Here is a 288358-nt window from a genome sequence, read left to right on the forward strand (position 1 = left end):
GATGACCCAGTTTTAATAGCTTTTGCTACTTACAGAGCACAAATTAGGTGGGACCAAGAAAACATCAACAAAATCAGTACCATAATCCCTGTTCGTTAAACAGAAACGAGGCGGGTAGGATGAGGATGTCTTTTGTCCATTCTCTGGATTCTGATATTGCCTGATAACAGAAATGTGGGCTGAAGCCTAAGCTCTTTGCCTCTTTCTCCCACAGGGTATTTTTCCTTCTCTCACAGCCACCCCCTATGAAAAGGAAAGCAACCGAGCCAGGACTTTCAGGGCCAGATAGACATGTCTCGATTCCTCTACATCAGTGGTAATCCACTGGGACAGTTTTGCTTCCTAGGAAACACTTGGCTATGTGTAGAGTCATTTTCGGTTGTCACAACCTGGGGGTGGAGAGGAAGGTCCTACTGGCATCTACCCACAAGTAGAGCCCAGAGGTGCTTGCAAAATGTCCTACCGTATAAAAGACAGCCCTCCCAAAACAAAGAATTACGCAGGATAGTCTGTATTAGTCTGCTTGGACTGCCATAACAAAACACCATAGACTGAGTGGCTTAAACAACAAAAACTTTCTCAGTTTTGGAGGCTAGAAATCTCATACTGAGATGCTGGCAGACTCGGTTTCTGGTGAGGATTCTCTTCCTGGCTTGTAGGTGGCCACCTTCTTGTTGTGTCCTCAAATGGACGCCTCTCTGTGCATGTGGAGGGAGAAATCTTTGGTGTCCCTTCCCCTTCTTATAAGGGCATCAGCCCTTTTGGCTTAAGGCTTCACCCTTATTACCTTACTTAATGTTATTACCTCCTTATGGGCCTTCTCTCCAAAGAAAGTCACACTAGGGCTTGAACATATGAATGTTGGCAGGACATAATTCAGTCCATAACAAGGAGCAAATGTCAACAGTGCCAAGAAGAAAGCTAGGATAGCCAAAAGGGAGAAACAGCCCAAATGTTCATCAGTGGATGAATGAATAAACAAAACGTGTATCTATACAATGGAATATTTTTAACCTTAAAAAGGAATGAAGGGACTTCCCTGGTGGCGCAGTGGTTAAGAGTCCACCTGCCAGTGCAGGGGACACGGGTTCGAGCCCTGGTCCAGGAAGATCCCAGATGCTGCAGAGCAACTAAACCCATGCGCCACAACTACTGAAGCCCACGCACCCTAGAGCCCACCTGCCACAACTACTGAGCCCATGCACCGCAACTACTGAAGTCCACGTGCTCTAGGGCCCTCATGCTGCAACTACTGAAGCTTGCGCACCTAGAGCCCATACTCCGCAACAAGAGAAGCCACGGACCGCAATGTGAAGCCCGCGCACCTCAATGAAGAGTAGCTCCTGCTCGCCACAACTAGAGAAAGCCCGCATGCAGCAACAAAGACCCAACACAGCCAAAAAAATTGTTTAAATAAATAAATAAGATAAAAATAAAATTTTAAAAAAGAAAGAAATCCTGACACATGCTAGAAAATCGATGGACCTTGAACAACATGGATGCTAACTGAAAAAAAAAAACAGACACAAAAGGACAAATATTGTATGATTCCTCTTAAATGAAAGGTACCTAGAATAGTCAAAGTCATAGAGACAGAAAGTAGAATAGTGATTACCAGGTGCTGATGGGGAGGGGATGATGAAGAGTTACCATTGAATAGGTATAGACTTTCAGTTTGGGAAGATAAAGTTCTGGAGATGGATAGTGGTGATGGCTGCACAGCAGTGTGAACATACTTAATGCCACTGAATTGTAGACTTAAAGGTAGTTAAAATGGGGTAGGTGATGTTGGCATCAGAGTGGCATAGACATTCCTCATTTTTGTCCCTTACCCTAACCAACAACAAAAATTTGGCATCCATCTATGGACAAAGGTGCCACTGAGGGAGCTGTGGGATCCAGCACCATAGGTCAAGGGACGCAGGAGGAGTCTTGCCAACCTGTGCTCAAGTAATAGGCAGACAGATCTTGGTCCCAGCTATAGACCCTGCAGTGGCCCATGAACTGGCTCCAGATTCTCTCTGCTGTGGTCTGGGAGTCCCTAGAATCAACCATGGGTGAGAGAGCCTTTGTTGAAGTCCAGCTTTCCAGAGGAAAAGTTCTAGGACATGAAAGGAGAAAAAAAATACAAGCCTGGACACAATGGAGAGGGTAAGAGGAACCGCTTGACTTTATCCACATCATTCCTCCCCCAAGGCAGCCCAACTTGGTGCCAAGAGAGATCTCCTCGGCCCACGATTAATCTCCTGCAGGGGAAAGGGAGAGCATATGAGTGAGTGCCCAGCCTTCCCAGTTGTGCAGGATGCAGCCCAAGGGGCTCATTCCTCTCTTGCCCTATCCACAGTACTGAATCCTGAACCACATGACTGGAGGGCGGGAAGAGGCCGGGAGAGTGGAGATAGGATTCTGAGGGCTTTAAAGGGATGCAAATCCTACTAGCTGCATCGGGACTCCATCGGGAAGCCCGCCCATACGTCGCTGGGAATGTCTCACTTGCGAATTGGCCCACCGTCACCCTCAGTGCCCCAGGTGCCTCACCCACACCACACCACCCCTCTGGGGCCAGGTCCCTGTGTGTGCTCCTGACAGCAGCAGCGAGAACAAACTTTGGTGCATAGCTAGTGGACACACACAGAAAGCCAACCTGAATCTGTGGGCTGGGGACAGACCACAAGCTTGGTGGTGCTAAAGCTTTAGCACCACCTTTGGGAAAACAACTTTGCAGCATCCAGAGAAGGCATAGAAGCTTAAGAATTCTGCCACAAGAGGGAGCAAGAAGCATGGAGCATGTGTACCCATATAAGGTCTGAGAAAGCCTCAGAATCTCTAGCCTGGCCAATAGAAGGTATCTGTCTTCAGAAGGCAGTTAGTAAAGACTGGAGAAGATGACTGCTACTTCAAATGTGAAGATAGCAAAGCAAAACTCCAAGGAACATAAAAGATCAAGGTAACATCACACCACCACAGGATCAAAATAATCTTCCAGTATCAAGACACAAAGACAGAGAGATCTTCAATTCACCCAATAAAGAATTCACATAGCTGTTTTAAGGAAACTCAATGAGCTTCAAGGAAACACAGAAGGTCAATTCAATGAAATCTGGAAAACAATATACAAATAAAATGAGAGGTTTAACAAAGAGATAGAAATCATAAAAAAGAACCAAACAAGTTCTGGAGCTGAAGCATACAATGAATGAAATGAAAAATGCAGTAGAGGGACTTCCTTGGTGGCGCAGTTGTTAAGAATCTGCCTGCGGGGGGTCAGGGGGGAATGAATTGGGAGATTGGGCTTGACATATATACACTAATATGTATAAAATAGATAACTAATAAGAACTGCTGTATAGCACAGGGAACTCCACTTCGCTGTACAATAGAAACTAACACAACATTGTGAAACAACTATACCTCAATTAAAAAAAAAAGAATCCACCTGCCAATGCAGGGGACATGGGTTCGATCCCTGGTCCGGGAAGACCCCACATGCCTTGGAGCAACTAAGCCCATGCACCACAACTACTGAGCCTGTGTGCCACAGCTACTGAGCCTGCACTCTAGAGCCCACGAGCCACAACTACTGAGCCCATGTGCCACAACTACTGAAGTCTGCGCGCCTAGAGCCCATGCTCCACAACAAGAGAAGCCACCACAATGAGAAGCCTGAGCACCACATCAAAGAGTAGCTCCCTTTCGCCGCAACTAGAGAAAGCCCACGTGCAGCAACAAAGACCCAACACAGCCAAAAATAAAAAATAAATAAATTTATTCAAAAAAACGCAATAGAGAGCAACAGCAGATGGATCACACAGAAGAATCTGTGAGATAGAAGAGAGGAATTTAGAGATTATCCAGTTCGAGGAGATCAAAGAGAAAAGAATGAAGAAAGCCTATGTGGTCTATGGGTTACATCAAAAAAAGAGAGAGAGAAACATTTTTCAAATTATTGGAGTTCCAGAAGGAAAAGTGAGGGAGAAGGAGGCAGAAAGCTTATTTGAAGAACTAATGTCTGCGAACTACAATAATTTGTTAATGAATACACAAAATAAAAAGACATAAATTGTGACATCAAAAAGATAAAAGTGGAAAGTAGAGAGGTAGAGTTTTTGTCTGTGATTGAAGTTAAACTGTTATCAGTGTAAAAGAGATGGTTATACCTATAGGATGTTATATGTAAGCCTCATGGTAAACACAATGCAAAAACCTACAGTAGATTCACAAAAGATAAAGAGAAGGGAATCAAAGCATATCACTATAGAAAATAATCAATTCAAAAAGGAATGCAGCAAGAAAGGGAGAAAGGAAAAAGGGAACTACCAAATGTTCAGAAAACAGTTAACAAAATGGCAATAGTAAGTCCAGAGCTATCATTAATTATGTTAAATATAAATGGACTAAATTCTCCAATCAAAAGACACAGAGTGGATGAATGGATTGAAAAACAACACAACTACATGCTGCCTACAAGAGGCTCACTTCAGCTTTGAGGACACACAAAGGATCAAAGTGAAGGGATGGAAAAAGACATTCCATGCAAGTAGAAACTAAAAGAAAGCAGGGATAGCTACACTTAAATCACACAAAACAGACTTTAAGCCAAAAATGGTAACAAGAGACAAAGAAGTTCACTATATAATGATAAATGGGTACATAAGAGTAAAAAGTTAAATTTCTCCCTGACAATCCCATTTCCTGTAGTGGATACCTCTAACAACCATTTGCACATTATTTAAGACATTTTTTTCTTCACAAGATTTCTTTTTACTCATAATGTAAAAGTTTCCTGATTAATCACTTAATACTTTACCCCAAAGTCCAACTTCTAATCCTAATGGAAATGCACCCAGCCTCTGGTACTAGCTACAGATTTGAGGACTTGATAGGATGAACTCAGGAGTGAGGGACCTCAAATCTGATAGCCACCAAGGCCTTGATAACGCTTTCAGAGGCCTGGTTATTAGCCCACAAGACACATTCCTTCTTCCCAAGTGCTCTCCAGGGTTCTATATGCCCAATAAACAAGTAAAATAATAAATACGTATTTGACTCCACTATCTGCACCATCCCATGTCCAATCAACTACCAAGTCCTATTATTTCTTCCTTCATTCAAAAATACTTCATTAAGAGATTATATGCCAAGTTCTATGCTAGGCTGTGGGGATACCAAGATGAATAAGACTTAGTTCCTGCCCTCATGAAGCATGTAGTTTGGAATGCAGGGAAAGACAAGTAATCAAATAAGTAAAATAGATTCAACTTTTAAATCTCGATGGTCATTCATTCCACTCTTCTAAACTATCAGTTGACCTCTGAGGAATGTTTAAAGCAAGATGTTTCAATTTTGGTTGCACGTTAGATTCACCTAGGAAGATTTTTTAAAATATGCTGATGCTGGGGCCCTACCCGAGAGCAATTAAATAGAATCTCTGGGGCTGGGGCCCAGGCATCAGCATTTGTTAAAAATTCTCCAAGTGATTCTAATGTGTAGGCAGAGTTAAGACATCCAGCTTACATTTGCAGCAACATGGACGGACCAAGAGATTATCGTACTAAATGAAGTAGGTCAGAAAGAGAAAGGCAAATACCATATGATATCACTTACACATGGAATCTAAAATATGACACAAATGAACTTATCTATGAAACAGAAACAGTCTCACAGACATAGAGAACAATTGTGGTTGTCAAGGGAGAGGGGGAGTGGAGGAAGGATGGATTGGGAGTTGGGATTAGCAGATGCAATCTATTATACATAGAATGGATAAACAACAAGATCCTACTGTATAGCACAGGGAACTATATCCAATATCCTGTGATAAACCATAATGGAAAAGAATGTAAAAAAGAATATATATATTCTTATGGAAAAACCTGAACGAACTTTTTGGCCAACCCTATATATATATCTGAATCACTTTGCTGTACAGCAGAAATTAACACAACATTGTAAATCAACTATACTGCAATAAAAAAATTGCGGCTTAAAGTATGTCACATCATTTGTCATGGTATATTAACAGTATGTAAAACCAAAGACAGACCAACAGCTCCCAGCTAAAAGGCGTTATCAGTGTAAAAGAAATCTATTATTTCTGAAATTTAAACCCAGTTAGTATCATGCTGGTTACTGGACAGTTAACAAGTAGTTGCTCATGTTTCCTCTGGTTAATGAATTCCTTCTTAGCCAATAAATGAATAATTAAGTTCATTAAGTTATTGACTTAAGAAAAAATACTAATCTGAGGTGTGAAAGCATCTTTCTCTGAGAAACTATATTCTTATAATGACCCAATCAAGACCCGACCTCATATCAAAGAGCAGCCACACTTGCTGGTTGTGCTGAAAGGCTTTGATCTGTGTTCCTGTATAAGAACTACTTTTTACTATCAGGTAAGTAAAGCAAACATTTCTTTCATAAAAAGAGTAACTTTTTAAAAATTATTTACTCAGAAATATCTTGTGGTTTGGGAATTCCCTGGTGGTCCAGTGGTTAGGACTCGGCGCTTTCACTGTTGAGGCCGGTTTGATACCTGGTGGGGGAACTAAGATCCCACAAGCCCTGAGGTGCAGTCAAAAAAAAAAAAAAAAAGTTAAAGACAATTACTGGCTCATGAAAAATTGTAAAAAAAAGACAATCTCCATTGAAAACGAGATATACTAAGAAGTATATTTTAATAGTATTATTGATGTTTGCTTCCATTAAGACCAGGAATGTAAAATTGTAATAAATTCTGGTTTTGGTATAAATACTTAAAATACTGTTGTGAAGTGTTTTTTTTTAAAATAGAATGGTAATAACTGAGCACGACTTTTTAATATTAATATTTATTTATTTGGTTGCACTGGGTCTTAGCTGTGGCATGCAGGCTCCTCAATTGTGGCATGCAGACCCTTAGTTGCGGCATGCACGTGGGATCTAGTTCCCTGACCAGGGAGTGAACCTGTGCCCCTTGCAGTGGGAGCCCAGAGTCTTAACCACTGCACCACCAGAGAAGTCCCAATATTGTGAGTTTTGTGGGGTTTTTTAAAGTAATTTTTATTTAATTAATTAATTTATTTATGTCTGTGTTGGGTCTTCCTTGTTGCCTGCGGGCTTTCTCTCTAGTTGCGGCGAGCAGGGACTACTCTTCCTTGCGGTGCGCAGGCTTCTCATTGGGGTGGCGTCTCTTGCTGCAGAGCACAGGCTCTAGGCGCCAGGGCTTCAGTAGTTGTGGCTCACAGGCTCTAGAGCGCAGGCTCAGTAGTTGTGGCGCAGGGGTTTAGTTGCTCCGCAGCATGTGAGATCCTCCTGGACCAGGGCTCGAACCCGTGTCCCCTGCATTGGAAGGTGGATTCTTAACCACTGCGTCACCAGGGAAGTCCCCCAATGTTGTGAGTTTTAATACACCAATTTTTCAATATTTTTTCAACTACCTTAACATTGTAAGGAAAATAGAATTCCCTGGCGGTCCAGTGGTTAAGATTCCGTGCTTCCACTGCAGGGGGCACGGATTCGATCCCACATGCCACAGGGAGCATCAAAAAAACTTTGTAAGGAAAACTAAAAGGAAAGAAACTGAAGACACGGGTAGGGGCAGGGGAATTCACCTCTAGGCCAGCTATTAACTAGTAGAAGTGTGTAATAGTTCAGTCACTAGGAGGCAAACAGATAAGATCGGAATTAAGATATCTATCAACAGACCCTAATCTAGCCAATTCTTCACCAAAACAAAGGAAAGCCTTTAACTCTGGAAGTGGCAATACCTGAGACCAAGCTGTACTCCTAGCTGAGAAGGGGAAATTCCTAGAAGAGGGTCCTTGCCTTTTGCTCTCCTTCAGGATGTCACCCTCGTTCTGGAAGGCGGGGGCGAGGGGAAAGGAATGTAGATACGTCTCCCCCCCTACGGCGGGGACAACAGACGACGGTCAGGACAGGTAAACTCTCTATTCTCCGAGGATCCCAGAAGGAACGAACACGCGAGGGTAGCACAGGGAGGGAGCACTGCGCATGCGGAGAAAGCGGCCCCGCGGGCGACGGGGCGTACCGCGCATGCGCCAGGATCTGGGGACGCGCCCCTTTTTTTTTTCCCTCCGGACAGGTGAGCGGCGGCCTCTCTTTCCCGCCCTCTCGCCCCGCCTCCTGCTTGGCTCGCCCCCAAGGCGTTGCCATGGGGACCCAGCGGCCACAGCTGGCCTGTGGCGGTGCCGCCTGCCTGGTCGCTTTTGCGGACCTGGTGGCGGCGACAGTGGGAGCTCATGGAGCTTTCGATTAACGACGTCGACAAGACCAAGAAGCGGTCGGGTCTGGGCCGTTGCAAGCATTTCTTTTGGTTGGGCGTCGCCTTCGACACGGTGGGCGCGACCGTGATGTTCACCGGGGTCTTCGCCGATCTGCTCTTCTACGACCTGTTGCTTTACCTGGGTTCCATCATCATCTTCCTCAGCCTCCTCTGGTGGGTTTTCTGGTACAGCGGTAACATCGAACTGTCTTCTGAAGAGCCCTTGAACAGGCCCTACCACCTGCCTTCCGCCACCACGCTGGAAGTCCTGAGCCAGACCATCAGCAACCGTTTCTCTTTCAACATGGGCAGCGTTTCCAACACCTTTATGCGGATGCGGCCGCGGCGGCGGCACCGCAAGAGGTTCCTGCAAGGGAGTGCTCTGGATATGACCGTCACGGGCCAGGTCGAAAACCAGCTAGACCAGGACAAAGACGGGATGGAAGGTGCCAAGGAGAGCGGCGACGCTCAGGACTTTGGCAGCGAGGATCTCCCCAAACCTGAAGCTGTCAAAAGTTTAAAGGGAGTTTGCTCCTTGGGCCCCAATGCGGGTCCCCTAGGCACTGAGGCTAGTCTCCCAAGGTTTGTTAAAGGACCATGGACCCATCTGGTGCAGCCATTCACTCCATCTCCTCTGGACCAGCCTCTCACTCCAGCCATCCTGGCTTTTAAGAGCCTGCCCATAGTCCCCGTGGCCTCTGCTAGCCAGCCTCTACCTATTCTGAACTCTAAGAGCCAGCCTGTAGTTTCCTTGGCCTCTACGAGCCAGCCCCCTGCAGTTACTCTTGCCTCTGTGAGCCAGCCTGCTGCCCCCTTGGCCTCTACTAGCCAGCCTCTACCTATTCTGACTTCTAAGAGCCAGCCTGTAGCTTCCTTAACTTCTACTACTCAGCCTCCGGTCCTGTTTGCCTCTAACAGCCTGCCTTCTGTCCCTTTGTGCTCTACAAGTCAGCCTCTGACCATCCTTACCTCTCAGAGCCAACCCCTGGTACCTGTGGCCTCTCAGAGCCACCCCCGGGTACCTGTGGCCTCTCAGAGCCACCTCCTGGTGCCTGTGGCTTCACAGAGCCAGCTCCAGAATCTTGCTCAGGCCTGTCAAACTCAGCCACCACCTCTTCAGGCTTCCCAATCCCAGGGTCTGGCCACCCAGGTCTCTCTGCTCCAGCTTCTGCCCACCCAGTCTTTTCAGACCCAACCTGTGGACCCTCAGGTGGCCCAGGCTATCCAGGACTTTCAGGCCATGTATCACACCCAACAGACCTCCCAGAGCAGCTCTTTAGTCCAGAGGATTGGACCAAGCCAGTCTCCATCTGCCCAGGAGTTTCACAAAGAGCCAGTTGCTTTCGAGACCCCGCCACCAGCGGGCCAGGAGCTAAGTCAGAACGCCCCTGACACTGCATCCCTGCTCCCTGAGTCCCCGGCTCCAGCTGCTCAAGCCCAGCAGTCAGTGCCCCCCGGCAGGGCGCCCACCCCCGTCCCGGAGAGGAGGAGTCGCTCTCTCTAGCATAGAACCAGACCCCAGCCCTCCGAGTGGCCCTAAGGCCTCCACCAAGTAAGTGACTTTGGAGGAATACCTGCAGTATTCCTTAACTGTTTCCGGGTCCATGTTCTGGTGGTTTCCTCAACCCCCTCTCTTCAAAAACGTTAAGTTACTGGAGGTGAAGTGGCCTCTTCCTTCAGGGATTAGATCATTTGAACTTTGGTAGATTTTTGAAACTTAGTGCTCTGAGTGGATGAGTTGCTGTTAAGGTTTTATGGCTCTCCCAGCCTGATATTTTATTTCGACTTCGTGGGGAGACGGTGTTAATTACCTTCCTTCAGGGCCTCTAAGGTGGGGGGACTCTGCAGTGTTTCTGAAACAAGATGATTTTAGGTGGTACAGGGACACAGCACAAATAGCAGTGAGCCTTCCAGTGGGAAAGTTATTCCCTTTTCAATCTTTCTGATTATATCAAGGAGAATGTCCTTAGTTTGGGGTTAGTGATCTCTAACACCTCTGTAACGCTTTGGTAGGCAACACCTGCACCCCGCTAGGATTTAATACCATTTGTGTTAACAAAGTTATTTCAGTGGATAACTTCTATTCATGCCCAGTAATACTGGTTTCTCTATTTATTGATACAATAGTGATGGTTCCTTTTTGAAATCCATTTATTTAAGTAAAAAATACTTTACATGAGTCAACGTAAAGGTAAAAATTAATTGTAGAGTGAAACTTGGAAAGATTCTGAGATTTGGAAAACATTTGCTTATTTGTACTAAATCATATGCGCTTTCTATTAAATCCCAAGACCCTTTATTCTGACCTATTGGATGAATTTTGTGGTTAAGGTTATTGAGGAGGAAGTTCACTTAACTCCCAAACCCTTGTCAATTGGAATGGTAGAAAAGATCATGTGAAGGTCAAAATTGGTGACCCTGCTTCTCAGGGGGTTAAGTGCTGAGTGTCAATATCCTGGTCTTTCTCTCTAATCCTGTTGATAAGTTACTTGGGGGGCAGGGAGGAAGAGTATGGGAGGCAGAGCAATACTTTGAAATTATGTTAATGCTCCTTGTTTAAATGCTACCAACATATTCCAGAAGGTGTTCATCCTTATTTCATATTGGTTGGTTTCATTTCCAGTGTGAGATACAACTGAATATTAGGTGTAAGTCAAACTCTTAATTTCCTTATGATTTTCTCCAATTCGCCTTTAAGAGAATGTGTAACACTCTCTAGGTATATAAACACATATATATTCTATAGATAATCATAGGGGCAAAGGATTTTAGCTCTTTTGATTTTGTACAACTTGGACACATGGATTCTAAAATGAAATACATTCAGTGATTTATGTTTATCTCTATAAAAAAATTTTTTTAAGAGCAAAACACTGACAAACCATAATAATTCCAGAAGTTAAGGGTTTAGTATTATTGAAAAAGATCATTTTTTCCCATTAATTCTTTCAAGTAATTCATATGATCGAAATAATTCTCCATGTAATTCTTGAAAGAACACTTACTAAGTGCCAGGAATAATGGTAAACTCATATAAACATGAAAGGATGCAGACCTTACCATCAGAAAGCTTAGAGACCCTGTTCTCTGAAGAGGAGAAAATTTTAGACAAGGAAGGAGAAGGGGTAGGCTGGTGTCTACCTGATAATTTTTAGTGGAATAATTATTTTTACAGGAAGAGCCATGCAGTGCCTTTCAAATAATTAATTCACTGACTCGGCATTTACTGAATTTCTAGCAAGTGCCAGGCATTCCATTAGGCATTGGGGATTCAGAGAGAAGGTGCCCCTGCTCTCCAAGTGCTCACTGTTGATCAGGGCAGACAGATCTAGGAATGACTAACACAGTGTGCTGTAACACAAGTCTGTTCACAGTCTTCCAGAATACAGGGTGAGGAATTTTTAAATTGGATCCTAAAGTAGGTGTCTGTTGATTGAGGAAGATGAGAAGAACGTTCCATGCATGGGGGAAAATCATCAACAGAAAGGCTCAGAGATTTAACAGTCAGTCCATGGCTTGCTGGCGACACATTTGGGAAAGGATAATCCGATGCTGGAGTCAAGAGTGCTTGGTGTTGGGTGTGAGGAAGTGGGAAACCTTTGAAGGCTTTTTAAGAAGGGTACTTGTGTTCATAATTCTACCTGTGAGCTCTGTTCTGAAGTAATGGCAGGAGGCCAATAATTAGAGAATAATTGCTAAATTCTCTCCCAGTTAGTTCTAAGGGGAAAACAGTCCTCTTAGATGTTAGCAACAGTTTCTAATTAAAGTGTAGGGGACTTCCCTGGTGACGCAGTGGTTAAGATTCCGCCTGCCAATGCAGGGGACACGGGTTCGAGCCCTGGTCCGGGAAGATCCCACATGCCGCGGAGCAACTAAGCCCGCGTGCCACAACTACTGAAGCCTGCATGCCACAACTACTGAAGCCCACACGCCTAGAGCCTGTGCTCCACAAGAGAAGCCACCGCAGTGAGAAGCCCGCGCACCGCAACAAAGAGTAAACCCCACTCGCAAGTAGAGAAAGCCCCCCTTAAGCAACGAAGACCCAGCACAGCCATAAATTAATTAATTAATTAATTAAAAAATAAAGTGTAGGCTCCATGGGTATTCATCCCGGAAAACACTGTCAGGTGTTTATTTACTTGTACATAACATTTTTTTTGCTACAAAGATTGTTGCCAGGCCCTTTCCCGGTTCTTGGATGGCACTACCATAGAAATGATATTGTTTCCACAAGACCCTTAGGCAAGCAGAGCTTTTTATTCAAAGAGGTAGCGTGTACACAAGGGAGAGGGCAGAAAACTACAACAACAACAAGAAAACAAAGCAAAACAAAACTTCCAGCTTCTAGAGTAGAAGGGGCGAGTTGCTTTTATAACAAAAGGGAGGGTTTGTCTCATGGATCACTGATAGTTTCCAGAACTCGTCAAACGTCTTTGATCATCAGCAGGTGGCTCCACGATGGCTATCAGGAATAGGGAGTTGCTTCTGTGAGGGGGAAGAAATGCATGAGAATTTTCTGCAAAAATGCACGGGAACAGATAAGGTTAATCTCTGGGACTCAGACCCCCGGGGCCTTTGTTCTTTAGTCTACAAGGCCTGTTTTGCCCAAGGCCGTTACCCTGGTCCTTTTCCGAAATGGCTGTGCTCTTGTCTTCCTGTCTCAAGATGACGTCAGGTAGAATGACACCATTTCGATGCATTTCTCTGTACTGATGGTAGGATAAGTACCTACCTAAAATAGAGGTTGACAAATTTTTTTCTATAAAGGCCCAGATGGTAAATATTTTAGGCTCTGTGGGCCAAAAGGCAAAATCCAGACTATTACGTGGCTGCTTATATAACAAGAGAGTAACTACTCCCGCCCCACCCCACCCCCTTTTGCTGGGGGGGTGGGCTGTACAGCGGCTTTGACTCCAGTTGCGTGGCTGGAGTCATCCACCTGACCAAGAGCAACTGGCCCGAGGCAGAGGGAGACCAGCCTGGCTGGCCAGGTCCCCAGCCAGCACAGTGTATTTCACTCTGCCCCAGTGACATCCAGGTCCGAGGCCGTCATTCTCTCCTCTCAGAGAACCTGGCCGTCTCATCTTTGTCTGCTGGCCTGAGGAGAGCTGATTTGCCCTGTCCCTGACCCCCAGGTTGAGATTCCACTGTTGGGTGCCTGCCATCTGCCGTAATGTTCAGGCCCTGAGGAGACGGCTGGCCAGGCAGGCAGGCACAGGGAGCTCTGGGGAGAGCAGGAGTGGAAACCGACCCCCGGGGTTTGGTCTTGGAGGCTCCCAGCCATAGACCACAGCGATGTAAAAGCGCAGAGTGCGGAGAGGTGCTGCTGGCATCTAGTGGGTGGAGGCCAAAGGGGCTGCCAAACACCCCATAGTGCTCAGGCCAGCCTCTCACAGCACAGAATTATCCCGCCCCAAACATCGTCAGTGTGAGGCTGAGAAACCCTGATCTAGACTAATAAAAATTTGTGCTATAGTTCACTAGGCACTTAAAAAAAAACACCTTATTTTGATCCTCAGATGACGCATTACCTCTTAAATAGAAATGGTATCTTCTCCACTAGACCATGAGGATCTCATTCACCTTTGTTTTGTTCAGCTTTGTGTTCCCATTTTGTATAATTCTGAATCAACACACACATATGGGACATTTATTAATAATAATAGCTAACATTTATTGGGTGTTCATAATACACTACCCACTGTGCTAAGTAACTTACAGGCTTTATCTCATTCGTCACAACCATCAGAGATAAGGCACCATTATTATCTCCACTTCAAGGAAGGGAGATTTGATATTGGAAGGTTATGTAATTCTTTCAATGTCACATAAATGGAGGAGCTGGAATTGATGTGTAATTGATGTATAATTTGTTATAAGGTGTCTATTATAAGCTTTCCTTCCAAGCGATAGTTATTAAAGAGCCTTTTTCTTAAGCCTATTAGTCATAACTTGGGCTGTAATACCCCAGATCAGTCTAGGGTTATTTCTCTATTGAAAGCTTTATTTCCAGAGAGAGAATGCAAATCAACAACTCTTTCAGTTTTTGGTTCCTCTCTATGTTTATAAGTCTCATCTCAAATAAAATTGCTTTTTTCTTTCCAGAACTCACCAATGTTCCTACAGATTTAAGTGCAAGTTTATAAAAGCACAAATACTTACCTTAATCTCGATTTGGAAACCTCCATCTGGAGCCCTGGCCTGTCTCAGCCCGGCAGACTTGACCAGCTGCCTCCGCCAAGTCTGTGCTGCAGAGTGGGGAGAATTTTCCAGCCCCAGACAGTAAAGATGTTTATTGCCAGAATTTGAAGCCATAATAAACTATGCTGTTCCAAATGAACTTCATTTTAAAGGAAGTTGGTTTTTAAAATAGACTCCTCTTGTGAAAGCATTCCAGCATTCTAAGCGGAAAATCATGTCTCACATACTCTGGGTGAATGTGTCAGTACAAATCCCACAGAAATGGACATTGAAAATTGCAGCTCCTTGTATTTAAGGATGCTTTGTGACCTCATTAAGCTATCAGAAAGGTTAATACAATCAGGGTATTATAACATGTTACAGTTTATTTGTATGTTCGTTTGATTTAAGCAATATGAGTTTCCCTTCTTCCCAAGGATTTAAAACCTGCTGATTTGATTGCATATTTTAATGATAATCAAATAAAATTCATTTGGGACTGCTCTCCTCTTATGTTCTTTCTTTGTATCAGTGGATTGTTTATGCAAGAATGGTCTAATATAGGGATAGTTTGCTTTTAAAATTTCCAATTATAGGCAAAAGTACATTTTTAGGTGGTACGGTACTTTGGATCAAAACTTCCAAAAATTTAGTTGCTTTTATATTTCTTCCCCTTTTCTGCCCTATGCTTCAGTATTTCTATGTTTATAATTTTAAAAAATTAACTCAAGTTGGAAGACTTAATGCATTGCAGTTACTCGGAAAAAAGAATAAGGGAAGGACATTATGCGAAGTGAAATAAGCCAGTTTCAACAAGATATATACTGTATGAGTCCACCTATATGAGATTTCTCATATCAGAGAACCAAATTCAAAGAGACAGAAAGTAGAATGGTGGTTGCCAGAGGATGGGGAGAGTGGGGAACCGGGAGTTGTTTAATGGGTACAGAGTTTCAGATGAAAAGAGTTCTGGAGATTGGCTGTACAACAATGTCAATGTACTTAACACTACTGAACTGTACACTTAAAAATGGTTAAGATGGTAAATTTTATGTGTATTTTACCACAATTTTTAAAAAAGAATAATTGGATTAAACCAGCAATTTATAAACCATATGACATTTATCAATTTATTTTTAAGTAATAATATATGCAACAGTTGAGCTTCTGTATATAAAATGAACCAGGTAAGCACAGTTGTTTTAATAACACAAGAACTATAGTTAGGAACTCAGAGAAAAATCAACTTTAACGTAGTACAGAACAAGGGACCAGGGAAGTGCAAAGGACATTGTTGGGGGGTGTGCCCACACACACGTTTCAGGAACCTACAGAAGAGCCTTTTATCTTGCAGTGGCTAATCAATATTCGTATGGTTGGATTTTATCTTGGGTAAATAGAGGTGGTTCTCAAGAACTGTGATTAGTGAACCTCAGGTGCTACCACAGTGCCAGGAAGCAGATAATGACCTTGAAAGAAAGATAGAAACAACTTTAATATAAACATATTTAAAATATAAATGTTTATAAAGATATAAACAACTTTTTTTTTTTAAACAAGGCTTGTCAACTTAGCCTATTTTTTTTTTAATTAATTAATTTATTTATTTTTGGCTGTGTTGGGTCTTCGTTTCTGTGCGAGGGCTTTCTCTAGTTGTGGCAAGTGGGGGCCACTCTTCATCGCGGTGCGCGGGCCTCTCACTATCGCGGCCTCTCCCGTTGAGGAGCACAGGCTCCAGACGCACAGGCTCAATAGGTGTGGCTCACGGGCCCAGTTGCTCCGCAGCATGTGGGATCTTCCCAGACCAGGGCTCGAACCCGTGTTCCCTGCATTGGCAGGCAGATTCTCAACCACTGCACCACCAGGGAAGCCCGATATAAACAACTTTTATATAGATGTTTATGTATTTTAAAAACACAAGGTCCCCAAATGACCGACTGCCTGGAGCAGAGCTGCCCACCAGCCTAGACTCCACGCAGCCCTAGACATGAAGGAAAAATAAATCTCGTTATTCTTAAAAAATAAATACATAAATCAACCAATAAATATAAAATAAAAACGCTATCTGTTTTATTTTTCCCCCATTTCAAAAGAAATGTTTTTATACTACCCAGCCATAAAAAAGAATGAAATTTTGCCATTTGCAACAACATGGATGGACTTGGAGGGTATTGTGCTAAGTGAAATAAGTCAGACAAAGACAAATACTGTATGATATCACTTATATGTGGAATCTAAAACATGTAACGAACTAGTGAATATAACAAAAAAGAAACAGACCCACAGTTACAGAAAACAAATTAGTGGTTACCAGAGGGGAGAAGGAAGGGGGGAGGAGCAAGATGGGAGTAGGGGATTAAGAGGTACAAACTATTATGTATAAAATAAGCTACAGGGGACTTCCCTGGTGGCACAGCGGATGGGACTCCATGCTCCCAATGCAGGGGGTCTGGGTTCGATCCCTGGTCAGGGAGCTAGATCCCACATGCATAGCGCAACTAAGAGTTCACATGCCACAACTAAGGAGCCCTGGAGCCGCAACTAAGGAGCCTGCCTGCTGCAACTAAGACCTGGTGCAACCAAATAAAGAAATAAATGTTTAATAAAATAAATAAAATAAGCTACAAGGAAATATTATACAACACAGGGACTATAGCCAATATTTTATAACAACTTTAAATGAATTATAACCTTTAAAAATTGTGAATCACTATATTGTACACCTGTAACTTATATAGTATTGTACATCAACTACACTTCAATTAAAAACGTGATATAAAAAAATAAATATATAGGATGAACAGATTTTTAAAGTTTAAATCTTTGGGTAATATATTTCCATATTACAAAATCCAAAAAGCATAAAATAGCACATAGTAAAGTCTCTCTATAATCCTCAGCACAGTGCTACTGATAGACATTAAAAATGTTATTAGGACTTCCCTGGTGGCGCAGTGGTTAAGAATCCACCTGCCAATGCAGGGGACATGGGTCGAGCCCTGGTCTGGGAAGATCCCACATGCCGCGGAGCAACAAAGCCTGTGTGCCACAACTACTGAGCCTACGCTCTAGAGCCCACAAGCCACAACTACTGAGCCCATGTGCCACAACTACTGAAGCCCATGTGCCTAGAGCCCATGCTCCACAACAAGAGAAGCCACTGCAGTGAGAAGTCACGCACTGCAACAAAGAGTAACCCCCGCTCACCGCAACTAGAGAAGGCCCACGCGCAGCAACAAAGACCCAACACAGCCAACAATTAATAAATAAATAAATAAATGTATATATTTTTTAAAATGTTATTAGTTTTTTGTAAATCCTTTTGTTCAAATACATATATATAATACATTCATTATATACCATTCATTTATATATATAAAGTGCTTATACTGTACATTCTAGTGTTTTTTTTCAAATTTTTTTATCTCAAGCTTGGTTCCCTTAAATGTCCTTTTTTTTTTTTTCTGAGAGCAGTTTCTTTCTTTCTTTCTTTCTTTCTTTCTTTCTTTCTTTCTTTCTTTCTTTCTTTCTTTCTTTCTTCCTTTCTTTCTTTCCTTCTTTCTCTCTCTCTCTCTCCTTCCTTCTTTCTCTCTCTCTCTCTCCTTCCTTCCTTCCTCTCTCCCTCCCTCCCTTCCTCCCTTCCTCCCTTCCTTCCTTCCTTCCTTCCGGCTGGGCCGTGAGGCAAGTGGGATTTAGTTCCCCAACCAGGGATCGAACCCGCTTCCCCTGCAGTGGAAGCGCAGAGTCTTTTCTTTTTTCTTTTTTTTTAATGTAATACTGTTTATTTTAACTTCGAAAACATTTCAGCATTCTGAACATACAAAAATAAAAATAACAGAACGTTGCAGATTGTCCTTAGTATAGAAGGTTCTTGAACTCTCATCAATGCAGTGGCTCTTGGCTTTGCTGACAATGAAGAGTTCTATGGTTTGTTTAAAAAACAAACAGTTTAAAACTACTGTACTTCAACTAAAAAGGATCCAAAACACTTCTCATGCCAGCTGACCTCCCCCCCTTTCCACAGCTAAGAATGGCAGCGGGATGCTATGTCTCTATACACAGAAACAAGACAACCTGAAGCTAAATGGATGCCCACTGCAGTGTCCACAGGTCCAGCCCCACAGTGCACGCCCTGAGCTATGGCCCCTCCGGAAGGCATCTCCCTTACAGTCGCCACGCCAAGCAAGGAGCGTCAAGAGTGTGTCTCGGTTGCTTTGTTCTTTTTACAAACTATAGATATGTACAGTTGAGAACTCGGGATTCCTAGCCAATGACCATAGAGTTAACACACCACCTCACAAATTAAAAAAAAAAAAGAAAATGCCACAAACATTTTTTTTTTTTTTTAAATCTTCCTCTGTGAAATAGGCTCTTTCTTCTTTTATTAGGTCTTTGATTTCGCCTGTCTTACAATTTTCACTGTAGAACCTTATGCATTTTTTTAAAATTTATTAATTAATTTATTTATTTATGGCTGTGTTGGGTCTTCGTTTCTGTGCGAGGGCTTTCTTTAGTTGCGGCAAGTGGGGGCCACTCTTCATCGCAGTGCACGGGCCTCTCACTATCGCGGCCTCTCTTGTTGCGGAGCACAGGCTCCAGACGCGCAGGCTCAGCAATTGTGGCTCACGGGCCTAGTTGCTCCGCAGCATGTGGGATCTTCCCAGACCAGGGCTCGAACCCGTGTCCCCTGCATTGGCAGGCAGATTCTCAACCACTGCGCCACCAGGGAAGCCCCAGAAACATCTTTAAATGCCTTGTCACACCAACAGCAAAGTGCACAGAGTGAGGAGAACAGGAGAGCCTTTTCATTTTTAAAATGTTTGGAAACGTGTACAACTTTGATACAGTTTCTGGGTGCTCCAGACACCCATGGCCACTTCATGTAAATCACTGACAATTGCTAGAGCACTCTGAGAGACTACGATATGATCATGATCCAATTGGGTAATTCAACCTAATGAGGGCAACAGACACGTCTTGGGCGAGAGGTGTGTCAATCACGGCGCTCCCTACTCTAAGGTGTTCACAAGGAGACAGATCAACAGTTTTTTTTATTCATCCTCCTCCTCCTCTTCTTCATCCTCGTCTTCTTCATCTTCCTCTTCCACCTTTTTCCGGGCAATTTTAGAAGGACCCTTGGCGCCATCAAACTTCCCTTTAGACTTACAGTGTGCGACATCCTTCTCGTATTTCTCCTTCAGCTTCGCTGCCTTGTTGATGTACGGCTGCTTCTCGCTGTCACTAAAGTTATTCCACATCTCGCCTAGCTTCTTTGCCACATCTCCTATAGAGATGCCAGGGTTTGTAGATTTGATCTTGGGGCGGAATTCAGAACAGAACAGGAAAAAACCCAGACGGTGGCCTCTTGGGGGCATTCGGGTCCTTCTTCTTGCCTCCCTTAGCTGGTCTGTAATCCTTCATTTCCCAATCATAGCGCACTTTATCTGCCTTTGCCATTTCATGAAATTTAGACTTCTCTTTCCCAGACATTGTCTTCCACCTCTCAGAGCACTTCTTGGAAAATTCTGCAAAATTGACAGGGACCTCAGGGTTTTTCTTCTTATGGTCCTCTCTGCACGTCTGCACAAAGAAGGCATAAGCAGACATCTTGCCCTTTGGTTTCTTGGGATCACCTTTAGCCATCCTGACTGTATTGTTCGCTAGCCTGGGCAGCTGCAGGGCAGGACGCGCGGCTCAGCGCTCCACAGCCTCGCGCTAGCTGCCTCCACGAGAGCCGCCTCGAAGCACAGAGTCTTAACCACTGGACCGCCAGGGAACTCCCTCTAGTTTTTCTTCACATACTGTTCAATACCTTGCTTTTTTCACTTAATGTATATTTTGGAGAGCTTTCCATTTGGGGCGTCAAAGAGCTTTCTAATTCTTTTTTATGAACACAGAGTATTCCATTGAGTGGATGTATCATAATCTTTTTTTTTTTTTTTGCGGTGCTGCACGGCTCATGGGGTCTCAGTTCCCCCACCAGGGATCGAACCAAGGCCATGGCAGTGAAAGCACTGAGTCCTAACCACTGGACTGCCAGGGAAGTCCCTATCATAATCAATTTAACTTGTTTCCTTTTTTTTTAAATTCAGTGTTTTCTCTTATTTATTTATTTATGGCCACACCCCAGGGCATGAGGAACTTCCCCAACCAGGGACTGAACTCGTGCCTCCTGCATTGGAGGCACAGTCTTTTTTTTTGTCTTTTTTTTTGGGGGGGGGGATAAATATTTGTTTTTGGCTGCATCGGGTCTTAGTTGCAGTGCACTGGCTTCTCTCTACTTGTGGCTCGCAGACTCATTAGTTGTGGTGTGTGGGCTCAGTAGTTGAGGTGTGCAGGCTTAGTTGCCCCGCAGAATGTGGGATCTTAGTTCCCTGACCAGGGATTGAACCCATGTCCCCTGCATTGCAAGGTGGATTCTTAACCACTGGACCACCAGGGAAGCCCTGACTTGTTTCCTATTGATGGACATTTTGGTTGTTTCTATTATAATAAATGTTTTTAAGCAATAATAAATTTGGACCTAATAAATAGACATGGACCAATCGGCTGCTAATGATTGACCACTAACTTTAAGAATCCCAAAGGCCATTTAGTCTAGTCCCTCCACCCCAAACAAACAAATAAAAATCATAAGTGCCTTGCCTAAGATCTTATAGCTAGCTAGTGGCAGAGGCTAGACTAAAATCTGATAGTCCTGAGTCCTCTTTTCAGCAAATCAGTATAATTATCATTTCATTGCATTGTAAATAGTTTCCTTAAAAAACATATCATCTTAGAGATTTGAATTTGAGCTGAGAAAGGATAACATAGCATTTTACTTTCCTCTCACCACCAGAACATTTTAATCTTTTTTAAGAAGTAGTACATGAACACGGTTAACAAAGAAAAAGTGAAATAGTACTAAAGGCTATACAGTGAAAAGTAAGTCTTCCTCCAACCCATGACCCCCCAGTCTTTGATGGCCCTTTCCCAGAAACAATCATTGTTATCAGTGTCTGGAATACTTATCCAGAGAGTCTGTGCAAAACCCAGCATATTTATTTATATGAGTGTGTGTGTGTGTGTGTGTGTGTGCGTGTTTTAAGTAAATGGTAGGAAACTACACATCTTGTTCTGTACCTTCCCTTTTTTGTCCCACCCCCCCTTTTTTTTAACATCTTTATTGGAGTATAATTGCTTTAAAACACTGTGTTAGTTTCTGCTTTATAACAAAGTGAATCAGCTATACATATACATATATCCCCATATCTCCTCCCTCTTGCATCTCCCTCCCACCCTCCCTATCCCACCCCTCTAGGTGGTCACAAAGCACCGAGCTGATCTCCCTGTGCTATGTGGCTGCTTCCCACTAGCTATCTATTTTACATTGGTAGTGTATATATGTCCATGCCACTCTCTCACTTCGTCCCAGGTTACCCTTCCCCCTCCCCATGTCCTCAACTCCATTCTCTATGTCTGTGTCTTTATTCCTGTCCTGCCCCTAGTTTCTTCAAAACCATTTTTTTTTATTCCATATATATATGTTAGCATATGGTGTTTGTTTTTCTCTTTCTGACTTACTTCACTCTGTATGACAGTCTCTAGGTCCATCCACCTCACTACAAATAACTCAGTTTAGTTTCTCTTTATGGCTGAGTAGTATTCCATAGTATATATGTGCCACATCTTCTTCATCCATTCATCTGTCGACGGACACTTAGGTTGCTTCCATGTCCTGGCTATTGTAAATAGAGCTGCAATGAACATTTTGGTACATGACTCTTTTTGAACTATGGTTTTCTCAGGGTATATGCCCAGTAGTGGGATTGCTGGGTCGTATGGTAGTTCTATTTTTAGTTTTTTAAGGAACTTCCATACTGTTCTCCATAGTGGCTGTATCAATTTACATTCCCACCAACAGTGCAAGAGGGTTCCCTTTTCTCCACACCCTCTCCAGCATTTATTGTTTGTAGATTTTTTGATGATGGCCATTCTGACTGGTGTGAGGTGATACTTAATTGCAGTTTTGATTTGCATTTCTCTAATGATTAGTGATGTTGAGCATCCTTTAATGTGTTTGTTGGCAATCTGTATATCTTCTTGGGAGAAATGTCTATTTAGATCTTCTGCCCATATTAGGATTGGGTTGTTGGTTTTTTGATATTGAGCTGCATGAGCTGCTTGTAAATTTTGGAGATTAATCCTTTGTCAGTTGCTTCATTTGCAAATATTTTCTCCCATTCTGAGGGTTGTCTTTTCGTCTTGTTTTCCTTTGCTGTGCAAAAGCTTTTTAGTTTCATTAGGTCTCAATTGTTTATTTTTGTTTTTATTTCCATTTCTCTAGGAGGTGGGTCAAAAAGGATCTTGCTGTGATTTATGTCATAGAGTGATCGATCTATGTTTTCCTCTAAGAGTTTTATAGTGTCTGGCCTTACATTTAGGTCTTTAATCCATTTTGAGTTTATTTTTGTGTATGGTGTTAGGCAGTGCTCTAATTTCATTCTTTTACATGTAGCTGCCCAGTTTTCCCAGCACCACTTATTGAAGAGGCTGTCTTTTCTCCATTGTATATTCTTGCCTCCTTTATCAAAAATAAGGTGACCATATGTGTGGGTTTATCTCTGGGCTTTCTATCCTGTTCCATTGATCTATATTTCTGTTCTTGTGCCAGTACCATACTGTCTTGATTACTGTAGCTTTGTAGTGTAGTCTGAAGTCCAGGAGCCTGATTCCTCCAGCTGCGTTTTTCTTTCTCAAGATTGCTTTGGCTATTCGGGGTCTTTTGTGTTTCCATACAAATTGTGAAATTATTTGTTCTAGTTCTGTGAAAAATGCCATTGGTAGTTTGATAGGGATTGCACTGAATCTGTAGATTGCTTTGGATCGTATAGTAATTTTCACAATATTGATTCTTCCAATCCAAGAACATGGTATATCTCTCCATCTGTTGGTATCATCTTTAATTTCTTTCATCAGTGTCTTATAGTTTTCTGCATACAGGTCTTTTGTCTCCTTAGGTAGGTTTATTCCTAGGTATTTTATTCTTTTTGTTGCAATGGTAAATGGGAGTGTTTCCTTAATTTCTCTTTCAGATTTTTCATCATTAGTGTATAGGAATGCAAGAGATTTCTGTGCATTAATTTTGTATCCTGCTACTTTACCAGATTCATTGATTAGCTCCAGCAGTTTTCTGGTAGCATCTTTAGGATTCTCTATGTATAGTATCATGTCATCTGCAAACAGGGACAGATTACTTCTTCTTTTCCAATTTGGATTCCTTTTATTTCTTTTTCTTCTCTGATTGTTGTGGCTAAAACTTCCAAAACTATGTTGAATAATAGTGGTGAGAGTGGACATCCTTGTCTTGTTCCTGATCTTAGAGGAAATGGTTTCAGTTTTTCACCATTGAGGACGATGTAGGCTGTGGGTTTGTCATATATGGCCTGTATTATGTTGAGGTAAGTTCCCTCTATGCCTACTTTCTGGAGGGTTTTTATCATAAATGGGTGTTGAATTTTGTCAGAAGTTTTTTCTGCATCTATTGAGATGATCATATGGTTTTTCTCCTTCAGTTTGTTAATATGGTTTATCACATTAATTGAATTGCATATATTGAAGAATCCTTGCATTCCTGGGATAAGCCCCACTTGATCATGGTGTATGATCCTTTTAATGTGCTGTTGGATTCTGTTTGCTAGTATTTTGTTGAGGATTTTTGCATCTATGTTCATCAGTGATATTGGCCTGTAGTTTTCTTTCCTTGTGACATCTTTGTCTGGTTTTGGTATCAGGGTGATGGTGGCCTCGTAGAATGAGTTTGGGAGTGTTCCTCCCTCTGCTATATTTTGGAAGAGTTTGAGAAGGATAGGTGTTAGCTCTTCTCTAAATGTTTGATAGAATTCACCTGTGAAGTCATCTGGTCCTGGGGTTTTATTTGTTGGAAGATTTTTAATCACAATCTCAATTTCAGTGCTGTGATTGGTCTGTTTATATTTTCTATTTCTTCCTGGTTCAGTCTCAGAAGGTTGTGCTTTTCTAAGAATGTGTCCATTTCTTCCAGGTTGTCCATTTTATTGGCATATAGTTGCTTGTAGTAATCGCTCATGATTCTTTGTATTTCTGCAGTGTCAGTTGTTACTTCTTCTTTTTCATTTCTAATTCTGTTGATTTGAGTCTTCTCCCTTTTTTTCTTGATGAGTCTGGCTAATAGTTTATCAATTTTGTTTATCTTCTCAAAGAACCAGCTTTTAGTTTTATTGATCTTTGCTACTGTTTCCTTCATTTCTTTTTCATTTATTTCTGATCTGATATTTATGATTTCTCTCCTTCTGCTAACTTTGGGGGTTTTTTTGTTCTTCTTTCTCTCATTGCTTTAGGTGTAAGGTTAGGTTGTTTACTTGAGATATTTCTTGTTTCTTGAGGTAGGATTGTATTGCTATAAACTTCCCTCTTAGAACTGCTTTTGCTGCATCCCACTGGTTTTGGGTCGTCGTGTTTTCATTGTCATTTGTCCCCCTCCCCCTTTTAAAGTTTCTCTAAAGTTGTTAATATACAAGTTAAATCTGACTTTACAGGTTTGTAAACTCCTTGATGGCTAAAATCATCTCTCTCTTTTGTTTCTCCCACAGGTCATATAATATACACTGAAGTATTTTGGACTTTTAGTTTTATTCTTCAAATAATTAAGGTCATACTTGACATCATCCTGAAAAAGAATCAGTGTGTGTTCTATTCAACACCATTCTAAGCATTTCATTAAATGTCTCTGGCATAGTCAAAACTCAGTTGTGAGAAGGCTAGAGATAGTGACAGTGAAAAACAAAATAGCATTGTTCAAAGAGTCTTATTTTTACCTTTGGTCTTACCCAAGACTTCTAAAACTGGAGTTACTGAAAAGTGATTAAATTGATTTATTTTTTATTTAGTACATACTAAGTGCCAGATACTACATGAGGCACAAGGATGATTCAGTCTCTGCAGAAGTCATTTCCTTTCTCTCTGTTTTCACTGTTGTACAGCAAGAAATTAAGGGCTGAGTAGTCTCTAAGTAGATAATCAAACCCGAAATAATCAGGCATTGGCTGCAGTTTTTAAAATAAGTTTAAAAAGCCATAGGAAACAAACTATAAGTAATAAGATGCAAAATATTCAAGGTGTTACTGCTGGGCAATTTATGAATTATTTTCTTCTTTTCTACAATAAATCCATTTCTGTATCTCACAGGTCAGTTTTCACCTGACTGCAACTACATTTCTCATGTTTACACGAAAATAAATGGGCAAATACTACTGTCATTTAATTAAAACCCACTCTGTAGTGCTCACTGTGCCATACTCTGTGGTTTGTGCTTTATGTGCTCTAATCTAATCCTTACAATAGCCCTAAAATAGCTCAAAAAAATTTTATCCCCATTTTATAGATAAGGTAACTGAAGTTCTGAGAACATATAGGCAGTTGCCCAAAGTAATAGAGTAAATGACAAATCTGGGGTTTGATTCCTATTCTTTGTGACTCAGCTCTAAAGGGTGAAACTCCATCAGTAAAACCCATGAAACATTTTTTTAAAATATTGTTAATGTGATTATTTAGCTGTCCCCCATGTTCTGTGAGTTAGTATACTTCATTAACTTAAATAAGCACGGAAGACTATATGCCTTTTAGTCACCTGCACAAAAATAAGGAAAGAAAACTGCATTTCGACAAGTGCCAAATATCATAAATTATATCAGAGTATAATTATAGACTGTATGTAGTATAAGGCTTCCAATATTACAGTCCCAAAACTAACGTGAATTCCCCACCATGTTAAGATCTTTCATAGCTTGACTCTGCTAGACAAAATGGCAAAAGCGTCATTACTTATGATTAATAAAGTGATGCAGAACTTTTGGAAAAGTCGAAAGGGGCTGTAATTAGGAGATTAACTCATTATTTCTGCAGTAGTCTGTTTTGATCAGCCTGAGAAAGGGTACTTTTCTAGTTCTTGTTTCTGAAAGGAGTGAGCTGAAAGTTTAACCCTGTGAGCTAGGTCAAGGTGTACAGCTCTAGAACCTGATGCTCTTTCTGCGGTACCACTCTTTCTACTCAACGTGCTTTTATATCACACAGTATGTATTTACCACACTATTTTAATAAATGGGGAATGGATCATAAGGCAAAATATAGTTCTAACGCTTTCTTTATCCTCTGTTATATAAGTAAATTTTTAGTTAAGTGATATAGTGTAACTGAGCAGGACCCTGTGGAAGCTTCCCGGGACAGACGACCCTCCCCCCGCAACCCCCATCCTCCACCTGCCTCTTGTTTGTAGAAAAACTTTAGCCTCCTAGGCCTTCCCTCAGTTCCAAAGAATAAATTTAATCAGAGAAATGAGAAAATGCAGAGGAAAATAGGCAAGCAAGACAAAATAATAGTTTAGCTCTTAAACAAAGTCAAGGACATTTAGTACCTCCTCAAGGACTATAGATAATATTCTGAGCCGTATCCTTTGAGCTGTTTTGCAGATACTGGCACCCCCACAAGGTAGAAGAAGTTAACTGTATGCTGCCCCCAAGACCCCAGGCCAGTTGGAACCAGAAGGCCTAGCTGACCAAAGATTTATGGCTCAGATAGTGTTCCAACCACAAGTGAGACATGATGGCTACTTTTGTGTGATCAAGACAATCTCTCTGAAGATAGAAGATTGCACCCTCCCCAGAATGTAGCCCTTTCCTCTTTTCCCTGTATAATCGCCAAGCAAAACCTGGGGAGTAGGGATTTGGTTCTTTGGGACATGAGTCCACCTTCTCCCCAGGATTGCCGGCTTCCTCAATAAAGCCATCTTTCCTTTTCACCCAACACTTGCCTCTCGGTATTGGATTCCTGAGCGACGAGCAGGTGAACCTAAGTTCAGTAACATTAGTATGGAGAAAATTTTCCAGTACCATTATCAGACTATATCATGGTGAATTGCTGTTAAATAATATATCACTTCTTCTGAAATTTAACATCCACTTAGCTTAGATTTCTGTACTTTGTGTCTTGCTTTGCAAAAGGCTAATATAGAGTAATTTGAATATAAAGAAGGAAAAGGAATGAGTATTTGCATTACAAAAGGATCCCTGGACAATTATTCATTTATTTCAGTATTCCAATTTTGGCAGTTTTCTCAGTGGATTCTCTTCTTCTCACCCACCACCACCCTCCTCCAAATGACCCTGGACTGACTAAAATCCTAAATGATATCCCATTTTCTACTTTTGCCATGGGGTCTTGCACACACTTTTCTTCCTGCCTTCAAAGCACTGTCCCCTCACAGTCTCCTGACCCCTTCACCCTTAGTGATTTTTTTTTTTTTTGGCCACGCCACATGCGGGATCTTAGTTCCCCAATGGGGGATTGAATCCGTGCCCCCTGCAGTGGAAGCGTGAAGTCTTAACCACTGGACCATCAGGAAGACCCCCTTAGTGCTTTTTAAATTTCAACTCAATAATCACTTTCTCAAGGAAACTTCCCAGAACTCCCTAAAGGTATAAATTATGCACATTATAGAACCCCACAGCACTATGTATTCTCCTGTAAAGGAATTAATAGATTTGTAAGTGTGATCAATGATACATTTGATCAATGTCTGTTTCTCTCACTAGATGGCAAACTCCATGAGGTAAGGACCATTACTGTTGTTGTTGTTGTTAGCTGACCACATACTTCCAGTGCCTAGCACAGGGCCTGGTACCTAGGTGTTCAATAAATATTTGTTGAATAGATGAATATAGATATTAACCACTATTAGGCTGAAAGTCTGTAGGCAAAGATAAAGTTGAGGTTTGGTTGCTCCTACCAACCAAAGATCAATTAGAAAGACAGATAAAACAAAGTTCTGAAATTATGCCAATAAAACAATAGAAAATATGTTATTGATTCATAACTTAAGTCAGATGCAGTTGCCTTCTAAGGAATTTAGGGAAGAAATTAAGGTACTTTTCTCTGTAGCATCCTTCTGGTAAAAATCTGAAAAACATTCCAAATAGGCATTAAATAGAACGAGGCTCTTGTGCATTACCACCATTTCCCAACAGAATAAAATGGTAATATTTTTTAATATCCTCCAAGAATATTAAAGGCAAAAATGAAAATTTTATGACTGTTTACAATATAACTTTGTATACTGTTTTACCTTTTTTTCTCTAGTTGTTTCTTATATATTTTGTGTCTTCAATTGGACTAAAAGTTCACTAAGGCCCTGCTTTATACCAGTGGTTCTTAATTTTGGCAATATTGTCTCCCAGGGGCATTTGACATGTCTGGAGACTTTTGCTTTTCATAATGGGGAGGAGGGGAATGCTACTATCACCTAGTGGGTGGAGACCAGAGATACTGCTAAACATCCTACAATGCGCAGGAGTCTCCTCCCCTCATAAAAGCATTATCTGGACCAAAATATCAATAGTGCCAAGGTTGAGAAACTCTGCTTTATACTTCTCTGGGAAAAGGAAGGCTCTAAATTAATGGTCTTGGGATATATTTATACTATTATTTAATAATATATTAAATACATTAATTATATTGTATATAACTATTATAATTAGATAGCAATACAATTTATATGTATTTTTATTATATATAATTACATATACTGTGTGTAAATATGATACTTTAATTAGTAAACACATATACGTTATTAATTAATATACATTAACTGTATTTATTAAAGATACACAGGGACTTCCCTGGTGGTCCAGTGGCAAAGAATCCACCTTACAATGCACGGGACATGGGTTCGATCCCTGGTCAGGGAACTAAGATCCCACATGCTGCAGGGCAACTAAGCCCATGTGCCACAACTACTGAGCTCACGTGCCTTAACTAGAGAGCCCGCTTGCTGCAAACTACAGAGCCCATGTGCCTTGGAGCCCGCACCACAACTAGAGAAGAGAAACCCCACATGCCACAACTAGAGAGTAGCCCACACGCTGCATCAAAAGATCTCTCATGCCTCAACGAAGATCCTGCGTGCTGCAACTAAGACCCGACACAGCCAAAATAAATAAAATAAATAAATAAACAATAAAGATATATAGGTGAGATCTTGCATTAAGGAATGGGGTTTTTGTAAAGATAAGTGACTCATAAAATAATTTTTGACTCTTTTTGGAAAGGGGAAAGGGACAAATGGGATATCTATTATTGGCTTTGCTATTTAGAAATTTGTTCGTTTGAATCATCCCTGCCATATAGTCATTTGAAAAACATTTCTGGAGCATTAATAGTGACACTTCCATCTACAGCAAAGGTACAATATGACCTCACCTCTCACGATTGGGTTAGGGGAGGGCGCCTGACTCAAATTTGGCCAGTGAAAAATTATTTTCAGGTACTTTAAGATATCCTGTATCCTTAGAACAAATTCTCCTTTTCCTTTTAAAATAGCTTGAGATAGTTTCTGTTACTTTCAAGCCAAGAGGCTTTAACCAAGAGAACCACTCTAGGGATGACTGTAAAATTCATCTCTAGGGGAAGACTGCTCTTTTGAAAAACAGTTTAATGGGTCTTCTGGGTATAGAAAGTAAAATTTCATTCTGGAGTGAAGAAGCTCAGAACAATTATGAACAACTGTAATGCACAGTAATGTAAAGGGATGACTTCTTTGTGAGCAAGGCTGCATCTTTGCAGGAGCATGCTAATTCTTGTTTGCTTGTTGTTGTTGGAGAAGGAGAGGTCTTTATTATTTGTTTATTTTTTATTAGAGTTGGAGACAAAAAGAGATCAGAGTCTGTGAAAGGCAAGATTGGATAAAGGAGGCTTTTCCCTGGCCAGCTGAGTTGGCCCATGGAACAGAGTGAGAAGAGGATCCGCAATGAAGAAACATGACCAAGGAACTCCAATAGTAGATTATGCTATTTAGTTTTAGGATTTTTCTTGCATTGTACTCAGGTTTCACTGAAAAAACATTTTAACTTAGAAGTCTTGTCTTAACTGTGCTTTGTGAGAATAAGGAAGGAGTTGTGCTCAAGCTTCAGGACAAGGTATTGCTGGCAGTGTGTAGTGGCACAACCACTTTGGAAAGCTCTTTTTTTCTTTTCTTTATTTTTTACTGAAGTATACTTGATTTACAACGTTGTGTTACTGCTGTACAGCAAAGTGACTCAGTCATATTGATACATATATACATATATATACATTCTTTTTTTAAAGAGTATTTTAAAAAAATATTTATTTATTTATTATTTATTTATTTTGGCTGTGCCAGGTCTTAGTTGCGGCATGTGGGATCTTTAGTTGCGGCATGCGGGCTTCTTTGTTGCAGCATGTGGACTCTTAGATGTGGCATGCATGCAGGATCCAGTTCCCCGACCCGGAGTCAAACCCGGGCCCCCTGCATTGGGAGCGCCGAGTCCTACCCACTGGACCACCAGAGAAGTCCCTATATACATTCTTTTTCATATTCTTTTCCATTATTATTATTTTTAAATTTATTTTTGGCTGCACTGGGTCTTCGCTGCTGCGCGTGGGCTTTCTCTAGTTGCGGCGAGCGGGGGCTACTCTTCGTTGCGGTGCATGGGTTTCTCATTGCGGTGGCTTCTCTTGTTGCAGAGCACCAGCTCTAGGTAAGCGGGCTCAGTAGTTGTGGCTCTGGGGCTCTAGAGCGCAGGCTCAGTAGTTGTGGCACATGGGCTTAGTTGCTCCACATCATGTGGGATCTTCGCAGACCAGGGCTTGAACCTGTGTCCCCTGCATTGGCAGGCGGATTCTTAACCACTGCGCCACCAGGGAAGCCCTCCATTATGTTTTATCAGAGGATACTGTATACAGTTCCCTGTGCTATAAAGTAGGACCTTGTTGTTTATCCATTCTATATATACCAGTTTGCATCTGCTAATCCCAAACTCCCATGGAAAGCTCTTTGACTGTGTCTTGTATACCCCTCAAGCCAGCAACTCTACCCTAGAAAAATTCTTGCACATATGAATTAGGAGACTATTATAAGAATATTCATAGCAATGTACATAACAGTGGGAGGGAGTGCGGAAAGGAAAAAATCTAAATGTTGGCGATAAGAAAATGGATTTATAAATCATGGTATGTTCATATAATGGAACACTACATAGCAGGGAAAACACAATTACATACAACAGGGATGGATTCTAGAAGCATAATGTTGATTGAAAAGAAGCAGCAGCATAATACAGCATGGAAGTAATTTTATCATTGAAAGACAAGTGAAAATAAACAGTATATTGTCTGGGAATATATATGGTAATTGCATAAAGAAAAGTTGAAATGATTTTTAAAAAATCGGGATAGTGATTACCTTGAGAGGAAGCAGGGAGGTGGGATATGGAAGGAGCACACAGGAAGAATCAATAATACAGGTTGTTTCGTAAGTTGGGTGTACATTCACAGGTGTTCACTTTACTATGCTTTATAACTTACATTAATATATATTCTTTTGTACATATCAGACTTTTTAAAAATGAAAGAATAAAGTAATTGTCAAATTGCTTGACAGTACAGAGTTAAACTTCTACTGGCTGAGAGTGCAAAGAATTGTGTTTTTTTTTTAAGCTCTGGGGGTGGAGGGGTAAAGATTCCCACTTAAACAGCTGTCTTGAACATCTTTGTGAGCTAGGGCGTAATTTCCTCTGTTTTGGGGACATGAATGATTTCTGCCCCGCATTCCGCAGGAACTCTAAAGCAGTGAGCGAAGAAATGGTGCGACCATATGGAGACAGCAGAAGGACAGTTACATTGTTGCAAAAACAGAACAGTGCTTTATATTCAACAAGTCGCTGTAGCTGGTTTAAGTCCTTTTTATATAGCTCTATACAGTTTCCAAAGGTTGCAACATTTTCCCTTCTTAGAAACTGAGGGGAGGGACACTCCCTCTTTCCCTCTGCCTCCTTCCCACCCACCCTGCCTTGGCACCTGTTGTTCCCTATGCTTGGAAGACCCTTCCCTGCTTTGTTGGTCGGCCGACTCGGTACCTCCTTTAAAATTTTAAGTTTAAGGGCTAATGCCTTTTGGAAACTGTCTTCTCTCACTCTCTCATTTCTCATCCCAGCATCGTCACAGCTCTGAGATTTCTAGGTAACTCTCTTCGTCAAGCCTGCTTCCGGGAGGGGAAGATTAGCTTGGGTGTCTGTGAGGATAGCGCAGTGGGGACGGAGAAGCGGGTTCCTGGGTCAAGCCGACTTGTTCAAACCCCGACCCACCCTATCTCTCTGCGGGTTTGGATTAATCACAGGGCTTCGGGTTCTTCAGTTTGATTGAAGAAGGCTTTGACTCCAAAAAGTTAATACTCGACATACCCAGCCACCGCTTAGCACCTCCCGGTGTCCTCGCCCTTTCTCCGGGAGCCTCAGGGCTGGACTGAATCGTCCTACGAACGTCTCCAATCCTAATACTGGAGGCGCCCTCATCGCCGCACCTCGCTGGGCGGAGAGAGTCCTCCAAGCGGAAGGAGGGGCCTGATGCAGGGGGCCGAAGAGACCGCCTTGGCGGCACTCTAGCCCGCCGAGGTCACTCAGCTCTCCCCACGTGGGGTTCCTGATTGGCTGAAGGCCGTCGCTCGCACACTCGTTTTCCGGGATGGAGGCGGTCCTAGAAGGAGCACGACTTCCGGCGTAAGGTGTAGTCGTCGCGTGTGTCTGGTCAGATGGCGGCACCGTTGCTTCACACGCGGTTGCCCGGAGATGCCGCCGCTGCGGCAGCTGCAGTCAAGACGCTGGGCGCGTCGAGGACCGGGTAAGAACCCAGGACGCTTCCTTCTGCGCGTCTGGGACCAAAGCCCAGGACCGGGATTAGGGGAGCGGAGCTGAAGGGTCTGGGACAGAGCTAACGGAGTGGGGTGGGAGCAGAGGGAAGAGGATCACTTCAGGTTCTCAAGAGTGAGTCCATGCCCCTTAGATGGGTAATAAAAGTGGAAGAGGGGATGGAAAAATGAACCTATTCTCTGTTCCATAGTCCCCCTTTTCTCCCCACTGGGTTCCCTTATAGCATCCCAGGCCTGGGTACTACATTCTGCTCCTTTATTCTTCCCTCCTGCTTCTTCGACTAGCTTTGGAAAGAGGTCCCTGGGTTATTTGGATTATTAGCCAGATGCTGCCACTGACGGAAAATTGCGTCTTACGTTTTGTTTGTTTGTTTGAAATTTGTTTTGACACACGTTTGTTTAACAGTGTTTATATCTAGTTCAGCTTTTAAAGCCCCTAACCCCCGTAAAACACTTCGGGGTTTAACTTTGACAGTCCTTAGCAGGATGCTGTTTTTTCACTAATCTGCTTTGTTTAAAAGAAGCAAACTTGGCGGAACACTTGGCATAATATCATTCATAATATATTTTTTTAAGTACCTACTTTTGGCGTTAAGCATGGGGGACAGTATATCAAAAGAGACAATGTCCCTGCTCTCAACAGACCTTCAGTCTAAGGAGGGAAAGACAGTAGATAAGTAAACGATGATTTCAGATAGCGGTAACTGCTGTGAAGAAATAAAACAGTGTGATGGTAGGGGAGAGGGAGAGGATGGGTACTTTCGATTTCTCATGGGGAAGGTCTCTGACATTTGAGCTTCAACTTAAATGAAGACAAGGGTCCAACCACGTACACATCTGGAGAGTGAGTGTTTCTGACAGAGGGAATAGTAAGTAAAATGGGAATCTGCTTGGCAGGTTTGAAGAACAGAAAGGACCCTGGCTGCAGTACGGTAAGTGGTTAGAGGTGAGGTCAGAGAGGTAGGCAGGGGCCAGATTAATGTAGGACCTTGAAGACGATAAAGAGTAGGAAACCTTTGGAGAATTTAAGCAAGAGAGTAGAGTAGCATGATCTGTCTTAAGTTTTTGAAAGATCATTAGATCACTGAATGAAGAATGGATTGCTGGGGGACTCAAGTGGAAGGAGGGAGGCCCGTTAGGAGGCTTTAGCAGTAGTCCCACTGAATGATGTTGGTTCAATAAGTGTTGGCTATTATAGCTTTTATTTTTCCCTGTCATGCACTTAATGGCTTAATAATCTTGGTTCCATAGGCTTTCAGATATGCTTGCATTAGAAAATGATTTCTTCAATTCTCCCCCAAGAAAAACTGTTCGGTTCGGTGGAACTGTGACAGAAGTGTTGCTGAAGTACAGAAAGGTAAGAGATGATAATGTGAAGTTTGGTGGGTTTTTTTCCCAGCTTTATTGAAATATAATTGATATATTGAGGTTTGATTTTTGCTGGTCGGAATACAGTTATAGCTGTTATACTAAAAATCAGTAGACAAATAAAATGGATTTTAGATATCAATATTGAAATCAAATAAATTTAACAACAGCACGGTGCTGTCAGTTCAAAATTAGAGTAGTAACCCCTTTGCTGAGGTTTCACATCTTCAAGTGCTTTATTTACCTAGTGTTTTTTAAAATCTTCAGCAAATAGTAGAATAAAAAACCATTAGCTCGAAGCATTTTATTTCTTTTTTAATAAATTTATTTTATTTATTTTTGGCTGTGTCGGGTCTTTGTTGCTGTGCATGGGTTTTCTCTAGTTGCGGCGAGCGGGGCCTACTCTTCGTTGCAGTACGCGGGCTTCTCATTGTGGTGGCTTCTCTTGTTGCGGAGCACGGCTCTAGGTGCGTGGGCTTCAGTAGTTGTGGCACGTGGGCTCTAGAGCGCAGGCTCAGTAGTTGTGGCGCACAACTATGTTGTGGCTTAGTTGCTCCTCTGCATGTGGGATCTTCCTGGACCAGGGATCGAACCTGTGTCCCCTGCATTGGCAGGCGGATGCCTAACCACTGCGCCACCAGGGAAGTCCCACATTTTATTTCTTAAGGAGTTACCAAAGCATTGCTTTGGGACAATAAACCAGCTCTATTAATGGGGATTTTTTTTTTTTTTTGGCTTTGTTTTTGTGTTAGTTTAGAAGTGATTCTGCTGTATCTCAGCAATGGTGGGAAAATATGCATTACTGTCTATTTTTATATGTAACCTGCATTTATATCCATATATATGATTGGATAGTATCATGGAATATTGACTATCATATTCAAATGTAAGTACACAAATATAGCTAAATATGAATGGCCTGTTGTCATTTTCTTTATTCCAAGCCCCCTAGCTACACTAACATGAGTTTTAAAATTTTCGTAGTCAGGATTTTATAATCTGCAACTGATATGTGTATGTTACAATGTTCTTTTTGTATAAGTTAAAAATCCTGCTGTTGGTCTTTAACTGGAAACCCAAGCAAGGAAAAATTCATTTTTTTTCCCCCCTTCTCATTAAGGGGGAAACAAATGACTTTGAGTTGTTGAAGAACCAGCTGTCAGATCCAGAGATAAAGGTAATTAATTTTGTGTTTGATTATTAGCAAAGTTGTTGCCACTTTGTAGAGACATTGGTTTGCACTTTTGGTCCTATTCCATTCTCTAGAACTTGCTCTATGATCCTTCTTTAATGGTTCTCAACCAGGGGCACTTTTGCCCCCGAGGTGATTTGGTGATGAACTGGAGACATTTTTGATTGCCACAACTGGGAGAAGGGAAGAGTGCTACTGGCATCTAGTGAGTGGATGATAGGGATGCCGCTAAACATCCTACAGTACACGTGGCAGCCCTTCACAGCAGTGAATGATCTGGCCCCAAATGCCAGTAGTCCTGAGGCTGAGAAACCCTGCTTTAATTTTTCGTTTTTAGAACCTTTCTTCTATGCTGCATGCAACTCTCATGTCTCTCCAGTGCTAAAACAACAAAACAAAACAAAAAAACAACAAAAAATGACTTTTCTTTCAAACTACTACTCTTTCAGTGTTTTTGGAAATGGTACAAGGTATATGCCTGTCATGTAGTAGCAACTCAGTAAGTGTTATTTCCCTTTTCTTCCTTTATTGCCCAATTTTGGAAAGAATAGTCTGTTACTGTGGGCATTGGTAGTCGGATTGCCTGGCATTAAAATCCCAACTCCATTGTTTCCCAGTGTGTGATATTGGGCATGTTGTTTAACCTCTTTGCCTCTGTTTTCCTCCTTGTAAAACCAGAGAAATAAGAGAAGTACTTTAAATGTAGCTGTTTTAAGAGGATCCAATGAGTTAATATACAAGAAGCATTTAGAACAGCCTCTGACTCAGAGGACTTTGTAATTGTTAGTTGTTGTTCCTGTTGACAGTCTGCATTTTCTCATTTCTCATTCATGTTTAAATCCACTGTTAAGTCCACTGCTGTATTTACTATGACAGAAGTTACCAGTGATTTCTTACGTGTTGATTTCAATGGACTTTCTTTTTTTTTTTTAAAGCCCCATAGTAATTCCTTGTAGCAGTTTATACAGTTGACTACCCATTTCTTAAAACCTTTCCTTCAGGACTTCCCTGGCGGTCCAGTGGTTAAGACTTAGCGCTTCCACTGCGGAGGGTGCAGGTTTGATCCCTGGTTGGGGAACTAAGATCCCGCATGCTGCGTGGCGTGGCCAAAAAATAAAATAAAATGAAAAAACAAAACAAAAAAACCCTTTCCTTCGGTTTCTTTGATCTTCCTGTCTTCTTATCACTTATCTCTAATCATTCTCTTGACAGGTTCTTCTTAAATTTGGCATTGATTGGATTTCCAAACTTAACCCTTTCCTCACTTTACAGATTCTTCCTGTGTGTTTTCCTTATGCCCTCATGGCTTTGAAATTTATCTGTGTCCTGATAACTTCCAGATTTGCATCTATAGCTCAGATTGCTCTTGTGGGCTCCAGACCTGTTTCTTTCTTTCTTTCGTTCTTTTTTTAAAATCTTAAAATTTTAATTTAATTTAATTTAATTTTTATCAAAGTATAGTTGAATTACAATGCTGTACAGATGTCTAAACTGCCAGCCCACAGGTGTTAACAAGTGCCCTGAGCTTAGCATTCTTTCTCTCCCAAACCCACTTCTGGAGCTTTCTTCATGTGCTTAAATGATTTATTGCTTATCTCTGTCTCAGCCTAAGTCATCTCTAAAGCACATTCTAAACATGTCATTGCCCTACTTCATGCCCACTGAAGAATAAAGGACCAGCTTCTTAGCATGGTCTGCAACAAATTTTCAGTGTTCAGTCCCACTAGATACTTTATTTCTTAAATTTGCCATTTCTGTTCATCTTCAGGGCTTTGCATGTGCCTTTTTTTTTCTGGCTGTAAGAGGTCCTCTGTATCTACTTTGTTTGCTACGTATTTGAGCATGGGCTCTGGTTACATAGTCTCCCTCCCTTACTGGCTTTGTGACTGAGGGCAAGTTACTGCATTTCAGTGCCTCAGTGTCCCCAGCTATAAAATGGGAACCAATGGTAGTACCTATCTCATGGAGCGGTTGTAAGGATTAAACGAGTTAATATATGTAAGTCTTAGAATAATGCCTTGCACATAGTTAGTCTTATATTAGTGTTTACTATTATTATTATTACTGTAATTATAAAACTCCTACTCTTTGAGATCCAACTGCAATATCATCTTCACCAATGAACTTTCTCAGGTTCTGTCTAAGCATATGGTTGTTCATTCAGTCCATACCCTACACTGCCAGCAGATCTTTCTAATTGTAAATTTGGCTTACAAGGACTTCACTGATTTGTCTGGCCCCTCTTTGCTCCCCAGATTTATCTGTTGGCTTGCTTGCTCACGATATAGTCCAGCCATACTGAACTACTTTTGGTTTTCTGAAGACATGCTTTTACCTCTGTAAGGTATAGAGCCCCCAAGAATACTCACTCTGTTTAAAGACAATGGAAGCATCACTTCTTCTTTAAAGCTTTCTTTAAAGACCTGTGCATTCTTCCACAGGTATGAAGAACCACATTCTTTGTGTTCTGCTGTATTTTATATCAGCATGTCTCCTTGGGATTTTGACAGACTAAGAGTCACATCATTTGTGTCCACATTAGTTCAGAGGAGTGTTAAAATAATTTGTTTCTAATAATAGTTCAGTACTAAAGCACCAAAGTCTCTGACTGGTTTACTTTAAAAAGTGGAGCAGTTTAAATGTTGTCCTTATAATTTTGTTGCACTTGTTTTAGTGGAAAAGTGACAGGATAGAGCTAACTTATTTTTATTTGTGTGTAACTTAGCTTGTCTTCTCTGTTTCAGGCCTTGTTATCCTTAATGACTGTGGACATTATGAAGTTACTGTAGTGCAAATGAGTTGTGACTTACTTTATTTTATTGCCAGGTTACTTAGGGTTCATCAGTAAATAGTCAGTGTCATTGAGCTTTGTCACATAGATAATGCATAGGAAGCACTCACTGGTGAACCGGTGGGGAAAAGGTGGGGAGCTCCTTCATGTGGAGCAAGGCATTGTGGGAAAGTGGGCAGAGCGTTGATCTAGGCGGACAGGTTTTTTTTTAACATCTTTATTGGAGTATATTTGCTTTACAATGGTGTGTTAGTTTCTGCTTTGTAACAAAGTGAATCATCTATACATATATCCCCATATCTCCTCCCTCTTGCGTCTCCCTCCCCCCCCTCCCTATCTCACCCCTCTAGGTGATCACAAAGCACTGAGCTGATCTCCCTGTGCTATGTGGCTGCTTCCCACTAGCTATCTGTTTTATATTTGATAGTGTATATGTGTCCATGCCACTCTCTCACTTCATCCCAGCTTACCCTTCCCCCTCCCCGTGTCCTCAAGTCCATTCTCTACGTCTGTGTCTTTATTCCTGTAGGCGGTCAGGTTTGAACCTAGTTTTTTACTGGTTTGGTTGGGCAAATTGCTTATTAATCTTTCTTAGGCTCAGTTTCCTCAACTGTAAAATGGGAATAACAGTAATCCATTTGCAGCATTGTTAGGATTCGGAAAAGGTATATATGTACGGTGTTGAGCACCATGCCTGGCACATGTTGTGTTCTCACTAAATGACACTCCCTATAAGTAGTCTATTGCTGTAGGTCCAGCCCTGTCTGCTAATAGTTCATCACTGCAGGTTCAACACTGTCTGTTTGTAGTCTGTTGCTAAAGGTACAACACCATGTGTCTCTTTCCCCTACTGAGTCTTAATCAGCATTAACCGTTTTCTTTCAAAAATTAGGGCCTTTTTTTTTTTCTTTTTTGGCTGTGCTGCCCAGCTTGCGGGATCTTAGTTCCCCAACCAGGGATTGAACCCGCACCCTCAGCAGTGAAAGCCACTGGACCACCAGGGAATTTCCCAAAATTAGGGGCTTTAATTTTTTTTCTTGTGTATGCTGTATATATGCATGAATACAAACAGTATCTTTATTAAATATAACTGATACCTTATTCTCTACATGACTTCTTTTTTGTATTGCTATTTAGGTTTTCCCATGTCACTAAAAGTATTATGAATAGTAATTTTATTGTCTGAAAAATATTTAATGGAGTAGTGGAACCATCATTTATATAGACCACATTTTAATTCATTTAAACCCATTTGAAGGTTGGGTTAAGAAAAAGTTACATTTATTGATGACTCTAGTTAATCAGCTTAGATGAATGTTGTCAACATGCTTGCAGGTCAGCATGAGTACAGAGGAAGTAGAGGTACCTGTTGGTCCTTGTGGTCTTAGAATATTTGAATCTGTTACAATTCTTTAGTTTAAAGAAGTCCCAGGTGTCAACATTTGAGGTGTTCTTACTTTTTTAGGGCAAACAGAAGTGATTAGAATTAAGTATTGCATTTGATTCTTTTTCCTGTATATCAGTTATTATATTACTTTAAAAAAAAGGAAAATTTATTGTAACATCTTTTTCCATTTTGATACAAACTAAGAAATTTTCATCCCAACTTTGGCTTAAGTCCAAGTTTGTGACATTTTTTTCTCCCAATTTAATTTTTTTTTTTTTTTTTTTGATGTGGGCCGTGTTTTTTTAAGTCTTTATTGAATTTGTTACAATGTTGCTTCTGTTTTATGTTTTGGTTTTTTGGCCACGAGCCATGTGGGATCTTAGCTCCCTGACTAGGGATGGAACCCACACCCCCTGCATCATAAGGTAAAGTCTTAGCTACTGGACCACCAGGGAAGTCCCTAAATATTGTTGATAGATGATCAATGCCAGATAGATATCATTTCTCTGTTATTTGAGAGAATTTGTGATTTTGAAAGTACTTTTCTTTGTTTAACTTAAGGATGACCAGATCATTAACTGGCTACTGGAATTCCGTTCCTCCATCATGTACTTGACAAAAGACTTTGAGCAGCTTATTAATATTCTGTTGGTAAGTTCACCATTTATTTCATCAACTATTATATGTAATTCAGTACTTCGAAAATAGTATATATTGTATCAGTAAAATGTTCCTTTTGTCTTTCTCTCCCTCCCACCTCTAGAGGTTGCAGTGGTTAAATAGAAGTCAGACAGTGGTGGAGGAGTATTTAGCTTTCCTTGGTAATCTTGTATCAGCACAGACTGTCTTCCTTAGACCATGTCTCAGCATGATTGCTTCTCATTTTGTACCTCGTAAGTGGCTGCTCTTTGCTTGCTTTGATTCTTATTTTTTTAAATATCTCTATTAAAAAGTTACCTTCCCACTATATTTTGGAGATTATGCCACCATGGAAGATTCCAGGATGCTTATTGGCAGCAGTTCTGGTACATGTCTGTCCCCTATAATGACCTCTGTGGAAGTGTCTAGATTCATTTGTTGCTATGATTTTTATGGATTGTAATTTGCTTTATTGAGCTTCTGACGAAGTCTTGGAACTCAGGGATTCTTAGCTATTTAAACCTGCTGCCCCCATTGTAAATTTTATTGTATTAAGTTTGGACAATGGAAAAATCGCTTTTTTATGTAGCTGTTGATTGTTTAGATCAATATTAGAAGAATAACATATTTCCTTTTTTCCTCAAAAGCCCGAGTGGTCACTAAGGAAGGTGACATAGATGTTTCGGATTCTGATGACGAAGATGATAGTAAGTATAAAGAGGATTAAAGCAAAGACTGCCTCCTGTGTCTTAGTGAATGCATGCTGAATGCTAAAGTATCCTGGCACCTCCAGGACTTAATCTAATATGTAGACTGCAACAAAAGGCAACCTTGATGGAATCGTTTTGTTATATTTAATGTTAACGTGCAATCAATTGCCCTTAATGGCATTATTTATAGTCTTCATTGATAGTCGGTCATGGAGAAAACTCTTGAAATTATTATTTTGCTGACAAATGTTTCAGTTTTGGTTAGCAGGCATTTTTAGACTTAGGTAGATAATTGTTCAGTTTTCAGTTTTATCTTGATGCTCATACTCTCCCTTTTCACCTTGTAGATCTTCCTGCAAATTTTGACACATGTCACAGAGCCTTACAAATAATAGCAAGATATGTCCCATCGTGAGTATACTTTGGTTACTTATTTTGAATTGTGGTGTTTAAGTCTCAAGAAAATTATGATCGGTTAGTAGAAAATTGTAAAATGTTCATAGCATCAAAACTGAAGTTATATGCTGCATATTTTTTGTATCCTGTTGATATCACATCACATTCTACAAAAAATGGCATTTCAGATCTCTATTCTTTGCCTTTAACTATTCTTCAAAACTTGTACGCAAATTCTCCCCTCCAGCTTTTTATGGTGGTTGGAATTTTGCTTTTATCTTCGACAGACACGATATCCAAAACTTTTCAGTGAGAAGCCCCTGCGTTTGTGTCATGCCATATGAATAAAAATTAGTTCTAAGAAAATCTTTTAAGGTGTGTAGGTTTCTTTTGGAGGGGTGAACTTCAAATTCCCCCAGTAAGTTTAGCAAATAAGCTAACTTTAAAAAGTCCAAGTTGATAATTTTTTCTCCTTTTTAAAATAATATATATGTGCAGTGGGAAGTGTTTAGATTTTAAACTGAAGCTCTTCATTAAACTTTTGTGGAAAAAAGGATCCCCCTTTAATTTGCTGTTGATATCAAACTTAATAGAAGCTTATTTTTCCCTGAGTTGTTACAGATTTTCTCTGAAGCCATGCATTTATTTTCAGTTCCAATTGCTTGAAGTAAGAGTTACCGTTTGCCTCCTGTATCTATATTTGCTCTTAGAACGGAAATGTTAACCTTCCAAGAAAGTCCGGTTAACATGGATTGTTTGCATGTTTTTTCTTTTTAAAATAGAACACCATGGTTTCTTATGCCGATACTGGTGGAAAAATTTCCGTTTGTTCGAAAATCAGAGAGAACGTTGGTAAGAAATCTTTTCATGGGAGAAACTAATGGAAAAGTTGTTTTTTGTGATTTAGTTTTAAGTGAGTTTAGGTCTTTTTCTTAAAAGTTGTTTTGTCTGCTGAATTTTAAACTCAAGACTAAGAATTTGACTCAGATTCCTTTCTTAGCAAGCGACTGACTGAGGGTTCTCAGTGCCTTTTCTCTTATTCCTACGTGCAAGTCAAAGGCAGAGTCCATTTCAGAAATATCTAAATAGGCTTAATGCTTACACAGATGGGAATTACTAGAAAATAATAGTTCATTTACTACCAATTATAAACATGCTTTATTTGAACATGAAGGCAGAGCCTTCTATAGATGAAGTCTTAAGTTTTTTGTGTAATATTTAGATCATCTGTGTAACTTTCAATAGTGGTTCCCTTTTAAGCATAGATTATTTTTTCCTAAATGTATTACAGGTATTAAATAAGGAGTTAATAACTTTTGGTGCTATTTGTGATGGTGTGCTTCAAGTGGTGTGTTACAAATTGTATCTCTTATGAACGTAGTTGCAAAAATTCTCAACAAAATACTAGAAAATTGAACCTAACAACATATAAAAGGAATTATGCACCATGACCAAATGAAATTTATCCTAGGAATGCAAGGTTGATTTAATACCCCAAATTAGTATACTGTATCAGAATAAATGATAAATACCACATGGTCATCTCAATAGATGGAAAAACGCCAAAACCCTTTTATGACAAAAATAGAAGGGAACTAAAAAAAAAAAAAAAATAGAAGGGAACTTTCTCAACCTGATAAAAGGCATCTATGAAAAATTCACAACTAACTTATATGGAATGTCTATACTAGGCAAATTCATAGAGAAAGAAAGTAGACCAGTGGTTACCTAGGGCTGGGAGGAGGTACATTATTAGAAGATACAAGGTATTTTTTTAGGGTGATGAAAATGTTCTAAAATTGATTATGGTGATGGTTACACAACTCTGTGAATATACTAAAAACTATTGAATTGTACACTTTATAAATAGGTGAATTTTATATGAATTATATCTCAACAAACCTGTTTTAAAAACATTGTAGAAGTATACAAATCACAGACTTAATTTACTGGGGGTAATTAAATTATACTAATATTGTGTGTATAAACAGTGTCGTTTCTGTGTTGCTTGATAGTCTTTTCTGTTTGAATAGTTGAAACTAAAGATTGTGTAATTGATGTTTTGCTTGCATAATTATGAAACATTTATCCTCTGTCGAAATGTTCATCTTTTTATGTTTTAGGAATGTTATGTTCATAACTTACTAAGGATTAGTGTGTATTTTCCGACCTTGAGACATGAAATTCTGGAGCTCGTTATTGAAAAGCTGCTCAAGTTGGACGTAAGTATTGGGTAATCTGTTTTTCTCTTGATTTTTATTTATTACATAATGTTATAGTATTTGTTATAATCATAATATTTGAAACAGTAGTAGCAACAGTGGAAAAAAATCCACAGTTCCACCTTTGATTCATTTCTTTGAACATTTCTTGAACATTTCTTTGAGCATTGATGTGCTGGTGTTTATAGGCAGTCCCATCTCTCATGGTTGGGGAACAAGGCATTAATTAAATAGTCACGTAAATGGAAAAGTACAGTTGTGGTAAATGCTGTGAATGGAACACACGCGTTATGAGCTAGAAAACCTGATGTAGTCAGAAGAAGTTGGGAATGCATACCTAAGGAAGTTATTTGGGGATTCTTTATACTTTTCTTAAAGAGGCTTGCAATAAGCTGCAATGGGAATGAGAAAGTGATGGATTCTGGTGACACGGGGAGGAAAGGTCCTTGAGACTGGATTGGAAGTAGGGGAGTAGAAGGTAAGGGAAAGGAACCCTTCAAAGGTAGCTCCCTGTGGAATGAAAGTTTGGTGTTGCGGTAACAGTAATAAGAAACGTCAGGAGGAAGTTGCAGGATGATGGGTTCCATTTTGGATGGATTGAGGTGCAGGTGGGGAGCTAGATGGAGAATATTCACCAAGCAGTTGTAGCTGCAGGTAGGGGACTGAGAATGAGGCCAACAGGAGAGAGGAAGTGAGATCGGAAATGAGAGGAAAACCAAGAGTCTGGACACCCAGGGAGGATCTGGAGGGAGGAAGGCTTTAGTAGGCAGCATGAGATGTTGCTGACCTTTTTTTTTTTTTTTTTTTAATATTTTATTTATTTATTTATCATTATTTATTTATTTATTTTTGCCTGCGTCGCGTCTTAGTTGGCAGCATGCGGGATCTTTGTTGCGGCATGCGGGATCTTTTGTTGCAACGCGCGGATTTCTCTCTAGTTGTGGTGTGCGGGTTTTCTCTCTCTAGTGGTGTATGGGTGTTCTCTATATAGTTGTGGCGCGTGGTTCCAGAGTGCATGGGCTCTGTAGTTTGCAGAATGCGGGCTCTCTAGTTGAGGTGCACAGGCTCAGTAGTGTGGCATGCGGGCTTAGTTGCCCCATGGCATGTGGGATCTTAGTTCCCTGACCAGGGATCGAACCCACGTCCCCTGCATTGGAAGGCGGATTCTTTACCATTGGACCACCAGGGAAGTCCCCTATTGCTGAGCTTTTTAAGGAGGATGAGAAAAGCAAAGTCCTTGGGTTTGGTGTTTAGGAGGTAGTCTGTTGCTGGAGAGAGCATGGATGGATAGGAAGTGGGGCTGCTAGAGACCTGGTGAGGGTTTGTGGTGTAAAGAGGGGATGAGGCGGGGTGAGAGACATGTTTCAGGGTTGGGGAGACTTGAGGTTTGTGGACTAAGGAAATAGGAGTTGATGGGAAGGACATTGATTCTGTAGGAGGTCTAGGAAGGGCTGGAGGTTGGGTGGGCTGGCACGTTGCTCACTTGGAGTTAAACCTCTCTGGTCAACTGCATACATATATGCTTATGGAACATTTTAGAGTATATTTAGGAAGAAGGTCATTTATAGACAGTTGAAAAGGCATGATATGAGTGGTATGTTAAGTAAGATATCTGAAGGGTTATATAGCCAAATAAATATTCATTAATTCAAAATTGATTGCATTTAATAATTTTCTCCTCAGTTGATTGATGATATGCCTCTTATACACCATGCGTGTGTCTTGTGCATAGTAAGAGTTGGAATAAACGTTGAGTTTGTTGAAGCTACCTTTTTTAGACCAACATAGCACAGTTCATATTAATTTTATGTACATATGTAATACAGGGAACTTAATTTATAATCTTGTAAATTTCTCCATGACCCAGACCCATTTATAGGTTTGCGTTGTGATTGTTTATTGAGTTACAGTGCTATATAGGGTGCTAATATGGACATCTTTAAAGCATGTGTATCAGATGAATTTCAAGTCCCTGAATAATGTAGTTATATTTTAAAAGCTTTTATTCTTTTTTTTTTTCTTTGTTGTAATGTAGGTGAATGCATCCCGGCAGGATATTGAAGATGCTGAGGAAACAGCAACTCAGACTAGTAGTGGAACAGATGCCACAGAAGGGCTCTTTAATATGGTCAGCATTTATTAATGAAATAAGACATACACAGTTCACAGTCCCAGAGGGTGGGAAGAAACAGCTAATGGCTTCTCACCTTTTTCAAGGCTTTGAATTAAAACAGTAGTTCAGCAAACTTGAAAATGAGTTCTTAAATGAGTAGTTTGCTTTTTTGTTGCTTATTGACTAGTAGAGCTTATTTCCAAGGCTTTGAATTTGGGTTTGGTGAAGTATGTTTCATTTTTATTCTTCTGTTTGTTCTTTGTTTTTGTAAACCACATATTGCTTGTGAAAGAGTGATAAATGGAAAAGCATACCAATGTAACTTCTGTGTTTTACAAATTGTATACCTTAATGCAGTGCTTCTCTACCTGGGGCAGTGTCTTCGGTTGGGTTCACCGGGAGGAGAGCCTGAGATGGGGATTCAGGTGCCCTTGGGACAAAGGGTGTGAGGAAGCTGGAAAAGGCAGGGGAAGGAACTAAGTGAGAGTTCGGTCTCAGTTGGAAAGCAGCTACAGCCTGATCCCCCGCAGAAGCTCTGGAGCATGAGTTGCAGGATAGAGTTAGTCCTGCCTTGAGACCAGAGAGGTGGCCTCCTGTGACCTCGTGTCAGTCAGTTCTGATGGGGAGGGAATGGGAGCAGCAAGGGCATTTCTCTGGAGAAGGGGGAGAAGCTGTGAGCTGTCGGCAGCCAATACTCATAGCAGCTTGGGGATGGGTGCCCTGTCCTGGGAAAGGAAACTGGCACCAACAGTGGGTGCCAGGAGCTGGGGGAAATCTGTGATGTTTGCGTGGCCACACTGTAAATGGGTGTCTAAATGAGAATCAGAGGCTGAATCTGTGCTTTCATTTTGAATTCCACGGGTGGTTCTGATTCACACCTCTGGTTGAGAGCCCCTGCCTGGAAAGGTCTTTGTGTATTTTCTTTTATCTTTTAAAGGAAACGATTACCTCAGAATTTTCTCACTGAACTACTTTTACTGAGGCTTTTAATGTTAGTTTTTACTTTACTTTCAAAGGACGAAGATGAAGAAACTGACCATGAAACAAAGGCTGATCCGGGAATGCTTGATCAGATGGTCCATCCTGTAGCTGAACGCCTGGACATCCTGCTGTCTTTACTTTTGTCCTACATTAAGGATGTCTGCTATGTAGATGGTAACAACCTGTAGTAGTCACAGTAACCGCTGCTTTGTTGAACACCTACAATGCACTGTGCTGGGTATTTTTCATACTTTAGTACTGATAGAAATCCTGTCAAAAAATCACTGTTTTGAGTATGAGGAAGAGAAGGTTTAGAGAGATTGTTACTTGCCAACATGACATAGCTTGAGAATAGTGGGACCAGGATTCAGGCTTAGTTATGTTTGTCTTCAAAGCCCTTGATGATATTTTCACTGATTACTGTATTGAAAGCTTATATATGGAGCTTGGACAGTTTTAGGCAGACCTCAAGTTCAAGACATTTAAGAAATGGTATAGTAGACGTTGATACATGGTACTTGGTGTTCCGTATTGAATTTAGAGAGTCTAGGTAACTTTGGTTTTGCCAGGTGTTGGTGCTGTAGTGAACAAATTGATATGCTTCTTGTCCTTACAGAATTTTTAGTCTAGAGGCTTTGCCATGCCACTCAGTTCTATTATTAGGGCTTGAATCTGAATTAATATGTTACTACTTTAACTTTTTTGCTGTTATAAAAATAATACATATTGATTAGAGAAAATTTGGAGAATACAGGAAAGGATTTACAAAGTTTATACAGCCACATTCTTACTATTTGGAGAACCATTATTAGCTTTTTTTTTTTCTTTTCTGTTTGCATGGGTATATGTGTTTTTCTCAGTGGATTTGGGGATCACACTCTATGTAGTATTTTATAATCTTCCCTTTTCACCTCTTGTGAACATTTTCTCATACCATTCACTGTTCTTCTAAAACAGTTATATGGATTTAACTGGTTTCTTATTTTTTTTCTCCCCCTGCTTTTTTTGCCATTATAAATAACAGTATAATGAACATCCTTGTATATATATTGTCAATTATTTGCTTGTGATAAATTTCTAGCAGTAGAATTACTGGATCAGAGGGCTTCTGCTTCTAAATGGCAGTTTTACAATGTGTGGCATCACAGTAGTGTGTATGAGATGAGAGCCTGCTTCCTTGCCAGTGCTGGGTTATTGTAATTAAAAAGGAAACTCTGTACAAAATAAAGATGGTATTCCCCCCCACCCCCCCGTAGCTTAATAGATGATGTATGTCTTAATGGTATTGTTTGCTTTTTACAAATTTGGTAAATGAAACTGGTAGCTTGAAAATAATGTCTTTATAAAACTGAAATGCCAAATTTTCTTCGTAGGTAAGATTGATAACAACAAAACAAAGGATTTATATCGAGATCTCATAACCATCTTTGACAAACTCCTGTTGCCCACGCATGCCTCTTGCCATGTGCAGTTTTTCATGTTTTACCTCTGTAGCTTTAAATTGGTGAGTATGTCATTCACATTATTGTAGCTTATTTTATTCTTGCCCAGAATTTTCCCTTAAAAAATGGGGGGTGGAGGGAGGTGTGGAAGAGAGACCGTGAGGTATTTCTTTGTCTTGAGCTCATTTTACTTAGTGCCCCTGATGAAATAACAAGCCCTTTTCAACCCACGGAAGGAGCAGAGGGCATTGCTGCTGCCTGTCAGCTTAAGCTGAGTGCTCTGAAAATGTCATCCTGCATTTGGTCCACTAGGTGGTGCCCTTCCCTTTAATTCAAGCCTTTATTAAAATCTCATAAGGCATATTTAACCGTTTATTTTCTTTATTCTCTTTCAGTTGATCTTAACTAGCCCAAACTAAATTTTTAATCTAGGGTTTTAAAACTTCAGACTTTGTTTTTCTATTTTGAGAACAAAGCAAAACAAAAGAACACAGGACTCTTCTTTGCAACTATTTTGTAGCTTCCTAGAATTGTCCAGGAGAGTATTGGTCATGGATAGGAAGGTTAAACTCAATCTGCCCCAAAGCATGTGTCAGTAGCTTTTGAAAAGAGCTATTTGGGAGAAGTTGGAGGTTGCATCCTTTGTTGAAAAGAGGCGAATTGGTCTGTTTTTTTCCTACAATTAGCATAATTAGTCAAATGCCAACTATACTTTACTTGTTTATTTAAAATTATTTATTTATTTATTTTGGCTACACCGGGTCTTCGTTGCAGCATGCAGGATCTTTTAGTTGCGGCATGCGGTCTTTGGGGCATGTGTGCGGGATCTAGTTCCCTGACCAGGGATCGAACACGGGCCCCTTGCATTGGGAGCTCAGGGTCTTACCCACTGGACCACCAGGGAAGTCCCACCGACTACACTTTAGTCTCTATTTCTGGTTAAGTTTGATATGTGCAGTCTGAAAGGTACTGCAGAAGGAGTTCCCATGTGAGCGTGGTTAATCACTGGTTTCCAGTTACGGCTAAATATCAGAATCACTTACATAGCTTTATTTATTTATTTTTTTGGCTACGCCACTTAGCTTTTGGGATCTTAGCTCCCTGACCAGGGATAGAACCCGGGCCCCGGCAGTGAGAGCACCGAATCCTAACTACTGGACCACCAGAGAATTTCTGCTAACAGAGCTTTAAAAATTGGTGGATCCCAAAGCCCTGTCACAAATCTGTAGGGTTCCAAAGCCCTGAATCTGTAGGGTTGATTTTGATGCTCATCTAGTTTTGGGATCCATTGAATTATTTGATGCTGTGGAACACCTTTTGTTTTTAATAGTATTATCTCAAGGTGTTTTAAAAATAAGAACCATGATAACGTATCCATTATTTATCTAGCAGTATAACTGAGATACTAGAACTTTCCCATATTGGTGAGTTAAAAATCTTAGGATTCTGATCGCCAGAATATCTTAAGCATTAAAAAAAGATGAGACCAACACCTTCTCTTTTTATAGGGATTTGCAGAAGCATTTTTGGAACATCTGTGGAAAAAATTGCAGGATCCAAATAATCCTGCTATCATCAGGCAAGCTGCTGCAAACTATATTGGAAGCTTTTTGGCAAGAGCTAAATTTGTTCCTCTTATGTAAGTAATCTAATTTTCCAAGTGCTTTTCATATCATGCTTTAGAAAGTATAGTATTGTCTCAAGTCAGAGAAATATCTGCCTTATTTTTTTGGTCTGTCTTTAAAGTGAAAAAATCTGTTCCCCCACTCTATTCAAGATGTTTATATTTCTGAGAGGCAATTTCAGAATAAAATATCTCCTTTTCAAAATGTAAAACCTCACGTGAAAAGCTTTTGTAATTTGTTCTGTATGGTTGCACTTGAATATGAAGATCCATTTGTCTTCATGGATGGTGTACAGCGTTGTATACTGTTTTGATTCTTTTTATAGGTTTGTCATTTTTCATTTGCATTCCGAATCAATTGTATCTGTTAAAGCTGAAGAAAAAAATCCTTTTAAAGGTAATAGATCTATTTAGGAGGCCAGCTCTGGGCCTGTTTCTTCTAGTTATCCATGAAGATAATCTTTGGACAAGGATGCTATTAAAAACCCTTTCCTGACAGCTAAAAGCTATCTGGCTGTTCTGTCCTAAATTGTTGACCATGGGATTTCATCAGAACCCCTTAGGGAATGGTGAGGTCAGCCAGACTGTCTTTCTCTTGTAAGATGTGGGTAAACATGCCCTGCTCTTTGGCCATATTCCCCCAAGAGGGCTGGGAGACCATCGGAGAAGCCCTTCTGAGTTTATGAGGAGAAACTGTTCTCCAGCTCTTGGGACTTCAGCATTCTTAGGGGCCTGCCTGTTGTTCCTAGGAGGTCCATGTGCTTGAGCTTGTAACTGGAAGGCTGTCTTTCCACCTGCCTACCATTTTCTTTCCTTTCTTTGCTTCTCCTCTGTGCCCATGGGTGATAGATACAGAAGCCAATGGACAGACTTTTCTTAGTTTGTAAGGAGAGGCAATTGTGTGTTCTTATGTCATTCTAGTTTTTTATGAAGCAAGTGAAGTTGACTTGAATTTTTCTTTTCTCTAGTACTGTAAAATCATGCCTAGATCTTTTGGTTAAGTGGCTGCACGTATACCTTAATAACCAGGATTCAGGAACAAAGGCATTTTGTGACGTTGCTCTCCACGGACCATTTTATTCAGCCTGCCAAGCTGTGTTCTACACTTTTGTTTTTAGACACAGGCAGCTTTTAAGTGGAAACCTGAAGGAAGGTCAGTGATGTGGGGTTGATGGATATGAACTGGATTTTCCTTTTAAGCCCCACTTCTAAAAAGATGTGGGGTTTAAAAATAGTTGTATGAACTCTAGTAGGACAAGGTTTTATCACAATGTAAGTAAAATCACTTTTTTTTTGGTATAAATAAATGGTAAGCGTCTTGGTTAAAGAGTACCTCTTTCTTGTAAGCCATTACATTATGCCATTTTTAGTAATTTTTATCAAAATATACATCAAAGAATCTCCTAACAAAAGACACTTAGGCACAAGTTGGTTTGCTTGCCTCTTAGAATAAGTGTGGTGTCTTTAACATAGGAGAGAAGTATATTTATCGGTTCCAAGACACTAGTATCTACCTAATTTTTCCTTCTACCTCCATAGTTTTTTGTAAACAAACAAACAAAAAAAACCCTGAAATACAAACAACTAATGTGCACTTGAAAAACGTGCTCAACTTTACTGATAACTTAAGACATGTAAGTCTCTCTTGGTTTTGTTGGCTGACAGATTGTGTGTGTGTGTGTGTGTGTGTGTGTGTGTACATATGGAATTCAAGAAGGAGAAATTCCATATTGTACAATCATTACCTCTAAGGAATGGAGAATCACTGTGTTGCCTCAGCTTCTTAATGATTCCATGATTGTTAGCAGAAATCATCACACAGTCGTTTCCCTCTGTACGCTCAGCATATGCTGAGATTGCTTATATCTGAGTTCCAAATTGTCATGTAAGGTTATTGCCCACTGGGAATGTATGTTTACTTCCTGAATATTTAAAAGAATAAACTCTTTTCTTTAGAAAAGTTGGTTTGGTCATAAATACATATGGTTAAGCCTAGTGATATTCTTTGGGCTCTACACTGTGTGACTGTCTACATGGACCTTTAAAGCATTTGTGCAAATACCTTTTTTAAATTTGTTTTTTTTACTGTATAAAATAATAAGTGCTGCTTAGACTGTTGTGTTTGTACCTTTTAAAAAAAAATCTTTTGTTTTTTAATCAAAGGTTTGAGGTACCTTCAAAGTCTAAATTTTGAACGGATAGTGATGAGTCAGCTAAATCCTCTGAAGATTTGCCTGCCCTCGGTAGTTAACTTTTTTGCTGCAATCACAAAGTAAGTGATTTATGCTTTATTTGTGGAAGTTATTTCAAAGTGAATTTATGTTAGTATTAGTATTGTAAAATTCCGTTACATTTCTGTGAAATTATTTAACACAATTAATAGCAAAATCATTTAAAAACCAATAACCCAGTACTTGTGGAAAACACTGCATTGAAGGTATTGTTTTTATACTTTGGTTGCACTGGAAATTGCTACTACTTTTTAATCTAAGGAGGATAATTCAGCAGAAGCTTAGGCACTTTGAAATAAGTAAGGCAGCTAGCAAGCTGAGAGGTACAAACCACAGATGTTTATTAGAGTGACTCTCATAATGGTAATAAAAATAGACTGGACATGAGATGAACATCCAACAATAGGAAATTGGTTCATTGAGGGCCTTGTGGCTACAGCTGATGTGCGTAGCATTTATTGTGTGCCCAGCACAGTTCTGATAAGCACTCTGCATAGAACTCACTTAATCCTCATACAATCCTATGACTGTATTATTAATCCCTATTTATAAATGGCGAGATGGGGGGCACAGAGAGATTGAATGACTTGTGTGGAGTCATGGCTAGACTGTGGCAGAGCTAAGGTTTGAATGCCGGCAGGCCGGCTCCTTCGTAAGCATTCAGTGAATTATTTTGCTTCACGTAGAAAGTGAATTGGAGACCTTGGGTATCTTATCATGATATTGAGGGCAGGATCATAGCTTAAAATCTTTAACAGATTGAGCTATTAGAAGATAAGAATAATTTCTGCATCCCTCAGTCCCCTTTAAACATCTTGTTGCTCTCATTCAGCAGGCTTATTTTTCCTTTGCTGGCCATCTAGTTCAAGGTATTCTCTCTCCCTCAGATCTCAAAAATGGTAGTAAAGAATTAAGATAAGAACCCAACAAGCAACAGTGTCCATTGGGTGGACGTTTCCAGCACATCGCGGGAAGATAGGAAGCATCTGGGAGAGTAGGACGGATGGAGCAAAGCAGAGGCAGCTGCCCGTAGAATAATCATGGGGTGGGAGTAGAGGGCTGCAGCTGAGGAGCAGACTGGTCAGAGAAGCTCTAGATCTGGGGTTGGGATTAGCAGGGAGGTTAGTAAGACGTGAGGCGAGAGTGAGAGGTCGAAATAAAGGTCTGTGTCAAGGAATTTATGTATCATTCTGTAGCTACTGCTTCTGCTTACGTAATGGTTATTGAGTTAACCATATTGACTCATATAGCTGTATTTTGATTTTGACTGCTGCGTAATGTTCTCATAATTTTAAAACATCGATTCTTTGTTGGGATTTAAGCTGTCTTCCTTTTTCAGTGTGGGTGCATGGTTGTGTGTGTGTCCTGGTACACAGGCACATACTTCCTGTCACCCAGAAGTGCAGTTGCTGGGTTGTAGGAGGTGCACATCTTCACTTTTACCGGATATTGCGAAGTACTCCAGTGTGGTTTGGCCATTTAACACCAAGAGTCAAATGTGATCCTTGGCTAATGGAACAGAAATGAACATATGGTGCTTAAAATAGCAGTAGTGACCTGAGAGCCTGAGAACAGATACCTGAATGAGTACCGTGGGAGGGAGGGTGGGAGGGGGAGAGTTGGCAAAGGTGAGCTAAATCCTCCTCTCAAAGAAGTGGCCCAGTGAATGATTTTTGAAGTTCCTAAGTCATAACCACCAGGGAGATTGACAACGTAATGGTCCTGTTGGGCTTTGGTTTTTTTAAATTAATTAATTAATTAATTTTTGGCTGCATTGGGTCTTCGTTGCTGCGCACGGGCTTTCTCTAGTTGCGGCGAGCAAGGGCTACTCTTTGTTGCAGTGGGAGGGCTTGTCATTGTGGTGGCTTCTCCTGTTGTGGAGCATGGGCTCTAGGCATGCGGGCTTCAGTAGTTGTGGCTCTCGGGCTCTAGAGCGCAGGCTCAGTAGTTGTGGCGCACAGGCTTAGTTGCTCCGTGGCATGTGGGATCTTCCCGGACCAGGGCTCGAACCCATGTCCCCTGCATTGGTAGGTGGATTCTTAACCACTGCACCACCAGGGAAGTCCTGGTCCTATTGGTTTTTATCGCAAGTTTGTCTGTCCATTTAACTGTTTTCACTCACTATGCCTTTTCTTTTCTTTACCATTTTCTGAGGTCGTGATTCAGTAAACCCCATGGCTCTCCCTTAGTACCCTCCTTAATTTCTTCAACAGCCAAGTGTCTCCACCAACAACCCATATCCCCTCTCAGTGAATCCTGAATCCCTTTTTCACCAACCCACTAATTCTTACAAACAGTAAAAAATAAGTAAAGACAGCTACGTAATTCTGTAAACTAAAAGAATTACCGTGAATGCATTAATTTTTAGTGAGTTGTGCCTAATTAGTAATCTAAGCCCACTCTCATATTCTATAAAGTGATAGCGCATTTTCTTTCTCCTTAGCTAACTTGTAAATAGTAGGCCCAGAGGACTGTACCCTAAAAGCATTACTTTCTACTTTATGTTATTTTTTTTCTTGTAGTTGTTATGTTCAATAAGATCTATATAGTCGGGGTAGTTGTCACACACGAACAGGCGTCTCCATGCAGAGTAATTCCAGCACATTAATGCCTCTGTCTGTGTTGGTTTTATTCCACAGCAAATACCAGCTTGTCTTCTGCTACACCCTCATTGAGAGGAACAACCGCCAGATGCTGCCAGTTATCAGAAACACTGCTGGGGGGGACTCAGTGCAAACCTGCACGAACCCACTTGACACTTTCTTCCCCTTCGATCCTTGTGTACTGAAGAGGTAGGTACACTTAGACAGTCGACCTTTCGATGGTGAATTTAAGTGCAGTGTGTATGTGCCTTTACCAGGATCGGGATTTGGGGTTTCTTTGTGGTGAGTGGCCCTTCTGGCCGTTGATAGGGTCTCGTGGTCTCCTTGCGTGTTTTCCAGGCCCAGTGTGGAGAAGCCTGTTAAAGGCTGCTGAGGGTCGTGGCACACGAGGGCTTGCAGGTCTCTCCCTCAGTAGGAGCCCAGATTGACACCAGGAGGTTTTTGTTTTTCTTGAAACCTGTTGGTTTAAAAATACAAGAGGCTGGGGATAGAGGTACCTGGATAGGGAGGATGCTGCCTTTTCTTGGCTCATAAATTTCTGCCAAATGACTTGTTCCTTCTTCTAGAGACCACATCCCATACTGTTGCACAGGATAAGCAAATGCCAAGTGATTTATCTGGATGGGTAGTTCTGGAAAACCTCCAGGCCAGTCTTAACTTCAAATGTATATATATATATATATATATATATATATATATATAAGGAAGCAGGATTTCTGCTTATGACAGTTTGTAACTAACAACACAATGATTTGGGATTATCTGGTCCCCCAAGTCTTGGTTGACTGAAACCAGACTGGTCTTTTTTCCCAGATTTATTTTTAGTAAATGACTGTAAGAATATTAAAAAGGAATTTCCAGAATAATATTATTTCATCTTCATTTGGACATATTGTAACTCACTGTTAATCTTTGCAAAGTTGAGAAGTAATTTCACTTGAAAATGAAAAGTTGAGAAACAGTAGGTGTAATACTCCATCTTCGTGAGTGGATGAACTCTTACAAAGAAGGAGCCCCGTTAGTTACAGAACCTACATAGGATATTTTTGGACACTATTATTATTTGAGCGATAGTTTTTACTTCTTCATTTTGGGTAATGGGTCTTGTGAGAAAAGAGTTATAAATGTGGTGACCTTTGCTGTAGTATTTAATTTGATTTTGAAACCTGATCTTCTTGACAGGTCAAAGAAATTCATTGATCCCCTTTATCAGGTGTGGGAAGACATGAGTGCAGAAGAGCTTCAGGAGTTTAAGAAACCCGTTAAAAAGGTAAATTTGTGATTCAACATACTTTCTGGGAATCTCCTATGTGGTTACAGAGCACAGTCAAATAGTTAATAGCAATGTTACACTTGAAAAATAACTACATTTGTTCATTCTGCCTTTACAGAATTCCAAGCCCAGGTTATGTTCTTATGAGAATAGTGTTTGTTTTTTAATGAATTGTTCAAACCAGACACTTCACATGCTGACTTTGGGAAGTGAAGGGTAATTAAAAATCAGCCTAACACATTTAGATCTCTACCACTTGATCGTTACCACCAAGTAACAGTCTCAGATTTACTTACTGTTGAAATGTTCCCAGAAGTTAACATTAATTTTGTAGGTTTTCATGAACAGGTGGTGAAGATGCAGGTCTGCAGCATGTCCTCCAGTGCGTGGCCATGGAGCTGAGGCAGCTGTTGCCAAAGGAGAAAATTAGAATCCAATAATAAGAAATGTCACCATTTGTTTCTTTGTGGCGCATTCATTTCTATATTAAAAGTCAGCTTTAATGTACCTGTCTTCTTTTTCATAAGTAATCATTGGAAAGCTCTTTTTAGTTTTATTCTTTCTTTAAATTTTGCGTTTGAGGAGGATGGTCATTCATTCATTCATTCACATTATGTTAGATTGAGCAAGAATGACATATCATGTTACCTGCCCTCCTTGAGCTTAAAATCTGTTTTAAAAAAAAAATCAGACTTTAAACAAACACTCACAGCATGTGATGAGCCGTCGTGCGGATGGTTTGTAATAAAGAAGTGTGCGTTGGGAAGCTCTCGAAATTAAGATTCTTTTTCTTCACCTTTGTCTTTCCAGAAGTAGCACGTTCCTGAGGAAAGGGATTCTTGAAAGCATTTCAAACTGCCACTTGTGATCTTGTGGATAATCTCTGTTCTTTGTGCAGGAGGTGGTGGAAGATGAAGAAGATGATTTTTTGAAAGGTGAAGTTGGGATTACACCGAGCTCCTTTGATGCGCATTTCCGCAGTCCTTCAAGCAGTGTGGGCTCCCCACCTGTCTTATACCTGCCAGATCAGTCCCCCATGATCACAAGGATTTGTGATTGAGACTGACATTCCTCCCGTTGTGCCCTTCACTACCAAGGTTCATACTGTTTGAGCATCGTGTTGAACTAGAGCGAGTACATGCTTCAGGCATCTCACTTTCAAGTTAGACTTACTCTAATGTCTGAACAGACATGGTTGGGTTATTTGTTTTGTTTTTGTTTTTTCTGTTTTGCTCCTGTACAGACAAAAGGAAAAGACAGAATATCATGTGCAATATTTTATGGTGGAGTTGATGATAAGTGTTGAAAGCTTGGCTCGTTTGTTTAATGTATACATTTTTTTGTTACAGCTTTTTGACATAATTATTGTGAAATTTCTAATATCACCAACAGCCTATTTTAACAGATTGCATTTTTAACGAGGTTTTTGTCAGAGCCATACTTACAGGACTTTGTTGATACGATATCTTTTCATTGAAAAATCCTCAAGGACACTCTTTGAATTCTTCAGAATGAGTTTCTTTTGGATACGCTGTTTCCCCTCTGCTGTAACTGTATTTGTGTTCTGGGGTTTCAGTGGGGTGCAGAGAGGATAGCAGGAAAGTGTGGGGAGGTGGCCAGGGCTGGTCCTGGATGCTGCAAGTTGGAGCTGGCACTGAAGGACATCTCCAGGGACTTCAGAAACCAATAAAAGCCTAGAGGGACGAGAGAGGATTTCAAGAAACAGAATCAGACACATCATACATTTGTGAGTGTAAAAATGGGTTTAAAAGAAAAAAGGAGTTCCGGGTAAATGTAATTCACATTGACTGAAGTGGGGTTGGACTTCTATAAAACACAGCTCACAGTGCTGTACCCTGACACTCCCAGAAGTGCTGTCAGAACTGGAACTACTTGTAGTGGAATGTAATATTGGTCATTGAGAATTTCTTTGTCCAAAAGTAGGGGAAGAGAGGGGATTTTAGGTTATTGGTGGAATGGTTTTGCTAGCAACAATAGGTCAGGGTTACAGCTACACTCCCTGTCTACTGGCTGTTCGTACCATGGATTCCAGCTCAGTGAAATCCTCCTCTGGCGAGGCTCTTTTTGTATTTTTATAACTAAACACTGAGAGAGAGGAGTCTAAACAACCTCGCTGTATAATAAATTTGTGCAAGCGCTGCTAGTCATTTTGAAGCTCCTGCATATTTTAGCTTCATTCTTTATTTGTGTACTTGTTATTTGTGAAAATGGACACTTTTAAATATATTTATTTTTCTGTCACTTTCCTATTCTTTATTTAAAGGCAAGTGATATTTTCTTGATCACAAATATTTTGTAATGAAATAATTTCTCTTTCCTAGGGCTTTGTATGCTCTCATATATTTACATTGATGGCAATGTAGAGTTTGAATTTCAGTCTGAAAATATGTTTTTAGAAAATAGAAATTTTTATTGTTTTAAAAAGTTTTGGGTATCGGTGATTTTCTTTTGGTGACTTGGTGGAAAGTCGTTTGAGAGCCTTTAGGTTCTCTCTTTTTTTAACTGCTGACAAAAAGGTGGGATTTTTGTATAGTGGATAAAATGAGTAATTGAAAATGTGTCCATAGAAATTAACAGTAAGTGGGGTCTTTGTGAGTTGAGAAGTAGTTTTAATGTAGAAGTATTTCGACAAATAAGTCTAAAATTTCAAAGGAATTTGAGAAAAAAAAATACTGTGAAAATAAAACAATGACGTGGTTAATCTGGAACTTTTGTTCTTATGCCAATAAAGGGAGGTACCCCAGTAAAGAAGCTTCTCATGTAAATGTTCTTTGACTCCTGTGTTTTTTTTATTTTATATTTATTGATCTACTGTATTAAAGCACCGTTTTGCAATAGAAAACTGCAACTGAGACTGTACTTAATTGATACTTTATTAGAGGCAAAAGTATTGCCAGTGTGATTGCAAGTACTCAAAAATAATTGCATACTGGTGATGGGAATGGCTTCCAGGTGCATCTGAAGTGTCTGTGACTTTCCTTGATCACACCCAACTGGTCCAAGGAAAACAAACACTTCCAAAAATGTACATGCTTTTAAGGAACATCTGTGCAAAAAAAATAGTTGTTTAATCTCCTTGGGAATTATATATGAAAACAGGATTTTCCTATCCCTCTTACTCAAAAGCGGGTTTTCACCTGGGATAGGAGTTCCAGGGTGCATCATTTTGTTTGTCTGCTATGGGCAGGTCTTCTTTAATGAGAAGTGGCTAATTCATACAAGTGTGAAAGGACCAGTGTCATGGGTGTCAGACCTGTCTTCTCTTTCTAATCGGCTGTGTGACCTTGAGCAAGTTACCTAGCCTCTCTCTGAGCTCCACTTTGAAAATAAGTGGAAATTACTAATACCTACTTTATAGTTGTGAGGATTTGATGAAAATGCACGTAAAGTCAGCTGTTTGGTTATCTTGTGAGAAAGTCTAGTTAAGCTGGAAGCACTTTCATGGGAAGGTCTTTTCAAGGCAAAGGTAACTTCCGTTTCACCTGTATTACCTACTTGGTACCAACTTAAACAATCTCAACTGGAGGGGAAGGGCCAGAGGGCCCCACCTGCCAGGCAGTGCTTATTACAGCATCCTATAGACATTCTAATAGGTTTTGCTCTGTGTGAAGTGGGGCCTCTTTTTCGTCTCACCAGTCTTTTGTAAAATTATTTTTGTTAATGTGGAGTTGGATCTATTTGGGTAATATTTCCAAGTTTGAGAATAGCTAAAACTATTCTAAACTCAGCTAAGGTGAGAAGTCTCACGCCAGGGTACCTGTCCTCAGTAGGGTCTGTAGGGTATCTTGCTGATCTTTACTCCCAGGGTTCTTAGCCCACCTGTGAGTGCCTACTGAATGTCAAGCACCAAGTGTTATTAATGATTTCTGAATGTGTGGGGCTAGCAAACTTTAGGCTCCATTTTCCCAGTTTAAGACAGGTTGTGTTTACTATTAAATACAATCCTATGGAGCAGCACGGCAGGTTGGCAAACTCGGAAAACTTGCTCAAGGTCACTATGGGAAGTGGTACAGCCGTGATATGAACCTAGGCAGGCGGCGACCCCAGAGCCCGCACTCAGGCCAGGTTGGCTGAAATGTGAGCCTGGCCCTGAGGGCAAGGGCCCTCGCGATGAGCGCAGCTCCTCCACTCCCTCCTCCTCCCTCACGCTTTCAGAACTACATTTCCCAGCGCCCATAGCGGAGGCGGGCCGCTCCCTCTTGTTTGGACTACGTTTCCCATGGAGCCATGCGTCCCTCCGCCCCCGTAGATTTCCTCAGCCTCTTGGGGCTGCACCGCTTCCGTCGGACTCCACTTCCCGGTGGCACCCGCGGCTGGGCGCGGCGGCGGGGCGGCCCGAGAGAGAGGGCGAGGGCGAGGGCGAAGGCGAGGGTGAGGGCGGGGGCAGGGGCGGCGGGCGGCCCGCGGCTGAGGAGGCCGCCGCCTCCCTGGGCCTGCCGGGGCGGCCGCCTCCGCGATGCCGCTACTCGTGGAGGGGCGGCGAGTGAGGCTGCCGCAGTCCGCTGGGGACCTCGTCCGAGCCCACCCGCTTCTGGAGGTGAGCAGGGCCCGGGCGGGGGGCTTCGAGGCGGGCCCGAGGGAATCCGCAGGCGGTCCAGAGCCCTCCTCACCCCGCCGCCACCACCCGCTCTCCCCGAATCAGGCTCGAAACTTGGCGCAGCGGAGGTGCTATCGGCACATCCGGAGCCCAGGCCGCCGGCAGCAGAGTTTCTGCCCTCGCTTGAGGCATCTGTGGAGCTTTTACCTTCTTTGGACCTTAGAGGGCATCTGCTGAAGCCCCTCTTTTTCGAAGGGACGGAACGGGGGCCCAGAGAGGTTAGGTGACTTGTCCAGGGTCGCCCAGCACCGCGGCTTGAGGACACCCCGGGACCCCCTTTTTCCAGACAGGGCGGTCCTAACCTCCAATCCGGACTTGGCCCGTTTAGGCAAATCTGGGCAGCGCCCTTGCTCGCTCCCTCGCCGGGGATCCCCACCCGTGGTGAGCGCGGCATCGTCCTTGGGTCCTCAGGAAGCAGGAGGTTTTCTGGGGTGGGCAGGGGCATCCTGGCGGGTCGCCTAGTCTTCTAGACCCGGGGCCTGGGGCTCCCGGTTAGTTTCAGTCGGAAGAAAGGGCCCTATTTTCCCCCAGCTGGGCCGTGTTGAGGAACCACACCCTATGGAAGGGTTTTTTGTTTTGTTTCCTGCTTTTGTCCTTAGATGGACCTCTGAACCCTTAGTCCAGGCTTATGCAGAGACTGTTTGGAAAAGGGTTCTTACTGAAAAAAAAAAATCCGAACCAAACCTCCCACTTGCCCCAGATCCAGCTAAGGGGAAATCAACCATTTCATTGATTTAAGAGATTCATGTTGAGCCTCTAATGTACGTTGCCTATGGTGTTTGCCTCTTTCCCCACAATCAGGACATTTATAGGGTGGGGATGGTTTTTAATCACAGGGTGGCTCAAATACCATGACTTAATTAAGTGCCATAAAGGGGGGAAAAAAATGCCCCTTTTCACTCTGCAAAGTGAAGCCGGGGAACCTGATTGAGTCTGTAGGCTTAGGGAAGGTATTTTTGGGTTTTCTTCTGTAACAGTTGCAGAGTGATTTTGTCTGCATGCTTGTTTTGTTTACTTTCCTTTGGTCTCTCCCCCAGAATGTAAGCGTCCTGAAGGCAGACATTGTGTCTTCGTATCCTCAGAGCCTAGGGCAGTCCCTGTCAGTGAATCTGTGCTTTGTAAATATTTGTTACACACGTCTGAGCAGAATGACCCCTGAAAATGACCCAAAAGATGAGGGGGGTGGGGTGTTACTGATGGGGAAAAGAGGACAACTCTGTGTGATTCTCAACTTGCATTTCAAGAAAACAATAGTGATATTAGCCAACACATACTGGGCACCTAGCAGACACTAGGTTAAGTGTTAAGCACTTTCCTTGTACTGTGTCACTGCCACACCATGAACTGGTGCAGTTGGGAGTACGACTCACCAAGGGAGAAAAAGTGCAGCTGCCTAAAGAATATAGGTGGCACCCTATTTTTATGTCTGCTTGAAATTTTCTATGATAAAAAGTTAGATCAGTGTCCAAGGCAGCCCCTTAAGTGTGGAGACAGGGGGAATGAGATGAGATACCAGGGCGGCTGGCCCCCTAGAAGGGAGGTTTGGCCTCTTTGGGGAGACGTGGCCTAGAAATGCTGTGTAGTGGGGATCAGTTTGCCTTACAGGAACGGGGAGGCGGGGGTGGGGGCACTTCCATCTCAGCAGCCTAAGGGAAGAGGGGGAGGGCATTCTAGCTGAGCAAGCTGGACTGTGCCCCGGAGCCCCTGGGCGGGAGGGGAAGGGCCCCGAAGGCGGGTGAACTGGCCCGTTTCCCTGGCAGAGAGGGCAGGAGGGGCAGAGTGGAAGATAAGCCGGGAGAGGTAGGTCGTACCTAGGTGGCAGGGGTTTAGATGGATCTTTCAGCTGACGTGCAGTGTGGAGAAATGAAAGGTTTAATTATTTTTTTTAATAACAAGTAGTGTCCCCTTGGTAAGAGAATAGAAATTATAAATCTCAAAAAGAAGAAAAAAGAATCTGTGACCACAACCATGCTTCACATTTTGCTATACTCTTTTACATGATAGCATACTATATATTCTGTTCTATAATGTGTCTTTTTCGTGTGACAGTAGGTTGTGAGTATGCAGTAGCAGCACTTACAAGCCTGTCTGTAGCTATGCTTAGCATAGGATAGTAGTAACAACAGCAACAATGATAGCAACGCCGTGGAACTTGCTGAGCATCCCAGCCCTGGGAAGCAGGTACTGCTGCTGTTCCCATTTTACAGATGGGGACTCTGAGGCACAGAGGGTGGAGTCAGTTGCCCAAGATCCCACATCCTGTGAGTGGTGAAGCCTGGATCGCAACCCAGGCGGTCTGCCTTTGCCTCTAGAGCAGCAGTGCTCAATACATTAGCCACTGGCCGCATGTGGCGATTTACATTTAAGTTAATTAAAATTTAATAAAATTTAAAAATCAGCTCCTCAGTCACACTAGCCACGTTTCAAGTGCTCGACAGCCACATGTGGCCCGTGGCTGCTGTATGAGACAGGGCAGGTACAGATCCTTGCCATCGCTGCAGAAAGCGCCTTTGGGCGGTGCTGTCTAGAGCCTTTGTTCTTAACCAGTCACTGGACGCTCAGGAACTGGTCCTGCGGCCTCTTGAGAAACAGTCCCATGAAATTCCACGTAACTTAGTTCCTGCCTTTAAGCATGCGCAATATTTATGCTCTTTTCCCATTAGGAACATTCACAGAGCTAAATCTTTATAAACCCCTGTAATTATTCCTCAGAAGGGTTTTTTTGAGCAGAAAAGCGGGGTCAGGACAGGGAACCAGAGGTGGGGAATGGTGACAGCCACCCCCTGCAGACCTGCTGTCAGTTAATCCTCCTACAGCCGAAGGAGTGGCCGTCATCAGCCCCGTTTCCCAGAGGAGGGGACGAAGCACCGAAGCTCAGCCTAATGCCCAGGTCACTGGCTCAGGGAGAGGCCCCCCAGCACCACCATGCTCTGTGTCTTCCCCCGGGCACTATATTGCAGGAATTTAGGTGTAAGGGAAGAAAGGACTGAGATAAGGTAGTGCCCGAGGGGTGGGAAGAAGGCTCAGTTCTGAGGGCTGCGCCTGGTGGCGCTCTCATACTTGCTCTCCTGTTTTCTTCAAATTTCAGTGTCACTCATAAGTAGCTTTCTGGGGACACAGCCACGGCCACTTGTCATGTGTCATCTATGCTGCTTTCACGCTGAGGAGCTGAGACCGCACGGTCTGCAACGCCTGGGATACTTACTGACTGGCCCTTCTCTGAAACACGTGTACTGACCCCTGGGTTAAGAGAACGGTGCCTTCCGATAGGGACTGGGAAACGAGGATGAGCCGTAGCAGGGAGAGACTGGGGAAAAGATATGTTTTTGTGAATCTGAGCGTCCAGCGGATAGAAAAAGTTCAGAAAACGACTGCTTTTATTTCAGAAAGGATGCGAGTTTATAAAGTAGGACTGTGTGTTTTTCCACAGAAGAGAACTTTGGCTAACTTTTTTTCATTTTTTAAAGTGAAAGACCAAAGCAATGTTGCTGTTTTCACTTTCTGGCCATTCTCTCTCCTGATAATTTGTGCTTCTGTTTCTCTGGGAAATAGTAGGAGCTGTGTGGATGAGAGACGTTGTGATTTTTGGTCTTGGGCATGCAAGTGATAATTCATTTCTCAGAAATAGCTTTGCTTTTGGGTGGTGACCAATTTGTGAAAATGAGTGGTAAAAATTTGCCTTGACTTCTCCCTCCCCCTCCCCAAAAAGAACAAAAAGAGGTAAGTATTAAAGGAATAATAAAAAGGAAATTCTGCATTCTCCTTTATCTTATCTTGAATTAAGGTGAGAAATGGTGTGAAAATGAAAAGTGCTTACTGCTATGAGGTGTTGCGAGTTTTTGCACAATTGGCTGCATCTCTTTCTCCCTGACTCGGCCCGTCCGATCACACACTGCACTTCACTCAGTCCTTAGTTCCTTTCTTCTTTAAAACATTTTTTTTATTGAAGTATAGTTGATTTACATTGTTGAGTTAATTTCTGCTGTACAGCAAAGTGATTCAGTTATATATATATATATACTCTTTCATATTCTTTTACGTTATGGTTTATTACAGGATATTGAATATAGTTCCTTGTGCTGTACTGTAGGACCTTGTTGTTTATCCATCCTATATAAAATAGTTTGCATCTGCTAATCCCAACTTAGTTCCTTTCTTAAATGGAGGGGCCGGTCTCACTATAACTGCTGCCTTGCTTCCAATTAATGAAAGCTTATTAAAAGAGAACCCTCTAGAACTCATCAAGCATATCATCATGTTTTTTTACATCTCTTGTATTTTGTTAAGTAAGCAAGTACTAACCTAAATTAGCACCAACCGTGAGGAATGGCCAGAAGCCAGTATAAGACCATAAAAATGTTCCCTGGTCTAGACAGTACACAAGCTCTGTATTTGCACACATGGTTAGGAAATTGCTTATTGAGGAGTTTATTTGTTGCAAGTAAGAAGAAAATTATGAAACATTTTAGTGATGCCTCAATTTGACGTTTTTGAAAAAAAAAAGTTTAATTTAGTTCTCATGAAGGAATTAACCACCTGAGTTTTTTCCCCCCAGGCTTACTAATAAGAATTTATACAAATATTCAATTAGTCAGAATTTTCACACCTAATATTAACCTATCTTTTCATAAATTTGCTTACTTATGAGGGCTCCTTTTTGGTTTTCTACTTTAATAACATAATTACATCATAGGACATTTGGAGAATAGAGCGACAGTTAAATGACTTGTGTTTGCCCTGTTCTAACACAATCATGGTTATATTGGTGAATTTCCTTCCAGTATTTTTCCCTATATGTGGCAACATTTTTAGCATTGTTGTATTAACAGCATATTTGCAGCTTAAATTTTTTTTTTTTTACTCGAATCTTGCTCTTCAGTTTACATTTCCAAACTCTTTTCCCATAGTCTTCATTTTTCATGACTGTGCAGTTAGCAGTTGTGAGTTGGTTCTGCATAATTTACTTGCCTTTTCTGTGGCTGTCCCCAGCTTTGTGCCATTCTCGATAACACAGGGATTGAGTGCCTTTTGGGTTATTTCCACAGTACAGATTTCCAGAGGTGGGGATTACTAGATTAGGAGATAGGTAAGGTCTGGATCCCTCCTCCTCTTTAAAGGAAGTGAAGAAGGTCTGTGATTTCTGAGCCACCCAATCCCCTAGTCCATAGGATCTGATTCTCTTCACAATTGTGAAGAGTGGGGAAAAGAGTTTTGCATCTTATTTCATAGGTACTAGAGTCTTGTTCTGTAGGGTGAAAAAAGAACAGAACTTCCTTGTTTCCTTCACATTGTTCCACATGGTAGTTACTGCTGCTGCCTTTTTATTTTAGCTTTTCTGTCAGATAATACACACACCTCAGACCTCACGAGTGTGTGTTTCCCACGTAGGGCACACTTTGGCTCTCTCCACCTCTCTAGTCACTCAATCCTCACTAATTTCCATCACTATTGTATTTTTTTTTTTTTAATTAAACAGGAAAGAGCCAGACTTCTCAGAGGTCAGTCTGTTCAACAAGTGGGACCCCAGGGCCTTCTGTATGTTCAGCAAAGAGAGCTTGCAGTGACCTCCCCAAAGGATGGTAGGTTAGGAAGCAGTGAATTGGGCGTTATCCCCAAAGGCTATTGGATATTTTATTTTATTTCTTTTTTAAACAGGCTCCATCTCCATTCTGGGTTCTGATGATGCCACCACTTGTCACATTGTGGTCCTGAGGCACACAGGTATGATGAGAGAGATGAAGGAAACCGTTAACTTAAACGGACCCGACACGTGGGACCGTGAATTTCTCGATTTGCGTTTCCTGGCTCCGCTTACCTCTTCTCCATCTGCATGGCCCCTCCCTGTGGCCCTGGTCAGATGGGTTGGCTGGGCAGCCCAGACGTGTCTATTTTTCCTTTTACAGGCTGTTCAAAGATGAGGCGGTCCGAATGGACAGGCGTAGACCTGGCCTGCTCCCCGAGTTCTCATCGGGAATAACATGAGTCGTTTCACCCTTGTTCTTCAGGTAATGGGGCTACCTGCTTGACACATTGTGACGGAACTGACACCAAAGCTGAGGTCCCCTTGATCATGAACTCCATAAAATCCTTTTCCGACCACACTCAATGTGGAAGGTGAGCTCCACGCTACTCTGTTTTGTGATATTGGGAACTTGACACCATCGCGTAGAGGAAACAGCTGTGGCAGCTGTTCCAGCAACGTGGCCTGTCACCAGCACCGTGGCCGCCTGGTCCCCCTGGAGCAGACCGTGGCCCAGCGTCGGCCCCTCATCAGTAGTTGCTGAGGGAGTGAATGGGTGGCGGGTACGAGGGGAGGTTTGACTTTGAATCTGTAGTTCTGTTCTCAGTAATGTCCTCTTAGATGTCCGTTTTGCGGACATTGCCTTGTTACACCCCAGCGGTGGAATCTCTTCATTCCTTCAGTAGTTGTTTGCTGAACGTTTCCTGTGAACTAGAACTTGTTATAGGGACATAGCAGTGAATGGAGTAGACAAACCCTGCCCCCGCGGGGCTCATATTCCACAGCAAGGAGATGTCAGCACAACAGGATTTTAACGATGGACAGGGCTCTGAGGAACACAAGGCTGGGGAGGAGCCGGAGATGGCCGGGAGGAAGGGGGTGCAGCTCTCAGCGTCGTGGATTCTGTGCAAGAGCTGACGCCTGCCCTGGGTGTCCACCACAGCGCCCAACCCTCTCACCGGTGACAGAAAGCGTGACCACCTGTTTCACGTGTGCGGCCCCGAGATTCAGCTTCCCAGAGCCACAGGGTTAGTTAAAGGGGGGCCCACGGTGCGGCCTGGCTTCTGGCTGGTGCTCACGCCCTTTCTCTCTCGTTGGCGGGCCTGGCAGGCATCTCATCTTATTTGAAGTCTAAGGCAGCAGTTCATTTGAATGAACTAGTCTAGTCATATGCAAGTTCTTAGAATCCCAGGGGTTTAAAAGACCAGCGTCTCTGTCCGAGTTTCACTAGTGTAACACAGAGCAGTTTTTAAATTGAACTCTTCTCCTGCCAGGTCTGCGACAGGCTGGGCTAGCCTCGCGGCTCTGTGGCTTGTGCAGTCGCCAGACTGCTGGGCCCTCCAGGTTACGTAGCCGGACTGGGCCATGGGCCCAACTCCGTGATTCTCAGCACACAGTTGTGAGATAGAATATGTCATGAGGCGACTTGATGCTTTGCCCTGTGCCGCTGATGCAGAAGATTCTGGTTCATTCCTCAGCAGGATTTTGTCTGTCAGTAGAAGGGATGTGAAATACGGCCACACTTTCCTAAGCTTTGGTTGCCAGGTTGTCACAGGCTGAGGACCAGGGGTTAGCAGAGAAGTGTGCATGGGGCACTCAGGGTTAACAAAGTTAGTGTGGTCTTTCCAGCTGTAGGGCTTCCTACGTGGAGCTTTGCTGTGCATGGTGACTCCCTTGGGGAGTAGGCAAGGCTTCCCAAACTTATTTAACCCCAAGAACACTTTTTTCTGTTTCATGAGGCCAGTGTTCAGGGGAACACACTTTGGGAAAAGCTGGTGTTGTAGGTAAGCATGTGCTTTAGACACAGACGCAGTTTCCTTCTCCGTGAAACGGAGATGCGAACCCGTCTCTCCACGATGCTGGGCGGTAGAGAAGACGGCGTCTGTGCAGGGATGGTGTCAGTCCCGCCCTTCCCAGTTCTGCACCCCAGGCTGAGGTCACCTCTTAGGCTGAGACTTTTAAGAGGTTTTGGAAGCATCCCGCTGGGGGCAGGTTGATAGTGTGACATGGTTGTCTTCTTCCAGGGTAGCCTTTTTCACCCTGTGCCTCAAGGTGGCCTCATGTTTGTGTTAAGACACGGCTCCGCTCGGCCCCCAGGCACCTGGGCAGGGTCGCAGTGTGCTGCACCGGTTCTTGTGCGTGTGCTGAGGCGTAAACGGGGCCCAGGAGCCGAGAGCTAAAGTTCACAGCAGACCCAGCACACGCTGTCCCGTGCTGTTCGGCCTCTGACCACCTCCTGTCTCTTCGCCAGGCTGGAAGTGCACCTCGTGGGCGGCTTCAGTGATGACAGGCAGTTGTCACAAAAACTGACGCATCAGCTTCTTAGTAAGTTCACTTTTTTCCTCACATTTGATAAAAATATGTATCTATTTTTGCTTAGATAAAAATCCCAATTAGTACAGGACCTATGAGGGGTGCACCTGCTTGGAGCCACACAAACTGCTCAGCTTGGAATCTTCCATAAAGACTGGATAGCAAGGAGCTAAATGCTCAGAGCTAATGGGATGGGGACAAGATTTTCTTTCAAAATAGCAGGTGATGCATCCCGAAATAGCAAGTGCTGTGAATTGTGTGAAAACAGGAACCACCTTCTGGGCAGAAATGTCCATTTTAATCTGAAGAGAATTAAAACCCTGATAAAAGCCAATTTTCCCTGTTAAATTAGCAAATATTACAAAAAAAAAAAAAAAAAGATGTTCTTTGATTAACCATGAGGCAGCGAGGTGGGTGTATTCCTGCAGCACTGGAACATACTTTGGTGTAACCTGTCAGGAAAGCCATTTGGCATCATGGTCCATCATGGCCCCAGTAATTCCCCTTCTGGGAATGTAGTATAAGAAGATAATCCGAAATGTACACAGAGATTTATGCCCAAAGATGGGCAGTAGAATGTTATTTACAATCGGAAATAATCTAATGTCCATTAGTAGAGGAATAGTTATATAGCCATTAAAAAATAATACTTATGAAGAGGTTTGAATTACATGGGAAAATACATATGTACAAAACAATCAGGATATAAAATTGTCTACATCTGAGCTTAGCCGTGCACGGACAAATATGGCAGGAAATATACTGAATGTTAACTGCTAGGATTATGGGCATTAAAAGCCAATACACTTGTATCTTTAAAAACCCACATATTCTTTCCACTCTCCTGTATTTTCCAAATTTTTCATAATGATCAAATTTTTTATGACTGATAATCAGGAAAAAATAGTTATTTAGGAAAAGGGTAAAAATCTTACGAATGAGTTTGTCCGCCCAACCTCTCAGAATGGAGAGAAGAATGGAAAGCCTTGGTCGAAGTTTCCTTCGAGCTTGAGGCTAGGAGCACATCTGTCCCTTGGCAGGCAGGGTTCTGGGCATCAGCTCACGTGGATCTGACCTCTGATAGAGGCCAGGCTGTGACTGGAAGGCTAGTGGGTCCGACTCTCTGTCCCCTTCTTGACTTGTTCAGCATATGCTCTGCTAATTAAAGGAACTTTTTTTTTTTTTTAAATTGTGTGTCAGATGCCTGAAATCTTTTGAATACTGCACACAGCTCAGAACTGGCTTATATATTGGCAGATGGATTGTGGGTTTTTTTTGTTGCTTTTAATATTTATTTCTTTAGGCTGTGCCGGTTTAGTTGCGGCACTCAGGATTTTCCTTGTGGCATGCGGGATCTTTTTAGTTGCAGCAGCATGTGGTATCTTTTTTTAGTTGCAGCCTGAGGACTTAGTTGCAGCATGCACGTGGGATCTCGTTCCCAGACTAGGGATCGAACCCAAGCCCCCTGCATTGGGAGCGAGGAGTCTTACCCACTGGACCACCAGGGAAGTCCCTAAAGGAACTTTTTTGACATCAGTTTTTAAATTCTCATTGTAGGTGAATTTGACAGACAGGAAGATGACATTCACTTGGTGACATTATGTGTGACAGGTAAGTTCTGCCATCTTTCCCAAAGCAAAGCTGTAGATTTCGGGGATGTTTTGCCCTCGCTCTTAAAGCAGGACCCACATCCGTGCCTCAGTCGCAGACGGCACTGTTTGTCAATGCTGTGATGCCTTCTGGCTTTTCCCATATCTTCTGGGATGGCCTTCCCCGCCCTCCCCACTCCAAATCCTGCTCAACCTCAGTTGAGATCCTGACGCCCCTTGAGTGCAACTCCTCTGTCCTTCCTTGGGATTCTCAGCGGTCTGCTCTGTACTCCTGGGAAGGAGGAGGGGTCAGATCCCAGAGAGGAGCTGCCGCCACGCGTGTAGGCGGCTGGGAGGCCCGGACTCTGGAGAGGCGTTTGTTCGCTATGACCTTACTGCTCTGGGGCTCAGCGGGGAAACAGGGACACAGTCCCTTTCATGTTCTCATTTCCCCCCTTTTGCAGTGGGGGCTCCTTCTTGGCCTTCATTTATGGAAAATAAAAGCGATTGTTTGGTATTTCTTAAAAATTGATCTTAAAATTTCTTTTTTTTTACGTGTTAGAATTAAATGACCGGGAAGAAAATGAAAATCACTTTCCAGTAATTTATGGCATTGGTAAGTAGCGTGTTGATCGGAGGGTTTATTGGTCTCACACTGACAAGACAAGCTCTGGTTAAAGGCCAATTCACCAGCTAGTAAGACCGTTGCTATTGGTGTGTCACAGCCTTAGGTTCAGATCCTGACTTCTCGGTGTATTTGCTGGGCAAGAAGCTTACCTTCTCTAACCTTTATCTACAAAATAGAGAAAACATCCAAATCCTAAGGCTGTGAAAAGAAAAAGGGTAGCAAATATAAAGTGTAGGCATCACCCCCGTTAGGGGAAAGCTGAATGTCAGTGGTCTCTGCTCCCCCAAGAGGCCTCTCTGCTTTTTTCCAGCCAGTGCTCTGGGGGCTGGAGCAGGGCATTTGAATTTGAATCTTCTTATACTTAGGGAACTAATTAAGGTTTTGATTGAGAACAAAGATCCAAAGGAAAGTGTGCAACCACCAGGCTGAAGAAAACCCAGAACTTCCCTCCCTCCTATAACAGCCCCTAGGACTCCCAAGGCTGGAATAGGCTGAGCCCGGCTGTCTCCACAGAGGGCTCCTGCCATACCTGTGACATCTGATTTATTTGGCTGGTGCTCACTGCTTTATTCTCTACACTTTGTATGTCTGAAATGGTTAGTAAAAACCAACACACAAACACCAGATTTGGCCCCAGTCCCAGGCCATGTTCGCAGCCGTGTTTGGTCACAGGGCTGACCAGGGAGGCTTTGCCACGCGCTGCCTGAAGAGATGGCGCACCTCCTGTGGGGGGGACCCTTGGTTCGGAACCAGTTCTTACCTAGTCCAGCTCAGGCCTCAGCTCTTCTCAGCGAGATGCTTGGCTAAAGGGTTGCATTATCCCTTTCCAGGAAGGGAGACGCTACAGACACCTAAGAGTAACTTTGTTCAGTTTCCACTCTTTTCTCTCTGAGGGAGACTCATCCATATTCTATTACATGTGGTGGTGGAAGTGTGAGACTGTGCCAACCCTTGTGGCTTTTGTCAGTAGGAAGTCACCCTGTTGTCCCTCAACAGCTGTCAACATCAAAACCTCAGAGATCTACAGAGCCTCCTTCCAAGACCGAGGTCCGGAGGAGGAGCTACGTGCCGCACGAGCTTTAACAGGAGGACCAGTGAGTTTGATATCATCTTTATGTTACAGGGTTAAGGAAAAAAGGGGGGCATCAAACTCCAAAGTCTTAAGTTTTATAGACCTTAGAAATGAAAAGTTTATGTCAGTTCTTTAAAGTTGTACATGATCAGGAACCACCACGAACACACCATGTAGAATAATAATGAACGTTTTCAGTTATAAGCTCAAGACCCCAGTTCCCTGCCGTGAAGATGTTGGGGAGGTATGTGAACACCCAGCACCCAGATCCAAAGAGAACGAGCCCCTTTTACTTTGTAAGAACTTTACCAGTGAAGCTGCTGTAAAGAAAGGCAAGCTAAGGGGCAAGAAGAGCCTTCTCCCCTCTGCACCTCAGGATCACACTCTCCTCTGGACCAAGTAACTGAAGACCAGTTTGCTGGGATGAATTGATTAACCCCAAGAATAATCGAATCACTTTAAAAGTCTCATTGCCTTAGGATGCTTTTTAATTAAGTAACACCTTCATTTTAAAAGTTAGAAAAATAAAAACCTAAGACTTACACGTTGTTTGAGGAATGGGAGAAAGAATCCTTTTAAAATGCTTAAAGTGTGAAAAAAATAGAAATCGCATTCAGAGCACCCAAAAGAAATCTCACTTATGAAATGCTGCCACTTTCACTGGAAATGTCTGGATTCAGTGGTCTGTTCTGCCAACCCTTTGACATTGTTAGGGATCCTTCTGCAGCCTCTCAAGTAGCGTAACAGCCTTGATTTAGCTAAGATTCAGGACATATTTCAGTCTCAGTAACCAAAATTGAACATTGCTGGTGAAGCTGAAAACTACCATTGGCACATTTGAGAATTCAGGGAATTGATCATTTGGCAAATTAACATTTTTACAAATTGGTTTTTCCCTTCTTTTGATGGAGCAATGGCATGTGTACTTTTAAGTTTCAAGGTTACTCGGGGTGTGAATAATGAGGCAGTGTTTCATGTAGCATTGAGGAGTGTGGACTTCAGTCAGACACACCTGGGTCTGGGCCTGGCCCTAACGCTTATGGACGTGTGACCATGGGCAACGGGCCCGTCTCTCTGAGCCCTGGGTTTCCAGCCAAAATGGGAAAAATGCCATCTTCCTGCAGGACTGTTGTCAGAACTAAACAAAGTAATGTCTGTTTCCCACAAAGTGCAGTACCAGAGAGGTGGAAAGTATTCAGTAAGTAGCAGCTTCTGTTACTATGAGACAAAAATTGAAAGAAGCTTATCATCCAGACAAATGCCTTAATTTCAAGACTACACTGGAGCTTCCATCAAAGGTAGGGTTTAAGCTGATAACATTCCTTAAGTTCTATCCTTGAAATGTTCTTTTTTAGATGATTAGTATTTACGATGCAAAGACAGAACAACTTCGTATAGGACCATATTCCTGGATGCCATTTCCCCATGTGGATTTCTGGTTGCAGCAAGATGATAAGCAAATACTAGAGGTGAGAATTTACAGGTTGGGTAAATCTTAAATCTGTGGACCTTGGTTTCCTCATCTGTAAGGAAAAAAAAAAGGGATTAGACTAGATAACAGCAGCTTTTCCTTCAGTGTTTGGAGGATGCCATTGGCAGACCCTGTTTAGCTGCTGTATCAGTCGGGGGTAAGTGGAGTCCTGGATGGACATCTATGCAGGGGAGCAGTAGGCAACCAACTGCTTTGTTCTCATTAACCCAGGACACCTCGTTTCTTATGTAATTTTACAAATTACATATATAGTGATCTGAGAACAGCCTGATTAATGTTTAAGGAGCACAGAGAGACTCTGACATCTTTATCAAAGTAGGGAACAGAGCAGGGTTCTTCTCTCACGCCCCAAATCTTGTTTTTCCAGAACCTTTCCACGTCACCTCTGGCTGAGCCCCCCCACTTTGTTGAACATATCAGATCTACCTTGATGTTTTTAAAGAAATACCCTTCTCCAGCTAACATGCTGTTTCCTGGAAATAAGGCTCTACTCTACAAAAAAAATGAAGATGGCTTATGGGAAAAGATCTCTTCTCCAGGAAGCTAAAAATAAATAGGAATTACCAAAGAAAGCAACTTTTTGGCATGACAAAAGACCACTGGTGGAGGTAGGAAAGAATATGAATTTGGAATCTACATCCATTCAGTCTTAGGTCTCTTTCCTTGCTCCGTGTTTTTCAAATGACTTTAAAATAAAATCTTATTTTGGCAAAGGCATTTGTTTAGGTTTACTTTTTGGTTAGCACTGTGCTATAAGCAGCTATTTCAGATACTTGGGTAAGTAAGTCTAATTCTGCTAAATTAGTGAATGAGGGAAAAAACTGTCATCTATTTTGTTTAAAAGAACAATATTTAAAATGCAGTAAAGTTCGGTGAGAATTTATACATCTCACAGAGATTTTTTTTTTGACCTCAAACTATTTTAGAAGCATCAAATCCAAAACTGATGTTATATTTTTAGAAACCTTTATTTTTCTGAAATTGTTATCCAAAAGGAAGTTACCATGCCCAATTAATGCTAAGATTTATGAAGTGAACTCAGTGGTAACAATTTCAAGAACCTTTATTGAAACCAGCATTCAAATAGTATCTCAAGGGTGAAATTCTGTTTCAGCAAAACCAATTTAACAATTTCAAATATATATAAAAACATTTAAAAATTAATCTTGTTAAAGGTAATAATTTCCCCTTCCCCCATTTTATCTGCTATACTTCATTGCACCAAATAAACAGGGAAGACTTTGTTTAATCATTTGCACCAAAAAAAAAAAAAAAAAGGAAAAAAATTGCATTTTGACAAGTGCCAAATGTCAGAAATCACATCAGATCAGAGTGTAATTATAGGCTTAATGTGGTATAACTAAGGCTTTCAGTACTACAGTCCACAAACCCAATGTGAATCCCCACCATCTTAAGGTCTCCTGTAGCTCGACTTCACTGGACTAAAAGGCACAGGGGCCGTTACCTATGATAAACGAAGTGATGCAGTACTTTTGGAAAAGTAGAAACAGGCAGTAATCAAGGGTTACTTCCAATCATTTCAGCAGTAGTCTGGCGTGATTAGCCCGAGAAAGATTACATTTCTGGTTCTTGTTTGAGTTGGGCCCAAAAGTGTGAGCTGCTAGTGGAACAGAAGCTACAGAAGCTCCCGTGAGAACAGGTCAAAGGTGTACTTAATTTAGAATTTCAATGTAACGAGGTGCTATACAGCATGTTTAATACGAGGCTTTTAAGAGTAGCATCTATTGAGTTTTCAGATATTAAACATAGAAATAAGTACAGTCTGTACTTGTGTGCCAATTTAAAAGCTTTATCAGTATTTAAAAATATACATATATATATATATATATATATAATATGGTCAAGAAGAGTCTTTACAGTTACTCTTAATAGATGAGTCCTTTAATTTGTTTACAAATAGTATATAAAGGGAGAAATGGATTTGTGGCAGAGCTAAGTCAGACAGAAGCACTGTCCAGTCTAACTTGCTTGACGACCCTGCCACAGCTTGAGCGGACACGGTCCTTACTGACGTCTCCGGGGAAGCAGCAATTGGGGGTGGCAGGAGAGGGCTTCTGACACTCTTATTTACAATCCCATTGAAACCCACTCTCCTTCAAGCCAAACGCAATCCAGTTGTATACTGCAACCTGATCAAACTAAACACCAAGCAAAACAGATGGCCAAGAACGCTGTCTGTCTCCTCTGCAGCAGGACAACAGAGAACCCAGAGAGTTCTAAAGAAAGCTGTCTTACCAAAGAGTTATTATGTGCAACCTAGTAACTTCTTACACATGTGTTTAGAAAGATAAGAGCAAGTGTTTCAAGTGGCAGGCACTTGAAATTCTAAGTTTTCTCTGTGAATAAAAAGTGTTTATGGTAACTGGGGGGGGAAAGGTATTACTACAGTTGGGTAGACAGAAACAGTAGTTGTTGGTTGTTCTATCAATACATACCCACAAAATTAGACAAGTCAATTGCCCTCCCAGAAGCCTGGTTTTCAGGCACATTTTTGTGCAAAAATCCCAGTTAAGCACAAATAACAGTAATTTCTCTCATACTAACATGTGGCACAGTTCACATTTTCAGAATAACTTCATCTTCCCTGAAACAACATTCAGTCCAGTCTCCAGGCAAACACTGAATTTTATCTTAAGCTCTCTGGCTCTTCTACCTGTGGGCGGTCATCTTCCAGGCGCTGGGCCCTGTCCTGGAGGGCCCCCGTCTGCTCGGCTTCTGGAGGGGTGGGCGCCCCTGGGTGCCGCTCAGGGCTGTTGGCTTCCGAGGCATCTTGCCCACCCGACAGGTGCTCCATCTTCTCTAAGTCCTCGATGTGACTGACTGAGCTGGTCTCGCTCACAGCATCTGAACCTCTTAGGGACCTTTTAAAAGGCTTCTGGCCTGGAAGGAAGATCAATGAACGGCACTGAACACTCGGAAAACGACACCCCTGCAATGGAAGCTGTCTGTGTTCTAAGTGATTGCTTTATTTAATCACAACGGCTTCGGCAGAAACCCCTGGGATCACTGACTCTGAAGCAGGTAAGTGAGGAGGTGAGAAATGAGAGCTGATATGACACTAACGCGCCCCCAGCGCCGAGGACTTTGAGGGAACCTCAGTCAGGAAAAGCTCAGGGGAGCGAGCCCCAGGTTAAGCATGACAGCTGTCCAGACCCTGACTCCCCCGGGGAGTGCTACCCAGGTATTTCCCCAAGGCTTTGAAACGGCTAAAGGGACAGTGACAGCTGTCCTAAAGGGACAGTGACAGCTGTCCATAAATGACGAGAAATAGGACTTTGGGTTAAAGAATCAAGAAAACAGAGGAATGCAGCTAATACCAAACGGGTAAAGCGTTACATGATGCAAAGGTCTGTTTTACCAGGGGAAATACAACCAGTTTTCTTCAGTGTTAATGAACTCAAACACGGAGACGTGACGTACCTGGAAGTCTCTGTTTAGTGCGAGCGCCTGAGGGGGTCTGAGGCGGTGTTACTCCCGAGCCTTGTACTTTGTACAAGTATGTGTGTTCCGTGGACTCCAGGGAGCCTGCAGAAAGGGGGGGCGGGGAGGTGTGGGGGGAGGTCCTGGCGCAGGCGCCCTGGGGGAGGCCCTGGGCCTCCTGACACGCGCCGGGAAGCGACAAAGCCATCTCGCAGCTGTGCCCACGAGTGAGTCCCGGCCCTGCTGGAGTGTTTCAGCCTCGTCTCCCCACGTGTCCTGTGTACGTGTGAAAACAACCAGACAGCAGTGTGGCCCAAGTGTGCCTGGGGAGCCAGGCCCCGATGGGAAATGTCCTTTAGCAACGAGGAATGGATGCCTCTTTGCTAAAGGCTTGGCGGGTTCAGTGTCAGGTTATCCCTTGCTGTCATATGACACCATAGTCATCCTTTCCTGGGGAAGGGGCCCCAGGTTCAGGGAATTATTCCACTGGTAGAACAGGAAAGGAGGGGCCTGCAGCTCAGTATCGTCTTCCCCAAATCCCAGCAACTGGGAATACTTGCTGGTTGCCTGGTTTGAAATAAAATGGCTCAGTGCTACAGACTACAATCTTTCACTTGCCCCTGGCAAGAGCAGCTCTCTGCTGGGGCAAAACACTAATGAGGACTGCACAGAATGTTAACACTGAACCCAAACGTCCAGGACACACTGTCTGGAGGACTGAACAGCCGAGCGAACGCGTTCCTGCTGAGGCCAAGAGGAGTCGGCTGTGGGCAACGGGCATCTGCTTTCATACTGTTTCAGCTGTCGGGGCAGGAGAGGAAAGATGGCAGAGTCCCAGGGGCAGACACGTCTCGCCTCCTCTCACAAGAGTCCCGGCCCAGTGCTCGGTGTAAAGCCTGGAGCACGGACAAGGCTCCTCAGCACGAGCGTGGGATCCCAGGGCATCATCTGGCAAAACTCTCCAGATGAAAGAGAGTCCTACCTGCCGTTAGGTTAAAAGTTCTTCCCTTTTGTGAAGCCTGTACTGGAGAAAACCAATTCAGCACGGATCCTACCACGGGGATCTGCCGTAACACCCCCTGCAAAACATAACCGTTGCTCAAGGCCATCCTGTGGAGGCTGGCGCCCAGCCTGAGGCCAGCGGGGGAGCCCACCCTGGAGCCTCACCTCTTCCAGAAGTCGCTCCTCATTTGCCTTCTGCAGTTGAACCTGAGCTTCCTGAATTCCTTTCCGAACCACTTCTGTCATGTTTTCCAGAAGCTGTGTTAAGACCAAGAAAGGCATTATTTGTCTAAGCTTCTTGCTGAAGGCCTAGAACTATTAACATAGCGCTGGGGACATTTTTCAAAAGTATATTAGTAAATGGCACTTTAAAATGTCAGTGTAAAAATAAAACAGAATGTCAAATAGAAGAGGTCAAAATGTTAAAGGAGGCCTAGGCAGACGTACCTTGGTGACCAGCCTCATTTTCCAGGGAACAGCAATAACTGTCCCTGTGATCTGAATGTCATATCAATAGAAAACAGACATGACTCTCAACATTCATGGAGACAGAGGCAGAAGTAATATAGGCGGGTTTGGAAGAAACTTCAAGAAGTCCACCCAAGAATGAATAAGCTTGGCTCCTAGGCTTCATTTCAAACTCCCTTCTCTTCCGCACCCCTACTACCAAAAGTGAATCACATGACACAGGTTTCTGCCTCCTCTCAGACCAGTCTGGCTTTGGTCCCTTTTCTCTCCTTTTGAGTAATTTCTAGTGACTCGCATATCTGGTGTGGAGAGCGTCCTGTAAGTCTGACAGCCTGGTCCTCCGTGCCAACTGGCCAAGAGAAGCAGGTCTATTACTGGCGGAAAGTTCTGTTATCAGAAGCACCATCCCATCCAGCCTCAGGACCAGCTCCAATCAGGAACTCTTCCCTGGCCTTGTCGGGCAGAGGTGAACACATCTTCCTGAATGCACAGCCTCCCCTAACTTCTGTCCACAGCATTTACTACCTCAGTTGCTCACATGCGTCTCTTCCCCGCTCTGGCTTGTGAGTTCACTGAGGGCAGTGACCGCATCACATCACCGGCACCCCTGATGCCTGCACAATGCCTGGCTCACAGGAAGCCTTTAAAAACTTGGGTAAAGAATGAATGAACAGACACTGCCAAGGGTAGCTTCTTCGTTTGTGACTCCAGCTAATTGCCCAGGGAAAACCCAGAAAGGAATGAGACACTGATTAGTCTTACAGACCCTGGAGTTTTCCTCGATTTCTCGGGCTGTGACTGCAATGGTCTCCACTAGTTCAGAAACATCTATGTCATCACTCGCCATGCCAATGTAAATACAGCTCTTCATGCTTTTATACTCAGGGCCTGCGGGCAGAAACAACAGACCGACTTGGTTCCCAAGTCCTCAGACACAGGCCACTCCCTGTACAGCAGCGCGACCAGGCACAGAGGAGCCTCCCCGAGGGGGTGAGGACATGGATCTAATGAGGAGATGGGACCCAGAGAGGCTGCAGAAGGGGCAGAGGGCTCTCTCACCCTGGGAAGATCTAAATAGCTAAGAGAGGCCACTTCCCTTCAAACCAGTTAAAAAACAGCTGTCAAAGTTCACAGTTGACTTTAGAAGGAGTAATTACCCATTTTAAATGTAAGGTCAGATTCCAGTTCATTTAACTTTTTCAGGAGTCCAGCATGGATTTTTTCCCCTTCTGGATCCGATTTCAAACTGCTTTTATCATCATTAGCGTGTTCATACCTATAAACGATATCACATAACAGTACTTCAGGAATCTACAAGATCAAGTGTCTCTTCAGACACAGGATAACAGGTGGAATAGAAGCTACTGGAAGTTACCAAGGGTGTGGAATGAGACAAAGGGCAAAGGAGCCACTCAGAGGGTCTCAAGATCAAACCTTTCCAGAAAGTCCCAAGGGAAGCCCAAGTCTCCAGGGGCATGAAATGTAGAAGGAGGGGCAAGGCTGGGAAGTCCCATCACTTGTAAGAGGAACAGGAGGCTTCCCTGATCCAGAGAGGGGACGAAGGGGCCACAGGAGGGACACACACTGAACCAGAGGAACTGGGAACTGGCTTCTCCTTAGTGAGTTGTAGTTCTCTGTACGCACGTCAATGGTGCACCCAACGTAGTTCTCCTAGTTAACTTTCAAGCTGGCACAGAAAGAACACAGCAACTCCTATTTCACTCAGTGCGCGCTGGGCCGCCTGCCCGCTGTGCTCTTGTAAATGCCCAGCACATCTAGATGAACTTTCATAAGACATGAACACTGTCACGCCACGTAGTCATCTTAGATTTCTAAGCTGGTTCACAAAATGACCCACCCACGGTCTTTACATCGTACCTGACAACCCCTATTCCAGGCCAGTTTGGGTCATCAACGTATAAGAGACCTGCTGTTCCCGTCACCTCCTGCTTGAACTCCTCTCGCAGCTGCAGCGTACAGGTCAGGACTGGGAGCTTGCTCTGGATGCAGGCTGCGAGCTGATCCACATCCTCTCCCCGAGTTCCTAAAACTGAACACGTGCACAGAATGCAAGGGAAACGCTTAAGGAATGGCTGAAAATGAGGGGGCAGTGCTCCCACTTCTACTGTCAGAAAGCAGCTCTAGGTACAGCACATTAGCTGAGCTGAGGAGTTTAAAAAAAAAAAAAAAAAAAGCCACTAAACCCAGATATGGAAGAATCAGGTGTTGAAAATTCATATAGCTGGCTGCCCCAGGTGTAGACACATTTTTTCCTTACACCAAAGAATTAGCCTCTCCGATTTAATACACAATGAAATCCTACCATAGAAATCAGATTCTTCTCACAGAAAGACTGCTTAAGTCAGGTTATAAACATCATAGCACAGGTTAGAAACAAGGAGGCGACCACACAGTTCTCGCTCTACGTTCACATGGAGAGAAAGAGAGGGGTTTCTGGGGGCAAGGGTGGGGGGCAGAAGGGCAGGGTGATGATGGCGACAGTACCAAGTACTTCTGCAGGTCAGAGCCTGAGAGGGCTCAGGGTTCAGGGATCCAAGAGTCTTGGCAACATCACGGCGCCCTCACTTCTGCTGATTCCAACGCTTATGTGATCTAAGCCTCAACGTAGGTGGCCTGGGGTATCCACAGCTAGCTTTTCCAGTTTCAGAGGCTAAGCCTCTGGGGCTAGGCCCCCTGCATAGCAGGAGCAGAGACTCCTAGAGGACCTGGAGGCCACTGGCTATCTTCACGATGGCTCTTCTGTGCAGGGCAGTTGCCTGCACTTCACCACTTTTATGTTTTTGAGAAAATATCTTTCCAAAAATGTTGAAAACACCTCATGAAAAACCATCAAACATTTTCTGAAAATGTTTAAATCATCTCAGAAAAAAGCACAATCAGATTTTTAAGGCACCTCTTTTCAGATTATTTTTAAGTGCCTACTATAAAATACACCAACCACTACCCAAGCCATTTCATATTCACAATCTCACAGTTTAATCTTCACGTCACCACTATGAGGGGGTGGGGAACAGCTCTGGAGATAAGAAACTTGCTCCAGGTCCTACAGGTATGAAATGGCCGAGGGGGGAAACAAGAATCCCCAGGACTTTGTCATAAAAGTCCACGTGCTTTCAGCTCTATAGTTCTCTAAAATGTCTACAACAGTGGTTCTCGACCTTCACTGGCCTACTGTGCCCAGGCTCCACTCCAAGTAAACCCAGTCAGTCAACCAGAATCTCTGCAGGTGGGGCCCAGGCGCTGGGAGTTTTCAGAGCTCCACAGGGATTCTGAAGTCAGTCTGGGCTGAGAACCACTGAACAGAGGGTCACAGGACATCAAAACACAGGAATTCAACTGACTTCAGAGGTCTCTCTTTCTCAGAAGTTACCCCGGAAGGTTAATCTACCTAAACTCAGCCCAAAGGAAAAGGAAAAGCCTCTCCAGGGAGAGAAGAGAATATCACAGCTTGGACTTTGACAGACACAGCATTGGTGCTCCCAGAACAGCGAGGGCGACCCACGAAGACTGGTTACCTGCCGCAGTAGTCAAGGGGCTGAACCGCACGCACGTGCCCTCCACCTCCAGATCCACGACCGTGAGGCCACTTGCAGGCACCAGCTGCTTCAGCTGTTCTCCCAGCTGCAGGGAAAGGGGCAGAATGCACACACTCCCGCAAGGAGGGAATCCAGAGTCTCTGGACCTGCCCTCGTCCGCTCAGCCCAGACCCAAGAGGCTACTGGAGGCTAGTTTCCTTTCACCTTTAATTTTCTTTGAATACTTACGGCACCTTGTTTTTAAAAACCGTAAATTTTACATTTTTTCTTACTAAAAAATATAAGTTCACTATAGAAAGATCTAGGCAATACAGGTAAAGTAAAAAAAAAGAAAATTTACCCACAATACACCACTGAGAGACACCCACTGTTGACGTGTGGCATAACCATTCCCCACCCCCTGGATCTTCGGGGTGTATATGTGTGTGTGTGTGTGTGTCTTCTGTTGTCATAAAACATGACATTCCACATGCTGTGTAGTAATCTGCATTTTTTCATATAATTTACAATGACCGTTTCCCCTCTGCCATAAACATGCAGCTATGTGGTTTATATTGGCAGTTCTGAATGTCACTGTGTGGATGTACCATAATTTATCCACCAAAACCCCTAGGTTGGGCATGTCCAATGTTTTTTGTTTCGTTTTGTGTCTTTTTAGGTCAAGCCATGCAGCTTGCAGGACCTTAGTTCCCCGACCACGGATCTAACCCTCGCCCCCTGCAGTGGAAGCGTGGAGTCCTAACCACTGGGGGCTTGTCCAATGTTTTGCTAGGACTGGTACTGCTCTGGTGAACATCTTTACATTGTTTAGAATATTCTTTACACTCAAATCCAGGAGGTATGATTTCAGTGTCAAAAAGCAGCCAAAGCATAATGCTCTTGATCCATGTTGCCAGACTGCCAGAGGCGTGCAAGGGTCTGGCTCATGTGCTTCTGGTATCACCAGAGCTCCAAAGTGGCTGCACCGCAGGCCACGTTTTGCATGTTGTTGTTCAGCCTTACACAGCAGCAGGGAAACAGTCCCGTGAGGAACCGGCGGGAACAGTGTTGACAGGACCTGCTGGAAGTCATGCAGCATGTGGGGCTGTGGTCTGCTTCAGAGGCCCAGGACGAAGCCCCGCGCCTTCACAAGAGGCTCCCCCTGTGGGTTTCTGATTTCCCAGACAGGACCATGTGTTATCCCAACCATCCAGGACGCAGAAGAAAGGGCACGTGACAGCCATTCTTACCCAGCGGTTCAGTGCGTCGCAGGAGTGCCTCTCCTGGCTGACTGCTGACGGGGCCATGTTGGGCGCTGGGATGGCATTAAGTCCTGGATCTGACACACAACACAGAGAAGGGATTCGCCTCCCAGAAACACAGCTAACTACAAAACACCCCTCCAACCCCATTTCACTTAGCTCCCAACGTTAACCTGAGAGAAATGTCTCAACCGGAAATCAAATGTATATCTCACCATGAATGAACAAAATGGCACATACATACGACGGAGTACATACAGCCGTAAGAAGTAAGGAAAGTCTGTCACATGCTCAACATAATGTACCCTGAAGGTGTTATGCTAAATGAAATAAGCTAGTCACAAAAAGACAAACACTGTGTGATTCCACTAACATGAGGTAAAGTTGTCTAATTCAGAGAGACAGAGAGTAGAATGGTGGGTGCCAGGGGCTGGGGGAGCGGGGAATGGGAGCTAGTGTTTAATGGGTATGAAGTTTGTTTTGCAAGACAAAAAATTTCTGGAGAGCTGTTGTCCAACGATGTGAATATATTTAACACTACTGAACTGTACACTTTAAAATGGTTAAGGTGGTAAAGTTATGGGGTTTTTTAACCACAATTAAAATTTTTAAAAAATATATATGTTACAGAGGGTTTAAAGCTTTCACTTTTTTTTCTCATGAAAAATACAACACTTGAATATATTCTCACAAATAGAATTCTTAATTTCATTTAAAAAGTTTTTCTTTCAAGGAATTCTGAGGGAAAATCAAAGCATAAAATTATAAGTTACCAACCAGTCTACCAGCACTGAGCACCGTGCAGGGAAATCAGAGACCCAGGAGCACACCAGGCCTCAGAACACAACTGGCCTCCTTTTGTTAAATGGTCGAGGTGCCTGCTTGTGCCAGGCACTGTGCTGGGCACGGGGTTATGATATGAGGCAGACAAGGTTTTTGTCAGGGTGGTGCTTACCTTCTATTGAAGAAATAGCATAAGGAAATGAAATGAAATCACCATACATTGTTGTTAGGGCCTTGAAAGAAGGCAGGAGCTCTGATATAATGTGAGGGAGTCACCTTGGACAGGACAGGCAGGGAGGGCCTCCATGAGGAGGCGCACGCTGTGGAGACCTGAATGGTGAGGAGGAGCCAGAAGAGCGGGGGGGACAGCAGTGCAGCGGTCCTGCTCTGGGAAACGGTGGAGTGTTCTAGAGACTCAGGGAAGACCAGTCTGACTGAAGAACAGTGAGCAAGAAGAGGAAGTCGGAGGGGAAGGCAAGGGCTAGGACCCGCAGGCCTTCCATCTGGAACGGAAGATACGCAGGCTTCTGGGCAGGGAGGTGACAGGATGGGGATAGCGGACGGGAATGGAGCGTGTGGAATGGGTGGAAGTGAGAGGTCAGGTGAGAGGGGACCGTGGCCGTCAGGTGAAAGATAACAGAGCCCTGGACTGGGTAGGGGGGCACTTGGGACATTTGTTAAAGATAGAGATTCCTAGATCCAGCTTACTGAGTCAAATACTCAGGAAGGAGGGCCCCCAACTCTATTTTCAAGGGACTCTCTCTCATTCATTCCAGCACTAGTCCAGGGACTGGTGTTTGGAAAACACTGGTTTAATCATAGGAAACTGTCAGGAAAATGCTAAGGCAAATAGGTCTGGAGTTCTTGTGAACATTATTAAATTTTTTTTGAAATGATGATAAGATTCTAGCAATCAAAATATTTTGGATTATTTAGTTAAACTTGAAGTGGTTTAAAATTCAAAGCCCTTAAACACAGATAGAAAAATAACCCCCTTTTTAAAATCACCTACCCGAGCCTGGTAACTCCTGGAAAAATCTGAACACCACCACTGGCGAACTGAGCTCATCCTCCACCTAAAAATGGAATCTGATTATTACCAAGTAACAGTAAATTTCAAACACCTACAAAATCAATCAGTGAGCTTGAAAAACAGGCTACAGACATTGGCACTTAAACACATAAAGGGAATTCCCTGGTGGTCCAGTGGTTAGGACTCGGTGCTTCCACTGCCTGGGCCTGGGTTCAATCCCTGGTCGGGGAACTAACTTCCTGCAAGCCGAAACACACACACACACACACACACACACACACACACACACACACACACACACACACACACACACACACACACACACACACCCACCACCACCACCACCACCACCACCACCACCACCACCACCACCACCACCACCACCACCAAAAAACCACATAAAAAAGTTCAAAGGTTAATTTCATTTGCTAGAGAAACAAAAATCAAGGGTTTAGTAAAATTCTTAGACATAATTATAAGCCAGTCCCGAGAATACATGGCTGAATTATAACATCTGACACTGGTACCTTGAAAATGAAAAGTGGGAGGAAATTTTAATAATTATGGATAAACATGGGTCTAACGTGAAAGATCAAAAAAGGCAAGGAAAAAGTGGCACTAGAATCACTGTCGAGCGTCCGAGCTTTCAAGAATCCAGAAGTGACGCCACCTCAAGCAGGACTGACTGGAGCTTTTTCTACTCACCCTCTACTCACCCTGTAAAACTCTCTGAGCAGGATGCAAGTCCTGCTGGCAAAGTGGATAACCACAGTCTAGAACTGAAGCTACGTTTTTCTAAATCATTGAAGTGGTACTTATATTCGGGACAGGCATCAGACAACTATCTTCACTAACAGATTTCATAACAGATGAAGACGTCCACTGCATTAAGATTGCACAGCACTAGGTTCATGTTCTCCACTGAATGAATGTACAGTGAGCCGTCAGCTTTCCCGTGGGGTCAGGACACAAAGGGAGCGGCAATGCCCTTGACAGACTGTGGTATTTGAAATGGGGGGAGGTGGGAGAAGGGAGAGAAGATCTCTAAACATTTAACAATTCCAGTACTACAATTCTCATCTTGAAACCATTTCCCAAGGCTCTGCCAGTGATGGCTCACTCGTAGGGCCACAACAGGATGTGCTAACTGCAGAGACAGGAAGTAGCTGGTGCAAGATCTTCTCTACTAAGCTTTTCAGAGGAACAGTGGATGTGATTCAGATCAAGCAAGAGGTACATTCGAATCTGCCAATTATTTATTGAGCCAATTCCTGTGCTTTCATAGGTACTATCTCCTTTAACTTTCACATAAACAAATAAATCTATTAATACCTTTAAAGTTAGAGGGGTTTAATATTTATATAGAACAAAGTAAGCCCAATAAGTAAAGAGGAACGAAGTGACAAAATTCTACACCCATTCCCCTATTCTCAGTTAGGATAAGGCAGAATGACTTGAGTGCCAAGACTTCTATAGTCTTTTGTTTCTTATTTCTTTGAGCTCAGTGGTCTCAAATGTCAGCCTGCATAAGAAATCCTGTACAGGGTTATATACATAGAATTCTGGTTCCGGCAACATGGTAGACCAAGCTAATACTTAAGTCATCAATTCTAAATACCTGAAATGCTTGATTAAATGTCACCAATAACCAAAAGAAGTTCAAACCATTGCTAGGCTCACAAAAAAAGGTGAATCCAGAAAGAAGAGAAAACAGAAAGAATAGTGTAAGCTGAGCTGCAGGGGCTGGGGGGCGGGGGGGAGCACTGATGGGGCCTGGAACTTCGCTTTAATGTCTAAGGTCATGGGTTTGAAGCCCATGTGAGGGATGATGCTGAGTTTACATAAAGCCAGGACACTTGAAAAACACTCTTCATGAAAAGAGAGAAAAACTCCACCCACTGATCAGTAAGAAAGCTTAACTCTGCCTGATACTCTGTAGAGAGAGAAAAAATTCTCTCATGAGAAATCAAAATGTCAGGTGTGTTCTGCACCTGGGTGTGATGTCCTCTGTAGTGTAAGACTCCTAAAGCTGTGAAACCAACATAAATAAATGGACCTAGGCCAGTCACAGAAGAAAAAAAAAATCTAGCTCATAACAGAAAAATTACAACACACACAGGGAGCAAGAGTCAGCAGACACAGCTGAGAGGAGAATTTGTGGCCCCAAGAACCGAGACACTGAAACAACCATCGGAACAGACGTCGATCACTGTGTTTAAACAGAAACGAAGGACCAGAAATCTTTTTTTTTTTTTAAGAAGATGCTTATAAAACAGAGAATAACTTGAAAAAGAACTAATGAGAATATCCTGAAATGAAAAAGAGGTCACTGAAAGTACAAACGCAGTGAATAGGTTAAACAGCAGATTAGATGCAGCTCCGGAGCAAATTACTGAACTCCAAGACGGATCTGAAGGGCTACACTAGAAGGCAGCAAAGAGATGGAGGTATCCAAGAGACTGATGGAAGGTGGGATGACAAGGTTCAATATGCAGCCCACTGGGGTTCCAGAAGGTACGACTAGAGAAAGAGGTCATAGCTGAAAAAATGAATTTTACAGGATTAAGAAAAAGAATCCTCAGGTTCAATTAGCACAAGTCCCAAGCAAGATTAAAAAAAAAAATCCTTACTTAGATATATCATGGTGAAAGTGGCAGTACACTAAGGACCAAGAAAATCTTAAAAGCCAGCAGAGACGTAAACACGAAACCGTGTTAACTGCCCCCCAGAGGCATTTTGGAATTTTCAGGCGTAAGGGTGACAATATTAGAGTTTCCCCTCACATGCTGACTTTAGAATCTACTCCATGTGCTGGATAAGAGTCCTGTGAAACAACAGCCTTATCAGAATGCAGTTGCAGGGGAGACTGAATTGGGCACTGATAAAGTGGGGCACAAGCACCACCCCGGGCCCTGGAAAAGGCCTTGGTGCTGGAGGTGGTGAGCTCGGGCAGTGGGCTTGTGCTTCTGGGATGGGAGAGGCTCCTGAAGGGCCGTCCAGATGGGAAGGAAGAAGGCCATGGACGCCTGGAGAAGGGAGTGGCTGAGCAGCAGAGAAGCTCTTCTGTGATAACCTGGGGTCAAGTCCTGGCTTTGCCACATACTAGTTCTGGGACTCTGGACACACGACTCATCTGAGCCACAGAAATGGAGATAACGCCACTCTACCCCAGAGACTTACTGTGAGGATTCCGGAGTCAGTACCTATGAAAGCGCTAGACAAATACTGTGGTGAGGAGCAAAAGACACTTAATAATTACTTCTATTTTATGGTGCCTGACAGTCTTCATTTTGCTTTCCCATGCATTATCTGATATACCCCTCATAACGAGCCTGAGGCAGGAGGAATTCACTCTCCTGTAACTGACCGCAGAGGGATGGTGCACTGACTAAGGTCGCAGGCTTTGAGTGTGCATCCAGCTCTACCACTGCCTCGCTGGGCAGCCTGGGCATGCACTCAACCTATCTGTGCCTTACCTTCCTCACTAGTAAAAAGGGAATAACCACTGCGTCCAACTCACAGATTCTACGTATTTATTCACACTCGCATGCCTACTGTACGCCAAGTATCATACTTGGCACAGGACATAAAACCATGAAAAAACAGACAAAAGTCCTTGCCTTTACAAGGCTTCTACAGGGGAAAAACAGACAACAAACAAATACAGACCACAATTCCAGGTAGTAATAAGTTCAATGAAGGAAAAAACCCAGAGCCCAGAGAGTGATGGAAGGTGGTGCATGTTATTCTAGGTAGGGTCGGGGCTCAGGGAAGGCCTCTCTGAAGAGGTGATATTTGAACTGAGATCTGATGGATAAGAAATCAGTAATGAGAAGAATTAGGGGGAACAGTGTTTTCAGGTACAGGGAACAGCACGTACAAAGGAGACTTGTGAGGGTTAAATGAAATAGGCATGAAAGGGACTTAGTACCACGTATGCTACACAGCAAGCATTTCACAAACAGCAGCTGTGATGATGATGATGATGATGATGATGATGGATTACCGACAGGCCACGATGCCTCATGGTGTCTGCCAGTTACTGTACCCCCTACGGAGCAGAGCAGCCACTGCAAGGAGGGAGGGCGCAGGGTTATGCCCGGGCCACATGTGGCCTTACAGAGGCGCTCCGAACCAGCTGGAGATCAGTTAGCACCATCTGCTCCTCCCTGCTTGGAGGAGAATGAGGAAGGAGAGGACATGAAGAGGAGCCCCAGAGGGCTCAGCAAGGGTGGGACAGGAAGTACACAGGCCCAGCACTGCCTTCACCCCACCAGCGCACTCATTCTAGTCCATAATTTAGGTCTCTCTGTTTGCAGTCAAGGGCGTCCAACCAACATACCTTCACCGACAGCTGAGCTCACAGGCTTAGGAGGTTAACAGAATGAGTCAGTGTCACAGGGCCCCAGTGGTACTGCTGAAATTGGAACCCAAGTCTCCTGACTTACATTCATCCCTCTGCTTCTCCGGAGAGGCCACTGTCCTCTTCCAAGCTAGGACTTGAGTCACCTCAGGTCAGCTGAGTAGCTCCAAGCTCCTACTCAGAAGGCAATGTGAGCAGCCCCCATTCACGCACTTAAACGGAACTGTGTACTAAAGTGGAAATAAACTGCACTCACCTGAACCCCAAATAAACTCAAATATTCGTTTTAAACTTAACTGTATCCTGCAGAATTGTCAAAGAAACACCAGTGACCCTGTTTAAATTAGAATCTGATCTACATTTTTTCTGAAATCCTAAAATACAATGAAGCAAAACATGAAAACATTCAAACCCGAACTGATACTTGGTTATCAGACCCCCTACATCCTCATCTACTTGTCTAATTACCAGCCTTAGGGCACAATCTCTGACAGATGGTGGCATCTTTCAGGAAGACACCAGGGCAAGAGGAGCAGGGCCACCCCCTTTTCTCTGCCAACTCTGGGGTCAAAGGGTTTCAGAAAGAGTAGCCCAAAGCACTCACAGACAAAATGATTTTTCATTTCAGGAAGATGGGTGTTCTAAAAATCCTTGGGCAGGTGAAATCAATGGTGCTTATTACATCTTTGTGCAATGCTAAATTTTAACAGAATAAAAACTGCAAATGGATTATATGAAAAGCACTGTATGGGTTCAAACAGTATAAGGGGCAAATTTCTAGGCTTCTGCTAACTGCAGAATTAGGTCATCAGTACATGCATGACTCTCTCCCAAAGAATGTGGTTTTACTGGAGCTGACACAATTCCATGGACATGCATCAAATCTGGAGAAAATCATTCTAAGTCACTGAAGTTAAGAGTTATTTACTTCAAAAAACAGATCAAATTATGTACTATACCAAGATTTTGATGTGGTTCACTTTCTTCAAACTTTCTTGCAATCGCTGACTCTGCAAATGACAAAAAAACAGCTTATGTAATTTCATATTAAGAAGCGGTTTTTATGAGGGTCTTTGCAGGTCTGCAAACAAGGATCTCAGGCAGATAAAGCCATCTGCAACTTGATGATTTCTAATTTCGGCTGCCAATTTTTGCATTTAAACATCTGCAAATATTCCCCAATATTTCAGTTACAAGTTACATTTAGTGGTTCCAGAAAAGCTTTTTCTAATGAGACATATGTGAATTTGTCATATTAGCAATATAGGTCATTCAATCACTACTGAGTGCAAGGCAACAAAAGCAAAATTAAACAAGCAGACTATGTCAGACTAAAAAGCTTCTGCACAGCAAAGGAAATAATCAACAAAATGAAAAGGGAACCTATGGAATGGGAGAAAATATTTGCAAATCATTTATTTGATAAGGGGTTAATATCCAAAATATACAAACAACTCATACAATTCAACAGCAAAAATACCAAACAATCCAATTAAAAATGGGCAGAAGATCTGAACAGACATTTTTCCAGACATACAGATGGACAACAGGCACATGTAAAGATGCTCAACTTCGCTAATCATCAGGGAAATGCACATCAAAAGCACAATGAGATATCACCTCACACCTGTTAGAATGGCTGTCATCAAAAGACAAGAAATGACAAGTGTTCACAAGAATGTGGAGAAAAAGGAATGCTTGTGAACTGGTGGTGGGAATGTAAATTGGTGCAGCCACTGTGGAAAACATATGGAGCTTCCGCAAAAAATTAAAAATAGAACCACCATATGATCCAGCAAGTCCACGTGGGTTATCTGAACTGAAGAACATGAAAACGCTAATTCGACAAGATATGTTCACTGCAGCATTATTTATGATCACCAAGATACATACGGAAACAACTTAAGTGTCCATCAAAGGATGAATGGATAAAGGAGATGGGATACACTCACACACACACACACACACACACACACACACACACACAGACAAACACACACACAATAGAAAATAATCAGCCATAAAAAAGAATGAAATCTTGTCATTTGCAACAACATGGGCAGACCTTAAGGGCATTATGCTAAGTGAAATAATTCAGACAAAGACAAATACCATATGATCTCACTTACATGTGAAATCTAAAACAAAACAAAACAAAGCTCATAGCTACAGAGAAGACTGGTGGTTGCTAGAGGCGGGGGCTGGGGGTGGGTGGGTGAAAGGGATCAAAAGGTACAAACTGCAGTTATTAAAAATGAGTCATGGGCTTCCCTGGTGGCGCAGTGGTTGAGAATCTGCCTGCCAATGCAGGGGACACGGGTTCGAGCCCTGGTCTGGGAAGATCCCACATGCCGCGGAGCAACTCGGCCCGTGAGCCACAATTACTGAGCCTGCACGTCTGGAGCCTGTGCTCGGCAACGAGAGGCCGCGATAGTGAGAGGCCCATGCACCGCGATGAAGAGTGGCCCCCGCTTGCCACAACTAGAGAAAGCCCTCGCACAGAAACGAAGACCCAACACAGCCATACATACATACATACATACATAAATAAAAAGAATGTAAGCAGACAAGAATATCATTAAAAAAATTAAAAAAAAAAATTAAAAAAAAAAAAAGAGTCATGGGGAATATAGTCAATAATACTGCAGTAACTTTTTTTTTTTGGCCACAACTTGCTGCTTGCAGGATCTTAGTTCCCCGACCAGGGATTGAAACCGGGCCCCAGCAGTAGAAGCATGAAGTCCTAACCACTGGACTACCAGGGAATTCCCAATACTGTAGTAACTTTAATACTGTATTGCATGTTTGAAAGTTACTAAGAGAATAAATCTTAAAGGTCTTTATCACAAGAAAAGAAAATTTTTTGTAACTATGTGTGGTGATGGATGTTAACTAGATGTATTGTGGTGATCGTTTCACAATGCATACAAATATCAGATCATTATGATGTGCTCCTGAAACGAATATAATGTTATATATGAATTATATCTCAAAAACAAAAAACAAAAAACAAAATACCAGGGACTTCCCTGGCGGTCCAGTGGTTAAGACTCCGTGCTTCCAATGCAAGGGGTGTGGGTTCAATCCCTGGTCGGGGAACTAAGATTCCACATGCCACATGGCGTGGCCAAGAAAATATTAAAAAACAAAAACAAAAACAGAAAAAAAACAAAACCAAACTACCGAGTGCAAATGTGTGCGAGGCACAGTACCGATATTGGGAGGAAGAGCAAAGGTAAATGAGAGTGCACAGCACCGTTAAGAGCTGGTCAGAAGCACAGGGTCTGGAATAACCACATCTGGGTTCAAAGCCTGGCTCTGCCCCTTACCACCTGTGGGACTGTGGGTAAATTACTTATCTGCCACTTACTAGCTATGACCTTGGACAAGTTTTTCAGCCTCTCTGTGCTTCCGTTCCCTCAACTACATAGTGGGGTGACAGTATCTATCCTCCACGAGTTGATACATGTTAGGTGTCTAGAACGTGGCACGCATTACATAAGTGATGACGACTGTCATCATCATTAATATCTCAATCCCAGCTCTCTCATCACTAATGTGGGGACAAAATAATATATACTGCATGGCCTGGGGTCATTAATTCAACAGATGTTTGAGTGTTGGACACAGGAAAACCCCTCATGAAAACTAATTCTTAATATGTTATCAGTGGACTTTACATTCTGGGGAAGCTGTAGGGACCAAATGAGCCTGCATCCACGGTGCTGCACAGCACCTGGCACTGAGTAAATGCTCAGGAACTGCTTCTCACGAAGATGAAGATGAGAAGGAGGAAGAAAAGAAGGAGGACACTGATTTTTGCTCTCAGGGAACATGTGACCTGGTGCGGACTACAAGGCAGGACTGGACACAGGCGACCACACCTGCTAAGCCTCCATGCGGTTTTCACATGTGCATTTAGCAGCGGTGAGTCAGCAGCAGAGTCAAGTGCTCAGGAGGGTTTGAGATCCGCCACAGCGTTTGCTGGCAGGAAGATGCCAGAGCTGCAGTGACCTCAAGGGTTTGGTGGCTGATTGTCATCATTATTTTCCTGCGCCCCATAAACCAAAGGGATTTGAAAAACTGTCCCTGGGGTGCCCAAACCTTCCCCAAACTGACTTAGTTACCATGGTGATGAAGGCTTCTCCTTCCAAAGGACCAAACCTCAAGATGTGAGCCAACAGCCCAGTGAGAAAATGTTTTTAAAAATGTGGTGCTTCTGTAAACATAATGAACATAAATCTTAATATTACTTAATGTAAAAATGAAACTACTTCATTTAGAATGTTTCTATTTCATTAGAAACTAATGTTAAAATGAACTAGCCTAATATTATAAACCAAAGGACTCCTGCTACAGTAATATGAAAATACTAATTTTTCTTAAGTATAAAAATGACACGAGGAAGTGTCAATTCCAAGAATATATTTAAAACAAAGATTTATTTTTAAAACTATCTGCATACCTTACTATATGACTAGGTGCTGCTATAAGAGCTTTACATGTACGAACTAAGTCCTCATAACAATCTTCCATTACATCATCACCCCTATTCTACAGGTGAGAAATTGGAGGTACAGAAAGGTGACATCATGCTTTAGACTTAGGTAGAACTCAGCTCTCAAACTGTGTAAATATGGCATTTTTTTTGCTTTCTAAACTACAACATAATTATATATTTTTCACAATTAGAACACCTCAAACAGAGAATTGAAATTGTCCCTAGAGCCTTGCAATTTGGGAGCCCAAGCCAGCGTGTGTTAAAAATATCCATGCCATCCTTACTCCCCCCAACCATCACAATCCTTTACCCTCAAGAGTCGGTCAGTCAAGTGGAACATTTATCCCGGCTTCTGCATTCTTCTCCACTCCTTCGCTGTCACCTTGTGACTTCTTTTCTCCCCCATGCTGTCACCGGCATTCATTTTAATCTGATTTCATTTGGACACAAAAGCTGGGACAGCCCCAGCAGTCTCTCCCATAACTTTGAACAAGAAACCTATATATGCAGGGAAATTAGTCTGCTTGCTTATGAGATGGGAAATCCAGACAACAAGGTATTGGGGGGAGGGTAAATCAATGAAGCATTTTTCTGTCTCTGTTTTTGCCATGGAGTATCTGTGACTCATTGGAACTTCAGGTTTCTACTCACCAGCTGACAGGCATGCTTAATCCTCTCCACAATCCCATCAAGTCCCAAGTATTGTAAAGACAACCACAGTGGCAGGGCACGGAGCTTGTCTGTTGGCTTATTTGATGTAAGACCGGCAACTAAAGTCTAAAAAAGCCAATATGGGTTTATTAATCAAAGCCAATGAAATCACATAGCAGAACTAACTAGTTACCATTTACTATGCACTTAGTTTGTGTCAGATGCTATGCAGGCACTTGGCTTGCATTACTCATTTGATCATCAAACAACTCCATGAGGTAAGTATTCTAGGCAACTTAGCTCATAGACCTTGCTTTGTCTAAGGGTTCATGGCTAAGATGTGGCAAAGCCAGGATGAGAATCCAAATGGGTTCATCCCAGAGCTGGAGCTCTTAGCCATTCAAGAGGCAGCCCCTCCCAAGGCTGTTCTGAGTATCCTCAAACACCTAGCCATTATCACCTGAGCAAGGTATTAACTGTTTAAGAAGAATCAATGAAAGCTTATTTTGCATGTGCCTATCACTAACTGATCCACTAACAAGAACCACCACTATGCTTCTAAAAGCTGTATCATGTTACAACCTGTTAGACAATGTGGATCAAGAACCTTAAAATACTCTTACTCATTATTAATTCCACTTCTGGGAGCCCAGTCTAAGGAATAATTTGAAACAAAGAATGATGCTCATTATTTTAGTAACAAAAATTTGAAAACAGCCTAAAAGTTCACAAATGGAGAATGATTAAATAACTGTGGTACTCAAGTGATGGACTATTACACAGTGATAAAAAGTTTTTCATACACATGGGGTAGTATGGAGAGACTAAATAGAAAAATATATATGGTATAGTTTCATTTATGTTAAAAACATTTTTTTCAAAAAAAAAAGTCACAGAGGTAACATTAAGGAAAATGTTCACTTTTTCCTTTTTCTGCATTTTGCACCCAGACCCAGTGATTATTAGCCACTCCCCACTCCCTCCCAGGGAGAGTAAGCTTACCAAGGCAGGATCGTCATGCTTGTAAAGCGTCACAGCAGGAACTGCTGGCAAACCCAGCCATGGGCCTGGAGTCAACGTCATGCTGTCACATTTGGTTGCAGCCTACCACAGAGAGAACAACTTCTTGTTAGACTATCAGGATACACTAAACCCAACATCTTTCTCCATTCATAAAAACTGTGAAAAGCCATCAGGGATTAAGTGATGTTAAATTCCTTCTTAAAAACACAGTATTCAGTAAATCAACAACATACCAGCACTGATGAGGAGACATAACCTAGAGCCAATGTTGCCAGATTCACACTGGAAGAAAAAACACAGACCTAAGAACTAATTATTTACTGCTGCTTATTCACTAAGTACATACTTTAAATTTAAAAAATTTTTTAAAAAAGGGCTGTGCTGTTCCACGCTGACATTTACATGTCTTTCAGCTGTGTTGGTAGCTTTTATAACAGCAACATAAAGTGTGGTACATATACAACTTTCAGGAAAACCTGGAAAATGCATTTTAATCAAAACGTATTTCAGGGGGTGACTTCTACTTATTTAGTGTAATGGGTGTCTTATTTTATATTATTTTATATCTTTGGTAGATACCAGTATTATTTCCCAGTCATCATTCTTTCCCAGAGGGACAATATTAAAAAGCAACGCACCGTGTATGTGTATGATGTCCTGGAAATGGACTACCTGGGCTGCCCTGCATCCTCTCCCCTCTCTTCTCGTAGCAGCACTCCAACGGCCTTCTGGGAAGCCACCCCAATCTCCTCTATGAGACCACAGCTTCACAAATCACCTAAACTATTAAGAGTGTTACACTTCCCTGGCCACAGCAATTGGCTCAGCATGAGACTCCTGCTGGGACTTCTGACCCTCTGCACACACCTGGAAAGGCGGCTGGAGTTGCTGCAGCTACTCTGCACCAGAACAGGAAAGGCTATCTACAGACGGAGCCACCACCATGGAGGAACTTCAGCCAAGTGACCTGGCTGACGTGGTGCCTAAGGCCAATCCTAACACTGGTCTTCTTAGCTATGGGAGCCAATAAAACCTCTTCTTGCTTAAGCCAATTTGGGTAATTTTGTAATGTGCAAGCCAAAGAGCCCTTAGTGATATATGTGATGACACAGTGAGCGCCTCCTGGGCACTCTGCCAGCCCACCATGCAGCCAAACTCCCCTCCACTCACCCTTTCACGTGGAGCCATATGCCGTACTGCTCACAGAGCTCTTTCAAACGCCCAATCTTATCTGTGTGCCCTACTGCTGCAGTTCCTAGGATAAAACACACAAGAAAGGAGACTAAAAGAAACAAATATTTTTTGAGTCTTTGCAGCATGATAAAAGCTTCTATATACATTATCTCCCTATGAGAGAAGTAACATTGTATCTCTGTTTTATTGAGATTTTCTTGGTGGGCTGGCTTAAAATCAACTTTTGCAAGCTGGTTATTCAAGTTTTGAAGAGTGTGTATTGTTCACTATATGTATCTATAAAATCAAACTTGTTAACTGTGTTATTTAAATCCTCTATATACTTATTTTCTATTTACTTGATCTGTTGTTTCATGAGAAATATATTCAAGTCTCCCACCAAGATTGTGGGTTTGTCAGTTTATACTTGTATTCTATCAACTTTTCCTTTATATATTTCAAAGTTATATTCATAAGCATTCATACCTGTCATATCTCTGAGTAGATGCCATGAATTATTATTAATATGAAGTCTATTTTATCTCACAGCAACCTTGCTACAGTACTTTTGTTTCGTTAGCATTTGCCCAAGATATCCCTTTCCCACACTTACTTTTTGTCACTTTCTGGGTTATTTTTATTTAGGTGTGCTCTCTATAAAAAATACATAGATGAATTTGTTTTGTTTGTTTTAACCCAATTTGAGAGGTCCTTTGTGTTTGTTTTGTTTTTTGTTTTTTGATTTTTGCTGCACTGCACGGCTTGTGGGATCTCAGTTCCCTAACCAGGAATTGAACCCAGGCCACGGCAGTGAAATCGCCGAACCCTAACCACTAGACCACCAGGGAATTCCCGAGAGGTACTTTGTTTTAATGTAGAAAGCATTCTGAAGTCAGTTTAAACATATTACACACTTTAACCCATTCCCTCGGTGATCTGTTTACACTGCAGGCTTTGCTGGGCAGATCCTCCTCACAGATCCTTTAGTAAAATGCAGAGTCACACATTCTCCCAACTGTCCTAAATTTCCAGTTAGCAGAACCCACCTAACAAGATTCCAAACGCTCACCAACGGCTTCAACAAACACAACTAATACAAGTGCTTCTTTTGCAGTGGTTATGCCAGGAAAAGGGCTGACAACTCCACTCCTCCCCCCACCCAAATTTGTCTCAAATTAAAAAAAAAAATTTAAAATGACACATTTAGTTTAGTCGAAACAAGATCAAAGGCCAACGCATGGGTTGTGTCACATGAGCCATCAAAACATAAAGCACTGTGCCGTGTTTAAGTGACTGGACCACATTCAGATTCTCTTCATGTTTTGGCAACGTCTGCTTGCTAACCACTGGGATGTGCGCTCTGGTGACGGCAATGCAGTCACACTGGTAAACCACTCAATCACACATAAACTGCAGCCTCTCCCATCTATTAAGTGATTGATAGTAGACTGGTTATGTTTCTTTTTAAACATACAATATACTAAGTCAGGCGGGAAGTGGTAGTTTTTCTGCTGGCAACAACGTGGATATGTGTTTTTTCTGTTTATTATTATTTTTTAAAATAATTAGCTTTACTGATTGAAGTATAATTTACATACAATAGAATCCACTCATTTAAGGCTATGGTTCAATGAATTTTGACAAATACAGTGTGCAACCACCATCACCCCAGAAGTTCCCTCATCCCCCCTGAAGTTTCACCCTTCTCTCTACTCCTCACTGGCCCCAGACAACTGTGATCTGTTTTCTGTCACTGTAGTTTTATCTTTCTAGAATCTCATATAAATGGATCATACACTATGTAACTTCTTTCATGTTTGGATTTTGGCACTTAGAATGCTTCTGAAATTCACCTGTGTTGACATGCGTGATCAGTAGTTATTTCCATTTATTGCTTAGTATCCCATGATATGTTTATACTACAATTTGTTTATCCATTCACAAGGGAAGGGCATCTGGGTTGTTTTCAGTTAGGAATATTGCATCCCTAACTGAAGGGATAGTTCCAGTTACTCTGCATCCTCACCAGTGTTTGGCATTGTATTTTTTTATGTTCTCCATTCTAACAGATATATAGTTGTAGCTCACTGTGGTTTTATGTTGCATTTCTCTAAGCATCTTTTCAAGTGCTTATACGTTCATATATTTTCTTTGGCAAAGTGTCTACTCAAATCTCTTGTTCACTTTAAAAACTGTACTGTTTACCTCCGTAATACTGAATTGTAAAACTTCCTTATATATTTTGGATATAGTCTGTCAGAAAAATGTTTTGCAAATATTTTCTCCCAGTCTGTTATTTGCCTTTCCACTTTCTTAAGAGAGTCTTTTGGATAGCAAAAGCTTCTTTTTCTTTTCTTAATTGAAGTATAGTTGATTTACAATGTTGTGTTAGTTTCAGGTATACAGCAAAGTTATTCTTTTTCAGATTCTTTTCCATTACAGGTTATTACAAGATACTGAATATAGTTCCCTGGACAGCAAAAGCTTTTAATTTTTTTTTTTTAATTATTTATTTTGGCTGCATTGGGTCTTCATTGCTGCACACGGGCTTTCTCTAGTTGTGGCAAGTGGAGCTACTCTTTGTTGCAGTGCATGGGCTTCTCATTGCAGTGGCTTCTCTTGTTTTGGAGCACAGGCTCTAGGCGCATGGGCTTCAGTAGTTGCGGCACGTGGGCTCAGTAGTTGTGGCACATGGGCTTAGTTGCTCCGCAGCATGTGGGATCTTCCCGGACCAGGGCTCAAACCCGTGTCTCCCGCACTGGCAGGCAGACTCTCAACCACTGTGCCACCAGGGAAGCCCAAAAGCTTTTAATTTTTGAAAAAGTCCAATTTATGGTTCTGCCTTTTGTGTCCTAAGAAATCTCTGTCCTAAGCCAAGGTCATAAAGATCTTCTATATTTTCTCCTAGAAGCTTTATTGCTTTGGCACTTATGTTTAGACCTATGAACTATTTATAATTAACATCTGCATACAGAATGAGGTAAGGGTTGAGATTCAATTTTTTTCCATATAGATATCCAATTGATTCAAGACCACTGGTGGAAAAGACTATCCTTTTTCTCTTAAATTATCTTGGCATCTTTGTAAAAAAAACCAAGTGACCATATTTCTATGAGTGAGTCTGTTCTCTTCAGTTAATCTCACACTCTCTTATTTGTAGCTGTACAGTAAGTCTAAAAGTCAGATAGGATAAGTCTTCCAGTGTTGTTCTTTTTCACAATTATTTTGGCTCTTCTTAGATCCTTTTATGTCCATATAAATTTTAGAATCAGCTCATCAATTTCTATAAGAAATTGGAAGTCTGCTGAGATTTTGATAAGGACTGAGTTGAATCTATAGATTAATTTGGGGAGATTTGACTTAATAATATTGAGTCTTTCAACCCATGCACATGGCATATTGTTCCATTTATTTGGGTCTTCTTGAATTTCTCTCAGCAACATTCTGTAGTTTTCAGTGTACATATCTTGCATTATTTTGTTAAATTTATCCATAAAGGTTTTTTTCTTGATGCTATTATGAATGGCATTTAAATTTCAATTTCAGTTGTTCATTGCAACCTTGATAGATCTGCTTATTAGTTCCAATGGCTGTTCTTTGTGGTTTCCTTAGGACTTTCTACCTATACAATCATGCCATCTGCAAATAAAGACAGTTTATTCTTCCTTTCCAATCTGTATGTCATTTAATTATTTTTCTTGCCTTACTCCACTGTCCAGAGCTTCAAGTACAATGCTGAATACAATCTGGTAAGCACAGCAGAAAGTGGTAGTTGACCTGCTGTCTCAAAGGTGGACATTTAAATGTGACATTTAAAAATTTAATTTAGGGCTTCCCTGGTGGCGCAGTGGTTAAGAATCCACCTGCCAATGCAGGGAACACGGGTTCGAGCCCTGGGCCAGGAAGATCCCATATGCCGCGGAGCAACTAAGCCCGTGTGCCACAACTACCGAGCCTGCGCTCTAGAGCCCGCGAGCCACAACTACTGAACCCACGTGCTACAACTACTGAAGCCCGTGCGCCTAGAGCCCGTGCTCTGCAACAAAAGAAGCCACCGCAATGAGAAGCCCATGCATGCAACGAAGAATAGCCCCTGTTCGCTGCAACTACAGAAAAACCCAAGTGCAGCAATGAAGACCCAACACAGCCAAAAAAAAAAAAAAAATTCAATTTAGAAAGGAAGCACATGAAGGAATAGAGAAGCACAACCTAAATGACAAAGTATATACACACAAACAAGAACTCCCAAAACAAACCAACAATTAAGGGACTCTAATGAGCTAAAACTTTAGTATTGTAATTCTCACCACAGTGCTGATACTGACTTCCTTAAACATGTGGCAACAAACATTCGTAAGACTTGATCTCTTTTAGGCTAACTACCTAGCCTCTTTCTTGTATGTCCAAAATGGAAGATTCAGGTTCATGATACCTACCAGCATTTGCAACAAGCAACAGGGGCAGTTTTCCTCGTTCTATGTCATCTTTAATCAGTTTCTCCAGGAAGGCAATGTCCTGGGATTGAAAGACAAACCACAAAAACATGAGACAACCAGCATAAAAGCGTATACACTGAAAAATTATAACTTCTAAAAGAAGCAGATGACTCTCAAAATTTATCAAAGCAATTCTTTTCTTGACAATTTTCCTTTTTTCTCCGATCATAGTTGTGAAAATAAAATCGTTTTCCTTGAAGACTAACTAGAAAAATCAGTTAAATGAGATTAAAGTTAGAAACTGCATATACAGAACCAACATTTCTCTAGTTTTAAACATCTACAATAAAAAAAAAATGTTCTCTCAACCTCCCCTCCCAAAAAACAACCAAACATGTATCTTCGATATTACTCATTGATGTATCTGAACCAGAAAATCTAACTACCTTGAAAAAGAAATGCAGAACCCTAAAACCTATCCCTTTTGCTTCTGACTTCAGTATGGAAAGGCATATCACTTGCATGTCTAAAAATAAGCAGAATCCAATGCCAAGGATTACAATAATCGAAATCTGCCCATTCATAAATCCAGGCAACAGTGATAACCATTTGAAAGAATGAGCATTAGAAGGAATTTCTGAGGCTTAACTGGACTCCATGTTTCTACGTAAAACAGGTGATACAGTGATTACAAGATTCCTTAAGAGCCAGGTACTCCTCACCTTTATGCCAGCCAGCCTTCCTGGACATTCAAACCTGGAGGCATGTATTATGCAATGGGAAGATCTAAGCAATCCATGAATAAGCTAATAATTATCTGGAGGCCAGCAAACAGAAGTGCAGTTTAAAGGAAGGTACGGTTTCAAAACACAATTCTTTATTATTTTATAAACCTAAAGAACTCACCATCTGATGCTGGGATCCAAACATAGTGTTACAGGGCACACGACACAAGCAGGGGAAGGGCAAGCCAAGCTGCAAGAAGAAACATGCAACTTAACAAGAAAGATCTTTGTCACCATTCCCTTATGTCCCCAGAAGATTGTGGCTCTAAGTCACAATTATTCTTTTTAAACATTCTCTCTCCTTAGGAACTCTTAATATGAGCATTTGGGGGAATAATTTAGAATCCTTCCTCCAAGGATTAGTGGTAAATAACACCGGCTAAAGGCATTCAAAGTACAATGTCTTATTTAAGGGTCCACCCATTCCTAAAAAGCAATACATATGGACTAGCAGATGTACATATCTTGAGAGAAATGAAGTCAGCATTATGGAGACAGTAATTGTCAAATAAATTTTATATTCCTCATTTTTAGCTTCCAAATCCTTAAGGAGTTTATGTTTTAGGAATTTTTTTAACATTTGCAGCATATTGCTCTGTATAACTAAGACTTGGAAGCATTTAAAGACCAAAAATTTAATGAGCACTTTATTCACACTTTTTCCCCTTTAAGAATTTTTCTTTTAAATTATGAAAGTGAAAGCCAAGTAAAACACACAATAAAAAATTACAGAAATTAAAAGTGAAAATACCCCCCCATAAACCACCAATCTGCTACTGTTAACAGGTTAGTATAGAACCTTGCAGATAATTGCTAGGCAAAAATATATAAATTTATATAAATATATTTTTCTAGGTATAAAAAACATATGCATATAAGCATGTACACACTTTTTAAAACATGAACATGACTATTCTGCCATCTACCTTTCCCACTTAACAGAACACTCTCACACATCTTTTGCAGACTGGACTGCTGTTCCAAGACAGCTTTGGGTCCATAAGAGCCTGGCCTATAGTAGATACTCAATAAGTAATTTGTTTCATGTTTCTACAGAGATATTGTAAAACTCCTTATTTTGTACACCCTCAAGAAGAGGACATAATTTCTTGCCACCAATGACCACAGCTCAGAATCAACTTAAGCCCTGAGTTTCCCCTATGTATCTCCCTGGACTCCTCCATCTTACAAAAGACAACCCCTCCAATCCTATGGGTTTTGCTTTAAAACATTCTTGGCCAAGAGGCTTAACAAGTTCTTGACTGAAGGTAGCCCCGTAATCAGGCTACCATGAACTTTAAAAAATGGTAATGCTCTTTGATCTAATAATTCTAGACTGGCTCTGAAAATCCATCTGAGGAATACAACCCAAAGTATAGAAAAGCTTCGGGCTTCCCTGGTGGCGCAGTGGTTAAGAATCTGCCTGCTAATGCAGGGGACACGGGTTCGAGCCCTGGTCTGGGAAGATCCCACATGCCGCGGAGCGACTAGGCCCGTGAGCCACAATTGCTGAGCCTGCGCGTCTGGAGCCTGTGCTTTGCAATAAGAGAGGTCGCGATAGTGAGAGGCCCGCGCACCGCGATGAAGAGTGGCCCCCGCTTGCCACAACTAGAGAAAGCCCTAGCACAGAAACGAAGACCCAACACAGCCATAAATTAATTAATTAATTAATTTTTAAAAAAACCCACAAAGTATAGAAAAGCTTCATGCAAAAAGATGTCCATAACAGCATTATACAAACAGCACTTCCTCAAAATGGTCATAAAAAGCAAAAGAATGCAAACACTCTAATTGCCCAAAAGGGAAACAGTTAAAATACTATACACTCACTTGAAGGAATATTATGAAGACATTAAAAACCTACTTTACTTTGGAGAATTGGTAAAACATGTTATGAACCTGTTATAACAGTAAGTGAAAAAAGCCAGATATAGCTATGTAAAAACACACATACACTCTGATTAAGCCAAGTCTGAAAAGAAATAAAGTAAAATGTTGACTGTGGTTGCCTTTGGGCAACTAAAAAAAAATACATATTTCTTTAAAATATCCACCTTATGCCACATTACCTGATTACAGAGGTACTGGCCCAGGCCAGGCCTAGCAGCAGCACTTAGATATATAACAGGCGTCTTGTTATATAACACATTGAACCCATCCACCACAAAGTCTTCATAACGGGAATGAATGGCAAGCCTACAGATCTTTGCAAGTCCTTCTCTTTCTTCTTCGTGGAAATAAGCACAGCCATTTTCATACCTGTTAAGAGACACCCATATGTCAGTATGTTCTTATCTCTGATTTTATATCCCAGTCTTATAACCATGGAAGTAATTCTTTTCTCAACCCGGAAACTATTACCCAGATCAGTGAAAGGAGATAGGAATCACCCTCATCTCAGAGGGCTGACACCTCACTGCAGCTGGAGGTTATAAAGAACAGCGGCAATGACCCCTCATCCACACCCAGCTCCAGAAAGAGCAGAAACTATGAAAACCAGTAGAGAATAGGAATCCCTCAGATATAAAAAGGCTGAAGATCATGGACTGGCTTACTTTACAGGAAAGCCAGCACTGGATAATGCAGGCATGGTTCTTAGTAGTTTCAGCCCTAAAACATCCAAAGTTAAGTAAAACTGTCAAAAATGCTAGTCAGGCTAACTTTTGCTTTCACTAATATCTGCCTGGGACATTTTATTCTTCTCAATCTCCAAAAAGAAGGACAGAGGGATTTTCAGTTACAGGTGTTGGATTTTTATTAGAACAGAAGAAAATTTCTCCTTTGCCATACAGTTAGGCAAACTCATACTCTCGCCAGGTCAAGCTCTTTCCCAGCATCTGAAAACAAGTCTCCCAAGTTAAATGTTCCAACGTTAGGTAAACATTCCTTTTCCATAAACGTAATAGCATAAATAAACACAAAATACCATTGGTCCCATTTCTTCTACTGACTCCTTAATCTGCTAGAATTCCTTAATAATGCCAATATTATCACAGTATAAGGCAAATTTCAATTTCATAACACATACTCATCTTCCTTATGACAGCATTTCCTTTCTACTAAAGCACAGCTAATACTTTGATTAAAAATACTTGAGGGGCTTCCCTGGTGGCGCAGTGGTTGAGAATCTGCCTGCCAATGCAGGGGACACGGGTTCGAGCCCTGGTCTGGGAGGATTCCACATGCCGCGGAGCAACTAGGCCCGTGAGCCACAATTACTGAGCCTGCGCATCTGGAGCCTGTGCTCCGCAACAGGAGAGGCCGCGACAGTGAGAGGCCCGCGCACCGCGATGAGGAGTGGCCCCTGCTCGCCACAACTAGAGAAAGCCCTCGCACAGAAACGAAGACCCAACACAGCCATAAATAAAGAAATAAATACAATTAAAAAAAAAAATACTTGAATCTATTTCACTGCTGTACCTTCTATCAACATGTGCCAATTAGGAATCTTAAGAACAAGTAACTGTGGACATTATCCAACATGTATGTGCTCATGTTCTCAGCTCTTTACATATATTAATTCATTAGTTCATTTAATCCTCACAACAATGTCATCAAATAGATATTAAGGCTATCCCCAGTTCATAGATAAGGAAACTGAGGCATGGAGTGGTTAAGCAACGCTTCCAAGAGGAAAGGGAAGAGGCAGAGCTGAACCCAGGTAGCATAGCTCCAGAAAAGAGATCTCTCACAGTCTACACCCAACGCTTAAATGTCTTTACCAGAAACTAAAAACTTATTACCTGAAAATTCTGCATAGCCATAAGGTAGTGTCTGAAAGTATCCTAGTTGTAAGTTTTCTCAGCTTCTCTTTGTCCAGAGTTGAAATGTAAGCTCCCAGACTGTGCCCCAACAAAGCTATATGACCTTGTTCTCCAATATTCTGGATTCTGTTAATCAAAATTTATTAGATTAAAAAAAAAGTATTAGTCAAAGCATAAATAAATAAAACGTAGAGACACATTATTCCACAGAAATTTCTGTCAGACTTGAAATGCATTTAATGGCCTAGAAGGCAGACACTGAGATACATTTAGAAAATTCAATGCATAAGGTATTAATAGTTTGGGGGAAAATTTTTTTTTTTAAATTCAAATCCTAGGAGATAAATATCTGTTTTATTGAATACCAACTAAATTCACAAACTGTTTTTGAATAATTTTCTCCAAAAAAGTTTTTTAAATTAAATACCAGTTGAAGAACTATGGAGAGTAGAGCTGAGATAAAATGTGCAGAAAATTTAAGAATCAATAGACGAAGATCAATTCCCTGTATTAAATAGCTATTTATAACAATACAGCACATTCAAGGGGAACTAGGTATTGTTTTACATATTATTAAAGTGGATGGACTAATTTCCCTTATAAAGAATAAATGTAAAAAGAAAAAAACAAAAAATTGACAGGATACTGGGCAAAGGAGACAGTTCATAGAATAGGAAATATAAATGGGTCTTAAAACATACAAAAAGACACTTAATCTGGTTCATAAGAAAAATGCAAACTAAAACTATGCTGAAATATCATTTCTCACCTATCAGACTGGCAACGATCCTTAAGTCTGCTAATACTCTTTCAGGCAAAGGTGTGGGGAAAGACGTACTCTCACACATTATGGGTGGGAATGTGAACTGGCACAACTCCACGAAGGGAAGTTTGGCAATATCTGTCAAATTTACAAATGCACAAACTTATCTGGCCCAGCAATCCCACTTCTAGGACTTTAATCTACAGAAACACTTCTTCCATGAGAAACGACACAGGTACAGAGTTACTGGCTGTAGGAATGTTTGTAAGAGTAAAACATGAAAAGGAGACCAGTTAAATAAAATATGGCTCATCCATTCAGAGTAACACTAAACAGCTCTTAAAGGAGAAAGCTCCTTGTATACTGCTATGCCAGGAACTCCAAGACATAAATGAAAAAGGCAAGGCACAGAACAACGTGCATAGTATTTAGGTACTGGAGGGGGTGAGCACAGACATTTTGCTTGGGTGTACATACACATGAAGTATCTCTGACAAATACACAAGAAACTGGCAACTTATCTCTAGGAAGGAGAACAAGGTAGGGAGGCAGAGGTAAGAAGGAAAATTGCCTTTGTATATACACCCTTTCTATATCTTGAAATTTGAACTGGAAGAATGAATTGCTTACTCCAAAAAAATTAAATTTAAAACTATTAAAGAGAAAATGAAACTAAATAAATTGCTTGATAGATGCATAAACAGAAATAAAATAAACAGATGATTCACAGACAACGTGGCCTGCCACCAATGAATTCAGCTGCAGCACTTCTCAGCAATCAGAGGCGGAAGCACAGGAGCAGAAGCAATCAGAAACAGAAAAGCACACAGCAGCTATTCTCCGGCCCCTGTGCCAGCCCCTCCCTAAGACACAAGACCATAAAAACGACAAGATTTTAGTAAATGACTTCCTTTTACAAAATATATTATCTAAAATATGTCAATGTCTCTCTGAAGAAACTGAACATCATTTGAATATCACGTGTAACTAGGAATTAAATATAGCTTATTACTGCAGAAACTTGTGAGAATGCAATCATTATCAAAATCAAGAACACATATACTTTGAAACAGAAGCTGCCAACTGTTCTCCATTACCGGGTACTCTGGGGCTCCTCATCTTCATCTCCGTGCATCAGGTTCTGAACTAACTGGAGGATGCTCACCATGTCTTGTCCGCTGCGGAACAGAAAAACAGCTGACAAACAGGGGGAAACTGCACACGTCCCTCACCAGTCTCTCACTATTTTCTCTCGTCTAAACTAGCTTGACATGTTTTCTTTTTTAACTGAGCAGCTACGAAAGAAATAATGTGTTTTGAGATACAGTATACATCATTTTTAAAACAAACCTCAAATTATCAACTGAATTCTGAAAATAACCTTACTTGTGATTAAATCTTCTTCCCAAATATTAATTTGATTTTTAAAAATTTTACCAGCTTTAGCAATATTTCTCTACCTGTTCATTTGAACCTTGGAGACTATTTAATAAGCATGTAATAAGGGCCGAAGTAGTCCTTATAAGCTGTTGGAAGGTCACAAAAGCAGCAAGAATATTCCAATGTCACTGGTGTATCTAGCTTCCCTCCACGTGGGAGTCTTGTCTGTTTGTTCTAACAGAGCTAAACATGAAATGCAAGCATGATTTATTATTACCTCTTCCCCAAGCTGGGGAAACTGCAGATTCGCTTGGAGTGTAAACACTTACTTCTATCCAAGATATGTTTTTAAACGCTCATCACATGAGGAGGTGGAAACTTAGGAGAAGAATGTGAAAGGTGAAGTTCTAAGCAATGGCAAGGCGACTTGTAAAACATGTGATGTCAAAATACTATCACTCTATTAATGAGAATGTGACTAATAAAAAGTTCTCTCTTTCAGGCTTCCCTGGTGGCGCAGTGGTTCAGAATCCGCCTGCCAATGCAGGGGACACGGGTTCGAGCCCTGGTCCAGGAAGATCCCACATGCCGCGGAGCAACTAAGCCCGTGCGCCACAACTACTGAGGCTGTGCTCTAGAGCCCGTGAGCCACAGCTACTGAAGCCCGTGCGCCTAGAGCCCATGCTCTGCAACAAGAGAAGCCACCGCAATGAGAAGCCTGCGCACCGCAACGAAGAGTAGCCCCTGCTCACTGCAACTAGAGAAAGCCCATGTGCAGCAATGAAGACCCAACGCAGCCAAAAAAAAAATCAGTATCTGGGTGTGTTAGATGTGACATTTATTGGCACACTGGGATCCTTCCTCTATACTATTCTTTTGCAACATACTTATTGTACATATTTATATTCAGGTCAAAGGACAGCTTAAGAGGGTTGTACTATTTACCTACGTACAGTTTCCTGGTTATAAAAAAAATAATAAGTTTGTCTGAGGGAAACTGGGCCGGGACTTTAACTCCAGATTGAGTGCTAACATCCTGTGAAAATGTTAGTTGGATAACTACTTATTTTTCTGACCTCTTCCCTGCTAGCTCAAGTCACAAACACTTGACAGATTTGCTTTAGTTGCCAAAAAATAAACCACTCTGCTAATAAATTAGAGTTGACGTTTTCCTTTCATTTACTATATAATAAAGTGATAAATCTTATCAAGTTAAAATAACTCTCACAATAAAGCTCAGTCTACCAAATAGATTACTGGTTTCAAGGATGAACCAAGTGTGATAGTTGAGTTATAATTATGAGTTTGCATATCACTTTGAGTTAAGAGGTTGTGTTAAACTCTGAACAGGAAAGGGGGAGAAACAGTAGGTTTAGCGTTATCACCAACCAACCAATGGCATTTCAGTTTTCTGATGTTACACTGCATATAACTCTCAATTTGCTTTGTGCTCATTAAAACTAAAATTGTAAGTCAGTGATGGTAAAATCTTGGTTTAAAGAAAGTGTACACCGTAAGTAAAGGTACTTATCTTCATTGCCACCTACCTGCCTTGCAGTGGCCCTGGAATATCCCCTGACAGGAGCTTCTTTCCATTTTCCTCCTCTGTTCTTCTAATTTAAAGGAAATAAAAAACTGTTAACCTTGTAACATTTGAGCAGGAACATGTGATAATGTTGCTCACAACCTCTTAGTAACTGATGTGAGATTTGAAACACACACCTCGCCTTCTCATCCCAGCCCCCAGGCTGGGGTAGGGTTTAGTTTCAGGAAAATAATATTAAAAGTATAATAATACTTCAACCCATTTCTTGGTTAGTTGATGCCGTATATGACCTGAATATACAGTAAGAAGTATTTATAGATTCAAGTCAATACATTAAATAAATGAAACTCTTAATAGGCAGAACTGAAAATTGTAAGTCCTGCCCCTTAATTTCAAAATCCTTTAATTACAAAGCACCTTATACCCAAGACAAATACCAGTTTTAAAGTCAGCTGAAGCTAAGTGTGACGTTCTGAAACCAAGAGGTGTCTTTAACAGAAGGAAACAAGTGCCGCCAGTTTCACAGCAGGTTGAACACATTTAATGGGGTCACTTCTGTTCCACAGGCTCACCTCTGACTGTCCTCTAGCATCTTCATGGCCTCCTTCAAGTTTTTTCCCATTTCAGCTAGTGTAGGGTCTGCTATCTGAGAAACAAATTTTCAAAAGGTTACACTTTAACAACCCTCTATTACTTCTGCAACATAATTCATCCAGAAAAACTAAATGCAAGTCCATTTTCTTCTGGATTTATTATAAAATACCTGGATTATTAAAGAACATGTTTGATTTTAAAATTCCAACAGTACAAAGGTATAACATAAAAAAGTCCCACTCCCCAGGGGAGGCCACTTTTAAGTTTGACATGTATCTCTCCAAAGTTTCACTTTGCTCATATGCACCTCTCCAAATTGCTTTTTTCTACTTTATAGTGAATATGGTTCCATGTCAGCAGGTCCACTTCATTCTTCTTAGTGGTTACACCTTTTTGCATCTGATGGATGTATTATAATTTATTGAACCAGTCCTGAATTAATGGACCCTTAGGTTATTCCAGTTTTTCACTATTAGAAGCAAGGTCCAGAAAAGTATGTATAGTATACTATTCATTTTACTGTTGTAGTAGGCTGAAAAATAGCCCCCCAAAAGATATTCACATCCTAATCCCTGGAATTTGTGAACGTTACCTTATGTGACAAAGTCCTTGCAGAAGTGATTAAGGATCTTGAGATGGCACGATTACCCTGAATCATCCAGGTGAGCCCTAAATTCAATCACATGTATCCACATGAGAGAATTGGAGGGAGACCACACAGAGAGAGAAGACTATGTAAAGACAGAGCAGAGAGAGATTTGAAGATGTTGGCCTTGAAACTGGAGTGATGGAGCCACCAAACAGGGAAGGATGGCTGGCAAGCAACATAAGCTGGAACAAGAAAGGAAGGGACACTCCCCGTGAGCCTCTGGAGGGAGCGCAGCCCTGCCAGCCCTTGATTTCAGCCCCGCGACAGTGATTTCAAACTTCTGGCCTCCAGGACTGAGAGAGAATGTATTTCTGTTGTTCTAAGCCACCCAGTTTGTGCTCATTTGTTACAGCAGCCCCAGGAAACTAATACGCTCAAAGATCTGCAAGTGCTTCTAAATACTCTGGGACACTTACACAAGCTAGTAATAGTGATTGCCTCCAAAGAATGGCTACAGGGGTCAGAGGGAGTCTTTTTAGTTCATATCTTTTTGTTCCTTTTGGATTTTAGTACCACGTGTACATCTACCTCCCATTCAAAACATAAACAAAACAAATTTTTAAAAATTCTTGCAGAATTGAAACACTCATTTTCCTTTCTTCTTGCATCTCCGTAAAAATTTTGAGAGAGACAATCTTGTTGCCTTGAATCTCTATATAGTATGAATTGGGTTATAAACAATCACAGAAGCTCTCTTTTGTCTCCCCTTACTCTTCAAATACACTTCAAGTGTATTTATCTGCTTTTCTCTTCATATTGTCTCTTGTACCTCGTAATAGTTTATACAATGTAGATGTGCAGTGAGTGTATATTACCTTTAGTACTGTGTTACCTCCTCAAAATTGTTTTTTTTTTAAAGAAATTCTACTGTTTATCAATGTAAGTATCAGAAAATATGAATTCTAGAAGGGACCTTAGGGGTCTAGTCCAGGGATTTCCCACCTGTGGTCTTCTCAGCCTTAAGACTCCTGGAAAGAACTTTGAGGAGAAAGGGTTGGGTAGCCAGTTGGAGCTGCTACCTCTCTGCTCCGCCTTAAGGAGATCAGCTGTTTTTAACAATAGGGTTTTGAGTAAAGTTTCACTTGTAAAAAGTTTCATTAAAAAGAAGAAAAAAGGGACTTCCCTGGTGGCGCAGTGGTTGAGAATCTGCCTGCCAATGCAGGGGACACGGGTTTGAGCCCTGGTCTGGGAAGATCCCACATGCCACGGAGCAACTAAGCCCGTGCACCACAACTACTGAGCCTGCGTGTCTGGAGCCTGTGCTCCGCAACAAGAGAGGCCACGATAGTGAGAGGCCCGCGCACCGCAATGAAGAGTGGCCCCCGCTTGCCGCAACTAGAGAAAGCCCTCGCACAGAAACGAAGACCCAACACAGCCAAAAATAAGTATAAATAAATTTAAAAAAAAAAAAAAAAAGAAGAAAAAGAAAGTATAAGCATGAAAACCTCTGATTCTGGTATAACATTTTAGAGGAGAGGAAACTAAGACTTAGGTACACTGACTTGCCTAGGCTCATGGAACTAATAAATGACAGAGAGGTGCCAGAACCCTGGCTTCCTGATTTGTTTCTGCCTCTTTCTATTACATCACACTGATTCTACAAGAGATTAGAAAATAATCACATAGCTACATCCGATCTGATTTTTACACTACAGAAAAAAAAAATTAAAAAACCCAGGTGTTTCCAATAAAAATCACGATTTAAATGTAAGCACCAGATGGGTTAGAGAGTAATCTAAAAGGGTCTCCCTGCTCTCCGTTAACAATTCAGGGTAGGATGAGGAACAGATAATGGTCAAGAGAACTGCTCTTGCTCCTCAGTCTGCTGGTCATGGTCCTTACCACCCTCATCTCCTGTGACACATCAATCCCTGATCATCTGGCCAAATGAAAAGATAAACAGTTTGCTTGATCAATTACACCTCCATGTTTCATGCGTATAACATCTGCCCCATCTGAAATGTCCTTGTACCTTTTATCCACCTCTACCTACCTATTAAATCACAATTCACTACTTCCAAGAAACCCCTATGGATAAAACCATTTTTACATGTTCACATCCCCCCTAATGATATCGATACCATTTCTTCCTAAACCAAAAATCTGGACTCACTGCCTGACAAATGATTGTATTTATGGGGACAACAGGACGGAAGGCTTGTAACTGGGGCCATTCTAATATGCAACTGCCATTCATCCTCACGATTCTTTACATCCTTTACTGTGAATTGTTTTATAGATGATCTTTCCAGTATAGGTATTCTCCCCAATTAGATTATACGCTTTTTGAAAGAAGCCATTCAGACTCCTACTAATTTTGACTTCTGTTATAGGACCAAGAATCTAAAGTCAGCTTGATTCTTGGGTTGTCATATTACCTCTGAAACCCCTTAGGAAGGCATGGCATATTGGATATCAACATACTGGCTCTAAGTTCAACAAGGCTAACTTCTCCTATAAGATTGAACAGATTTTTCAGTTAAGAATAGACAAAATAGATTCACAGAAAGACAGACAAGATGAAAAGGCAGAGGGCTATATACCAGATGAAGGAACAAGATAAAACCCCAGAAAAACAACGAAATGAAGTGGAGATAGGCAACCTTCCAGAAAAAGAATTCAGAATAATGATAGTGAAGATGATCCAGGACCTTGGAATAAGAATGGAGGCAAAGATCGAGAAGATGCAAGAAATGTTTAACAAAGACCTAGAAGAATTAAAGAACAAACAAACAGAGATGAACAATACAATAACTGAAATGAAAACTACACTAGAAGGAATCAATAGCAGAATAACTGAGGCAGAAGAACGGATAAGTGACCTGGAAGACAGAATGGTGGAATTCACTGCTGCGGAACAGACTAAAGAAAAAAGAATGAAAAGAAATGAAGACAGCCTAAAAGACCTCTGGGACAACATTAAACGCAACAACATTCGCATTATAGGGGTCCCAGAAGGAGAAGAGAGAGGGAAAGGACCAGAGAAAATATTTGAAGAGATCATAGTCGAAAACTTCCCTAACATGGGAAAGGAAACAGCCACCCAAGTCCAGGAAGCGCAGAGAGTCCCATACAGGATAAACCCAAGGAGAAACACGCCGAGACACATAGTAATCAAAGTGGCAAAAATTAAAGACAAAGAAAAATTATTGAAAGCAGCAAGGGAAAAATGACAAATAACATACAAGGGAACTCCCATAAGGTTAACAGCTGATTTCTCAGCAGAAACTCTACAAGCCAGAAGGGAGTGGCATGAGATACTTAAAGTGATGAAAGGGAAGAACCTACAACCAAGATTACTCTACCTGGCAAGGATCTCATTTAGATTTGATGGAGAAATCAAAAGCTTTACAGACAAGCAAAAGCTGAGAGAATTCAGCACCACCCAACCAGCTCTACAACAAATGCTAAAGGAACTTCTCTAAGTGGGAAACACAAGAGAAGAAAAGGACCTACATAAACAAACCCAAAACAATTAAGAAAATGGTCACAGGAACATACATATCGATAATTACCTTAAACGTGAATGGATTAAATGCTCCAACCAAAAAACACAGGCTTGCTGAATGGATACAAAAACAAGACCCATATATATGCTGTCTACAAGAGACCCACTTCAGACCTAGGGACACATACAGACTGAAAGTGAGGGCGTGGAAAAAGATATTCCATGGAAATGGAAACCAAAGAAAGCTGGAGTAGCAATACTCATATCAGATAAAATAGACTTTAAAATAAAGAATGTTACAAGAGACAAGGAAGGACACTACATAATGATCAAGGGATCAATCCAAGAAGAAGATATAACAAGTATAAATATATATGCACCCAACATAGGAGCACCTCAATACATAAGGCAACTGCTAACAGCTATAAAAGAGGAAATCGACAGTAACACAATAATAGTGGGGGACTTTAACACCTCACTTACACCAATGGACAGATCATCCAAAATGAAAATAAATAAGGAAACACAAGCTTTAAATGACACAATAGACCAGACAGATTTAATTGATATTTATAGGATATTCCATCCAAAAACAGCAGATTACACTTTCTTCTCAAGTGCGCATGGAACATTCTCCAGGATAGATCACATCTTGGGTCACAAATCAAGCCTCAGTAAATTTAAGAAAATTGAAATCATATCAAGCATCTTTTCTGACTACAACGCTATGAGATTAGAAATGAATCACAGGGAAAAAAACGTAAAAAACACAAACACATGGAGGCTAAACAATACGTTACTAAATAACCAAGAGATCACTGAAGAAATCAAAGAGGAAATCAAAAAATACCTAGAGACAAATGACAATGAAAACACGATGATTCAAAACGTATGGGATGCAGCAAAAGCAGTTCTAAGAGGGAAGTTTATAGCTATACAAGCCTACCTAAAGAAACAAGAAAAATCTCAAGTAAACAATCTAACCTTACACCTAAAGGAACTAGAGAAAGAAGAACAAACAAAACCCAAAGTTAGAAGGAAAGAAATCATAAAGATCAGAGCAGAAATAAATGAAATAGAAAGAAAGAAAACAATAGCAAAGATCAATAAAACTAAAAGCTGGTTCTTTGAGAAGATAAACAAAATTGATAAGCCATTAGCCAGACTCATCAAGAAAAAGAGGGAGAGGACTCAAATCAATAAAATTAGAAATAAAAAAGGAGAAGTTACAGCAGACACTGCAGAAATACAAAGCATCCTAAGAGACTACTACAAGCAACTCTATGCCAATAAAATGGACCATCTGGAAGAAATGGACAAATTCTTAGAAAGGTATAACCTTCCAAGACTGAACCAGGAAGAAACAGAAAATATGAACAGACCAATCACAAGTAACGAAATTGAACCTGTGATTAAAATCTTCCAACAAACAAAAGTCCAGGACCAGATGGCTTCACAGGTGAATTCTATCAAACATTTAGAGTAGAGCTAACACCCATCCTTCTCAAACTCTTCCAAAGAATTGCAGAGGAAGGAACACTCCCAAACTCATTCTATGAGGTCACCATCACCCTGATACCAAAACCAGACAAAGATACTACAAAAAAAGAAAATTACAGACCAATCTCACTGATGAACATAGATGCAAAAATCCTCAACAAAATACTAGCAAACAGAATCCAACACCACATTAAACGTATCATACACCACGATCAAGTGGGATTTATCCCAGGGATGCAAGGATTCTTCAATATATGCAAATCAATCAATGTGATACACCATATTAACAAACTGAAGAATAAAAACCATATGATCATCTCAATAGATGCAGAAAAAGCTTTTGACAAAATTCAACACCCATTTATGATAAAAACTCTCCAGAAAGTGGGCATAGAGGGAACCTACCTCAACATAAGAAAGGCCATATACGACAAACCCACAGCAAACATCATTCTCAACGGTGAAAAACTGAAAGCATTTCCTCTAAGATCAGGAACAAGACAAGGATGTCCACTCTCACCACTATTATTCAACATAGTTTTGGAAGTCCTAGCCACGGCAATCAGAGAAGAAAAAGAAGTAAAAGGAATACAAATTGGAAAAGAAGAAGTAAAACTGTTACTGTTTGCAGATGACACGATACTATACATAGAGAATCCTAAAAATGCCACCAGAAAACTACTAGAGCTAATCAATGAATTTGGTAAAGTTGCAGGATACAAAATTAATGCACAGAAATCTCTTGCATTCCTACATACTAATGATGAAAAATCTGAAAGAGAAATTAAGGAAACACTCTCATTTACCATTGCAACAAAAAGAATAAAATACCTAGGAATAAACCTCCCTAAGGAGACAAAAGACCTGTATGCAGAAAACTATAAGACACTGATGAAAGAAATTAAAGATGATACCAACAGATGGAGAGATATACCACGTTCTTGGATTGGAAGAATCAATATTGTGAAAATGACTACACTACCCAAAGCAATCTACAGATTCAATGCAATCCCTATCAAACTACCAATGGCATTTTTTACAGAACTAGAACAAAAAATCTTAAAATTTGTATGGAGACACAAAAGACCCCAAATAGCCAAAGCTGTCTTGAGGGAAAAAAACGGAGCTGGAGGAATCAGACTCCCTGACTTCAGACTATACTACAAAGCTACAGTAATCAAGACAATATGGTACTGGCACAAAAACAGAAACACAGATCAGTGGAACAAGATAGAAAGCCCAGAGATAAACCCACGCACCTATGGTCAACTAATCTATGACAAAGGAGGCAAAGATATACAATGGAGAAAAGACAGCATCTTCAATAAGTGGTGCTGGGAAAACTGGACAGCTACATGTAAAAGAATGAAATTAGAACACTCCCTAACACCATACACAAAAATAAACTCAAAATGGATTAGAGACATAAATGTAAGACCGGACACTATAAAACTCTTAGAGAAAAACATAGGAAGAACACTCTTTGACATAAATCACAGCAAGATCTTTTTTGATCCACCTCCTAGAGTAATGGAAATAAAAACAAAAATAAACAAATGGAACCTAATGAAACTTCAAAGCTTTTGCACAGCAAAGGAAACTATAAACAAGACGAAAAGACAATCCTCAGAATGGGAGAAAATATTTGCAAACGACTCAACGGACAAAGGATTAATCTCCAAAATATATAAACAGCTCACTCAGCTCAATATTAAAGAAACAAACAACCCAATCCAAAAATGGGCAGAAGACCTAAATAGACATTTCTCCAAAGAAGACATACAGATGGCCAAGAAGCACATGAAAAGATGCTCAACATCACTAATTATTAGAGAAATGCAAATCAAAACTACAATGAGGTATCACCTCACACCAGTTAGAATGGGCATCATCAGAAAATCTACAAACAACAAATGCTGAAGAGGGTGTGGAGAAAAGGGAACCCTCTTGCACTGTTGGTGGGAATGTAAATTGATACAGCCACTATGGAGAACAGTATGAAGGTTCCTTAAAAAACTAAAAATAGATTTACCATATGATCCAGCAATCCCACTACTGGGTGTATACCCAGAGAAAACGATAATTCAAAAAGACACATGCACCCCAATGTTCATTGCAGCACTATTTACAATAGCCAGGTCATGGAAGCAACCTAAATGCCCATCAACAGACGAATGGATAAGGAAGTTGTGGTACATATATACAATGGAATATTACTCAGCCATAAAAAGGAACGAAATTGAGTCATTTGTTGAGACGTGGATGGATCTAGAGACTGTCATACAGAGTGAAGTCAGAAAGAGAAAAACAAATATCGTATATTAACGCATGTATGTGGAACCTAGCAAAATGGTACAGATGAGCCGGTTTGCAGGGCAGAAGTTGAGACACAGATGTAGAGAACAGACATATGGACACCAAGGGGGGAAAACTGCGGTGGGATGGGGATGGTGGTGTGCTGAATTGGGCGATTGGGATTGACATGTATACACTGATGTGTATAAAATTGATGACTAATAAGAACCTGCAGTATAAAAAAAAAAAGAATAGACAAAATAGTTGCCTTAGTTTAGAAGCCACTTCATATGACAATACTTATTTTTAAACACCAGAATCACATGTGATGACAAGATGTTTACACTGAGAGAGGCAAGAGGGAAGTGCAGCGTCACATTTCTCCATCCGAGTCTCTCTCGAGAGAGCAAGCACACACTCATTGAATGGAAAGGCTGACATTTAAATTGTTCTTGCTCCTACTCTCTTGTAGGGAGTGAAGTGGGGACAGTGGGGAGTGGGTAGCGGGTGGGTAGGGAAAATAGCACTTTTAGTTAAATTTGAATCAATTAAATGTGAATATGACGTAGACCCTCATGTGCTTGTGTTAACGGGATAATCCAAAGTATAAATGTTATCCAGTTGCAAGATATTAGGCCTTAAGTCAAGAAATGCTCTAAGAAAAATATTTATAAATTGGTTCCTTAAACCATGCCTCCATAAGCTTCTACTAAGGGCAGCAACTACTTTCTTATTCACATTTCATATCCTCAGTACCTGTTACAGTGCCAGAGTACTTGTGTGATAAATGTTAATAAATAACAGCAGGGCAACAGCCAGACACAAACCAAAATGAGTGAAGAATTAAGTTGAATAAAGATGTCCATTATTCGGTATTTAGAAGGAGGCTGTTTTACAATATTGAGGGAAGAAAAAAAAATAGTATTCTATGCCAGGTTCCCAGAAGAATGTCATATTTTTTCAACCCTTAGCATCTAACACAGGCACAGAAAAAGGGCTCAATAAGATTTGTGATCCTTAATAATTACTAACACTTACTGAGTTGCTTGCTATATTCAAGCATCATCTAATTAACACCTTTACATGCATTACTTCCTGGCTAACCCAAAGGCACAGAGTTAGTATGCTTTGGAGCCAGAATTTAAAACAAGGTCTGTACTACTCTAGAACCAGTGCTCTTGACCACTAGGCAATACTGCTCCTCAATTTCATCAAAAAAGTAAACAAAGCAACTCACACTTTGAAAAAGCTCTTGTCTCAAGAACCATAATTAGAGCTAAGTAAGGTCTCATTTTAAGGATAATCCTTGGAACTTCCCTGGTGGCACAGTGGTTAAGAGTCCGCCTGCCCACGCAGGGGACACGGGTTCGAGCCCTGGTCCGGGAAGATCCCACATGCCGTGGAGCAACTAAGTCCATGCACCACAACTACTGAACCTGCACTCTAGAGCCTGCAAGCCACAACTACTGAGGCCGCGTGCCACAGCTACTGAAGCCCACGTGTGTGCCTAGAGCCCGTGCTCCACAACAAGAAAAGCCACCGCGATGAGAAGCCTGCGCACCGCAACAAAGAGTAGCCCCCGCTCGCCACAACTAGAGAAAGTCTATGCAGCAACGAAGACCCAATGCAGCCAAAAATAAAATAACTTAATTAATTAAAAAACAAAGATAATCCTTGCTTGATTGATGTTTTCACCTAGATAAAGTTAGTATATCAGAAGACTCTCCCTATAGGTAAAATTTCTATTCTGCAACAGCCCCAACCATAAACTTATCACCCAAACCCAGGGCATTTTTAAGAGTGCAAGGCAATACTATTAATAATTAAGTCAGGACAACAGGTACAAACTGGGACAGTCCTGGGCAAACCAGGATGTACAGTTACCCTAGCATTTACTACAATGTTTACTTCATATCTTAAACCAGTGTTCCACCTAGCGAAGGCCATGCAAATGTTTGCAGTGGTGGCTGTTTATGAGTTATAAGGTAAAATGAAAGACGACATATAATTTGAAAGGAGTGCACCGCAGTGCAAGTACTGCCCACGGCACTTGTCTCAATGCTCAAGATCACACAGTATTGCTACAAGAGACTTCTTTTCCTACCTATAAATATACCTGAGTACATTTTCCCTCATTCAAATCTTTTTTCTTTTAATTTTTATTTTTGGCTGCGTTGGGTCTTCATTGTGGTGCGCAGGCTTCTCATTGCGGTGGCTTCTCTTGTTGCGGAGCGGACTCCTAACCACTGCACCACCAGGGAAGTCCCCCTCATTTAAATCTTGAGTACAGTGACCTGATTAAAAATCTGGGGCCTAGGGGACTTCCCTGGTGGTGCAGTGGTTAAGAATCTGCCTGCCAATGCAGGGGACACGGGTTCGAGCCCTGGTCCGGGAAGATCCCACATGGCACGGAGCAACTGAGCCCGTGTGCCACAACTACTGAGCCTGCACTCTAGAGCCTGTGAGCCACAACTACTGAGCCCACGTGCCACAACTACTGAAGCCTGTGCACCTATGGAGTGTGTTTATCCACAGGTTCACTTTCTAATTACAAAACTACCACATGTTCACTACTGAAGATTCAGAAACCATTATTAGACTGTTAGTCATTAGATTGCAAATTTGTAAATTATATTTCAGCTATGTCGATTCTGTGTAATGAAGTGGATTCAGTATTTTTGCTTCAATTACGTCTAACATAGATGCATGGCATGGCTTAAAGCAAGTTCAAAACTCCTAAGGAGAACCATTCAATTGTTCATATGATAACTGTCACAGAACTAGACAGCTCATTTTGTAAAACAAGCCCCGCCATTCATCCTTTTATAAGCATCTTTTCAACAATCATTTTTATACTAGTTGATTTCCATCACTTTCAGTCAGTGTGGGATATTAAATATTAAATATTAAAATATCCTGCCACTATCAGAAGAAGAAATAGTATATACGTAATGTTAAAATATCATTAAAATTCTCACAATTTAAATGTTGGAGGAAAAAAGTTGAAAGTCAAATGCAAAATAAAATAGTAAAGGAGGTCAGGAAGTAATTCTCTATTTTTCAAGCTAGTAGGAAATTATAAATTTATTTGGAATAAGGCAACATGGGTTAATGAAAAAAATCACTTATTTTTGCTTTTGGCTAGAATTATATCAACTTAGTTATGAGGTAACACTGGTACTATTCTTACCCGTATTATTTAGAACACACTATATTTATCATTTTATTCTACTTCATTAAAAAAAAAAAACTGCTGGTCATGACCTGCTAAATTGATTTGACATCTCATATATAGGATGTAACCTGCAGTTTGGGGGGGGAAAACCCACACTATTTTAATGGATGTTATTGAAAATTAACATCCAGTTATTAGTAATGGAATAAACAATCATTTGTTAATAAAGTTTATTAACTGAGAAGTTGTTTATAATAACCTTTCAAAAGTGGAAACTACAGCAGAAGAATATAAAATCTTAGGGCCTAAGATTTGGGAACTACTGCTCTCCAGTCACTTAAAATTTTCTCAGCTTTCAAATGCTTAATCAAGCTCTTGTATACATTTTCTTAAGTTAAACCAGCCTACCAAAGTGTGACCAAAAACTATATGATTTACTTTCACATGAATTAGGGAAAAAATAATACCTTAAACCCTGAATTCATAAACATTACTGTTTAGCACAAATCTAAGTTTAAAAAAAAAGGGCTGTAGTGACAGAAAGCAGATCTAGGATCCACTTGCAAAGGGGCACAAGGGAACTTTTTAGGGAGATGGAAATGTTCCATATCTTGATTATGCTGGTGGTTATATGACTATACACAACTGCCAAAACTCAAACTGTATAATTAAAGTGCATATTTTTATTGTATATAAATTGTTCCTCAATTTTAAAGAAGGAGGTCGAATTGATTTAGTCGACTGAAAAGAAATATTAAGCAAATAACAGTACAAGTGGTAACTGCTGTGACAAAATTCACAAAGATGGTATATGAATAACTGCTATTTGAAAAACGCAGAGCTAAACATTTAAAAAGAAGCAACGTCCAGAAAAGGGGAAGTTTAAATAGTAATTTTAAAATATATAAATCACAACATTCATTAATAATAGAAGTATACAATACCATGTTTCAATAAACTTTTTTCAGGGGAGGAATGTTCATTTTGGGGGGTTCTAGGACTATTGACAGAAGAAAAACTAAAGCATGTGAGAATACCAGCTGATCGTACCAGATAGAAGGGCTTGATGTTAACAAATGCTAGTTTCCAACATTTGCATTAGACTTACAAAAAAAAAAATCACTACACAGAAATTACCACAACACTATAAATCAACTATACTTCAATAAAAAACAAATCACTACCTTTCTTCAGTTGATCAACGTGATCAGATAAAGCTCTGAATTGATGTTTCTAACATTTCACCTACTCTTTTGCCTTCCACAGCTTTCTAAGCAAGGTTAATCCTGGATAGTGATAAGCATGCAAGTATCAACTCTCCAAAAACCATATATTTTCCTCCCAGGTGAAAACGCAAAGAATGCCTGCTGTCTAGCACTAAACAAGTGCCCCAAATACTACACATCTCAGAGAAGCAATAAGAACAGCAGCAGCTGCTTCAGGAACACAGCTGTTCCTTACGGGTCAACAACGAGAGAAAATGCAGGGATTCTCCAAGGTAATAATAGCACCTTGCAAACCTGACTTACTCACTGGAGCCTCAATTTCTACATCTGTAAATACTTTTGTGTAGTTCCAACAGAAAAGTATTTAATTAAGAACAAGGCACTTTCATCTATGTTTGTCTTTTAAGAATTGGATACTCTTGGAAAATCTTATTTTTAACTATGCTTGAGTGTGGACTTTATGCTTGAGTGTGTGAGAACATGAAGACATACTGTACTTATTGGCTCATTAAGCATAATATTTTAGTTGAAAAGGGATTTGCAAATATTGCATGAGGTGTCAGTATTTAAACTTACAAATCCCTCATGAAAAGAGGCAAAAAACAACATATAGGGAAAAAAAGGGGCAAAAATATACAAAAGAGCGGGGAAAATCTGGTAGCAATAAGGAGGCAGCAAAGTTAGTAACACCAGATCAAACCTGGCATCAGTAGAAGTACACAGGGACTTCCCTGGTGGCACAGTGGTTAAGAATCCGCCTGCCAATGCAGGGGACACGGGTTCGAGCCCTGGTCCTGGAAAATCCCACATGCTGTGGAGCAACTAAGCCCGTGTGCCACAACTACTGAGCCTGCGTGCCACAACTATTGAAGCCCTCGCGCCTAGGGCCCGTGCTCCACAACAAGAGAAGTCACCGCAATGAGAAGTCCATGCACCGCAACAAAGAATAGCCCCTCCTCACCACAACTAGAGAAAGCCTGCGTGCAGCAATGAAGACCCAACACAGCCAAAAATAAATAAATAAATAAGTTAAAAAAAAAAAATAGAAGTACACAGAAGGAAAAAAGGGGCATTCAATTTACTTGCCTTAAGATACATGATGGGAAGGCCAGAGATCAAAGTCTAAATTTCAAAAAATGTATTCCAAGAGAATCAATTCACTTAGACATTTTATTTTTTATTTTTTAAATTTTTATTGGAGTATAGTTGATTTACAATGTTGTATTAGTTTCAGGTGTACAGCAAAGTGAATCAGCTATACATATACATATATCCACTCTTTTTAAAATTCTTTTCCCATATAGGCCATTACAGAGTATTGAGTAGAGTTCCCTGTGCCATACAGTAAAGTCCTTATTAGTTATCTATTTTACATATAGTTCATTCAGACATTTTATTATGAGTGTTTGCCGATAACTACACGGATGGAAAAATACCACAACAGGCAAGCTCTATTTCTAAGAAGTTTACTAGTTTATCTGGAATCACATACTTATTCTGGAACAAAAAGAAAATTGCTTAAAGCAAAACATGCTATAGTCACTGGAAAAAATAAGTCACTAAGATATGCTTCTTAAAGAAGGTGTTTCCTAGGATTTGTTGGGGGATCAATTCAGAAAGATAAAGATATCCATTACCCTTATCAATATCATTATTTTCAAAACTGAATTGGAATTATGCAGGTTTAATGTTGCCAACCTTATCTTAAAAATAATAATTCTAAGGAAAGGAACCCATCAATTCCTTCCTTCTATGTATCTTCAGACCTTTACTGTTGTAAAACTGTAAACTGTGTGAAACTGCCAACATCCAGATATTTCTAGGGGACAAAAACAGCGATTTCATATGACTGCACCCAATACAATGTCCAGTCTAATAAGTAATTCAGTCTCACTAGGCTCCTGAAAATCTCATTGTAGCAAGATGTTCAATGTCCCTGAGTTCCACCTTCAAATTGAAGGCTTTACTTTGCTGTTTGTTTTTCTGCGCATAGAAAAAAGATCTCAGAAAGGTTTACTTTGCCCTCAGTCATTTGAAACTCAGAATGCCTTTTCCACAGGCACTAGGGGAAAAAAAAGTGGACAGGGCCCCAGGCTGGGCCTCAAGGACTAACTAACCTTAAGGCAGCTAAACACTTAGCATTTGCCACAAAAAACAAAAACTACTGCAATAGTAACAGAAATTAAATAAACAAAATATTAAACTCAAAATAGTTTTATGGCCCTTGACTATTGTTTGGAGAGAATGGATTTAATTTAAGCTAGATAAATTAAATTTCTGAAAGGAATTTTTAAACATTTTCAAAGTGACTGGAGGCATATTTTCTATATCTAACTTTAAAAGGTAAAATGGCTTCCTTTCTCTTATGTTCTACCAGCAATAACATTAGGCACAAACATATTATAAAGTATAAATCTACATTATATTTACATTTAAAACAAACCTAGAAAAGCCATGATTCTGAACTAAATATTCTACCTCAAGAATCTCTTCCACATACTCTTTCCTGGTCACTCACTCGATGCCCTTTGTTTCTTAATTCCTGGGATTCTTTTTACCCTTCTTTGCTATACAAGGCTTTGCCTAAACTTGTATGCCCCTTACTATAATGTAACCTCTCCCAGGGATCATGTCTAATTCACCTTGTGTCTCACTCAGCACTGGGCTTTGGCCATAGTTGGCCAGCAATAAAAAATTTAAGTAAAAACAGGTTTCTGCTTCAGGTGAAAACAGATGACTTTAAGCTCAAGCAACTGCTATCTATAATTATAACTTATAATTCTAAATAAGGTGGAACACACAGGACTGGGGACCACCAACAGCTCTGCTAACTACAGCTGAAATTTTGAATAAATCGAGAACCACCAACGCCATAAATTTTTAGGATCAGGAACTTTGTACTTCATTTTCCCTGACACCCAGCATTTGATAATCATTTACTGCCTTAGGCACCATGCACCTGTATGCAAAACCCTCAATCATGATGATACAGAGATCAGCTTTAAATGAATGGTAACATTATAGGCTATCATATCCTCACGGAAGTCCTTCTATTCTAGGTAAGAGAGGGATCTACAAAGGCTTATCACAGAAACTGGTCATTTCAAGCTTGGCTAGTAGGGGTTCTTTTCATGAGCTTTTTAAGTAAAGAGCAGGAACAGAAATTCTGGTCGTCCTTATCAGTAATGATCAGCAATGTTCCATCCACGCAGCTCCTATTGCTCCTTATAAACAGTAAGGTGGTAACAGAATTTTCCAAAATCAGGTCCAAGGGGGTAGGCGGGGACTTAGCTCAGGATGAGTACAACAGTAAAAAATGGGTTTGGTTGTAATTATTTAGGTCAGAAACAGGGTCGAGGTTGCCTCTTTTAGAGACAAGAATTAGATATACGGACCAATAAATAAATTGGCCCCGCTCTAAAGCACTATCCAATAGAACGTTCTGTGGTGAACATTTCTATTATCTGTGCTGCCCCAGTACTGCAGCCACAAACCACATTGTGACTGTTGAATGGTTGAAATGTGGCTAATGTGACTGAGGAAATGAATTCTAAATTTATTTAATTTTAATTAATTACATTTAAATTTAAATAGCCAAATGTGGCTGGTGGGGCTTCCGTGGTGGCGCACTGGTTTAGAATCCGCCTGCCAATGCAGGGGACACAGGCTCAAGCCCTGGTCCGGGAAGATCCCACATGCCGAAGAGCAATTAAGCCTGTGCACCACAACTACTAAGCCCATGCACCACAACTACTGAAGCCTGCGCACCTAGAGCCTGTGCTCTGCAACGAGAAGCCCGCACACCGCAACGAAGAGTAGCCCTGCTGGCCGCAACTAGAGAAAGACTGCACGCAGCAACAAAGACCCAACGCCGCCAAAAATAATAAATAAATAAATCTTTTTTAAAAATGTGGCTGGTGGACAGTGCAGCTCTAGATTCTCTAAGTCAGTGGTTCTCAACCAGAGGGGATCCTCTCACCCCCAGGGGACAACTGCCTCAACTGGAGGTGTTTTTGGTTGTCACGCTGGGGGAGGGGATGCTACTGGCATCTAGTGGGTGGGGGCCAGGGACGGTGCTAAACATTCTACAGTGCACAGGACAGCCTCCTACAATAGAGAATTATCCAGCCCAATGCCAGTGGTGCCAAGGTTGAGACATCTGCTCTAAGTTTACTCAAGGTTGGAATTAAAAGTGCAAAACAAACTGCTATACACCTTGTCTAAACATAATACCCAGGAAGAATGAGATTTTTCCAAGCAGCAGGAAAAGATCTGGGCTGTTCTACAAGTTTAAAGTAGCAGGTTTTTACTAACAGGTGTTATGTAGGTGTGTTGAATACCTTATTAAGATCTTCAGCATCAGCGTTATTACTTCCTGTGGCATTTTTAAACTTGGATATTAACACAAGTAAACACTGTGAGATTTGTTCCTTACGAGTTGGACGTACAGTATTGGGGGGGGCTGAGGCGCCTTACTCTTCTAGTTTGAATTCCTTGTCCCTATAATTAACCTATCTCTAGTTTCTCTGGATGTCACTAATTTCGAATACAAAAAGAAAACATATATTGTGAAAGAAAAGCAAATCAAGGCAAGAAAATGGCTCTGTCATCGCAGGTCTGCATGTCTACACATTACTTGAAAAAGCAAGGGTACAAAATTATATTTGGAGCAAAGGAAATGTACTGAGTGATTCTATTAAACAATGATAGCACACTACATTTTAGAGTGAGAGAGATTACTTGAAATTTTAGAGGATGGGTATCAAATAACATTGTGGTTTCTGTAGCCAGTCTGAATTATGCAAGGATTAGTTTAAATGGGATCCTTCAGAACTGCTCAAATAGTTCTTAAATTTATACTAGCAATGTAGAATTTAACCCAGCAGTCTATTCCTCAAAGAAACCAGAATAATGGACACAATTCAATGTTTTACTTTGATTCAAACTATTTTTCACAACACAAAATTTTCAACATTCATATTACAGCAATGCTTTTTCTTTTCTGCCCACTTAGCACCAAGAGAAATTGTTCATTACAAGTAAAGCCCTGTATTCCTTCAGGGAATATAAAAATAAGACACAGTACTAGTTCTGAAAAACTTACATTCAGAATTTACACACTGGCCTAAGGCAGAGACTTCCTGCCCACACATTCTGAATTCCTGAAAGATCCCTGCAATTTTTGCGAATGTGCCAGGCTTAAGCACGCTGGAGTTTCAGTACCTCTTCAGATCTTCATTTGAAGAGTTTAAGATCTTTTATCATCAATTAACATTTAGGGAGCAACCACTGTAATCTAGTAATCAAATACCAGAAAAGTAATATTTGAAGGATTCCAACCCATTCTGTTTTGCAGATCTGCCTATAACGAACTACTTTTGGAGGAAAGAACACTCCAGTTCTTTAGGTTTCTAAGTGAAATGCCACAAAGCCCCTCCCATCTTCTTTATGAAACTGGAAAGGAAACAACACTGAAGGGACATTTTTAGCATCATTTTGTATTCAACCACTGGCGTTTGTATTCAACTACTGGTCCACACACGGTGTAGACCAGGGGTTCTCAGCCTCAGCACTACTGATAATTCTCTGGTACAGGGTCTGTCTTGTGCAATGTCGGATGTTAGCAGCATCCCTGGCCTCTACCCACTAGGTACCAGCAGCCCCTTCCTAACGCCTGATGGTGACAATCAAAAGTGTATCCAAACGTTGGCCAAATATCCCCTGGGGAACAAAACAGCCTGGTGGTTGAGAATCACTGATTTAGACTGAAACTCAAAGTACCACAAGGTAGACACTGTGCTCATCAAAAGCCTGGGAAGACTTTATTCCTAGACAGAAAAACATGTAACATTCACCACAGAGGCGGTGTAAGAAAAACATATTATCTTTGTCCTTTCTTGATTCCTTCCACCCAATATATGAGAAACAACGGAAGCGTAGGCTATACCACTGTGTGCATATGAAGACATCTGGCTCAACTTGTACAATTACTCCCTTCAACTCTCCAGTGACAAGTGAACAAATCCACAGCAGCTGCTGCACTGAAAAAATGAGAAAATATGTTACTTCTGCCAGTTCAAAATTAAAATAAAGCAGTCTTGAAACACTAGCACTGCTCCTGAATTCCACATATATGAAAAACCGGGTCTGGACAAGCGGACTCCCAAGCTTGAAAAGAAAGAAGGACTTTGAGGGAGGACAGAAAGTCAGGGTCTGAAGGTAGGTATCCGTGAAGAAATCCAAGCACTGGTTCTCGTTTACCAGCCCTAAATCCGGGACAATTAGAATCCATTTCACATGCCAGAGCGGTCAGCCAGGTACATCACGCTGCTGTTCCCCCAAGAGGAAACCAGAGTAAAACGCTTCTACCAGTGGATTTCCGACTGACCTCAGGGTCTCCCCTCGCCACGGAAAGGGGGAGCCAGAAAGTTGTGGAGCAGCAGCATCCCCAAAGACGAAATTCACAATCTACAGAAGCCCCGCCCCTTTCTGGACCTCAGGGGTCTTTCAAACTACTGCATCAAAATCACGTGGGGACCTCGTTAAACCCACAGATCCCGGTCCCGCCCCCCGAGGCTCCGACCCGAGGACTGAAAATCTGGATTTTTACCAAGGGCCCCAGGTGATTCCTAGGCTCGCTGAAGATGGCAAATTACTGCTTGCACCTCTCCTTTCCTAACTTGGAGACCACAGACGACCTACAGGTTTCCAGTTGGCTCCGAAACAACTGGGGCTTCATTCCAGGCGCTTCTGCGGCCGCAAGTTGTTAGCTCCGTCATCCGAGAGGGTGAGCCGAGCTCTCGCAGGCCCCAAGGTCGGCCCCGCGGCCCCCGACTGGGTTCCGGGTCGTTCGCGGCCCCGGGCAGAACCCGGCGCAGCCTCTCCCGGCCTACGGGGACCCCAGAGACCACCGGCCCCGTGACGTGACCAGGCCCCAGCCTCGAGCGACGGGCCGGACGCCCTCGCGACCAGGCCTCCTCAGGTGGGCCCGTTAGCCCCCGGCCCCCTCCCCGGTCACAATGGCAGCTCGCGACCGGGAAACAGGCGCCCCGCAGGCGGGGACCTCGGGCCGCCGCTCCGCGTCCACCCCCGGTACGGACCTTCTCCAGGGGCGCGTCCATGGCTGAGGCGGCCGGTAGAGCCCGATGGAGGCCCGGCGATCCCGGGCACTACTTCCGCCTCCCGCGCCTCGCCGCCGTTTCCACGCTGGCAGCGCTGACGTCCCGCTCGCCCGCGGCCGGCGGGGCGGAGATGAGAAAGAACTTCCTGGCGGCGCCGCGGGGAGGGGAAAGCGGGTCTCGGGGAGGCGGGGGAGGCGGGGCCCACGGTGTGGGCGGGGCCCTCCAGGCTTCCGTACCGGGCCGTCACTCTGGCCAGCCCAAATGTTCCCAGGTGAGAGGGGGAGAATGGATGGTGGAGCCGTTCCAAACTCTCTTCAGAAGCCTGTCCGGGAGTCAGAGTAGAAGTATAATAATTACAAGGCATCACTCATGTAGCAAAATGCTGGAGATACTAGTAACGCACCTGTACTTCCGGGCCTAGTGTTCCAAGTTCCCCCCGCTATCGACATTCCTCAGGAATGGAACAGGCCATTCACCACGGAGAGGCGGGGCGAGCGTGCGCCCCGGCGCACGCGCAGCTTCGGTGGTTTCCTAGGTGCTCAGGGCTTCGCGGGTTTCAGGTATTGGACTCTCTGACCAGTGACCGCTACTCTGAAAAGGCGCTGATCAGAGCGGAGGTATTTGTCTCAGACCTTACCGCAGAATTCTAGACGGAAACGACTTTGAGACAACTGGCTCAGCCTCTTTCTTCGTGTCAGGCCACAATTATGACTTGTTAGGTAATAATAATAGATCAGTTGCTGCTATTCCATTTTATGGTACAACAGCCCTGTGATGTAGAGATCATTATTATCTCCATTTCACAGTGCCAATCTAGGTAGGATCCAAGCACCCTGACCCCAGCGTCTGTACACTACACATACTGCCTCTATAACCGCTTCCACCCCTCCTGTATAATCATAAGGTATTTCCAGGGAATAAGAGAGGACATAAATTTCCTTATTCTTACCTCTAAATGAGGAAAACTGAAATGAACTAGTCTATCACGGTTACAGTCCGTAAAACAATTCACCACTGGAACACCGATGACGTTACAACCACAAAACCATATCTCTTCTCTCCTGTTTTGGGCGCCTCTCTTCCAAAATCTGTGTAAATGACTGGGTTACATTTTCAGTGTAGTAATTATATTATTTGAGGTCTCGAAACTGTATTAGATAAATTGCCCAGTTATCTTAATAAAATTATTTTCAACCAAAAGAAGCTTTGTGTACAGTGGGAACTACTCAGATCCTCCACAGAGCTCTGCAAACAGAAAAGGATGATAGATTTATGTCTTCCAAGATGTAAAAGTGGAATGTACCTCTTTGAGCTAAATAAGTCACCTTTTCCAACGTGTTATTATCAAGCATTTAGAAAAGTTGAGTTATACCATGAACACCCATATGCCTATCCTACAATGAACATCTACCTGTATTTGCTTTACAAATATGATATTTACATAAGTATCCATCTATCTATCCATCAGTACGTCTTATGTTTTGATACGTTCCAAAGTTGCAGACATCAGTACGTTTCACCCCTTAACACCTCAGCCTGGGTATCATTAAAAACTCCTGATTTTTAAAGACACCTCCAAGTATCTGGATTATATTAAAAAGTAGATTCTACAAAACAAATACTAGAGAGATGAAACTTACATTTTCTATTTTAAAAGTAGACTTTAAAAGCCAACATGAAGAAAGTGGGAATAATTGGTTCATTCAATATTTATCCAAATGTTTATCGACTGCCATCTTGGACAGTTAGGGGCTAGAAATACAAGATCCTGCCCTTAAGAAAATGCTGTTTAGGGCAGAGGTTTTTACTTTGGGACCCAGGGGGAAGTCTGTGAAACTCCTGAAACTATGCTCTAAATTTTGCATGAGTGCATTTTTCTGGGGAGCATTGCATAGCTTTCAAGATCAAGTTGGGCACACACACACACACACACACACACACACACATACACACACACTCCTGTCAAAAGAAATTAAAACCACTTGCCTTGTAGATAGACAGATATGTAAGCTGATAAATTATAATGTGGCATTCTATGGGCTAGAACAGAGAGATGAGGAAAATATTGTAGGAAGCCAGAACATGAAACCACTCATTGTGGGGACAATTTGGCTTATATGTTCTAATATAGACCTTTCCTGATTAACAGGCAAAAAGCAAACCAAATAAAGGAAGTTTGTGGTTATTTTTCCTTTTGGGTCCATTCACATGATTTTTGTTGTATCCTGAATAATATTTACATACCCATATTGTAGATGTTGTTTTTAAGTCTTTAAGTTTTAGAATCAACCAAATTTCATATACGGAAGATATAGTTATTATTCACCATGGTTATGTAAAAATAATAAATTACCAAAAAGTGGGCAGGAAGAGGCGAGGTGAAGAGGAACGTAAGGGGGATCACTAATGTCCTCAACTTCATTCCAGGAAGTAAGTAGATACTCTCTAAAAGGGCTAAATCAAGGACTTCCCTGGTGGCGCAGTGGTTAAGAATCCACCTGCCAATGCAGGGCACACGGGTTCGAGCCCTGGTCCGCGAAGATCCCACATGCTGCGGAGCAACTAAGCCCATGCACCACAACTACTGAGCCCACATGCCACAACTACTGAAGCCCGTGCACCTAGAGCCCGTGCTCCGCAACAAGAGAAGCTACCACAATGAGAAGCCCACACACCACAAGGAAGAGTAGCCCCGACTCGCCGCAAATAGAGAAAGCCTGCGCGCAGGGACGAAGACCCAACGCGGGCATAAATAAATAAATAAACAAACAAAAGCATTTAAAACAGTAAATAAAAGGGCTAAATCAAGATTCAAAGTTTTAACTACAATATTTAAAGACATAAATGAAACCTCGGAAGAAATAAAATTAACAAAAATCAGGAGTTGGAGAAGACAGGAAAGCTGATGCAAATGGCAATAAATTTCTCATTTTTATAGTAAGGAGTCAATAGATTCTTTCTGAATTAAGAAACAGGTATAAGGATATTTTTTTACAAAGTAGAAGGTAAAGTCTTTGGAGGAATGGGACTAGGAGTTTGGAGATGAAAGAAAAGAAATGGCAATATTCCATTTTATATTCTTCTGCACTATTTGAATTTTTATCATTTGCATGCATTTTCTCTTATGAATTAAAAAATTCAAATTGCCTGTAAAAAATAGATTTCAATCATTTTTTAATATTTTAAAAATTTGAGAGAGAAGTCTGCAGTCCCTAAAGGCGACTTGAGGTGGCAACCCTGAGACAATTTGTATCCTACCTTACTTCATTAGTTACACCAAGTTCACTAACAATTTTTTTTTAATCTTTCTATTGTTAAAATATAGAAAACAACTTAAAAGAAATGAATTGTCATTGACTAACACCCTATAATCACTAACACCCTATAATCACCATCCTCCCCATGAAAGGAACCTTCTCAGATACTCCATAAGCCCCAAAACAATCCCAGTCCCCTCCCAAGAAAAAATAACCACTTTCCCACATGTATAGTAATCATGCACTTACGTTTTCTTTGTAGTTTTATCACCCAAAGATGCATCCCTAAACACTGCAACTTAGCTTCATCTTTAAAAACAAAAACAAAGCCCCACCTGAATCTATATCTGTATCTATATCTATATATCTTTTTAGTCTCTTTTAATCTATAGGTTTTCCTACACATTTTTCCTCCTTTGCAATTTATTTGTTGAAGACACCAGATTATCGTTCTAGAATTTCCCTTAGTCTGGGTTTTCCTCTGTTCTCTATATTTCCTGCAAATTGGCAGTTGGACTTAGGCTTAATCAGATTCAGATTTGAAGTTTGGGGAAAAGTATTCAAAGATGGTGTTGTTCTCTTCACCAAGAGGCACATAGTACCTGGTTTTCTCTCTTTTTGTGTTGTTAGCAGGCACTAATATTCTTTAACTTACATTAATTCTGACCTGAATGGGAAGAACTGTGGATTTTCTTATACCATATACATTTTTATATCTGAGGAAGGTTCTTCAAGAGTGTAAGTCCGAGATATGATTTCATATCACCCTACTTTCATTTTTGGTTTTTTTTTAATGTAATTTCAAACTTGTAGGAAAGTTGCCAGAAGAGTACAAAGAATTTTTTAAAACTCTTCACCCAAATTCCCCAAATGTTAATATTTTACCATACTTGCTTCATTGTTCTCTCTCTCTAAATAAATATGTATACACACACTATTTTTTTTCTGAATCATTTCATAGTCAGTTGCAGATGATGCCCTTTGGTTTCTAAATAACTTAGTGTATATTTTCCCCCAAAGAAGGACATCCTCCTTCACAACCACAATACAAGTAATAAAATCAGGAAATTAACATTGATACTATTTCCTCTTTTAAAAAATTTTTATCGAAGTATAGTTGATTTACAATGTTGTGTTTAATTTCTGCTGTACAGCGAAGTGACTCAGTTATACATATATATATTCTTTTTCATATTCTTTTCCATTACAGTTTATCACAGGATATTGAATATAGTTCCCTGTGCTATACAGTAGGACCTTGTTGTTTATCCATCCTATATATAATAGTTTGCATCTGCTAACCCCAAACCCTCAATCCTTCCCTCCCGCCCCCTCCTTCCCTCTTGGCAACCACAAGCCTATTCTCTATATCTATGAGTCTGTTTTTGTTTTGTAGCTAGGTTCATTTGTGTCGTATTTTAGACTCCACATATAAGTGTTGTCACTTGCTGTTTGTCTTTCTCTATCTGACTTAATTTGCTTAGTATGATAATCTCTAGGTCCATCCATGTTGCTGCAAATGGCAATATTTCATTCTTTTTAATGGTGGAGTAATATTCCATTGTACCTATATACCACATCTTCTTTATCCATTCATCTGTCGATGGACATTTATGTTGCTTCCATGTCTTGGCTATTGTGAATCGTGCTGCTATGAACATTGGGGTGCATGCATCTTTTTGAATTACACCTTTTTGAATATATTCTCTGGATATATGCCCAGGAGTGGTATTGCTGGATCATATGACAGCTCGGTATTTTTAGTTTTTTGAGGAACCTCCATACTGTTCTCCATAGTGGCTGCCCCAATTTACATTCCCACCAGCAGCGTAAGAAGGTTCACTTTTCTCCATACACTCTCCAGCATTTATTTGAAGACCTTTTTTTTTTTTTGTAGTAGTAGCTTTTGTTTTTATTTTATTTTATTTATGTATTTTATTTATTTATTTATTTTGGCTGCATCGGGTCTTAGTTGCAGCGTGCGGTCTCTTCGTTGCAGCGCTCAGGCTTCTCTCTAGTTGTGGCATGTGGGTTTTCTCTCTCTCTAGTTGTGGTGTTCAGGGTCCAGCGCGCGTGGGCTCTGTAGTTGTGGTGCATGAGCTTTCTCATTGAGGCGCACGAGCTCTGTAGTTGTAGCACATGGGCTTAGTTGCCCCGTGGCATGTAGGATCTTAGTTCCCCGACCAGGGATCAAATCCGTGTCCTCTGCACTGGAAGGCAGATTCTTTACCACTGGACCACCAGGGAAGTCCCTATTTGAAGACTTTTTAATGATGGCCATTCTGACTGGTGTGAGGTGGTACCTCATTGTTGTTTGATACTATTTTCTAATCAATGGACTCTATTCAGGTCTTGACAATTATCCCAGTAAAGTCTGAGAGAGTAAAAGTCTGGAATAGTGTGTTCTGGAGTAACTCCTCCATCTACCAACATACAGTTGTTGGATTTCCTCAGCACTCAGCCCTAAAGCCCCTTTCTTTCCTTATTCTACACACTCTCATCCTCCATTATTCAAGTAACATCTATACCTGGGCTCTTAAACTGAGAGTCACCTCATTAATGTGTTGTGAAATGAGTTTACTGGGTCATGTTTAGCAATTTTTAGCAAATCAAATGGAATAGAAAACATCAGAGCACATGACATATGGAATAAGAATAATTAGGAAAAACTCCAAATGTCCATCAACAGGTGAAGACATAAATTGTGGTCTGCCCATACAATGGAATGGAATATTACACAGCAATAAAAGGGAACAAACCGCTGATATACAGAATACCATAGAGCAGGGATCAGCAAACTTTTTCTGTCAGGCGCCAGGTAGAAAATATTTTAGGCTTTGCAGACCATTTGGTCTCTGTTGCAACTACTCAACTCTGTGTAGCTTGAACATAGCCATAGATAATACGTAAGGAAATGAATCATGACCATGTCTCAATAAAACTTTATTTATAGGCACTGAATTTTGAATTTAATATAATTTTCACATCATGAAATATTCTTATTCTGATTTTTTTAAAGTTGTTTGAAAACATAAAGCCATTCTTAGCTCTTGAGCCTTTAAATAAACAGGCAGTGGGCCAGATTTGGCCCACAGCCTGTAGTTTGCTGATCCCTGTTACAGATGAATCTCAAAAACATTATGCTGAGTGAAAGAAGCCAAATACAAATTGACACAGATACTGTATGTATACTGTGTGATTCCATTTATATGAAATTCTATACCATGCAAACTCATCTATAATGACAGAAAGCCTAGGGCCAGGGGTCAAAGGGAATTGAGTGCGTAGGGGTGCTAGGGAACTTTTGCAGGTGATAGAAATGTTCTGTATTTTAATTGTAGTGGAGGTTCAGAGGTATACACATTTGTCAAAACCCACTGAACTGTACAAGTAATATGAATGTATTTCACTGTATGTAAAACGTACTTCAATAAAGTTGATAAAAGATATCAGAGTGCATCAACTGTAGTAAGGGTAATCATTGTTTCTGAAACTCCTCTTCCAGTTATGTATATATAGATACGTGCAGTGACTGAATTGAACTCATCCTCTTCCACCCCAAATTCCTCAACATTCCTCATCCCAGTAAAGGCACCATCATCCACCCAGTAGTTCAAGCCAGGAACCCTGGTATCTCTCTCTCACACACACATACTTCCTCTTCCCTAGTCACTTTCAATCACTGTTGCCACCTATACCTCCTAAATAGCTCCTAAAGCTGTCTACAAATTTATCTCTGTTGCCACACCTTGAGTACTGCCATTATATAAGTGATCTCTGTAGCCACACAGAACCCAGAGTGTAACTGAGCCTATGGGGCCTTCCCAGGATAGACCCTTCCCCTATATCCTCTGCTGTAGCTCCTCTCTGAAGTACCCAGATAATAGTATCTCATGCATATCTCCAGAGTTTTTCAGATGCTAAAAACCACCACCTTGGGACTTCCCTGGCAGTCCAGTGGTTAAGACTCCGTGCTCCCAATGGAGGGGGCACAGGTTCATCCCTGGATGGGGAACTAAGATCCCGCATGCTGAGTGGCATGGCCAAAAACAAAAACCAAAAAACTCACCACCAAATGGAAGAAATTAATTACTTGTTGATCATGAGCACATAGCCCCCAGACCTACTGATGCCTCAGGATAGATATAGATAATTTTAACCCCTGTGACACATCCCTGCTACCTCACCATCAACGGATCAGAGAACTGTGCACAAGCTGATCACATACCCTGGGATGCCCCTCCTCACTTTGCCTTTAAAAAGGCTTTGCTGAAACCCTGCAAGGAATTCAGGGGTGGGGGGTGGGGGTGGGGGGGTGGACATGAGCCACCCATTCTCCTTGCATGGCCCTGCAATAAACCTTTCTCTGCTCCAAACTCTGACGTTGAGGTTTTTTGGCCTCACTGTGCGTCAGGCACTTGAACTTGTGTTCGGTAACAACAGTAGTCTGTTAAACAGAGAAACTGGATCCTCTGCTTATAAGCCTTCTGTTGATGATAGAATAAAGCATGCATCTTTCACATGGCCCACAAGTGTGGTATGAACCCTTTCTACCTCTTCGGTCTCGGCTGTCATTCTTTGGGAAATGTCTTATGTACATATAGGCACCTATAGGCCCCTATGTCTCTCTTTTAATGTACTTAGCATAACTGTAATTAATTAGTTATTTAATGTCTTCCCCCCAAAAGACTATATAAATGCCATTTCTTCAGAGATGGAGTCTGTCTTTAATGTTATTTTGTCCCCAGTGACTAGCAGGTAGGCTCTAAAAATTATTTGTGGAGTGAATGGATGAATGCATGAATGATGAATCTACATACTGGCATGATGTGCAGATTTTACTCCTAAACATTTCCATTATTTTCAATCTGGTTTTAATGGGTATCACATCTTAAAAAAACTTCACAGTCCAAGTGGCGATTTTACTTCCCAAGTCTAGCCAGGTCAGTGTCTAGGATGCAGTGGGGGTTCAATGAATGAATACTGAATGCATTGATTCAACAAGTACTTTCTGAGAGTCCACTATACGCCAGGCAGTATTCTAGGAATAGGGGATACCATGATTAAGAGATTGTCTCTGCATTTGCAGATCTTACATTCTTTTGGAATGGGGTGATAAAAAATGGCTCTATAATATATTAATTTGTTGTAAGTATCATAAGGAAAATTAAGCAGGATGAAAGAATGGAGAGTAAATTATAAATGAATCCATGCCTCAGGCCGTAAATTTGAAATCTTTGTTCTAAAACATTGAAAATATTTGTTCAGTGATAACTAGCTGGAAATAGAAGAAAATTAAGCAAAGCCAACTTACTACCATCAACAATTTACTAATTTTCAAGACCTTGAGGGAGGCGTTTCTGTTGATTTCTGTTACTTAAAGGACTTTTCTTTGATGTTTGAGCACCTCTGGTAATTTACACTCTACCATCATCTAATTATCCCTGGAGCAGGATTGGGTGTGATGTCTTGGAAAATCTGAAGCAGATATGTTAACATTGATACAGCCATATGAAAAAAATTTTTGCTAACATTTTAAACTATGATTTAATTTATGTTTAAGACTTTCTTCTAGGGACTTCCCTGGTGGTCCAGTGGGAAGACTCTGTGCTCCCAATGCAGGGGGCCTGGGTTCGATCCCTGGTCGGGCGGGAAACTAGATCCCGCGTGCATGCTGCAACTAAGAGTTCGCATGCTGCAACTAAAAAAAGATCCCGTATGCTGCAACTAAAGATCCCACATGCCGCAACGAGGATCCTGCAACTAAGACCCAGCACAGCCAAAATTTTAAAAATAAATAAATAAAGAAATAAATAAAATACTTTCTTCTAAGTAGGATTTTAGAGTATACTTAAATTTTAGGTGATGCTGTAAAAAGGTGAAATAGCATAAAAAGGTGATTTCACCTTTCATTTGTTTCAGATTTATTTATATTTTATGAAAGAATTCAGCCTTCTCTAAAACTGTGTACCTCAAAAGAATGAGCAAAGACATTAACAGACGATATAAGAAAAGAAAAACATGTGCAGATGCTCAATTAACATGAAAAAGCGTCAACATTACTAGTGATTAAAAAAATGCAAAATCCAAGTGAATTTTTTTGCCTATTAAATTAACAATTTTTTTTTTTTTTGCTTTTAATAATAACATCTATGGTTTATTAGAGTAGGAGAGAAGAAGTACTCTCATGCATTACTGGTTGAATTTCAAATTGTTATAAACCTTTTATAGGTTTCAATTATATTCAACTGAATGCAATTTGGCATTCAGTAATAACAACCAAAAAAGCCTAAAATATACGTATCTTTTGTCCGCAAAATTCTGCTCCCAGAAATTTAAACTAAAGACATCAAGTTAAAGACTTTACTATAGGAATGTCATATCAGCATTGTTTATATTGGTGAAACATTTTAAACAATCTGTATATTCAATAATATAATAAAAAATTGGTTAAGTTATGGTAAACTTGGTCAAAACACACCTTCACAAACAATGATGTAGATAACCTACTTATTGACATGGAAAGATGATATGTAGTTAACTCAAAAAGATATCTAAGAAAATAGCATGTATAACATTAAATAGTACTTGTGCTAGTTATTAATTTGTAATCTCCTGGCTCCAAATCCATTCTTTTTGCCTGCTCTCTAAAAATGGATCTGGGCCCTTTAAATATTTCTCCTTTGCCAGCTGGCACAATGTTAAGTTTTATCAGTAGAGGGCGTGGGAGAGACATTGCAGGAGGAAAGGGGTTTGCTTCCAGGTTCTTGCTGGTGGGCTTCTCCCGTGCCCTGCGAAGCTTCCCCCGGATGTAAGGAAAAACTTACTCCTCCTGTGTCTCCTCTACTCTCGACACCCTACTACAACCCTACTTCACTTCTACCAGATGTGCGGGTTTCCACTCATCAAGCAGTTCTGTAACATCAGCTGGGTGTCCTAAATTTAACTCAATTCTGACACTATCTACCTGGGGAGAGTGTCTGATCTCATAGGTTAGGGTCTCACTCCCACGAGACTTCCTCCCACTTCAGACGCCAATCACAAGTCCAGGTTGTTACCTGTGCTTCTGACCAACTGGATATAAATCAGAGGTTCCCACAGCCTCCTCACTGGGTTCGATTAATTTGCTAGAGTGGCTTACAGAACTCAGAGAAACAGTTTTCTCGCTAGATCACCAGTTTATTATAAAAGGATATAACTCAAGAACAACCAGATGGAAGAGATGCACAGGGCAGGGTATGTGGGAAGGGGTTCGGAGCTTCCATGTCCTCTCTGGGGGCCACTCTTCCCCAAATCTCCACACGTTCACCAACCTGGAAGCTCTCTGAACCCCATCATCTTGGGGTTCTATGGAAGCTTCTTTACAAAGGTGCAGTTGATTAAACCCTTGTCCACTGGTGATTGCTTCAATCTCCAGTCCCCAGCCTGCATCCCCAGATGTGGGTGTGGGACTAAAAGTTCCAACCCTCTAATGATGAGATCGGTTTCCCCTGGCAACAAGTCCACCCTTAGAAGCTTTCCAAAAGTTACCGCAATAACATAAATTCAGGTGTGGTTGAAAGGGACTTGCTATGAACAACAAGACACTCCTTTCAGTTCGAGGACTCAGAAGCTATTTCAGGCAGAGTACAAAACTGTGGACCAAATACTACAACAAAATGATGCTCCCATTGCTCTTATCACTCAGGAAATTCCAAGCATTTTAGGAACTCTGTACCAGAAACAGGACACAGACCAAATAAATATTTCTTATTATAAATCACTGTAGCAAACCCTGGTACACACTCTGGTGGTTTTGTAGCCGAGTACCTCCAATGAGTTCCCAAAACAGTTTACCCTAGAGAGCAGATGTCCAGCGAATTCCACCGGTTGTCAGGGCATTAGAGCAACTGACTTCTTTGTCATTCGGTGAGACAGGGCTGTACCCTCCCAATAAGATCAGGATTTCAGCCCTAGAGGGTAGGGAGGGTTCTTCTTGGGTGCTTTATCTCAGTCCTAGTGGTAGTGGCTGGTCCTTATGTTTGCTATTTCTATACTCTTGAGGGTTCTCTTATTATTCAACCCCTCATCATTCCAATTCCCTGTTAATAATTCTTTATACAGTCGATAATCATTATTTGGTGATTCCATATTTGCAAATTCACCTACTTGCTAAAATTTTTTTGGAACCCCAAAGTCAATACTCCTGATGCTTTTGCCGTCATTTGAAGACATTCACATGCTCAGAGCAGCAAAAAATTTGAATCACCCAGCTTGCACGTTCCCAGCTACAGTCAAACAAGGTGATGCTTGGCCTTTTTGTTGTGTCTCTCATACTGCAAGCAAGTGTCCTTTTCACAGTCTATTCCCACATTTTTTGAGCTTTTTGTCAGGAATTTCACTGTTTTAAATGGCCCTCGAGTTTAGTTCTGCAGTGTTCATAGTAACTTTATAGAATGTACCTACTTCAAGTAATAAGAATCGACTGTATTAAACTTTCCCTGTTCTAATTACAATGTGATTTCTCCCTCCTGATTGGATCATACAGAGTACTAAAATCATCTCTAAACCATTATTCCACTAATTAGTTATTTCTTCCACATATTAGTAGAGTCACACATTTTCTATAGTAATTGAAGTTTCAGAGGTTCAAAAAAGCATAATTGGAGAAGAAAACCCTCTGAAATTAATTCCACTTTTTATGTGGGAATTCTTAATCATTTGCATATTTGAATATGCAAGATCTTTAAAGCTACCTCTAATGTTGGGTTTGTCATAATTTCAGATTTTTTATTTTATCTCTTCTTTATGTATTTTAGAACTTAAAAAGGTATTTCTTTTCTCAAAGCTTAACAATGAAAAAATTAATGAAATAAATTTAATTGGCTGCTTTATTATCCCACACCAATGTGGGCAGAATAGTTTCTTAAAATAAAGCTGGTGAAAACAGAGTTCCTGAACACTCTACTTCGAATATTTCTTCCAAATGGCACATTTTCAAAGCACCAAGTCAAAGGTGGAATCTCTGATGGCCACCATCCCTCTTAAGAAATCTGTTGCCACATTTTCGTACTCTATTGGGGGCAGGATAGAAGGATGGGGAAGTGTTCCAAACTTCTAAACAAGAGCAAAGGACGGGTACAATTCTCACCTTAGTACTTTGTTTTAGTTCCAATGTTAAGATGGTCTGAAAATGACCATATGGAACCAAGCACCTTTCACATAATTGGTGCCAACGTCAAGGGCATAAGAGTTGCCTAGGTCATAGAGGCAGAATTCTTAGGCATGGTTTTTCCACAGCAGAGCTGAAATGTAATGATTTCATGAAAGAATTGTTTAATATCATTTCTGTTAACAGGAAAAATTAAGGCTCTGGTGGGAACCAGGCTTGTATCTTCTTTCTAATAACCTCCCCTCCTGACCTTTTCCAGCTGAGCACCCATTCTTTCTCTCCCGTGCACATTCAGATAGGGAGTCAGCAGTGGTGGTGCCTCCCACCCCCACCTCCATCATTTCAATCCCACCCACTGGAACTCATCCAAATAAAAATAATTTTTGAAAAAGAAAATCATATTAACATTTGCATAAAGCATAGCTCTTTTTATTCATCTGTAGCCACACTAAACAAAAACCTTGTGTTTACTGGGCATGCCCAGCTTCAAATCAAAGTACCCTCTTCCATTCAGATCAAAGCTGGAGAAATTCCATTAAGAATGAAGGGTTCTGGAATGAAGGGGTGGGTGGGTGAGAAAATCTTGAAAGAAGGAGGATTAGATAAGGGTTTTTATTGCCAACCTCACTTCAGGTGACAAGGAGGAAGACAGTTGCTTCAGTTTCTGGCTCTGTACTCACACCCTCAGAGACAATTGATATCTCAGAGGTGATATTGAAGGGGCTGGAGGAACTTCCATGACCTTTTTTGAAGGTCATGACTGTTTTTGAAGCTGATTGCTTCCTCCGTTCATTGGAAAACAGACCTATTGGTCTTGGAGCCTGTTAAGAGTAGTAGCCTTTTGTTTGTCAGTAGAAATTTCCAGATTAGCAAGAGAAAGTAGAAGATTTTAGACACTGCAGCCCACTTGGTGGTTCTTATTAAGCCCCCGTTCATTTAAATAAAATGAAATAATAATGGTTACAAATAAGCTTCATTGTAATCATCTTAATGTATGTTTAATGTGATCCTTAGTTGTAAATTGAAGCTCAGTTCCCACATCAGTACTTTATTCCCTGCTGAAAAAGCTCTTAACAAAACACCTTGTTTCCGTTTTAACACAGAACTATGTTCTCTGGTTATCCCCCAGTGTTCAGAGATATTAATGTCGCATAAATGTGTTGTCTCATTATTGCCAGAGGGCTCTGAATCACAGCTTGCACAGATGATGAAGCATCAATGTAATGAATTAATCTTAGAGCATCTCTTCCCTTTGAAGGCCAAGCAGGTTCTTTAGCATCTTTACTGAATTAGATTGTCTTTAACTACTGCATTTTTTGTTGCTTTTAAGAAGAGACAAATATACAACAATATTCGTAAAACCATCTCAGCCTTCGAAGTATTCATTTCTCTTTCTTTCAATTCCCATTAAGTAAATACACTGAGCTGCTTGATAAAGATCACCATAGATTTTGGAGGATATTTGCCTCTACAGATTGTTACCAATCCCCAGCCTCACTGGCTTTCTGTGAGGAGAAAATGAATTCATGTAGTAAAGTGCTTAGTAGAAAATTGACACCTGCAGTGGGCTCTCCATAAATGTCAGTCCCATCCCTTTGGGGTTGCCAAATTTAGCAAAATAAATTTTAAAAATACAGGATGCCCTTGGGACTCCCCTGGTGGTCCAGTGGTTAGGATTTGAAGCTTTCACTGCAGGGGGCATGGGTTTGCTCCCTAGTCAGGGAACTAAAATCCTGCATGCTGTGAGGCCAAAAGAAAAAAAAAAGAAAAATATAGGATGCCCAATTCACTTCAAATTTCAGATGAACAGTGAAAATTTTTTTAGTGTGCCCCAAATATTGCACTGGGACATACTTACACCAATAAGTTATTCTTTGTTCATAGGAAATTCAAAGTTAACTTGGCACCCTATATTTTACCTGGAAACCCTAATCCCTCCCCCCACCCTACTTGCCTGCAATTTTCTCCAATTTTGCTCTATTTTTCTCTCTAAAAACTTTGGTTAAGGGAATTGTGTAGGAATCATTAGGGAGATTTTCTTTTTTTCATAATGAAGACCACAATTTTCTCTAATCTAGGCAGGAATTAGTTTTTTTGGGTTTTTTTTTAAGCACTGCAAATACAAATCCTTCCCACAAGCCCATAGTTTAGTGCCTGGCACATAACTGTGCTCAATGAATATTGATCAACTGAATGAATGAATGAAAGATTGCCTGGAAAAACCGATGGTCCTGATCTCAGTGTGCTGAGAAATGGGTAGTTTGATTTCAGCTAATGTGATCAATTGCTGTTAGAGGAGATCAAAAGGATTACAGAGAAGAAAGGCACGAATAATGGCCCTCCAAAGATGTCCATGTCTTAATCCACAAAACCTGTGAATATGCTATTTTACATGGCAAAAGGGACTTTAGAGATGACTCTTAAGATAAGGATCTTGAGACGTGGAAATTACCCTGCATTATCCAGGTAGGCTGAATGTAATCATAAGGGTCCTTCTAAGAGGGAGGGCAGGTGGGTCAGAGTCAGAAAAGACTATGTGACAATGGAAAGACAGAGAGAGAGATTGGCAGATGCTATGCTGCTGACTTTGAAGGAAGGGGCCATCCAGGAATGCCAGGGGGCCTCTAGAAGCTGGAAAAGGCAAGGAGATGGATTCTCTTCTAGGGCCTCTGGAGGGAATGCAGCCCATGGACCCATTTTTTTTTTTCTTGGGCTGCGCTGCATAGCATGTAGGATCTTAGTTCCCCAACCAGGGATCCCTGCAGTGGAAGCGTGGAGTCTTAACAACTGGACTGCCAGGGAAGTCCCCATGGACCCATTTTAGACTTCTGACCTCCAAACCTCTGAGGACAACAAATTTGTGGCAACTTGTCACAGCAACAATGGGAAAATAATACAAGGGGAATGAATGTAAGTAATAAACAAAGAAAGGTGCGTGCTAGGAGGCTGCTTAGCTGGGACAAGTCTGACAGAAAGATTTGCTTGGGACCAGTAACAAGCACAAGGAGAGGGGAGGGATGAGAATCAGCATGTGGGCAGATAGAAAGGGTCAAAGAACACAGAAATTGGCAGATTCCCAAGAACTGAAGAGAATGGGTGTATTAATCTGCCCTAGGGCTGTCAGAACAAAATACCACAGACAAAGTGGGTTAAAAAATGTATTTTCTCCAGTTCTCCGGGCTAGAAGTCCAAGGTCAAGGTGTCAGCTGGTTTGGTTTCTTCTGAGGCCTCTCCCCTTGGCTTGCAGGTGGCCTCCCTCTCACCATGTCCTCACATGATCTTTCCTCTGTGCATGCACTGCCCTCGTGTCTCTTTGTGTGTCCAAATTTCCTCTTCTTATTAGGACACCAGTCAGATTGGATTAGGGCCCATCCTAAGGGCCTCATTTCAAAAAATTTTTTAAAATTAATTAATTAATTAATTTTTGGCTGCGTTGGGTCTTCGTTGCTGTGCGCAGTCTTTCTCTAGTTGTGGCGAGGGGGTGCTACTCTTCTTTGCGGTGCGCAGGCTTCTCATTGAGGTGGCTTCTCTTGTTGTGGAACATGGGCTCTAGGTGCGAGGGCTTCAGTAGTTGTGGCACGCGGGCTCAGTAGTTGTGGCTTGCAGGCTCTAGAGCACAGGCTCAGTAGTTGTGGCGCAGGGGATTAGTTGCTCCATGGCATGTGGGTTCTTCCCGGACCAGGGCTTGAACCCGTGTCCCCTGCATTGGCAGGTGGATTCTTAACCACTGCACCACCAGGGAAGTCCCAGGGCCTCATTTTTAACTTAATCACCTCTTTAAAGGTCTTATCTCCAAATACAGTCATATTCTGAGGTACCGGGTATTAGGGCTTCAACATATGAATTTTGGAGGGACACAATGCAGCCCATAACAATAAGGTTGACAAACTGAGGAACAATCTACAATATAACTGATTAGTGCCCCAGATTGGAGACTAAGGTGATCTATGACAATTCAATACAAGGCAAAGTGATCCAGAATTGAAAGCCAGTCCTTGAAAAAGGACTTTAGTGGGACAATTGGCAATAGTTTGAATAAGGTCTGTAGATTGGGTAGCAGTATTACATCAGTCATTCTGAAAATTGTACTATGGTTAAGTAAGATGTCAATATTTGGGGAAGCTTGGTTGAAGAATATATGGGAACTCTGTACTATTTTTGCAAGTTTTCAGAAAGTCTGGAATTATTTCAAAATGAAAAGTTAAAAATCAAAAAATTAATAATTAACTAAAATAGGGTAAACAAATAGAAGAGAGAGGGAGAAAATGAGAATGGAATTGGGTGTGACAATGAAGGAAGGAAAAGAAGCAAAGAGAAACTGATTTCCATGAGGTCAGAGGTTACATCTGCTGTTTGGGTTTCCAGTGACCCCCTGCTTCTGGGAGCTCAGCGTATGATTTGGGAGGTAATATTCATTGAGGCACAGACTCTGAAGAGAAGGCAGTAGTCCCATTGAATCCCACCTCATATTCATGAAAGGCCTCAAAGTTTAACTTCTGACGTTGTCTCCAAAGACTGTTACATAGTCAGTGTGTGTGTCGAAAGTGTGAATTCCTTGTATGTTAAGACATTTAAAATACACTGCCATCTTGGTAACTGAGTTTTGGTATTCCCCCCACACCACTTTTTTTCCCCAATTTTCCCCTTCTTTTTTAACCTTTTTTGGTTCGTTTTGAGATATAATTCACATACCATACAAGTCACCATTTTAAAGTGTAATTAGGGACTTCCCTGGTGGCGCAGTGGTTAAGAATCCGCCTGCCAATGCAGGGGACACGGGTTCCAGCTCTGGTCCGCAGAGCAACTAAGCCCGTGGGCCACAACTACTGAGCCCACGCGCCACAACTACTGAAGCCCGTGAGCCTAGAGCCCGTGCCCCCCAACAAGAGAAGCCACCGCAAGGAGAAGCCCGCGCACCACAACGAAGAGTAGCCCCCGCTCGCCGCAACTAGAGAAAGCCTGCGCGCAGCAACGAAGAACCAAAGTAGCCAAAAATAAATAAATAATTTTTTTTTTTTAAAAAGTGTCATTAATGGTTTTCCGTGCAACCGTTACCACTATCTAATTATACAATAGTTCATCACCCCAAAAAAGAATCCCACACCCGGTTAGCAGTCACTTCGCATCCCCCCCATCGCCCAGCCCCTGAAGTCTGTAAGGATTTGCCTCTCTGGACATGACTTGTAAGGGGATCACGCATATGCGGACCAGCAGTATTTCAAAAGCTCAGCCTCCAGGATCGCCAGTGGCCACGGGATTGGTCGGTGCAGTTGGGTGTGCGCGGGGCGCCCAATCGCCTTCGAACGTGGAGAGGAGGCAGGTGCAGGTGGCGGGAGGCGGTGCGCCGGGGTCTGGGGGCAGAGGGCGGAGGCCGGGGCGTAGGGGGCAGGGGGCGGTGGGCGTGGCCCGGAGCTGGCGGCGGTCGCTGGCCGGCGCCCAGGGCAAGGGCATGGCGGGCTGGCGGCGGGAGCTCTTGCGCACCGCCCGGCGCTACCCTTGGCCCACGAACGTGCTGCTTTACGCCGCGCTCTTCTCAGACGGCGACGCGCTGCAGCAGCTGCTGCGGGGCGGCCCTGCCGACTGGCGGCAGACGCGGCACGTGGCCACCGTGGCCGTGGCCTTCCACGCAAACTTCAACTACGTGTGGCTGCGCCTGCTGGAGCGCGCGCTGCCGGGGCGCGCGCCGCGCGCCGTCCTGGCCAAGGTGCTGTGCGACCAGGCGTTCGGCGGGCCGGTGTACGTCTCTGCCTTCTACTTCGGTGAGTAGCTGGGCCAGGCACCTGGGGGCCGGAACTGGGGGACGGAGGCGGATACGGAATTGGGGGACGAGAGGCAGGGGTCGGGGTTTCAAGGGGCTGGGACCGGGCAGGAGCCTGTGGCTCTGGGGGCCGGGGACCGGGGCTGGAATCCTGGGGTGGGGGCCAGGGTTCAGGGGACTGGGAGGGTCTGGACGAGGGCCGGAGGTCGAGGTGCGAGGGTCGAGAAGTCTGGGGACCGTGGATTAACAGGATTGAGGGGAAAGAAATTGAGGGGCGGTTGCCGGAGAGGCCAGGGATCAGGGGGCCAGGGTCGCAGTTCGGACGCTGGGTTGCCCGTAGTCTGGGGCTGGAGGTTTCAGGAGGCCTGGGGCGTACGTAGGCTGGAAGTGGGGAGGCAGGGCTGGGGATCCATTTTCCCCTGATAAAGGTCCACGGGAACGTCGAGGAGACCCCAGCTTGCTACCATGTCAGTTGTGAGCCCCGTGACCACGTTGTGGGGCAGGGCTGGTCCTGCTCCTGGGAAGATCCACCCGGGGGCTAGGGGCCTCCTTTCCAACATACAAACAAAAGGTGAGGGGATTCAGGATGGTGCGGGCAGAGCCGGTGGCATCTGAGGTGCGGCCCGGTTCCCCTCAAAATGTGTGCTCAGGGCGGTAGTCCTGCTTTTGTAACAAGATTTCCCTGAAGGGGGTCCCGTCCCCATATCAAAACCCACAGAAAATGTCAGGAGACCTCGGACCCCTGCCATGAGAAGTCTCTGTACCTGTGAGGGTCTGGGGCGCCCCCTCCTCAAAAAGTCCACCCTGGAGCCTGAGGGCCTGACTTTGGGAACCTTTCTTAGCACCCTAAATTCTAAAAACAATGGCAAGGGCTCTGTGGCCTTCATCTTCATAGCGTTTTCTATTGCTTGGAAGGGAGTGGGCAGGGGAGGGGCACCCAATCCCCTAAGAAAATTCAAGGGTCCTGGGCCTGGCCTTGGCATTGGGGATCACAGATCCCCCAAGGGGTCTTGTCAGTGGCTGTTGGTGCTTTCTTCTAAACCGTGTTGAAGTGGTCAAGTCACCACTTTGAAGGAACCTACACTGCCCCATGGATCTTATTTTGGGGGCCAGAGTCACAAACTCCACAGGAAACATGCCTGATGCAGTGCCAACCGCATGGCCCATGGGGTCAGTGAGGTCAGGGGATAGAGGACCTGAGAGCAGGAGCTGCCTGATTTATCAGAAGATCTGTGCCTGATCCCAGCGCGACTTCCAGGCCAGATTGGCAGACAGGTTCCTCATGCCTGTTCCTGCAGTGCCCTTGTACTCTGGTGATGGGATGGAAGGTTGGGGGCTGTTGGTGTTTGGGAGTCAGATTCCTATCTAATCCTCAGACAACCCAGTGAGGCAGGTATTGTTATTCCCATGTTACAGACAGGGAAACTGAGGCTCAAAGGGATTAAACGACCTGCCCGAAAGCAACACAATCCATGTCATGGTCTTCATCTCCCTGAGGGATGTCAGCGTTCCTGAAACCAGAAAGATGCTGCAGTCACAGGGCTGCTGGGGCCTGTGGTTCAAGCCCGAGGCCCCTGAAACCGATTCCTGCCCACATTGCTTCTTTGTTTTGCATTTCAGATTTCTGGGCCCTGTTTCCCTCTCCTCATGTTAAACTGAAGGGGGAATGGTGGGAAGGGGGTGGGTTGGATGTTTGTTCAAGGCACCTCAGACTTGGAAATTGCCTGTATCAGATGATCCTTTGTGCTGGGGCTACGTTGGGAGCTAGAATAGTTGTGATTAAAAGGTCTGGCTCGGAATCCACACCTGGGTTAGACTTGGATCACTGTCAACCTCTCTGAGCTCTTTTCCTCCTCTGCAACTCGACCATCCTTAGCTGAGGGTTAGGAGGGTCAGATGAAAGAAAACACATCAGGTGCTTAGCCCTTAATTAGTGCTGGGTAAGTGGAATACTATTACCAATATTGGGCTTGGTTTTCTTACTGGTCCTGTTCTAAGAATCCCCTGCAATTGACTAAAAAGATTTTATTTCCCCTTCTTCCTAATCAGAGTTGGGGGAGACTTTTTAAAGCATTCTCATTTTCACACCTTTCCTAAATTAGGAGGGTTTTGTCCTTGTTCCCTGACTTCCTTTTCAGGGTTGTTGAACATCAAAGTTTTCCAGATGTTTTTAGGAAGTCTGAACTGGTGTTCTGCTTTCAAATCCCATTTAGAAAGCCTCTTAGATGGGAAATCTGTAGTTGCTAGAATACCCAGAGTCTGGCAGCCTTTTTGTAAAAGAAGGAAATTAAATTTTTAAAATTTTAAACATTTCACAAAATGTTTTGAAGGGAGAGAAGAAAAGTCACCAGTAGTCCCACCATGCTAACACTGAGGTTTTTGTGAATTCTCTAACAGCTTTTTTAAAAAAATAATCATTCTGCTATAACTCGGTACCCTGCTATTCTCACTTCATATTTATCATCACTTTAAAATTTACCTAACTTTAGAATGGAGATTATCTTTTGTTTTCACTGTTGGGTCAGACGGAACATACTGAGTGAGTGATAGTGGTGGTTACCTTGCATATTGGAATAGAAAACTTGAACATGAACTGTTATACAGTATTCTTCGTATTAAATCTTTTAAAATTCTTTTGGTGTGTGTTTTTTCAAATAGGTATGAGTATTCTCCAGGAAAAGGATGACATATTTTTGGACCTGAGACAGAAATTCTGGAATACATATAAGGTAAGACAGACTTTTGAAAATATGACCAGGATCTTTTTGTATCTATTTAACATTAAATACATTTAAATAAAAATATTCTTAAATTAGGGCTCCAGTTGGTTGGCACAGGGTACTATATTTTGACAGATCTTAAATTTGTTTTGATAGTTGAATGAGAAGCTTTAAGAGTGTCTATATGTGAGTGTCTCTGAATTTTAGTCAATGTTCACAACGATTTCTGACATTCTTATATTTATTCTTGTTAGTGATCACAGTGATTTTTTTGGAGCCAAAGAGGTTATTGCAAAATAGGAATAGTAGAATGTGAGTGGCTTCATGGAATCATTCTCACATTTAGAGCTGATGTTTCCAAGTGTGCATTCTGCTGAGTCCCTATGAAAGGAACCTTCTTTTTTTTTTTTTTTTATTAATTAATTAATTAATTTATTTTTGGCTGTGTTGGGTCTTCGTTGCTGCATGCGGGCTTTCTCTAGTTGCGGCGAGTGGGGGCTACTCCTCACTGCGGTGTGCGGGCCTCTCATCGCGATGGCCTCTCTTGTTGCAGAACACGGGCTCTAGGCACGCGGGCCTCAGCAGTTGTTGCATGCGGGCTCAGCAGCTGCGGCTCGTGGGCTCCAGAGCGCAGGCTCAGCAGTTGTGGCACATGGGCTTAATTGCTCCACGGCATGTGGGATCTTCCTGGGTCAGGGCTCGAACCTGTGTCTCCTGCATTGGCAGGCGGATTCCCAACCACTGTGCCACCAGGGAAGCCCTGAAAGGAACCTTCTTGACATCACAAAGGTATTTACAGAAAAGGAAGATGTTTCCCAGGGTTATCCTGAGGCTGGAATCAAGTCACCTCTTGTCCTGTTTGCTCAGTACAAATATATATATAATCCAATCCCACAAATATCTATTCATTTATTCAATGAAGATTTATTGAGCAGTGTCCTCAAGACCTGGCAAAGTCAGGGATGCTTTCCATCTCTGGCCTAGTGTGATTCTATTAATGACAATGTTTGATTCTATTTGATTCTATTAATGACAATGAGGTGAATTTTCAGGATTCCAGAATATACACAGCCTTGTCTAGGGCTCCACATCTACTTAATTCCCGATCAAAAGCAGTGCCAAGCCACCCCCAGCCATCCCGCCACCCTCACCCACACCGCCAGCATCTTCTGTTGAACTATTCTGAGCACGAGAACCATTATCACCCGCTTGGTGGTTGAAGGCAGATGACAGGGAGGGTGGAAGCCACATGCTGCCGAGCCCCTCTGGGGGGAAAGCATTCAGAACTCTTGTTACTTCTCTTGAGGCAAAAATCATAGGCCCATGGTGACATCCAAATATGATTTTCTTCTGCTTTACTTTGGAAAAGGAACAAGTTTGCCCATGATGTCATAGATCTCATGGAGATAGGTACATCTGACATTTATGCATTTATACGAAGAGCAAGCCAAGCAGAGTTGTAAAAGAAAGGGGCTTTGACCAAGGATTTGCAGATATTTCAGATTCTCCTTCTTTAATGAAGACATACAGGCTATCTTCATTGGGTAGAAACGTGGCGGCTTTTACACACCTTTTTAAAAACAGTGGTTCTGGGACTTCCCTGGTGGTCTAGCGGTTAAGACTCTGCATTCCCAGTGCAGGGGGCCCAGGTTCGATCCCTGGTCAGGGAACTAGATTCCACATGCTGCAACTAAAGATCCTGCACGCGGCAACGAAGATCCTGGATGCTGCAACTAAGGCCCGGTACGGCCAAATTAATAAATAAATAAATATTAAAAAAAAAAAAAAGCAAAACACAACAAAAACAGTGGTTCCAAATGAGTCAGTTGTATCCATGCCCTTGAGAAGAAAGAGGGTACCGGCAGTCTGATGCCCAGCACCATTTGGGGACTTTCCTGAAGATCTCGCATAACAAGAAACTATCTGCTAGGCATTGCGCTAGGTGTTAGCGGAAGATAACACAAAGCATATATATAAATATATATAGAGAGAGATATACATACACACACATTGCTACTGTCTTTAAGGGACTTACAATGTAGTGGGGTAGATTGACAAGTGAATAGACAAACATTAACCTCAGTGCCACGAGCGTTGCTCAGAGCATGGAAACGGGTACTTAGCACAGCATGGAGATGTAGGGGTGCGGCTCAAGGAAAGCTTCCGGGGGCAGGTTATGCCTGAGCGGAGTCTTAAAGAACTCAGGGGAGTTAGGCGGATACCTGGGGCCTTTCCAGGGGCAGAAGGAGCCGAGTAAGGAATGCATAAAACACTGTGGTGTACCTGTAAGGGAGAAACTACAAGGGATGCTATTCATAGAATATAAAATATGAATTGAGGAGCAACTGCAAATGACTTTGGATCTTGGAAGGTGTTGAAGGCCATGCCAAGGATCTTGAACTTAAGTAATTACTGGCAAGGGAGACCAGTTAGGGGGTTATTGTGACCAAGTTCACGTAAGAAATCATGAAGCAGTGGGCAGAGGAAGGATTTCAAAAATACTTAGGAGATAGAACTGGAAGGTCTTGATGATGGATTGGAAGTAGGGTTGATGGGCAAGGACACATCTACGGTGACCCATCCGCATTTACTGGGTAGCACACAGCATTCTGTAAACAAGAGCCCACTTTTCTCTCCCAGTTATTTGCTTATTTCTCTGTTATCAGTAGGGACTCAGGGATTCCCATTTTATCGATGGTTTATAATTCATTGCTGTGTTTAATTATTTTTGGTGTGCAAATGTCCCAGACTTGGCCAGTGAGAGTTGCTTCAAGCTGGCTCCTATGTCCTTGTGATACCCCCCCCATCTTTTTTTTATTTTAAGCCACTTTCTTACTTTATATCATAAAGATAGATGTTCTCGGCTCGTCTTGTACCTTGTACCTTGTACCTCCCCTACTCTGGCCCTGGAATCAACCATTTCTTTGAGGAGTCCTTTTTCCTTTTTGTGGGGAATGGCATGGGAGACCAAGATCTGCACACTGAGTGATGCTACATTCTGAAGAAAAAAAATTGCCATAAGAAGTGAAGCCATGTTTGGATGGGTTTTTCCTAAAGTAGTAAATTCTTTTTTTTAAAAATAAATTTATTTATTTATTCATTTATTTAATTTTTGGCTGTATTGGGTCTTTGCTGCTGCACGCGGTTTTCTCTAGTTGCTGAGAGCGGGGACTACTCTTTGCTGCGGTGCGCGGGCTTCTCATTGCGGTGGCTTCTCTTGTTGCAGAGCACGGGCTCTAGGCACGTGGGCTTCAGTAGTTGTGGCTTGCGGACTCTAGAGCGCAGGCTCAGTAGCTGTGGTACACGGGCTTAGTTGCTCCACGGCATGTGGGATCTTCCCGGACCAGGGCTCGAACCCGTGTCCCCTGCATTGGCAGGCAGATTCTTAACCACTGCACCACCAGGGAAGCCCCTAAAGTAGTAAATTCTTAAATGAGTATACACTTTAAACTTTAAATAGCTTTCATTGCAACAGTTTATTATAGAAACTTTAGAAAATAAAAATTAGTAAAAAAAAAGAAAAAATAATACCATCTTTATATTACTAGTGTAATACCATTTGTAAGGACTATTTTAAAAACCTCTAGGGCTTCCCTGGTGGCGCAGTGGTTGAGAATCTGCCTGCCAATGCAGGGGACACGGAGTTGAGCCCTGGTCTGGGAAGATCCCACATGCCGCGGAGCAACTAGGCCCGTGAGCCACAATTACTGAGCCTGCGTGTCTGGAGCCTGGGCTCCACAACAAGAGAGGCCACGACAGTGAGAGGCCCGTGCACCGCGATGAAGAGTGGCCCCCGCTTGCCGCAACTAGAGAAAGCCCTCGCACAGAAATGAAGACCCAACACAGCCAAAAATAAAACAAAACTAAACAAAACAAAACAAAAACCTCTAGCTTTTTTTAAAGATGTAATTTACATACCAAGATCTCTATCTTTAAAAAAAATCCATAATGATGACTCTTTTGTCAGAATGAACAGGTTAAAGCCTGTTAAAATAAATCCATCTTTTTTTTTTTTTGGCCGCACCACGTGGCTTGCAGGATCTTAGTTCCCTGACCAGGGATCAAACCTGGGCCCCACCAGTGAAAGACCCGAGTCCTAACCCCTGGACCACCAGGGAATTCCCACAAATAAATACATCTTAAAAGCTAAACTTATTCTGTAGCATGAAAGTAGTTAGAATATATTATTATCAAATCACCATAAAGAACAGTTTAGTCTAGAGTTTTAAAAATTCATTTATGATCCTGTATTTTATCAATATTTCCCTTGGGCAAACAGGAAAATTGCAATATATAAATATGTGTTGTGAACTTCCCTGGTGGCTCAGTGGTTAAGAACCTGCCTGCCAATGCAGGGGACGCGGGTTCGAGCCCTCGTCTGGGAAGATCCCACATGCCACAGAGCAAGTAAGTCCGTGAGCCACAACTATTGAGCCTGCATGCCACAACTACTGAAGTCTGCGCGCCTAGAGCCCGTGCTCCACAGCAAGAGAAGCCACCGCAATGAGAAGCCCGCGCACCACAACAAAGAGTAGCCCTCCCTCGCCGCAACTAGAGCAAGCCCGCATGCAGCAACAAAGACCCAACACAGCCAAAAATAAAATATAAATAAATTTAAATAAATAAATATGTGTTGTTATTTTGAAAGCAGTTGTCTTCCAGAATTGGTACTGATTCAGGTAGACTTTTTATTGTAAATTTGTGAATATAATAAAAATCTTTATTCTTGTGCCTAACAGCTGTTTGTACAACTCCTTACCCTCTTCCACTCAAGAGACCATAAGTAGTCTAATTTAATCTGCTTAGTCTGAAATATAATACCACGTCCACATTCCACCTGCCTGGTGTTTCTTAATGCTTTATAGAACGAACTGTGTGATTGTTTTGTGCGATTAAAAAGCATCCTAATAAAGTTTTTCTTTATTCCAGAGTGGTCTGATGTACTGGCCTTTTGTACAGGTGAGTTTCAAACTACTTAGAATGCTAACTCATGGGTCTGGTTTATATGGAGCCCTAAAAGACTCTCTCTCTCTATTATAGCTGACCAACTTCAGCCTCGTTCCTGTTCACTGGAGAACAGCTTACACTGGGCTCTGTGGTTTTCTGTGGGCCACTTTCCTCTGCTTTTCACAACAGGGTGGTGATGGTACCTTGAAGTCAGCTTTTACTTTCCTTTGTATAAAGGGAACAAATGAAGTTGAAAGACCCCCAGAGAAATGACAAGTCTAGAACTCCCTGAAATTGACTAATTTTTTTCCCTTAAATGCAGAGGATTGCCTGCAGATGAAGTACCCTGCTTACCAGTTATGTGCTCCATTTTGAAGAATTACTATTCTGTAGACCCGATTGTTTTTTAATTAGCAATGATAACTTTCAATTTTATTCAAATCTCCTTTTTTTTCATTCTAATCCAAAAGTATTATTGATACTTCTCTAGTATTTTCACTTCCCTAATACTTTGGTTAATATCAATAACAGTGGCAAAATGGCAATTTATAATCGTTACTATTTCTGGTCTAATATTTTATTGCCAGTTGATTTAAGGAACTTCCATTTTGATTGTATACATTTCTCTTCTAAAATCTCAGGTTATCTCTTAAACACTTTTGGATCAGATTACCTTTTATACCAAAAATAGTCCTTATAGTTAATTTCTGTTTACACAGAATTCAATCAGGAAGATTGAATAACCAGATTTTCCCCTAAAATGCTGTATAATAATTTATTGTTATGCTAATATTAAAGTTCTGCAAGTACGTTTTATGTAAAAAAATATGTGCGCAGCGTATGATTAGTGTTCTGTATAGAGTGTATTTTACTGATGTCTTCTACTTTTATAGTTTTTAATTATTTTTTTAGTTAATGTTTTTTAGTTTTCAGCATAGTCACTTGGCTAAATATCCCATTTCCTAGATATATGAAATATATAAAATATTTGGCTTTTAAAAAAAATATATTGAGTGAAGTTTCTAAAAAAAATTAATAAGTTTTCTTCTGGAAGGAAGAACTCTATTCCATAAAGTTCCAGGGAAAATAGTTACCCCAAATTCACACTGATGTTATCTTTTTTAAAATTAGTGCTTTAACATAAATCTTTATAGGTAATCTTTAAGGTGTACATGAGAAACTTGATCCAGTTTTTCAGATTTACTGTTTTTCTAACTACAAAACCAGTGGGTTTAACAATTATTTGACTATTTCAAGAAGTTTTAGCAATTTTCACCCGAGAATTGCATCACTATTCTGTTGCTTCCCATGGAGTGTTTCACAGATTTAAAGATGTGAAGCACTGAGATGTTAATATATTTATCTTGAGAATTTATATTTAAGATTAATTTAAGAATGTATGCCTAAATATTTTAAGCATATAATTTATATAACTTGTAATATAAATTTATATGCCATAAGTAAATAACTTTTAAGTGTGGATTTATTTGAATTTAATAGATATGAATATATTTTACATTATTGGGGCAAGAGTAAGGATTTCTAGATAGTTTAATTCTAAAATAATTTTTTTTTTTAATTTTATTTATTTATTTATTTATTTATTTTTGGCTGTGTTGGGTCTTCGTTTCTGTGCGAGGGCTTTCTCTAGTTGCGGCAAGCGGGGGCCACTCTTCATCGCGGTGCGCGGGCCTCTCACTATCACGGCCTCTCTTGTTGCGGAGCACAGGCTCCAGACGCGCAGGCTCAGTAGTTGTGGCTCACGGGCCTAGTTTCTCCACGGCATGTGGGACCCTCCCAGACCGGGGCTCGAACCCGTGTCCCCTGCACCGGCAGGCAGACTCTCAACCACTGCGCCACTAGGGAAGCCCTAATTATTTTTTCAGTAGTTCTAAAAGTTAGTTCATACAACAGAAGAGCTATTTCACAATGTATAAGACACGTTTTGTCGTTTAAAAAGAATATCCAGAGTAACTATAGAAAGAACTACCAGGCAATCTTTTAGATGAGCTTCAATATTACTTACGGTGGAAGAATAGTGTTTGGGAAAATATTTCAGAAAACAAACCTTGTTTATACTGTCAAGGGGGAAAAGCTTATTATTCATAAAAGTATGATAATCTTTACTCAATAATGTGTTACTCTGTACTGTAGAGAGAATATGTAGCATGTATTCTCTGAATTTTTGCAAATAATACCTTTTTAATTTTTATGCAGGAGTACTTTTTTTTTTTTTAGTGTGAGAAATGGAACTCATTCGAAATAATGCAGTGTTTGTTTTAAAATGCTGCTGTCCTTGGTAAAACACACTCTCAACCTTCCAGTGTTTAGAACAGAGCAGGTGGCTCTTATTCTTCTTCCAGATTTCCCCATTCATAAGGTTTCTTTAACTTGCTTGTGTGTTGCCACCTGGCCCCTTTTCTGGGCCCCCTGGTTGCTCAGGCAAAGGCAAAACCTTTCATTCATTTCCCTTGGCAGAGTTGAGGTAGACTGGATTTTCAAAACAACTTTACCTAATACATGTAGAAAACAGAAAGGAAATTTAGAGGATGTTGAAGCATTTTTTTGAAAAAAGTTTACAGAATATTGCTTTTTGATCCTGGGTCCTGGCATTTGAGATATTTACCTTGTAACTCTAATGGCACCTACCCAGCTTTCCTACTTTTCTGATGCCCTGATGGCCATCGTATGGTAATGCCATTGGCCACCACTACCAGGGAGTTGTCTTCTTGGCCCCGCTACCAGTAAAATCAGGAGTGCCTAGTCCCATCTTTTTGGACTCGTAGTTTCCATTTCCAGTCTCAGATATAGGCCTTTTACCCAGATAACTGAAAAATGATTTCTCAGTTCGAGGGAGATCTTTTCCTTCTGTACAAGTGGATGCAACCACCCTTATAGTCCACCAGGATAACCATAGTAGATAAAATTTCATAACCCTTATGTAAATAATAAATGTTATTAAAGGGCCACTGTAGGGATGTGAAGAGGGTAAACAACAAGGCGATAACTGTTAAAAGAAGTCCGTGGTCTAGTTGGGAGTTTAAGTGAAGAAATTCATAATCAGGTTCTCAGGACATCTAATCCGATTCATCATTCATTGCTTGAACAGCATCCATGACAAGTGGTCAATAGAAAGCTTGAATATTACTCAAGTAATGCCTCCCAGCTGTAGGTTAGTGACATAAGCAGTAGGTACTTTGAAACATGGTGCCCGAGGCAACCTGGGAAGGCTCCATGGAGGAGATGCCTGAGCTGGGTCTTGAAGGATGGAAAGTCGCAAGACTGAAGGTCTGTGAACTGGAGTGGTGATGGTAGGATCAGATGAGATGAGATTTTATTTTTTTAAAATTATTTTATTTATTTATTTATTTATGGCTGTGTTGGGTCTTCGTTGCTGCACGCGGACTTTCTCTAGTTGCTGTGAGCGGGGGCTACTCTTCGTTGCGGTGCGCGGGCTTCTCATTGCAGTGGCTTCTCTCATTCTGGAGCACGGGCTGTAGACGCGCGGGCTTCAGTATTTGTGGCATGTGGGCTCAGTAGTTGTGGCTCACGGGCTCTAGAGCACAGGCTCAGTAGTTGTGGCACACGAGCTTAGTTGCTCTGCAGCATGTGGGATCTTCCCGGACCAGGGATTGAACCTGTGTCCCCTGCATTGGCAGGCGGATTCTCAACCACTGCGCCACCAGGGAAGCCCGAGATGAGATCTTGAAAGAGAAGAAAAAGAAAAGGCATTTAAGTTCTAAATTAGAAGGAAATTTCCATTGGCTGTTCCTCAACTTTGAATAAAGTAGATGTTTCTGTCCAGCTTACTTGTAATTAAAAATCATGCATAATTTGTTACCTATCAGTCTTTTTCATTTATAGGAAAATTAATGAAAGTTATTCCCTTTTAGCTATATCATAGTGGGTTTGGTGGGGAAAAATTAGGCAATGTGAGAGTTTGCATGTGTTTAAAAATTTCTGATAACAAGTTTGAGAGTGGCATGTAAAAATATTTTCCTCAAAATCTGTCAGTAAGGTGATTCAGCAGACAAAGTGATTATTTGCCCACTACATAGTGAAATTTTGCATTTAGGGGTTCATGAAAATGAAGGGTGCTTTAGGAAAACTTTATCTTATTTGTATCGATATTTTGGGGTGCCAGAATAAGAAAAGTGTTTAATGAATGAGAGGAATTACAGCTACTAAAAGATAATTCAAAGAGGAAAACATTTTTACATTCTAGTACTTCATTAATAATTGCAATTTTGGTTTTTAATACTTTGAAGAAAATTTTGTTTCATTTCTTTCACTATAAAACACATAGATATAGAGATTTAACTTTGGTATTTCAGGTTGTGTCTAAATAAGGCCTCCAAATCAACTGTGTTAACCACAACCAAATTAAACATAGATAGTCTCTCTGATTGAGGTAGATGACCCAGAATTACAATTTCTAACTCACCCATACTTTATTTCTCTCCAAGAATTGTCATCCTTTAGGATTCATTTGAAGCTATTGAAAAATATCTTTTGCTAGGTGGGCAATTTACTTTTAGTTCAGTGAAATTTTATGTGAATTTCTATAGTGTTTGCCAAAACAAATTATACCCAGAACATGCTTAACCATATATTCTGGAGGCAGCTTTCATTTGAAATTAGGTTCATCTTCTGAAACTATTAGAAATTTAATGGATTTTTTGTGCCTGAAGATCTTGACCTTGCATTGGCTACACTTAATCTAGTTTTACCCACAATGTTTAGAATCTAAAGGAACAGAAAATGCAATTAAACAACTATTGAAAATTTTTCTTTTAATAATGGAGAATAAGTGAAAGGGGAAATCTGGAGTTTAACAATAAAGGATGTACTTGGAATTTCAAGCTACTGTGAGCAGTAGCCAACCAAGTGAATAAAAGGGAATAGTTAGTAACTGAGTAACATTATTGGCATGTATCAGTTAGAAGCCTATCTTTTTTTAGTTCTCTTCCCCATTGTGTCTTTCTTTCCTTAAATCTTTATTTATCCATACCTTCCTTCCTTTCTCTGTTGAATGGCCATAACAAGACCCCTTCTCCTGTCCTTCATCCCTCCCTAACCCTGACCACCCAGACAATCCAAGGGGACAGAATAACTGTGATGAAGTTAGGGATCAGACTACTTAAGTGACACGACAGTCATGATTTAGAGAGATGGTAGCAGAGCCTCCTCTTTGGATCTTTTCTTCCCTCTGGGGGAAGAAAATGAGGAAGGATCAATCAGCCCTAGGGAGAATTTTGAAGTGAGTGAACATTCTGGAGGCAGCTTCCATTAGAAATTAGGTTCATCTTCTGAAAGTATTAGAAACTTAATGGGTCCTTGTACTTGAAGATTTTGACCTTGAAGTGTCCCCTTTCTTTTCAGAGATCCTCTCCTTCCTCTGGATGCCCGTTCCCTGCATTCTCTCTGACTTAGTGCAATATCTTCCAAATCGGTTCTCATGTCTTTTCCTCACCTTTCAAAACTCCCATTCTCTCTATCTGACTGATTTCAGCTACATTTAGAAAAGTAGGTTTATTAAGCTAATTTACTGAGATGTGGATGACAGCCTTTCTAGTTGAGTTTTGTTTTGTTTTGTTTTAATTGCTAACACAAATGACTCTCTGGATGGAATTTTAGTAACTATTGCTGTGGTGGGAGGGGGTGGAAATAAGAGGGTATTTTTTAGCAGAAGACCTCTGATACACTTTACATTATGCTGTCTATCACTGCAATGTGTTGTGAACCTTCCACAATGGATGATCAATATTTGTTTGCATATTTGTATTCCCTACTAGACTGAGCTCCTGGAGGGAAGAATATATTTCTTATTCATACTTGTATCTGAAATGTCTAGCACAGTGTTGGGCATGTAGCAGAGGCCCTGTAATACTGCTGAATGAATGAATGTAATTTGTGGATTTCTCATCTTTGCTTTTTGCCTCTGGACTGCTGCTGAGCAGTCTGTACTGATGGCCCTTTCATTTTCATCCCCTTGTGCAGGCAGCTGTTCTGTCTTAAGCTGGGCACAGTCCAGACCCTTACCTACTTTGGCCTCAGGCCCATAAAATTGTATTTTCTTGGAGATGGTTATGACTTGTAGGCTTTGATGCCTCTGGCCCAACTTGCACATACCCTCTGAAAACCGTCTCGTCACACCTCTCCCCAGCTCTACAAAGACTGGATTGTTTGTCTTTAAGAATTGGGTGGAGGGGGCTTCCCTGGTGGCACAGTGGTTAAGAGTCTGCCTGCTAATGCAGGGGACACGTGTTCAAGCCCTGGTCTGGGAAGATCCCACATGCCGCGGAGCAACTAAGCCCGTGCGCCACAACTACTGAGCCTGCGCTCTAGAGCCTGCGAGCCACAACTACTGAGCCCACACGCCACAACTACTGAAGCCCATGCTCCTAGAGCTCGTGCTCCGCAACAAGAGAAGCCACTGCAATGAGAAGCCCGTGCACTGCAATGAAGAGTAGCCCCCACTCGCCACAACTAGAGAAAGCCCGCGCGCAACAATGAAGACCCAATGCAGCCAAAAATAAAATAAATAAATTTTTTTAAAAAAAGAAAGAATTGGGTGGCGGGAATTCCCTGCAGTCCAGTGGTTAGAACTCCATGCTTCCACTGCAGGGGCGCTGGGTTTGATCCCTGGTCAGGGAACTAAGATCCCGCAAGCCACGTGGCGTGGCCAAAACAAAAAAGGGGGAATTGGGTGGAATCGTGATAGTTGGGCCTTCTCCAAACCACTAAATTACCCTTTGTGATGGTTAATTTTATGTGTCCACTTGACTGGGCCACGGGGTGCCCAGATAATTGGTCAAACATTATTCTGGGTGTTTCTCTGAAGGTGTTTTTGGATGAGAGTAACATTTATATTGGTAGACTAAGTCAAACAGATTGCCTTCCCTAATGTGGGTGGGCCTTGTCCAATCAGCTGAAGGCCTGAATAGAACAAAAAGGCTGGCCTCATCCCAAGTAATAGAATTCTTACTGCCTGACTGCCTTCAAACTGGGACATTGGCTTTTCTTCTACTGTTGGACTCGAAACATTGGCTCTTCCTATGTCTTGAGCCTGTCGGCCTTCAGATGGGAGCTACCCCATCGGCTCACCTGGTTCTCAGGCCTTTAGACTCATACTGGAACTAAACCATCGACCCTCCTGGGTCTCCAGCTTGCTGACTCACCCTGCAGATTTGGGGCTTGTCTCCATAATCATGTGAGTCAATTCCTTATAATAAATGTCCTTCTCTATACACAGCCCTTTGGTTCTGTTTTTTGGGAGAACCCTGAATATTTCCCCCTGTTTATGTATGTTAATTTTTCATAGTTTGTGGTTCATGCAGTGTGGTTGTCTGGGTGATGACCACCAGCTCACAACTGTTACAGATTTACTCTGGATGTTAATTTCTGGGACCCCCCCCTGAAATCATAATATGTAGGTGGTCATCCACTCCTACTCCACAGCCTCCGTATATAACCTGAAAATGGAAATTCAGCCAGGTAGCCAGATAATGGCCCAACAACAGAACGGACTACATTTTCACATTAGGTTGACAGTGGATGGAATATGTATGTTGTGAATTCTGTGAATGTTGGGGACCGAGAATTGATTCCGGTAAGATGGCAAGCCATTTTGGAGCTGAGACTATCACAGTGTTTGATGATGCTTCCTAGTGAAGGACTCTGTCAGTGTGATTGATACTCTACCTCAATACTTAGGTCCGATAGTTGGGCAGACACCTGCCGTTTCTGAATATTGCCTTTCTACTATTCATGATGAAGAACTATTTGTTCATTTTCTAACACTCATATCAGTGGCCTATCCCTCTGAGCCATGGAGCCAGAATACTCGTCATATTTTGGGCGGAAAGGGTTGTAAAAGCAACACCAGTTGCTTCATTTCTAAGTTTAAATTTTATGTATAAAATATGTATATTAAATTTTTAGGGTAGTGTGATTTAATGTAAATGAAAAATAAATGAATTTTAGTTAGGTAAAGCAAATGACTCTGGCTGTTTTGTATTATTGGTGGTATGAATATTCTGGGAAATATGTAAAGGAAATGAGATTTACATCCTGTAATCTTTCCTAATCACCTCTTTTGCAAATGTAAGATTTATGCCTTTACTTTGGATTGAGATACAGGTTGTCCTTATCTGTCTATATGTGCTCGTCGTCACTTATGATGTACTTCCTGTGTATGTTTGTACTCTCATAGAGCTGAAAATTTAGAGTTGAAATCATTCCCAAGTGACTTCTCGAAAACCATTCTTTTTGAGCATAAAGTAGGAAAAAAATGCAGTATTAAGATTCCTCATATTAATACTGAGGAGGCCAACTTGAGCTTCAGCTGCAAGTTACTGAAGCTGCTTTTTCCACCATCCAGTGTTCTTGTGGCTCCTTTGGCCTGGAGTCCACTCATTTCTTCCTTCGTGATTTAAATTCCTTCCTTCCTACTATCGTGACTGAAATAGATTTCCCTGGACACATTCCATGAAGGAATTGCAAATGCGTATTTGAAAAATATATTGGTTTGTTCTGGAGTTGAGTTCAGCAAATGTATACATTTATGCTGTTTGTGAACATGTATACATACATGCCTCGAGGTCACATTAGATCTTTCCGTGGCTCCCCTTTCTGTATGATTGCATCTTCATTTCAGGTCCCCTTCTTTATTGTTTTATTTTTAAATTTTATTTTTTATTTAAAAAAATTTTTATTGAAGTATAGTTGATTTACAATGCTGTTAGTTTCTGGTGTACAGTTCATATATATATATATATATATATTCTTTTTCATATTCTTGTCCATCATGGTTTGTTACAGAATATTGGATATAGTTCCCTGTGCTATGTAGTAGGTCCTTGTTGGTTATCTATTTTATATATAGTAGTGTGTATCTGCTAATCCCAAACTCCTAATTTATCCCTCCCTGCCTCTTCCCCTTTGGTAACCATAAATTTGTTTCCTATGTCTGTGAGTCTGTTTCTGTTTCGTAAATAAGTTCATTTGTATCATATTTTAGATTCCACGTATAAGTGATATCATGTGATACTTGTTTTTCTCTTTCTGACTTACTTCACTCAGTATGACAATCTCTAGGTCCATGCAAACGGAATTATTTCATTCTTTTTTTTATGGCTGAGTAGTATTCCATTGTGTATATATATATATATATATATATATATATATATATATATATATATACCACATTCATCTATCGATGGACATTTAGGTTGCTTCCATGTTTTGGCTATTGTAAATAGTGCTGCTATGAACATTGGAGTGCATGTATCTTTTTGAATTAGAGTTTTCTCCAGATATATGTCCAGGAGTGGGATTGTAGGATCATATGGTAGCTCTATTTTTAGTTTTTTAAGGAACCTCCATACTATTCTCCATAGTGGCTGTACTGATTTAACATTCCCATCAGGTCCCTTTCTGTTGTTTCAATATTATAATTAAACTGTTGTGGATATAATGGAAATAGTAAGTGGCTGTCAGGAAGTTAACTTGGAGGGTGGGAGATGGAATTCCTTTCCTTGTACCCATCTGTTAGCTTTTAGTTCTAGAATTTGAAGGGGGATAGAACAATTGAAATAAAGTTACATGTAGAGTTCAGGTTTGTTAAATTTTCATGGGTCATTCTTTCTGAATGTCTTCTGCATAAGGGTTGTAAATTGGAAAGTTGAAACAGAAACTGCTAAACCAAAGTGAAAATATTCCCCGTCCAGTTGATTTCTTCAATAGCAGGCCTCTAAATTGAAGATTAAGAGAATGTTCTTAGGGGAAAAAAAGGTATGTCAGTAAAGTTGTTGTACATTTGGCCAGTTTTACTTTAACTTTTTGCTACGAAAGGAAAATGGGAAAAAGTCAGTTTATGCATGGGTTGAATGCCAGAGAAAACAATAATATTTAGAGGACTTAGTAAAGGGACATGAAGTATTAAATTAATATACTGAACAGTAAGATACAAACCCACCACACAGAAATTATAATTTGCCAAGTTTTGCAGTCTGTTTTTGCTCCATAATGATAAGTATTACTAAAGTGAACCACAATTTCCAGGCTTTTGGCCAATAATGAATTTGTGAGAACAGTATTAGAGAATCTTCTGCAGGTGATGTGTGAATTTTTTTTTAAAGGGTGATAGGTAAGTTGCTTTTAATATGTTATTTATTTACTAATTTATTTATTTATTTATGGCTGCATTGGGTTTTTGTTGCTGCGCGCGAGCTTTCTCTAGTTGCGGCGAGCAGGGGCTACTCTTTGTTGCGGTGCGTGGGCTTCTCATTATGGTGGCTTCTCTTGTTGCGGAACACGGGCTCTAGGTGGGTGGGCTTCAGTAGTTGTGGCTTGTGGGCTCTAGATTGCAGGCTCCGTAGTCGTGGTGCATCGGGCTTAGTTGCTCCATGGCATGTGGAATCTTCCTGGACCAGAGCTCAAACCCATGTCCCCTGCATTGACAGGTGGATTCTTAACCACTGTGCCACCAGGGAAGTCTGATGTGTGAAATTTTTGAATAGAGGTAATGAATGCAAGTAGTTTATTTTATCCTCTGGGAGAAATAAGGAGCAATATATACATCTTGAGTCATTTCTCAACAGTTTGGCACAATTAAGCTTTGCCTTGAAGAAATGAAAAACTTTTCACTCTGTATAAAAGAAGAAAAAAAGGTGTATAAAATAGTCTATCGTAAAGCAAAAGCTAGAGGAGGCAAATTTTATTTTTTTTATTTATTTAGTTTTCCTTTTTTCTTTTTTTGGTTGCACCGCGTGGCTTGCAGGGGTCTTAGTTCCCTGAACAGTGATTGAACCTGGGCCCCCAGCAGTGGAAGTGAGGAGTCCTAACAACTGGACCACCAGGGAATTTCCAAGAAGAGGCAAATTCTAAATGCAAATGTGTAGAAAGAATGATGAACAATACAGGCAAATGGTTTGCGAAAATCAATTTTATTACTCCCCACTATGTATGCTTCTCCTGCTAATACTGGTTTCTTTGTGGCTCCATCAGAACATCTGACATTTTGCTTGTGTGTCCCCTCCTAGGATGTTGTGTCCTTGCCTTCTTTTTATTCAAATTCTACTTGTTAATCAAACTTGAAAAAAAAGATTTTTTTTTGCCAGGTTAATATTCATCCCCATGCTGGCTCCAGTCAGGATGGGCTCGTAAGGCTTTCCCTTCCGTTTCCCCCCACTTTACCCCCAGGATTAAGAACAGTAGGCTTATGTACACAAGGGTAATTTAGAGGGCTGGGCCACATCTGAGCCGCAGATGTGTCTGTCTTGCTGGAAAATGAACATGCGGGCCTTGAGGAGGGCTGCCACAGAGCTCCTGGCTGTGGACCTAGGCAGGCCTTGGCTTAGGCAGTGACTCGGGTGATCTGTGAGCCTTGACCTGGCCCCCCTTTGCCGATGAGGTCCAGTGCTCACTCCAGAGAGGCTGGAGGCCTTTCAGTGGTGACTCAACTCTCCAAGCAGTCTCTCCAGCCCCAGGGACCTCTCTCCCAGGGCCCCCAGCACCCCTCCTTTTCACCTTCCTCTGTTAAGGAATCTATCTCCCAGGGCAAGGTCATCTGGCTCTTCATTTGTTCTTCATAAATCTGTCCATCATTGCAGAAACTTTATGCTGTGAGCCCTTTGGGACTTGACTTTTGATACTCAGAGGTTAGTTTGGGGACTGTAGAGCTTTTCAGAATCCTTCTATGATTAGTTTCCAAAGCCTGTTTTGAAATCCAAAAGCTAATAATTGACTGACTTGTGAATTATCAGCACCTTTTTTTTTTTTTTTTTTTTTTTTTTACTATATTTTACTTCCTCTGAGCTGCTGGGACTAGGGTAGGGCCATGTATACAATAAATGGTGGTAGGGAACTAAAAAAACAATTCACTACACTACCTACTGCTCATTCGTTCATTTATCCATTTATTCAACAAATGTTTAGCACCAGAGGGCAGACAGCAGAAGCAAGAAGAACTACAGTCCTGCAGCCTGTGGAACAAAAACCACATTCACAGAAAGATAGACAAGATGAAAAGGCAGAGGAATACGATAAAACCCCAGAAAAACAACTAAATGAAGTGGAGATAGGCAACCTTCCAGAAAAAGAATTCAGAATAATGATAGTGAAGATGATCCAGGACCTCGGAATAAGAATGGAGGCAAAGATCGAGAAGATGCAAGAAATGTTTAACAAAGACCTAGAAGAATTAAAGAACAAACAAACAGAGATGAACAATACAATAACTGAAATGAAAAATGCACTAGAAAGAATCAATAGCAGAATAACTGAGGGAGAAGAACGGATAAGTGACCTGGAAGACAGAATGGTGGAATTCACTGCTGTGGAACAGAATAAAGAAAAAAGAATGAAAAGAAATGAAGACAGTGTAAGAGACCTCTGGGACAACATTCGCATTATAGGGGTCCCAGAAGGAGAAGAGAGAGAGAAAGGACCCAAGAAAATATTTGAAGAGATTATAGTTGAAAACTTCCCTAACATGGGAAAGAAAATAGCCACCCAAGACCAGGAAGCACAGAGAGTCCCATACAGGATAAACCCAAGGAGAAACACACTGAGACACTTAGTAATCAAACTGACAAAAATTAAAGACAAAGAAAAATTATTGAAAGCAGCAAGGGAAAAATGGCAAATAACATACAAGGGAACTCCCACAAGGTTAACAGCTGATTTCTCAGCAGAAACTCTACAAGCCAGAAGGGAGTGGCATGATATACTTAAAGTGATGAAAGGGAAGAACCTACAACCAAGATTACTCTACCTGGCAAGGATCTCATTCAGATTCCATGGAGGAATCAAAAGCTTTACAGACAAGCAAAAGCTAAGAGAATTCAGCACCACCCAACCAGCTCTACAACAAATGCTAAAGGAACTTCTCTAAGTGGGAAACACAAGAGAAGAAAAGGACCTACATAAACAAACCCAAAACAATTAAGAAAATGGTAATAGGAACATACATATTGATAATTACCTTAAATGTGAATGGATTAAATGCTCCAACCAAAAGACACAGACTTGCTGAATGGATACAAAAACAAGACCCACGTATATGCTGTCTACAAGAGACCCACTTCAGACCTAGGGACACATACAGACTGAAAGTGAGGGGGTGGAAAAAGATATTCCATGGAAATGGAAACCAAAAGAAAGCTGGAGTAGCAATACTCATATCAGATAAAATAGACTTTAAAATAAAGAATGTTACAAGAGACAAGGAAGGGCACTACATAATGATCAAGGGATCAATCCAAGAAGAAGATATAACAAGTATAAATATATATGCACCCAACATAGGAGCACCTCAATACATAAGACAACTGCTAACAGCTATAAAAGAGGAAATTGACAGTAACACAATAATAGTGGGGGACTTTAACACCTCACTTACACCAATGGACAGATCATCCAAAATGAAAATAAATAAGGAAACAAAAGCTTTAAATGACACAACAGACCAGATAGATTTAATTGATATTTATAGGACATTCCATCCAAAAACAGCAGATTACAGTTTCTTCTCAAGTGCGCACAGAACATTCTCCAGGATAGATCACATCTTGTGTCACAAATCAAGCCTCAGTAAATTTAAGAAAATTGAAATCATATCAAGCATCTTTTCTGACCACAATGCTATGAGATTAGAAATGCATTACAAGGAAAAAAACGTAAAAAACACAAACACATGGAGGCTAAACAATACATTACTAAATAACCAAGAGATCACTGAAGAAATCAAAAAATACCTAGAGACAAAGGACAATGAAAACACGACGATCCAAAACCTATGGGATGCAGCAAAAGCATTTCTAAGAGGGAAGTTTATAGCTATACAAGCCTACCTCAAGAAACAAGAAAAATCTCAAATAAACAATGTAACCTTATACCTAAAGGAACTAGAGAAAGAAGAACAAACAAAACCCAAAGTTAGAAGGAAAGAAATCATAAAGATCAGAGCAGAAATAAATGAAATAGAAACAAAACAATAGCAAAGATCAATAAAACTAAAAGCTGGTTCTTTGAGAAGATAAACAAAATTGATAAACCATTAGCCAGCCAGACTTATCAAGAAAAAGTGGGAGAGGACTCAAATCAATAAAATTAAAAATGAAAAAGAAGTTACAACAGACACCGTAGAAATACAAAGCATCTTAAGAGACTACTACAAGCAACTCTATGCCAATAAAATGGACAACCTGGAAGAAATGGACAAATTCTTAGACAGGTATAACCTTCCAAGACTGAACCAGGAAGAAATAGAAAATATGAACAGACCAATCACAAGTAATGAAATTGAAACTGTGATTAAAAATCTTCCAACAAACAAAAGTCCAGGACCAGATGGCTTCACGGGTGAATTCTATCAAACATTTAGAGGAGAGCTAACACCCATCCTTCTCAAACTCTTCCAAAAAATTGCAGAGGAAGGAACATTCCCAAACTCATTCTATGAGGCCACCATCACCCTGATACCAAAACCAGACAAAGACACTACAAAAAAAGAAAATTACAGACCAATATCACTGATGAACATAGATGCAAAAATCCTCAACAAAATACTAGCAGACAGAATCCAACAACACATTAAAAGGATCATACACCATGATCAAGTGGGATTTATCCCAGGGATGCAAGGATTCTTCAATATACACAAATCAGTCAGTGTGATACACCATATTAACAAATTGAAGAAGAAAAAAACCATATGATCATCTCAATAGATGCAGAAAAAGCTTTTGACAAAATTCAACACCCATTTCTGATAAAAACTCTCCAGAAAGTGGGCATAGAGGGAACCTACCTCAACATAAGAAAGGCCATATACGACAAACCCACAGCAAACATCATTCTCAATGGTGAAAAACTGAAAGCATTTCCTCTAAGATCAGGAACGAGACAGGGTTATCCACTCTCACCACTATTATTCAACATAGTTTTGGAAGTGTTAGCCACAACAATCAGAGAAGAAAAAGAAAGAAAAGGAATACAAATTGGAAAAGAAGAAGTAAAGCTGTCACTGTTTGCAGATGACATGATACTATACATAAAGAATCCTAAAGATGCCACCAGAAAACTACTAGAGCTAATCAATGAATTTGGTAAAGTTGCAGGAAAGTAAATTAATGCACAGAAATCTCTTTCATTCCTATATACTAATGGTGAAAAATTTGAAAGAGAAATTAAGGAAACACTCCCATTTACCATTGCAACAAAAAGAATAAAATACCTAGGAATAAACCTCCCTAGGGAGACAAAAGACCTGTATGCAGAAAACTAAAAGACACTGATGAAAGAAATTAAAGATGATACCAACAAATGGAGAGATACACCACGTTCTTGGATTGGAAGAATCAATATTGTGAAAATGACTATACTACCCAAAGCAATCTACAGATTCAATGCAATCCCTATCAAACTACCAATGGCATTTTTTACAGAACTAGAACAAAAAGTCTTAAAATTTGTATGGAGACACAAAAGACCCCAAATAGCCAAAGCAGTCTTGAGGGAAAAAAGTGGAGCTGGAGGAATCAGACTCCCTGACTTCAGACTATACTACAAAGCTACAGTAATCAAGACAATATGGTACTGGCACAAAAACAGAAACATAGATCAATGGAACAAGATAGAAAGCCCAGAGATAAACCCACGCACCTATGGTCAGCTAATCTACGACAAAGGAGGCAAGGATACACAATGGAGAAAAGACAGTCTCTTCAATAAGTGGTGCTGGGAAAACTGGACAGCTACATGTAAAAGAATGCAATTAGAACACTCCCTAACACCATACACAAAAATAAACTCAAAATGGATTAGAGACCTAAATGTAAGACCGGACACTATAAAACTCTTAGAGGAAAACATAGGAAGAACACCCTTTGACATAAATCACAGCAAGATCTTTTTTGATCCACCTCCTAGAGTAATGGAAATAAAAACAAAAATAAACAAATGGAACCTAATGAAACTTCAAAGCTTTTGCACAGCAAAGGAAACCATAAACAAGACGAAAAGACAACCCTCAGAATGGGAGAAAATATTTGCAAACGAATCAATGGACAAAGGATTAATCTCCAAAATATATAAACAGCTCATGCAGCTTAATAAAAAAAAAAACCAACCCAATCCAAAAATGGGCAGAAGAGCTAAACAGACATTTCTCCAAAGAAGACATACAGATGGCCAAGAAGCACATGAAAAGCTGCTCAACATCACTAATCATTAGAGAAATGCAAGTCAAAACTACAATGAGGTATCACCTCACACCAGTTAGAATGGGCATCATCAGAAAATCTACAAACAACAAATGCTGGAGAGGGTGTGGAGAAAAGGGAACCCTCTTGCACTGTTGGTGGGAATGTAAATTGATACAGCCGCTATGGAGAACAGTATGGAGGTTCCTTAAAAAACTAAAAATAGAATTACCATATGATCCAGCAATCCCACTACTGGGCATATACCCAGAGAAAACGATAATTCAAAAAGACACATGCACCCCAATGTTCATTGCAGCACTATTTATAATAGCCAGGTCATGGAAGCAACCTAAATGCCCATCAACAGACGAATGGATAAAGAAGTTGTGGTACATATATACAATGGACTATTACTCAGCCATAAAAAGGAACGAAATTGGGTCATTTGTTGAGATGTGGATGGAACTAGAGACTGTCATACAGAGTGAAGTAAGTCAGAAAGAGAAAAACAAATATCGTATATTAACACATATATGTGGAACCTAGAAAAATGGTACAGATGAACCAGTTTGCAGGGCAGAAATTGAGACACAGATGTAGAGCAGAAACGTATGGACACCAAGGGGGGAAGGCAGCGGGGGTGTGGGGGTGGTGGTGTGATGAATTGGGCGATTGGGATTGACATGTATACACTGATGTGTATAAAATTGATCTCTAATAAGAGCCTGCTGTATAAAAAAATAAATTAATTTTAAAAAAACAACAACAAAAAAGCCCAAATGTTTATTGAACTGAGTACCTACTCTATTTTTAAAGTTGTTTTTCAAAGCCCAGTCACCGACACCTTGCTATAAAACCATCTCTGCCTGTTCTGGCTTTTGTTACACTTCTTTTCTCCTGACTCTCAGAGCATTTATAGTCTGTACCAGATAATTTAGCATTTTATTATGTTTTATTCTCTATTATAAACTATTTTGTGTGTATTATATTTTCTCCCAATGAAATTGGAGCTCTTCGAAGTTAAGGGTTATGTTTTATATTTCTTCTGTATCCCTCTAGCCCAATGCTTTGCCCAAAGGAGTTCAAGAAATACTGGTTGGTTGACTTCTGTGTAAATGAATACTGACAATGGCACTAATTGCATTCATGCATAGAAACCCCCTGAAGTTGAAGAAAGTAGATTTCTTTGACTTTGCTAACCAGTGTAATAAGTAATATGCCATTAAATCTCAAGCATAGAGAGAAGGGAAGGCGGAGGTGGGAATTAAGATCGAGGGCAATGGTTCTCATCTGGGGATAATTTTTCTCTCCAGGTAGGGTGTCCAGATTTAGCAAATAAAAGTACAGGACACCCAGCTAAATTTGAATTTCAGACAAACAGTGAATACTTTTTTAGTATAATTATGTCCCAAATGTTGCACTTGGGGCATATGAATAAAAGTGATTTGTTGTTTATTTGAAATTTATATTTAAGTGGAAGTTCTGTATTCTATCTGGCAACCCTACACCCAGAGGATATTTGGCAATGTCTGGAGACATTTTTGGTTGTCACAATGGGGTGGAGGGGAGAGGGTGTGCTACAGGCATCTGGTGGGTAGAGTCCATGGATGATGCTAAACATCCTTCGATGCACAGGACAGCTCCCACAAGAGAAAATAATCTGACTCCAGATGTCAATTGTACTAAGTTGAGAAACTCTGTTCTACAGGATATAAGGAAACTAGTTCCAGGTTATGTTACCTTTTGGGCACTGTAAGCACGGCGATTAGGGTCTTTGACCTTTAAAGGTTTATAAAGATGTTTAAAACTTGAAGTGTGTGTGTATGTGTATACACATATACATACATGCATATATACATATATGTCTACACATACATAGGTATGGCTTCAAAATACAAAAAAAAAAAAACTCAGAAAATCAAAATGAATAAGTTTTAAATCTCTTTTAAAAGAGAATATAATGTCAGCCAGTAATCTGCAACTCAATTCACATAATTATATCATCTATATTAAATGTGGGATGTGGGTGCATTTCAATATGTTTGATACAAAGTAGGGTAATCCTCTAAAACAAAGAGTGTCTGGGTTTTACAAAGGTTTAAAAATAGTTCTGCTGAAGTCAGGCAGGATCCAAAATATTGTTTCTGGATGAGTGCCTGAAGGGAGAAGGACGAGGTTTCGAGATATGGAAGATGCTACAATGTAAGGTCCACATGGAATATCCAAGGAAGACTTGGGTGAAAACCCAAGGCTGACAGGATAATCAAGGACAGAAATTAGAGGCAACGTAGAAAAAAAGAAAAAGCTTTTCTGAATCATTATGAGTATGAAATAATTTGTTATATAGTGCTAAAGAAATCCTACCTTCTTTTTCAGTTGTCAGACCAGTAAGTCATGTCATGTCACTCTTCTGAGAATGAACCCTGGCAGTGGCTCTCCATCTCACTCTGAGGAACAACCAGGATTCTTATAGAAGCCTGGAGATCCTACCACACCTTCACCTTGACCCTCTGTTTTCAGTTCCTACCACTTCCCTCTCTGCCTCACATTCTCCAGGCACAGTCTTATTTAGGGTCTGTATTATTTATCTGTTGCTGTGTAACAAATTACCCCAAAGTGTAATTAAAAGAAAAAGCATACATTATCTCACAGAATTTCTGTGGGTCAGGAATCTGGGAGTGGCTTATCAGGGTGGTTGGAGCTCAGGATCTTCCATGAGGTTACAGTCAAGATGGCAGCTGGGGCTGCCGTCTGTGAAGAAGACTTGACTGGGGCTGGAGGACCCGCTTCCAAACTCACTCACCTGGCTGTTGGCTGGAGACTTCAGTTCCTCACCACATGAACTTCTCCATTGGGCAGCTCCCAACACAGCTTTCCATAGAGTGAGATCCAAGAGAGAGAAAGAACACTCGAGAAAACACCAACACATGCCTTTTATGACTTAGTTTTCAAGTCACACACTTTCACTTCTGCCACACTCTCTTCTCATCTCTTCTAAATTCAGCCCTCAAGGGCATGAACACCAGGAGGCAGGGGTCACTGGGGGCCCTAATGGAGGCTGGATACTGTAGGATCCTTGCACTGGCTCTTCCCTACGATAATCTCATGGCCAACTCCCTCAACTCCTTCAATTCTTTGCTTAAATGTATCTTCTCAATAAGGTCTGCCCCTACCACCCTGGTTAAAATTGTCATTGGCCCCCCTTTCCGCTCTACTCCCCCAATCCTCCTTACTCGGCTCTACTTTATTTTTCCATAGCTGTAACGTCTTCTTCTACTATCCTATATAGTTTATTTATTTACTATGTTTATTGTTTATTGCATGCTTCCACCCTTCTCTTCCCCCAAGCTCCAGGGGGGCAGGATTCTTTGTCTCTTTTGCTGACTGATGTATCCCAAGCTCCCAGAAAAACACCTGGCCTATAATAGGTACTCAAGAGACATTTTTGATTGAATAAATGAAGACCATAAAGCAGAAACAGTTTATTTTAAAATTGCATTATTAGGAAATCCCTGGTGGTCCAGTGGCTAGGACTCCACACTTTCACTGCTGAGGGCCTGGGTTCAGTCCCTGGTCGGAGAACTAAGACCCTGCAAGTGCGCGGTGCGGCAAAAAAAAAAAAAATTGCGTTGTTTACAATAGCCAAGATATGGAAGCTACCTAAGTGTCCATCAAGAGATGGATGGATAAAGAAGATGTGGTATGTATATGGTGTGTATGGCAGTAGAATACTACTCAGCCATAAAAAAGAATGAAATTTTGCCATTTGCAGCAACATGGATGGACTTGGAAGGCATTATGCTAAGTGAAATAAGTCAGATAGAGAAACACAAATACTGTATATCACTTATATGTGGAATCTAAACACTACTACAAACTAGTGAATATAACAAAAAAGAAGCAGACTCACAGATACAGAGAACAGACTGGTGGTTACCAGTTGGGGGTGTGCAATATAGGAGTGGGGGAGAGGGAGGTACAAACTATTGGGCATAAGATAGGCTACAAGGATGAATTGTACAACATAGGGAATATAGTCAATATTTTGTAATAACTGTAAATGGAGTGTAACCTTTAACAATTGTATAAAAAATAATAAAAATTTTAAAATTGATTTAATTTCTCAATGTCTCAAATAGACAACTACAGCATGTATCAGAAACTCTTATCTCAAAAAGAAAACTGGAACCCAAGCAAGTTCAGACTTCCATAGGATAGAAGAAGACAGAAATGAGAGATGAACTAGGAGTCTTTTAACAGAGGCATGTAGGGGAGAATGGACAAATCTGGCCCACAAGAGTGCTTTTATGGCAATCACACGGTTTGAAGATGGGAAATTTCATATTAAAAACCTGGGTTTCTGGCATCTCCTGAAAAATCTACTTCCATTGGAGAGTTCACTATAGACTTCACTCCCTACGTCTGACAACCCGCCCAATGTGTTCATTTCCATTACCCACCTGGCCCCTGAACGCATTGAGTTTGCAATCCCCTTTTTGGATGGTACACTACACTGGTGTCATTGACCAGATAACCACACACTAATTATAAGCTTAGCTGATAAAAACATAATACAACGTAGGGACGTAGTACCGTGACATTTCTTGGATCTGTCCACTGGTAGAATGATGAACCTGTTGGTCAGAGATGGTCTGATTCCATCTTGCTCACTATTCAGCACGTTATATTAATAGTGGTAACATCTGATGTGGTACAGTGTGATTCAGCTTTTCTCTTGCATTTCTCATGGCAACAACAAATGTTTCCCTTCTCAGTCAGCACTACCTAGATGCTACTGCTGACCAAAATTAGACCATATATTTTCAACCACATAAATAAGAGCAATTAAAAATGTTCTTAATATTGATTGAGTATGTAGGTCATGTAATTAGCCTATGTTCATAGTTCCTGTGATCTGAGCCAGAGGCAGAAATACAACAGCATTCTCTGCTATGCAAGCATCATTATAATGAATAGGTAATATTAAATTGGGCTAATGAGTCATATTACCGTAATCCAATATTTCCCTTGTAAAGCCCCTGAGGTTTATACAAGGAAATCTTTTCTAGTAACAAGAAGAGTGGTTCTGAGGCATGTGCCTCTCGGCACCGGGGTCTTTATTTATTAGTTGTGTGATCCTGGGTAAGGAGCTTAACCTTTCACAGCCTCAATTTACTCAGGATTAAAAGAGATCACATTTGTGAAAGCTTGAAGGACAGCGCCTGGCACATAGTGGGATTAATCGATGTTAGTGTCTTTTTAATTGACATTGATTCTTAAGATCCACAAAATAATAGACGAGATCAGCCGTCCTCTTGAAACTTATTTTCCTATATAATATGGGATCATGTAGCACATGCTCAAGCAACACTTCTTGAATAGATTTAAGGGGGAAAGAAAAAGGTTGATTTTCTTCTCTTCTACTCCCAAGCCAGGCAAAGCAGATAAAGACACTTCACTTAGCATTTCTTTTCTGAATTGACCCAAAATTAGAGCAGACCCCTAAAAATATATACTGAAATTTATTCCAATTTTAACCCCAGTCTGTAAGTCAACTATATCCAGCTTGGTTATCTTATCAGTGTCGTGGACCAGCAACAGTGTATGTTTTCATATTCCCTTAAGTCATATGATCCTCTTTTTTTTCTTGTAATAATTTCTATAACTCTATCACATTGTATTTCCCATTCCAACCATTAACATTAATTCAACAAATATTTACGCTATGTCCCAGGTGCTGTGCTAGGCATGAGGGACGCCTGAGCTGAGAAGGACCCCATTCTCAGTTTGCTTCTGGTCTAGTAGATAGACTTATAAGCAAATTACAGCTACCACTTACTGTGCGCCCACAAACTGCAGACAAGATTCTGTGCCACGCCCTTTGTATAATGTACTAATGGGTGTGGTATAGTGAATAGTTGTCAGCTGCCTCTCCAGAATCCATTTTCCACCCTTCTTCCCTACAGCTCCCAGTTCCTGTTTGGAGATCCTCAGGGAGGGTGATTCCACTCCTGGCTCAAAGGATGGAGCACCTGACCAAGGTGAAGCCAATCAGTGCATTTCCTGCCTGTAGTTACAGTGATTGGTTCAGGGATGGCCATGTGACCTGCAGTGGTCCAATTAGGCATTAGGAGAGTGATACTCCTAACTTTAGCTGGGAACACCAAACAAAGGCATTCTTATTTTCAGGTTGGGGTATTAATACAGACGTGAGTGCTAGAACTGCTGTAACCATTTTTATTAGCATGAAGGGCACAGGAAGTGGAGTGTATCACTGAAAGAATCTCAGAGAAACCCTGATGATTTCTTAATCTCTACACTAGCCTATTTCAAAGCTTGCTTTACCTCTGGGCTTTTCTGTTTCAGTAGCTGATAGGTTCTCTTCCTTGTTTAAACCACTGTGAATTAGGTTTCCTATTACTTGAAGGAAAGCATCTTGAAGGCTACACATGACCTCACAGTAGATGGCGTCTCCATTTTTATAACTGAGGAAGCAAAGGTACTTGTCTTCATCATCAACCCAATACATGGCAGAGCTATGATTTGAACTGAAGTTCGATTGGCTCCAAAACCCACACTTTCTATGATTGTAGAATTGCTTTCAGCATTTCCAGTGCAGTGTGATAAGAAGTATATTAAAGATGTGGCAGTGACACAAAGGAAGAAATTGTTAATTCGTGTGTGTGTGTGTGTGTGTGTGTGTGTGTGTGTGTGTGTGTGTGAGTGATGTGGGCATGGAGATATTCAAGGAGAAGGAATAACATATGCAGAGGCATGGAGTGACTGGCTCATGGTATATGCTGAGTAAAGGTTTTCTATTTCATCTGACTTTACGCTTTTGAAAAATTTATATTGCCACAGAATCTTAACTGGAGGGTACCAATATCTCCATGGATCCTTAAAGATAACATAAAGGACTGAGAGTTACTTCCAAAAAGCTATCATTCTAAAGCAAAGTTACACAGATTAATTCAAACATCCCTTCTGTACTATTCCCAGGAGCTGTGTCAACTCAGTGTGGCTACCTCATGCTCAGGTAACCTCAGGTAGCTCAGGTCAACAGGTCATGTCTCTTTAATATCTCATTAGTCCATGCCCTCCTTTTGATTCCACTGTCATTTTTTGTTTCAAGCCCTCATTGTTTCTCGTGTAAAGTCTTGCTACTCAAAGTGCGGTCCATGGACCTGCAGCCTTGACATCACTTGAGAACATCTAAGAATCTCAGACCCTCACCCCAGACCATCTGGATCAGAGGGTCCATTTTAACATGTTAAACTTTGGGAAGGGGCTTCCTGGTGGTGCAGTGGTTAAGAATCCGCCTGCCAATGCAGGGGACACAGGTTCAATCTCTGGTCCAGGAAGATCCCACATGCTGCGGAGCAACTAAGCCTGTGCGCCGCAACTGCTGAGCCTGCGCTCTAGAGCCCATGAGCCACAACTACTGAAGCCTGCGCGCCTACAGCCCATGCTCTGCAACAAGAGAAGCCACCGCAATGAGAAGCACGCGCACCGCAGCGAAGAGTAGCCCCCGCTCGCTGCAACTAAAGAAAGCCCACACACAGCAATGAAGACCCAACACAGCCAAAAATAAATAAATAAAAATAAAATAAATTTATTAAAAATAAAAAACTTTGGGAAGTACTTATGTATTTTACCACTAGAGTCTCTCAACTGATATCCCTACCTCTAGTTTTATGCCACCTCCACTCCTCCATCCCATTCTCCTTAGGACTATCAAATGACCTTTCAGGAGTAACACTGAATATATCTCTAGCCTGCTAAAAATCAGTGATGAAACTTATTGTCAGGGGTAGCGATCATTTGAGCCCAAATTAGTTCAACGGGAGTAGAAGTAGGGAGGAAGGGATAGTCTAGGTTGATAAATTCAGATGTACCTAGGCAATATCAGTAAGATTTATAGGACAAAATACACATTTTCTGGCTTGACTGACTGGCTGGAAGGAAACTGTTACCACCTGTGGAAGGTTTTGGAAGGAAGGGATTTAAATTGAGATGCTTTGGGGACATTTATTCTAGCAGAGCTGTACAACAGAGAGATGCATATGCAGTCATCCCTTGGTATCCCTGGGCTTTTGGTCCCAGGACCCCCTGGATACAACAGCCACAGATGCTCAAGTCCCTTATATAGAATGGTGCAGGTTTTGCTTATAATCTACACGCATCCTCCCGTATACTTTGTTTTATTTATTTATTTTTAAAATAAATTTATTTATGTATTTATTTTTGGCTGCATTGGGTCTTCATTGCTGCATGCGGGCTTTCTCTAGTTGTGGCGAGCGGGGGCTACTCTTTGTTGTGGTGCGCGGGCTTCTCATTTTGGTGGCTTCTCTTGTTGCGGAGCACAGGCTGTAGGCGCGTGGGCTTCAGTAGTTGTGGCACACGGGCTCAGTAGTTGTGGCACATGGGCTCAGTAGTTGTGGCACATGGGCTCTAGAGCGCAGGCTCAGTAGTTGTGGTGCACGGGCTTAGTTACTTCGAGGCATGTGGGATCTTCCTGGACCAGGGCTCGAACCCATGTCTCCTGCATTGGCAGGCGGATTCTTAACTACTGTGCCACCAGGGAAGCCCCCTCCTGTATACTTTAAATCATCTCTAGAGTACTTATAATATCTAACACAAGGTAAATGCTATGTAAATAGTTATAAATATAATATAAATGCTATGTAAATAGTTGCCAATGAGCAGCAAATGCAAGTTTTGCTTTTTGGAACTTTTTGGAATTATTTTCCCCAAAACATTTTTATTCTGTTGTTGGTTGAATCTGCAGATGTGAAACACACAGATACAGAGGGCCGAGTGTACACATCTGGAAATATAGATTTGTGAAATTTTAGCACCCTTTTACTCATTTTACTGTTTAGGTTAACTCCTTTCCAGATAGCCTCTAACCTGCATAGGTGATGATGGAAAATTGAAGAAATTACGATAAGATTGGGTCTGTACACGTGTAGTGAATATGGATAGGAAGCAAAGATTTTGTTCCCTGGATGGAGCACTGTTGTGGAGCATCCCATAAATATCAATCCCACGTGCAAAAGGATGCTACTGGATTAATTCTACATGAAACAGTCAGATTCAGACAACATCTAGAAGTTGTGTTACGATATGCTTATTTTAAGCTATACACAAGTCGGGGAGCTTTTCACAAATGGACTTTTCTTCTGTTTATTCAGTTCTTCATTCATTCAGCAAACATTTGCTGAGTACCATGTGCCGTTCAGTATTCCAGCTCTGATTATTTGAAAGTGAATAGAACACATTTCCACTCTGTGGGTATACCCATGAAAACATGTGAATTCTAGTAAGTTGTAGTACACACTTCTGGCGAGTGTAAGTTAAGTATGGCATTTCTGGAGAACAGCTTAATAATAGGCATCAAATGCCTTTGACAATGTGCATATCCTTTGATTTATCAATTTCACTTTAAGGAATTCATCCTAAGGAAATAAAGGACATCTACAAAGCTTTAACTCCAAGACTCTCCTCATGGTTTTCTTGATAAACTCAGGAAGTTGGGAATAACCTGATGGTCCTCAAAACGAAGGAGATTGCTTATGTAAATTACTCTGCAGGCAGCAGGAATCCAGTGGAGGCTTTTAAGCATAAGAGTGGCATTGCATGTGTATGTGTGTGTGTGTGTGTGTGTGTGCATTTGTGTGTGTGTTTTAAAGATAATTTTAGGGGACTTCCCTGGTGGTGCAGTGGATTAAACTCCTCGCTCCCAGTGCAGAGGCCCCAGGTTCGATCCCTGGTCAGGGAACTAGATCCCACATGCATGCCGCAAGTAAGGAGGCCATGTGCTACAACTAAGGAGCCAGGGAGCCACAACTAAGGAGCCCACCTGCCTCAACTAAGACCTGGTGCAACCAAATAAATAAATAAATACTAAAAAAATAATAAAAGATAAAGATAATTTTAGAAGCAATGTGGAGAATAGTCTCCAGTAGGGAAAAAAAACAGAAAAGATGTTTTTCTGCAATAGTCTGGGAAAAAGGTGATGCAGCATTGAGCTAGAGCAGGGCAGTGGGAATGAAGAGGACAATTGGATTTTGGAGAGATTTCCAAGGTAGAATCAACAGGGTTTGTTGACTGGCTATGTGTAAAAGAGTGTGGAATATTTGAGAGTAAGGTACAGAGACTAAATCCGAGATTTCTAATTGAGGTGGAGCAGGTTTGGGGGGAAATATAAGGAGTCTGATTTTGAACATGTTCAGGTTGAGGTTATAAATCCCTCCTCCTGGCTGTTGCCATGGTGATTCCTGGAGGAGAAAGGAAAGCTTTGAGAGGGGATGTGGGATTGTGGTTAAGTGTTTGGACTCTGAGACTGGCCGACTGAGACTGAATGCAGGTGCTGCCACTTACTGGCAAACTACAACCTCTCTGTAGCTACAAACCATGATCTCACAGGACACTGTTCAGAGTATAGAGTTAAGAAGGGTAAGTCTTGTAAAGTGCTTGGTACACAGTAACCACTCAATAAACGTTGAAAAACAGAAAGCACCATAATAGAGTCCCCACATGCCCTGGGGACTTTTTTTCAGACTCCCCCCCCGCCACCCTCTTACAGGCATGTAGCATTGACTTCACTCCTAATAACTTCATGCCCCAGCACAGCCAAAACACCTGATCCCACTCCTTGAGCACTTTGGGCAGAAGTACCAGCTCCCTGCTCTCCAACAGATGCAGGATTTCAGGTCTGAAGTCTTCGGCATATGTTTCCTCAGCTTCTTTTCTCTCTTCTAAGCCTCCTTTAAGAGGAATACACAGTGTGCTTTCTGGAACTCTCTTTAACTCTATTTTCTCTTCCAAATCCATTTTCCTCTTTTTATCAATTTCCCCACGACTGCTGGATATTTCTAAGAGGAGAGAAGGATGGGGGCTGGAGATGGAGATTGAACAAAAGATAGGTTTAACTAGGAAGAGGTGAAGAATGAGAAGAGGAGAAGATGAAAGGGATAAACACTGGGAACCTTAACTGAAGGGGGTGAGTGATGGAGAAAGAGCTTGTGAAGGAGACGAGAAGGGAGGACTGGAACAGCAGGAGTGGGAGCCAAGAGGACAGGAGAGAGCATGTCCTGGAAACTGGGTAGAGAGGGAGTTTGGAGTAGGGTCTGGTCCACAACGTTACATATTTTTGGAGAGATTAAATAGGATGATGACTGGAAAGAAGCTATTGGATGTGACAAAAAATAGGCCATTAGGGATCTTTAGCGCATTTTCAGTAGAATAGAGAGGAAGTGACTTGCCCAAGGTCATACCGCTAGTAAGTGGTGGAGCCAGGACGACAGAGCCCAAGTTTTTTTTATCACTCTGCTCTACAGGTAATATTCTTTACATGCCTACTAACATGTCCCAAGTGTGTCTTGTGTTTATGTGGGTTGGAAACTAATGGTATGTTATTTTATTATAGAAATGAAACACCAAAACCCCAGATCTGCTTTATGAAAGTGATGCCTTCTTAAGACATTGATCACTGACTTTACAAATGGAACACACCAAAAAAATAAATAAATAAAAATAAAAAATAAACAAATGAAACACACCAACAAAACACCCCAGTTTTGATGAGAGAAGAGAGCTGTACTAATCCCAACTCTGCCTGATGAAAGTGTACGGTTCTGCTTTGGAGTCTGCCTTGCAAGCGTAAGTGACAGCTTCTTTGCAGAACAGTTGACATGGTGTAGGCTCCTGGACTGTGCAGGAGGCATGCAACCTGGTCCAGTTTTTGCATTTTCCAGTCCTTCTCTGTGAATCTCTTTCACTGCTTCCTGAAACTCCTCATCTGTGGAAATCCAAGATATCTGCTAACCATCAATTTAGGAATGTGTTAATACTGGATAACACCGATCTCCCTGGAAGGAGTCTGTAAAATTAGGAATATTATTATGACAAATGTAATGACTTCATAGAGTTGCATATTCTAGGATTTATGTAAGGATGATCTTGATATTTTGATGACTACAGCACAACACGGAAGCCAACTTTTAACTTCAAGTAATGACAGCAGTGATGAAATTAATAGAATAAATGACATTTATTGAATATTTATTCTGTGCCATGTGCTGTACTAAGCATGTTTCATAATTAACCCCATTTTACAGGAAAGGAAACTATCTCTTATGTGCTGTACTAAGCATGTTTCATAATTAACCCCATTTTACAGGAAAGGAAACTATCTCTTGGACAGCTTGCATAGTTGGTTTAAGGTAAATAGCTTCCAATCATGGAGTCAGGATCTCACTCAAGCAGCCTGACTTCCATCTATGGCCCTAACATCTAGAACTTTTTCTTCTGAATCTTAAAATTAATGTTTCTTCTCATGCAAATCATAGTTTCTGGAATTCCCACGTTCTAGAAGCAACACTTCTTATATTTCTTTGAGACACAGGGAGATTTTGTTTTCCCTCTGCATTAGGTTTTTCACTGAAACACAGATGAATTCTTTTTTTTTCCCAGTTTTTTTTTTTAACTTTTGAATTTTATTTTATTTATTTTTTATACAGCAGGTTCTTATTAGTTATCCATTTTATACATATTAGTGTATGTATGTCAATCCCAATCTCCCAATTCATCCCCTGCCCCCCCCCAACTTTCCCCCCTTGGTGTCCATACATTTGTTCTCTACAGACACACAGATCAATTCTTCTCTGGCTATTCCACTGTTTCTATAATCAGAGTGTGTGACTGACAGGATGTGATTCAGCTGGAATGCAAGGTATAATGCCATACTGATTATGGGGGGCATTCCACTTAAATGGCTAGTAACGTCTTTCCTTGAAATATTCAAGGAATGTTTTCCAGGAATCAAAGAGAGACAAGACGGATAAATGATATGCTTTAATAAAAAATGATCTATTAGGAGAAATTGGGGCTATTAGGGGAGGGACCCATTTTGTGAGAGTAAAAATAGCTTGAACAATATCAGTGCATCTCCACGCCCACATTTTCCCCCTTTCTCCATGATTTAAACTGGAATGAAAGACATATCATGGGAATGGGAAATGATCCTTCTGATGTTCTTTCATGAATACGTTTGTATTACAATTGAAACTTTTACTGTCTCTCCAGATACAGAAGAATAACTGTAGTCCTACTAACATATAGCCTATATACTAGTAGCAAAATGGCTAATTCACTAAAACCCCAGGATAATGCTGGCCAAAGTACATATTAAGTGGGAGACAGAAGGGTTGGCGGGGGTGGACTGATGGGTGGGGAGGTGTTCGCCTAGCCTAATTTTTCTGAATTGGGCCCATGTAATTGAGCCACTAACTGGGGAATCACTGTCCTGGAATCACTGTCATTGTTTTGGAAATTCCAATTGCCACGGGACCTCAAGTGATATCCATCAACACACAATCTGATGGGGGAAGGATGGATCTGGGGTATGGGATTAGCAGATGCAAACGATTATATATGGAATGGATAAACAACAAGGTCTTTATGTTTAGCACAGGAAACTATATTCAGTATCCTGTAATAAACCATAATGGAAAAGAATATGAAACACACACACACACACAAGCTAGAATGGACAATCACCATCAGGTAATGCCAAACCCCAGGTAGGACCCAGACAGATTTGGATTGTGTGGCCAGACCCCTGGAAATCCCTGCTGGCTGGCTGCACAGGCTGGCCTTAGTCATTTTATTTACCTCATGATAATGTGTTGTGATTTAAATGGTTAAATCCCATTCAATTTATTTTTTTTTGTTAATAGCTTTATTGAGATATAATTCACATACTATTCAAATCACCCTTTTAAAGGTACATATTCAAGGGTTTTTAGTATATTACTAGAGTTATGCAACCATCATCACAATTTTAGAACATTTTCACCCAAAAGGAAGCCCTGTTATCTTTAGCAGTCCCTGCCTTCGCCTATTTTCCTCCACCCCCAGACCTAAGCAACCACTAACCTACTTTCTTTCTCTGTTGATTTGCTATAGATAATGTTTTCTCTGTAGATAAAGAATCTAGACAGTTTATATAAATGGGATCATATAACTTATGGTCTATTGTGACTGGTGTCTTTCACTTAGCATAGCATTTTCAAGATTTAACCGTGTTGCAACATGTATCAGTACTTCATCCCTTTTTATTACCAAGTAACATTCCCCTGTAGGAATATACCACATTTTATTTATTCATTCATCAGTTGATGGACATTTGGGTTGTTTTCACTTTTTTGGCTATTGTGAATAATGCTGCTGTGAACATTTGTTCAAACAAGTTTTTGTGTGGATGTATCTTTCATTTCTTGTGGGTCTATACCAAGGAGTGGAATTGCTGGGTCATGAGATAACTGTGTTTACCCTTTTGAGAAAATGCCAGACTGTCTTCCAAAGTGGCTGCACCATTGTACATTTCCACCAGCAACGTATGAGGGTTCCAGTTTCTCCACTCAGTGTTGTTGTTGTTGTGGCTGTTGTTTTAATTTATTTATTTTTGGCTGTGTTGGGTCTTCATTGCTGCGTGCGGGCTTTCTCTAGTTGCGGCGAGCAGGGGCTACTCATCATTGCAGTGAGCGGGCTTCTCATTGCAGTGGCTTCTCTTGTTGTGGAGCATGGGCTCTAGGTATGCAGCCTTCAGTAGTTGTGGCATGTGGGCTCAGTAGCTGTGGCTCGCAGGCTCTAGAGCACTGGCTCAGTAGTTGTGGTGCATGGGCTTAGTTGCTCTGTGGCATGTGGGATCTTCCCGGACCAGGGTTTGAATCCATGTCGCCTGCCTTGGGCAGGCGGATTCTTAACCATTGTGCCACCAGGGAAGTCCCTATTACCTTAATTTATGCTCTTATTATTATTTTTCTACTTCACTTAGGTTTTTTTTTTTCTTTTTTTTTTCACTTAGGTTTTATCTCTTCCTTTCTCTTATAGTCTTTTCAGTTGAACACAATGATTTTTTTTTTACAGTTCAACTAGTTTTAAGTGTACAGCTCAGTGGTATTAAATACATTCACACTGTTGTGCATCCGTTACCCCCATCCACCCCCAAAACTCTTTTCGTCTTGAAATACTGCAAATCTATACCCATTAAACAAAAACTCCGCATTCTTCCCTCCCCTTAGTCTCCAGCAACCACCATTCTACTTTCTGTTCCTGTGATTTTCACTACTCTAGGCACCTCACATAAGTGGAATTGTACAGTGTTTGTCTTTTTGTGACTGGTTTATTTCACTTAGCATTATGTCCTCAAGTTTCATCCATGTTGTAGCATATTGCAGAATCCCCTTCCTTTTTAAAGGCTGAATAGTATTCCACTGTATGGAAAGACCACATTTTGCTTACCTATTCATCCTAACCCATTTATTTTTAGTCTTACATTTTTAAATGCATGCATTTAAGGCTATGCATTTACTTACATCAAAACTTACAAGTTTTGGGGCTTCCCTGGTGGCGCAGTGGTTGAGAGTCTGCCTGCCAATGCAGGGGACATGGGTTCGAGCCCTGGTCTGGGAGGATCCCACATGCCGCGGAGCAACCAAGCCCGTGAGCCACAGCTACTGAGCCTGCGCGTCTGGAGCCCGCGCTCCGCAACGGGAGAGGCCGTGACAGTGGGAGGCCCGCACACCACGATGAAGAGTGGTCCCCGCTCGCCGCAACTGGAGAAAGCCCTCGCACAGAAACGAAGACCCAACACAGCCATAAATAAATAAATTAATTAATTAAAAAAACATATATTAAAAAAAACAATAACCTTACAAGTTTTGATATGTGATACTCTCATGACTATTGAGGTCTAAATATTTAAAATTTTTCATTGTTTTATCCTTTTTCTCTCATGAGCTATTTAAAAGTACTTTTTTTTTTTTTAATTTATTTACTTTCGGCTGCGTTGGGTCTTTGTTGCTGCATGCGGGCTTTCTCTAGTTGCGGTGAGCAGGGGCTACTCTTCGTTGTGGTACACAGGCTTCTCATTGCGGTGGCTTCTCTTGTTGCGGAGCACGGGCTCTAGGTGTGCAGGCTTCAGTAGTCATGGCACATGGGCTTCAGTAGTTGTGGCATGTGGACTCTAGAGCGCAGGCTCAGTTAGCTGTGGCACATGAGCTTAGTTGCCCTGTGGCATGTGGGATCTTCCTGGACCAGGGCTTGAACCTGTGTCCCCTGCATTGATAGGCTGATTCCCAACCACTGCACCACCAGGGAAGCCCTAGAAGTACTTTACTGATCATAAATTTTTAAAGCCTCTTGCTGCTGTTTGATAAATCATTTTATTAAAGCCTTTTCATACCTCCACAAGCTGTGTGGAAACCAAAAGTTGCCCCAGATGATGTCTTAAGAATAACAACAAGCAACAAATGAACAACACATGTCCTATAGAGCTTCTCCCCCAACCCAGTACAAAACTACATACCTGTGCAGTCAAGAAGGTCAGTACAATAAAGAGTCTTAAGTCTGGATTCAAGTGCTGACCAGACCACTTGGTAAGTGTGGGAATTTGGGCAAATAACTTAATCTTGCTGCACCTCAGTTTCATCCTCTATAAAACAAAGCTAACAAAACAGTATCTGTTTCACAGAGTTATTGGGGAGTGTTTAGCACCTAGCCATCATTCAACAAATAGTACTATTTTAAAAATCAGTCTAGCTGCTGATTTTACCTTGTACTTTTAATGCTGCCGTGCTTTGTTGGTTAAGATAAACCTCTGGGTTTCTGGAAAGTAAAGACCCATGTTCCAAATAGCTTTGTTATACTTGTGTCCAAAATAGTTTCATGTCTCTCTGAAGTTCATGCAAACACATACAGAGTGGACACAGGCACCGGCAGACAAGATTGTCCCATTTTATATTCAAATTCAAATTCAAAATACACACAGATGCAAACGACAGAGATTGTCACAAAAACGCACTCGGCCAAGCCCAGAACCCACAGATCCAGGTCCACACTCACGCTTCTGTACACTCGCCACAAAGATGGATCCATTGCCCCCAGATAGAGATGCTCTCACAAATCCCACTCAAAACCTAGCAGCACGCTGACGCCACAAGCCCCAGTATGGGCTGCTGCCTTGTTTTGACTTCCTTTGTGATGGTTCTATTTTAGTTGTTGTTTTGTTGTTCTTCGTAGAGTTATCACCTACCCTCTTTTCTGTCTACCCAGCCCCCAAGCTCCCCTCCCCAAGCCTCCATTGCGCATGCGTCCTCATCCTTCTCTCCACCCCTCCACCCCCCCACCAGGTACCAGTCGGCTGTCCCCGGCCCTGGCGGCGGAAGAGATGGAGCAACGTCACGAGCGCCCGGCCCCTTAAGACGCTGCTGGCTGGAGCCGCCTCCCTCCCTGCAACCCGCAGCGGGGATGGAGTAAAGGGAGACCCGTCGACCTGCCCGCGGAGATCAGCGATGGAGTTAAAGCAATCTTTGTCCATCCATCTGGAAGCTGAGAAGCCTTTGAGGCGCTATGGGGCGGTGGAGGAGACGGCGTGGAAAGCGGAGGGACTGGGGAGAAGTGAGTATTCGGGCGGGGGGTGGGGACAGTTGGGGATCCGTGCGCTGGAGCGGGTGGTCGCGAGAGCGCGGGGTTGGTAGGGAGCGGACCGAGGGAAGCGCCCCCGCAGCGAGGCTTTCAGCGCTGCGGGGATGCGCTGCGCTGCGACGCGCTCTCCCTCGAACAAAAGCCTCCGGGTTGGGCTTCACCGGGAGGCTCGGGAATCTCCAGGCAGCTGAGCCGGGAGCCTGGGGTGGACTCGGGAGTCCCGGATCCAAGCTCGCAGCCGGTCTTGGAAAGTAGGGTCTTTCCCGCAGCCCAGGGAGGAGGGTCTTTTCTCCACCCGGGATGCACTGGGACGCTGGAACCTTTGGACCATCCTGGAAAGCGCCCACGTCTCTGGAGAGGGGGGAGTGTCCACTGGGTTTCTGCTTTTGCTTCTCCCCCGGCGTGAGGTTCAGGGCACACCTGAAATTCCCAGCGTTTCTTCCCCTGCCTTCTCCAGGGTCGCGAGTGGAAGGGAAAGGGTTAGGGGAAGGTTAACCCTGTGCACGCCCTTCTTTCTCTCTTGACTCAAAGTCTCTGGTTTGGGTACCGTCCTAGAAGGCAGTTCTGAAATGGACAGACTGTATTTGCTGCTTCTCTCTACGGTATTTTGGGGTCAACAACATTAACAAATAAACTAAGGATCTTTTGTTGTTAATGAATAGGATGCAGTAGTTGAAACTCCTGCTCTCAAAGTATAGAGGCAGCTGCAGGGGTCCCAGGGTCACCAGCCCTCCCTGCAAACCCCGGGCACTTAGCAGTCCCCTGCCCTTGCACTGCTTGCTTTAGCTCCGTACCTCCATCCGGGCTGGGAAGGGCCGTCTCGCCCTTCACAAGGACCCTCAGCTTCCTGCCTTGGCGCTGAGCTGTGTTGGACCGAAGTATTGTGAATATGCTCTTTTCCTGTCTTCACCTGGTAGAAGATTGTGTGTGTGTGTGTCTGTGTGTGTGCTTTCTCCGTACCTGTAATTACAAATTCAGAAGATCTTTTTAGAATGGTTCAACTGTACTCTGGTTTTCATGGGTTCAAGTAGAAATCACAGTCAAATATCTTAGTTCTGCACCTGGAAACCAGAGTGTGTCCAGCCTCTCTCCTTTTCTTTTCTTTCTCCTTTTGAAGTATGGGTCCTTCCTCCCATTTCATCCTTTCAAAACCCTTTGGCTTTGATACTTTAACATGACACCAGGGCTGAGGGTCTCTGGTCTTCCTGCAAGCTCAAAATAATACCCACAATGGCTGCCTTTTGTTGATAGATTGCCATGTATTAGGTCTTGCCTGTGCTAAGAACTTTAAATGCATCCTCTCATTCAATCCCTGGAACAGCCTCCTTGAGGGGAATATTATGACTTATGACTCCCCTTACATAGATGGAAAAATTGGGGCTTACTAGGTGATGTGATTTAAGTGGCAGAGTCAGGATTTGAACTCAGGTTTGTTGGGCCCCTGAGCCCCTCTCTGGTTTTAACCTGAAGGTGTATTGCTTTCACATTTTCAGGAAGCTTTCTAAATCTGTTGAGAGTCCCAGAACACATTTAGTGATTTTAAGTATGTGGCAGCCTGTTGGTCTCTGGAGTTCACGGTGGCCTTGAAAGACTACTGGGTCTGTGCAGAATAGAAGCCCTGGGTTTGAATCCTGGCTCTGCCCCCTTGCTGGCATGTGACTGAATTTGTAACTAGTCACATTTTTTTAAGCCTCACTCTGCCTCTGTTCTCTGAAACAGAGATGATAATAATACATACCTTACGGCTTAATTGTGAACATTCAATAAGATGATGTAGGTAGAGCTCAAGGTAAGTGCTGAATATATTGGCTGCTTCCATTATTTTATTACTACATCTGTAGAAAGAACCTGCTTTTATCCTTTGCAAAGAATTACATAAAGCAACACTCTGGACTAAAGCTGCAATGTGGGCCAGGTCCCTAATAATTCTCTTATGTTTTTTTATGTTCTCACCATTTTATTAGGAAAAATTTCAAGCATACAGAAAAATTGCAGTGAAAACCTGATATATAGCATTTTCGCTCCTGAAATTTTTGTACTTCTAAGTCTTAGGCTGCAAACTGTTAAAAGCTTGGCGGAAAGGCTTTCTTATCCTCTCTCTTCCAAACCAACAAAGATTCTGACTCTTGCTTCCCATTCAGATGCAAGACCACAGTTTATGATCTGCTTTTGGTGTGGATCCCCAAATCTTTTGTTTTCTTTCATTTTTACCTATTCAAATTCAAAATCTTCTTAAAGCACTGATCCAGAGTTTCACTTTTGAATCTAGACTTTTGATCTCTAGACTCTTGTCTGCAGCCTAACTTTTTTTTTTTTTTAAATTAAAGTGGCTTTTTTTTCTTTTTGGACTCTCTCTCAACTCCCAGGGGATCTGTGGGTCCATCCCATAACATCTGGGGCCTCCACTTATTTATTAACAAAGTGTGAAAATTAGTACTATTGATTCTGTGGCATAATAACTGTCAAGCCAATGTCGCTATGGAGGAAATGCTGGAGAAAAAGAGAGGCCCATTAAAAAGAAGACACTCTCTGTTTAACTTTTACACATATTTAAATATTTTATGTTAAACACTGAGTAGGTGTTACTTAAAAAGACTTGAAAAGGGGAAAAAGATTGCAAAACTGGTCATTTTCAGTTAAGGTCGTATTAACCGTTCTCTTTAATGTTAGCTAGAGTTTCTAGGTAGAAGATATAAATAGTATAGTAGCTAAGAATGAGAGTTTTGAAATCAGGTGACATGGATCCAAACCAGCTCTAACACTTTGTTGCTTTGTCACCCTGGGAAAATTGCTGAACCGTTCTGTAAGTTAGCTGTCTCATCTATAAAATGGGGATATGTTGGTTTGAACCCTTGGGAACTTGACAGCTGAAATCTGAAACTGGCCCCGTACTCAGAGGGCAAGAAGAGGCCAAAGAAAGAGACAGCCACTCCAGATTGGTAGGTGGCAGGTTTAACAACAAGGGAACTTACATATGAGGCTTGTCTTGGGCGCCACAAGATCTCTGCACCGGCCCGCCAGAATCTCAACAGTTTATATAGAGGCCTTAATGGGGTTCAGTGGTGTATCCCATCCGATGGTCTCAACAACGTCCTACTCTCTCAAAGCCGCATCCTTGAACTGGCTCCTAGTGCGAGAAGAATGGGTAGAATATACACTTCAAGGACGGGAGGGGTGAGGAGCCTCCGATTACCCCAGTCCTGCTCAAGAGTCAGCTGGCAGTTCCATCCTCTCAGTGACATCTTCCAACAGGATAGTAAGGACCACTTCAGGCTGTTGGGAGGATTAAATGAGATAATGCATATAATGCATTTAGCATAGTGCTTGACATACAGTAAGCACTCAATCCATGCTGAATGGTTGTCACAATAGGGCAGGGGTCCCCAACCCCAGGCCATGGACCGGTATCAGCCTGTGGCCTGTTAGGAACCAGGCCATACAGCAGGAGATGAGCAGCAGGCAGGTGAGCGAAGCTTCATCTGTATTTACAGACTCTCCCTATCATTGCAGTACCACCTGAGCTCTGCCTCCTGTCAGATCACCGGTGACATTAGATTCTCATAGGAGCTCGAACCCTACTGTGAACTGCACATGCGAGGGATCTAGGTTGCGCGCTCCTTGTGAGAATCTAATGCCTGATGATCTGAGGTGGAGCTGAGGCTGTGATGCTAGCGCTGGGGAGTGGCTGCAAATACAGATTATCATTAGCAGAGAGGTTTCACTGCACAGAGACCATAATAAATCAATTGCGTGAGGACTCGTATCAAAACCTTATCAGTGAGTAGCAAGTGAAAACAAGCTCAGGGCTCCCACTGATTCTGTATTATGGTGAGTTGTATAATTATTTCATTATATGTTACAATGTAATAATAATAGATATAAAGTGCACAATAAATGTAATGCCCATGAATCATCCTGAAACCATTCCCCCACCCCCGGTCCGTGGAAAAATTGTCTTCCACAAAACCGGTCCCTGGTGCCAAAAAGGTTGGGGACCACAGCAATAGAACATAAGAGGATGGTGCCCAATAGCATTGGAGGAGATTATTCCAGCCTGCCAGTCAGTTTTTTTTTCCTTGCGTGCATTTCTTTGTGAATTCCAGGTAATGATTATGTAGATACCACCTTCTTCCTTATGGGCAGGTGTAGGAAACGGCTTTTGCATCTTTGGAAACCACCTAGTATTTTCTCCTTTGAGAAAGAGTCTAAGGAATTGCTCCCATCCACTTTTGACAACATATTTCCACTAGAAGTGAGTAGGTTTTTTGTTTTTTTTTTACTCAGTTGGAAAATGCATAGTGACATTTCAGTGTGGTTAGATATATAAAAGTATTGCTTTCAACCAACTGTAATTAATTAGGGGAGGCACAAAGACAAGGTGCCTTTTGACAAAGCACAGAGCTTTCTAAAAGCACAGTTGTCAGTGGTCGTGGCTGTTTCTTGAAAGATTTGAGTGTGCCTTAAAGGATGATCAAGATTTTGGACAGGGGAGGTGGGGGAGGGTGGCACAGTGGGTAGGAGATACCAGGAGAGATAACAGCATTGGCAAAAGCATAGAGGTGGAAATAAATGTGCTATGAGTAGGAGATTGGAATAAAGTGGAAAGCTCAAATGATAATCTTTCTATACGCCCAGGAGAGATGACAATTATTTAAAAATCCAAGGGTGTGTGCCGACTGGCAAACAGATCATTAAACTGGCCAACGTTTCAGGTTTAATAAACAGTGTGGAGGCTGAAAAATATGAATTGCTGGCAATCTATATAATAGATACTTGGGAAAGAATTTGTGTTACTTTCATCTGTTTGATTAAATATGCTTATTTTATTATTTCAATTTTATTTTGTTTTAGTCTTATTTCTCTTTTCTTATTACAGAAGTAGTACATGCACTTTATAAAGAATTCAAATTCATCTGAAATATAAAAATAAAAAGTGAAAAATGACCATAATCTGCTCCCCCTCCCCCATTTATTCATTCAATAAATAGGTATTAACTGCTTTATAAGTGCCAGGCAGTGTTCTAGGGGCTGAGACACAGTGTGGAGCAAGACAGGCAAGGTTCCTGCCTGCATGGAGCTTCTATTCAAGGGGAAAGCAGGAAGTGGGCTGGGAGTGAAGGTGACAGACAATACATAAGCAAACAAATAATGTCGTTCAGGTGATGATGTGTTACATGGGAATTAATAGGGGAGGGCTATTTCCCGTCCAGTGGTCAGGAAATGCTCTCCTAAGGAGGTGACATTTTGCCATGTAAATGTCAAGGATGCAAGAAGCAAATGCAAAGGCCCTTGGTATGTTAGAGGAAGAGACAGAAGGCCAGGGTGGCTGGAACCGGGAGGGTCAGGGTAGAGAGAGGAGAGAAATCAGCGAGGAGCCAGACTGGGTAGGACCTTGTAGGTTGTAGTTAAAAAAAAAGAAAGTACAGATTTTATTCTTGTTGTAGGAGAAGCTGCTTCTGATTGTCCAGCTTAACTAACATGAGCTGGTTTTTGTTTTTAAAAGGTCACATTGGCTACTAGATGGAGAATCAGACCATGGGGCAAGTGATCGATGTAATCACTGTTCGCTGTAATCCCAGGGTCCTTCCTAATCAATCCCATTTTGGCTAAGTGGTAGGAATTTCCTTAGTGTGAAAGGAGTGACAAGGGTAAAGGCAACATGGACTACCTTTTGGGAGACTGAGCACCGGGTTAAGGTTTAGGAGGTGTGCTAGTCTCTGCAGTCTCCCTGGAGAGGCAACTGACTGTGTAACTTTATTGCAGGAACCATAATAGCAGGAAGGCAAAGATGATGAATATGATATTATCTAGTATGTACTTTGAACAAAACCAATTATTTACATAGCTCTGTTTATTCGGTATTTTAAGTTTCATTTTTGCAAGTGTTTCCTTCTTATGTGTCCATTGAAGGAAAAATCAATTATGCCTATTCTTGGTCTCTGATTAATTATTAAACACTTATTAATAATAATAGTAGTTAGTGAGTCTTAGCTATGAACTCGAGCTTATTAAATTTTAACAACTCTATTAGGTCAGCAGATAATTATTCCCCTTTCATAGATGGGGAAACTGAGGCTTAAGGAGGTTAAGAGAGCTGAAAGCCACGAAGCTAGTGAATGGTAGAGCTGGAGCCTGATGCTAGCTCTCTTTGACTCTAAATGTTCCTAGTCAGTGTCTGTTATTCGTGGCACCGCGCTAGATGTCGCAGAGATTAGAGATGAAATAGGACACAGCCCCTACTCTGAAGAAGCTTACAGATTTGGGGAAGGGGAGCACAGATGTGAAGAACACCATGGTTTATATTATAAACCGGTATAAACAGTATGAAATAGACGCTAAATGAAGGTACAAGTGGGAAACGAGCAGAAGAAGAGATTGGCTCTTCCTGGGGGCTCCAGCATGACAGCAGAAGGAGTGTTTGCACTGGACCTGAAGGCTGAGCAGGGTTTCAGTGGGTGAAGAGAGGGGAGAAGGGCATTTCAGGTGAGCTGCCAGCCTCAGGCAAGGAGGTGGAGATCCCAAAGGCCATGCACCACTTTTTTTTTTTTTTTCTGTTTCTTTCCCCTTGGAAAGAAACCTTGGGGTCTGTTTCACTCATGTGAATCACCTGTTACCTGGATGATCCTGAGGGCTGGAGATAAGCACAGGTGGAGGCTCTTTTAGTGTAGCTCTTCAGAACATCACGCACAAAGCTCCCCCAAGGATGCTTACCATACAATCCACTCATTCCCTCACTATTCACTTACCCAGTGGGCTTGAGCCCCTACTATGTGTTAGCTAATGAAGAAGACCCAGACTTCACCGTTAAGGCGTTCTCTGGCTGGCTGTGTTCCACTCCTCCCTCTGCTGCTTCCCAACACTGTGATCTTGGGCAAGTTGCCTAACTTCCCTGGACCCCACTCTCTTCATCTGTGAAATGGGAATGTACTTAATACCACTGAACTGTACACTTAGAAATGGTTAAGATGGGAATTCCCTGGCGGTCCAGTGGTTAGGACTCAGCGCTCTCATTGCCAGGCGCCCAGGTTCGATCCCTGTTCGGGGAACTAAGATCCCACAAGCCGTGTGGCGCACCCAAAAAAAATAAAATAATAAATAAATAAATACAGGTATAATTTATATAATATAATAACAAATATATTGTAGGTCCAAGTGGTCACACCGAGGGATGGTTCCTGGGGTCTGGAAGAGAAAAGGACTCTTGAAGTAGGCTGAAAAGGTGAACAATATTTCATCACTGACTGAGGGGAACAGCATTCCAGGCAGAGGGAATGGCACATGTGCACATTTTACCCGGAACTACAGCTGGATCAGTCATGCTTGCTAGGCTCTTAACGAGTGAGGGAGACAAGACAGGCAGGAGGTGAGTGCATTTTGGAGTCCAGATAAGTTCATAGGAGGCTAGACAGGAGAAGGCTCAGCTCCACATTTCCTGCAGGGTCCACGTGGGGTGACCAAGGACCAGACTGCTAGAATAAAGTTTGGGGATTTTTGTTTGTTTGAATGAATCAGAGTCTGACTTACTGATAATTATTTTTTAGTTAAAATGTCTTGACATTAAAGGAGCAAAACTAGTGATTCTAAGAGAAGTAGAAGAGTATGATGGTAAGAAATATCATACACTGAACACTTACTAGGTGCCTGCTCCAAGCACATGTTTACATGCATGCTCTAATTTACTCCTTCCAACACACCCTATGATGTGAGGTGCAATGGAGCCATTTATTGCTCTATTTTACAGATGAGGAAACTGAGGCTCAAAGAGATTAAGCAACCTGCCCGATGCCAGTCTGCTAGTAAGTGGCAGAGCTGGAACTTGAACCCAGCACGGGTGACTTCATCCTACTGCCTTTCTTATTTCCTGGGATTAGTAAAACCACTCTTAATACAGATACAGATAAGGTCAGTTAGACACTTCTCCGGGTTTCTTAGTACTGATTCTGTTCTCTGGCTCATTAACTTCCTTTTCCATTACAAACACGTCCCTTGTAAACTTGAGAACTACGTCTCACTGCTTCAGAGTGCCTTCGGGGTAAAACTGTGGTGGGAGCTTAAAGACATTTACAGAAATGCAGCAGAAGAATTTTCCTGTTTTGAAGACTTGTAGCTTCCCAGAGACAGGCCTCCCTGGGGTGACCAAGAAAGATTTCATGGACAGTCTAGTGTTTGAGAGTGGGAATTCTGCCTGCATTTGAATCATGACTTTAACACTTATTAGCTCTGTGACCTTGGGCTAGTTACTTAACCTCTCTGAATTTCGTCTTCTCAGCTATACATAGCTTTTTTTTTTTTTTTTTGGGCCGCACTGTGCGGCATGTGGGATCTTAGTTCCCCAACCAGGGATTGAACCTGCATTGGGAGCGTGGAGTCTTAACCACTGGACCGCCAGGGAAGCCCCTCGTCTTATCATCTATAAAATAGAGATAGTAAGAAGACCTGCCTCATAGGGTAATGAGGAAGATTCAATGAGATAATGTGGAAAGCCCTGGCAGAGAATGTGGAAAGCCACAGTCTCCCTAAATGATGGTGATGGTGTTGATGATGGTGATGCTGACAGAACAGGACATAAAGTGGACCTTAACTGGGTAGTATTTAAACAATTGGAAAGAAGGAAAAGAGGAAAGTTAAAGTGGGTGGTCTGGCCTCAAGAAAAGAGTGGAGGTGACGATGTGTAAGGAGATGGTTGGAGGCATGCATGAACTTGGCTGCATTGGTGGAGTGGGGAAGTCCAAGGTTGATTGATCAGGGCCCCTAGACTTGAGCAGATTAAAAATGACAGGCTGCATGGAGCCACTGCAGGACAAGGGGCAGAGGTAAAGAAAGTAGCATCTTAGGAAGACTTGTCTGGCAGTGGTTGCAGACGGGATGGAAGGGCAGGGACTCTGGGGCGGTGGAAGACCAACCAGGCGTGTTTTGGGATCATCTGATCGTGAGTTCACAGGGACTGGAGTCTAAAGCAGTGGCCGTGGGTTGGGAGGAAGGGGCTAACCAGACAGACATCTGGAAGGGAAAAAACACTGGTGGTTGATTACGGAGAGGAAAGAAAGAGGGTCTTCTAAGCACAGGCAATGTGACAGGTGGGAAATAACTGTTGTTAGCCTGAGGTCTTAGGCATTTAAATACATCAGCACCAGTGCTGCTTAGTCTCACTTTCAGTAGGGTTTAAAGAGGTGCATGGGTTATGGGTGTCGGGAGAAGTAATAGTAATGGCCTCTTAGGTTTATAGCACTTTCCAATTTATACTTTTCCTGTGTTTTCTAATTTACTCTTTACAAAAAAGGGCAAAGGGCAGAAGTCGTCATGGCCCTTTGTAAGTGGGGACACAGGTTAAGGACTCACCCCAGGGAAGGGGTGCAGCCAGTATGGACTGAGCAAGGACACAACAGCCCAGGCTGTTTGCACTAGACTAGGGTTTCCAGGGACATATTTATTTGGATAAATCATGAACAACAACTGCATTACAAGATGGTGACAGGTATGTCTAGATTTCGTAAAATGCAAATTGGAAAATAACTACAATGCATGACACTAATTATTCAGTTCATTTAAAATTCCCAAACAGGTAAGTCATTCATTCATGTATTTGCCCATTCATCCATTCATTTCCTCATCCATTGAATACATATTTAATGATAGCCTCTTATATGCCAGATATTGTGCTAAGCTCTTGAGAGTACAGTAGCCCTTTGAGTAGGACAGCTATAGTCCCTGCCTTCAGGTGACTTAAGGTCTTTTGGAAAAAATAGAACTACCATATGATCCAGCAATCTCACTTCTGGGAATATATCTGAAGGAAATGGAAACAGGATATCAAAGAGCCCTCTACACCCCCATGCTCACTGCAGCATTATTCACAATAGCCAAGACATGGAAACAACCTAAGTGTCCATCAACCGATGAATGGATAAAGAAGATGTGTTGTACATATACAATGGAATGTTATTCAGCCATGAAAAAGAAGGAAATCCTGCCATTTGTGACAAAATGGATGGAACTTGAAGGCATTTTGCTAAGTGACATAAGTTAGAGAGAGAAGGACAAATACTGCATGATATCACATATGTGGAATCTAAAAAAAAAAAGAAAATCAGTCTCATAGAAACAGAGAGTAGAAAAGTGGTTGCCAGGGGCTGGGGGAGGGGGGAAATGGGAAGAGGTTGGTAAAAGGGTACCTACCAGCTTTCAGGTAGAAGGTGAAGGAGGTCTGATAAGAACCTGCTGTATAGCACAGGGAACTCTACTCAATACTCTGTAATGGCCTATATGGGAAAAGAATCTTAAAAAAAAAAAAAAAAAAAGAGTGGATCTATGTATATGTTTAACTGATTCACTCTGCTGTACCCCTGAAACTAACACAACATTGTAAATCAACTCTACTCCAATAAAAATTTTTACAAAAAGATGAAAGAGGTCGGAGGATCTAGTATAAAACATGATGACTATAGTTGATAATACTGAATTATATCATTGAAATTTGCTAAGAGAGTAGAACTTAAATGTCCTCACCAAAAAAATAAACAAATACATAAACATGTGTGGTGATAGATGTTTTAACTAACTACACGGTGAGAATCTTTTCACAGTGTTTACCTATATCAAATCACCACAATGTACACGTTAAAGATCTTACATTTTTGTCAATTACACCTCAGTGAGGTTGAGAAAACTTCTTTGGGAACAGTCCCTGTTTCCAATGATGCGAAACCAAAGGACCAAGAGATGATACTGTGTCTCCCAGTCCTTCAGAAACAGAATTCAGTCAGCTTGCTGACCCGATGCCCTCATAGCTAAATGTTTTCAAGAGATTAATTCAGTTGTTTGGCCACAGGTGTGTTTTTGCAGGCCCTTGAGAAAGTGAGTCCTAATAGGGTCAAACCAAGTTTTCTGGGCTAACCTGGAGTGCAATTACTTGATTCTGTCTTCCTGCGAGTGCCATGACCACAGAAACTCTGCGTGTCACATTCACTGCTGAATGCTGAATGCTCCGTGTCTATCACATCACCCAGCACTCAGAAGCTTCACATTCAAAACAATCACCAGTTGCCGAATTGGGCAACTGTTAATCCACAAAGACTGAGATGCAAATGATTTAACTGTGTTTTGCAAACCTTCAAAATCATCAAACTAAAAAGAAATAGCTGGAGTCTTGGTCGAAATCACCTGCCCATCTCCTGGTTTAGAAAGTTTGTTCCTGCTCCTGTGGGTAAATGAGCCTTCTTGCTTTCCTGCTTTGAGGGAAGGATGCAAGATTTTCAGATCAGATACAAAACAACAGGAATAGATACTATTATTGTGAACTGGCGGTGCACCATGAATGCTATGATGGGTGTAGGCTGGGCAAGGTGCTTGACATATATACCATATCTCCTTGATTCTTAGATGTCAGCAAATGTGGGATGCACCATTCATAGTCAATCACAGCTTTTCGGAACAACAAGAACAAAAAACAACATGACAGCATTAAATGTACTGGTCCATTAAAAGTCCTTTTAATTTCATGCGGAGAGCAGAGTCATCTTAGACACTGCTGGTGAAATTGTTGAGTGTTCCAGCCTTTGGGGAAAGCAGTCAGATAACATCTATTAAAGTTTAAGATACTCATATGCTTTGACCCAGCAGTCTGACTCTGGGACTCTACCCAACAAATAGAAGCACCAGTATACGAGGGAGTATGTGCAAAAAACAGAAAACCGAAACACTGAACACAGTGAAGGCACAAGAGTAAAAGAATGGTTGAATAAATTATTGTTCATCCACTGTGAAATGTAGGGAGCTGTTACAAAGGAATAAATTAGAGTAGTAATAGTTGTCTTAGAGGTATTATTGAGGGAGAAAAATGAGATCAAGGAAAATGTATATAACAGGATCTCATTTTTATAAAACAAAATGTTTCTCTCTGTATATAGCACGTTTAATATATATGCATCCATGGGTATGTGTGTGTGTTTGTATGTGTGTGATTTTATTAGTATGGAGAAAAACATGGAAAATGCATAACAAGTTGTTGCTATGGGCTACCTGGGGGAAGGTGGGGAGTGAGCGGGGGAGACGGGGCTGACGTGAGGGCCAGAGTGAGGCGGGGGCAATGGAGAGTCAAGCAAAAAAGAAAGTTAAAAGGAAAACTTCACTAAAAAAATCTACTTAATAATATTATCACATGTATACATTTATGTTAAATTATGCATTTGTGGGATGGGGAAGGGGCATCCTAACTTCAGAAATGCTAAAATGTGGGAGAAGAAAGTGGTCTCAAAATTGAGGAGATACAGTTTTATCTGATTTACTCCTCTTTACCACCCTATAAGATAAAGCATTGTGTGTGTGTGTGTATTAATATATATATGGAAATCCAGGAACAGAGAGATGAAAATCTTGCCCCATTAATCAATGGAGAAGGGATTTGAATCTAGGACCATCAAAAAGTCCATAACCTCCCCTTTAGTTACTTGTAAACTTCTAACTATATTAAATTCCATTGGCTTTCCATATTTTTAAAGGGAAAGGCACCTGAAATAGTGTGTGGAAACCAATTTTAAAGATTCTGGGTTGTCACCATGCCGACTCTTCCCACTTAGACCTTCTCCCATTGCAGTTCCCACGTGCCAGATTTCTTTTTTTTTTTTTTTAATTAATAATTTTATTTTTGGCTGCGTTGGGTCTTCGTTGTTGTGCATGGGCTTTCTCTAGTTGCAGCAGTGGGGCTACTCTTCATTGCGGTGCGTGGGCTTCTCATTACGGTGGTTTCTCTTGTTGCGGAGCACGGGCTCTAGGCGTGCAGGCTTCAGTAGTTGTGGCACTTGGGCTCAGTAGTTGTGGCTCATGGGTTCTAGAGTTCAGGTTCAGTAGTTGTGACGCAAGGGCTTAGTTTCTCTGTGGTATGTGGGATCTTCCCGGACCAGGGCTCAAACCCATGTCCCCTTGCACTGGCAGGCGGATTCTTAACCACTGCACCACCAGGGAAGTCCGTCCACATGCCAGCTTTCTCCTGGTGATCCCAGGGCAGAAAAAAGAAACAACTCTCTCCATAATCCTGGTCCCAGAGATAAATTTGGGAAAGAGACAATAATGAGCAGAGGAAGGGACAAACCAGTCTTTCCTTACTTCGTGTTTTTCTTCCTGTGTTTATACCCCTTTGTCTTGGTCCATTTGGGCTGCTGTGACAGAAGACCATAGGCTTTCAAACAACAGCAATTTCACTCTCACAGTTCTGGAGGCTGAGAAGTCCAAGATTAAGACACTGGCAGGGGCTTCCCTGGTGGCGCAGTGGTTGAGAATCCGCCTGCCAGTGCAGGGGACACGGGTTCGAGCCCTGGTCTGGGAGGATCCCACATGCCACGGAGCAACTGGGCCCGTGAGCCACAACTGCTGAGCCTGCGTGTCTGGAGCCTGTGCTCCGCAACGGGAGAGGCCGCGATGGTGAGAGGCCCGCGCACTGCAATGAAGAGTGGCCCCCACTTGCCACAGCTGGAGAAAGCCCTCGCACAGAAACGAAGACCCAACACAGCCAAAAATAAATAAATAAATAAATAAATAAATTAAAAAAAAAAAAAAAAAAAAAAAAAAGACACTGGCAGATCCAGTGCCTGGTAGGGGCTTCCTGGTTCATAGATGACTGTCTTGTAGCTGTGTTCTCATGTGGAGGAAGGGGGTGGGGGGACTCTCTGGGGTCTCTGTTATAAGGGCACTAATTCCACTCATGAGGGCTCCACCCTCATGACCTAATCACCTCCCAAAGCCCCTAGCTCCTAATACCATCACATGGGGGATTAGATTTTAATATATGAATTGGGGCGGGACATAAACATTCAGTCTATAGCACCCTCCTCAGTCCAGGAAGGAATTAAGACAGCTGAAAGCTGGAAATCTGTCCAGGCCCTACTCCAGGGATGAAATGCAGGTGGCTCTTAAAAGTGGCTATCATTGTGACAAGGAACAAAAGTGCTTAAATAATTTCCATTTTGGTTCCATTTGGTTCTTTCACACCCAGCACTCCTGGTGAGACCATTTCACCCACTCCGTGTTTGTGGTGCACTGTTAGTGCTGGAGACCTGCCGTCCACCGCTGCACAATCCATCCATCTTCATCCTGTTTAAATAGATGTAGGGAAGGTGTCCCCAGAGCACATCTAAAGCAAGTGCAAATGACATCCAGAAGAGCAGCCCAGCAGGGGCGCAGGCGGCCGGGCTGGGATCCAGGAGCTAAGAGGTCAGCTTTTGTAAGGATCAGCTCTGCCTTGTAGCAGGGCTTTCTTTCTCAAATGCTTATCCAAAGCCAGGACTAGGTTGGCTTTATATGTCTTTCTTCTCTACTGAGATCAAGATTTTATTTATTAAGGTCAATTTCACATACCATAAAATTAACCCTTAACCATTTTAAAGTGTACAATTCAGTGGCACTTAGTACTTTCACAGTGTTGTGCAACCATCACCTCTATCTAGTTTCAAAACATTTGTTTGCCCCAAAAGGAGACCCTGTATCATTAAACAGTCCCTCCCCCTGTACCCCTTCCCCTACTGCTTTCTGTCTCTTTGGATTTACCTATTCTCGATGTTTCATACACATGGAATCATACAATTTGTGACCTTTTGTGCTGGGCTTCTTTCACTTAGCATCATGTTTTCAAGGTTCATCCATGGTGTAGCAGGTATCAGTGCTTCATTCCTTTTTATGAATAATATTTTCATTTATGAATATACCACATTTTGTTTATTCATTCATCAGTTGATGGGTATTTGGGTCATTTCTGCCTTTTGGCTACTGGGAATAATGCTGCTATAATCATTTGTGAACAAGTGTTTGAGCACCTGTTTTAAATTCTTTGGGGGTATATACCTAGGAGCGGAGTTGCTGGGCCATTGGTAATTTTATATTTGACTTTTTGAAGAAGATACGGAGATTTTTGATTTGCACATTCTTTGGCAATTTCACCCTCCTCTGGCCCTTTTCTGTATCCTGCCTTCCCTTGAAGTTTATAATTTTAAGTAGATAAGACAGTCAATTTGGGAAAGTGACATCTTATGGTAATTAAATACATGAATTCTTAACCAGGGCTCAGGCTGTTTAGGTTCATAGCTCATCTCTCCCATTTACAAACTGGTTGATCTTAGGCTAGTTATTATAACCTCTCTGAGCCTTCATTTACTCTTCTGTAGGGATAATAATAATTCCAACCTCACAGGGGGGATGTTGAGAAGTAAGAGTGATAGGTATGTATAATGCTTAGCACAGGGCCTAGCATATAGTAAAAACCTAAGAATATATTAGCAGTGACAATTACTATAAATAGCTGTATGAGTTTGTTCAGACTGCCATAACAAAATACCACCGACTGGTGGTTTAAACGATAGAAATCTGTTTCTCGAAGTTCTGGAGGTAGGGATCAAGATCAAGGTACTGAAAATGTAAGTTTCATTCTGAGGCCTCTTGTCTTGTAGGAGGCCGCCTTCTCATTGTGTGTTCACACGGCCTTTTCTTTTTGCAAGTGCATGGGGACAGAGAGAGAGGGAGAGAGTGAGAATTATGTCTTTTTTTGATGGACACTAATTGTATCTGATCAGGGCCCTGTCCTGATGACCTCATTTAACCTTAATTACCTCCTTATAGACCCTATCTCCAAATACAGTCAAATTAGAGGTTAGGGCTTCAACATGGATTTTGGGGGACACAATAGTAACAGATTTCTTATTTGGGACTAGAAATTATGTTTTAGCATCATGATGTCTTGGGGCTAGAAGGAAATTTGGAATCCATTTGTCCAGGATTTCTCAATCGTGGCACTACTTTTTAAAAAAATTATTGAAGTATAATTGACTTACAGTATTATATTAGTTTAGGGTGTACAACATAGTGATTCGATATTGTTATACATTATGAAATGATCACCATGACAAGTCTAGTTATCCCCTGTCACCATACAAAGTTACTACAACATTATTGACTATAATACCTATGTTGTACATTACACCCGCTTGATTTATTTATTTTTAACTGGAAGTTTTTACCTCTTAATCCCCTTCATCTATTTTGCCTATTCCCCTAACCCCCTCTGGCAACCACCAGTTTGTTCTCTGTATCTGCGACTGTTTCTGTTTTGTTATGTTTGTTCTGTTGTTTAAATTCCACATATAAGTGAAATCATGTGGTATTTGTCTTTTCCCTGTCTGACTTATTTCACTTAGCATAATACCCTCTAGGTCCATCCATGTTGTTGCAAATGGCAAGATCTCACTCTTTTTTATGGTTGAGTAATGTTCCATTGCATAGATATACTACATCTTCTTTATCCTTTCACCTATTAATGGGCACTTCTGTTGCTTACATCTTGGCTATTGTGAGTAATGCTGCAGTGGACATAAGGATGCATATATCTTTTTAAACTAGTGTTTTCGTTTTCTTTGGATAAATCTTCAGAAGTAGAATTCCTAGATCATAAAGTGGTCCTATTTTTAATTTCTTGAGGAACTTCCATTCTTTTTTCATAATGGCTTCACCAACTTACATTCCCACCAACAGTGCACTAGGGTTCCCTTTTCTCCACACTCTCTCCAACACTTATTATTATTCATCTTTTCAACAATAGCTGTCCTGACAGGTGTGAGAGAACCTCAGCGCTGACACTGACATTTGGGGTAATAATTCCGTGTTGAGGGGACTTTCCTGTGCATTGTAGGATGTTTAGCAGCATTCTGGCCTCTACCCACTAGACACCAATGGCACGTCCCCCACCCATCCCCAGCTGTGACAACAAAAGTGTCTCCAGACATTGCCAAACGTCCCCTAGAGGGGCAAAATTGTCCCCAGTTGAGAACCACTGATCAGGTCTAATTATTTTTTGACACAGATGGTCTAGTTTCATGATGCAAGAATTTAAAGACTTTTCCTGTTCCATCTCTTCCTTCATCTTGGCCCCTAGGTTTCTGCCCTCTTTCCCTTCAGATGTCTCACAGTTCACACACACAAAGCGCTGGCAATAAAAACTGTTGCATGTGCTCAGGATTAAGCCAAGAGAAACACTGTTATGAACTTCCTGAAGCATAAAGAGCTCTCCCCATGCAAAATGGGTTTGATTTTCCTCAGGCATTCCTGCCCTGGAAGATTTCTACTTCCTACGAATTGGAGCGAAGAAGAAATTGTCACTTTCATTTACAAAAGAAAATGCTTCAGGTAGATGACTAGAAATACCCTTCAAACAATAGCTGTTAACTCTGCTACCAAAAAGAGAGGGATTTATGTCAGCCTAGAGAACAGTGACTTCCATTTCTCTGGAACATTATCTGTGTCCAGGGACTGACCATTTCTTCTTTATTATCACCCCAAAGAGTGCCCAGACAATTATGAAAGGACCAAGAAAGTAGAACATACCAGGTGACAGCTGACATCTCAATTTTTGTAAACAGAAATGAGCACTTCTATGGGTGGGGTGGGGGGAGAAAAAGAATGCCTAGTTCTTTTTTTTTTTTTTAACGTTTATTTCATTGAAGTTTACTTGATTGACTACATATATATGTGTGTATATATATATATACACACATATATATATACACATCCTTTTCAATATTCCTTTCCATTATGGTTTATCCCAGGATATTGAATATAGTTCCCCATGCTATACAGTAGGACCTTGTTGTTTATCCATTCTATATATACTAGTTTGCATCTGCTAACCCCAAACCCCCAATCCTTCCCTCCCCCACTCCCTTCCCCCTTGCAACTACAAGTCTGTTCTCTATGTCTGTGAGTCTGTTTCTGTTTCATAGATAAGCTTATTTGTGTCATATTTTAGATTGCACATATAAGTGATATTCAGACGAAGTTCTTAGTGTAGAGGTGTACTCAGAAATCAGGTATTCCTGGTGATTCAGGTGTCTCTTCCTCCTCTTAAGAGAGACAGTGTGTGTACACATCTCAGTTCATGTTCAGTTGCTTCTATGGTGTCCATAGGGGCACAGAATAAAAATTGTTATTACTGGGAATAGGCTAGCTCCTATGTGATCCCCAATTCTGGCTGCAGATTAGAAACCCCCCCCAGTAGCTTTTAATAGAATTAGCCCATGCCCCCCACCTCCTTTGAGAGTGGGTTAGAAACCCCTTGCCCAGAAGGCAGATGATTTTCCCAAGTGCTCAAGCTAGGCAGTAGCAGAAGTAGAACTTGAACCCATTTATCCTGCATAATCAAATGCAGCTAAGTAAACAAGAGTTCCCTCCCTTTCTCTACTGGACCATGATGGCCAAACCTGAAAGCTCTCAGTAAAATATATTATTAAATCTTAAATTGTAAATCTGTCATCGCTCTTGGGAAACCAATTCATCCCCTCTGTCCTGTTGCCCTAGATCAGTCATCCATTTCCGAACACAAAAGATACTATTAGTATTATTATTAGCAACCATTATTCAAAAATTTGTCATGGATGGAGAGATACATAACCTGTGTTTGGTGGACGCATCACTTCATTAATTTAGCTCCTTTTCTGAAGAAAGGAAACACAATACACTGCATTTAGAAAAGATAATTATCCATTAGCTAATGCATTTCCCAAAGAAGCAGCCTACTACCCTACAATACAACACGTCAGATGCAGTGGAAATTCACCCGTAGTTCTAATGGGGCAGGGGCAGGAGACAAAGGCATGTTTGAGGGAATACAGAAAAAAAATTAGTGTTACTGTTGAAAGATAATTTTCAGAAAGAGGTAAAATCACTACTCTTACAAAGATATAAAAATGAACACGTGTTAAAGATCTTATTCTACTCAATCAATGAAGGAAACCAGCTAGATATTATAACCAATTCAAAAGAATCTGAAGAATGGACTCATTTATGGATCAGAAATATTGAAATGAAGGCACAAAGGAAAGTAAAACTGAGTTTTCCATGAAGGAGAGAGAAGTCATTTGGACCCTCTAGACAGGAGAGGATTTGCATGTGTATGAGAATTATGTTTGTGTTGTTACCAGTTACCTACTACTCACAGTGTTATAAAATAGCTCAGAGACAATGAAAGACTAGAATCAGACAACCTGGCCGAGGTGGCCCGGAGACCACGTGTACTTTTTCACTGAAGCACTTCCAGCCCCCCCTCCCCCCTACATTATCTACATGCTTTCCTGCAGAGGGAGCGATGAGAATTCAGGTTCTTCATTAACCACCTTTTACAAGCACAGTGAATGCTACTAGTTTTTAAGAGTTACAGTTATGAAAAGTATCCTTTATTGCAGAAAATGATTTCAAATGAAATCTAATCCACTGAAAGCCTGGGCTTGAAAACATGGAGTCCAGAGGGCACTGAAAAATGCCTGAAAATTCAGTCTATTAATTACCCAGCCGTTCATCTCTTGATGCCAAATGGGGGATATTTTATTGACTTTTTAAAGCATCATCCAGATGTTCAGCTTGATTGAAGTTGAGAGTGGGTAAATCCAGCCCTTGCTGGTTACCCATTTAGCTGCTCTGCGAACTAAAATTATCTACTACATATCTATACACACATACATATATATTTAATAAACACACACATTATATATGAATGTAGCAGATATATATTACACACATATATAATATATATGTATGTAGTGAACACATATATAAAACACACACATATATACATATATATATATATAATTTATTTTTTTATCTTTAGAGTTCAGGGTCACTACCATATCATCCCATGACTGATAACTACCAACTCTGCCTGGTTAACAGACCTGCCTTTCAAAGAAGAGGCTGTTAACACAGGGACTGGCACATAATGGGAATTCAATGCATTGAGGTATGTGATTCCTTAGCAACTGAGGAAAGGTGCTTCACTTCTTAGGGAGGAAAGGATCCTGGGCAAGCTGCTAACCAGCTTCTAAAAATGGCCTTGAAAGAGAAATTACTTCATCTTCTGTGGCACTGGGATCAGGTATCTAGATTTACAATGTTTACTCAGCTGCCATTTCTATTATTATTTATTTATTTATTTATTTATTTATTTATTTATTTATTTATTTTGGCTGCGTTGGGTCTTCGTTGCTGCACGGGCTTTCTCTAGCTGTGGCGAGCTGGGGCTACTCTTTGTTGCGGTGCGCGGGCTTCTCATTGCGGTGGCTTCTCTTGTTGCGGAGCATGGGCTCTACGCGCATGGGCTTCAGTAGTTGTGGCTCACGGGCTCTAGAGCACAGGCTCAGTAGTTGTGGCACACGGCTTAGTTCTTCCGTGGCATGTGGGATCTTCCCAGACCAGGGCTCGAACCCGTGTCCCCTGCATTGGCAGGTGGATTCTTAACCACTGCGCCACCAGGGAAGCCCTCTATTATCTAAAAATAAAGCAAAGCAGGTTGAAGTTGGCCAGTGAGTCTAAACCCCGTGGTGTTCGATGGCTTACCAGCTCGGCACACGCTACTGCTCGGAGTATAAAGATCCGGCACCTCCACTAAGCAGTTTATCAGCAGCAAGATCTAAAGATAGAAATTCATGTCTTCATTCGTCTTCTCTCCACATTTATAAAATCAGCCTTCTGGATGCCCACTGTCCAATATAATGATGCCTCGTATGACTGTAGGCCTTTTCTCGAAGGCAGCATTTTCTAAGCCATGTTCTGAGGAATAACAGCTGTTGATAGGTTTTCTAAGAAACAGGGAGGCCTGTGGTCAATAAGTTTGGAAACTGCTGGGTGAAAGGTAGTGCTGTAGATTTCTTGACTGTAGGAATCCTTACTGGGCTGACGCATGGAGCAAATCTCCGTGGGTGCATGAAACCTGCCTTGGCCTTAGTTTCCTGCCTCAGTTCTGCCCGCTCTGCTGTTCACCAGTGTTTTCATCACTCCCTCAGCCCATCTCTCCCTTTCCCAAAACTTCCCATTGCCTCAGATGCCAATTACAAACTCCTCCACCGGATTTGGTTGGTTGTTTGTTTTCACTTTTTTTTAAAAATTAATTAATTTACATTTATTTATTTATTTATTTATTTATTATTGGCTGTGTTGGGTCTTCGTTTCTGTGCGACGGCTTTCTCTAGTTGCGGCAAGTGGGGGCCACTCTTCATCGCGGTGTGCGGGCCTCTCACTGTCGCGGCCTCTCTTGTTGCGGAGCACAGGCTCCAGACGCGCAGGCTCAGTAGCTGTGGCTCACGGGCCTAGTTGCTCCGCGGCATGTGGGATCCTCCCAGACCAGGGCTCGAACCCGTGTCCCCTGCATTGGCAGGCAGATTCTCAACCACTGCGCCACCAGGGAAGCCCTGTTTTCACTTTTTAATCGGATATAAAACACTCTGCCTGATCATCCCCACCCTCCGTAATGCCCTGCTACCCTCCCTCCCAACCAAGCCTTATTCCCACCCTGCTCTAAAATACACCCCTATTTTAAATGCTCCGGTTAGATTGGTCTCCTTTCCATCCTCACCTGTAAAATGGGGATCATCTGTCCCTCCCTCTTACACTTTCGGCGAGCATGCAGTGAGTCAATGCCTTCGCGCTTTGAACACAGTGCCCAGCGCAGGATAAGGGCGGGATCATGGGAGCTGCTGTTATCATCATCGTCATTATGGTACTTATTCCCTTCTTTTGCCACTCTGCCCTCCTTCTTTCTTCCTTTCTGCTTAAATTTAATACTACCTTTCCTCGTGGCAGGTCCATTCTTCTCCCTGCTTCCCCCAAGCCCTTCATCTGATTTACACAATTGATTTGCACATTTTCTTCTGTAAGGAAAACGCAAATGTAGCTTCAAGCCCCAGATTACTGTCTCCAAGCCCTTCCTATGTAGAAATTCAGGAATTGCCAAAGGTTCCAGCCTCACCTCCTCCAGAAGCCCCCAATCCTTCCACCGTACCTGTTCTTTTGAAGAATTCCTTCCATTTGACCTCCTGGTATGCTTTCTCAGTTCTGTGCAATATCATGCTTAGTTGTCCTTGATTTGTGTCAGTCGCATGGGGACCATCTCACCTTTAGAGCAGGAACCAAGCCTTAACTTCATTCTCAATCTCCCCGTAGTGCTTAGATCAGGTGTTGGCAAACTTTTTCTGTACAAGGGTAGATAGTAAATATTTTAGGCTTTGTGGGTTGTATGGTTTCTCTCTACTGCTGTAGCCCCAAAGCTGCCATAGATGAATGCCTCAGTGAATGGGTATGAATGTGCTCCTTATAATGTTTATTTATGGTCACTGAAGTTTGAATTTCACATAATTTTTCCATGTCATGAAATACTATTCTTTTTTTCCCCCCAATCATTTAAATATGTGGGGGCCATTCTTAGCTCAAGTCCAGATTTGTCCTCTGCAGGCTTGTGGCTCCTGTCTTAGGCAATCAGCAGGCACCATAACACAACAGGTCGGATCACAACTGACTTCTGATTGCTGCCGGAGAACAAAGTTCTGGCTGTGATTGGCTTTGTTCCTCCCAACCAGCCACTTGCTGGCTTTCTGCTCCCAGAGCTTGTCCTGTAGCTAGAGAGAGTTCACTGCCTGAGAGAAAAATTTGTATGGTTCAATGTTCCTTTTAAGATGCTCATTTTGGTTTTTCGCACGCACAAGGAATAGGATTCTTTGCAAGCAAGAGAAATTGACTCTGGATAATTCTGAGGCTTTCCAAGTGTGGGAGTAACCCATTGGTCAGTTTAAGAGGTTGCAACTGGAATTTTTTTAATGAAATAGAGGAGAATAGAAAATATAAGAATGCCTCTAAGGTACTAAGAGTAAATATTATTTTGTGCAGCTTTTATTTCACTTATGCCTATGTGTGATTGTAGACACCGGGCCACTCTGTATGTCTTACTGTGGATCACATTAAATAAACTTGCAAAGCACAGGAGCTAAAGGAGAAAAAGGGAATTTAGAAGCATGTCAAAATCCTTCCAGAATCAAAAAAGAGCTAAATAGCCAGGCCTTAAAAAGAAGAGGAACCGTGACAACTATTAAGTTTCAGGTGGCAGAAAATTTGGGGCACTGTCATCGGGCTGAATCAGACCCATTGTTTTGCATCCCTGGGACACTGTGCTCAAGATTCAAATACCCAGGAAAGGACAGAGGAAATTTCTGAGTTAACTAGAGTCAATTCTGTTGCTTGAAAATAATCCTACCTCCTGTTTGTGAAAACCCTCCAAATGAGAACCTATAAAAGGCACGCTGAACCCTACAAGCTTTTCCCACATCCTAGTGCCTTCTGCCAATATTGACCTTTGCAACTACTGCTCTCAGGACAGTGGACCCTCTCTATCAGAGGACAAGCTCTGGGACCAAAAAGTGGCTGAATGTCAGTTGGAAGAGCCAAGCTAAGATCAAAGCCAAACATAGCCAGAACATAGCATGTGTATGTTGGCCCAGTTAGATCAGGACCCAGCCCTTGGCTGGGAAGGGCGCCATCTTGATTGCCAGTCCCACCAGACAGCATTCCATGGGTGAGGTGTGTTCTCCCATGGAAATACAGTGGAAATGCTATGACCAGAGAAAGACAACGCTTGTTTGCAGACCAAAATCCCTCTGGAGATAAATCCTTCTCCAACAAAAATAACTGGTGGTTTTATTCTGATAATAAGAGGGATAATGGTCATAATGGTGATAATGATAATAGTCATTTAATTTTTTTAATTAAAAAATACTGAAGATTATAAAAGAGAGCAAACGTCATTTAAAATAATCCTGCCAACCTCAGATAAACACTGAGAACATCCTTTCAGATGCTCCTTTGTCCTTCCTCTTCTCTCTCCTTCCCCTTTCCCCTTCTGTCCTTCTCCTCCTCCTCTGAATCATGCTTCTCCAAGAGAGACAAATCACGTTTTGGAACCTGGTCCCTCTTCTCACACATCTCTATTGTCTTGGGGTATACCTCCCTCCCTGTGGAGGAAGAGAGTTATTTTCCTTTTAGTGTTTGAATGGAGGATGTCTTCAGGCAGAGCTGTGTGCAGCTCAGAGCAGGTGAGAAGTGGAAGTTTAAGAGAAAATAATACTTGACAAATTAGATATAACTTGTACAACTTGGAGTGAAAGTTATGAAAGCAGGATGGAATAGAAAGTCTAATCTGATCCAACAGACACACGTTTTGCTGCTTTTTGTGCAAATGGCTCTGCTTGGCGCTGAGGATGGGAAGGAAATGGAGATGAATAAGGCAGAGCTTCTTTCAAGGAGCTCCCTGCTAGTGGAGGAGAGAAGGACAAAGAGATGATGGCACAAACCAGCCCGTGGTAAAGCATGAACCACTTGCTATAGGGACACAGAGGAAAAGGAAATTAGCATGCAGTTGTCAATTACAATCTTCATTTCATAAATAACAGGGCATCCCGTCTGTCTACCATCCCAGCCTCACCTGAGTCCTCTCCTGCATGCTTTGCTTTCAATTCCCAGGATGGGGAAGCTATTTTTCCCCTGGTGCCTTTGCCTGGATTCTCTCCTTTCTCCCCTGGTGAATTTTTCCTTCTCACACTTTTAGGTAGCAAATATCAACGCCTCAAGAAGGCTTTCCCTGACCTCATCCCCCAGCTCAACACCCTTCTCTCTTAGCACACTGTTTGCTTTCCCATCACATCATTATTGTCTGCTTTCCCTCAATTCTGTTAGCGGAGGGATCATACCTGTTTTATTTGCCCAGCACTTGGCAAGTGCTCCATTAATATCTGTTGAATGAATAAAGAATAAATGAACGTGTTCAATGTGAGAATATACTCATTAAAAAACAAAATTCAGCTGAGGAAATTTAAAGGTCTTATTAGTTTTAATTCAACGATTCATGAATTGGGCAACATCCGATCTAGCAGATAGAAAGGAGCTCCAAAGAACAGTCCAAGGCAAGAGATTTTGTGGGCAGAAGTGAACAGGAACAAGGAAGTTGCACTGGACAAAAGAGCGGATTGGTTATTGCAAGGTTACTTTTCTTATGGAGATGGCAGGGGTCTATCAGGAAGATTACTGACAAATGCTGATTAGGGCATTCCTGATCGACTGGTTTAAGATTCCATTTCTGGGAGAGCCAAAACTGTAGTTAAGTCAAGTCTCGGTGATGTGGGGCTTAGCAAAAGCAACTCCATTTGGATTTTACCTAAAATACGTAAAATCTGGCATCTTGGATCAAAGAATTTTCTCTCATAGAAGAGTCTTTTTGTGATCTCAAGAGTGTTTTTAAAGTCTCAAAAGAAAATGAGCTTGCAAAATGAATTTCCATTCCTTTATGTGGAAATAATAAATGCATGTAGTATAATACATTTAAACATATTTTGCAAAGTCAAGCTATACTAAAATCAGACCACTGGATCAAAATTTAGGACCATTCTGCTAATACCTAACTGATTTTTTCCTTCTATTTTCTAACTTGTAATCATGATAAGCCTAGTCATGCACTATGATTAAATAGTAACTGCTTTGGTGCAGAGCACCGAAGCCTGAATGTGCTAACAAGGTCTTCTCAAACTAGCCATGAGCAAGGACCAAGAAGAAGTGTCAAGTTTCCAGCCCTACCTGACTTCCACTGGGTCATTTTCTCTCCCCCTGGCACATAATAAAATCACCTATGCCTGGACACCATCCCCATCCAATGAGAGATTCTAATCTCTGGAGATATGCGTTGGGCTTATGGCTATAAATGACTTTGCGTTAAGCTACAAGATCAAGATTGCTACTCTATGATACTGTGAACTTGCTGAAGGACTGAACAGGAAGAATGGAGAGTAACACTCAGGAAATCCGATTTGAAAGGCCGTCTTTGAACAGAGCAACGGTTCAGTTGTTGGAATTTGGTTATAATGAGTATTTCATGAGAAATCACTGACATGGGCTCTGTAGCATCAACAATCTCTTGCAACAAAGAAGTCTTGAGTAGGGGAAGAGTAGAAAAATGCCATCTGAAAAAATACCCAGCAATGGCCACTACGAGGGTATTCAGCATCCTTGTTTGCCTGGGACTGTCCCGATTTTAGGGCTGAAGAGTTCTGCATCCTGGGAAACCATCATTCCCAAGTAAATCAGGGTGGTTGGTCACCCTACTACTACTGCTTGTTTCATGGAGATTTCAAGGGTTGGGAAGGCATTTGCTGCCCAATGGTGAACAAGAGAACTGGTCGTCCCCTCCTTATCCATAGCATTACAAGCCAGGTACTGTGATACTAAGAGTGACTGTTGCAAGAACATGGCCCCAGAAGAGAAAAATATAGAATGAAGCTGGTGTATTGGATGCAAACAAAGCAAGCAGTGCTAATGTTTACTAGATATTAAGACAGGAAACAAATTTGTTTTAAGAAACATACCTTTGGAACTGTATTCACCAACAAGACATTTAACCTGTATACTGAAGCCAGGATGCCTCTGGCCAGACTTTGCCACAGTGTTCTCTGAAAGGGCCGTAGTTGAATGTCTGACTATTCTTTATAGCAATTTCTGGCTAATCAAGTTGACATTTTCCTTTCTCTTCAGGTGGCTGAGATTTGAGAGACTGAAGTGATTTAGTGGCCATTTATGGCAGGGGTTGCATAGATACTGTCAGTGGGCTTTTAAAAAGTCCTTTTAAAGGCATATCTGCTCATTATGAAAAGTCAAACAAGATAGAAGTGTACAAAGTAGAAAGTAAAACCCATTTCCCACCCTCAAACTACCATCAGATTTGGTGTCTAGCTTTTCAGTCTTTTTATTTCAGTCTTTTATTGGCTTTGTATTAACATGTATTAACATATGTATTTTTGTAATAAAGGGAATCATATTATGTGTATTATACATGATATAGTTTTTTCACTCAAACAATATGTCATGGCTATCTTCCTATGTCAATAATATAGAACTATCTCATCCTTTTTGATGAGTGCATAATTTTCCAATGTCTGGGTATACCCAACCATTCCCTGTTGATGGACATTTAGGCTATTTCACACATTTACTCTTATAAATAATACTACAATAAATATTTTCATTTTTACACATGGGTAAATTTTTAAAAGTGGCATTGCTGAGTTAAAGCATTCAATTTTTTTTTTGAGACCTTAAAAACATTCTTGAAATCACAAAAAGACCCTCTACTATGAGACTGAAAGTTCTTTGATTTGAGATGGCAGATTTTACGTATTTTAGGTTACCTCCACTGCTGTTTGAACAATACCACATACTCAGTATGTCCTGAATAAATATCCTAGATTGAATTGAAGTGCTCTAAAGAGTGTTGGAGAAACAGTCATTATTCAATTAATATCAAGTCAGGCTTTAGGAGATAGGAAATTTCATACTTCTGTTTTAAAATTATGATTAAAAATGGAGGGACTGGGCTTCCCTGGTGGCGCAGTGGTTAAGAATCCGCCTGCCAATGCAGGAGACATGGGTTCGAGCCCTGGTCTGGGAAGATCCCACATGCCGCGGAGCAACTAAGCCCGTGCGCCAAAACTACTGACCCTGCGCTCTAGAGCCTTCGAGCCACAGCTACTGAAGGCCGTGCGCCTAGAGCCCGTGCTCCACAACAAGAGAAGCTGCCGCAATGAGAAGACCCCACGCAACCATAAATAAAAAAAAAAAATGGAGGGACCTAATATTTCTCCTGAAAATACAAAATATGAGTGAGTTTAATCAGGTCATAGAACTTAGCATGTGGGAAGAAAAACTCTTAGTATTTTTCCTCTCATTTTTGAATGTGGTTAACTTGTGTGAGCAACACATAAGTCTGAATTCATCTTATGGGCTTCACTTTGAGACTAAGTTAAAACTTCTTAACTTGAGGCAGAAAGGAAATATCATTATTTGAAGGCAACATGATGTAGTGGAAAAAGCAGCAGTCTGGGAATCAGATTACCTTGGTTCTAGTTTTTGTTCACCCCTAAACTAACTATTTGCTCGTCAACAATCCCCTAACCTTTCTGATTCTTGCCTCCAGTTGTATCTTGTCTCATTGGTCTTCCAAATAATTGACAGTTGTTTTCCACAATGCAAATATGACCCCTTGCTTAAATCCATCCAGAGTTCACCACTGCCTTTAGGATGAAGGTAAATTCCTTAGCTGATGGTGTAGCAGTCTGTCTTTCTAGCTTTTTCTCCCTTCACATGCCCAGCTAGGACCTTTGATCTAGCTGCCCTCACCTCCTTGCATTACTTTCAAGGCTCACAGTCTGTCATGCCTCCAGGCTTTGGTTCAGGTTGTTCCCTCCTTCTGGAAGACCTGGTTCCCACCTGTCTGACCAGCTAACTCCTACTCATTCTTCAATAAATAGCTCAGGCTTCTGGCTTTCTTGGAAGCATTTTCTGACCCCTACAGGTTGAATGGACTTGTCTCCTTTTGGTTCTTGTGGACATAACCTATTACCCCATGCATCCTCTGTCGCACTAATCACACTGCATCATAACAGCTGACTTTCTTGTCTTCCCTCTTTTGAGGGCAGAAGCCTTGACCTGTTCATCTCTGAGTCCCCAGTGTCTACCACAGGGCCTGAAACATGTAGATGTTTTATAAATCTTTGTGGAATAAAACAATTGATCTGTCAAATAAGTGATGAAATTCAGTGATACAAAATTCTAGGATTCTTATGAGAATTAAAAGTTGATAGGAACTCCAGAGCAACCTCTAAGGATATAACTCAAAATAATACAGTAAAAATAAATAAATAAATAAAAATAATTAAAATTGTTAACTAGAAAATATCTATTTAACATAAAAGAAGTCAATTAAGGAGGAACAGAGGAACAAAAAAGACATGAGACGTATAGAAAACAAATAGCCAAATGGCAGATGTAAATGCAACAACATCAACAACTACATTAAATGTAAATTAAACACTCCATTCAAAAAGCAGAGATTGTCAGACTGGATTGAAAAATAAAAGGATCCAACTATATGCTGCCCACAAGAGACACATTTTAGATTCAAAGGCACAAACAGGTCGAAAATAAAAGGATAGAAAAATATATACCATGCAAACATAGAGAGCAGGAATGGCTATACTAATGTTGAACAAAACAGATTTTAAGACAAAAATATTACTAGAGACAAAGAGGGACATCTTATAATGATGAAAGGGTCAATACAGCAGGAAGCTACAACGATTATACATATACGCTCCTAACAACAAAAGTAGAAGGGAAGAATAGAATGAGAATGTGTGTTTTCAGAAGCATTCCTTGGAAGCACTCCAGGTTCTTTACCTGGTGGCCTCCTCTCTACTCCGTTCTAAGGTATTATCATGCCCCATAGTGGCAGCCTTAATACAGAAAAGAAATCATAACAGCACTATCAGGAACCAGCCTAAGGGAGGAGGCACCATCATTTTTAGGTAAAGGGGAGATGTTTAAGAACCTATTCTAAACCAGGACTTCTGGTCTTCAGAATTTCATCTTCTCAAGTCTCCTTCCTTTCCATTGGTTTCCCTTTTGCCACATCTCATTTCTCAGTAGTTCTGGTCTTGACACTAGGAACCTTTCATTCTGTGCATTCAATCAGCATGATTTTCTATTTGAATCCCAGTCCTACTCTGTGATTGAAAATGCCATCTTCTGGTGTGACAGGAAGCCATAATTAAATTACTGATTTGAAATTCCCCTATCCTTCTCCAACTTCTAAGGAAGTTGACTCCCAAAGAAGAATTCTCTGAGTGGGCTGAGGATTCCCTCAGTGGGATGCAAATTGGAGAAGTCCAGAGAGGACTAAACAGCCCTACCTAAGAGAAAGAACCCACAAATTACAGGTGATGGGGTGGGGTAGGTGCGTGGGGACCCTGGAGCCAATGTAGCCAGACCGGGGTGGGAGAAGAAATAAAGAGGAGATTCAGGGAGGTGTAAAGGGTATATAGAGAGAAGAGATGTAAATCCAGAGAACATTTAGAAATTTACAAATCTGGGATGAGCAAAATAACCATCTCCCAATAAAACCTTCAACTAAAAAAAAAGACATTACTGACTATTGGGGACAGGTTTGTTGTTTTTGTTTTTCATTTTCTTCTTGTTAATTTGTTTTTGATGTGATGATGTACCATGACCAGCCTGAAGGTGGCCAAGGGGTAGAAGCAGCAGTTGTTACTCGGGGGTACATTGAGACTAGGCAGTCAGCTTGATATCTCAACACGCCAACGAACACTGGCTGAATATTTACCAGCTCTGCCTAGTTACACGGTTTCCAAGAGGAATGAGACATCATGCCTGCCCTCAAGGAATTTTTCGGCTGGTAAGAGAGACAGATACATTAGTGGCTAATTACATAATATGGTAAGTGCTTCATCAGAGAGAAGATCTGCATACACTGGGATCTCAGAGGCTTCTGACCCAGCCCGAGGACCCCAGGAAGGCATTCAGACCCCTGGGATCATTAACCAGCTGAGGAAGGGAACAGGCAAAGTTGCAGAAGTACAAAGCCGTGTGGTGCTTCCCAAGACCTAAAAGCGGTTCATTATCCACAGAACATACCCTGCGAGGCTTCCATTCCTACCTAGCTTTCCTTCTTTTCTCTCTTCTTCCCTCCTTCCTTCTCATGCTTATCCATTCACCTATCAGAGTTCATTTCATGCCCTCTGTACCCAAAGCTTGCTTCTCGGAGCCAGAAATAAAACAGGGGAGAAACAAACTTATTCATTGCCCTCATGGAGCTAATCACACAAAGAAAAATATAATTTCCACCTGTGGTAAGTGCTCTGAAGGAGAAGTCCAGGTAGGGTTGCCAGATAAAAATGCCAGATAACTTTGAATTTCAGATAAATGACAACTTTTTAAAGTATAAGTATGTCCCGTGCAATATTTGGGACATGCTTATACTAAAATTTTTGCTTGTTTGTCTAAAATTAGAGTTACCTGGGCATCATGTATTTTTATTCGCTAAACCTGGCAACCCTAAGTCCAAGATGCTATGAAATCACTCGGCCAGACGGCTTGGAAGAGGAATTGGGGAGAGGGGGGTGTTTCCGGAGGAGGAAACAGCATGGATAGAAGTAGAAGCAGCCTGGATGGAATATTTGAGAGAAGGTCCCTGGGGCTTGAACACAGATATTTAATCCACTGGGATATGGAGAGAGGAGAAGCAATTGGAAAATGAATAAATATATCACGTTTTAAAGGAGGGTGCTGTACAAGTAAATGTCAGGTACAGGGACTCAGTATATTAATTCTAAAAGATTAGTCAGGAGTGATGTGCGCTGGACTCACTCAGCCCTTCTGTTGCCAGATGTCAAATAATTCAGATGTGGAGGCCAGTCCCCGGGCAGCACAAGATTCTTAAACCATGCAGTGTCGTCCTCAGATGAGTTGGGTTTTGCCTGTAAACATGCAACCACAGAGAGTTTCAAAAACTGGAAAGAGTTCTGGAAGGCCAGTGTATTTCCGTTTAAATATAAGGTGAAGCATAACGGACCTGTCAGAGAGAAACCACCAGGGAAACCTTTCAGTAAACTAGGCGGGCTTTGTTTGCCATGTGGATGGAAAGCCACGGTGAAGAGGATGCCTGAATGTCCGGCCCACGACCAGGCTAGCTGGACCGGAACCCCAGTGACTATGCAGCAGGCCAGTCACGGGAGCAGTGGTTCTCAACCAAGGGTGATTTGGCCTCCCATGGGACATCTGGCAATGTCCAGAGACATTCTTAACTGTCACAAGTGGGGTCGGGGGGGGGGGGTGCGGCTGGCATCTAGTGGGTAGAGGCCAGGGCCGCTGCTAAACCTCCTATGATGCACAAGGCAGCCCTCCTTCTCCCCAGCAAAGATGAATTTGACCCCAAATGTCAACAGTGCTCAGGGCAAGAAATCCTGGCGTCGAGGCACTTATGTGGAGAGGAGGGGAAATGTCATTCTGACTCCAATGACAAGAATGGGGAGAGAGGAGAAGATGGCGGAAGAGTAAGACGCGGAGATCACCTTCCTCCCCACAGATACATCAGAAATACATCTACACGTGGAACTGCTCCTATAGAACACCCACTGAACGCTGGCAGAAGACCTCAGACCTCCCAAAAGGCAGTGGACTAGGCTGCGGTGGCGATAAGAAGTTCAAGACGATGTGCTGCAGAGAAGCCAGTGGTTTCGTGGGTGTTCTGGGGTCAGGCTTCACAAGAGAGGTGACACTTGAGAAGGGTATGCCAGCCAGGGCAAGATATCTCAAAGCTGAATTGGAATCCAGGCGGCTGAGTGTAAATCACATGCGAAGGAAGGGGTATTTTTACCTCTGAGATGAGCTGCTGGCTGGGCTTTTTCAGCAGAGAAACGACCGTGAACCTCATGCGGTCCGCCGCACCGAGGATAAGGATGGCATGTCCAAGGAAGGGACCCCAGCAAAAGTCCCAGGAGAAAGGTGTAGCACTACAGGCAGGAAGGAGGGACCGGGTTCCAGGCAGTTTTGAAGCAGAAACACTTGCAAAAGTCACCCACCACCTGCACAAGCTCCATCAAAGATCTGACTTCTTTTCCCTGGAGCTGGGAGCCAGCTTCTTCCCATCATCCCGCCGTCACACCTCCTTTGTCTGACCTCCTTAGGTCAAGGAGTGTCATCGGGGCTCGACACTGACCCTCGGGTTCCGGACCTCTCCTTCCGCACAACCGAGTCAGCCAACCAACCAGACCCTCCCACCACCTGAGATCCCGGGTGATCGCTCTCGCGATTCCGGAGGCGCTAATCACGCAGGCGCACTGGCCCCAGTCTCCATTAATATGCCATGAGAACAATGATTACGACGTTGCACCTTTTCTTTATTCATGGCTTTATGGATATTTGGATTGTTTCCACTTTATGACTGTTATGAATAATGTTTTCTTGAACCTCCATGGGTAAGTTTCTGTGAACATGTTCTTATTTCTCTCCAGTAGACGCCTAGGAGTGGTATTGCTAGATTGTATGGTGGCTCTGTTTTTTGGGGGGGGATTGGGTTTTTTTGTTTGTTTGTTTGTTTGTTTTTCCTACCTATCTTTTTTTTTAAATTATTTATTTATGGCTGTGTTGGGTCCTCGCTTCTGTGCGAGGGCTTTCTCCAGTTGCGGCAAGTGGGGGCCACTCTTCATCGCGGTGCGCGGGCCTCTCACTATCGCGGCCTCTCCTGTTGCGGAGCACAGGCTCCAGACGCGCAGGCTCAGCAATTGTGGCTCACGGCTCCAGTTGCTCCGTGGCATGTGGGATCTTCCCAGACCAGGGCTCGAACCCGTGTCCCCTGCATTGGCAGGCAGATTCTCAACCACTGCGCCACCAGGGAAGCCCCTTGTTTTTGGTTTTTTGTTGTTGTTTGAGGAATTGCCAAGCTGTTTTTCAGAGAGACTGCGTTCTGCATTCCCACCAGCAATGTATAAGAGTTTTAATTTCTCCATATCTTCACTTGCTATCTGTCTTTTTGATCATAGCCATTATAGTGGGTGTGAAATTGTGTCTCACTATAGTTTTGGTTTGCGTTTCCCTGATGGCTAATGATGTTGAGCATCTTTTCATGTGCTTATTGGCTATTTGTATTTTTTTTTTTTGAAAAATATCTATTCAGAACCTTTGCTTATGTTTTAAATGAGTGTTTTGCCTTTTCATTAAGTTGCAAGAGTTCTTTGTATATTCTGGATATAAGTTTCTCATCAGAAATATGATTTTTAATATTTTCTTCCATTCAGTGGATTGTCTTTTTACTTTCTTCATGGGATGTTTTGAGGCATAGAAATGTTTAATTTTGATTAAGTCCAGTAGATCTATTTTTTTTCCTTGTGATACTTGTGCTTTTGGTGTCATATCTAAGAAACCATTGCCTACTGCAAGGTCGTGAATGTTTACACCTATGTTTGCCCTCAAGTATCATGTATTTTTAATGTACATTTAGGTCTTTGATCCATTTTGAATTAATTTTTGTATTTGATGTGAGGTAGGAGTCTAACCTTGTTCTTTCATGTGTAGTTATCCAGTTGTCCCAGCATTATTTGTGAAAAAGACTATCCTTACCTCACCAAATCATCTCGGCACTTTTTTTTTTTTTATAAATGGAAATGCTTATTTCACCTTGAGGATTATGTGTGGATTTTTTTTTTTAAGTATTTGTTTTTATTTATTTATTTATGGCTGTGTTGGGTCTTCGTTTCTGTGCGAGGGCTTTCTCTAGTTGTGGCAAGCGGGGGCCACTCTTCATCGTGGTGCGCGGGCCTCTCACTATTGCAGCCTCTCTTGCTGTGGAGCACAGGCTCCAGACGCGCAGGCTCAGCAATTGTGGCTCACGGCCCCAGTTGCTCCGCGGCATGTGGGATCTTCCCAGACCAGGGCTCGAACCCGTGTCCCCTGCATTGGCAGGCAGATTCTCAACCACTGCGCCACCAGGGAAGCCCTCGGCACTTTTATTGATGATAGTTTTTGTTTTGTTTTGTATTAAATTCTGGACATTTTGAATACTAAAAAAAAAAAAAAAAAAGAATGATGTCCTGTGCTTCCAAGAGTACAGCTCTCCCTCCGTATTGCGTGGGATTGGTTCCAGGAGCCCCACGGATACCCAAATTCACGGTGCTCAAGTCCTTACTCCAGCCCTCGCGTATCTGCGGATGCGGAACCTGCGGACAGCAAAGGCGACCGTATTATGGGTGGCAGGGCCTCTGAAATACCCTAAAAGCCATCCTTTGGGCAGCTGTTACAGCAGAAGTGTAGCTAGGTCCTAACACGAAGGGTGAACAGCCTGGAAGCCCTGCAGGAGGATGAAAAAGGGCTTCTCTTTAACCACCTCTCCTGCCTTATCGTTGAACCACTGGACAGCCTGACCTGTGCTTTCCTGCAGCCTTCTCGAATATATGTCATCACAGCCTTAGCAACGATAATAGTAACTTCTCACCCTAAATATTCTTGAGAAGATGCCGCTTAAGGAGAATATAAGCAGGGAAAGCCACCCCCTTCCCCTCCCCCCACTCCCCACCCCACTCCTGCTCCTGCTCCTGGTGATGCAACTGCCGTAGCAGTGAGGCTGATTCATCCTAGAGCCGGGTCTTCCAAATGTGGGTGTGCCCCAGCATCACGGAGCAAACTTGGGTTCTTTCTGTGTGTACTTTAATTTCAGGCATAAGACTAGCACAGAAAAAAGCCTAACACTTTTGTATCCACCTTCCAGAACTGATCAACACTAAGATCTTTACTTCAAATCAATTTTTAAGCAAAGAAACAAACGAACAAACCTTAAAAATTCAGCTGAATATCCCTCTTTCGTTCTCTTCCTTCCAGGAGTGACCTGATTGTGAAATAACACGTATCTTTCTTATCCACGTGTTTGTGTTTTTACTTTATTACATATGTATCCACGCACAATATGCTGTACATGTCCATTTATCTCTTATTTTTACCACTAAACATTATGTTTTCAGGACTTACGCATGTTGATACATGTAGGCCAGTTCTTTTATTTATTTTTTGAACTGTTCAAAGTATTTATAATATAGGAACATATCACAAATGCTTCAACCAGTGTCCTCTTGATAATATATAGGTTGTTTTCAATTTTTCACTATTACCAGACACTGCTCACATGGCCACCCTGGTATATATGTCTTTTTGAGCTCAGGAGCAAGCGTTTAAGCAGGGTATTTATCTAGATGTGGAAGTGCTAAACAAATGGTATGCACGATTTTGATTTTAATAAACATTGTCAAATTGTTGTCCGACTGTGATTGTATAAATTTACACCCTTCCCAGCAGGGTATGAGTTGCCATTTCCTTACATCCATACCAAACAACCATAAGCTATCAAGATTGTTAGAAGTTTGCCAATCTGGTGAGTGTGAAATGGTTTTTGTTATTTTATTTTTGCATTTTCTTGATTACCAATGAAGTTAAACATCTTTTCATCTGTTTATTGATATTTGAGTTTCCTTTCTGTGAATCCTTAGTTCATATCCTTTTGCTGTTTTCTTTTCCTATTGCGTTGTCATTCTTATATTTGATTCCTGATCTTTTGTATATTCTTGTATGATAAACATCTTATCTCAGTCTGTGGCCTGTCTTCTTTTTTAACATTTTATTTTGAGATAATTGTAGTTTGCATACAGTTGCAAGAAATAATAGAGAGATCTCTACGCTTCACCCATTTTCCCCCAGTGGTAACATTTTGCATAGTACAATATCACAAGCAGAAAATTGACATTGATACAACCCATTGATTTATTCAGATTTCCCCAGATTTATGTGCACTTGTGTGTGTGTATTTAGTTCTATATCATTTTATAGATTTATATCATATGTATAGATTTGTATGGCCACACCATAGTTGAGATACAGAATAGTTCCATCACAGGGATCCCTTGTGCTACTTTAATAACCACAGTTACCTTCCCCGACTCAATCCCTGGCACCTACTAATCATTTTCTATTTCTATAATTTTGTCATTTCAAGAATGTTATATAAATGGAATCATACAGTATATAAGCTTCTGAGATTATCTTTTTTCAGTCATCATAATTCTCTTGAGATCTATCCAAGTTGTTGCATGTATCAACAGTTCATTCCTTTTGATTGCTGAGCAATATTCCATAGATGGATGTACCATAGTTTGTTTCATCCATTGAAGGATATCTGCATGGTTTCCAGCTTGGGGCTGTTATGAATAAAGCTGCTGTGAACACTTGTACAATTTTTTAGTGTGAACATAAGTTTTCATTTCTCTGGGATAAATACCCAAGAGTGTAATTGCCAAGTCACATGAAAGCACATGTTTAGCTTTGTAAGAAACTGCCAAACTATTTTATGCTTCTTCTAAGTTGTCAAATTTCTGAGTGCAAAGTTGTTTGTAGTATTCCTTTATTATTCTTTTAATGGCTACAGAGTGTGTAGAGCTATCCCATTTCATTTGATACTGGTGATTTGTGTCTTCTCTCATTTTATCTTTGTCAGTCTCCTAGAAGTTTTATCAATTTTGTTGATTTTGGGGGGTAAGAATTAGAGTTTTGTTTCATTGATAGTTCTCTATTATTTTTGCTGGTTTTGATTTCACTGATTTCTGCTCTTATCTTTATTATTTCCTTCCGTCTGCATTCTTTGGGTTTATTTTACTATATTTGTAGTTTCTTGACGTGAGAACTTCGGTTATTGATTTGAGACCTTTCCTCTTTTCTAATGTAAGTGTTTAGTACTATAAATTTCCCTCTCAGTAGTACTTAAGCTGCATTCCATTTATTTCAGTATGTCATATTTTCATTTTCAGTTGATTCTTTAAAAAAAATTTTCCTTTGAGACTTCTTTGACTCACGGACTTTTTAGAGGTATGTTGTTTAATCTCCAAGTGTTGGGAGATTTTTGCTATATTTCTGTCACTGATTTCTGGTTGGATTCCATTATGGTCAGAGAACATAATTTGTATGATTTCAATTCTTTTAAATTTGTTAAGATTTGTTTGAGGGGCCAAGATATGTTCTGTCTTGATTAATATTCCAAGGGCATGTGAAAAAAATGTGTTTTACTGTTGTTCAGTGGAGTGTTCCATAGATACCAGTTAAGTTGAGTCAGTTAATAGTGCTATTCACTTATTTTATATGCTTGCTGATTTTCTGTCTAGCAGTTCTATCAGTTGCTGGCAGTGGAGTGTTGAAGTACCCAATTATAATTATGGATTTGTCTATTTATCCTTTCAGCTCTATCAGTCTGCTTCTGTTTGGTGCATAAACAGAATTGCTGTCTCTTCTTGGTGGACCAATCCTTTTATAATTATATAACTGTCCCTCTTAGAATGTTCTTTGTTCTGAAGTCTACTTTATCTGATATTAGTATAGCCACTCCTTCTTTCTTTTGGTTGATATTTGTATATCTTTTTGTATCATCTTACCTTCAATCCGCCAGTGTTGTTATATTTGAAGTGAATTTCTTGTAGATAACATACTATTGGATCATGTTTTTCTATCCACTCTGCCTATCTTTGTCCTTTAGTTGATATTTTTAAGCAATTTACATTTAAGTTAATTATGGATGTTTAGGGCTTAAATCTGCACCCAGTTCTACTAGTAATCATTATATTCTTCACTATCATGCACTGATAGTTAAAAACAAACACCAGTTTCACTTATGTTTTGATGAAGCAATAAAAATTATTAATTTTATCAACTCTTGACCCTTGAGTCAAGAGTCAAGAAAATTTTTGTTTTTTATTTTTATTTCGTTTATTAGTTATTTAAAATATTCATGTGTTTACAAAGTCAAAACCTCAATCAAGGTACAGCAGAAAAGTCTAGCTTTCATTCCTGTCCCTTCTACTCTGTTTCCTCCCCCATCAGTAAATGTTTAAAATTAGATCTTGATTTATTCTTCTTTTTTAAAAAATATAAGCAAATATGTATATTCTAGTATTTCCCACTCTAAAAAAAAGTATTCTGGATGATGGAATGGGAAGTACATATAAATCTTTTTTTTTTTTTTTCCCCCATAGAACACCATTTTTCCTGGAAAGAATAACTGACAAACTATGATTTTTCAGGCTTGAGCATTTGTCAGTTTCTCAGAAATGAGTGAAGTGAGCCTGTCACTTCAAGGAAAACAACTGACAGTATTTGTTGCCAGTGATACAACTTGAGCTTTCAGTAGATGATTAGGATTTTGGAAGACTTGCATCTGTTACCATGAACTTGACAGCTTCCCAATACAAGACTTTTCTGGTGAGATTGATAATAAAGTGAATTAACGTGATTTTTGTGATAAAACATGTCTACATTTGGAAGATTGGCCTAACCAATATTTTGGACCAATATTTTCTTTTTTGTTTTGTTTTTTCATCTTTATTGGAATATAATTGCTTTACAATGGTAAACCAATATTTTCTAAATGACCAATATATGATATTACAAAATCATATTTGGTTAAAAGATCTTTTCAAAGTGTAAGATAGACCAATGGATTTTTAATGTAACAGAGTATAAAAAGTTCATTGATAAATTTTCAGATTCCACATTGCAACTAACCTTGAAGAAACTACTCCATCTTGAGTTTCGGTGTACTAGAAAATAAGAGTATCAACAATAATAATCTGAAAAGGCTATTAAAATACTCCTCCTTTTGCTAACCATGCATCTGTGTGAGGCTGGATTTTCTTTATATACTCCAACCAAAACAATATATCACAACACACTGAATGTCAAAACAGATATGAGAATCCAGCCAGAAATTAAAGAGATTTGCAAAAATGTAAAACAATGGCACTCATTGATGGTTTTTTTTAATAAAGTTTTTTTAATTAAAAATATGCTATTTATGTTAACATGTAATGAATTTATAACAATTACTTTTAGATGAATTAGTAAATATTTCTAAAATTTCTCAGTTTTAATTTATTATATAGTAAATATTGATAGGTATAGTATAAGCAAAAGCTCTTTGGGTCCCCAATAATTTTTAGAAAATTGTCAAGAACTGTTGATATATGGCATGAAATAGCTATCTTATTTTATTTTTCTCACATGAATAACCAGTTTCCCCAGTACTAGGGAATAGTCTGCCCTGTCTCTACTGATTTGTAATGTAACGTCCTGCCTTCAGCACATTTCCATATGCATGTGGGTCTGTGCCTAGACTTCCTTTTTCTGTTACAATTTTCTATTTGTCCATCCATATGTCAATTCCACCAGTAATTAGTAGTCTTAATTACTATTGCACAATATTATTTTACTGTCTGGGGAGAATTGACATTTATGATACAAGTCTTCCCATCCATGGCCATGGTATGTATTTCAGTTTATTTGGGTCTTCTCTTTATGTCCTTCAGTAAAGTTTTATCATTTTCTCTGCAACAATTTTATATATTTTGTTAAATTCATTCCTATAACTTTGTTTTATTTGCTATTATGATTTTTAATTAAAAATTTTAATTAATAGTTTTTGTAGTATAGGAATCTTACTGATTTTGGGTGTTAATCTTGTAACCAGAAACTTTATTAAAGTCTTTTATTAACTTTAGTAGTTTATAGATACTCTTTTTTTTTTTTAACATCTTTATTGGAGTATAATTGCTTTACAATGGTGTGTTAGTTTCTGCTTTATAACAAAGTAAATCAGCTATACATATACCTATATCCCCATATCTCCTCCCTCTTGCGTCTCCCTCCCACCCTCCTTATCCCACCCCTCTAGGTGGTCACAAAGCACCAAGCTGATCTCCCTGTGCTATGCGGCTGCTTCCCACTAGCTATCTATTTTCCATATGGTAGTATATATAAGTCCATGCCACTCTCTCACTTCATTCCAGCTTACCCTTCCCCCTCCCCGTGTCCTCAAGTCCATTCTCTACATCTGCATCTTTATTCCTGTCCTGCCCCTAGGTTCTTCAGAACCATTTTTTTTTTTTTAAGATTCCATATATATGTGTTAGCATACGGTATTTGTTTTTCTCTTTCTGACTTACTTCACTCTGTATGACAGACTCTAGGTCCATCCACCTCACTACAAATAACTCAATTTCATTTCTTTTTATGGCTGAGTAATATTCCATTGTATATATGTGCCACATCTTCTTTATCCATTCATCTGTCGATGGACACTTAGGTTGCTTCCATGTCCTGGCTATTGTAAATAGTGCTGCAATGAACATTGTGGTACATGACTCTTTACGAATGATGGTTTTCTCAGGGTATATGCCCAGTAGTGGGATTGCTGGGTTGTATGGTAGTTATAGATACTCTTGAATTTTCTGTGTGGACAATCACAGAATCTGCAGATAAACACTATTTTGTTTCTATGTCTTATACTTACTTTGTCTTGTCTTATTGCACTGGCTCACCTCTCAGGTATACTGGTAATAGTGGTGATGTTGCATTTTGTCAAGTGCCATGACCTACTGAATTAGGATTTCTGATGATGGAGAAGAGTGCCTGTTACAGGTTGAGGGTATCTAATATGGTGGATAAATAGTCTGTATGTGGCTAAGAGCATGGGTTTTAGAGTCGGATGATCTGAGTTCACATTGCTGTTCTTTTTCTAACTCTGTGACCTTGGCAATCACTTAACTTCTTACAGTCTTAGTTACTTCTTCTGTAAAATCAGAATAAAAATAGTCAGGAACTTACCATGTTGCTGTGCAGATTATGTGAAACAAACATTAGCTTTTGCTTTGAGACCATCTGCCTTGAAGAGAGCAATTGTACCATGACCTGCTTCTCACTTGGGTGGTGATGGATTTTGTCAAGGCTACCCAGTGCATTCCACTGCTCTTTCCCTCAGGTCAACTGTGCAGTTATCTCTTCTATCTTATGTTGAAGTTCAAGATAGAGAGCATACCCACTCTATAAATATTAATCTCTTTGTAGAGGTCCCTTGAAAGGAAGAAAAATATTGAGATTAAAGCAAACCTAAAATACCTTTTCCCAAACACTTACTACAGTTATTTGTTAAATCTTAAGAAGTCAGCCTCAACTTGAAAGGCTGAACTTGGACATTCATTTGGCCTTTTGGAAAGGTACTTTGGCAATACTTAACAACAGCTTAAACGAACCATCCTTTGACCTGGGTGTTTCACTTTTAGGAATCTGTGTTGTACAGATATCTGCACAAATGCATGAAGCTATCTGTAACAGAATTTCATTAGAGCATTATGTCTAGTAATGAAAATTTGTATCCATAAATGGGAAAGTGGTTAAGCTATGGTAGAGCCTTAGAGCAAAATACTCTGAAGCTAATTGGAAAGGAATGCTGTAGAACTGTCTAGAAAATCATGGAAAGGTCTTCAAGACACATCATTAAGTGAAAAAATGAGTGACAGAATAAGTAGTGTATGTTCCCATTTCTGTAAAAAATTGAAAAGATACCCTGCACATGTACGTATAGATATGCATGCCCAACTATTACCAGTGGTTGGTTACCTCTGGGGAGAGGGATGGGGCTGAAGGAGAGGTGTCAAGGGAACTTTTCCCTTTTTTAACATAGTTCTAGATTGTTTGAATTTTCTACAGTGAGAATTAATTCACATATTGCTTGTGTAATTCTCAAATATCGTTAGGAGCCCGAACCAGACCTTCTGTGAAAGTCAGAGATATTTCTTTGCAGGATAGGATCCATCATCATTAATACTGGCAAGATGCCTGCAGTTCCCCAGCCTGCCCCAAGGGCAGAGTGACCTTGAGTAAGAACCAGTCTTGAGAGAAGGGGAAAAGAAGGTCAGGCCCTAATCATGGGGACCACCCAGAGGTGTGGGACGGTGCCAAGGCAGCACCTTCTCTGTCTCTAAGGGAAAAAGTCTCTGCCCAGCGTATGGACCAAATTGGGTGCCTTGATATGAACAGGACCCTATGAGGTGAGCAGAGATGCTGTCCCTCTGCCAGGGCTGGGATTAGGGAGTAAGAAAACAGCTGATGGTCACCAGAACTATCCAGTGGGTGGCTTTGAATCTCGTTACCCTCTATCAATTGGTTGGTGGCTTCTGGAGGGGGAGCCCAGTGGAGAAGGCTGAACCTCGTGTGTTAAGAGAAGAAGCTGCATGGAACCGAGTCCAGCCCACAGTTCAAGGGCAGCTGAGGAAGCAGCCCATGACTCACTGCTCCCTTCAGTTTCACACCTGGAGGAGGATACCACTGACAGGGAGCAAAGGGAGGCGACTTCCAGGGCCTGTGAAGTAGGAGTCTCCTATGTTTTGAAAAAACTCAAAAAACAAAAGAGGTTCTACAGGATTTAAAAATAGCGTTTATTGCCTGTGTTCCTAGTTACAAAATTAATAAATGTGCATAGTAATAATTATAGTTACAATTATTTTACTGAGCATTTATACTATGTCAGACACTGTGCTTCAAGATTTATATACATTATTTCATTTGGTCTTTATAACAATTTCAGGAGAGAGGTCCTCAAATTATTTTCTCCATTTTACAGTCATGAAAAAAATATATATATACATACATGTAGGAAAAACTCATACATAATTCCACCCTTCAAAGTTGATCAATATCCGGATGCATGTTTTTCTAGTAAATTTTCCATCTGTTTTTTCCTATGCAAATGAGACCCATTTATTTTTCCATATCTTGCCTTTTTAGCATTATAGTGTGACTGCATCCCCAACTCATCAAATAGTCTTCAATAACTTGATTTTAACCAGCCCCTACACAGCGGAACATCTGACATTTCCAGCATTTCACTGTTATAAAGAATGCTGTCATGAATATATATCTTAGTGGACTACTCTATGATTATTGTTTTGTGAAGACCATAGAAGGATACATTCTTTTTTTTTTAATTGTGATACACTTGACATATTTATTAGATGAGTTTAAGTGTACAACACAGTGATTCGATATTTGTATATATTGATTGCCAAATGATCACCATGAGAAGTCTAGTTAACATCCATCACCACACATAGTTACAAATTTTTTTTCCTTGTGATGAGAACTTTTAATATGTACTCTCTTAGCAACTTTCAAATATACAGTACAGCATTATTAGCTACGGTCACCATGTTGTCCATTACATCCCCAGGACTTATTTATTTTCTAACTGGAAGTTTGTACTTTTGACCACCTTCACCCATTTTACCCGGTCCCAAGCCCACCCCCAGGATAAATTCTTCTAATTTTTTGAGAGTATATGCTCTTCCCTCTACTAGGAGACAGTTTAGCTGGGTTGAGATCAGATGAACCTAGGTTTAATTTCCAGCTCTCTGCTACTTACCAACTGTGCAACCTTGAACAAGTCATTTCTTCTTTCTGGACCTCGTTTTCCCATCTATGAAACACGGCTAATACAACATTTCCTCCCTGGAAGGGTTGCCCTGACAATTAATGATGCAGTTACTGCTTAGCCCTTCACTAGACCTAGAAAATTTCCTTCACCCTCTTCTGCCTCTCAGCCTCCACAGGACAAAATCCAGCCCATCCTTCAAGGTCTAGCTCCAAAGCCACCCCTGCTAGGAATATGATATATTTCTGGCTAGGATTATGTCCTTTATTTTTTTTTTAATTAAGATAAAATTCGCATAACATAAAATTAACCATTTTGTAAATTGAAGTAGAGTTGATTTACAATGTGTTAATTCTGCTGTACGGCGAAGTGATTCAGAACATTGATCATTGTAAAAGTTTATTATTCAGTGGTATTTAGTATATTCACAATGTCTGCAACCATTGCTTCTAATTAGTTCCAAAACATTTTCATCACCTAAAACTCATACTCATTAAGCAGTCACTTCCCCCACCCCTACCCCAGACTAATCTTTCTGTCTCTATGGATTTACCTATTCTGGATATTTCATATGAATGGAACCATACACCATGTGGCCTCTGTGTCTGGCTTCTTTCACCATTTTTACTTTTTTGACATCTAAAATATTTTTTTCTACATGCCTTTCCTTTCTTGCCTCATGAATTTCTCCCTCCCCATGGGCTTCAAAGTCCCTCAACCCCAGGACATCCTCTTGTTTATTCTCCAAATGCCCAACATCCGGCAAGTGGCCTTGCCCAAAGGAAACCCCAAACACAGTTTGGCTGAACTGAATGGAAGGTGCAACCCTGAGCATGTTCTCCTGGCTCAGCTGCTAAAGAATTCAAGGAATGGGACTTCCCTGGTCCAGTGGTTAAGACTGTGTGCTTCCACTGCAGGGGGCACAGGTTTGATCCCTGGTCGGGGAGCTAAGATCTTGCATGCCACATAGCCAAAAATGAAATGAAATGAAATGAAAAGAAATAAAAAATAAAATAAAATAAAAATTCAAGGAAGACACAGGCAAAGGACAAGTCGTCTTTCACTGCAGTTAATCCTGAGCAGCCTGGGTGGCTTTGCCAACACCTGCAGATCCCACTGGGGTGCGCTTACCTCAGACTCCACCAGCAGGCTGAACGAACACCCAGAAAATAACTTCAGGGCCCAGTTGAGAAATAGTTAAAGATGATCTGCAGGCGAAGTAGAGACGCTCATCCTAAGAGGGCCTGCCTCTTCCCTGCTCATGTTCTTTCTATGGCTCCCTATTGCCCTCACCCTGGTTGCTGCGTGAAGAGTGGATTGTGGGGAGTGAAACCATGACGGCTCTAGAAATTGCTCAGATGACGGGCTAGGAGAGGAGTCATGAGATGGCATGCAGTGGGTGGATTCAGGATATGCTTTAGAAGTACAGGCACACCTTGGAGATACTGCGGGTTCGGTTCTAGACCACCGCAATAAAGCGAAGATCGCAATAAAGCGAGTCACACGACTCTTTGGTTTCCCAGTGCGTATAAAAGTTATGTTTACACTATACCTGTAGTCTGTTAAGTGTGCAATAGCATTATGTCTAAAAAGCAATGTACATACCTTAATTAAAAAATACTTTATTGCTAAAAAATGCTAGCCATCATCTGAGTCTTCAGTGAGTCATAGTGGTAACATCAAAGATCATGGATCGCAGATCACCATAACAAATACGATAATAATGAAAAAGTTTGAAATATTGTGAGAATTACCAAAATGTGACATAGAGACACAAAGTGAGCAAATGCTATTGGGAAAAATGGTGCTGATAGACTTGCTCAATGCAGGGTTGCCACCAACCTTTGCTTTGTAAAAAAAATGCAGTATTTGCAAAGCGCAATAAAGCGAAGTGCCATGAAATAATGTTTGACCTGAAATGAGGTCAGACCTGCTAACGAAAAAAAGAGAAGGACCTCCAGCGTCCTCCCGTGCTAGTTCCTAGCTCAGACATTACACTGCAGCCATCCTGGGCTGTCCTCCTGTCTTGAGGCTTGGTCTTGGCATATGTTTCCCTTCCACCTCGTCCCCTCTTTTTCTCCTCTCCCACTCTCGCTGTGTCCTTCTTGGGTGTCAGCTTAAAGGTCACTTCCTCGGGGACACTTTTCTGGCCCCAGACTAGTGAAGGTCTCATTGCTTCGCCTGCCCAAGCACCTATCCACCTTATTGTACTAGCCCATTTGATTGTCTGTCTTTGAGCTCTATGAGGACAAGGGGTGGGTCTATCTTGTTCACCTCTGTGTCAGCTGCACTGGGCCCAGGGCCTGGCACATAGTAGGCACTCGATAAACAGTGCATGCAAGAGTGTCCATTGTCACGTTCAGCCTGCTAGTCTGTGCCAAATATTTAGAATGTTCAGGGCAGGTACTGACCACCCCTGCAGGCTATAGGATGACAGCTGCACTACTCAGGGCTCTTGGGTTCAAGCAACAAAGCTAATTCGACTGGCTCAAGCTAAAGAAAGAAGTTATTGGCTTATGTCCTGGAAGAGATTGGGCTAGCTTCAGGCATGGCTGGATCCAGAGGTTCAACAAAGGATCAGTTCAGTCCTGGATCAGCAGGACTCAGTCTCTCCATCTTCTTTTCTTTATTCTGCATCTACCAGTGTCAGCTTTACTCTCAGACAGGTGCTTTCTGTGTGGCAATCTCAACAGCTCCAAGCTTACATTAGCCATCAGCTAGCAATCCCAGAAGGGAGAGCATACTCTTCTCCAATAGGTTCATTAAAAGTCCTGGGACTGACTCTCATGACTCCAGATTGGGTAATTTGCCCAGACCTGAACCAATTATTATGGCAGGAGAAAGGGGAAGAGGTGGTGGTGGAATATTTTCATTGGCCAGGTTCTGGATCACATGCCCAATCCCCCAACGGGAAATGAGGACACAGATGCTGGCTGGGGAAAAGAACAGACATCACTCAGAGGCCACTGGGATTGAAGAGCTGGACTCAAGGCCAGAGGCCTAATCCTGACCTTGCCATCGGTTAGCAAATCTCCTGGCCATTCAGGTCCTTATGTTGCCCATCTATAAATGGGACTATCACACCCATTCAAATCACAATTACTACCAACCCTGGGAAGCCATCACTTTCTTTTCCATCCCACTTACTAATTTCTTCAGAGAAGCATTTGGATTGTCTCAGAACCATTTCCACCTTCAGAAATGTGACTTATGAGGAAATTATGCAACTGCATTTTATATCCATTCCGGTCATTTCAGCAACCGGTTCTAAGACACTGTTTGTCTCCCTCCCTCAGCTCCATCCCAAGTAAAACTGCCATTTCCAGCTGTTTCATTGAAGGGAAATGGAGAAGAATGTTTGCTTCTGTTCAGGGGAAAAGAATAGAAGTACACAAACAATAAGAAGTAAACTGAAGTCTAACGCCAATTTGTTGACTCCCTGCATGTCTGATACACCATTTTAGGCATCTTCAACTAGTCCCTCCGCCTACAAACCAGCGATTCCTGGGAGCTGGCCTAGTTAGTGCACAACTAAGGGAATAATTAGAAATCCAGCAAATCCATTATTTGAGAGGCTCATGCTGATGATTCAGAGAATATGAAAACTGGAAGATTGTTCTGCCCTTAATTGGGCTACGTTTGAGGATTCTTTTGATTGTAGGTATTTGAAACCCATCGATTTAGCCAAAGGGGATATTATTTAAGGATTCTGGATTGTATTAGGATTCTCCAGAGAAACCCAATAGGAGATATATATATATATATGAGTTGCTGTAAGGGATTGGTTCATGCAATTATGGAGGCTGAGAATTCTCACGATCTGCCATCTGCACGCTGGAGACTCAGGAAAGCCAATGGAGTAATTCAGTCTGAGTCTGGAGGAGGCCTGAGAACCAGGGAAGCCGATGATACAAATACCAGTCAGAGGGCAGGAGGATGAGATGAGACGTCCCAGCTCAACCAGTGAGGCAGGGAAAAAAGAGAGGAGTTCTTCTTTCTTCTGCCTTTTGTTCTATTCAGGTGCTCCAGGAACGAGATGCTGCCCATCCACTTGAGGAGGGCCATCTACTTTACCCGTTCACCCATTCAAATGCTAATCTCACTCAGAAACACCCTCACAGACACACCCAGAAATAATGTGTAATCAGGGCATGGTGGCCCACTCAAGTTGACACTAAAATTAACCATCACGGGGGTGCCTCCCAAAACCCAGGGCGGAGTTCTGCTGGAATTCAGGAAGGGACTAGGGCGTGTCGTGAAGCAGGGAGCTCCCTTCCTCCACCTCCATTTCTCATCTGTGTTTTTCTTGTCATGTCTCCTTCATTCTTCTCTCACACTGAAGACTGGCTTTTTCTGGTTTTTGGAACTTGTGGCAAACAGCTACCAGGCTTATGTTTTAAAACAGCAGTTAGATTGAGGCTGGAATCATTTATTTGTTTATTTATTTTTGGCTGCGTTGGGTCTTCGTTGCTGCACGCAGGCTTTCTCTAGGTGTGGCGAGTGGGGGCTTCTTTTGTTGCGGAGCACGGGCTCTAGGTGTGCGGGCTCAATAGTTGTGGCTTGCGGGCTCCAGAGCGCAAGCCCAGTAGTTGTGATGCACAGGCTTAGTTGCTCCACAGCACGTGGGATCTTCTTGGACCAGGGATCGAACTCGTGTCCCCTGCTCTGGCAGGCAGATTCTTAACCACTGTGCCACCAGGGAAGTCCTGAGGCTGGAATCTTAATCTCAGTACCAAAGTCTCAGGGAAGAGCCTATTGGTCCACTTGGGTCAGATGTCCATACCCAGTCCAATCAGATGTGGGAGATTGGAGAGGGGTGGGGGTCCGTTGCCTAACATGACTATGTAGAAGGTTCAGAGAAAAGACATTTTCCAGGAAAGCTGACGTTCTAAGAAGTTTTAAAAAAAAGTGTGCACTGCATTGTGCTACTAATTAAATTTCAGACTATAGTGTGTTGATGAAAAATTAATCAATAGTGAATCTAAGAAAGAAATGGAAAATTTTATTGGAGCCAACCTGTGGATTGTAACCCAGGAGACAGTCTTTCAGAAAGCTCTGAGGAATATTCTACCCGTTAGAGGTCAAAGCACAGTTAACATAAGTTTTTGAGATAAAGGGTTATACATCAAATGATGTATTATTGACAGTTTACACACGTACAAAGTGAGTAGTAGGTCATGGGTCACTGTAGTCCCTTACAAAATAAATAAGGAAGGTTATCTCCTAAGGAGGTCTGGTTAATGCAGAGGTACAACACACACTAAAGGAGAGGGAGGAGGCCCAAACAGGCAGAGAACAATTTTACGTTTAAATTTTCTTGTCTTGCCATAAAATATGAATTTTGTTTCATCAGGTGAAATCTTGTTACCCTCATCTCTCTCTCTCTCTCTCTCTTTTTTTTTTTTTTTTTTTGCTGTACTGCACAGCATGCAAAACTTCCCTGATCAGGGATTGAAGCCGTGCCCCCGGCAGTGGAAGCACAGAGTCTTAACCACTGGACCACCGGGGAAGTTCTCTTTTATTATTTTTATTTTTATTTTTTTGGCTTCATCATGCAGCTTGCAGGATTTTGTTTCCCCGACCAGGGATTGAACCCGGGGCCCTGGCAGTGAAAGCACTGAGTCCTAACCACTGGACCGCCAGGGAATTTCCCACCCCCCATCTCTCTTAAATAAAGCTGAGATAGTCTTCCCCATAGTGTAGTCCAATTTAGGGGACCAGTTTACAGGGGTTTGAATCCTGGCACCAGTATTTTCAGGCTGTGTGACAGTAGGCAAATTACTTACCTTGCCTCTGTGCCTTAGTTTTCTCATCTACCAAATGGGTAGAATAATAGTATCTACCCAGTGCAGTGGTTGGGACAATTAAATGTGTGAATATAAGTAAAATGTTCAAACTCTGCCTGCAAATAGTAAAGGCTTAATAAATAATAGCTATTGTTATTCTTACTGTTAAGTTCATTTCAATTATGGCTTATATTAGTTCTTGGATTATTTAAAAAATAGAAGATACTAGAAATAGAATTTTTGTGGTTATGGGAAAATAAATAACCATTACTGAAATTGAATATATCATTGCTGTTGCCTTTGGGATTATTTTTGAGTTCTGGATAGTGCTTCTGGTTTACAACCTTAAAAGCTTAAAACAGAGTTTCTTCTAAACAAGTTTCTATAAATAATTAGCAATTCTTCTCATTTTTACTTGGCAAGAAAAGCCAATCGTTTTAACACGTTTCTGTGCATAGTAAGTTTGGAACTTAAAGCCCTTAGTAGCCTAGTTTATAAAAGGCTAGTTACAAAATCTCCTTTGTCTAAAGGATCCTTTAGGACAGAGGTCTGCAAACCTTCTTTTAACGGGCTAACAGTAAATATTTTGTCTTTGAAGTCTGATGGTCTCTATTCCAACCATTCAGCTCTGTTGTAGTGTGAAAGCAGCCATAGATAATACATAAACAAATGGCCATGGCTACATTCCAATAAAGCTTTATTTAGGGACACTGAAATGTGAATTTTGTGTAATTTTCACATGTCACAAACTATTATTTTTCTTTTGATTTTTTCCCAATATGTAAAAAACGTAAAAACCATTCTTAGCTCACAGGCTGTACAAAAACAGTGGTGGTCTGGACTTGGCCCGTGGGCTGTAGTTTGCAATCCCTGCCTTAGGAGACGATCATGTTTGCATTTTTGACTATGGACAGGGGAGACACGAGGATTGCCCCGAATCCACAGCCCTGTTACCCCAGAGGCATTTCCACCCTCTGCTGCTCCTCCTTACTCATTTCTCTTAGACGATGTGGAGTATTTATGTGACCATTATATGCAACATATTTCTGTTATATGCAACAGAAAACTCAAACTGCTTAAGCAAAAAGAGAATGCACTGGGTTCTGTTACTCTAGAAGTCGATCCAGGGTTCATCTGCTTCTCTCCATCTCTCCATCTCTTGGCCTTTCTCTCTTCCATGAAGGTTTGCCCTTAGGATCCATGTTCTGAGAGGTCCAAGCCCAGCAGGAAACCGGGCAGGGTTTCTCTCCCTCCAAGAGTTCACACAAAAGCTCAGGGCCTGATTACTTGGCTTTTGTTATGGAGCTTCATGCCCATCTGAATGAGCCCCAGGGGTCTGGGGAAACAGAACACCACACCCTGGCAGGGTCAGCTCAACAATTCCCAAGACCCAGGAGTGGTGCCTGCATCGATTCCCCAACTAAAATGGGGGTCCTCTTGCCAAGGAAAGGTGAATGGATGCTGGGAGGCAAAAATCACCAAATGTCCACTTCATGTCGGGGACATCACCATGTGACATTTAGAATCTAAATGCCTTGAACAAAGTGGGTGGATGAGCTGCCAGGAGCAGGAAATTGCTGTTTACACCCCGTCTTCTCAAAGGGATTGCCTGTCTTCCCTTTGGCAAAGTTCTCTCTGCAGGTTCCAGCTTCTTCTGGAGCAGACCTTCTAGGCTTGACAAACCCGGAGCTACAGAATGGTTTAGATTTCATTTTCTGTGCAGTCAGGTGGTCTAGACTCTCAGCACTCAGTTGATTGAGATTCTGTTTAGGGGAAGCAGTGACTTGAATAGCTAAAGGCCTGGCTCAGCCACTCACCCGTCTCAGTAAAGGCAGACAGTGCCCCACCCTCTAGCTGGGCTCAAAATAGCTGTTTCTTGACGTGGGCTCTTTGTGACTCATGGTGGAGTTTTCCAGCCTTGGGAATATTGATGACAGTTTCCTCTGCTCCTCTCCACACCACAGAGTCTAGCTTTTCCTACCTTTCCCCAGATATTTATCACCTCAAGGTTATCCCTTGGTACCCTTCATCCTGACCTCGTTTTTCTTTTGCTCTCAGTGACCCACTCCAGATTCAGCATTTTTTTCCCCATCCTCCGCCAAACAAGAGTGTGGCCCTCAAGTTACATGCACCTACTTTAGGAGGTGCCAGCCAGGTGTGGGGAAGGGAAAAAAAATTTGTCCTCTACCCATCTCAGGCTCCCTGGCTGGAGCCCTGTAAATGAGACTGACAAAAGACAGATTCACAAGAGAAAAATAAACAGGAGTTTATTAACATGTGCATCACACATATACCTGGGAGTGATGAGTAACTCATAACAGTGGTTAGAACTCGGGCTGATATAGCATCTTAACAGAAGAACAATACATTTCTAGAGTACTGGCAAGACAAAGAAAAGGGACTTTGAGTTTCTTATGAGACGGTAGGTAGATGGGGGAAACTAATGGACAATAAGGACTAGTTAGTCTAAGTTTGTTGTATAGATTCCTCTGGAGCCATCTCCAGGCTGATGAGGATCTAGAGTTGTTTCCAGTGATTAATTTCTCTCCTTCTTGGTACAGAGGGGAGGGGAGACCTCTTTATTATAAATTGATGTCCTGCTTGTAGGCAAATCAAGGAGGGCAGAGAGCTTTTCTTGTATCTTTTTTTTCTCTCCATTGCCTTCATCTCAAAATAATCCTATGCCAAAGGGGCATGTTTTGGGGTGGCATATTCCGTTATCCTTTACAGAGGACCCTCAGGACACACTCCAGTCCTAACTCTGGGGCCTGGGCCAATGTTTCAGACCCCATCTTGTGTGCCTGGGTGTGTGTGTAGCCCCAAAATGCTCAGCCTTCCTGCCACCCATTTGCCACACCCCAGGCCAGAGAGCCCTGTCTGTGGGAACAGGACAGCCAGCAACTGAGGGGCTGAATCACCTTCTGCAAAAGTCCACGGAGAGTGGGAGCTACAGAGGTGTCTGTGGCTGAGCTGGAAGAAGCAGGAAGCATCTGCATAACTGCAGTCATGCATTTATTGACTGCATGTATTTTATTTCATTTACTGATCACTTTCTATGACCAAGCCCTGGACTAAGCAATTTGCACACATTATGCTGCATTTAATTCTCCAACTCTCTGAGGCAGTTGCAGGAAGCTGGTCTTCCTACCTTGATGCCTGCTCCCTACCTCTACACCCTCTCATGGGAGATAGCGATCTCATCTCTCCCCCGCTTAGAATCCTTCTGTAGGTCAACCACTGGGAATAAAATCCAACTTTCCACAAGGCCTTGCATTATCTGGCCCCTTCCTGTCTCTCCATCGTGTCACACCCTCCCCTGTTCTCATTTTGTTCCACCCACACTGGCCTTTTCTCTGTTCTTGAGCGTGAAGCTGGTTCCCCTCTCAGGGCTCCCGCACTTGCTGTTCCATCTGCTGGTAACATTCTTTCCTTCTATCTTCCCAGGCCGGCTCCTCTTGGTCATTTAGTGTCAGCTCAAATGTCACTTTCTCAGAGGGGTCTTCCTCAGCCCCACTGTCTGAAGGAGGCCCTGTCAATCGCTTACCAGACCATAACCACATTTTACTCTCTGCATAGTCCTGTCAACTTAAAGGATGTTGTTTATTTTTTTACTTGCTGCCCATCTTCCCCACTAGGATGAATGCTGCATTTCTGTGTGCCTAGTGCCCAGAACATTGCTTGGCCTATGGTAGGTACGTTGAATATGTGAAAAGCCCTTCAGAACATCTGAGGCCAAGTCATTTGCCCAAGGTCCCACAGAGGAAGGACCCCCTGAGGGGGGTGGAGCCCTGAGTGTTGAAAAGGGATGCTGGATAGGATAAAAATCACTGCCTATGGAAAGTATCCCAACTGGCTGAAATTTTGCCTAGTTTTTGCACCCAGCTTTTTGGCATCTTCAGCTTTGTTGAAATCAAGTTGACGTTTGGACTTGAGCACTCAGATTTTGCATCTCTTGCAGCGTTGCTGGGGAGCTGGCCCTTGCCACACCCGCAGTTCTAGCTGGGACACACAGAAGTTCTGGGTTTTCGATCCACTGGCATGTGATCCTCCTCACCTTCTAATGTGGGAATATTTTTCTATTTATAAAAATAATACCATATGCTGCCCTCAAAGAAGTGCTCATTAGTCCCCACCCTGTCAGCGTGGGCTGTGCTTAGTGACTTCCTTCTAAAGAGTACGGTATGGAAAAGAGTAGGGGGGAGAAACCTGACAATTATGAATTCAGCCAGGTGATCCAGCTCAACATCAAGAGTGACCTTTAGAGTGCCCTTGATAGAAGGCAGTGAGAATGACACTCTCCCTCTGTGGTCTTCCTCTTGCAAACCCATAACCCCAGTCTAATCAACAGAAAAACAGCAGACAGATCCCAGTGGAGGGACATTCTACAAAATCATCTGATGAATCCTCCTCAAAACTGTCAACGTTGCCATAAAAAACAAGGACACTCTGAGAAACTGTCACAGCCAAGAGGAGTCTAAGGAGACATGATGATTAAATGTCATGGGGTGTCCCGGATAGGATCCTGGAACAAAAAGACATTAGGTAAAAACTAAGGAAATCTGAGCAAAGTATGGAATCTAGTTTAAATATATATATATATATATATATCCGTGAGTATTTCTAGTCCGATGCTTTCGCCTTTTGTCCGACGCTTTTGCTTTCTTTCTGTTTAGGGGCTTATCTTACTTCTCATGCTGGATTTTCAATCCAGCAAGTCCATTTCCACATTTGTGTCCTTTCTTCTTCTGCCATGATCCAACTCTCCCTCTGGCTTCCCAGCTTGCAGCCCGTGTTGTTGAACATTGAACTTGGCCCACTCATGCTTGCACACAGCCCATGCACAGACTTCCCTGGCTGGTTTTCTCTGACCCTCAAGCATCCCGAATCACACCCAAACCACCCCAGCTCAGAAAAGGATTTATCCCAGGCTATTCCTCGGTTTCTGAAATAAAATAATGTTCTCCAAGCAGTTTATCTCTCCAGTTAAGTTTCCAGCCAGTGAGGGATGAAATGAGCCACATGATTTCCAGGCTAAGCAATTTTTAAAAACTGAAATATTACTTTAGACAGTCCCAATTTATTTTCCTCTAGATTCTAATCATCTTAGCCCCGCCAAGCAGGCTTTTAAGCAGCACCATCTGGTTCTCTACCCATCCTTGCGTGACCTGGGCCCTCTGCTTACTTCTGAATTGGTTTGTAAATTGGAAGTGTTAGGGAGTCTTAGTAAAAGATGCATGAATCACAGCTCAGGATAGGTTCATAATTGTCTATATTCATGAAGTCTTTCTGAGATTGCAGGGCTGGAGGACATTTTTAAAGAAATGAACCTTGAATAATAGGATGAACCTGCAGAAGTACCAAAAAACATTAGTTGTCTATGCAATTTTAATTGGACAATTACCTTATTGTTATTACAGGGTTATCGATTTCCATGGTTTCAATTCGACATTCTTACCAATTCCCTCTGAATTAGGGAGAATATTCTCTTGTAGGGTCTTTAAGGACCTCAGAAACCAGTCTGAGCCCTTCTGCTTGGGGTTGGAGAAATACAACAGAGTGATTTGATGACTCATTGAAGGTCACTTAGACGTGTTGGGGTGAGGACACTGAATAATGAAAAAATGACATTACAGGTTGTTAGATAAACTGTCAGAACTCATGTGTCATTTCCTTCAAAGCCCCACCCCAGAGGTAACACACACATTATTCAAATGAAAACCTTTCTGGAAACCTCCCTTGGGAACTGCAGTCCCAATCTGTGTTGAAGTCTTGTGAACATCCTCAATGGTGATAAACCTTTGCCTTGGAGAGGGAGTTTGAGGTTTGGAAAGGTCGTTCTGAGCCAAATAAAGTGGGTAATCAAATCACATAAATATAAAAAAGTGAATATAAATGTGTTAAACTGCTTTTCTGGAATGGCTCATAAACTGATTTGAAAGCAATGATCAAAGAAGAGTTTGTTTATTAATACCTCTCCTTATTCCAGGAAGGATTTAATCACCATATTGGAGTCTAATAAAAGTTTTAAAAGGCTTGAGGAATGTTGGTATTATTGGAAGCATAGGGCGTTCTGAGGTGATTCCTTGAAGGGTAATATTCTAGAATAGTCGTTTAAAAAAAAAGAATTGCTTTCCACTACCTTAATATGATCTCCCTCCCCCTTCCCTCCAGACCTAAGACTAGTTTTGTGGACGATGCAGGTAGGACACACAGCTTTTTAGTGCTTCTCATTCTCCTTAAAAGGCATGGAATGGGATGGTGTAAGAGGTAGGGTATTCCCAGTGAAGGGAGTTCTGGGGAGGGAGGTAAAGTTGGGGCAGGGGCTCCTGGGGCCGATCTCCTCTGTCCTTCCCTACCCCCAGCTCCACCTGTGGTGTCGGCCTAAGGTTGTCTGATTTCTCTTTTGATGGTGGTGGTGATGCTGCTGCTGCTGATGGTCATGGTGGTGATGCTGATGCTGATGATGGTGATGCTGGTGATGGTCATGGTGGCGATGCTGATGCTGATGATGCAGAAGATGATAATGATGATGTGATGATGATGGTAATGATGAGGAGGAGGAGGATGCTGATGCTGATGGTGGTGATGCTGGTGATGGTCATGGTGGCGATGCTGATGCTGATGATGGTGATGCTGGGGATGGTCATGGTGGCGATGCTGATGCTGATGATGCAGAAGATGATGATGATGATGTGATGATGATGGTAATGATGATGAGGAGGAGGATGCTGCTGATGATGACGGTGGTAGTAGTTGTGATAATTGACACTCACCAAGACCTCACTGTCCTTATGATGTACCAGGTACCACACTAAGAGCCTTACACACAACCTGTCATTCAGCCCTCACCACAGCCAATGAGTAACCTTTATTATTATCCCCACTTAACAGATGACGGACCTTGACAGTGGGAAAGGTCACATAACCAGCTTACCAGCCTTGCAGATAGTTATTATGGAGTGAACAAATATTGCAAGCTAGGGTTATTAGACACACTTTACAAACAAAAAAGCAAAAACTCAGAGAATGTAAGTAACTTGTCCAAGGGCACAAGCCAGTAAGGGGCAGAGCCAACATTTTATTTTAACTTGAGTCATGCTGTCAGCTAAGGGTGTTGTGCCGTGGCTGTTGGCACTGAGCTGGGTGGGGTGGACAATACCCAGTGAGCAGGAGGGCAGTCTTACTGCTTGGTTGCCTCACCTCCTTCACTAAAACTAGGTCCCTTTCTACAGAACACAGATTTTGCCCACGAGGATGATAATCACCCCATCCTGGGACCCTCCGCAGTAGGTTCATTTGGTCCCTTCTATTATATACACTGTGATTTACTGAATAAAGGTCCCCAAAAGATGCTTACACCCTAATCCTCAGAACCTATGAATATGTTACCTCATACAGCAAACAGGAATTATTGTTGCAGATGGAATTAAGGTACAGACTTTGAGATGAGAAGATTATAAGGGATTTCCCGAGTGAACCCAATCTAATCACATGAGCCCTTAAAATGAGAGAGGCTTTCTTGACTGGGTCAGAGAGAGATGTGAAGGACGAAGAAGAGTCAGAGAGATGCACCATAAAAGGACTCAACTTGTCATGGCTAGCTTTGAAAATGGAGGAAGTGGCTATAGGCCAAGGAGAGTAGGCGACCACTAGAAGCTAGAAAAGGCAAGGAAACAGATTCTGGGACTTCCCTGGTGGTCCAGTGGTTGAGACTCTGTGCTTCCACTGCAGGGGGTGTGGGTTCGATCCCTGGTTGGGGAACTAAGATCCCATATGCTGTGCAATGCAGCCAAAAAGTAAAAAAAAAAAAAGAAAAGAAAAGAGAAGAAACAGATTCTTCCCTAGAGCATCAGTCCTGCTGACACCTTGTTTATTGCCCAGTGAGACCCATGTCAAACCTCTGACTCCAGAACTATAAAATAATACATTTGTATTCTTTTTAAGCCAATAAATTAGTGATCATTTGTCATGGCAGCCATAGACAACTAATACACAGACGGATATTTTTTTTCTTTTTCTCCTCTTGCCTTTTATTAACAGTTGTCCACATTTGTTTTAGCTGGGAAGGCAGTTTAAGCATGCAGTCAATGTGAGCAGTGATTATCTGCAGAGAGGAAAGCCCCCATGTGGCTTTCATGGTCCCCCTTGTGTCACCTCATTACTAGTCACAGTTCTCAGCTGGCATTTGAGTAGAGTGGTCATTACCAGGCTGTCACCCTCCTGTCCATGGTTTTCCTGTTCTTCCCCCAATTCTGGTGTCCTCCATGTTCCTGTCTGTCCAGACCAGTGCCTCTGGGATGAGAAGAGCTAACATGTATTGAGGACACCGTGCCCAGGGCTCTATGAATCCCCTCAGTTAATCTTCATAGTGAGCCTTTGTGGTGGATTCCATCACTCTCTCCCCATTTCAGGAAACTGAGGCACAAAGAAATGAATGAAGAATCGCCTTCATGAAGTACAGATTGTGGGGTCCCCTCTTGGGGGATTCTGATTCAGTAGACCCTGGAGAAGCCCAGAGAGATGGATTTTTTAACCACACTCACGTGGGTCTCATGTCCATGCTCCCAAAAGCACTGTTGAAAATGTGGGTCTAATAGAGAACAGACTGGTGGTTGCCAAGGGGGAGGGGGAGGAGGAAGAGGGATGGACTGGGGGTTTGGGGTTGGTAGATGCAAACTATCACATGTAAAATGCATAAACAGGATACTAGTGTATAGTACAGGGAACTATATTCAATATCCTGTGATAAACCATAATGGAAAAGAATAATGTCTATATGTGTATGACTGACTCACCTTGCTGTACAGCAGAGATTGTACAACATTGTAAACCAACTATACTTCAATTTTAAAAAATTGAAAAAAAATAAAAAGTGGGTCTACCTCACTGGTTTTCAAGGGAGGATGAGTTTGTGCCCTATGGCAATATTCACAAATGTTTGAAGACACTTTGGGTGGGTGGGAGGATGCTGCTGGCTTCTAGTGGGTGGAGGCCGGGGATGCTGCTAAACATCCTACAGTGCACAGGCCAGTCCCCCAGCTCAGAATGATCCAGACCCAAATGTCAGTAGTGCTGAGGGTAAGACACTCAGGTCCCAACAAAGTGCTCAGAGGCCGCCAAGTAGAGGGGAGGTGAAACTCTTGCTTTCCCTTTGGTGCCTGAGCTTTCAGAATGAGCCTTCAGATGTTCTCACATTCTACATCCTTACTCCCAATTTACAGATAGGGAAACTGAGGCTTAGAGAGGTGAAGTCATTTGCCCAAGGGCAGCAGTTAGAAGGAGGCAGAGCCAGGATTTAAACCCAAGTCAGCTTGACTCCAGTGCCTGTTTCTTAACCCCACTGCTGACTGGGCCTTCTCCCTCATTACTTTTGTGACCTTGGACAAGGCCGATGTGGCAGAGAAAACAGAAACTCGGAGACGCTGAAAAAACATGCCCAAAGTCCCATTAGAGAATAATAACCATGGCCAGGATTTGAAGACAAGTCAGTTTCCTCAAAACCTTCCTTGGGAGGTGATTGTGATTACAAAGAGACATCACGGATGGGAAGGCTCCGTGCAGCGGGAGGTATGATAACTCTCAGGACCCAGAGGCATCCTTATTCACAAGGCAGAGGAGGAGGGCACGGAGCATCTGAATTAAAAGCAGTTACTTTAGGTTCTTGGGAAATGGTGACTCACTAAAAGCAACCGGCTGTTTCCCATTAGATTCACTTTATAGCGAGAAGGCAAGATGCTTGATACATCCCATAATAGGATGTTTGGGGGTTGAAATGAGCTTCTTTCCTACATGAATGATTGATGACAATAAAAGCCTGGGGTATCCCCAGGAGCCTTTGAAATGCATCAGGATATCCATTCCCAGTAGTGGGGCTCAGATATTATTTCCCCAGTGTTTAAGACTCTCTGTTGGGTCGATACCAGGAAGACGTGCCTGTGGGTACCCAGGGTGGTGAGAGCTAAGGGCCTGGCCCCTTGACAGAGGGCTGGTGGGGCCACTCTTGGACCCTCTGTTCGGGGCAGGCATGGGTCTAAATGACCGGAAGGCCGTCCTTCTCCGGATATGATGATCCTGACTTTGTCTCCTCCCCCACGTTAGTCTGACTCTTCCAGGGAAAGGACAGGTGATACTGACCACCCTTTATCATGCCCAGCCACTGCACCAAGCACTTGACATGGTTTCTCACTTCATCTCCATAGCAGCAACTCCATGAGGTAGGAGTTACTGTCCCATTTTACAGAAGAGGAAAATGAGACTTGGGAAGAATCAGTAATGTGTCCAGATCACACAATTACTGGTAGAGCCAGGACTTGAACCGGAATCTATCCAAACCTACTACTATCAAGGGTAAGCTGTTGGTGAGCTAATGACTTTTCTCCCCAACATGTAAGCCCTTATCTACAAGGTCAACTTGACGAGGGCAGGGGTTTTGTCTGTTTTGTTCCATCCCCATTGCTTAGAACAGGATCTGGCACGAAGCAGGTTTTCAATGCATATTTATTAAATGGATAATAAGAGCAAATATTACAGAGATCTTTCTATATGCCTGGCACTTATGCAAATTCACTAAAAGATGTGTATGATTGTCCCCACGTTGCAGATGAAGCAACTGAGGCCCAGAGTCAACAATTGATGGGACTGTGGTCAGCCTGAGAGGTGGCCCTGAGACCTGAAAGTCCATGCCCATAACCGACCCCTTCACATGCCATCTCTGAGGGCTCCCATGGCTCCCAGAGCACCTGCATCCAACATATTTTTCTTTATTTTAAATCTGTTTTGAATAGGTAACACCTGCCATGGTAAGATTTCAAACAGCATAGCTAACAGTAAGTCACCAATGTCAGTGTCTTGGTGATGTTAACAGTGGTGGGTGCTAGGGGAAGCGTAGACAGGAATTCTCTGTGGCGTTGGCTTTGCAACTTTTCTATAAATCGAAAATTATTCCAAAATAAAAAGCTTATTTAAAAATTCGAACAATAGAAAATGGTGTGTTAGGTGGAAGGTGATTGTCCTCCAACATTGACCCCCAGTCTCCCACGTCCTCCAAGGACAACCACTGTGGCCCTTCTCTCGTGTGTCCTTCTGAGGATATTCTAAGGATGCTGGATGCCTAATAAGTGTTTGTGGGATTGAAATGAATAGGTTCACCTTCATTAAATTGCCTCTGTCATACGAGCTGGGATGAAATAATGGCTTGAAATGGCTGATTCATCTTTGGGTGAAAAACTTGACACGTGATTGCGAAATTTCCTTCAGCCCTCAGTTCTCATTTGATTTCCAATGAGAACTGAAGAGTTTGGGCCCACTGCTGCTTGTCAAGGGACCATCAGAACCAAATCCTGTTGTGTCATTCCACATCCTGTCAGACACGGAGATGAGGCTGCCCTAAGGACCTCTAAGACTCTCCCAACCCAAAGGGCTGGAATTCAGTTCTACAACAGCTTTCCCAGGAGGTGGGAGATGCCCAGATGCTCTAGCATCAAACCACATTGAATTAGGTTGCAGGAAAATTACAGGCATACCTCGTTTTATTGCACTTCCCAGATATTGTGTGTTTTTGTTTGTTTGTTTTTTGGCTGCACTGCGTGGCATGCGGGATCTAAGTTCCTGACCAGGGATTGAACCCACGCCCCCTGCAGTGGGAGCGTGGAGTCTTAACCACTGGACGGCCAGGGAAGTCCCCAGATATTGTGTTTTTTACAAATTGAAGATTTATGGCAACTCTGTGTCAAACAAGTCTATCACGCCACCTTTCCAACAGCATTTGCTCACTTCGTGTCTCTGTGTCACGTTTTGGTAATTCTCACGTTTCAGACCCTCCACCAGCAAAAAGATTATGACTCAGTGAAGGCTCTGATGATGGTTAGCATTTTTTAGCAATCAAGTGTTTTTAAATTAAGGTGCGTACATTGTTGTGTGTTTTTTTAGACATAATGCTATTGCACACTTAATAGACTACAGTAAAGTGCAAACCTAACTCTTATATGCACTGGGAAACCAAAAAATTTGTGTGACTCGCTTTGTTGAGATACTTACTTTATTGCAGTGGTCTGGAACTGAGCCCACAGTCTCTCTCCTACGCTCTCTTTTTTACAATTTTCGATCTTTATGATTACCAAAGAAGAAAGCCTCAGTTTGGTGGTTTGTCTTTAACACCTCTCCAGTACTTGTTAACTTTTAGTACTTGCTAATCTACTTGGTTAATAAAGAAAAATTAGGCCTTCAATCTGAGCCTTGAGCAGGCTACAGTATTTAGCCAGAATTTGATAACACCACTTTGTTTCCATCGGACTTGTGGTTATGGCTATTTTCTAATTATGCTAAGTGATGGTGACCTATTATTTTTGGATGTGATAATGAAATTTCCTTTAAGGAGTTTATGTGAGTGAAAAAAAGTCAACATAAAGAAATATTGAGTACCTGATGGTACAGTTAGTGTTTAGCTCACGCTGCTGTAACAAAATACCATAGACTGGGTGGCTTAAATAACAGTTATTTCTCACAATTCTGAAGGCTGGGAAGTCCAAGATCAAGGCACTGGCAGATCTGGTGTTCGGTGAGGACCCTCTTCCTGGTTTGTAGACGGCTGTCTTGTGTCCTCACATGGTGGAGAGCAGAGAGAGAGGAAGCAAGCTCTGGTGTCTCTTCTTATAATGGCACTAATCCCGTTATGGAGCCCCACCCTCATGACCTCCCCTAACCCTAATTACCTCTCAAATGCTCCACCTCCAAATACTATCACATTAAGAGTTAGGATTTCAACATATGACTTTGGGAGGTGGGGGGGGCGGGTGTGTGTGGAGCCACAAGCATTCAGTCCCTAACAGATAGTACATGATTGTGGTAAATTCTGTATAGTAATTGAGGTTTTGGAAACACTATTCTGTAGCCCTTTGTCCTACAGCCTGGGCTTTGGAATCAGACAGACCTGGGTCTGTGCCACTCACTGGTTGAGTGACTTTGGCCAATCACTTATGTTTTCTCTGAGCCTCATCTTATTGACCTGTAAAGAGAGGATGATAATGAGTGTACCTACCTGCCAAGGTATTTAGGAGCATGATGAGTTAGTGCTGGACTCCTACTAATGCTTAATATGAGAGAGCTCTGGGTGCGTGAAATTAGGAAGCATAAGCAAAAGTGGGCATTGTCCAGGGGACCCTGGGCTTAACTTCCTACTGTGACCCATGACTGGAAAAGATGGACCAGGGAAGACTTCTCTTTGGTCCCCAGCAGTTTTCCTTCTTGCCTGTATTTGAATTACGAGTTTCTAGGAGATTGTCAGCCCTCATTTGCCAACCCCACTGCCTCTGCCCTGTCCCCGGGTAGCTTTAAATTTTCAAGATAAATGATTAAACCTGCTGGCACATCCCAGTCATGTCCGGTGCTCAGCTCTTGTTTGCTGGTGCTGCTGTGCATGAATCTCCCTGGTGTGGCATTTGGGGATAAAAAGATGGATTTAGCTGCCTCATCCCCCAGAAGTGACTCAGCTGCTGGAAGCTGACTGACAGCAATGGCAGTTGGAGCCCTGGGGACTTCTGTGCCTTTGTGCTTCGTTCTCTCTACACAGCCATGCTTTGCTCTCTCTTAGAGCCTTGTTGCGACTGTCTTTTCTAGGCGGCATGAAACGCTTGTCCGTCTCCTTCCAGGATTTGTCCTCCTCGTGGACACCTTCATTGGCAGCTGTTGGATGTCTGCCTTCTAGCTGGAGAATGTTGTCAAGGTTTCCATCATACTAGTACTATTACACAAGTTCAGACTGAAAAGAAACCGACCATGCATGATATTCACTTACTCACATCCTGTACCAGCATTTCTCAGAGTCTGGTCTGAAGACCTCCTGTATGAAGGTCCTTGGACATGACCCCCACCCCTCAACCCAGGTGTATCCTAATCCCTGGGGGTAGAGCTCCCCAGATAATCACCGCACCTGCTAACTCTTAAAAACAGCTACTCTCCATGTACCTAATGCAATAAAATAGACTCAGTTTTCTCTATTGCTAAGGTGATGATGGTGCTTCTTAAGTGGGGAGGTAGTTCTTAAATGAATAGAATTGATGACAACAAGGGCTTTGGAGTAGGACAGAGCTGGTTTTAAATCTTGGCCCCATCACTTACTCCTTTTCCTGAGGCTCAATCTGCTCATCTGTGAAATGGATGCTAACAGTATTTACCACCCAGGACTGTTTGGGGAATTAAATAAGGTGATTTGATCCTGCCATGTGATAAATGCTCAGTAAGTGTTACCTATTATCATTACTGGCTAAACCTGGGTTTTTTTGTTGTTTGTTTTTTTAACCTTTAAACTGGGGAAATGATAGCATCTACCATCTAGGGTAGGGGTGCAGGGGTTGGCAAACTTTTTCTGTAAAGGGCCAGATAGTAAATATTTGAGGTTTTGTGGGCCAGTCTCTGTTACAGCTGCTCATTCTGCTGTCATAGTGCAAAAGCACCCAAAATAATACACAAATGAATGAGCGTGGCCAATGTTCCAATAAAACTTTATCTACAAAATCAGGGAGGGGGCTGGCTTTGGCCCATGGCTGTAGCTGGCTAACTCCTCAGCTGGGGTGTTGTGAAGATTAAATGAGATAAGGCTTGTAATGAGCCTAGCACAGTGCCTGGCACAGAGCAGTCACTAAGAGAAAGAATTCTAACTGCTCCATATCTGATTTGAGGGCTAGGCTTTGCTCCTTTCTCCAGGGGAAGGAAAGCATCCATGAGCAAGACTTTTCAACAGAGGTATCAGCTCCATCCTCTGCCCCAAGTCAAAGCTAAGTGTTCATCTCAGCACCTGGAGCCTGGCAGTGCCACCGCCTCCATCCTCCCCCAAGGATGGAGGTAAAATGCCAGCCCATGGGGTGTGATTAATTCTTTCTGTCCCACGCTTTGCCCCAGGGTATGTTGCCATTTTCAGCATGTGTCCCACGGAAATCAGGTTGCCCGTCTAAACCATGATGTGTGAGAAATGAGGATACTTATATCTGCGGGGTGGTTAACTACGCGCGTTCACATCCATAAATGCATTTAACCCTCACCCGAGGCTGTATAATGTGGTTAAGGCAGGCAGTTAAGGGGAGAGAGAGAGAGAGGGAGAGAGGGTGAGGGAGAGAGAGGCTGGATTTGAATTCTGCCTCTGCAACATTCTGGTTTTGTGATGTTGGCCAAGTCACTTTGCTTCTCTAAGCCTCAGCTACATCTTCTATAACATAGGGATTAAATGAGATGGTACATATAAAGCCTACAGCACAGTGTAGCACATGATAGCTATTGAATCCCATTTTGCAAAGGAAGAATGTGATGCTAACAGGTAAAAGGGCTCATTCAAGGTCATGCAGCTGGTGACTGGCCTCAGACCAAGGATCTCTAACTCTGGCCCCCAGCTGATTTTCACCATGCCCCACTGCCCCCGCCCACCACATCCCATTCATCCCCACCACCCCCCGGCTGCTTCCTGGGACTCTTGCTGCTTCCAGCCACGGCTGTGCTCAATGCACAGTGACTAAATCTCTTGGAGACAGTGACATATCGCTGTCAGGGAGCTTGTACGCTTGTGACCATTCATCACTGTAGTGGATTAAATAGTGTCCTCCGAAGAAAAGTCATATCCACCCAGAACCTCAGAATGTGACCTTACTTGGAAATAAGGTCTTTGCAGGGAGAATTAAGATAAAGATTAAAATGAGATCATACTGAATTAGGGTGGGCCCTAAGTGCAATGAGACAGTAAAGGACAGAGGAGGATACACAGAGCCACGGGGAAGAAGGCTGTGTGAAAACAGAGGCAGAGGTTGGAGTGATGCTGCCACAAGCCAAAGATTGCCAGGAGCCACCAGGATCTGGAAGAGGCAAGGAAGGAGCCTCCCCTAGAGCCTTTGGAGGAAACACAGACCTGCTTCTGGCCTCCAGAACTGTGAAAGAATGAATTCCTGCTGTCCTTAGCCACCCAATTTGTGGTGATTTGTTACGGCGGCCACAGAAAAGTAAGACACCGCCTTCGACCCTAAGATGTGAATGGATAGGGGGGTATCGGACTCAGAATGCCTGTGTGAGGAAGGGGCAGCAATGACGGGGCAAAGAGCATGTGTTTTAGAGGCAGACCTGGGCTCAGCCCCTTCCCTTGCCAGCTTTGAGCTATTTTCCTTATTTACTAAGAAAGAGAACATCCTCGTCCTTCTGGCTTGTGGTGAGGATTAAAAGAGATGGCGTGGCACAGTGGGGTAATAACAAAGGTAATCGTAACCGTTCATCAAGCGTGACATGCCTTGGTTAATTCAATCCTCACAACAGCCCAGGGTGGAAGGAGTTAGCAGATGCAGGTGATGTGATGTACACCTCGGAGTAAAGGAAGAACATTCCTTCCCTACATCTCCTTCTCTACCCATGAAGAGCAGTAGACTACTGCATCCTTCCAAACCCAGCCATTCACTCTGGAAATGTGGTCTAAAGGCACCTCTTAGAGGCACGCAGAGATTGATCTCTGAGAATGCTCATCACAGGGCTGCTTCTTCTAGTGGGGGAAACAGCAACCAACCTAAGTGTCTGGGATTTGGTGAAGTGATTCATGATACAGACACAAATAGACACCACACAGCCTTTCACACTGCTGCCAGGGAAGAGCAACCAAGGACGTGTAGAAACGCTCGTGAAATGTCATTAAGTGAAAAGAGCAGGTAATAAAATGGTGAGACCCTAACTTTATATTACAAAAACCAGACCTCCATGATGGTATATGTGTGTGTATAACATATGTATAAATATATGGCATCTTTTTTATTTTTTTAAATTTAACTTGGTCCTTTTTTTTTTTTTTACTTATTTATTTACTTTTTTTTTTTTTAATTTATGGCTGAGTTGGGTCTTTGTTGCTGTGTGTGGGCTTTCTCTAGTTGCGGCGAGCAGGGGCTACTCTTCGTTGCGGTGCGTGAGCTTCTCTTGTTGCGGAGCACAGGCTCTAGGCGCGCGGGCTTCAGTAGTTGTGGCACACGGGCTCAGTAGTTGTGGCTCTCGGGCTCTAGAGCGCACGCTCAGTAGTTGTGGTGCACGGGCTTAGTTGCTCCTCAGCATGTGGGATCTTCCCAGACCAGGGCTCGAACCCAAGTCCCCTGCATCGGCAGGCCGATTCTTAACCATTGCGCCACCAGGGAAGCCCGATATATAACATCTAACTACTAACATCTTTGTGTATGTTTTTCCACTCTTTAAAAAAGTATAGATGTGTTTATATATAACATTATATATATAAAACACATGTATAAAACCATATATATTACCCTATATATGCACACTACCTATATAATATATATAATCACATAAATTACCATATGTGTGCACTGGAAGAATGTACACCAAGATGTTAGCGGCAATATATGAGGAACTATGTATATACATATATACGCATGCATACGTACTATTATGGGTTGAGTGTTTATGTCCCCCACGAATTCATATGTTGGGGCCCTAATTCCCAGTGTGGCTGATTTGGAGATGGGAAAGTAACTGAGATTAAATGAGGTCATTAAGGGTGGGGCCCTGATCCCATAGGATTAATGTCCTTATAAGAAGACACACCAGGGAGCTCTCTCTCTGCATGAACACAAAGAGTCCATGTGAGTACAGTGAGAAGGCGGCTGTCTACAAGCCGTGAAGAGAGCTCTCACCAGAAGCTGACCCTGCCAGACCTTGATCTGGGACTTCCAGCCTCCAGAACTGGGAGAAAATTAATGTCTGTAGTTTAAGCTGTTCAGCTTCTGTTGTTTTGTTATGATAGCCCTAGTGAACTAACATACATGCATATATACATACATACATGCAGATATATTTATATATAGGCATATATATAGTGTCTTTCTATATATATGATAATATATATGGCTATATGTATGTGGTATATATATATATGGTTATATATATAGTTTTTTAATATATGGTTTTACTTATATGGCAATATATATAACTCTAATTATAAATATAAGAGCAGAAGAATGTCCATCAAAATGTGGATAGTTGTTCCCTCTGGGCAGTGGGGTTATAGGTGACTTTTTGCTTTGTTCTCTTTTGCTTATCTGTATTATCTGAATTTTCTACAATAAACCCGTATTATTTCATATTACTATTACATTACTTAGTATTCCTATAATTTTTAATGGTATTGCTAAAATAATTATTATAAACTTTTTTCTGCCTAAAGTTGGCATCGGTCTTTGGCGACTGGGAGAGGGTGAAAAGGCCATGGTCAAAGGGACCAGAGGCTCAGAAGCCGGGACCAGGCAGGCCTGTCAAGGCCGTATGTATAACCTTGAACAAGTTTTGGTGACCCCGCCTGAGCCTCCTCTTGCCTTGTAACAGGGTTCCCATGGAAACGTGCTTTCCAGTTTCCAAAGGGCTGGCTCACATATACACACTTGCAACACTGGCAGAGATCTGTGTGCCTTCGTGGGGTATGAAGGTTGCTGGGGCAAAGAGGAGGCTGTCCAGAGGGAATTCTTGAAAACCCATGCAGCCTTGGGGTCCTGATGCCTGCGTTTTGTGTCTCCTGCACAGATCAGCTGGACATCATCTCCATGGCAGAGACAACCATGAGGCCAGAGGAGATCGAGCTGGAGATGGTGAAAATCCAGCGTCTCCGGGAAGTCTTGGTCCGGCGGGAGTCTGAGCTCAGGTTTATGTGAGTGCCTGGCGGAGGTGGCGGAGAAAAGGAAGGGGTGTGGAGGGGGAGGACACCGGAGAACCTGACATTTACTGTTTATTGCTGTGTGCCAGGCACCGGGATGAAGGTATTACATACATTCTCACAACCACCTAGAGACATGGGTATCTATTCCTCTATTTCTTAGTATATAACCATTAGTCAATATATGGCCCTATACAAGATGATTAAATTAGTGCCTGGGTCTTGCTTTCCTGTCTTTTTTCTATTTTTATGCTTCCAATTTTTATTTTTTATATTCTCAAAGAGCACAGAACTTATATTTTGTTCCAAAACTATCATTAAGCTTCTTACACGTTGTTTCTAACATTAAAAACATATCACTAGTGTTTGCAATACACTCCCCGTGTTTTAAAAGGAAGGGAGACAGAGAACGTGAGTTCTTCAAAGTACTGAAGAGCTCCCTTCAGCCTGTGGGTGCTCAGAGGGCCGAGGTTGCTTTTGTGCCGATGGCTGTCATTGTGCATTTACTGACCTCTGCATCGTGTGTGTGTGCGTGTGTGCATGCGCGTGTGTGTATGTACATATTATCCCCGCACCTGGCACACGTACAGCAAGTGCTCAGTGACAAGATTAGCTAACACGAAAGCTCTAGCCCTGGGCCAGGCACTGCACTAAGCTCTTGACTTGTGACCTCACTAAATTTCCCCATATTGCCCGTGAGTCCGACTGCTTAGAGACAAATGTCAACGGTAGACACTTGAATAAATCAAATTATCTAAAACATGCAGAAGGATGTCAGTGCAGTGAGGACATATTTTGGGGGCTCAGTGACATACTCCAGGGGAGGGGCTGGCTTCTTGGCCCCCGGAAGTCTTGCTAGCAGCCTGCAGACAGAGGTGGATGATAATGAGGGCTCCCCCCAGGCCCCGCCTTTAGAGTATGTAGCCTTGCCTGGAGGTACACCACCTTGTCATCTCAGAGATGCGTGATGGGCTCCAGGATGGCCAGGGTAGAGATCATGGCCCACTCAGACCTGGATAAACACCTCATCAGATGATGATCTGCAGCCTCCCGGGCTAACAGGCTGTGTGCGGACCATTCTTGAATTCAGTTTCCTGGCTCTTTCTCAGAGCCAGGCCCTCACCTCCCTGTAGGGCTTATGGTGCAGGTGGGTCCTATTCTTGCCTCCATTTTAGAGAAGAGGGAATTGGAGGTTAAGAAATTTACCCAAGGTTGCATTAGCTAATAAGTAGCCAAGGTAGGATGCAGCCTGACTCCAGAGTTTTTATTAAGTGAGTGAATAAGTGAAGGAAGGTTGGAAAGAGGGAGGGAGGGAAGGAATGAAGGAAGGAGGGAAGCTCGGAATATATCTGCCAAGATAACGCCTTAAAGAGTATAAGCTCCTGAGGGCAGGGATCCTATGTCTCATCTTCACTGTTGGATTTTCCCAGCACCTTGAACACTGCCCGGCACTTATTAGGCCAATTAGTATTTGTTGAATGTGCAAAAATTGTTCTTTCACACTCCATCCTGACCCCAATAGCTTCCCTTCACACACACACACACACACACACACACACACACACACACACACGAGACCCGTTGGAATAGGGTAAGAGGGAAATAGAATTTCAGACTGTACTAAGCATTTACAGGCTCAGGTGGGGAAGCTCGGAGTGACGGGAATGTGACAGCCCTTGACTGAAATAGTCCCAATGACTGTAGCTGTAATAACCAGGGGGAGATTGGTTTTGTCACACCTGCTGGGAAGTAATCAAGTTAATACCCTCAGGTCCCGTGCAGACTGTATGAGTCAGATCATATTGCACGGCTGAGGGTGTCTTCTCACTTGACCGTCTCCTGCAATGTTGATTCTTTCGAGAATGGGTTTAAAGGCTGCTGTCCCAACACCCCCGACGTTCAGCATTATTCTTTCATGGGTTTCCATTTTCTTGGCTCCTCTGTCTTGCCCTTTCCCCTGGGTCGCACAGCTTCTGCTTGTTCTGCCTTCCTCTCAGCGTGAACTCATGAGAGTGGGTTCAGGGTCATCCTGGCTCTCTTGCATACTTGTCTGTGACCTTGGGCACATGACAGGCTTCAAAAGAACTGCTGTTTACCACAGGCACTGTTATACTGCACACGTGCTATGTATGTTGTATGCATTTGCTCACTTATTTTAGCGTTTTGAATCCTCATAAGACCCCTGAGGGAGTGGTTCTATTCCTTCTATTTTATGGATAAGGAAACTGAAGTTAGGTGAAATGACATTTTCAAGGTCAACAGCTAGTATGGGTGGAATTGGGACTTGAACCTGAGGTGTCTGTCTCAGAGGCAGAGCCCTGAACCCTAAGTTAGCCTGTTATTTATTCCCAGCAGAAGGATGCCTTTTCTCTTTGCCTTGCTCTTCTAGAATGCAAAGACAAACTCCCGGTTGGATGTCCACAATCCCACAATCCCACATTGGGTTTGGTCTTGTTCTGCGCCATCTTGAATTGAGTCGGGTGGAAACAGAAGTCATTCTGTTGAGTCAGGCTTTGGACTTTTTCATACCCTTTCTCTGGAGAGAAGTGATTTATTTGAAGCCTAAAATGATGAGCTCCATCTTAGTCAGGGTTTTCAAGTTTACCTGCTGGGAATTTGACGTAGTGCCTTCCTTATTCCTCTAAGGGTTCTCAGGGACCTCCAGAGTCAACATTTATAGAACCCTTAGCACAGATCTAGGCCTTGGCTAAGCCCTGTGCACACATTATCACGTAACCTACGAAAAATGCTTGCTAATGGAAGGATGAAGCAGGAGCGCCTCCAGCATACCTGCTCTCTCTCAGGCTCACGAGGTCAGGTTCAGAGAAGGACTATGAGTGACCCCGGTGGGCATGTGTCTCCACCGCACACCCAATGCATCTGCTCTCAATGTCCTCCCTTCGCTTGTCCCTTGGTTTCCAAGTTGCTAACTGGTGTTTAGAGATCTCCCTCTTGAAGCTGGCAGTTTTACGAGCTTCATTTGGATGAGTCAATCCAAATCCCTTAGCATCACGAAAACGCTGCTTTAATTGGCGGCAAATGTCCAGGAGGTAAAACTTGAAGCCTCCTTTGTTCCATCCTCGATCCTCCGTGCCACCCACCTCCCAGTCCCTCCGCTGCTGCCCCATCTCCATGCCTCTCTCCATCCTGGCCTGCGGAGGCTGTCAACAACCTCAGACTCATTTTCTCACCCTTAATTCCAGCACTGACTCACACCATTAGCTTTTCATAACTCCTCCTGCAGCTCCGCTGGCCTGCCTCAGCTCTTTCGCACCTTCTCTACAGTCCTGGTCGTGCTGTTTATCTGGGTTTCAGATAATTAACTATCTTCGGAGGTGTGGGGCGGTTATCTTCATTTTACACCCGCTTGCAGGATTGTCATAAAGGGACAGTGGGCTCTGTCTGTCAGCTTGCTCTGGGCGGCGGCAGCTTCTAATTAATGAGTCAGAGCTGCAGCTGGCAGGGGAGATGGGCTTGTGAAGGACAGATTTCAGGAGCACAGTCCTTGAGTTCCAATATTTCCAGACTCTGGGCTTGGACCCAAGTAACATCATTTTATTAAGAAGGACCAAGTGCGGTGAAGCGGTAGCACCCTAGAACCTGGCAGAGGTTCAGGGTGTGGTGGTAGAGAGTACATGACTTGTAAACTTTTCAAATACTTGCTATGCTGGGCAGTGTTCTAAGTGTTTTACATGCATTGATCATTTTATCCTTACTGCAACTAGACATACAACATCCTCCCTCCCCATTTTATAGATGAGGAAACTAATGCACAGAGAGGTCAAGTAACTTGCCCCGGGCTGCCCAGGGTCTGTGAAACAGCAGATGATGATATAACCCCAGCATTCTGGGTCCAGAGTCCATGATCTCAACCATGATGCTATAGGGTCTCTCAACTGGTTTTGAACCCCAGTTCTACTTCTTACCGACTCTGGGCCCTGGAGCAAATCTTTTGCCCTGTTGGGAATTCCCTGGTGGTCCAGTGGTTAGGACTCCGGGGTCTCACTGCCGAGGGCCCCAATTCCATCCCTGGTCAGGGAACTAAAATTCCGTAGGCCGTGCCACGTGGCCAAAAAAAAAAAAGTTTCTTTAAGGGACTTCCCTGGTTAGTCCAGTGGTTAAAACTCCGCGCTCCCAATGCAGGGGCCCTGGGCTCGATCCCTGGTCAGGGAACTAGATCCCACATGCTGCAACTGAGATCCAGTGCAGCCAAATAAATAAATAAATATTTTTTAAAAAAGAAAATCTTTTGCCCTGTTGCAGCCTCAGTTTTCCCCTCTTTACAATGGGACATTGATATTTCCCTGGCAGCGTTGTCGCAAGGGATGGAAAGAGAGGACACGTGAAAGTGGGTGGCTCTTCCTAGGTAATAAGCACATCAAAATTCCCTTCCCACCTTTAACTGTTAATACCGTGCTTTGAGGGAGAAGAGAGGAACAGGGCTGCTTCGTTATCTCCAGAGAAGACCGAGAAAACACCCCTCTCCCCAAGAAACTGGGGAGTGGCTCTCACCTATCAAGTCCAACTCTATTCTGGGGCCTTGACTTTATTATTGTTGTTGTTATTTTAAAAAAATTTTATACACCTGCATTCTTTATCCCTTTAATGAGCTGATAATTCTGAAGCCTGTTAGGAAAAGCTTCAAGCCAAGGGCGAAATGAAGCATGTGCATTTATGTAACTTGACACTTCTCAGCCACGTTTGGCAGTTTCGAGACACTTTGGTTGCACTCTGGGTTTTAAATACCATCTCCTAAGAACAGGTCAGCGTTGTCAGAGCCACTGTACGTATCAGGTGGGAAGAAATGTCTTTAATTGCAAAAGATCTAAAAAGCAATTTGTCTTGGACAAAATATACGAGAATTTGAGGAGTTGGGGAAGAAAGGGAGGAAGGAGACCTCGAGGGACGGAGAAAGGGATGGGGAGGCTAGAGAGGATGGGGAATGTCCCAGGTGAGACCTCTGAATGGAAGGACCCCCCTGAATTTCTAAGTTTTTGGGGAAATAAGGATGAGGCTGGGGATCTGGGCTGATCAAATGGAGAAAAAATATCCCCCAGTCGATGGGCTTCTGCTGTTTCAAGTTGCTTCTCGAAGTCAGAACAAGCTTCAGGAAAGGAAATTCTTCTCTCAGGGAGCTCTGGCTGTCTTACCATAAAGGATTTCATGCTCTTGGCCCTAAGGATCTCCTCTGGGCCCTGGTGAGCTGGGAAAGGGATCACTGTATTAGACTCTTATGATGGTTACTTTTATGTGTCAACATGACAGCTATGGGGTGGCAGGTATTTGTTTAAACATTATTTTGGGTGTGTCTGTGAGGGTGTTTCTGGAATAGATTAACATTTGAATCAGTAGACTGAATAAAGCAGATTGCCCTCCCCAGTGTGGGTGGACCTCATCCGATCTGTTGAAGACCTGAATAGAACAAAAAGGCTGAGTAAGAGGGAACTTTGCCTGCCTGACTGCATGAGCTGGGGCATCGATCTTTTCCTGCCTTTGGACTTGAACTGAAAAATCAACTCCTTTTGGGTCTTGGGCTTGCTAGCTTTTGGATTGGAACTTACACCATTGGTTCTCCTGGGTCTCCAGGTTGGAGACTGTAGATCGTGGGACTTAGCCTCTATAATCCTGTGAATCCTTATAAGAAGTTTATATCTATCTATCTATCTATCTATCTCTACAAATCTATATATCTCTATCCAGCAGTTTCTCTCCTGGGTATACCCTAGAGCTGCTCTGTATAGTTGGGTATGCACTAGCCTCATGTGACTATTTCAATTTAAATTAATTAAAATTAAATAAAACCTAAAATGCAGTCCTTCAGTAGTCCTAGCCACATTTCAGGTGCTCTTTAGTCAATTATGGCTAATGGCTATCCCACTGGAAAGCACACATTTTTGTAGAACATTTCCATCATCACAGAAGAAACTCCCACACATGAATGTCAGGAGGCATATTCCAGAACATTCATATCAGTCTGTTCCCACCTCATCTCCCCCCTTTTCATCTTCATCCATTGTCCCCCTGCAGCCCCCACCCCTGCTCTCCACGGGCCTCCTTTCAGTCCCTCCCCCTCCAAGGGGGACTTTTTGTCGGGGCTGTTCCCTCTGCCTGGATACCCCCCTCCCGCCTGGTTAACTCTCCCCCTCCCCCCAGGGCTCAGATCCAGGGTCACTTCCAAGGGGAAGCCTTCCCAGCACTTCCCAGGCTGTGTCCCATCCTATCACCATAACCAAGATCCTTTGGGTCTTCTAAGGAGAAGCCTTTCCTCCATTTATACATCTACGTTCATCAGTGTGAGTACGTGTTCCCCTTCTCTCTTCTGCTCGACGCTGGCCCTGATGAGGACACAGCCTGAGCTGTTTTCACTCTCAGCAAGGTCGGCAGCACCCAACACGTGGCCAGTGTGAGTAGGCGCTCTGTGACTATTTACCTAATAAATGAGCAAGAGCTTGACTTCCCTTCTTTTTTTAGTGCCTGACTCATTTCCAGTGGGTCAGTCCATAGTATTCCTACAGAGTGGTTGTGTGACATAGCAGCTTGCAGTGTAGACACTTTACGAAGTGTATGAGTTTCCTGTGGCTGCTGTAACAAATTAGACAAAGTTGGTGACTTAACATACAGGGACTTCCCTGGTGGTCCAGCGGTTAGGACTCTGCACTTTCACAGCCAAGGGCCCGGGTTCAATCCCTGGTCGGGGAATTAAAACCCTGCAAGCTGCACAGCATGGCCAACAAAAACCAAAACAAACAAACAAAAACCCCACACACTTATTCTCTTGTCGTTCTGGAGACCAGAAGTCTGAAATGGGGTTCACTGGGCTGCCATCAAAGTGTCAGCAGGGCTAAGCTCCTTCTGGAGGCTACAGGGGAGGATACTTTTCCGAGCCCTTTCCAGCTTCTAGAACCTTGTTTCTCATGTTCCCTGCTGGCAGTTCCTTCCTCCATCTTCAAAGACCACAGAGTGGGATCGTCCAATCTCTGCTGGCATCAGCCCACCTGTATAACCCAAGATTATCTCCCCATCCCAAGAGCCTTACTTGAATCACACCTGCAAAATCCCATTTGCCATATAGGGTAACATATTCACAGGTTCCAGGGATTAGGACAGGGATATCTTGGAGGGACATTATTTAGCCGATCACGTTAACTGACTACGGCAATTCATTTAAGGGCTAAGTGCAGAGCTGGACTCTCAGGGTGGCAGTGACGGTGACAGGGGTGGCCGTGGCAAGGCCGAGCGGAGGGGAAGGCAACATACACTATATGGAGAACCTGCATCGCTTCATCTGATGCTGAGTCTTCATCATTCTTTGAAATCTCCCAAGGAAAAAAAAGCATCTTATGAGACAGAGAGAGAGCATGCTCAGTAATGCATGCACAGTGGCCTGACAATTAAGGGTTTTCCCCTCTCTTTGCTTGTCTCTGGAAAACTGCTGATTTGAGTGGCAGCTGGGGTTGAGAGGTGCTTGGCCGTATCACTTGATCTCAATCGAGGACTCAGTTCTTTGCTCTGCACTTAGCCCAGAATCAGATAATGCTTGCCTGGGCCTCATTTCTCTTCAAATAAGAACCAGCCCTCTCTTGATATTTCCAGGACAGGCTGTTCAAAGGGAAATGGGAGGGGGAAAAATACAAACAATTTAACAGATTTGCCTTCATGTTTTGGGTCTACACAGCACAGCCACTCATTAAGACAGTATCTGGATTTACATCTTTGACTTTGTTTAATTGGCTGCTAGTCATTGAGTGATCAGTTACACAGATCTTTGCTCCTGGAATTCTGTCCCACTCTTGGTCCTTTTGTCCTCTAAACTCCTCAGAGGTTTCAAATGAGATTAGGTCAATCCAAGACATTCCTGGTTTGGGTTCTGCCAAAGGAAGGGCAGCCTGTTTTTTTCATTACTAAATGTCCTGGTCTTTGACAGAGTTGCTTTCTGATAAAAAGATAGGCCTATAACTTTCTCCGGATTATATTACACCTACCTTTGAATTCTAGCTCTGCCATTTGTAGGCTGTGCAATCTCGAACAGATACCTTAACCTCTCTGAGCCTCAGCTGCCTCATCTGTCAAATGGGGATGCAGCCAATATCTCCCAGGGTGGTTTTGAGGAGTAAAAGTGATCATGTTTATTAAGTGCCCCCCCCATAGTGCCTGCCAAATATAAGTGCTCATTAAATGTTACTTTCCTTTCCTTCAGGAAGAAATTGAGTTTGGAAATTAACAGATGCTTGGTAAGAGCAGACACTGGGCCCATGTTCTTGGTTTTTAGTAGTAGGTTATTTATTTTGAAGAGGAGGCACAGGAGAAGGGAGGAGATTGGAGGGGCGAGTGAAGGTCTCTTCCATGACATGGAGGTACATACAGACAAGAGAGGGGGTGACTCGGGGGGCACCTGAAATTTGTCTTGAAACATTTGAAGGACTGTCATGTGGAAGAAGGAGTTGGTTTCTTCTTTGTGGAACTAGAACCACAAATGCTGCAGTGAATCCAGTTACCATCCCAGCATGAAAGAGGTCTTTCCACATATTTGGAGCTCTAAAAGTTGGGACCTTGGGAGGTAATGAGTTTCCATACCTGGGGATATCCAAGCATTTATTTATTTCTTCCTTCATTCAACAAGCACGTGCAATAAGGAATACAGATGAGGACTTGCCCTAATGGAGTCCAGGGGAGGAGACAAAATCTGGATGTCTCCAGAGTGAGAGATGGAAGCTTCAGATGGGCGGTGGGGTAGGGTAGCAGGTGCTGAGGTGCTATCTATGGTCAATTCTCAGTGTTGTCATTATTACTAATTTATCTAATGACTCTCGAGTACATACGTGTGCCAGGCACAATGCTAGACTTTTTATGTGGATCACCTGGTTTCATCTTCACAGCAACCTGATGAGGCAGCTTTTACTAATACGAGCCACATTTTACATACGAGGAGATTGAGTTTTGCAGAAGAGGCTTGCCTGAGATCACCCAGCTAAGATTGAGCAGGGCTGGGATTCTAGCTCCGCAGCCTGACCCCAGAGCCCCGCTCTGCTGTGTTCACGCAGTGCCAGTGGTTGCCTCCCAGCCCACTGCCCCTCCTTAGAGAACCAGCCCCACATGGTGGGGGGTGGTTTCCGGCCTCTTCCTGCCCCCCTCCTCCAGGCCAGAGCTCACTGGTCCACATTGGCTTAGCTTGGGCCAATCAGAGTCTCTCTCCTGGGGTACAGAGAGACTGGGCCAGTTAGGTGATGGGAGGTTTGCAAACCAAAGACTGTGGGTGAGCAGAGAAAGCCATACTTCGGTGGGAGGGACAGCACAACTGCCTTAAGAGCAGCAAACAAGGGAGACTGGGGCCCCCAAAAGCAGAAAATGAACTTGGCCATGATATTCCCATTGCAGTCCTCAAGCTGCCCCGCTGAACTGGGACCGTAGTAAGATGCCACGTCTTCTTATACCCTGGGTGTCTACTCTCCAGACCCCTGGAGAAATACCTCCCACCCATGTTGCCACAGCCTGGAGAAAACCAAAATCCACGGCGATGGTGTCTGTGAATATCCAGCGGGTTCCTCTCTGCCCCTAGGCTTGGTTTCCTGGGTCCTGGACCCCCATCTGTGTGGATATGAAACTCAGACGCTTCACCACTTTCCATAACAACAAAACAAAACAAAGCCCTATGCTACTCCCATTGGAGGAGTTGTAGAACTAAGGATCGTGAAAGGGGTTGCACTGAGCTCTTCACAGCAAACAATTAAAAAATCCACATTTGACATTCCTGGCTAATAAGGTCCTTTTCACCACCCTGTGCCAGGCAGTTCTTTTTCTTGGCCCAATCTCACCACCCTCCTTGTTCTTCTCCTTTGTCTCAGCTCCCTCCATTCCAAGTAAGACAAATTCCTCTCCCTTGCAGAGCTGTTTCACCTTCTTCCAAGAAGCCATGGCACCAAAAGATGCTTGGGTTCATGGGAACACTACCCCAGGTGTTTGTCAAGCTATGATTCCCAGCAAAATCTCCTCCCCAAGAGGAACTTGGGTACCAGCTATTAAGGTATTAACATTTCCCCAATTTCTTACACCTTTACTAACCTATCTTTATTTCTGTTCTTTCTAGTCTGTGCTGGAATGGTCTGTTGAAAACTTAGCTACGCTGAGAACTCTACTTCCCAGAATCCCTTTCCCTACATTGCTCCAAGTAAAAGGTGGGAGATTCTGGGAGGCAGAAGGGAAGCAGCAGTGTTGACCCTTTAAGGGCCACCATGGTTAGACCATGGAGGTAGCCAGGTACAGAAGTTCCAGCTCATCCTCACTCTCTGCTTCGGTCCATCTTGTCTTCCTGACCAATGGTGGCCCCGTGTCTTCTAGACACTGGGCAGACAAGGCAACAGCCTGGCAAGGACCCGTCCACTTGGCCCCCCTGCTGCCCCACCTTGCCAGCTACACGTGCCTGACTTCTCAGATGGGCTGGCTGGTGTCTCCTTTGGCCCTCACCTCCCCTTCCCTGACCTCCACCTCCACAGCTCCTCCCACGATTGTGACAGGTCTAATTCCTATAATGCATCCCTTGCCCCGTAACTCACGCTGGTTCTGCTTCCCTTATTGAGCCCTGATACACATCAAGATACACATCAAAATACGCATCAAGAGCCTTTACAGAAGCTGCCAGTGGCTGGAGCCAGGGAAACTTGTCCATCTTGCCCTTGGCTGGCAATTCCCCCCAGATCACTGGTTCAGCCTTGACTCACCCAGAGTCAAGGAATCACAATGGAAATCACCTGGAGAGCTTTAGAGAAAATGCTGCTGCCCGGGTCTCACTACCAGATTCTGACTTAATTGGTCCAGGGTGTGGCCTGGCCATTGGAGAGTTTTAAAAGCAGTTTGGGTGATTCTCCCCTGACCTCCCACTGCACAGATGTCCCCTCACCTCTTTCCTGGGTGAAATAGAAGAACCCGGGTGTCTGTCAGCTGCTTGAAGATGACTCACCTTGCTTTCTTTCCACAATTTTTACTTGATGAAAATGGGCCTCAGACAGAAGGTATAACATCCTACCTTAGCCCGACTCCTTGGCGCGGCAATAGGTCTCTCTCCAGGAGCTTAGATCGTGATAGGAATCAGAATGAAGTGTATGTTTGTGGTCTCCCGTGGAGCACGAGAATCTCAGTGTCATCTGTTGTCCTCCTCATCACATCCGTAGTCGAAATTCATTGATTAAGGCTTTAATTGGAAGCGGTGCTGTGTTTATCAAGAAATCTACATTTCTAAGCTTTCTAAAAGCTCCTAATCAGAAGCTGAATTTATAATCACTCAGCAATGCTCGCTTTCAATTCATTCCATTGCCCACCTGTTTTTGACCCCTAAAAACCAACACATGGTCTCTTTTTAAATTTTTATTTAAAAATAAATTTTATTGACGTATAGTTAATTTACAATATTGTGTTAGCTTTTTTTTTGGCCGCACCCTGCGGCTTGCGGATTCTTAGTTCCCCAACCAGGGATTGAACCTGCATTGGGAGCGTGGAGTCTTAACCACTGGACCGCCAGGGAAGTCCCTAATTTTTATTTTTTAAAGAAATCAAACGAGCAAACCGAGAGTTGAAAGATGTGGAATTTCTGAGTTTCTTCACTGAACGGCAGAGGGATTTGGGGATTAGAGGATAGTAATGGTTTAAGTGGATTCTAGAACCGGATGGTGCAGAAATTCACTCCTCGCTCTACCACCAAGTAACTGTAAGAACCGTAACCCGCGGGTCCTTTTTCTGTAAACCTGGTGCAATAACAGTTCACGCTTCATAGAGTTGGACTGAGGAGTAAATGAAATAATGCGTGAAAAGCGCTTACTATAGAGCCCCGTCCCTTGTAAGTACCTCTTGTAGCTAAGTCTTTCTGCAGCCTACGAAAGGAGCTAGAGTTTGAAACAAGACAAAATTTATCCAGATATCAAGTGAGAGGTACATTTCGCTTTGAAAGCAACACTTTAGAAAAGGCCTGAATAAACTGACATTTTGGCTCAGCATAAGCTATACCAGATCACGGCAAGGGAACTCTGCACCGTCCTTCCGCCTTGAAGATGGTGATTATCTGCTTCTGTTCCACTGTCTCCAGGTGCTAACACTGCCCCTTAGGCCAACCATAACTGGCCTTGGGCTGTTCTGGAGGAAAACTCCAACTGCTCCTAGAACAATTTAGAGTAGGTCTGCACTGCACTCTGGTGATTAAATCCAGGGACCCTTGCCCAGGGCTTCATTAACTGCTTGAAGGAGTCAGCCCTCGGGCCATCTGTTGTCTGCCATCACTCTGTTATCTTGAGAAACATCCTCTGCTTGCTCCCCTGACAAAGTTAACCTGAGCCAGGGCGTGGTCAAGGGATCAGCATTGTGGCAGAAAGAGCACTGGATTTGGAGATGGGACCTGGGTTGAGATTTTGGCTGTGTGACATTGTGACATTCATTTGGTCCAGTTTTTCCTGAAGTAGGGTACACGCTGGCATGATTTTAGGTAGTATTTGGGAAAGCATTAATTAAGAATTTAATTTCGGGAATTCCCTGGCGGTACAGTGGTTAGGGCTCTGCGCTTTCACTGTGCAGCGCACGGATTCAATCCCTGGTTGGGGAACTAAGATCCCACAAGCCACAAGCCATGGCCCCAAAAAAAAAAAAAAAAATTATTTTCATGTCTTTTAAGGGAAAATATTGGTTTTTCCATTTATGGTGCTGTAAAAAGTTTTATATTCAAGTTTTTTTAATTTTTAAAATTAAAGTCAGTGTAAGCGGTCAAGTATAAAGGAAACTATTGAATAAATAATAGTGGAGAAGACCAGAGACCTGGCAGACATTGCCATGGTGATATGCAAATGACCGATGTTTAGGAAACAGTGACTTAGCCATTGTCTAGCCTTCTCTCTCCAAAGGGACATATGTATGAATGTCACCTCTGGTGGGTGGTGGGAGGTATAGTCAGCACAGGTAATGATTAAGGTCAAGGGCTTGCTTACCAGCTATGTGATCTTGGGCAAATCACTAAACTTCTCTGTAACTCTTTTGTGTGATGTTTTCTGACACCACCATCCAATGACAAAACTAAACAATTAATAATGAGTTTGATGTCCTATATTCAAGAGAAAACAATCCATGGGTTGGGAAAGTACAGAGCCTCACAAGCAGAGAAGCACTCTTCCCGATGGATTTGAGGCAAGAGCATTACAGAGCGTTAGAAGAGGCATGAGTGGCTAGAAGGTCAGGATTTCCTTATAAGGCTGGCAGGTCTATTTTCTTTCTTTTTCTTTTTTCTTTTTTTTTTTGGCCACGCGGATTGTGGGATCTTAGTTTCCCGACCAGAGATCGAACCTGTGCCCCCTGCACTGCGCAGAGTCTTAACCACTGGACCGCCAGGGAAGTCCCCAGCAGGTCCTATTTTCTAAGGTAAGGTGAGCTCGCTAAAGCTAAGTTGGAGGATGTGATTGGTGTGTGTTAGGTTTCCTTGACAGTGGGTTCCCATAAATGCAGACTGACTTTTGTCAGTGTAGATGTGTGACGTGGGCCTGGCCACTGGGCTGGCCTCCATTTTGTGGGTCCTGATATAGTGAAACCGTGCACCTCAGATTGGAACTTGAACCCGACCAAAGCCCTGACTGGGACTTGAACCCACGCAGCTGGGACTCAAACCTGGCCAAAACCCACAGTCTTCCAACTGAGATCACACACCTGGTTTCAGGACTTAATGAAGCTCAGATTCTTGAGGTCTCATCACAGAAAGAATTCAGTGAGAGACAAAGTGAGAGGTAAGAAGTGGATTTATTTAGAGAGAAGCACACTCCACAGACAGAGCGTGGGCCATCTCAGGAGGTGAGAAAGGGACCAGGGTATGGGGTTGTCAGTTTTTATAGGGGTGGGTAATTTCATAGACTAATGAGTGGGAGGAGTATTCCAGCTATTTCAGGAAGGGGCAGCACATTCCAGGAATTGGGCCAACACCCACTTTTTGATCTTATGGTTGGCCTTGGAACTGTCATGGTGCCTGTGGGTGTGTCATTTAGCTTGCTGATGTGTTACAGTGAGCCTATACTGAGGCTCCAGGTCTAGTGGAAGTTGACTTGTCCGCCATCTTGGACCCATTTTGTTCCAATCTGTTTATGTCATGTCTTCGGGCTATGTCATTCTTTCAAAGGTTGTGCCCTGCCCCCTTCCCTCCTGTTTCAATAGGAATTAACTTTATCACCCTTTCTGACACCAAATATGTGTCAGTTTTACACATCAATTTTCTGATTCTCCAACACCAACTGGATATCCAATAATCCAATTCAGTGCTGACCTGGAATTGAGATCTGATCCCACTAGTTAAAGAGCTCCATCCCAGAGGGCTGCCCTGCTTCAGATGCCGGTCTCAGTCCCAGGCCACCCACACTTCGGCACTTACAACTACAAATTTGGCGGTTCCTGTGACCTCCCCCCCACACACCCCCCCCCACACACACGCAAGGTTCAGTAGTTTGCTAGAATGACTCACAGAACTCAGGAAAGCATTTTACTTCCGTTTACAGGTTCATTATAAAGGCTACAATTCTGGAAGAGCCAAATGGAGGAGGTGCATTTGTGCAAGGTGTGGGGGGAAGGGGGGTGTGTGTGCAGAGCTTCCCTCCCCTTTCAGTGCACAGCATCTTCCCAGCACATCACTGTGCCCCACAACCCAGAAACCCCCCAAATCTCACTGTTCAAGAGTTTGTTTTTTTTTTTTAAAGTCTTTTTTTTTTTTTTAATTAATTTATTTATGGCTGTGTTGGGTCTTCGTTTCTGTGCGAGGGCTTTCTCTAGTTGCGGCAAGTGGGGGCCACTCTTCATCGCGGTGCGCGGGCCTCTCACTATCACGGCCTCTCTTGTTTCGGAGCGCAGGCTCCAGACGCGCAGGCTCAGTAGTTGTGGCTCACGGGCCTAGTTGCTCCGCGGCATGTGGGATCCTCCCAGACCAGGGCTCGAATCCGTGTCCCCTGCATTGGCAGGCAGATTCTCAACCACTGTGCCACCAGGGAAGCCCTGTTCAAGAGTTTTTATAACTCATCTCTTTGGGGCTGGAAGTGCCTGCCTTTTTTAATCACGTGTTTGGTCTCTTTGGTGTTACCTGAAAAACTGAGTTTGCCTCTTGGTGGGTGTCGAGCCAAAAGACACAACCAAGCCAAAGATGGGGAGAAGGAAGGATTTATTACTACTTGTAAGGAGAGCACTTGGGATCTTTCCCAAAGCAGTGCCTCCCCAACAGCAAAATCGGACACGTTTTAAGCTAAGGGTACATGCATATTCTTGAAGGGGCTTGGGCGGGGACAGAGTCCAAGCTTTAGTTGATTGAGGTCATGAGGGTCAGAAAAGGTCACCATCATCATCCCTCAGGTTCCAGCTGATCTGGTGGTTGAGCACTTCAGGCTAATATTTACCACTGAAACAGAACTGGGAGGCTTTACAACTGATATAGTATCTTTGCTGTTGTTAATTATCTTGCCTGATAACAGTCCTTTGCTTCTGCATTCTTTTGTTCCCTTAAGATCATTAATTACTGAGACCTGTTCCAGGACAAGCACCATGGGCAAGCTTAGATCACAAAATGGCTTAGGCCCAAAATGGCTTCTCTTCTGTCAAGACAGCCATGGTGCCTGGTTCCCTTTCTCCAGGATGCCTCCTTCCCCGTCTGCTTACATGGTGACTGGCCCCCACCTGAAGCTATCTGGGGGTCCCATCTAAATCACACTGATGTAAACTCAGGTGTTTGTGCCAGAGCAGATTGTTATGAATAACAAAAGTTACACTTATCACTCAGGAAATTCCAAGGGTTTTAGGAGTTCTGTGCCAGGAAGCAGGGACAAAGACCAAAGAGATATTTTTTATTATACCACACTTGTTTTCCTCAGATTTAATTACCTCCTAGGGATTTTTTGGTAAAAAGTAAATGAGATAAGCCATACAAATAAGTTACCACAGTAATTATTCAATGAATGTTAGCCATGATGCCACTGCTACATGGGAAATTGCTAGCTATGAAGTAGTGGGAAAAAAATGTCAGCTGAATGTGTTCCTAAGAAGCCATGAAGGTCTTTTATTATGCTTTTTAAATAAAAATTAACTAAAAATTAGAAGTAAGGGAAGCGGGTGGGGCAAGCATGTCCTTTCCATGTCATACTGGGGCATTGTTTAATGACCTGCCCAAGTATTATTTAATCATGTGGGAGGGCGTCCACGTATTTGACCAGGTTATTTACTATTTGATTAGACCACTGACACTATGGAATTACATGTTGACATGTAGATTTTGTCCACTCAAAAAGCTAACCCTAAAGGTTATGGTTTTATTGCCCTAGAGGCTGTTAACCAGCTCTCTGTCTAACCTGGCAATCTTATTCTAAGATTCTTATTAAAGAGTACCCATGAATCTGAAACCGCACAACCCAGATTGGGACTTGAACCCACTGCCTTTTTTTTTTTTAATTAATTAATTAATTAATTTTTATTTTTGGCTGTGTTGGGTCTTCATTTCTGTGCGAGGGCTTTCTCTAGTTGTGGCAAGTGGGGGCCACTCTTCATCGCGGTGTGCAGGCCTCTCACTATCGCGGCCTCTCTTGTTGCGGAGCACAGGCTCCAGACGCGCAAGCTCAGCAATTGTGGCTCACGGGCCTAGTCGCTCCGCGGCATGTGGGATCTTCCCAGACCAGGGCTCGAACCCGTGTCCCCTGCATTGGCAGGCAGATTCTCAACCACTGCGCCACCAGGGAAGCCCCCACTGCCTTTTAATTGAGATCACACACCTGGTCTCAGGACTTTAATGAAGCTCAGGTTCTTGATGTCTCATTGCAGAAAGAATTCAATGAGAGACAAAATAATAGGTAAGAAGTGGATTTATTTAGAGAGATACACATTCCATAGACAGAATGTGGTCTGTCTCAGAAAGCAAGAGCAGCCCCAGGGCATGGGGTCATCTCAGAAAGTAAGAGCGGCCAAGGGAGAAACACGCTGCACAGGCAGAGTGTGGGCCATCTCAGAAGGCGAGAGGCCCCAAAATATGGGGTGGTTAGTTTTTTGTTTTTTTTTTTTAACAGATATAACTTTTCCTTTATTGCACATTAAGCTGTACAAGAGTCACAAAAGAGAGGTACTTCAATCACACTTCCAGCATTGGCTAAGTTTCTCCCAGCTGGATTGGTACAAAAAAAGGAGACAACATCAGAAAAGAAAGGGGTACAAAACACCTGAACGGCAATCCTATACTGTGACACGGATGCCCCAGGCCACAGAGCTGTCCTTAGCATGCTGCTTGAGGGCACAGGAGAGTCAGGGTGTGCTCTCTGCTTGTGTTTGGCACTGGGAGGGAGGGAGCCCCAGTCCCTGTCTCCCTCACCTGACAGACCGTAGCTGACACACCCGGGAGCCTGACTGAATTCAAACGGCAACTTCGTGTTTGTGGCTCACAGATGTCCCATGAAAAGCACCTGAACGTTCACACTGATCACATGCAAAGAAGCAACACCACCATTAGCTCACCGCTTGGACAAAAATAAATTAAAAAAATAAATGTATTCCTCCATTCTGGGAAATGTTTCTTTATTCCTTTCTATCATTTCATCAGATTGGGAGGTATTTAAGGACCTGATTCTTAATGCAACCCACCTGGAAGTGCTTAACTGCATCTATATGTATATATTTACAATAGATCGACTACCATTGGCATCTACATCGTCTAAGGGAGGAATCGCGGACGAGAACATTCATACTCAGTGCATTTCCCTGTAGCTCAGAATTTGCCAGCAACCAAGAGAGAAACCTGGCACGTGCCCCTTGACACAGAAATCATGTTACACACCACCACCACCAGTTATTCCTCAAACCTGGCAATCCAGAAAGGTGACATGTCAGTACAGAAGTGAGAGGGAATGTTAAAAGTAGAGCTAGGGGCTTCCCTGGTGGCGCAGTGGTTGAGAATCTGCCTGCCAATGCAGGGGACACGGGTTCGAGCCCTGGTCTGGGAAGATCCCACATGCCGCAGAGCAACTAGGCCCATGAGCCACAACTACTGAGCCTGCGCGTCTGGAGCCTGTGCCCCACAACGAGAGAGGCCTCGATAGTGAGAGGCCCGCGCACCGCGATGAAGAGTGGCCCCCACTTGCCACAACTAGAGAAAGCCCTCGCACAGAAACAAAGACCCAACACAGCCAAAAATAAATAAATAAATAAAATGCTGGCTTAACTCCTAGAGAGTTTCATTATAAAAAAAAAAAAAGTAGAGCTAGAAGCACTTCTTCTAAAAGGCAAACTGCTGGCGTGAACTCCCACGGCCCATGGTGCAAGAGGAGGACACTTGGTGCCCGATCCTGGCCTGGCTAGGACATGGCAAGATGAGGCAATGACCTGAGGCCTGGTTTAGTAACTGCCTCATCCCTGCCCAGGAGTTGCATGTAGGAGGAAAGAGGACAAATGGGTGAGGGCTCTTTAAGAACCATCGCTGTAGAGCCACAGCCCCAAACACTCAAGCTAAAATCGGAGACAGTCCTTCTCAGGAAAGATAAAGCTCTTCATTCTCTGGACTCTGGAGGGCTCTTGGAAGAGCTGACAACTAAAGCAGGTGCCCACCTCAGAGTTCTGGAGGCAGTGTATGGGGTGGTTAGTTTTTATGGGCTGGGTAATTTCATAGGCTAATGAATAGGAGGATTATTCCAACTATTTCAGGGAAGGGGCAGAAATTTCAAGGAACTGGGCCACTGCCCACTTTTTGACCTTTTATATTTGGCCTCAGAACTGCCATGGCGCCCGTGGGTGTGTCGTTTAGCTAATGTATTACAATGAGCATATAATGAGGCTCAAGGTCCACTGGAAGGTGAATCTTCCACCCTCTTGGACCTAGCTGGTTCTAACCAGTTTATGTCGTATCCTCAAGGGCTATGTCCTTCTTTTAGAGGTTGTTCTCTGCCCCCTTCCCTCCTGTTTCAAATCCACTTCCTTAAATGCTCTGGGAATGAGCTTTACCATCTTATTGGTTCCCTCTTTAATGGGTTAAATACATTTTTGACAAGTGTTCATTCTCTAGGTGTATGAGTCACGTGTTTAAATTTTGAAACTACGCTTCAGCATGGTCCTCATAGAGCCAGGTCCCAAGTTCCCTGGGCCCATAATTGAGTTCAGCCAGCACTCACAGAGAACATTCTGCATGCCAGGCACCGTGCAGAGCAGAGCACTGTGGGGAAGATGAAAGTGGGTGGGACTGGTCCCTAGAGTCAAGGATTTCATACTTTTATAATAAGTATATAAGTTAGCTCTTCTCTAGGCCAAGGTGTTCTGTTGAACATAAACAATTTTGCAGATTGCCAGTATCAGATGAGACCATTCTAAGACCGAGATAGATCAAGACCAAGACAAGACAACTTCACAAGTATGTCTGAAAGTAAATAAGTTGTGAACATTGTCCAAACCATAAATATGACCAAACATCTCCATATCCTGGTTCATCTGAGCGACTGCAGCTGCTTCTTTACCAATCGCAGCTTTAGCCTCACTCTGTTCTCATTTTATGGCTAAGAATTAAGATGCCCTATCAGAGAATTCCCCCCACTTCCTGATGACATCCAATCCAGAGTAAATGCCCACTTCCTTTAAACCATCCCCCAAAGCACCTAACACAAGCCCAAATCTTATCCTAAGCCCTTTGTAATACCCTCTTAACTGATATCTTTCTGTCCAGAATTGAATTAAGGGGCAAGCTAGCCAGGTGTCCAGGTATCTGCAGACTCACTAAAGTGACATAAGATGGAGAAAGTTGTCCCCATCAGCACTTCCCTCAGAGGCAGGAGCTGCTTGGGAGAGAAGCTTGTTTCAGTTAGGGTACTTGGCTGCAAAAAACAGAAGTCAACACTGCCTGACTCAAGCAAAGAAGAAGATTTACGAGAAGGCTAGGGGTGGGGTAGGGTGGGAGGGGGGCTCATAGAACCAAAGGTAGTCTTAAGGGCCAGGCTTGGAAAATGGGTAGGAATCCAGAGAGCTCCAGAGGCTAGCTACAGGACCAGTCTGGCCAGGATGCCACCACCAGTGTTGCTGGACATCACAGATCCAGCCTCACCGTCCTTTCATCTCTGTGTCATTTGCTCAGTGGTCTTGGGCAGGATCTTCTGGTTAGGTGAGTGTGAGGAAGAGGGAGTGCTCCCTTTTTTAACTTTTCTAATGAGGACTGACACAATGAAGGGTTCTCCCAAAACTAGAGTTTGGGTGTTAAGCAACCAAAAATTCCAACTTTTGTCCATTATAAGAGCGAGACTTCCTCTGTTACCAAACCCAACTTGGGTCTGCTCGCTTGCATGCAGTGAAGCCAATCTACTGACCCCAGGTCACGGTGAAGGAAAGTGGAGCATTTATTGCAAACGCCAAGCAAGGAGTCCAGGCCAGCTAGTGCCTAAAAACCCGAACTCCCTGCTGGCTTTCAGGGAAAGGTTTTTAAAGACAGGGTGAGGGACAGTGGTTGTGGGGTACATGATCAGCTCGTGGACATTCTTCTGATTGGTTGTTGGTGAGGTAATCAGGAGTCAACATCATCAGCCTTCTTGTTCCCACCCATCTGGGGTCTACAGGCTTGTGGGCAGCGTACAGTTAACTTCCTCCACCTGGTGGGGGTTCCAGTATCTGCAAAAGAGCTCAAGGACATGGCTCAGGATATTATCTGGAGCCCTTGAGAAGGAACTAAAGGTTCTTGACTTTGTTTCATGGCTAAACTATGATTATTTTGTCTTGACTTGTTTTCCTTTGTTTCTGCATTTTCTCACTTCTCTAAGTTTATTCTTTGGAACTTGGGGAAGGCCTAGGAGGCTAAAGTTTCACTACAAACAAGAAGCAGGTGGAGGTCATGGAGTGGGGGAGGGGTCCGGTCCTGGGAAGGCCCCATAGGGTCCTGCTCCGTTGCACTCCAAAGGGTCATTTGTCAGTATGTAACAGGAGATGGTCTGTAAACAGCCTTCTAAATAGAGTGAGTCGTGCTATCTACAGAATTTTTGTATTTTTGAAGAGGGTTATGCTGAATTGGTATCAGAGCTGAATTTCTTGGAACAGTAAAGGAGAGACTTCTTAGAATAGTAAAGGAGAGACTTCTCACTACTTTAACCTAGGCACTCTGGTGGCACTACTTAGATTAGCATCCTGACACCACCAGTTAACTGGCTGTGTGATTCTGGTTGAGCCACTTAAACTCTAGAAGCTGCAGGATCTTCATCTATAAAAGAGAGATGATCACATGGTATCCACCTTGAAGGGTTGTTATAACCCATGTAAGAATTAACTGAGATAATCTGTATAAAGCACTTAATGCCTATCACACAGTAAATTCTAAATAAACAGTAGCTAAAATCATTCTCATCATATCATCATCATCATCACCATCATCGCCACCGATAATCTTTACCCCACACAGCACTCAGCTTCTCTTTTAAATAAATGTTGAATTAATATTTAAAGAATGTTAAGGACTTCCCTGGTGGCGCAGTGAATAAAACTCTGCGCTCCCAGTGCAGGGGACCAGGGTTTGATCCCTGGTCAGGGAACTATATCCCACACGCATGCCACAACTAAGGAGGCTGTGTGCCGCAACTAAGGAGCCAGCGAGCTGCAATGAAGCAGCCTGCCTGCTGCAACTAAGACCCAGTGCAACCAAATAAAAATAAATAAATAAAAACTAAAAAATCGACAAAGTACTTTAAAAAAATTTTTTTAAAGTAATGTTAAAGAGGCATTCTCCAGTTTGTCCACCTGTCGGGTCTAGCCAGTGATATTCAGGAGTCTTGCCAAACCTGCCATGGTGGGACTATTTGCACCATGGATATTGGCAAATGACACAAACCAAGGCTTCTCCCTCCCTCCCCGACTCCCAGCCAGTCGTTAAATATTTGCCAGAAGCACCACTGTTTACACCCCTGCCCTGTCCTGGCTTTGGAGGATCCAGCAGAGGAAACTTGCTGTTTCTTTGTGGTTTGCCAAGCCCTCGGATCCTGCTTCCATACAAAGAAGGCCACTAATCACTGGTGCTGAATAAACATGAGGGTGATTTAAATGTCAGTGTGCTTATCATCAAAAGCAGATCTGCTTTTGATGGTGCAGTGAGTCTAAGGGAAATTGTGGCTGGTGATTGTAGATAATCCAGGGCTTACAGAGGGGTGCGTGGTGTTTTCATGGGAGCAGCAGGGCTAAGCTAAGAGTATGGACAGTGCGGCCAAATCCACAGGCTACCTTTTGGGGGGGGAGCCTTTCCTGGGGCCTGGGGTTTGCAGATTGTGTTTCTAAGATTTTTTCCTTCTGTCGTTAGATGCTCAGATGCAAGGAATGACAACTTTAGAATTCCTATGTAGGAGGCGCTTCCAGCCCGCAGTCTGATCACAAGGAGGCATCAGGGGATTTATCTGAAGGCTGCATTTCCAATAGCAGGCCCACAGTTTTTTATTGATTGTGTGGAAGAGATCAATAAATATCACCTGATTTTCCCCCAAGATTTTTTTTTTTACTTGATCTTTACACAAAACTGGGGAAAATGTCTATTGCCCATCTCCAAAACATTTTGATGTTTATTCATTTTGGTTTATTTTTTCAAAAACACTTTAAAATATTGAGGTAGATTTGACGGCTAATGGAAATTACGGGATGGGGCTAAACCCATCACCCAAGAAAGCTCACATTTTGGAATGGCCAGTGGTTGAAAGTATTTTAAAAGGCTCCTGACAGCAAGGACGGGGCAAAGGATGGGGGTGCTAGGGTAGAAGGGGACAACCTGGTACATCTGGGCGATATTTCTAGGCAGTTTGTCGTAGTGGTGATTGTCAGGGCTCTGGAGTCAAACTGTCTTCTTTCAAATCTTGCCTTCATCCCTTGCCAGCTGTGTGATCTTGGGTGATGTACTTAACCTCTCTGAGCCTTCTATAAAGTTGAGAATGATAATACCTGCCCTATAGATAGTGAGGATTTAAAGAGATGGAGCTGGACCCCGTTCCTGACCCCTGGGAACTGCTCAAATGCATGTTAGCTTTTGTTAGTGTCAGCAGGAAAGAAAGATGAACTTGGGAGTGGGAGGGAAGGTTTGGGGGAGAAGACGTGGTCACTCTGGCAGGAACTCAGCAGGGATCAGACAATGGAAGGCACAGGAGGCCCAAATGCTGAGAGAGCTCAGAATAGAAACGGTATTGATAGCAGAATGCAGAGCAGGATCACTTGAAATATGGATGTTTAATTGGATTTCTCTGGGGATGACTCACCGCCTTTGATAGATGCTGTTACCCTGGTGGGGTCTCTATCATGGGATTTGAGAATTTTCCATCTGCACTTGCAGTCTTGAGGCCTTGTTTCAATAAATGTCCAGGACAGTGTGTCCTCCTCCGTGCCCGCCCGCCAGCGTGCCTTCCTCTCTTCATCACGTATTTAATGAGATGTGTCAGGCATGTGTGACGTGCTAGAATCACAGAGCAAAGAGGCAAAGCCCCTTAAAGGGTGCAGTCTATTTAGGGAGAAACACAAGTGCCCAGATGATTATCAGGGGGGTGAGGGGCTGTGCAGCTGAAGGAAGAGGACGTGATGCAGCCTGGGAGCATCAGGAAGACTCTGGAAGGAGATGCTGGGGCCGTCCCGAAGTCTGCGTAGGAATTAGACTGAAACAAAGGTGTTCCGCGTGAGGGATGCGTTGAAGGGAGCAAAGGCTTGAAGGGTGCATGTTGGGATCACACAGGCATGCAGGCGGGCTGCTAGCCCAAAATGCAGGCTCTATGGCTAGAAATGAGGCTTGAGAGACAAGGGCACAGAGGGCCTTCTGCTGCAGCTATAGTGACCGGCCATGGAGTGGCCCATGGTAATTTAAAACAAAAAACAAAAAACTTTAAAAATCATCCAGATAATACATGCATGTTGAAAAAAACAAACAAAAATTTAAAATACAGAGAAGCCGATGAAGGAAATAAAAATTCCTTCAAGAGAATTCCCTGGCGGTCCAGTGGTTAGGACTCTGCACTTTTACTGTTGAGGGCATGTGTTCAATCCCTGGTCAGGGAACTAAGATCCCACAAGCTGTGTGGCACAGTCAAAAAAAAAAAAAAAAAAACATCCCTCAAAATAATCAAATGTAACATTTTGAATGAAGTCTTCCTGTCTTTTTTCTAAGCATCTGTATTTTGCAAAATTGGATCCTAACATTTCTTAACCACTTTTTGATGTGGTTTATTCTCTTGTATCAATAACATCTCTTTTGAGCATCATTTTTAATACCTGGGTAGAATTTCGTTATGCACACATCACATCCTTTATTTAAGCGGCCCTCTGTTATTGTTGACAATTACGTTGCTTCCAGTGTTTTGCTATTGCAAACAAGGCTCTGTTGCACATAATCATAGCTAAATCTTTATGGTGCCCTTAATTATCTCCCTAGGATGAAATCCTAGAAATGGAATCACTAGACTAGAGTTTAAATGTTTTCAAGGCCCCTGACATATGTTTCCACATTGTCCCCAGTTTTCTACTCTTACCAGTCCATTGGCCGTATTTGCTATTTCTCCTGTGTCTTCTCAAATACCCACATCACTTCGAACTCGTCAACGGGGGACGGTCCAGGGGGAACGGAGAGGGATCAGGCTGGGAGATGAGGCCACTATTCTAACCTTGTGGCTGAAGGAGATCTCCCTTCTGCCCTGCACAGAGCAGGCCCCCTGGGCTAATGACGGTTTAGATGATAAGGCTGAAATCCAGAGTCTGGCCTCCCTCTTCTTGTAGGATTGCAGAGAAAACGCAGGACACCCGGTTAGATCTGAATTTCAGATCAATGACAGATTGTTTTTTAGGATAGGCATGTTCCAAAGATCACACGTGGCATTCTTATGCTAAAAATGATTCCATATTTATCTGAAATCCGACTATAACCGGGCATCCTCTGTTTTTGTTTGTTGACTCTGGGAACCCTTCGTGTCTTACCACATCCATTCTGTGTTGGTTGTATTTTCTCCTGGGGTCCCCTTGAGAAAACACTGCAGCCTGGCCAGCAATAACTTTTATTTATTTATTTATTTGGTTGCACTGGGTCTTAGTTGCGGCAGGCGGGCTCCTTAGTTGTGGCATGCATGTGGGATCTAGTTCCTTGATCAGGGATCGAACCTGGGCCCCTGCATTGGAAGTTCAGAGTCTTAACCCCTGCACCACCAGGGAAGTCCCTGTCCAGCAATAACTTTTAAACGGTTGCAGAGTTCTTCCTTGTATCGTTGGAAAGTAATATATGTAACTGATGCCCTATTGTTGGACATTCATGGTGTTTCCTTTTCTCTTCTCTCTTCTCCTCTCTTTTCTCTTTCCTCCCCCTCTTCTCCTCCCCTCCTCCTTCCCCTCCCCCCTCCTCTTCCTCCTCCTCCTCCTCCTCCTTTTCCTTTTTCCCTCTCTCTTCATCTCTCTATCTTACCTGTTTGGAGTTTAATCTTTGTCTACATCTTTAATTCTTTGTGGACCACTCAGCCGAGAGCCTCAGGGCTAGGATTAGGGAAACCCAGGACCAGAACCCTTCACAGCTTGCTGAGCCATCCAAGGGGATGACTTACGTGTCTCAGTCTAAGCACTCTTCTTGGCAAGAGATTAGGGGAATAAAAGTAGAAAATACATGAAATCACAAAAATTAGTATGTCCTTAGTGAAGGGAAGGATGTGAAGGACAAATGCCCTAGCAGAAACTGCCAGATCACATTAGCAGGTGCTGCAGGAAATCTGTTGGCTGACCTCATATTCACTGCGCACAGCTGAATCCCCAACTGGTGCCCAGAGGAGAAAGCAGGCTGGGCCCTCAGTCAAAGCGTCAGGTGGTTGAGAGCCCCGTGGGCCCGCCCTGTGGCCAGGAACCTTAGCCAGCTTGATTCCTGATGTCTCTCAGAAGTGAAAATTGAGGCAGGAAGCCCGCACATAGTAGGCTGTCAATAATCATCTAGGTTGTCTAGATGATTGATTTATTGGACAACTCAGCAAATCAATGACTCAATGATCAATAGTCCCCTCTCTGGGCATTTACTTCTTCATCCGTATAAGGTGAGAGCTCTTCCATCTCCAAGAACTCGGTTAGTCTCTGATTACTTTCCAAGTTTTTTCCCCAAAGATTAGGATCAGGATGAAATTTTTCTATAAAGGGCCAGCTAGTGAAAATTTTAGACTTTGGGCCATATCGTCTCCATCGTCATTACTCAACTCAGCCATTGTAGGGTGAAATCAGCCACAGACGGTAGGTAAATGAACGCGTACAGCTGTGTTCCAATAAAACATTTTTTATAGACACTGAACTTTGAATTTCATATAATTTTCATGTGTCCAGTAATGTTCTTCTTCTTTTGATTTTTTCCCCAACCATTTAAAAATGTGAAAACCATTCTTACCTCATGGATTCCAACAGAGCAGGCAGGGAGTCAGGTTTGGCCCATGGGCCATAGTTTGTTGACCCCACTGGAGATTCAAGCGCAAACACAACTTCCAGGAAGTCCCTTGAGCACCTTAAACAGAAAGTTCAGAGTGAGGATGCTCTTTCTCCTTGCTGTGTACATACTGGTCACCATGTCTGCCAAACTGGCTTTCATAGACATATAGCCCTGCCATGCTCTCACTCTAGAACCTAAGATGGCTCCCACGTCAAGTCCTTCGTAACCAAGACCTGTATGTCACCAATATTTCAGTGGACTCTTCCCTGTCACATAACACTGATATCATACTCCTTTCTACAGTCAGTGTTTGAGCTGCCCCCTCTGCCTAAGTGCCTGGGAGCCTTCTCTGTGACCATCCAGGCTGTGCCCCTCCCATAAGTGGCACCGAGAAACCTTCCCCCAAACTACTCTGGTCTCTATCTTCCCTGAACTCCAACCACCATATGAGATGGGACTTTGATATTCCTGTTGCAGGAAGGGGGACCCCTTCCGGGGCTCGGGAGTGGGCTCTTGTCTAACACTCGGAAACGAATTGTCCGAGGAGACACACGGGCTGACAAAGCAAGAGACTTTATTGGGAAGGGGCGCCCGAGTGTAGAGTAGCAGGTAAGGGAACCCAGGAGAACTGCTCTGCCACGTGGCTCACAGCCTCGGGTTTTATGGTGATGGGGTTAATTTCCAGGTTGTCTCTGGCCAGTCATCTTGCTTGGCCCATAGTTGGTCTGACTCAGGGTCCTTCCTGGTGGCACGCGTCTCTCTCAGCCAAGATGGATTCCAGCGCAAAGGACTCTGGGAAGTTGGTCGTCTCCTCCCTCTTTTGGCCCCTCCCAAATTCTCCCGTTAGATTTGGGTGGCAGAACCATGTTCCTTATTGGGACCTCCTGCTGTGAGAAAACTCAGGCAAGCGAGGCCTGGCCAAGGCCGGTGGTATCGGTCAAGAGTTCTCTAACATTCCCACCTGAGAGGTCAGACTGCCTGGGTTCAAGTTCCTATTACTTACTCTGTGGCCTTGAGCAAGTTCCTAACACCATCCAAGGGATGATATGATAATACTCACCTGATGGGTTGCTGTGAGAGTTAATTGAGATGATTTTTATAAAATGCTTAGCCCAGAATCTGGTGCCCGTAGTATGAAAACATTAATAAATGCCAGCTACTACTATACTTCTGTGTTGTTTGACATTTTTACAGGGAGGCTGTCTTTAATATGTGTATAATTTTTAAAAGACCAAAAGTACCCTTTTAGGTCTAAAACAAAAGCAAAAAATGTTGGTAATTTTTTCAGGGAAACTTGTAATTGACATGCAGCATACACACAGAAAAGGGCACAAACCCCAAGAGTTCCACTTGATGAGTTTTTCAGTATTAGTAATTTTTCTGAATCCAAACAGAGATGATCTAGAAAAACCTGGGGGAGAGAAGAGTAATCCATGCTTGAGGGAGGTGACATTCTTTTAGGAACAGTGTCCCCTCCCGGATGAGGGTCTGATTACAATCCAGGGAGAAGCCAGTTAACACGCAGACCATAAATGTGCCACGGGGAGAAAACAGGCCTTCTGTGACGTGTCATAAAGGTGTCCCTTTCATGGATGTGTCACCTGAGCCCGTGTGGCAGGTATCTCTCTGGTCGCTTGGTCCCCAGCGTGGTGCTGAGAGATGACTGAGCCCAGGGTCTTCCTGGAGATGTCTCAACACTTATTCTCCCCCAGGGACAGTGTTTAAGCTCATTAATCCAAGAACACCAAACGCACACACTCACCATCTCAGTGCCATTAGGTTGGAGGAAATTGAAGTAGCACAGAAAGTGAGATTTATTCTTTGATGCACGAATGTTGGCTAAGAGTTTTCAGGAGTGTCTGCCAGCTGGCAGCCTAGCCGCTCACCTCCTTACCCAGGGCAGAAGGGTGGACAGAAGTAGCCTTTCCTTTGCACCTACTATGTTTGTGCTAAGCATAGGGCTGCCTGCTCTACACAGATAAGGTTATTTCATTCTCATACAACCCCAGGACAAAGGAATGGTTCCTTTTCAACAGTGAGAGCACTGAGACCAATGCAAGCAGTGAAAGGAGTCACCCAAGTCGTACAGCCAGTCAGCGGTGGAACTGATTTCCGCACTCAGGTCCGGCAGGGTCTAAAGCAAGTTATCACCTCTAAATGCTAGCAGAACAAGGCTCCCAGGATCCTTGAAACCCCTCATCCTACATCTGAGGAAACAGGTGTGGGTGAGAGGTGAGAGTTGTGAGTTAAGATTTATTGGGGGCAAAATGAGGACTATGGCCCGGGAGACAGCGTTTCAGATAGCTCTGAGAAACTGCTCCAAAGAGGTAGCGGGGAAGGTCAGTATATACATGATTTTGGTGAAGGGGGAGTACATGCAATCAAGCACATATTTTTTGCAGAAGGTTTCTGCTAGTCTCGTGAAAGTTACTGCTAGTCACGAGCAGACGTCACCATGAAGGATTTTAGTGCTTTTCTAGATATGAGGAGATGCAAGATTGGGCTCATAAAATCATCTCCTGAAAATATCTGACTATCTGAAGACCTGTTCTGCCAGTTTTTCCCAGAGCACAGAGTGCTTCGTTTCTGATCTCTACCCTGAACTCCTTTCAGGGGGTGTCGAAGGTCAGCAGCTGGAGCGGCTCGTAATTTAATCCTTGTAGAGGTAGATGGCAAGTGCCAATTTGTAGGTGACAGATCCGAGGACCACGAGGCGTGTGGAAGAGGAAGAGAGAGAAAGAGAAGAGATGGAAAGCTGGCGACAAGAGAAAAATCTGAGGAAAACAACAGTGCTATCTACTAGGAATCTTAATGGGGTTCTGACGCATGCCTCTCTGTGAGAGCGTCACAAGAATTTCACCTTGTTTGTTAATGTGGGGTGAATTTGGATGTGCTTGGGAGGACTCAAAACATGCTAAGTGCAGTTTCGAGATGGACAAAGGGTGAAGGCCCCCCAGGGCAAGCCCGCCACACCTGGGTTACATGTAGGAAGAAGACTGGCGTGAAATTCACCCAAACGCTCGGAGTGGAACAGTGGCCTCTGGTGCACATGGATCAAGGTTATGTGTGATCTTAGGTTCCTTCTTCGTACTCGTTTGTATTCTCCAAAATTTCTACAATGATCAGGAATCTGTTCTGCAATCAGATAAGAATTTTATTTTAAAAATTTTATAGAGAGGAATATAATTTTTAAAAGTTGTTTTAAGGTTGAACGTTAGCTCGATTTGTTCAAATACCTTGCTTATCCAGCATCATTTTCTCTTTCTTTTCCCCCTTGCCTCTTTCTAACAGCTAATAATAGCAACAGATATGATTTACTGAGCATTGTACTGTGTATGTCCCAGACACGTGTTCAGTGCCTGACATGCATAATAATCCTAGAAAGCTGTACTATTATAATTCCTATTTCAAAGATGAGGAAAGTTAGACTCAGACAAGAATTTCTGGCACACGGCCCCTTTGAACTAGAGATGTTTGGTGCCAGTACTCTTGCTTCTAACATTACCTGTCGCTCTTTTGTTCTTTCATCATCTTTCCTTCTCTCATCTTTCAAAAAGTATCTATCAGGTACCTGTGTCAATTCTGTGGTTATAACCCAAGATTTCTCGACTTCATCATGATTGGCATTTTGAACCAGGTAATCCTCTACTGAGGCGGGCTGCCCTGTGCATTGTAGGATGTTTTGGAACATCCCTGGACTCTACCCACTAGATGCCAGTAGCAATCCCCCCACATACCCAGCGGTAGCAACAAATATGTCTCCAGACGTTGCCAAATGCCCCCAGGGACCAAAATCATCCTCCTTAAGAACCACTGATGGAGCCTCATCTCCACGCTAGATGTGGAAAAGGATTCTGGAGCACCTCCGGTTGAAGGATCGCAGATAGGAACCCAGGGGAACAGCTTGTACCCTTCTGGCAAAGCCCCCAAGCTCATTTGTGGCAGCTGCCACCTGCTAGGACATTCCAGGGCAGGGTTTGACAAGCGCTTGGAGTGCCTGCCTCTGGCAACAGGAGCAGGAGATGCAGGCTGAAGCGAGACATTACTGCCACTCGTCCTGAAAGCTGGGATGCTGGGGGTCACACGGGCAGGGCAGGGGGCCCCAAGCTGGTCTGTGGATGGCACTTCTGAATGGAGATCAGGTTCTTGGTGAAGACGCCAAGGAAGGAGGCAGAAAGATCAGTGGATTCAGACAAATCGATTTCTGGTCCTGGTCCTGCCCCTACTTGCTGTGCAGACTCACTTGAGCCTTTTGAGAATATTCATGCTTTCCTCCATCTCTTCCTGGGACAGAAGGTTGATGTGTCCAAAGTGGTCCACTCCATCCCCTCACCTGCTTCACTCTTCTTCGGAGCGTCTGACGTTCTGTTGTATTTGTGTTCACCCTCTGTCTCTCCTGACTAAATTTCAGCTCACAAGGGCAGGGGAGCTGGTGCATCCCTGGAGCCTATGTCATTGGTGAACGTAGTAAATGCTCAATAAAGACATGCAGAATGAAGGCACACACACACCCCATGGGGAAGCTATTTGGAAATATGTCTCAATGGCCATAGACATGTCATACCCTTTGTACTCAGTGGTTCTACTTCTAAAAATAAGTAGCCCCCACCCCAAATAATCCAACACGAAAGAAAAGCCTTAGGTGAATCCATGTTCATCCTAACGCAGCTAAAATAACACAAACAACTCAAAAAGCCCACCTAAGTAATCAAGATAAAGGCATAGGGAATTCCCTGGGAGTCCAGTAGCACTTGGTGCTCTCACTGCCAGGGCCAGGGTTTGATCCCTGGTGAGGGAACTAAGACCCTACAGCCGTGCAGTGTGGCCAAAAAAAAAAAAATAAGGGCATAATTAAAACTGCTCTGATAAATCTACTTGGTGAAATTCCAGGCAGCCATTACAAATGTTGTTTACAATAAGATGAGTTAATATTGCAACACACACATGAAATACATAATGCAAAATTGTATATGCAACCCAATTGCTG

The 288358-nt window shown here is 42.3% G+C and overlaps 5 protein-coding genes, 2 long non-coding RNA genes and 1 pseudogene across 25 annotated transcripts in view; 4 read left to right on the forward strand and 4 right to left on the reverse strand.

Annotated features, from left to right (window-relative positions):
- The first annotated feature begins 8123 nt into the window (after window positions 1–8123).
- LOC309645086 (uncharacterized protein) lies at window positions 8124–15636 on the forward strand. The gene is made up of 2 exons (XM_082429682.1): window positions 8124–9812; window positions 14366–15636. Exon 1 carries the CDS (start codon window positions 8238–8240, stop codon window positions 9762–9764), a length of 1527 nt encoding a protein of 508 aa, XP_082285808.1. The 5' UTR covers window positions 8124–8237; the 3' UTR covers window positions 9765–9812; window positions 14366–15636.
- A 35-nt stretch (window positions 15637–15671) lies between these two features.
- Window positions 15672–32973, reverse strand: LOC309645108. The gene is made up of 2 exons (XR_014254743.1): window positions 32710–32973; window positions 15672–15909 (listed from the first exon to the last, which is right to left on the reverse strand). It is a non-coding gene; the product is annotated as an uncharacterized lncRNA (long non-coding RNA).
- On the reverse strand, window positions 18876–21588 carry LOC309645096 (high mobility group protein B3 pseudogene; annotated as a pseudogene). Its single transcript has one exon. The product of its transcript is annotated as a high mobility group protein B3 pseudogene (transcript).
- Window positions 32974–32992: 19 nt separating the features above from the next.
- Window positions 32993–58935, forward strand: RRN3 (RRN3 homolog, RNA polymerase I transcription factor). 6 transcript variants are annotated; one of them, XM_082429660.1, is made up of 18 exons: window positions 32993–33145; window positions 34425–34530; window positions 35662–35718; window positions 40473–40562; window positions 40675–40804; window positions 41198–41257; window positions 41608–41671; window positions 42439–42508; window positions 43780–43878; window positions 45914–46006; window positions 47008–47146; window positions 48346–48476; window positions 49923–50053; window positions 51007–51191; window positions 52202–52310; window positions 54909–55061; window positions 56055–56142; window positions 57044–58935. In XM_082429660.1, exons 1-18 carry the CDS (start codon window positions 33057–33059, stop codon window positions 57203–57205), a joined length of 1956 nt encoding a protein of 651 aa, XP_082285786.1. In that variant the 5' UTR covers window positions 32993–33056; the 3' UTR covers window positions 57206–58935. The 6 variants fall into 6 exon arrangements, with proteins under 6 accessions (XP_082285786.1, XP_082285791.1, XP_082285789.1 ...); XM_082429665.1 differs by having other exon boundaries at window positions 56956–57061; XM_082429663.1 differs by lacking the exon at window positions 57044–58935 and adding an exon at window positions 56494–56603.
- Window positions 58936–60514: 1579 nt separating this feature from the next.
- NTAN1 (N-terminal asparagine amidase) lies at window positions 60515–74314 on the forward strand. 5 transcript variants are annotated; one of them, XM_082429698.1, is made up of 10 exons: window positions 60515–60703; window positions 66240–66342; window positions 66419–66484; window positions 66769–66877; window positions 68755–68828; window positions 70374–70427; window positions 70968–71021; window positions 72030–72127; window positions 73461–73574; window positions 73965–74314. In XM_082429698.1, exons 1-10 carry the CDS (start codon window positions 60623–60625, stop codon window positions 74142–74144), a joined length of 933 nt encoding a protein of 310 aa, XP_082285824.1. In that variant the 5' UTR covers window positions 60515–60622; the 3' UTR covers window positions 74145–74314. The 5 variants fall into 5 exon arrangements, with proteins under 5 accessions (XP_082285824.1, XP_082285825.1, XP_082285822.1 ...); XM_082429699.1 differs by lacking the exon at window positions 66419–66484; XM_082429695.1 differs by lacking the exon at window positions 66240–66342 and having other exon boundaries at window positions 60516–60703.
- On the reverse strand, window positions 73493–129696 carry PDXDC1 (pyridoxal dependent decarboxylase domain containing 1). Of its 3 annotated transcripts, XM_082429647.1 has the most exons (25): window positions 129495–129696; window positions 110694–110770; window positions 110080–110153; window positions 109509–109574; window positions 107679–107759; window positions 105798–105944; window positions 104124–104313; window positions 102176–102244; window positions 101270–101348; window positions 96831–96915; window positions 95894–95942; window positions 95640–95741; window positions 94638–94763; window positions 90445–90495; window positions 85102–85165; window positions 83295–83383; window positions 82045–82150; window positions 80387–80558; window positions 79666–79784; window positions 79275–79396; window positions 78206–78298; window positions 78021–78117; window positions 77039–77143; window positions 76272–76498; window positions 73493–73628 (listed from the first exon to the last, which is right to left on the reverse strand). In XM_082429647.1, the coding sequence occupies exons 2-25, from the start codon at window positions 110757–110759 to the stop codon at window positions 73569–73571; spliced, it is 2439 nt and encodes an 812-aa protein (XP_082285773.1). In that variant the 5' UTR covers window positions 110760–110770; window positions 129495–129696; the 3' UTR covers window positions 73493–73568. The 3 variants fall into 3 exon arrangements, with proteins under 3 accessions (XP_082285773.1, XP_082285775.1, XP_082285774.1); XM_082429649.1 differs by lacking the exon at window positions 110694–110770 and having other exon boundaries at window positions 129495–129649; XM_082429648.1 differs by lacking the exon at window positions 73493–73628 and having other exon boundaries at window positions 74643–76498.
- On the reverse strand, window positions 121215–129488 carry LOC309645109. Its single transcript, XR_014254744.1, has 2 exons — window positions 129097–129488; window positions 121215–128435 (listed from the first exon to the last, which is right to left on the reverse strand). It is a non-coding gene; the product is annotated as an uncharacterized lncRNA (long non-coding RNA).
- Window positions 129697–147329: 17633 nt separating the features above from the next.
- Window positions 147330–288358, forward strand: part of LOC309645087 (bMERB domain-containing protein 1) — a 199257-nt gene continuing 58228 nt past the window's right edge. For 4 of the 7 annotated variants that reach the window (XR_014254733.1, XR_014254734.1, XM_082429686.1 and 1 more), the window contains exons 1-5: window positions 147335–147682; window positions 150340–150410; window positions 155331–155360; window positions 188758–189025; window positions 256853–256976. Coding sequence is in view for 5 of the 7 variants with exons in the window: in XM_082429686.1 (XP_082285812.1) it covers window positions 147373–147682; window positions 150340–150410; window positions 155331–155360; window positions 188758–189025; window positions 256853–256976 (803 nt within the window). In the remaining 2 variants the exon portion in view is untranslated. Of the gene's footprint in view, window positions 147683–150339; window positions 150411–155330; window positions 155361–155441; window positions 166123–188757; window positions 189026–256852; window positions 256977–288358 lie in introns of those variants that run through there. The other 3 variants (XM_082429683.1, XM_082429687.1, XM_082429684.1) reach the window with 3 other exon arrangements.

The sequence above is a fragment of the Balaenoptera physalus genome (assembly GCF_965194825.1).
Source record: "Balaenoptera physalus genome assembly, chromosome: 16".
Lineage (NCBI taxonomy): Eukaryota > Metazoa > Chordata > Mammalia > Artiodactyla > Balaenopteridae > Balaenoptera > Balaenoptera physalus.

Excerpts from the sequence above, each read along its gene's own strand:
- LOC309645086 (XM_082429682.1), top strand. The coding sequence starts at position 8,238 with ATGGAGCTTTCGATTAACGACGTCGACAAGACCAAGAAGCGGTCGGGT.
- RRN3 (XM_082429660.1), top strand. The coding sequence starts at position 33,057 with ATGGCGGCACCGTTGCTTCACACGCGGTTGCCCGGAGATGCCGCCGCT. Across the intron at positions 40,805-41,197 it reads TGCTTCTCATTTTGTACCTC|CCCGAGTGGTCACTAAGGAA; the intron begins GTAAGTGGCTGC and ends TTTCCTCAAAAG. Across the intron at positions 51,192-52,201 it reads AAGTGGAAACCTGAAGGAAG|GTTTGAGGTACCTTCAAAGT; the intron begins GTCAGTGATGTG and ends TTTTAATCAAAG.
- NTAN1 (XM_082429698.1), top strand. The coding sequence starts at position 60,623 with ATGCCGCTACTCGTGGAGGGGCGGCGAGTGAGGCTGCCGCAGTCCGCT. Across the intron at positions 66,878-68,754 it reads GACCACACTCAATGTGGAAG|GCTGGAAGTGCACCTCGTGG; the intron begins GTGAGCTCCACG and ends TCTCTTCGCCAG. Across the intron at positions 73,575-73,964 it reads ATGATAAGCAAATACTAGAG|AACCTTTCCACGTCACCTCT; the intron begins GTGAGAATTTAC and ends TTGTTTTTCCAG.
- PDXDC1 (XM_082429647.1), bottom strand. The coding sequence starts at position 110,759 with ATGATTCAGGGTAATCGTGCCATCTCAAGATCCTTAATCACTTCTGCA. Across the intron at positions 94,764-95,639 it reads AGCATGACGATCCTGCCTTG|ACTTTAGTTGCCGGTCTTAC; the intron begins GTAAGCTTACTC and ends TGGCTTTTTTAG. Across the intron at positions 73,629-76,271 it reads TGGAAGATGACCGCCCACAG|ATGAGGAAACCAAGGTCCAC; the intron begins GTAGAAGAGCCA and ends TTTTCCTTACAG.